A 288,358-nucleotide genomic window follows, 5' to 3' on the forward strand; every position below is an offset into this window, starting at 1 on the left:
AAAAAAAAATCATTACAAAAAAAACCCCTCCGTAGTCGCTCGCGCCGGCCGCCATCTTCCGTTGAAGGTTCCGGTGGCAAAGATGGTATGGGAGAAGGACCTGCCATGACGTCACGGTCATGTGACCGCGACGTCATCACAGGCCCTGCGCGCCTGCACGAGAAGGACCTGCCATGAAGTCACGGTCATGTGACCGCGACGTCATCACAGGCCCTGCGCGAGAAGGACCTGCCCTGACGTCACGGTCATGTGACCGTGACGTCATCACAGGTCCTGCGCTCATACCAACCCTGGGACCGGAAGCTGCCGTGGACTACAAGGGGCCCTCGGAAAGGTGAGTATATTTTTATTTTATTTTTTTAACCTGTGACAAACCTGGCTGGGCAATATACTACGTAGCTGGGCAATATACTACGTGACTGGCCAATATACTACGTGGCTCTGTGCTGTATACTACTTAGCTGTGCAATATACTACGTGGCTCTGTGCTATATACTACGTCACTGGGCAATATACTACGTGGCTCTGTGCTGTATACTACGTCACTGGGCAACATACTAGGTCACTGGGCAATATACTACGTGGCTGCGCAATATACTATGTCACTAGGCAATATACTACGTGGTTGGGTAATACACTACGTGGTTGGGTAATATACTATGTGGCTGGGCAATATACTACGTGACTGGGCAATATACTACGTGGCTGGGCAATATACTACGTGGTTGGGCAATATACTACGTGGTTGGGCAATATACTACGTGACTGTGCAATATACTACGTGGCCGGGCAATATACTACGTGGACGGGCAATATACTACGTGGGCTGTGCAATATACTACGTGGACATGCATATTCTAGAATACCCGATGTGTTAGAATCGGGCCACCATCTAGTCTACTATATAATTATCTAAGGGTCACTTCCGTCTGTCCTTCTGTCTGTCTGTCTGTCACGGTTATTCATTCGCTGATTGGTCACGCCAGCTGCCTGTCATGGCTGCCGCGACCAATCAGCGACGGGCACAGTCCGAAAGAAAATGGCCGCTCCTTACTCCCCGCAGTCAGTGCCTGGCGCCCGCATACTCCCCTCCGGTCACCGATAACACAGGGTTAATGCCGGCGGTAACGGACCGCGTTATGCCGCGGATAACGCACTCCGTTACTGCCACTATTAACTCTGTGTGTCCCCAACTTTTTACTATTGATGCTGCCTATGCGGCATCAATAGTAAAAAATGTAATGTTAAAAATCATTAAAAAAAAAAAAAAAACCTGCTATACTCACCCTCCATAGTCGCTCGCGCCGGCCGCCATCTTCCATTGCAGGTTCCGGTGGCAAAGATGGTATGGGAGAAGGACCTGCCATGACGTCACGGTCATGTGACCGCGACGTCATCACAGGCCCTGCGCTAGAAAGACCTGCCATGACGTCACGGTCATGTGACCACGACGTCATCACAGGTCCTGCGCTCATACCAACCCTGGGACCGGAAGCTGACGTGGACTACAAGGGGCCCTCGGAAAGGTGAGTATATGTTTATTTTTTAACCTGTGACAAACCTGGCTGGGCAATATACTACGTGACTGGCCAATATACTACGTGGCTCTGTGCTGTATACTACTTCGCTGTGCAATATACTACGTGGCTCTGTGCTGTATACTACGTCACTGGGCAATATACTACGTAACTGGGCAATATACTACGTGACTGGCCAATATACTACGTGGCTCTGTGCTGTATACGTCGCTGTGCAATATACTACATGGCTCTGTGCTATATACTACGTAACTGGGCAATATACTACGTAACTGGGCAATATACTATGTGGCTCTGTGCTGTATACTACATCACTGGGCAATATACTACATCACTGGGCAATATACTACGTGGCTGCGCAATATACTACGTCACTGGGCAATATACTACGTGGCTGGGCAATATACTACGTGGCTGCGCAATATACTACGTCACTAGGCAATATACTACGTAACTGTGCGGCAATATACTACGTCACTGGGCAATATACTACGTGGTTGGGCAATATACTACGTGACTGTGCAATATACTACGTGGCTGGGCAATATACTACGTGGCTGGGCAATATACAGGGCCGGACTGGGACTAAAATTCAGCCCAGGCATTTGAAGTTACACAGGCCCACTTGTCGCATGGTGACTGGATAATATCTTTGTACACTTGTAGGTTACAAGAAGTGAGGGGAGTGTAACACGACTATAGAACATAATTACAGCTGTATCCAGCATTACAGCTCAGTACCCATAAATGTAATACAGCACAGCCCCCATAGAATGTAATACAGCACAGCCCCCATAGAATGTAATACAGCCATCCCCCATAGAATGTAATGCAGCACAGCCCCTATAGAATGTAATACAGCCATCCCCCATAGAATGTAATGCAGCACAGCCCCCATAGAATGTAATACAGCACAGCCCCCATAGAATGTAATACAGCACAGTCCCCATAGAATGTAATGCAGCACAGCCCCTATAGAATGTAATGCAGCACAGCCCCCATAGAATGTAATGCAGCACAGCCCCCATAGAATGTAATACAGCACAGCCCCCATAGAATGTAATACAGCACAGCCCCCATAGAATGTAATACAGCACAGTCCCCATAGAATGTAATGCAGCACAGCCCCTATAGAATGTAATGCAGCACAGCCCCTATAGAATGTAATACAGCACAGCCCCCATAGAATGTAATACAGCCAGCCCCCATAGAATGTAATACAGCACAGCCCCCATAGAATGTAATGCAGCACAGCCCCCATAGAATGTAATACAGCACAGTCCCCATAGAATGTGATGCAGCACAGCCCCATAGAATGTAATGCAGCACAGCCCCCATAGAGTGTAATGCAGCCAGCCTCCATAGAATATAATGCAGCACAGCTCCCATAGAATGTAATGCAGCACAGCCCCATAGAATGTAATGTAGCAAGTCCCCATAGAATGTAATGTAGCCAGTCCCCATAGAATGTAATGCAGCCAGCCCCCACAGAATGTAAAGCAGCCAGTCCCCATAGAATGTAATGCAGCCAGCCCCCACAGAATGTAATGCAGCACAGCACCATAGAATGTAATGCAGCACAGGCCCCATAGAATGTAATGCAGCCAGCCCCCATAGAGTGTAATGCAGCCAGCCCCCATAGAATGTAATGTAGCCAGTCCCCATAGAATGTAATGCAGCCAGCTCCCATAGAATGTAATGCAGCACAGCCCCATAGAATGTAATGCAGCACAGCCCCCATAGAATGTAATGCAGCACAGCCCCCATAGAATATAATGCAGCGCTGCCCAGCCCCATAGAATGTATTGTAGCCAGCCCCCACAGAATGTAATGCAGCACAGTCCCATAGAATGTAATGCAGCACAGCCCCATAGAATGTAATGCAGCCAGCCCCCATAGAATGTAATGCAGCACAGCCCCATAGAATGTAATGCAGCACAGCCCCATAGAATGTAATGCAGCCAGCCTCCATAGAATATAATGCAGCACAGACCCCATAGAATGTAATGCAGCACAGCCCCATAGAATGTAATGTAGCCAGTCCCCATAGAATATAATGCAGCCAGTCCCCATAGAATGTAATGCAGCCAGTCCCCATAGAATGTAATGCAGCCATGCCATGTAATAATAATAATAAAAAAAATTGACTCTACTCACCTTTCCTCTTGCCCCGTGCTGCTCCAGCCTCCGGTCTCAGCAGCTGTAGTCTGCCCGCCCGACACACAGCAGGTGCGCGATGATATGACGTCATCGCGCACCCGCAGTGTAAGTGGCAGACAGAGCGGGGAATGATGGGAGAGGGAGTGACAGCAGACACTCTCTCCCCATCATTGCATTCAACTGTACCGCCGTCTATGACGCCGGTATAGTTGAATGCGGGGTCGGGAGTGTGCCGACAGCGGGGGGGACTCGGAGTGTGCCGACAGCGGCACACTCGAGCGGCCCACTACTGCTATCGGCCCTTCTGGCATTTGCCAGAACTGCCCGATGGCCAGTCTGGCCCTGGCAATATACTACGTGGCTGGGCAATATACTACGTGGCTGCGCAATATACTACGTCACTAGGCAATATACTACGTAACTAGGCAATATACTACGTGGCTGTGCAATATACTACGTCACTAGGCAATATACTACGTAACTGGGCAATATACTACGTGGCTGGGCAATATACTACGTCACTGGGCAATATACTACGTGGCTGCGCAATATACTACGTCACTAGGCAATATACTACGTAACTGGGCAATATACTATGTGGCTGCGCAATATACTACATGGTTGGGCAATATACTATGTGACTATGCAATATACTACGTGACTGTGCAATATACTACGTCGCTGGGCAATATACTACGTGGCTGGGCAGTATACTACGTAGCTGGGCAATATACTACGTGGGCTGTGCAATATACTACGTGGACATGCATATTCTAGAATACCCGATGCGTTAAAATCAGGCCACCATCTAGTCACTTAAACTTGGAAATAAAAATGTGGTTACACAAATTGGCACTTGATGTCAGCAGAGAGCTAGAGAAGAGCCGTTTATAATAAGGAAAAGTTCTGTGATTTTTTCATTTTTCACAGCTCTACTTTATAAACTTTTTGAAGCATCTGGGGGTTCAAGCTGCTTATCACATATCTAGATGCATTCCTTAAGGTATGTACACAAGTCTTCAAGTGATGTAATTAGGCCAGGCGATATATTGCAATGTGTAAAGATAAAATACAAATCTTTATTTAGTTTATAAAAAATAAAAACAAAACAGGATTAAAAATATATCAAGCTTATGGAACACGAGACACACATTAGCATGGGAGTAAATCATGAAAAGTAATTATACTAGTATGCACAAATAATATTTCATTTTAAGTTCTCATAAAAGATTTGTTTTAGCACTCAAATGAAGCAATCCAGTGATGTGTTAATGCTATCTGAATATATGCATGTAGAGGGCTATTCATCCACAATGAAATATAAAGTGCATAGTGCAGGTGTTTCAATGTGGATTAGTGAATTGCCATTGTGAACATCACAGGATTTTGCAGAGTTGAAGAGTCAAATGCTCAGAAAGTGACTGGTGCATCAACAAAGTGATCAGTGCAAATGCTTACAAAAGATGTTGTTCACAATAAACATGAGATTCATGAAGTTTGATCAAAGTTTAGAGATGGTACTTACAAAGTGTAAGTGTCATGGGCATATCTCCCGGCTACTCCGTGCTCCTACCTCTAGAGTTTGCTAAAAAAAACATGTGGGAGACTCCCTGAATGTATGGAGGAAGGTGCTGTGGTCAGATGAGATGAAAATTGAACTTTCTGACCACCAAGGTAAACGCTCTGTCTAACCAGGGGAGGTAATAACAATTTCAGATCTACAGGTCAGGGAGCGTTTGGAAAGCAGTGACCATAGTATGGCAAGTTTCAATGTAATTTTCAATCAAACATTCAAAAGGGCAAAAGCAAAAACCTGGAACTTTAGGAAAGCGGATTTTAACAAATTAAGGGAAGAGCTTAATCATGTAGACTGGGACCATATCATGGTAACTGGAGTTACTGAACATAAATGGGGCATGATTAACCTCTTTCTGACATTGGTCGTAATAGTACGCCTATGTCAGATTCCCCGTTTGGTGCAGGCTCCAGCGCTGAGCCCACCCCTTTCCAGGCACATTGCAGCTGATCTATACAGCTGACATGTGCCCGCAACATCTGCAGGTGGAATCGCAATCCACCCGTGGCTGTTAACCAGTAAAACGCCGCTGTCGATCTCTGACAGCGGCATTTAACTCGCGCTTATCAGAAGGGCGTCACTAATCCCTCCCATCGGTAACCACGTCACATTATCGCGGTTTATCGAAGGGTCGGCATGATAACCCGAGGTTTGCTGCAGAGCACTATGGTTATCATTGCCAGATTGCTATGAGGGCTGCCCCACACAACTTGTCTTACAAAAAACAAGCCCTCACATGGCCATATTGACTGAAAAATAAAAAAAATGATGGCTGTGGAAAGAAGGGAAGCAAAAAAACAGAAATTCAAAAACAAGTCAGTGTGGTATTTCCTAATGAAGTCACTGAAACTTTGAAACGCGTTGAATAAACCACTATTCCTTTTATGAAACATCAGTGGATATATAATCTATCTGCAGCACAGACCATATCCATATTAAGTTATTGCCACCTGATGAAGACGGTTGCAACCGTCAAAACGCGTTGTGGAATAAAGGAATAACCCCCTGCGATAATTGTCAGTGCTCCTTTCAGACAGTTCATTGGTGAACACGGATGAAAAGTGCCTGTTTAATATCTCTGCCTTTTCTTTGTCATATCTTCAGGATATGTGAAGGAATGGGGTCACTGTTGCAGGTGGTAGGCTGAGCAGAAGCGAGGAGCTTGGAAACTTCTTCTTCTGAAACAGGCTCAAAGATGTCTAGTGAGCTTGAGGTGCGGCAGGGAAGGGGATCCAGGCACTGAGGAGATTGCGCTGAGATATTCTGATGGATGTGGTTGATTTTTTTCTAAGAAATAAGTGGCAGATCCTCACCGCTGAGGTTGGTGATGGGGGCCTGTACTTTAGGTTTCAGGACGGAGTTTAAGGTTTCAAAAAGTCGTTTTGGGTTGTTGGATAGTGAGGTGATGAGGGTGGTGAAGTAGGATTGTTTGGCCAGATGAAGGGCAGAGTTATAGGTTTTGAGCATGAACTTATAGTGGATGAAGTATTCTGCTAAGAGAGATTTTCTCCACTGCCGCTCTGCACACCTTGAGCAACGCTGAAGAAAGCGTGTTTGCATAGTGTGCCAGGGCTGCCGTTGTCTGTGTCCGGTCTTTCTGCGTGTAGAAGGTGCTGCTTCATTCTTCAGTCTATTATTTAAGTGTGACAATGCTAAGTCTGGACAGGAGAGGGAGGAGATGGGGGCTAGAGATGTGTGGAGATTGTCCACAAGCTGCTGGGTATTAATCTTACGTGTATTCTGATAAGTGTGGTAAGTGGGGGTGTCCCGGGTGAGGAGACAATTCTTGACAGAGAAGGAAAGAAGGTTGTGGTCCGAGAGCGGGAGAGGGGAGTTAGTAGAGTCGTGCAGCGAGCCTGGACGGGAGAAAACCAGGTCCAGAGTATTCCCGTCCTCATACATAGGAGAATTAGGTGACACCAGCAGGACCGCTACCTCTACCCCTGAGGAAGCGGCTGCGTGTTGCCGCGAAACGCGCGTCGGGATCCACCGCCCGGCTGTCTCCCCACTTCGCCCCCACTGCTGGTAAACCCGGTCCTTATTCATAATCTTTTATTTTAGCAGCGGTCGTTTTTCCCTACTGAGGGACGCTGTCTCCGGGCTATGGGCAGTGGTTATTGAGCTTGGCTCACTGTGGCATGTTTATTACAGGGCGCTTGCTCTCATGTTACTTTTTCCCTTAACCCCATTATGGGACATTGATTTTGGGATATGTGCAATTGTTATGTTACCCTTCCCTTCTCTCTTTTTATATAGGAGGGGGGGAGGTTGTGCCACTTTCCACTGTGGGGGTACCATCTGTGGGTACTTTGGGGAGGAGGGTCTCAGCATCTCTAGGCATCTCATCCTTGTATGTTACTGCATGATATAAATGATGTTTAATTTCACGTTGTATTGGATACTATTTATCAAATAAACATTTGTGATATTTTTTCATCAATGCTCCGTATTGTCCTCCTGTTTAAAATACATACACACACATATATATATATATATATATATACACACACACAGAGTATATATATACTGTATATATATATATATATATATATATATACACACACACACAATTTGAGCCACAGTATATAACATTAAGAACATATATATGTATATATATATATATACTAGATGGTGGCCCGATTCTAACGCATCGGGTATTCTAGAATATGCATGTCCACGTAGTATATTGCACAGGCCAGCAGGCCAGCCATGTAGAATATTGCCCAACTACGTAGTATATTGCCCAGCTACGTAGTATATTGCCCAGTCACATAGTATATTGCCCAGTCACGTAGTATATTGCCCAGCGACGTAGTATTCAGCACAGCGCCACGTAATATATTGCCCAGTCACGTAGTATATTGCCCAGTTACGTAGTATATTGCCCAGCGACGTAGTATTCAGCACAGAGCCACGTAGCATATTGCCCAGTCACGTAGTATATTGCCCAGCGATGTAGTATATTGCCCAGCAACGTAGTATATTGCCCAGCGACGGAGTATATTGCCCAGGCACGGAGTATATTGCCCAGCCACGTAGTATATTGCCCAGCCACGTAGTATATTGCCCAGCGACGGAGTATATTGCCCAGCGTCGTAGTATATTGCCCAGGAACGTAGTATTCAGCACAGAGCCACGTAGTATATTGCCCAGTCACGTAGTATATTGCCCAGCCACGTAGTATATTGCCCAGTCACGTAGTATATTGCCCAGTCACGTAGTATATTGCCCAGTCACGTAGTATATTGCCCAGCCACGTAGTATATTGCCCAGCCACGTAGTATATTGCCCAGCCACGTAGTATATTGCCCAGCCACGTAGTATATTGCCCAGCCACGTAGTATATTGCCCAGTCACGTAGTATATTGCCCAGTCACGTAGGTATATAACACTGCCCACGCAGTATTTAGCAGTGTGTGCACCATATCCCTGTTAAAAAGAAATTTAAATAAAAAATAGTTATATTTTGTGTGAAGCAGTGTGATGCGGCCGCCATCTTCCGTTCCCAAGATGCATTGCGAAATTACCCAGATGACTTAGCGGTCTCGCGAGACCGCTAAGTCTTCTGGGTAAGTTGCATCTCTGGGAACGGAAGATGGCGGCCGGCGCGAGCGCATCGTCCGACGACGGAAGGTGAGAATAGCAGGTTTATTGTTTTTTTATTATTTTTAACATTACATCTTTTTAATATTGATACTGCATAGGCAGCATCAATAGTAAAAACTTGGTCACACAGGGTTAATAGCAGCGGATATGGAGTGCGTTACCCGCGGCATAACGCGGTCTGTTTCCGCTGGCATTCACCCTGTGTGAGCGGTGACTGGAGGGGATTATGGAGCGGGCACTGACTGCGGGGAGTATGGAGCGGGCACCGGGGACACTGACTGCGGGGAGTATGGAGCGGAGCGCTGGGGACACTGACTGCGGGGAGTATGGAGCCGGCACCAAGGACACTGACTGCGGGGAGCGGGGAGTATGGAGCGGAGCGCCGGGGACACTGACTGCGGGGAGTATGGAGCGGGCGCCGGGGACACTGACTGAGGGGAGTATGGAGCGGAGCGCCGGGGACACTGACTGCGGGGAGTATGGAGCGGGCGCCGGGGACACTGACTGCGGCAAGTATGAAGCGGGCGGCGGGCACTGTGACTGTAGGGGAGGGACTAATCTGACTGTGCCCGTCGCTGATTGGTCACGGCAACCATGACAGGCAGCTGCCGAGACCAATCAGCGACTCGGGATTTCCGTTACGGAAGTTGAGGACAGAAAGACGGAAGTACCCCTTAGACAATTATATATATAGATTTACACACACACACACAATTTGTGCTCACACATTAAACACATTATAATATAGAAGTCATACAGAAAATGCACAAACATGAGTGCAAGGAGCTCTGACACTAACTATCTGTATAGTCTACTACTCCCTTGCACCACTCCAAAGGAAAACAACAGCAGAAGGGGAAATACCCACCGAGTCTTCCTAAACCGACTTCTTTCACCCATCTAGACTGCAACTTGTCTGCAGCAATCTTCTCCCTCCATCCAGATCCTAACTACTGAAGTGCTGGCAGCTAGAGTAGGTGAGCTGTGTTGCCACCCAAGCGCTGCTGCATACAACATTTGTAGACACAAGTGTCGTTCAGATCATCATAGATTTAGCTTGATGGATGGGGCCCTACTCCCCATTGGCCCCTGTGCAGGTGATTCAACTAGTCAGTAAGTTCACCTCTCCTCATCACGTTGCTTTAACCTCTTAACTTTAGTGTAGTTTCTAGCCACCATGGTACGATGGAGAAAGACCACATTGTTCATTGCATTGAGCCATAGTTCTTAGCTCCCCTATACGGAGGTGTCCTGAAGCATCTCATGGAAAACAGCAGATCTCACACTACCTTTTCAGCAACATAAATGATTGAGACTTGCCACTTTATGGTCACTTCTGTAATAATATTCCATTGTTCTGTCTCATCTAGGAAGTAGAAAGAAGGAATTCATAGCTGTAGCGGGTGGACACCAATGGCGCCATCGAACACATTGACTATAAAAAGGATCTATCACATTCACATCATTCTGCCACAAAAAATAGTGAAGTATACAAGGCTATATTTTCTGTCTTTTCTTTTTACTAAATCTGATACAAAGGTTGGTGACAGAGCTTCCAATGGAGATGTGAATAAAGCCGTCCCCCAGCAGGTCCACCAGGTATCACCCAACTAAATCCATGGGTGACTACACAGCTGTGGCACATGTTGAACAGCCGACACACAATCACTCATTTTCCTGGGCTCTGTGTAAACAGCATTCTCGGAATTCCCGTGGGGGCCTCTGTTTATATGTGCAGATAGCATTTCGCTGATGTGACCAGGTTAGCCAATTTTCTTCTTTTTGTATGGTGGTCAAATTTGTTTTTTGTTTAATTGCTTGATTTAATAAAATACTTCAGAGAAAAAAAGAGCTTACGATTCCTGACACCACAACAGCCATATCATGCCGATATACTGTACTAGCAAAAGATAACCCTGCATTTTAGAGAGAAATGCCCTTTTTTTAAAACAAGAGCTATACTAAGGGGGGTATTACATGGTGGGGAATACTATGGGTAGTATTAGAAAGAGCATTGTGGGTTACAAGATGGGGTATTACTAAATGGTAGCAAAACGGAGGGTAAAATTAGAGTAGGGCATAATGGCTTTGTGGTGGCACAATAGGTAATTACTGTGTAGGGGCAACAGTATTGTGTGTGAAACAAGGCTTAGGCCGGGTTCCCATTTGCGTTCGGGGACTTTGCGGAGGGCTGCGTACGTCCTCTGTTAAGCCCCACCTACTTCTGCATGCGTTCTGCGTACCTATCTTTAACATTGGGTACGCAGGTCATGCGGATGTATGCAGATGCGTTGTTTTGACACACCTGCTGACCGCAAAGGAACGCAACTTGTGCATAAAGATTACAGATGATTTTTTGAGGAGGTGGTGATAGGTGGTAGACATACAGTATATCACAGGGCTCACTTAAAGTGGTACTCCCATCTCAGTCATTCATAGCTTAGGCTGGAATTTCTCGCTCTGTGCGCCAACCATTGGCACAGTGTGTGGAGAGCCACAGGCGCAGCGGCCCTGGGCATATAATTTCACTTTTTTTGTATTTTTAAACTTTGTGCAACTTAGAAGTGACAACACTAGCGCCAAAGATCTACAACAGTTCATGAGCCACGGATTTCAAACAAGCCCTGGATCGCAAAGTGAGTACTATGAATGGTATGAACGTCAACATGATACGATGCACTTGGATTCTGTAGTATAGCTGGGAGCCACAGGTGGTACTTTTACTTTTTGAAGGGGCACTTAGTGCCACTTGTTTGGCTGTTTCTGGTGACCCCACCTCTTGTGACAAGCATACAGAGACAAAAGTTAGCAATTGGCTATGATGGAAACAATCATTCAGAGAACCAGCAATGCAGCTGACAGTTACAGATATGTAGCGACCATTGCACAGGGGTAAGGAGCCAGGCTGCAGTTTTGCCCCAGGACTCACGGAAACACTATGGGCCCAATTCATTATGTGTTTGCTTTATCACATAAAATGAATAAGGGAAAAATGAATAAGGTATAAATAAACAAAAAAAGGTGCAAAACACTAAAAACAACAAAAAAGACAGGCACAAATGCAATAATGAATTGGGCTCAATGACTGGCAATTTTATGGTGTCTGCCTTATGCATGCACCAAGGATATATTGCCCATAGCAGCAGACCACACTGTCGTCTTAAGGTTTGTATGTCGGCGCCATCCCCCCAAGCATCAGAGTTTTAACAGTATCTGCATCCACAGGATGCAGATATAGTTAAATACAATGGTAGAGGAAGGAGCTGACAACTGTCTCCTCGTACATTCAACTTGTGCATTTGAGACTTCGACGCGACTGGTGCAATGACATCACTAGATTGCGCCTGCCACACGAAGCCTTAGCTCACATACTGTACAAATCAGAGCATTGGAGGAACGCGACTAGGTGACCTGTGGAGTGATCATACTGCATATAGGGGTCTGAAGAGCCATCATACTGTGTATAGGGAGACAGTGAGGTAATTATACTAATTACAGGGGTTATGAGGCCATCACACTGCGTATAGAGGAGCTGTGGATCTGTCATACTGTATATAGGGGGTTCTGAGGAGCCATCATACTGTGTAGGGAGACAGTGAGGCTATTATGTTGCTTATAGGGAGTTATGAGGCCATCATAATATGTACAGAAGAGCTGTGGGTCTGTCATACTGTATATAGGGGGTTCTGAGGAGCCATTATACTGTGTATAGGGAGACAGTGGACAGTGAGGTAATTAAAATTCTTATATGGGTCATCACACAGTGTATAAAGGAGCTGAGGGGTTATCATGGTGTGTATAGAGAATATATGGGGTCATCATACTGCATATAGGGGGCTGTGGTTATCATCTGTGCCCCCGCCTATTCCATTTTTTTTTAAATTAGGACTTTCCTTGGCTGGCAGTATGACAGGATAGTGAGCATGTGTGGGTGGAGATCATTGTATGGAGTTTGTCATATAACTGCAAAGCATTTTACTCGCCTATTATACCTATGTCTCTGCATATTGTAGCGTGGCTAAAGGTCGTATAGTCGACGGAAGGTATGTGTCGCAGAGATGGCTTGTCTCTGTGATGTAACCCGGAGTGTTTTCTTTAATGCACATAAGCACTAAGGGATCATTTAGTACACTTGGGTCCGGGTTACGGGTAGCTGTGAGAGATGGGAGGGTCTGGCTACCCATATATCTTACCCCTGGGTAGGGGCATCATCCTATCTCTATATATGTTTGAGGACCTGCGATGATGTCACTACCACGTGACTAATCATGTGATGGGTTCCTGGATGTGGTTAGAACTATACAGTGTAGGCTAATGCTTAACACAGGACCTGTATGTGGGGAGGTGAAAGCCCCCAATGTGTGTTGAGGCTCCAGGACTGAGCCTGAAGTACTGGACATTGGTATTTTCATTTGCCTGAGCTAAAGGCCATTTGTTTTCTGTTTTTGGAGTTGTTGAATAAACCCAGTGAACTTTTAAAGGAATGTGCCTCCTGATTGCCACCCTTGTGAGGGCCACTTTTCCTCTTAACCTACTCCCGGGGAGGAAGGTCGGCGTTCGATGCATACATGGTGATACAAAGGACTACCCTATGGCCAGAGTGGACATTGAAACGGTGCATGGCACTGCATCCCATGAAGTCGACGTTGTTCGGGACTTGTTGCACCCTATAATTATAGGCCGGGATTTTTGTTTGTTTTGGGATTGTGGGGAAAGGGTTCTGAGGTCTCTAGCAAGAGTAGGGAACCAATGAACCCTAATAATAATAATAATAATCTTTATTTATATAGCGCCAACATATTCCGCAGCGCTTTACAGTTAAACAGCATCAAACACAACAGACATAAGTAACATAGTAACATAGTTAGTAAGGCCGAATAAAGACATTTGTCCATCCAGTTCAGCCTATATTCCATCATAATAAATAAATACCCAGATCTACGTCCTTCTACAGAACCTAATAATTGTATGATACAATATTGTTCTGCTCCAGGAAGACATCCAGGCCTCTCTTGAACCCCTCGACTGAGTTCGCCATCACCACCTCCTCAGGCAAGCAATTCCAGATTCTCACTGCCCTAACAGTAAAGAATCCTCTTCTATGTTGGTGGAAAAACCTTCTCTCCTCCAGACGCAAAGAATGCCCCCTTGTGCCCGTCACCTTCCTTGGTATAAACAGATCCTCAGCGAGATATTTGTATTGTCCCCTTATATACTTATACATGGTTATTAGATCGCCCCTCAGTCGTCTTTTTTCTAGACTAAATAATCCTAATTTCGCTAATCTATCTGGGTATTGTAGTTCTCCCATCCCCTTTATTAATTTTGTTGCCCTCCTTTGTACTCTCTCTAGTTCCATTATATCCTTCCTGAGCACCGGTGCCCAAAACTGGACACAGTACTCCATGTGCGGTCTAACTAGGGATTTGTACAGAGGCAGTATAATGCTCTCATCATGTGTATCCAGACCTCTTTTAATGCACCCCATGATCCTGTTTGCCTTGGCAGCTGCTGCCTGGCACTGGCTGCTCCAGGTAAGTTTATCATTAACTAGGATCCCCAAGTCCTTCTCCCGGTCAGATTTACCCAGTGGTTTCCCGTTCAGTGTGTAATGGTGATATTGATTCCCTCTTCCCATGTGTATAACCTTACATTTATCATTGTTAAACCTCATCTGCCACCTTTCAGCCCAAGTTTCCAACTTATCCAGATCCATCTGTAGCAGAATACTATCTTCTCTTGTATTAACTGCTTTACATAGTTTTGTATCATCTGCAAATATCGATATTTTACTGTGTAAACCTTCTACCAGATCATTAATGAATATGTTGAAGAGAACAGGTCCCAATACTGACCCCTGCGGTACCCCACTGGTCACAGCGACCCAGTTAGAGACTATACCATTTATAACCACCCTCTGCTTTCTATCACTAAGCCAGTTACTAACCCATTTACACACATTTTCCCCCAGACCAAGCATTCTCATTTTGTGTACCAACCTCTTGTGCGGCACGGTATCAAACGCTTTGGAAAAATCGAGATATACCACGTCCAATGACTCACCGTGGTCCAGCCTATAGCTTACCTCTTCATAAAAACTGATTAGATTGGTTTGACAGGAGCGATTTCTCATAAACCCATGCTGATATGGAGTTAAACAGTTATTCTCATTGAGATAATCCAGAATAACATCCCTCAGAAACCCTTCAAATATTTTACCAACAATAGAGGTTAGACTTACTGGCCTATAATTTCCAGGTTCACTTTTAGAGCCCTTTTTGAATATTGGCACCACATTTGCTATGCGCCAGTCCTGCGGAACAGACCCTGTCGCTATAGAGTCACTAAAAATAAGAAATAATGGTTTATCTATTACATTACTTAGTTCTCTTAGTACTCGTGGGTGTATGCCATCCGGACCCGGAGATTTATCTATTTTAATCTTATTTAGCCGGTTTCGCACCTCTTCTTGGGTTAGATTGGTGACCCTTAATATAGGGTTTTCAACAACGTTAACAACGTTAACAATACAATAATTAAAGCGAAATAAAACCACCCTGCTCGTGAATGCTTACAAACTACAATGAGGTGGGGAGATACAAAGCACAGGTGTGTATTTAGAATGATGTATTTACAATGATGGTCCAGCCATCTTCAGAGGGTGGGTGATAGATGGGGATAGTGAATGGGCTACACAAACACAAACATAAAATGAGTTTGATTAGTGACAGTGGTAGGCCGCTCTGAACAAATGTGTTTTGAGCGGGCGCCTAAAACTATGCAAATTGTGGATGGTCCTAATATCTTGGGGTAGAGCATTCCAGAGGATTGGTGCAGCACAGGAGAAGTCTCGGAGTGGGAGGTACGGATTAGCGCAGAGGTTAGTCGAAAGTAATTTGCAGAGCGCAGCGGTCGGTTAGGCTGATAGACAGAAATGAGGGAGGAGATGTAAGGGGGTGCCGCACTGTGGAGAGCTTTGTGGGTGAGAAAAAGTACTTTGAATTGTATCCTGTAATGAATGGGCAGCCAGTGTAATGACTGGCGAAGGGCGGACGCGTCCGAGTAACGATTAGCCAGATGGACAACCCTGGCTGCTGCATTAAGGATGGACTGGAGAGGGGAAAGTTGTGTGAGGGGGAGGCCAATTAATAGAACATTACAGTAGTCCAGACGGGAGTGGATCAGGGCGACCGTGAGGGTTTTTGTTGTTTCCATGGTGAGAAAAGGGCGGATTCTAGAGATGTTCTTTAGGTGTAAGCGGCACGAGCGGGCAAGAGATTGTATATGGGAGGTGAAGGAGAGATCGGAGTCAAACATAACACCCAGACAGCGTGCCTGCTGCCAGGGTGTTATTATGGTGCCACCCACGGAGAGGGAAATGTCAGATTTAGGGAGGTTAATAGATGGCGGGAGCAGAAGAAGTTCAGTTTTGGAGAGGTTGAGTTTCAGATAGAGAGCGGACATGATGTTGGAGACTGCAGTCAGACAGTCAGTGGCGTTCTGTAGTACAGCTGGGGTAAGGTCAGGGGATGACGTGTTTAGTTGTGTGTCATCAGCATAAAGAGGATACTGAAAGCCAAATCTGCTGATGGTCCAATTGGGGCCGTGTAGAGGGAGAAGAGAAGGGGGCCAAGGACTGAGCCCTGAGGTACCCCGACAGTGAGTGGAAGAGGAGAGGAAGTGGAGCCAGAGAACAGAACACTGAAGGAGCAGTCAGAAATGTAGGAAGAGAACCAGGAGAGAGCAGTGTCCCTAATGCCTAGTGACTGGAGCCTAGAGAGTAGGAGAGGGTGGTCAACAGTGTCGAAAGCTGCAGAAAGGTCGAGAAGAATGAGCAGAGAGTGGTCACCGTTACGTTTTGCTGTCAGAAGGTCATTGGTCACTTTGATGAGTGCAGTTTCAGTCGAATGTAGGGGGCGGAAACCGGACTGTGAAGGGTCTAGGAGGGAGTGATTGGAGAGCTAACGGGTAAGGCGGGAGTATATCAGGCGCTCCAAGAGTTTAGAGATGAAGGGGAGATTGGAGACTGGTCTGTAGTTATTTGGGCAGGATGGGTCGAGAGCGGGTTTCTTTAGTAATGGAGTAATGATAGTGTTTGAAGGTGGAGGGCAAAATGCCAGAGGAGAGGGAGAGATTAAAGATTGTCGTTAGGTGAGTTGTGAAGAGAGAGACTGGAGGAGGTGTGAGGGAATGGGGTCGGTGGTGCATGTAGTCAGACGAGAAGAGGAGAGGAGCCTGGAGACTTCTTCTTCTGTGATGGGATCGAATGTGGAGAGTGAGCCAGGGGAAATGCAGGGAGGGATGGGAGTCACTGAACTTGGTGATTGGGAGTGGATTTCCTTTAATAAGGTAACGCCACACCAAGAGACAGACCGGTTTCCGTTTTGTGTCCTAGTAGGAGATGAGGAGGAAGTGTCCCCGTATCTGACATTCCGGAGTTAGGGATGGCCGGTGAGAATTTTGGGACTGTTCAACATAGGGACCCAATTCTGAGGGAAGCCTTTAATAATGTCACAGTCATTCATGGGGTTGCACAGGAGCCGGGGGCGGACACAAGATTTCCCTATTTTATGGTCAGTGGGGAGTTGTTGTACCGGGTCACGAAAATAAGGGAGGCGTTGGTAGAGCAGTTGATAGTGCCAGGTCCCTATAGATGGAAGGTGTTGGATATGGCCCATTCACACTTCTTGGGTGGACACCTAGCACTAGAACTACTGCAGGTTTCATAATACCTATAACTACCATTAGGGATCATTTTGACCCCGATTCAAAAGTACTGACTCTGGAGTAAAAATAACTTTTTTGTTGCCAACAAATTAAAGAACATTTATTTTAACTTAGTAGGAACAGTGTTAAGATCAAGTACAGCACACATTTTCCTTTTACATGGTCATAGCATGAAGCTGAAGAATGAACTCCCGTCTGCTAATTTTACTCCCAGTTGCTGTTTTATAGAGTATAGTTGCGTTTATAGCTGCTAAATCAAGTACATTACAAAACACCTGAACAGGCCATCGGCGGCTTCCAGATTTTGTGGTGTACTTTTGAGCCATCTGGTCTACTGTGTCCACTCCAACCTTTGTTTTATTGTAAAATTGTACCGTTTCCGTTTTTTTTTCTTGTTGTTTCCAACTGCTACATCTGGGTGAAGACTACTGAGCAAAATTACATTCTTCTTTGGCTTACCTTGGTAAACTGTAAGAATGATGTCACCATTCTTCATCAGAGTAATCTCATATGTATTTGTTATTAGGAGACTTGCCTACTACTACTTTTATGTATGGGGTCAGGCTGGTTTCACATTTGCGTTTTTTGCCGCTGCGTTATACTTAACATTAAAAACGCATGCGTTTTTTGCATGCGTTTTGCCGCCGCATGCGTCTTTTCTATGCATGCGTTGTGTTGCAGAAATGCAACATGTAATTTCTAGCGGCGTTTTTTTGCGGCAAAAAAACCTATTGCTGTCTATGTAAACGCACATGCGTTTGCATGCGTTTTAATAGAAAAACACAAAAGGGGTTAGGGTTAGGATCCCTTAGGGTTAGGGATAGGGTTAGGATATCCCTTAGGGTTAGGATCCCTAGGGTTACTAGGGATCCTAACCCTAGCTATTTCTGTTTAAAGTGGGTTTTCTTGTTGATTTTGATGATTGGCAGCTGTCACACACTTCTCTTCATGCGTTTTAAAAACGCAAATGCAGGAAAAAACGCATGTAAACGCGTCAAAACGCCGCGTTTGTATTAAAACATGCAAAAACGCATGCGTCTAAAAAACGTGGCATTTTAACGCGTTTACATGCGTTTTTTTCACCACATGCGTTTGCGTTTAAAACGCTGTGTTTTTAAACACAAATGTGAAACCAGCCTTAAATTGACTCCTTCAGTACTTATAGGTATGAATTGTAAAATCTGGGCCCCTGAAAAAGTTTCAATTCATTTCTGTGTCCTAAAATATAATATGCATGAATAAATAAAAGTCACAAAAACTCAGAACTCATTTGTTAAAATTTTAGAAATCATAGGAAAAAGAAATAGCAAAAGGGTCAAAATGACCCCTTCGGTAATTCTAGTGCTAGGGGTGGAAAAAATGCAGGAACGGGTTGTGCAGAGGTTCTACTGGCCTGGGTGTCACCAGGAAATAGTGAACTATTGCAGGTCCTGCCCTATATGTCAGTTAACTGCCCCCACTCCTCAATTCCAGAGCCCCCTTGTACCATTGCCCATCATGCCATTCGAGAGAATTGCCATGGACTTGGTCGGTCCCCTAGTTAAATCAGCCCGGGGCCATCAGTATATATTAGTCATCCTGAACTATGCCACATGCTATCCTGAGGCAATTCCCCTGAGAAATTCTTCTGAGAAGAGTATAGCCCACGAGTTGGTCCATGTGTTTTCCTGGACAGGTTTGCCGAAGGAGATCCTGACAGACCAGGGAACACCTTTTATGAGCAAGGTGATGAGGGAGTTGTGCAAAATCCTGAAAATCTGCCAGTTGAGGACTTCAGTGTACCATCCTCAGTCAGATGGCCTTGTTGAGAGGTTTAACAAGACACTGAGGAGCATGCTAAGAAAAGCCATAGAGAAAGATGGTAGAGACTAGGACTGTCTCTTACCATATCTGCTGTTTTACATTCGTGAAGTTCCACAGGCATCCATGGGGTTCACGCCATTCGAGCTTCTGTATGGCCGACATCCGCGAGGTTTCCTGGATATAGCCAAGGAAACCTGGGAAGCCGTAGTCACGCCCCACAGAAGCGTCACTGAGCATGTGGCACTGATGCAGCAAAGAATTTCGAAGGTGATGTCCATCGTAAAAGAACACCTCCGCCAGGCACAAGAAGCTCAGGCCAGAGTCTACAACCGGTCAGCAAGAGTTAGGCAGTTCAATCCGGCAGACCGAGTTCTTGTGCTAGTTCCGACGGTGGAGAGCAAGTTCTTGGCCAAATGGCAAGTGCCATATGAGGTGGTCGAGAAGCTTGATGAGGTAAACTATAAGATCCACCAACCAGGAAGACGGAAACCAATCCAAGTTTACCATGTCAGCCTCATCAAGCCATGGCAAGATAGAGAGCCGGCGGTAACTCCATGTTTGCTGGGCAACCCAGAAGGTGAGGTTGGAGGGGTTAATATAGCAGAGATGCTATTGAAGGCCCAGAAACAGCAGTGCCGGGAGTTACTCCAGAAGAACATGGACCTGTTTTCAGAGTTTCCAGGGTGCACGAAGGTCGTAGAGCACGAGGTCCTGACAGAGACACATGTGCGGGTGAACGTGAAGCCCTATCGAATTCCTGAGGCTCGTCGAGAAGTCATCTCCAAAGAGGTGGAGTGTATGTTGAAGTTTGGAGTCATTGAGGAATCCAAGAGCGGTTGGTGGAGCCCAATTGTCCTGGTCCCAAAACCTGATGGTGAATGGAGGTTCTGCAACGACTATCGGAAGTTGAATGAGGTCTCCAAGTTCGACGCATATCCCATGCCATGCGTTGATGAGCTTATCGAAAGACTTGGGCCCGCCAGGTACATAACCACCTTTGATTTGATGAAGGGGTATTGGCAGATCCCCATGGCACAGGAAGCCAAGAAGACTGCATTTTCTACACCAGGCGGATGCTTCCAGTATGTCCGGATGCCGTTTGGCCTGCAGGGAGCTCCGGCGACCTTCCAGAGGGCTATGGATAAAATCCATGCACCTCATAAGCCATACGCTGCTGTGTACCTGGATGATATTGTCATCTTTAGACCGGACTGGGAAAGTCATCTGGAAAAGGTCCAAGCAGTGTTTGATGCTCTAAGGGAAGCGGGGTTTACAATAAACCCGAAGAAGTGTGCCTTGGGTAAAGAAGCCAAGTACCTGGGATATGTAGTGGGTCATGGCGATATAAAACCCCAAATCAGTAAAGTGGAGGCAATTCAAACATGGCCAAGACCTGATTGTCAGAGCGCAACGGGTGCACTACTGAGCTTATAGCGGTGACAAACCACCCCAGACCCAAATGTTCGACCTCCTCCTTGGACACCCAAAAGAGGGGAACTAGAGCCTCATTTCGGGGATGTCCAAGAACCCAGGAGGCGTCTGAGTTGTTGCCAAAGGCCCCATTCAATAATCTAATTTGTTGGAAATGTAACACCGTTTACCGTAAATGGTGAGTTAATATGCAGGGCCACCAAGCTGGAAGGGGAAGTAATCAAGCAGCTACTGGTGCCAGGGTGAGAGACGCAAGGCAGTAGCGTAGCTACTGGGGGGGCAGAGGGGGCCGTCGCCCCGGTCCCTGTCACATGAAGGGGCCCACTGGGAGACAGGGCGAGCCCACTTCTGTGATGAGGCAGAACACCGCATAGGAGCAGAGCAGTATGTCTGCTCCCGTCTGACAGAGACTCTGCATGCTGCTAGCACAGTGGCCGGCTGCAGAGTCTCCCTCCTGCAGTGAATGGTATTGCCTGTCTTTTCCTGGGCTGCAGCTCTGAATCTTGACTCTGTGCAGTGTGCACACTGGGTCCTAGTGTCATTTCACTGACACAGACACTTCCTGGTCCTCCCTGCAAACTTCATCAGTAAGTGGGGATGGAGCTTATTAGCTTTACTAAATTCAGGTATGTCACTGTGAGGTGAATGCGAGACCATTGGGGTATTGTGGGCGCTGAAAGTAGGTGAGGGGGGGACAGGATACTGGGGGGGTGAATGTGAGACCATGGGGGTATTGTGGGGGCTGAAAGAGGGTGAGGGGGGGACAGGGTACTGGGGGGTGAATGTGAGACCATGGGGGTATTGTGGGCGCTGAAAGTAGGTGAGGGAGGACAGGGTTCGGGGGGGGGGGGGGGAGGGGAAATGTGAGACCATGGAGGTATTGTGGAAGAGGGAAGACAGGGCACTGGGGGGTGAATGTGAGGCAATGGGGGTATTGTGGGGGAGGGGAGACAGAGTACTGGGGGGGTGAATGTGACCATGGGGGTATTGTGTGAGAGGGGAGACAGGGCACTGGAGGGTGAATGTGAGGCAATGGGGGTATTGTGGGGGAGGGGAGACAGGGTACTAGGGGGGTGAATGTGACCATGGGGGTATTGTGGGGGAGGGGAGACAGGGCACTGGGGGGTGAATGTGAGACCACGGGAGTATTGTGGGGGAGGGGAGACAGGGCACTGGAGGGTGAATGTGAGACCATGGGGGTGTTGTGGGTGAGGTGTGGACAGGGCACTGAGGGGGTGGATGTGAGATGATGGGGGTATTGTTGGGGTTGAAATGGGGGAGGGGGACAGGGCACTGGGGGCTGAATATTATGTTTTGTTATGTTATTATATGTACTCCACATGTAATATTTGCTTCCTGGGGGGGATACGTACCACTTGGGTCTTCTATGTGTATTAGTATAAGAAGCCCCATACAGTAACCAAGAGCTGCATCACATTTACAGCACCACTCCAGTATTTTTTTTTAATTTCACTGCTGGAGTGGAGCTGAAAATCCAAGTCCCCTGCCCCCTGTCTAATACTCACCTTCAGGGGTTTTCATCGGTTTTCACCTCAGCTCCGTCTCCTGCAGTGTTTCATGGAGCGGTGCAGAGGTCACTAACCATGTAAGTCTATGGGAGCCTCGTTCTGGTATGTTCCTCGCTCTCATAGTCTTACATTGATCGCTTGTGACATAGCTTCTCACTTCTGGCCAGTCAGAAGCTGCGCTCACAAGTTTGAGCCGCCACACTGCAGCAGTGCCACAAAATAGTGCGCTTAAAGCACCATTCCAGCGGTAGAAAAAAAAACCCTGCTAGAGAGGTGCTTTAATAATTTAATAATAAGCAATGTTTTACTATAAAGTTGATAAAGACTTGGAATAAATGTCTGCAGTCACTTTATATGACTGCAGACTGCCAAATCATGATCGTGAGCTGCTGGCCCATCATATTGTATATAAGGGAGCTGCGGGCCCATCATACTGTGTGTAAGGGAGCTGCGGGCCAATCATACTGTGTATAAGGCAGCTGCGGGCCCATCATACTGTGTATAGGGGAGCTGCGGGCCCATCATATTGTGTGTAAGGGAGCTGCGGGCCAATCATACTGTGTATAAGGGAGCTGCGGGCCCATCATACTGTGTATAAGGAAGCTGCGGGCCCATCATACTGTGTATAGGGGAGCTGCGGGACAATCATACTGTGTATAGGGGAGCTGCGGACCCATCATACTATGTATAAGGGAGCTGTGGGCCCATCATACTGTGTATAAGGGAGCTGTGGCCCCATCATACTTTGTATAAGGAAGTTTGTTGTGAATTCTGTGGCCGAGCTCCCTCCTGTGGTCACAAGTGGTACTTCGGCTGATTCTGTCTATGGGCTTCCGTTGGTGGATGTGAGTGGTACTGCGGCTTCTGAGTTTCCTTCCTCAGGTGATGAGGTTAAGTCGTTAGGTGCTGCTCTATTTAACTCCACCTAGTGCTTTGATCCTGGCCTCCAGTCAATGTTCTAGTATTGGTCTTGCTTCCTCCTGGATCGTTCCTGTGGCCTGTCTGCTCAGCATAAGCTAAGTTCTGCTTGTGTTACTTTTGTTTGCTATATTTTCTGTCCAGCTTGCTATATTGGTTTTTCTTGCTTGCTGGAAGCTCTGAGACGCAGAGGGAGTACCTCCGTACCGTTAGTCGGTGCGGAGGGTCTTTTTGCCCCTCTGCGTGGTTGTTTGTAGGTTTTTGTGTTGACCGCAAAGCTATCTTTCCTATCCTCGGTCTATTCAGTAAGTCGGGCCTCACTTTGCTAAATCTATTTCATCTCTGTGTTTGTATTTTCATCTTACTCACAGTCATTATATGTGGGGGGCTGCCTTTTCCTTTGGGGAATTTCTCTGAGGCAAGGTAGGCTTATTTTTCTATCTTCAGGGCTAGTTAGTTTCTCAGGCTGTGCCGAGTTGCATAGGGAGCGTTAGGCGCAATCCACGGCTACCTCTAGTGTGGTGTGATAGGTTTAGGGATTGCGGTCAGCAGAGTTCCCACGTCTCAGAGCTCGTCCTATGTTTTTTGGTTATTGTCAGGTCACTTTATGTGCTCTGAACTTCAAGGTCCATTGTGGTTCTGAATTACCTATTCATAACAGTACTGGAGGCCCAAAGTACTAATGCTTCTCAATAGAGGGAAAAAAGAAGTTCTGAGACCATTTTTTTTTCTTTGCACTGTGTTTTGCCTTTTTTTCCCCCTAGACATTTGGGTGGTTCAGGACACAGGTGTAGTGATGGACATTAAAGGTCTGTCTTCATGTGTGGATCATCTCACTGCAAGAGTACAAAATATTCAAGACTTTGTGGCTCAGAATTCTCTGTTAGAATCAAGAATTCCTATTCCTGATTTGTTTTCTGGAGATAGAGCTAAATTTCTGAGTTTCAAAAATAATTGCAAACTGTTTCTGGCGTTGAAACCTCGCTCCTCTGGTGACCCAGTTCAACAAGTTAAGATCATTATTTCTTTATTACGTGGCGACCCTCAAGACTGGGCATTTTCCCTTGCGCCAGTAGATCCTGCATTATGTAATATTGATGCATTTTTTCTGGCGCTCGGATTACTGTACGATGAACCTAATTCAGTGGATCAGGCAGAGAAAAAATTGCTGGCTCTGTGTCAGGGTCAGGATGAGATAGAGATTTATTGTCAGAAGTTTAGAAAGTGGTCCGTGCTCACTCAATGGAATGAATGTGCGCTGGCAGCTATTTTCAGAAAGGGTCTCTCTGAAGCCCTTAAGGATGTCATGGTGGGATTTCCTATGCCTGCTGGTCTGAATGAGTCTATGTCTTTGGCCATTCAGATCGGTCGACGCTTGCGTGAGCGTAAATCTGTGCACCATTTGGCGGTATTATCTGAGCATAAACCTGAGCCTATGCAGTGCGATAGGACTTTGACCAGAGCTGAAAGGCAAGAACACAGACGTCAGAATGGGCTGTGTTTCTACTGTGGTGATTCCACTCATGCTATCTCCGATTGTCCTAAGCGCACTAAGCGGTTCGCTAAGTCTGCCACCATTGGTACGGTACAGTCGAAATTTCTTTTGTCCGTTACTTTGATCTGCTCTTTGTCTTCCTATTCTGTCATGGCATTTGTGGATTCAGGTGCTGCCCTGAATTTGATGGACTTAGAGTTTGCTAGGCGCTGTGGGTTTGTCTTGGAGCCCTTGCAGTGTCTTATTCCATTGAGAGGAATTGATGCTACGCCTTTGGCCAAGAATAAGCCTCAGTATTGGACCCAGCTGACCATGTGCATGGCTCCTGCGCACCAGGAGGATATTCGCTTTCTCGTGTTGCAAAATCTGCATGATGTGGTCGTGTTGGGGTTGCCATGGCTACAAATCCATAACCCAGTATTAGATTGGAAATCAATGTCTGTGTCCAGCTGGGGTTGTCAGGGGGTACATGGTGATGTTCCATTTCGGTCTATCTCATCATCCACCCCTTCTGAGGTCCCAGAGTTCTTGTCTGATTACCGGGATGTATTCGATGAGCCCAAGTCCAATGCCCTACCTCCGCATAGGAATTGTGATTGTGCTATCGAGTTGATTCCTGGTAGTAAGTTTCCTAAGGGTCGACTGTTTAATTTATCTGTACCTGAGCACGCCGCTATGCGGAGTTACGTAAAAGAATCCTTGGAGAAGGGTCATATTCGCCCGTCGTCATCGCCATTGGGAGCAGGGTTTTTTTTTTGTGGCCAAGAAGGATGGTTCGCTGAAACCTTGTATTGATTACCGCCTTCTAAATAAAATCACGGTCAAATTTCAGTACCCCTTGCCGCTGCTATCTGATTTGTTTGCTCGGATTAAGGGGGCTAGTTGGTTCACCAAGATAGATCTTCGTGGTGCATATAATCTTGTGCGTATTAAACGGGGCGATGAATGGAAAACTGCATTTAATACGCCCGAGGGCCATTTTGAGTACCTAGTTATGCCATTCGGACTTGCCAATGCTCCATCAGTATTTCAGTCCTTTATGCATGACATCTTCCGAGAGTACCTGGATAAATTCCTGATTGTATACTTGGATGATATTTTGGTCTTCTCGGATGATTGGGAGTCTCATGTGAAGCAGGTCAGAATGGTGTTCCAGGTCCTGCGTGCTAATTCTTTGTTTGTGAAGGGATCAAAGTGTCTCTTTGGTGTTCAGAAGGTTTCATTTTTGGGGTTCATTTTTTCCCCTTCTACTATCGAGATGGACCCTGTTAAGGTCCAGGCCATTTATGATTGGACTCAGCCGACATCTCTGAAGAGTCTGCAAAAGTTCCTTGGCTTTGCTAATTTTTATCGTCGCTTCATTTGTAATTTTTCTAGTATTGCTAAACCATTGACCGATTTGACCAAGAAGGGTGCTGATGTGGTCAATTGGTCTTCTGCTGCTGTGGAAGCTTTTCAAGAGTTAAAGCGTCGTTTTTCTTCTGCCCCTGTGTTGTGTCAACCAGATGTTTCGCTTCCGTTCCAGGTCGAGGTTGATGCTTCTGAAATTGGAGCGGGGGCTGTTTTGTCGCAAAGAGGTTCTGATTGCTCGGTGATGAAGCCATGCGCCTTCTTTTCCAGGAAGTTTTCGCCTGCTGAGCGAAATTATGATGTTGGCAATCGAGAGTTGCTGGCCATGAAGTGGGCATTCGAGGAGTGGCGTCATTGGCTTGAAGGAGCTAAGCATCGCGTGGTGGTCTTGACTGATCACAAGAACTTGACTTATCTCGAGTCTGCCAAACGGTTGAATCCTAGACAGGCTCGTTGGTCGCTGTTTTTCTCCCGTTTTGACTTTGTGGTTTCGTACCTTCCGGGCTCTAAAAATGTGAAGGCGGATGCCCTGTCTAGGAGTTTTGTGCCCGACTCTCCGGGTTTGCCTGAGCCGGCGGGTATTCTCAAAGAGGGAGTAATTGTGTCTGCCATCTCCCCTGATTTGCGGCGGGTGCTGCAAAAATTTCAGGCTAATAAACCTGATCGTTGCCCAGCGGAGAAACTGTTTGTCCCTGATAGGTGGACGAATAAAGTTATCTCTGAGGTTCATTGTTCGGTTTTGGCTGGTCATCCTGGAATCTTTGGTACCAGAGATTTAGTGGCTAGATCCTTTTGGTGGCCGTCTCTGTCGCGGGATGTGCGTTCTTTTGTGCAGTCCTGTGGGATTTGTGCTCGGGCTAAGCCCTGCTGTTCTCGTGCCAGTGGGTTGCTTTTGCCCTTGCCGGTCCCGAAGAGGCCTTGGACACATATCTCTATGGATTTTATTTCGGATCTCCCCATCTCTCAAAAAATGTCGGTCATTTGGGTAGTTTGTGATCGCTTCTCTAAGATGATCCATTTGGTACCCTTGTCTAAATTGCCTTCCTCCTCTGATTTGGTGCCATTGTTCTTCCAGCATGTGGTTCGTTTACATGGCATTCCAGAGAACATCGTTTCTGACAGAGGTTCCCAGTTTGTTTTGAGGTTTTGGCGAGCCTTTTGTGCTAGGATGGGCACTGATTTGTCTTTTTCCTCGGCTTTCCATCCTCAGACAAATGGCCAGACTGAACGAACCAATCAGACCTTGGAAACATATCTGAGATGTTTTGTTTCTGCTGATCAGGATGATTGGGTGTCCTTTTTGCCGTTGGCTGAGTTCGCCCTTAATAATCGGGCCAGCTCGGCTACTTTGGTTTCGCCGTTTTTCTGCAATTCTGGGTTCCATCCTCGTTTCTCTTCAGGGCAGGTTGAGTCTTCGGACTGTCCTGGTGTGGATACTGTGGTGGACAGGTTGCAGCGGATTTGGACTCATGTAGTGGACAATTTGACCTTGTCCCAGGAGAAGGCTCAACGTTTCGCTAATCGCAGACGCTGTGTGGGTCCCCGACTTCGTGTCGGGGATTTGGTTTGGTTGTTGTCTCGTTATATTCCTATGAAGGTTTCCTCTCCTAAGTTTAAGCTTCGTTTCATTGGTCCGTATAAGATTTCTGAGGTTCTTAATCCTGTGTCTTTTCGTTTGACCCTTCCAGATTCCTTTTCCATCCATAACGTATTCCATAGGTCATTGTTGCGGAGATACGTGGCACCTATGGTTCCATCTGTTGATCCTCCTGCCCCGGTTTTGGTGGAGGGGGAGTTGGAGTATATAGTGGAGAAGATTTTGGATTCTCGTGTTTCGAGACGGAAACTCCAGCATCTGGTTAAGTGGAAGGGTTATGGTCAGGAAGATAATTCCTGGGTCTTTGCCTCTGATGTCCATGCTGCCGATCTTGTTCGTGCCTTTCATATGGCTCATCCTGGTCGGCCTGGGGGCTCTGGTGAGGGTTCGGTGACCCCTCCTCAAGGGGGGGGTACTGTTGTGAATTCTGTGGCCGAGCTCCCTCCTGTGGTCACAAGTGGTACTTCGGCTGATTCTGTCTATGGGCTTCCGTTGGTGGATGTGAGTGGTACTGCGGCTTCTGAGTTTCCTTCCTCAGGTGATGAGGTTAAGTCGTTAGGTGCTGCTCTATTTAACTCCACCTAGTGCTTTGATCCTGGCCTCCAGTCAATGTTCTAGTATTGGTCTTGCTTCCTCCTGGATCGTTCCTGTGGCCTGTCTGCTCAGCATAAGCTAAGTTCTGCTTGTGTTACTTTTGTTTGCTATATTTTCTGTCCAGCTTGCTATATTGGTTTTTCTTGCTTGCTGGAAGCTCTGAGACGCAGAGGGAGTACCTCCGTACCGTTAGTCGGTGCGGAGGGTCTTTTTGCCCCTCTGCGTGGTTGTTTGTAGGTTTTTGTGTTGACCGCAAAGCTATCTTTCCTATCCTCGGTCTATTCAGTAAGTCGGGCCTCACTTTGCTAAATCTATTTCATCTCTGTGTTTGTATTTTCATCTTACTCACAGTCATTATATGTGGGGGGCTGCCTTTTCCTTTGGGGAATTTCTCTGAGGCAAGGTAGGCTTATTTTTCTATCTTCAGGGCTAGTTAGTTTCTCAGGCTGTGCCGAGTTGCATAGGGAGCGTTAGGCGCAATCCACGGCTACCTCTAGTGTGGTGTGATAGGTTTAGGGATTGCGGTCAGCAGAGTTCCCACGTCTCAGAGCTCGTCCTATGTTTTTTGGTTATTGTCAGGTCACTTTGTGTGCTCTGAACTTCAAGGTCCATTGTGGTTCTGAATTACCTATTCATAACAGAAGTTGTGGCCCCATCATACTGTGTATAAGGAAGCTGTAGCCCCATCATATTGTGTATAAGGGTGCTGTGGGCCCATCATACTGTGTATAAGGAAGCTGCGGGCCAATCATACTGTGTATACGGGAGCTGCAGGCCCATCACACTGTGTATAAGGGAGCTGTGGGCCAATCATACTGTGTATTGGGGAGCTGCGGGCCCATCATACTGTGTATAACGGAGCTGTGGGCCAATCATACTGTGTATTGGGGAGCTGTGGGCCCATCATACTGTGTATAAGGAAGCTGTGGGCCAATCATACTGTGTATACGGGAGCTGCGGGCCCATCATACTGTGTATAAAGGAGCTGCGGGCCCATCATACTGAGTATAAGGGAGCTGCTGGCCAATCATACTGTGTATACGGGAGCTGTGGGCCAATCATACTGTGTATAAGGGAGTTGCGGGCCCATTATACTTTGTATAAGGGAGCTGTGGGCCAATCATACTGTGTATACGGGAGCTGCGGGCCCATCATACTGTGTATAAGGGAGCTGCAGGCCAATCATACTGTGTATAAGGGAGCTGCGGGCCAATCATACTGTGTATAAGGGAGCTGCGGGCCAATCATACTGTGTATAAGGGAGCTGCGGGCCAATTATGCTGTGTATGAGGGAGCTGCGGGCCAATCATACTGTGTATAAGGGAGCTGCGGGCCAATCATACTGTGTATAAGGGAGCTGCGGGCCAATCATACTGTATATAAGGGAGCTGTGGGCCAATCATACTGTGTATACGGGATCTGCGGGCCCATCATACTGTGTATAAGGGAGCTGTGGGCCCACCATACTTTGTATAGTGAACTGTGAAGGCATTAAATTGTGCATATGGGAGCTGTTGGCCTATTACACTGTATATAGTGGGGCTCTGGGGGTCATTATACTTTCAATAGTGGAGCTCTGTCAGCATTATACTGTGTAAAGGGGAGCATTGGGCTTATACTTTCTATACGGGAGCAGTGGGAACATCATACTGTGTAAAGGGGAGCAGTGGGAACATCATACGGTGTATAGGGGAGTTGTAGTATCATAATTTGTATAGGGGAGCTGTGGGGGCCTTATACTGTGTATAGGGAAGCTTTGAGCTCACCATACTGTGTATAATGGAGCAGTACATGAGGGAACTTAGGGGACATTATTAAATGTTAAGTGGGCACTTAAGCATTATTGTTATAGGGGCACTCAGAGTATTGTGACCATCAAAGTTGCATATGGGGTATTATTACTTTCTAGGTCAAAAATGTGGAGGGCACTAGCAAAGGGCATTAATATTTTCTAGGAGGCAATTTTACTCTCTAGAGGGCAAAAAGGAGTCATTATTACTGTGTAAGGGGCACACAGTGGTGGCATTATTATGTGGGGCGGTAAGAGGAGCTGTTATTGTACCACACAGTAGGTGCAGTAATAGGGACACATATGGCAGCAGCGGCTCAGTATTGGGATATCAGCAGGATGAGGAGTTTGTGCAGATTGGGGAAAGTGCAGGAAATGTGAGGAGTCAGATGTGTTGTTGTCATGTCAGTGTGGGCCAGATGGGAAAGTGAATGACTCCATCAGAGAAAATGTCAGCTGTAAGTCTCCATCTATGACTGTAGTGCAATCTCTTATATGGTCTGCAGAACTGGTATCTACCACTATATGGTCACAATATGGCAGTAAAATCAATGTTTGTTTTTGTATATAGATTTATTTTCAATAACAGCGCGGTCATATTCCAAGGTTCCACTATATTCACAATTAGAGTGCGCAACCGTAGTTGTAATCAGGGTTAGCTGGTTAGGGGCCCACTCAGGTGTTTCGCCCCCCCTAAGGTGAAACCCTAGCTACGCCTCTGACGCAAGGTGTTAAGACATCGCACATACACATGTGTTAGGTGGTCATCTGGGGGTAGAAAAATACCCAGGAACGGATCCTTCAGAGGTTCTATTGGCCTGGTTGTCTAAAAAAAAACGTAAATTGTTGTAAGCCATGTCCCACCTGCCTGCTGACCTCCCCAGTGGCCAACTACCGCAGTCCTCTAGGACCGTTGCCCATTAATGGGATGCCATTCGAATGCATAGCAATGGATTTAGTGGGGTCCCTGGTAAAGTCCACAAGAGAACATCAATATATATTGGTGGTCCTGGATTATACTACCCGGCACCCAGAGGCGGTACCCTTAAGAAACTTAAGGCTGATTCCCGATCTTTCAGCATTACAATGAACATCAAAATATATTGGTGGTTCTGGATTACGCTACCCGGTACCCAGAGGTGGTACCCTTAAAGGGAACCTGTCACCCCGTTTTTTCAGATTGAGATAAAAATACTGTTAAATAGGGCCTGCGCTGTGCGTTACAATAGTGTATGTAGTGTACCCTGATTCCCCACCTATGCTGCGAAATACATTACCAAAGTCGCCGTTTTTGCCTGTCAATCAGGCTGGTCAAGTCAGGTGGGCGTGGTGACATCGCTGTTTCTTCCCCAGCTTTCCGTTGGTGGCGTAGTAGTGTGCGCATGTCCAAGTGCCGAATCCACTGCGCGCAGGTGAAGAAAAAGCGCGCGATCTGCGCTATTACCCTTGTCATCGGTGGGGGCGGCCATCTTCCCGAGGCCGCGCGTGCGCAGATGGAGTGCTCTGCTGCACGGGGCTTCAGGAAAATGGCCGCGGGATGCCGCGCGTGTGCAGATGGAGATCGCGGCGGCCATTTTCCTGAAGCCGAGATGCAAACTCGGCTTTGGGAAAATGGCCGCCGCGATCTCCATCTGCGCACGCGTGGCATCCCGCGGCCATTTTCCTGAAGCCCCGTGCAGCAGAGCACTCCATCTGCGCACGCGCGGCCTCAGGAAGATGGCCGCCCCCACCGATGACAAGGGTAATAGTGCAGATCGCGCGCTTTTTCTTCACCTGCACGCAGTGGATTCGGCACTTGGACATGCGCACACCACTACACCACCAACGGAAAGCTGGGGAAGAAACAGCGATGTCACCACGCCCACCTGACCTGACCAGCCTGATTGACAGGCAAAAACGGCGACTTTGGTAATGTATTTCGCAGCATAGGTGGGGAATCAGGGTACACTACATACACTATTGTAACGCACAGCGCAGGCCCTATTTAACAGTATTTTTATCTCAATCTGAAAAAACGGGGTGACAGGTTCCCTTTAAGAAACTCCTCAGCAAAGTGTATCTCTCGGGAGCTGCTCCACATCTTCTCTTGAACAGTCTGCCAGGAGATACAGGTCATGAGGGAGTTGTGCAATACACTGCAGATTTCACTCAGAACCTCGGTGTACCATCCCCGGACAGACTGGTGGAGAGGTTTAACAAAACCTTGAAGGCTATGTTGAGGAAAACAGTGGAGAAGGATGGGTGGGACTGGGGCTGTCTGCTTCCCCATCTGTTATACTCCTTTAGGGAAGTTCCCCAATCTTCTCCCCATTTGAATTACTCTATAGCCGTTACTTTTGAGGACTCCTGGGTATGGCGAAAGAGTCCTGGGATGCTGAGACCACAAAGTATTTGATAAAATAGAAAACAGAGCTTAATATTTGCTATAGAAACCTTTGTTTGCGATAACAGAGGTCAGACGTTTCCTTTAGTTCTTGACCAAGTTTACACACACTGCAGAAGGGATTTTGGCCCACTTCTCCATACAGATCTTCTCCAGATCTTTCAGGGCAACATTGAGTTTCAGCTCCCTCCAAAGATTTTCTATTGGGTACAGGTCTGGAGCCTGGCTAGCCCACTCCAGCACATTGAAATGATTCTTACGGAGACACTCCTTAGGGTATGTGTCCACGTTCAGGATTGCATCAGGATTTGGTCAGGATTTTACGTCAGTATTTGTAAGCCAAAACCAGGAGTGGAACAATTAGAGGAAAAGTATAATAGAAACATATGCCCCACTTCTGCATTTATCACCCACTCCTGGTTTTGGCTTACAAATACTGACATAAAATCCTGACCAAATCCTGATGCAATCCTGAACGTGGACACATACCCTAAGTTGCCCTGGCTTTGTGTTTTGGGTCATTGTAATGCTGAAAGACCCAGCCACGACCCATCTTTAATGCTTTTACTGAGGGAAGGAGGTTGTTGGCCAAAATCTCAAGATACATTACCCCATCTAGCCCCCCTTTAATACAGTGCGTTCGTCCTGTCCTCTTTGCAGAAAAGCACCCACAAAGTATGATGTTATCCCATCATGTTTCACGGTTGGCACAGTGTTCTTGGGGTTCTACTTATCATTCCTCCTACAAAACACTGCCAGTGGTGGGGATACCAAAAAGTTCTATTTTGTTCTCATCTGACCACATGACTTTCTCCGGATCATCCCGATGGTCATTGGCGAACTTCAAACGGACCTGGACATGTGATGATGCGAGCAGGGGGCCCTTATGTGCCCTGCAGGATTTTAATCCAAGACAGCGTAGTGTGTTACAAACAGTAATGTTTGAGGCTGTGTTCCCAGCTCTCTTCAGGTCATTGACCGGGTCCACTCGTGTAGGTCAGATTCCTGATCTTTCTCAGAATCATCCTTACCCCAAGAGGAGAGTTCTTGCATGGAGCCCCAAATCGAGGAAGATTGACAGTCATCTTGTTTCTTCCATTTTCTAATAATGGTGCCAGCAGTTGTTGCCCTTCTCACCAAGCTGCTTGCCTATTGTCCTGTAGCCCATCTCAGCCTTGTGCAGGACTACTATTTTGTCTCTGGTGTCCTCAGACAGCTCTTTGATCTTGGCCATGGTGGAGAGGTTGGAGTGTGGTTGAGTGTGTGGGCAGGTGTCTTTTATACGGGTAATGCGTTCAAACCGGTACAATTAATACAGGTAATGAGTGCAGAGTAGGAGGCTTCTTAAAGAAAAACTATCAGGTCTGTGAGAGCCAGAATTCTTTCTGGTTGGTAGGTGATCAAATACTTATTTTATGCAATAATATACAATTTAATTATGTAATAACATACAATGATCTGGTTTTTTTTTAATTTTAGGTTCTGTCTCTCACAATTGAAGAGTACCTATGATTAAAAAGTACAGACCTCTCTGTTCTTTGTAGGTGGGAAAACGTGCAAAATCGGCCGTGTGTGAAATACTTAGGCTATGTGCACACGATGCGGATTTTGCTGCTTATCCGCAGCAGTTTCCCTGCGTTTACAGTTCAATGTAAACGTATGGGAAAAAAACGCTGTGCACATGCTGCGGAAAAAAACGCGCGGAAACGCAGCGGTTTACATTCCACAGCATGTCACTACTTTTCTGTGGATTTACAACTGCCCTTATGGAAAACCGCAGTTGTAAATCCGCAGTTGAAACCGCGATAAATCCGCAGCGGTTTTCCACTGCGGATTTATCAATTGTGTGCACATAGCCTGATTCCCCCAGTATATGCATACACAGCGTCCATACATGGGTGTACCCGGAGTATATATATATATATATATATATATACAGGCGGACCCCTATACAATGTACCTGCTCCCACGCCGGATGCTATGAGGGAATTTGCTCATAGTTTGGGTCCGGCAGGAAATACCCATCCTATGGAATTCGGAGCTCTTTGCCCATATATGGGGATTTTTACCGTCAGCCAATGGGGCAGAGTGGGAGGAGCCTGCTCACAGACACTGAGTCAATCAGAGGAAGCGGAGTGAGACGCGCGGGCAGACAGCGAGCGCCCAGCATACACAGCCATGAGCTCCCAGTTCAACAAGGGCCCTTCCTATGGGCTGTCTGCGGAGGTCCGGAACCGGGTAAGAAGCCGCCATTGGCCCTCGTCGCTCTCTGCCCCGCTCCGGGGTCTCCGGGACCATTCGGTGGTGTGCCCCATTTGCCATCTCTAGGTGTGTCTAGCGAGCCGTCCTCTGGGTGGCCCCTTCACTGTTATATCCGGGGTGGTCGTGGTATTGGTGCTAACTGTGAGAGGGCCCACCTCTACCCCCAAGCCGTTGGGATTCTGCATTCTAAGGGCCCTTATACTGTTCTTGTGCAGGGCCCTGTTCTCTGTCCGCTCCCATGCATGTATACAGTGCAGAATGAGGGGGCATACGTGATTTTGCACTTTTCTGGGCACCTGCTCACTCCCTGGTTGGCTGGGCACATCTTCCCGGAGGTCAGGGCACTGGTGCCACCTATGCCCCGATGCGACCCACCCGTAGCTCGCTGACCGCCCCATGTGGCAGTAGTGCTGGCTAACTCTTCTATTCGGACAGGAATGCCCCTGTGGGCCACATCTGCTGGGAAAGTCTCTGCCTTCTAAGATCTGCTGCCTCTCAGGATGGCATGGGTGCAGAAATGGTTCCTCATGGAGAATCCCACATCACAAGTTCTATCATTGAGTATCTACCAAAGACCCCTAAGCTCTGGAGGTTTCAACACTTGCTCTGATTCCATGTAGCAATGATGCCAGTGTGACCACCATCATGGCAAGGTTGTTTCTACAAAGCCTTGCCCAGGTATGACCCCAAGTCCAGGGCTAGGTCTGCCTGAGTTGTCTTCTGATGCCGCTTCCCACCACTAAGGATGGCCTTAAAGGCCCTACTCTTGGCGTGTTTTCCAGGAAATCTCCCAGTGTACACTTTAAACCAGGAATACACATCCTTTTCCGGTCCCAGGGCCACATTGTCATGTTATATCTCTCCCAAGGGTCGCAATAAAACCTACAGGGGTATTCCCATCGGAGACCTTTCCGGTATATCAGAATGATGTGATATAGTAGACCGTAAAGGGGAGCCTGCACCTATGGGAATATTAGGGGTCCCATCTGCCCACAGTGAGCACTTAGAGGGGAAGGCTCTCCCCATTGTACATGCCATAAATTAGTGAAGCGAGCCCCAAGTGTAGGTGGCCACATGTAACTTGTATCTTTATGGAGTGACAGAGGGGTACAGACAGCTCATTCTCCAAAACTTCTGGAGGACACCCAGATGACTGTGCCACTCTGCTTTTCTTTATGCAACTTCCATTCAAATAGTCATTCAGAAGAGCATTCCTGAGACCACATTGTTGGGTGGGCTGTACAGAATGACAGCCACATGTGGCCCCTGGGGTGCCACTATATATATATATATATATATATACATATACGCTATTGAGAAGCTCACATCTGTGACAACAATACATGGGGGGGATTTCCATTATTTCTGGCCTACACGGGCTTCTACTGTGGTAAAAATCAGTTATTTTTAACGGCTCCAGCAGTGTTTGTGTTATGGCCAACAGCGATGATGTCACGACCACAGTGTGCGATACCACTGCAGCCAGTCACTGGGGGCAGTATTCTCAACCCTTCTGCATCAGCACAGCCACTGAGCCCAGTTCTGAGGAGTATTCCTTCAAGGTTCCGCCTGTGTCTCTTGCCAGTTAAACAGGACTGTCCGTTATTTGGCAGTGAACTGCCATGGCCAACATCAGGACCACACGATCAATCTCGGGGTGCTGATGGGGTTAAAGAAGGAGCCCCCACACTCTGTTAACCAGCAACATGCTATAGTCACTATTGGCAGCATCATTTAAGGGGCTAAACGACCATAGACTGTGCCAACACTGATCGTGACTGATGCAGGATGTTGACAGCTATAGTGTATAGCCGACAGCTGCTTTATTGTCGCCCGTCAGAGGATGCTAGTCTCTTATATCGCAGGTCAGTAAAAAGACGTATTGGTGGTCACTACGGGGTTAACAGCTGCTGGAGATCAAGCTGCACTAATCGAAAAGGCAGCTTCTCCCGTGAGACACTGGTCTCTCCCTATATGCACATACAGGGAGAGACCTGTCACTCAAGGGAAGTGGGCGGAAGAAGCCAATTTTCCATACTGCTCGGTTCCAAGTGGGTTTTGAAGTGCCGGTATGTTTTTTTTTCTTTAAAGCACTGCCGCCTTTCAGAGTCCAACATCATACGGCCAGTGTCTGATACATGCTGACGTGGATCGGGCTGTATGTGTTCTGTATCCGCTGTCAGGTTCCCTTTAATCTAAAAGTCTGAATGAAACGATAGGTTTTCAAATGACGCATACCGAGAGTTGCACAACATCACACTTGGGTTGCATGTCATTTTTTTTATTTTTCTACATAGAGCTTTCTTTATTTTCTTGTAACTTGAAGACATGTGACAAAGTATCGCATGACGCTCCAGAAGGGATTACACAGGGTATTAATAATGGTATTCTGCAGTTTTCTATCACTGACTGCACCCATACTGAGCAATTCTACAATGATTTTCCCAAATGCTAACCTCTACTGCTGGGCTTGGCTCGCCTTGTACCCTTCTGTGAACTCTTGGAAGGAAGAACTGTTCATTCTTGCATGTGATAATTGCTGAATAAATTCCTGCAATTATAGATTGCATGATGGTGAATCATAGATTCTGCATTAGTGATAATTTGGATTTCCCATAAAAATATATATTATTTTTTTATTTTTTAGAATTATGGCTTGTCTTCCTCTGAAACCAACACTGACCACGTATTAGTATGTAAGGGTATGTCCCAGTGACAAGGGACATGGTAAATCCAAATGATTAACTTATTTCCACATTGCCAGGATGAATAAGGCTTGGTTCACATTGCGTTCAGGGGCAACGTTGAATGGAGTACGCTACACCGTGGCATAACGCGGTGTAACGTACTCCGTTAATGCCGCCATTGAATGCAATGCCGGACGCATCGCCTAGCACACGCCCAGAATGGGCGTGCGCTAGTGATGCGCCGTCATTGAGTGACGGACCCGAGACGCGGGCTGCAGCGTTTCCGGGTCCGTCACTGCTAGCGCAGATGGAGCTAGCAGAAGCTCCATCTGCGCTAGCGTGATGTAGCGCTGGCACTTGCGTTAGCGTAAGACCCTAGCCTTAGATCATTCTCATACTTCAGGGTTTTGAGAAGATTCTTCAGGCTTATTTTGCTGTGTGATACTGACTTATGTCGCGATCGCTTTTTTTTTTTTTTTTTTTTCTCTGCTGCAAAACCTGCTCTCTTGGCAGTAAAAACTGCGTTCAAAATGCAGATTTTGCTGCATTTTCTTGCGTAGGTTTTTTTTAGCACTTTAATGTTTTGTCTACAGTGTATGTTTCATAAAGTTAGTTTTATTCAGCAAACAAAAATTGATGTGTGAACATGCCCGTGTAACATCCTTGTATTCGTTGGCCTCTGAAATGTAATGTTTAAAGCCATTTTTAGCAGCCTAAAAGCCCAGTGCACACTTGTTTGTGGGTTTCATAGTCTCGTATGATGGCTTCCTTTCCTAGCACTTGCATGCCTGTACTTGTGAAGTCAGGTGACTGATATTATCATAGATGTTGAAGCAAGACAGTCTTATGATAAGCGAATGGACGGTGGATGGCTAGGTTACACACCCTGTGTGTGACGCACCCTCCCCCAGGGAAAGTGCACGCTAATGGTGCCCATCCCAATGGAGGATTACAGTCTACAGAAGAGCACTTCCACAAGCTGGTGGATTGCCACATACTTCTCAGTGTCAGGTCATACATATGATTTCCTAATCTCGTCCTCACTGCCCAGGGTTCATATGTAGATCGCTCATTTCTGAATATTTCCTCCCTTCAGTTGGCACAGAAATACGATCCTCAGAAGGAGGCAGAGCTTCAAGTATGGATTGAAGAGGTCACTGGAATGTCCATTGGGCCAGATTTCCAGAAGGGCTTAAAAGATGGCGTTATATTATGCGAGTAAGTGTTGAATAAACATAACCACAAAATGACTCCATTTATTTAATTGTTTTTTTGTTTTTTTTTAAATAGACTAATGAACAAGTTGAGGCCACGCTCCATCCCAAAAATTAACGTCTCCAAGCAAAACTGGCATCAGGTAACTTTTTTTTCTTTTTGTACAATGGGAATATGGAATTATTTTTGTAGAGATTGTTTTTGAGGTCTACATAATCTGATCAGAGTATTTAAGGCACCTTCCTAATATGTCTTTAAGGGGTTTTGCCGAACTCAGATATTGATCACCTTTCCAGCAGGGGGGGGGAGGTGAGCTGCAAGTACTTGAGAATGGCCAATACACTGTACAGAGCTGTAGTGTCATGGCTCTTTACACTGTTTGGGCAGCTGCTGCAGGACCTGTTTTTTCCCTACTTGCTTGCTGATGTTTCGTTTGAGAGTCCCAGTGCATGCTGGGATATTGAAACAAAGCATCCTTACAGGGCAGAGGCAGTGGTCAAGGTCACTGCCTCTGCTCCCTCCATGAATCAAAGCATCAGTGAAGCTTGTTTCAAGGGCTGGACTAGTCCTTGTTGAATGCGCGGTCATTGTGTACAATCTGTTGTCGGCTCATATTGGCAGTAACTAGCCTGCAATAGACCGGTGTAAGAATACCCGGCAAGCAAAGACCAGAGCCGCCCCAGCAAGTGACATCACTTGACTCTGCAAGATGGGTATTGTGACTGCTGTTGCCAGCTCTTTAGTGCTGATATGAGCCGGCTACAGAGGGCACTGTGACATTGTAGCACATTGCACAGGGACTAGCCCAGCCCCTGAAATAAGCGCCATTCGTGACTAGTGATAAGCGAGTATACTCGTTGCTCGGATTTTCCAGAGCACCCTCGGGTGGGCTCCGAGTATTTATGACTGCTCAGAGATTAGTTTTCCTTGACACAGCTGGATGATTTATGGCTGTTAGCCAGCCTGAGTACATGTGAGGTTTGCCTGTTTGCCAGGGAATCCCCACATGTAATCAAGCAGGCTAGTAGCTGCAAATCATCCAGCTGTGTCAAGGAAAACTAATCTCCGAGCTAATTCCCCCCCCCCCCCCCCCCAATTTGGGGTGAAAATTGCAGAAAAAAAAATATATTTTTTTTTTATAAGATGGGAGTCCTTCTTATTGTCCAAATTTAAGGTATCCTACCTGAGGGCTGGTGGTGGCAGAGCAGGGTCACAGGAGGCATGGTGTCAGCAGAGGTGTGGTGATGCTGGTGGGCGGTACGGCGGGCACCTGAGCAGGGTCCCTTCCTGCTTAGGTGGGTGAGGCCACGGCCTAGTGTCCATGGGGGAAAGGTTGCGGCAGTGCTGTGGTGGAGGTGCGGCCACCTCCTCAGGTGAGGACCCGGTGTCCAAGGTGAGCAGCAGAGCCGGGTTAATCACTGATTTCTCGGTGGTGACTGCCATCTTCCTGGGGCCGTGTGCGCAGACTGAGTGCTCTGCTTCCCGGGGCTTCAGGAAAATGGCTGCGGGAGGCCGCGCGTGCGCAGATGGAGATCGCGGCGGACATTTTCCTGAAGCCGAGATCGCAATCTGCGCATGTGTGGCTTCCCGCGACCATTTTCCTGAAGTCCCGGGAAGCAGAGCACTCAATCTGCGCACGCGTGGCCTCAGGAAGATGGCCACTGCCACCGAGAAAGCCGTGATTCACCCGGCTCTGCTGCTCGTCTTGGATACCGGGCCGCTGCGTCAACTCACCTGTGGAAGGGATCCTGCTAACGCCATAACGCTCACCGTGCCTCATCCCCACACCTCTGCCGCCGCCACACCACTACCGTTAAGCCTGCATTCGAACTATAAGGCTGCCGTCACACTAGCAGTATTTGGTCAGTATTTTACATCAGTATTTGTAAGACAAAACCAGGAGTGGAACAATTAGAGAAAAAGTATAATAGAAACATATGCACCACTTCTGGATTTATCACCCACTCCTGGTTTTGGCTTACAAATACTGATGTAAAATACTGACCAAATACTGCTAGTGTGACGGCAGCCTAAGACGCACCCCCCATTTTCCTCACTATTTTCTGGGGGGGAAAGTGTCTTATAGTAAAAAAAAAAAAAATACAGTAATTACCAGGAATGCTACATTTACGTTCCACTTATTTCCCTTTTTTCCCCACTGTTCCGCAGCTTGAAAACCTTTCCAACTTCATTAAAGCCATGTCTGAATATGGAATAAAATCTGTGGATCTATTTGAAGCAAATGACCTTTTTGAAAATGGCAATATGACACAAGTCCAAGTGTCTTTGCTGGCGTTGGCTGGGATGGTAAGTTGGTTTATTCTCTCATGAGTCTTTAAAGGGGACCTTTCATCAGTTTTTCATATTGAACTGGATACACGATGTAACAAGGGCTGCTGAGCTGAATGAAACACTTTGTGTTTTTGTGCCTCTTCATTTCAGATATAACAATCATAGTATTTGGCACCTAGTAAGTTAAGTCCAAGTGCGTGTTATCAGATGGTTTTCACTGGAAGTGTGTTCTTATTTTTCCTAAAGCTGATGACCAATCACAAGCAGCAACACATAGCAGAAAAATAACACTCCCTGTCCCTTCCACTATGGTTTAGAGCAGGTTTCAAAGTGTATTAAATGCGGTAACAGGTAGCCTTGATCACCTGGTCTAGGCTCCTGCATGATTAGAAAACAGATAACTAACCTTTCAGGGAAATTTGTTCTCACTGCAGTGAGAGCAGGGTTGTCATTACATGTCACACAGGAGAAGTCTGTTCTGGGCTACTCCTGTGTGATACATAGTAGTGTCTGCTTACTGCAAAGCGATAACAAGTTGCTGTGAGCTCAGCAGACATAAGAGTGACAACTGACAGATGGGGAGGGGCAGTACATCAGAGCTTTCAGTGCTATTAGAGGAAGAGATGTTAGAAGGGTTTGTACTGTGCCATAGCAAAACTGTCTGTCATTACATCTCACACTCAGAAATCTGCTCTAATGTATGGTGTGGCATGATCTTTTTCTGTTGTGTTCCAGCCTATGATTGGTCAGCATCTTTCAGGGAGTATGCTAAAAATGACCATTTCACCCAGTTCTGCAAAAAAAATAGGGGGTGGGGCCTGGAGCGAGACTAGGTCAGAACATTTACAGATGTAAACAGCTTGTATGGCTAATTCATGATCTACTGGGATTTACTTTACAAAATAAATCCTACTTCAGTTCCTGAATACAGTAAGAATTGTGGTGAGGCACACACCCCTTATCAGATTCTCCTGATTTATTAAATAGGTTCTCAAATGTACTAAGAGAAATAATGCACATTTGATATTTAAACATTTTTCTAATTACCGTATATACTCGAGTATAAGCCGACCTGAGTATAAGCTGCCCCCCCCCCCTTCCCTAATTTTGCCACAAAAAACTGGGACAACTTATTGACTCGAGTATAAGCCTAGGGTAGGAAATGCAGCAGCTACCGGTGAATTTCAAAAATAAAAATAGATGCTCCATACCGTTCATTATTGCCCCATAGATGCTCCATATAAAGCTGTGCCACATATAATGCTCCATACCGTTGATTATGGCCCCATAGATGCTCCATATAAAGCTGTGCCATATATAATGCTCTGCACCGTTCATTATGGCCCCATATAAAGCTGTGCCGTATATAATGCTCTGCACCGTTCATTATGGCCCCATAGATGCTCCATATAAAGCTGTGCCATATATAATGCTCTGCACCGTTCATTATGGCCCCATATAAAGCTGTGCCACATATAATGCTCTGCACCATTCATTATAGCCCCATAGATGCTCCATAGAAAGCTGTGCCATATATACTGCTGCTTCTGCAATAAAAAAATCACATACTCGCCTCTCTTTGCTCAGGACGCCGGCGCTTTCAATATTTACCTGCTCCTCGTGCGGCTCAGTCTACAGCACTGACTCTCAGCAGAGGGCGCGCACTGACTACGTCACCGCGCCCTCTGACCAGAGCATCACAGCCAGAGGACTCTGGAGACGGAGCCGCATCGGAACGAGGAGCAGGTAAATATCACGCAGCGCTGCGCTCCCCCTCCCCGTATATTTACCTGCTCCTGGCACGGTCCCTGCGCATCCCTGCTTCTTCCACCGCTGCATCTTCTTCCTGTATTGAGCGGTCACAGTTACCGCTCATTACAGTAATGAATATGCGGCTCCACCTCTCATGATTGTAATGAGTGGTACTATGTGACCGCTCAATACAGGAAGAAGATGCAGCGCTGGAAGAAGCAGGGACGTGCAGGGACCATGCCAGCAGTAGGTGAGTATAATTAGACAGCCCCCACTCCCCCTCCCCTGCCGACCCCCGGGTATGACTCGAGTATAAGCAGAGTGGGGGACTTTCAGCCCAAAAAGTGGGCTGAAAATCTCGGCTTATACTCGAGTATATACGGTACCTTTTTATTTAGCAAAAGGGTATGATTTATCTTGTGCACTCTGTCAAGATTTTAACCCCCTTTCCGACAATGGGTTGGTATAAAAACCAGAGGTTTGCAGCAGACCTCTATTGTCATTGCTATGAGCAAGTGAGCATTTCTGCAACACACAGGCGATCTGATCATCGCCTGTATGTGGCAGAGGCGATCAAAGTACTGCAGCTTCTAGTCTTCCATGGAGACTATTAAAACATGCAAAAAGTAAGTAAATTAAAAAAAAGTCAAATCACCCTCCTTTCACTCCATTCAAAAAAAAAAAAAAAAAAAAAAAAAAAATATATATATATATATATATATATATATATATATATATATATATATATATATATATATATATATATATATATATATATATATATATATATATATATATATATAGTATATAATATATTATATTTTTTTTTACATTTTATTTATTTTGGTATTACTGTGTTCAGAATCTCCTAATCTATCAATATATAAAAATAATTAATCCAATCGCTAAGTGACATAATGAGAAAAAATGCTGGAATTACTGGGGGGGGGTCGCCGCTACATTGCAATAACGAGCAATCAAAACATTGTTTCTACACCAAAATTGTATCAATAAAAACGTCAGTTCGCTGCACAAAAAATAAGCCCTCACCCAGCCCCAGATCACAGAAAATTGAGACTCTACGGGTCTTGGAAAATGGTGCTGCTTTGAATTCATTATTTTTTCACCGCTTACATAAAAAAGAACCTAGACTTGTTTGTCTGTGATCTCATAATGGCAGGTCAGTTTTAGCATTTAGTGGACATGGTTAAAAAAAAATTTCAATTTCACCGCACTTAGAATTTTTTTTCCCCCCCCATTTTACAGTATACAATATGTTAAAACCAATGGTGTCATTTAAAAGTACAATTTGTCCCTCAACAAATAAGCCCTCACATGGCCATATTGACATAAAAATAATAGTTATGGCTCTGGGAAGAAGGGGAGCAACAATTGGAAATGCAAAAAAATGGAAAATGGCCCAGGGGGTGGAACATGGCAAATACCAGGGCACACAGTATGATGGACTGTATGCCAGATGCTTTAAAATGGTCAGGCTCACTGAGATGGATATTCGTTGTCAGTCAACTAAAGAAAGGGGTTTATGTCTCCTTTTAGTCTGGCTCCACTCTGAGTCCTGTCAGGCTGACCATAGAGAGGAATGTGCGTTCACGATGCCTGACGTGACTTGACTGATGCTTCGCACAGCCTGTCCCACCCTTACTGCGTGTTCTCTGAAATCTAGGATGGGTTGTGAGTGATGATGGCTGCCATCTTGGAATCCTGACAGTGCATTAGATAAATACCTTTTTGCTATATGAAGGCATTTGGAAAAATGTCTAACTGCTTAAAAAAAAAACATTTTCTCAGAGACCTCCAAGAGGTGTTCACCTCTTATGAATTGGGCGCCTCTGACTCCCAACACCTCCAACATGTTTGCTATTCTTCAGGCTGGGATTGATTTAATATTAGTATAGTATGACTGAGTAACTTACAGCAGACATGGAACCAGACACCGTAATATTCAGCGTTTTAAGGACTGAAAAATGACTGCATGAAGCTGAAAAAGAATTATTCTGAGTTAGGCCAAAAATTGTCTCCAGGTTACTTTTATCATGAAGTCACTATGGTCTGTTGGTTATCTGATCTACTTTTTAGGCAAAGACCAAAGGTCTCCACAGTGATGTGGATATTGGTGTGAAGTACTCAGAGAGGCAGGAGAGAAACTTTGATGAAAACACAAAGAAAGCCGGGCAGTGTGTTATAGGACTGCAGGTAAGTGGTGACAAACTCTACCATTTGGATCTGGGTCCACATGAAGTGTGAAATCACGGGCTCAGCTGAATTTCTCACTTTTATGCTAATAATTGCCCTTCTCATATAGATGGGTACTAATAAGTGTGCCAGCCAGTCTGGAATGACTGCTTATGGAACAAGAAGACACCTTTATGACCCAAAGCATAATATCTTGGCACCCATGGACCATTCCACAATAAGCCTTCAAATGGGCACCAACAAAGGAGCTAGTCAGGTAAGAACTTTGCAACAAATGTGTAACATGAAGAACCTGGTAAATTTGGCCTCTTGTTCCCATTTACAAAGTGTCATTTGTATATACGCTCTCCTATTCTAATGTCATACACCAGAATCTTATGTTTTCATTAGATTGTTACTGGTAAATACTTCTATATATGTGGTAATCATACAGAAGGGAAAATAAGTATTCGATACACTGCTAATTTTGCAAGTTTTCCCATCTACAAAGAATGTAGAGGTCTGCAATTTTTATCATGGGTACACTTCACCTGTGAGGGACAGAATCTAAAAATATATCAAAATCATACAATGTGATTTTTTTGTTTTTAAATAGCATTTTATTGTATGAAATAAGTATTTGATTCCCTACCAATAAGCAAGAATCCTGGCTCTCAAAGACCTGTTGTTTTTTTTTTTGTTTTTTTTAAAGATGCCTTTCTACTCTGCACTCAATACCTGTATTAATTGCACCTGTTTGAACTCGTTACCTGTATAGAAGATATCTGTCCATACACTGTCACACTCCAACCTTTCCACCATGACCAAGACCAAGGAGCTCTCTTATGGACACCAGGGACAAAATTGTTGTCCTGCACAAGGCTGAGGTGGGCTACAGGACAATAGGCAAGCAGCTTTGTGAGAAGGCAACAACCGTTGGCACAATTATTCGAAAATTTAAGAAATACAAAATGACTGTCAATCTTCCTGAGTCTGGGTCTCCATGCAATATCTTGCATCGTGGGGTAAGGATGATTCTGAGGGGTCAGGAATCAGCCCAGAGCTACACAGTAGGACCTGGTCAATGACCTGAAGAGAGCCAAGCCCGCAGTCTCAAACATTACTGTTAGCAACACATTACGCTGTCATGGATTAAGATCCTGCAGGACACGGAAGATTCCCCTGCACATATCAAGGCCTGTTTGAAGTTCGCTAATGACCATCTGGATTATCTGGAGAAAGTCCTGTGGTCAGATGAGACCAAAATAGAACTTTTTGGTATCTACTCCACTCTCCATGTCTGGAGGAAGAAGGATGAGTAGAACCCCAAGAACACCGTCCAAACCGTGAAGCACAATTGGGAGAAACGTCATGTTTTAGGGGTCCTGTTCTGCAAAGGGGACAGGAAGACTTCACCGTATTGAAGGGAGGATGGATGGGGTCATGTATCTTGAAATTTTGTCGTAAGAGTATTGAAGATTGGTTGTGGTTGGGTCTTCCGGTATGACAATGACCCGAAACGCACAGCCGTGACAACTAAGGAATGGCTCCTTAAGAAGCATTTCAACGTGCTGGAGTGGCCTAGCCAGTCTTCACACCTGAATCCAATAGAAAATCTTTGGAGGGAGCTGAAACTCAGTTGCCCAGCGACAGCCCTGAAACCTGGAAGATCTGGAGGAGATCTGTATGGAGGAGTGGGCCAAAATCCCTGCTGCAGCATGTGTAAATTTGGTCAAGAACTACAGGAAACGTCTGACCTCTGTAACTGCAAAGGTTTCTGCACCAAATATATAAGTTCTATTTTCCAGGTCTTCCCTCCTGACAGCACCACCAGGAGGTTGTCCTTCATATCCTTGATAGGGACAGGAACACAGAAGAGGTTAAGTAGCCCCTCCCCACCACCACCCTTCAGTGTTTTTCCTGTCCCTATCAGGGACAGACGCAGGAGAGTGTTCTCCAGAAGAAATGGATTTACCTGATGCCGATCAGGTCCGGTCGAGCTGGTGCTCCCCGGGGCTGTCTTCTCCTCCTGGAGGGGGCTCTAGACCGCGGGTGTCCCCATGAAGGGACTCCTGAGATCGCAGGACACCGATAGAGGTCCACCATGTGATCAGGTAGAGCTGTATGATCCCATCTGTTGCCTCATCCCTTCAGAAAGGGCTCTGAGGCAGCGGCTGCTGCAGCGGTGTTCAGCGCTGTTCCTGGCCCCACGGGGCGCTGGCGGCGTCTCCCCGAACTTCCTGTGGCATATCCGGGACTTCCGGCGCTTCGCGTCGGAGAGGGGGGGGGTGTTTGCCAGTGACTACTTCCGGGGGGCGTGGCCGGATTCCCGGAGTTTGCAGCGCCGGCGGTTTCCGGTATCAGTCGGGCACGCCGGCGAGAGAGAGGAGTCCGGGTCATGATGGCGCCGACATCAGGGGATCCCAGGCTGGTCAGCGTGCGTTCTGGATTATGCATGCGTAGTGCAGCCTGCAATCACCGTGAATACCAGCAGCTGAGCTCAGAGGAGGACGAATCAGATGTTTTGAAGTCAGGTAAGACTGATTATTTAATGACGACAGCTGACAGCACACCTGACTTGCTAAGATGGAGGGTGCAAGTCGTCCAGACGTCCAGTCCCTAGAGCTGCCCACGGACCATGTGAGTAAACGTGGTGGGGAAAGGACCTAGCGTGATTTTAGATCCATTCGCTACATGGCCTTCTTTTACATTTTAGGACAAGGACATAAAGGTCTGCTACAACTAAAAAGGCTACCAGATGTCCTGTAAGGTGGCTTACAAACTCTTCAAGATGGGGTCTCTGATTAATCATACCTTTAATAAATTACCTTTAATCTCAAACACGCGTACTATTATGTGCCCATCCATCCCTCACACCAAAGATTCCTCAGATTTCCAATAAAGAGCCACAAGAAAATACTTCATTTCCAGTTCCAGTGTCTACCATTCGGTCTCGCTTCCGCCCCAAGAATATTCACAAAACTCATGACAGTGGTCATGTCTCACCTAAGAGAAAAAGTACTCATCGCTCCATACCTGGACGATCTGTTGATAGCAGATTTGTCTCATCAGATGGAAGAATCCTTAAAAATGACCATATCACTCCTGAAGAGTCTAGGGTGGATAATAAATTCAATAAAGTCAAGTCTCAAACCAGAAAGAGAGAAAATATTCCTGGGAGTACTACTAGATTCCGAACGGAAATACTCATTTCTACCAGACCAAAAACAATGAACAATCAAACAAGAATTTCAAGCATTAAGAAAACGCAAATACATTTCAATCAGGAAAGCCATGAGGATTGTAGGTTTGATGACGTCATGTATTCCCAGCGTACAATGGAGCCAGTTTCACTCCAGAAGTCCTTTCGGTATGGAATGGAGGTAAAGCAGTCCCTCTCATGGTGGGTCAACATAGAAAACCTCCAAAAAAGGGAGACCTTGGAGAGTGTCTCCATGCGTAAATATAACCACCGATGCAAGCTTAAGTGGCTGGGGAGCCCATATAGAAGGATGTTACCTTCAGGTAACATGGCCCACATCAGTATGCAACAGTTCCTCCAATTACAGCGAACTCGGAGCGGTTTGGGAAGCACTAAAAAGGTGCTAAGAATAGATGCAGGGGCGTCACATCAGAATCTTCTCAGACAACTCAACCACGGCATCCTTTCTTCTTCATCAGGGATGTCCGAGGCACTGTCACTTCCAGAGACTAGCAGAATCCATATTCTCTTGGGCGGAATGCACTGTGAAGTCCATCACGCCAGTACATCTAAAAGGTTCAGAGAACCAGATAGCAGACTTTCTCAGCAGAGAAAAGGTGCAACCCTCGGAGTGGTCTCTAAACGAAAGTCTTTGTTCAGCTAACTCTGCAATGGGGCACTCCACAAATAGACTTATTCGCCTCAAAGCGAAATACAAAGACAAAAGAACTCTTTTCTTTAAATCCAAGAGACAATCCAACTGGCGTGGACTCCTTGGCTCAACACTGGGACATGGAACTTGCTTATGCATTCCCTCCACTCGCTTTAATTCCCAGAGTTCTGAGGAAGATTCAGGATCGTCTGGCAGCAGTAATCCTAATAGTGCCATATTGGCCCAAGAGGAGCTGGTTTCCCCTGCTGAAGTGGATGACGTTGGAAGAACCAGTTCTACTACCACTAAGGTGGGACCTTCTGACGCAAGGACCGCTGTTCCATCAAAATCTAGACGTGCTACAACTTTCAGCGTGGATCTTGAAAAGGAGATCCTAACATCAAAAGGTCTATCGGATTCGGTTATCTCAACCATGCAAAAAAGCAGGAAGCCAGTGACCTAGACTATATACCTAAAAATCTGGAAGAAATTTTGCACACAGAGCAAAACTCCAATATCCGTCTTCCAAGAACCAGATATACCTCAGATCTTAAATTTTCTTCAAGCAGGCTTCGATATGGATTTGATGCCTAGTACGCTAAAGGTACAAATTTCAGCTCTAAGCGCCTTTTATGACTATCCACTAGCTGATCACCCCTGGGTAGTGAGGTTCATCAAAACTACGCAACGTATCAGGCCAACAATACGTAGTTCAGTACCCCCCTGGAACCTCAGCTTGGTACAGAACGAATTACGGAAAGCTCCATGCGAACCGCTAGATCAAGCAGACCTAAAGTCTGTAACATTCAAAACTGTCTTCCTAGTCGCAATAACATCAGCAAGGCGAATAGGCGAGATCCAAGCCCTGTCCATAACAGACCCATACTTAAAAATACAAGAAGATTGCATTATTCTAAAATTGGATCCTACGTTTCTCCCAAAAGTAGTGACAGACTTTCACGGACAAAAGGAAATTATATTGCCTACGTTCTACCAGAACTACAACAATGACAAAGAAAGTTCTCTCCATTCCCTGGATGTTAAAAGAGAGTATTGCAGTATCTAAAACTTACAGATGGCTGGAGAATTGACTCAAACCTCTTTATCCAGATGTCCGGGAAGAATAGAGGGGGGAAAAAAGCCTCAAAGGCTACTCTAGCCAGATGTATTAAATCTACCATTTGCGCTGCTTATATTTCAGCCGATGAATCTCCTCCAGAAAACCTAAAGGCTCATTCACTAAGAGCAATATCTGCTTCATGGGCAGAGAATGCAGGTGCATCCATGGACCAAATTTGCCCTGGCGGCAACTTGGTCTAACTCAAATACCTTTTCCAAGCTGTAATCCCACCCTGAATCGGAGTTATTTGGTATTTCTCCTGGTGGTGCTGTCAGGAGGGACGACCTGGAAACTAGGAATTAGTCCTACCGGTAATAGTATTTCCAGGAGTCCATCATGACAGCACCCATTATTTACTCTCCCTTGTATTCTTTTCTGATGTGTGATATAAACATGTATAGAGAGGAAGTTCAATAAAATTGCGTTGCGTCCATCCTGGTGTGGTACTTTGGGAAAATCACTGAAGGGTGGTGGTGGGGAGGGGCTATTTAACCTCTTCTGTGTTCCTGTCCCTATCAAGGATATGAAGGACAACCACCTGGTGATGCAGTCATGGACTCCTGGAAATACCATTAGTTAGGACTAATTCCTAGTTTTCTATTGTATCAAATACGTAGATCATGCAATAAAATGCAAATTAATGATGTAAAAAAATCATACAATACGATTTTTCTGGATTTTATTTTTAGATTCTCTCACAAGAGAAGTGTACCTACAATAAAAATTACAGATCTCTCGATTCTTTGTAGGTGGGAAAACTTGCAAAATCGGCAGTGTATCAAATACATGTTATCCACTGTAAGTGCTGGGGCTTATAACTGGGCCCCAAAACCCAGCATTGGGCACTTATGAATCCTACTCCATTCATGGTCTGTGAGACTGATGATAGCAGAGTGCTGTATTCGACTATCTCCATAACTTTCATAAATGGTGAATGGAGTGGTGCTTGTACATATGTACTACTGAATTCATACAGGGGAACCCCATTTTTTTTGTGAATGGTGGGAGTATTGTGGTTAGTTGTTTGGTAGGAGAACCCTTTAATCTGTGTTAACACGTATGCTGCGTTTTTTTACTATTTTTTTCGTATCTATCCTGCAGGTTTTTGATCTTGTGCAGAAAGTCTTATAATTCTGTACTTCGACACAACAATTTTTTTTTTTTCCCCTTGGGCAGTTAAATCAGATTTTCTGCACAAGCAAAACCACGTCATTTACGCTACTTTGGAACATGGACTTAAATTTAATGTCTTCTCATGTACAAAGAATGTCAAGTGCATGTCCATCTAATAAGCAAAGTGGCGATAGACCTACGGTACTTATTCCTATTTTCTGTTCACGGCCCAGCTACTTGTACAAAAGACGATTGTGCACTTTCCAGCCTTTGTATGATTTTGATTTATGGGAAGTGCTGGTGTTAGTTTGAAAGAAGTATTCTTTCCTTAAACATCTATAACCCACTGCTCATTCTGGGGTGGGAAATTTTCCCAAAAAACCACATGAAAGATCAGGACTATTGTGGAGGGCTGAACGTAGTTCAGATTATTTAGGTTGACTAGCTACTACTGCGAATAAATGCTATGATGGGGCTTACTATTACATGTGTCCGTAGAAGCTAATCAACACCTATAATTTTACTACTGTTTATAATATCCTAATGCTCCTGTTATTCAGCCCTTGTACTTTAATCAACAGCTCCTTTCCGTATAAAATACTCCTCCAACCCAGTTTCCTCCAATGTTCTTCTCTGGTCTGTGCAGTGTGTGGACTGAGACTCTGCACAGCAGGTGCGTTCCAATGATGTTTTCCCGCGTACCATGCCAAAACTCGGTCACACAGCCTCAATGGTTGAAGAGTACGTTCCTTTCCACCATTTTATTCAGCGGTATCTGCATACTGTAGATGGAGGTGTAATTTAGACACCAGGTGGGGTTGGCTGTGTGCAGCAGTGCTCAGTGTTCTGCCATTTGGTGGTATCTGTCCTGTCAGAAGGCCAAATTTGGCCTACAGGGGCTGCACTTCAAAGTCCGCAATCGTTGGTCAGAACACCTTGTTTGTGGTACACTGTGCTTTAGTATTGGCTTTTTATAAAAATGTAGTCATAACAATCAACTAAAACGTATTGCATGTTGTCTAGGTTGGGATGACCGCTCCCGGAACAAGACGACACATTTATGATACAAAGACCGGCACTGAAAAGTGTGACAACTCTTCCATGTCCCTGCAGATGGGATCTAACCAGGGGGCCAACCAAAGTGGCCAGATTTTTGGCTTGGGCCGTCAGATCTACGATCCCAAATATTGTCCAAGGGGAAATCCTGAAAATCTGCCAAATCCGTATGAGGACGAGGATCCGAATGAGTATGACTACAATCCAGAACAAGACTTGTAATTCCCTCAGTGGTGTGTGGGCTGCAGCCCAAGCGACCACAATTGAGACCAAACCGCTTGTAGGATTTTCATTGGCCAAAAACTCCAAATATGAGGACTTTCTCAATGTATCTAATGTTTAGTTTAGTATCTGTTTAAATTTTGTTTTATTGTAAATGAGGATTTAAAGTGCCTGAAGGGATCAAAAAAACTATTCCCCCATAGCTGCCATAGGTGGCTATTTTTTTTTTTGTATTCAACCATTGACCAAAGAACTTTGTATACCTCTTTGTTTTAGTAGGAAAGGATAGAGCCACTTTATAAATTTGTGCCTTTTCTATGGAGTATATGTGCACTTCTAAACGTCCTTAGAATATTGAGGTTTGTAATTGTTACAATTGGGAAAGGTATCTTTTTATACAGGTAAGGGAGTGATGACGTGTTAGAACTTGTATTCCATTTTAGTAACTGTTATAATGCCAGATGGTACCTTGTCAGATGTTCGGAATAGATAAAATCTCTTTTGATGCTTCTTTAAAGGTTCCTTCAACAAAAAAATGTGATAGTTGGACCAATATGCTTGCATATCTGATGCCTATATTGCTGTTACTAAGGATCTCAAATCTCGTGATAATCTGTATCCAACTTTTTTTTTCTGTTTTGTATTTATTCAATTTATACATACAGGGCTTCATGTCCTTAAGAATAAAAAGCAGGAGTGCACAACCTGGCTCGGGGAGGGCTCAAATGCCTCCCCGACTCCCTTTTGTGCAGCCCTCAACCATCTACTCAGATGTGTCTGGTCCCATATGTATTCCCAGTCATGGAGAAGACCAGTGGTGCATAACACTGTAGGAAAATGTAATTCTGAATGGTGGATTTGTTTCTGGGGCTGCCATATTATGCTAGAATGGGTGCATCGTCGCTCCTGTAGCACTGAAAGGAGTAAGTAGATGAAGTGAAGTGGCCATGCAGAGGCGCTGTAATCATTGTAGCTTATGGGAGAAAACATACACTATGCAGAGAGTGAATGCTTGTTCTCTCCTCTCTGGACCACACACCCATGAGAAGGGTACATCTAACCTTCCTGATGGGTGAGGACCCTAGAACTGGAACTAGGACCTATTAAATATGCAATAAATGTCTCAGAAAGTAACTGTGGTAACCAACCTCTTGATTGGTCGATCTGACAATGTGACTCTCGAACCCAACACAGAGTTAAATGTTGTCACTAGGCTGTGTGCTGTTTACTTACAATGAAGGTTTTATACCCAGGGCTGGTGCTTGCATGCCTTCTAGTCTGACCACGCCTCTCCTGTGATGAGCAGCTCACTGTCCATATACAATGTACTTAAAGAGCCTGGTGCGAGCTCTGTCACAACTGCTGCTCCCAGTAAGGCACTTTGTTGGAATCAAGGTCTTTTTCCCCTATATTATGCTACTCTCTCAGATTAAATGGCAAAAACCTGGTGACAGATTCCATGTAATCACGTTGCACTGCTGGAGACTAGATAGGATTGGCCACTGACTTTAAAAGAAAGCAAAGCAACTAAACTCTCTTGCCACCATTGCTACTGGAATCAAGTTTATTTAGAAAAATGTACATTTTATGGGGCTAGCTGTCAACTTCCATGCAATAACTTTGACCCCCTTTTCCTGGCCCAGGTGTAGACGGACAATACTGAACCAGCTAGCCCCACACCTTAGGGGCTCATTCAGTCCTCCATTTTTTTTTTTTTTTTTTTTTTCACGTATGAGAAAAAGGGTCTTGGTTTCATCAGGTTTTCTGACATAAGCGACAAAAAAAACTACCTTCTTTCTAGCAGGCAAGAGAACACTAGAATGGCCCTTGTTCGATCCTCGCTAACAACTAGACATGTGAAAAGCCCGATAGATTACAGGTATACGTGTGATCCATGAAAACGGCTGATTGAACTTCTATATGAAAACCAGATATATCTGAATGAGCTCTTGAGGAAGAAAGTATCACCAAAGGCCAATAGATACCAGTAATAAAAATAAATTTGTTACTGTTTGTCAACACCTGCTTCTTTCTACACATCTTCCATGTCACAACTTGTATTAGAAATCTTGCAATTTTCATACTGACTTTTCTAGACTAATGTCTAGTGATGAGCGAGTATGCTGGTTACTCAAGATTTCCGAGCTTGCTCAGGTGATCGAGTATTTTGGACGTGCTCGGAGATTGTCGCCGCAGCTGCATGATTTGTGACTGCTAGACAGCCTGAACACATGCAGGGGTTGCCTGCTTGTTAGGGAATCCCCACATGATCAGGCTGTCTAGCAGCCGCAAATCTTTCAGCTGCGGGGACACAAACATTATATACGAGCTCGCCCAAAATACTCAGAGACCACCCGAGCGTGCTCGCTCATCACTACTAACATCATATTTCAGAAAATGCACATTTACATTAGCTGCAATAGGCAGGGTGGCAGTCTTATCTTTAGTACTGCAGACTCTTAAGGTACCTTCACACTCAGCAACTTTACAACGAGAACGACAGCGATCCGTGACGTTGCAGCGTCCTGGATAGCGATCTCGTTGTGTTTGACACGCAGCAGCGATCTGGATCCCGCTGTGCCATCGCTGGTCGGAACTAGAAGTCCAGAACTTTATTTGGTCATCAGGTCGGCGTGAATCGTCATGTTTGACATCAAAAGCAACGATGCCAGCAATGTTTTACATGGAGCTAACCACCAGCGAGAACGATAAGTGAGTCGCCATTACGTCAGTGGATCGCTCCTGCATCGTTCTGGTGTTGCTGTGTTTGACGTCTCTACAGCGACGCTGCAGCGATCGGCTCATTGTCTGTCGCTGCAGCGTCGCTGAGTGTGACGGTACCTTTAGGGTATGTGCACACGTTGCGGATTCTCTGCGGATCCGCAGCGTTTTTTGCGGTGCAGAAACGCTGCAGATCCGCAATTGATTTACAGTACAATGTAAATCAATGAGAAAAAAAAATGCTGTGCACACTTTGCAGAAAATCCGCTGCGGTTTAAAGAAGTAGCATTTCACTACTTTTTTGTGAATCTGCAGCGTTTTTGTACCCATTCCATTATAGAAAACCGCAGCAAATCTGCAAGAAAAACGCACAAAAAACGATGCGGAGCCACACAAAAAAAGCGACAAATCCGCAGGTGCTTTTTCTGCCAGGAGAGGCAGAATCTGCACCAGAAATTCCTAAGCCTAATCCGCAACGTGTGCACATTGCCTAAATGACCATGCAAAGATCATTGTGAATGGATGGGAGCAGGGTCAGCTGTGATGTCACATATTGATTAGTGGATCCTGTTATCAGCTGTGTATAAGGGTTACCTGTCATTGTAATCCCACCTCTGGCAATTAGCCTGCTGAAAACTTAGGGTACCGTCACACAGTGAAATTTTGATCGCTACGACGGCACGATTCGTGACGTTCGAGCGATATATCTGTGACGTTCGAGCGATATCGCAATGTCTGACACGCTCCTGCGATCAGGGACCCCACTGAGAATCGTACGTCGTAGCAGATCGTTTGAAACTTTCTTTCGTCGTCTAGTGTCCCGCTGTGGCGGCATGATTGCATGGTGTAACATATATCGTATACGATGTGCGCATAGTAACCAACGGCTTCTACATCGCACATATGTCATGAAATTATCGCTCCAGCGTCGTAGATTGCAAAGTGTGACAGCAGTCTACGACGCTGGAGCGATATTGTTAAGACGCTGGAGCGTCACGGATCGTACCGTCGTAGCGATGAAAATTGCACTGTGTGACGGTACCCTTAGGCTGGTTTCACATTTGCGTTGGGAGGGCTGCATACTTCCTCTGTTTGGCTAGGTTCACATTGCGTTAATGGGTTAACGCTAGCGGACTCCGTTACATGGTGAAATTGTCGCAATTAACGCCATGCAATGGATCTGTTAGCGCACCCATTGACGGCAATGTGCTAACGGATCTCTAGCGCATGCCCTTTTCGGCACGCGCTAGCGATGTCACGTTGGTTTCGGGCGGACCGAGGACGCTGTTTGCAGCATCAGAGGTCCGTTCCTCGCTAGCGCAGATCGGGTACCTATCTTTAACAATGGGTACGCAGGCCATGCGGATGAGTCCGCTTGTGTCGTTTTGACGCGCTGATCGCAACAAAATGCAACATGTTGCGTTCGGTGCAGCGTCAAAATGATGCATACGGACACAACCGCATACATCCGCATAGCTTGCGTAGCCAATGTTAAAGGTAGGTACACAGGACGCACGCAGATGTAGGCGGATTTGAAGAGGTGCGGGGCTATTTTGCTTTCTCATGAAGATTGTGATATGAAGACTGGAAAATAAAAAAATAAAGCTTGGAGCGCTAAAGTCTAACACATGGAAATAAGTAACTTTGTAATATATCTGATCAGAGACCTCTGCTGCTTTCTTATCATGGAATGATAGTGTTATACTGTGAAACGTGTCGAGTAAAACCCGCATGTTAATATTTCTAGCCAATTGATGTCTCTGATCCTCAACAGCGCAAAATAACTCCCACTAATCCTCCATGCTGTTATCCTGGACTGCTCACTCGTTGTCCATTTACAGCTAAAATCTATTTGGTGAAGGCAGGTTGTTACATTACTGAGATAGGAGATGGCGGTTACTGCTAAGTGAAAAGGGGGCACTATCGGCAGAGCTCCTGCGCCTCGCATCTTCATCCCAGACCTCCGTAATGAGCCTTTATTCATTGAATATAAATTTTCTCCAGGAATTGAGAATTTTGAAAATGACTGCTCTTCACTGGCGGAGAAAGACAGATTCCTGATAGGTTACAAAATTGCCTATTTTCATGTGTGCTATTGATTTATGAAATGAAAATGTAAAGTTCCTAACACGCTAATTATCTGATGCTGGATCAGAATTCTACACAGTATTTAGTGAGTTTTGATGTTGCACATTAATTACATTATTTTCATTGCGTTTTGTTACTGTTTTTGATACTCTCTTGGTGCGCCGTGTTTTAAATAAATCTGTTTTTGATACATCCTCATATTTGGCTTTGACAACTTTATTGACAGTTGTGTTAAGTACTGTACATGTATTCTTAGCGTGTTTCCCAGCGCAAACACCCTAAAAAATGCATATTTACTTAATTTACTGCATTTCTATTGGGAAAATCCACACAACTTTGGCTTACAAGAGAAATTGATATGTTGTATATTTCCAAAACGCACACAGGTCACTTTACGCCGTTTAAAAAAAAAAAAAAAAAAAAAGTGGGCATGAGATTTCTGTAAATCATATCCACTTTGCTGCATTGTAAGACGCTGCATTTCTGCTCACTGAAAATTTGCGGTGTTAAACTCAATATAGAAGCTTACCCTATTAGAAATGCAGTGTCCTGATGGATTCCAACTGCTGTCACATTTTTATTTCATGGCTGGTTATTGAAAAGAAAAACTGGACTGTTCCCATTAGTGTGGTAAAAATACTGAATCACCCCTGGATGTTCAGTGTTGCGCTAGTGGTCTGTACCTGACGACTGAAAGCCATTATTCTTTGTCACCACAAGTCATGTGATTGACTGCAGCGGTCAGGAGAATAGACCAGCTCATCTTTGGATGTTTGAATGGTGACCTGTTCTAGTTGTCTGACTGCTGCAATCAATCATACATTTGTATTATACCTTCTGCTGCTATTATGATCCCTGATCTCTGTGCTGTTACTAGAACGCTTGTCCATCCTGTCGCTTGCTATTGGACATATGTGGCATTTTAGTTCCCTTTTATTCGGTGAATTCTGCAGAATCCAAACATTGGCTGTCAATCACCTGAATTTCCATTCACACAGTTGGGCATGTTTACTAATCTTGTTTAATATAAAGACAGAAAAATGTTCCAAATGTATCACAGTCCTTTGTTGGATGAGAAATTTAGTGCAACTGTATACTTTTTCACCACATTTTCGTGCAGTTAAACCTTTTTTTTTTTATTTTAAAGGTTGGCACATCTTATGGGTATATTTCCACACTCAGTTAACGCTGCGGCCAGATGTTACTGCACAGTGGAAGGGATTTCAAGAAATCCCATCTCCACTATGCATGCTGGGATGCCTCCTGCTTACCTGTGGAGACGGACATGCAGCACTTCTTTCCAGACTGCAGAATGTCTATTTATTTGTGGAAACGCTCAGACTCCGAAGATAAATATAATCTATCCAATGTATAGGGCGCGGTAATTCCGCACAGTTCAGTGATCACATGCGGAATCGCCTGCGTTCAAAAGCCGGCAGCGCTTTGGATGGAGCAGACATGTGCTGCGTCCAAAGCGCTGCCCATTACTGACTGTGGGGACGTAGCCTTAAAGAGGTTTATCCAATTTATCTTTACTTTAACAAATGGGTTGGGGACATAATTTTGTGGCAGTTGCTAATATGCTAGTATAGTTTCTTCATTTTTGTGAATCACAGCCCACTTGATGGTGCAGTCTCTCACAGCCGCTACGGCGCTCTTGTTCTCAAAATGGTAGCTAATGGAGGAGCATGTAAGCACACTTTTCTTTCAATGTAAAAATTGCTTTCTCAGTTGGAGTGTAAGGCGGTGGAGAGCACTGAAGGTCGAACTTTGAACATCGTACGGGGCTGGGCATCTGCCATGGTGACCAAGAGACACAAGTGAACATGGCCATTGCTTCCAGTGTAGACATGCGGTACAGAGTGTGGGGAGCACACATAGAATATTAAGTTGCTGTTAAAAACTTGTGGTCTAGGGGGAAAGACCGGTGACCCTCGTTCGTGCCAGTATAGTAATCGGAACAGCTTAAAGAGCTATTGTAGTGACAGACCTATCGTTGTGAGTGCTGCCCATGAAAGTTAAAGCGGAAAGGCATTATAGCGCCGTTCGTGCTGAACGACCGCTAGATAAAACAGAATAATACTGAAACTGAATTATCACCATTATTGCTAATAGTGTATGACTTGATACCCTCTACCCGAACAACTGACTTTGCATAATTAACACCTTCGTTTCAGTGTTGGCAACAAAAATAGCTTAGTTGGTTACTTCTCTCATCTCATCCTGCGTGTTGCGTTCTAGTAACCTGTTCGCAGTAGAACAGTTCGGTCACATGCTTCTTCATCAAATGCCTTGTCCAGAACAGGAGTGCTTTGCAGTGTATGGCCGGGGTCACACTTGCGAGTGCAATGCGAGAAACTCGTGCGAGTCTCTCACATCAATACCCGGCACTGCCGCCGGCACTCGGGATCGGACTGTGCGGCTCCATGTATTTCTATCCCGATTGCCAGGGACAGTGACGGGCATTGATGCGAGAGACTCACGAGTAACTCGCATTACACTCACAAGTGTGACCCCCGACCTAAAAGGAAGACTCTATTCTAGTAATGCATTTGTAGACTTTGTAATGCATTTGTAGACTTTACACGTGCTGCGCCGATTCTTTGGAATGCACTACCTAGGTTAATACGATTAATCCCCAATCCCCACAGTTTTAAGCGTGCCCTAAAAACTCATTTGTTCAGACTGGCCTACCGCCTCAATGCATTAACCTAACGATCCCTGTGTGGCCTATTTATAATAAAAAAAAAAAAAAAGGTTCCTCGCATCATGTTCTCATACACTTTATGCAGTATTAGCCCTCTGTGTCTGTACTGCTACATACTTAGGCAGGTAACTGGTTCATGCAGCTTTACATGAACACCTGAGCCTTACACTATAGCTGGTCCGAATAACTAAAGCAATTGTTACCATCCACCTCTCGTGTCTCCCCTTTTCCTCATAGTTTGTAAGCTTGCGAGCAGGGCCCTCATTCCTCATGGTATCTGTTTTGAACTGTATTTCTGTTATGCTGTAATGTCTATTGTCTGTACAAGTCCCCTCTATAATTTGTAAAGCGCTGCGGAATATGTTGGCGCTATATAAATAAAATTATTATTATTATTATATTATTATTATTAGTTTTTTGCTACATTTGTTAGAAAGCTGTGTTTTGAAAGCATAATGCAATGTGAGTATAATAAAGTGCAGCGAGCAGCATGTCCCTTCCATTTATATAGATGGCAGACCTTTCAACATTTAGCTATCCGCAGCTATTAATAAATTTAAAAAGAAACTCACTTTTTATATACATGTAGACTTTGTTTTTATTTAATCAAAAGAATTATTTGTAAATTCAGAAGTGCTCAAAATAGTCTCTGGGGAATTTTAGGAAGTGTTACTCCAGGTATATTCCAGCAGCCTATCCTGCAAGGAACAGGTTACATACATTTCATCATAGTCGACAGCTTGCTGTAGGAGAACTCTTCAGCCTCTCTTAATCCAGGTGAGTCTGATTTCTCCTCTCCTACATGGAATTTGTGGAATTTTCTGGGAGGAATTCTTATCCATTCTTCTAAGTTCTCCGACATGTTGTAATGTGTCTTTCTCTCTGGAGAATTAACACATATAAGAAATAGAACATGCCAGACTCGATTAAATATGTTCAAGACAAAGTAGGCAATTGCTATGATTACCAGAAAATAATTCAGGAGCTAACCTTTATAACAAAACCCTTAGCATGTTGTGAAATAACGTTTATCGTAAAGGGGTTTCCCACAAACAAAGTATGTTTTAATCAATAGATCTTGGAATAAAAATTAGTTCCACAATTGGATGTTTAAAAAAAAAAAAAATGTTTCTGTGCTGAGAATATTTGTGCCCTTGGTATGTACTGTGTAATGGCCGTGTCTGACTGTCACTGACTTGGTCTGATCTTACCACAGCTCCTGGCCAGGAGAAGATGTATACATTCTGTTCCTGCCAGCCAGACGTATGACTGCTGGATCTTGAGGCTTTCATGGTGCTAATCATCTAAGGGAGCAGGTTTCTCCTTATGGAGAGTGACAATCCAGGCCAGGTCTGGCATGCCCATATGAGTAGACTAAAACACCTTGCATGCTCCTCTGAGAAATTAAATCAGAGAGGAAGAGGGCTTGAACTCTAGTGCCACCTATTGGAAGTAGCAAACTTAAAAGTCTATGTCGACCCTTTAACGAGCCTTTCAATATGAGGTTTAAGGTTGAGCAGATAGTCATGTGCCATGCCAGAGATGACTAGGAGACTGATGTATTTAAGGGGTTAACTATGTCTAAGGGACCTGCATGGGTTTAAAATGTGTAGGTCAAGTGTTTGTTTATAAAAAAAATTGTCTCTGAAGTTTTATAGTGACTAAATAAATATATTTTTAAAATGTATATATTTTTATTTTCAACTGTGCATGATATTATCCACTTTATATGTGGCTGCAGACTTGCAGATCCTCACATCGTGTGCTCTGCACGCTGTGAGGATGTGCCAGGAGCAAGCAGGCATGTGACCACAAGTATGCAATCTGCATACTCCCAGCCACATTGAGTAGCGCTCAATGGTGATGTTCTACACTGCAGCACCAAAACCAAGTAGTTCAAACCTCGCATTTCATCATATGGGATGAAAAAAATTGGAGTGTTCAACTATTTAAAAAAAAAAAATAACAACACAATAATGATAATGTGTTTCGGGTAGAAAAACCCTTAATCACATGGTTTTTATCCAAAACACGTAAATATTATTCAATCCAATAAGTAATCCAGCTCAGGCAGTCTGTTAAAAACTTTCAAATTTTATTTGGATTACTTGTTTTAAAGAATTTTCCTTTCAGCATAAAAGTTACAAGCCCCCAATGTGGGAAGAATTCTATGGGAAGACGCGTTTCGAACCTAGCGGTTCTTAATCCTTGCATAACATCCTGAACAAAAGAACAACCTTATATACCACATTCTATCCCAGTCGTGATTGTTACCACATATTCACTAATAGTATTCTTCACCTGTTGAGAAATATCCATCATTTAATTACCTCACAATATACCGTATTTTTCAGACTATAAGATGCACCGGACCATAAGGCGCACGCCAAATTTTCAGACGGAAAATAGGGGAAAAAAATGTGTCAAATGGGGGTCCGTCTTACAGTCCGAATTCAGCTTACCGGGGGCGATCGGCACAGGTGGAGGAGTGGTCACAGGGGTTGTTCAGTGGTCCAGGCTGATGTGGCTGTGGTGCTCCTCTGTGGGGCGCCGGTGGTGGTGGCGCTCTGTGGTGGTGCTCTGTGGGGTAGCGTGGCTCTGCCGGCATTTCGTGAAAGCCTGGAGGCCCCCGCAGATCCAGTGCTGTGATGTGGTGGCCTCCGGGAAAAAGGCCGCCGGGGCGGCGCATGCTCAGATTGAGATCTCGTCTCCTGAGATCTCGGGACAAGATCTCGTTGCCGAGATCTGAATCTGAGCATGCAGTGGCCTCCGAGAAAATGGCTGCCAGGGGCGGCCATGCTCAGATTCAGATCTCGGCAATGAGATCTCGTCTTCAGAGATCTGAATCTGAGCATGTACTGTCCTCGGTGGCCATTTTCCCGGAGGCCACCGCATCGCAGCACTGGATCTGCAGGGGCCTCCGGGCTTTTTTGAAGTGCCGGCGGAGCTCCGCCGCCGAACAAAGTATCACCACTTCCGCCGCACCAGCCTTGGAAGGAAGGCTGCAGCGTCGGACTGGGATCGCTGCCATAGTGTTTATAAGTATATTCCGACCATAAGACGCACCCCCATTTTCCCCAAAACATTTTTGGGAAAAAAGTGCATCTTATGGTCTGAAAAATACGGTCAGCTAAATAATATAATAAAACACATATATACACAATTGACATATGAATAAAAAAAAATGAAGGCTGCAATACATTTTGAAATTTACACATAATATGTTAAATCCTGTTTAACATTCATCCCTAAAGGTGCTCTCGTTTGCAAGTAATACATCCACCATGATTCCAGGGTTTAGAAACCTTTTCTATTCCAATAACCCTACACATAGTGGTGTCCCCATTATGGTGTAATGAAAAATGTCCTGAAGCCACTACAGTTAGCCATTAAAAGGTATCAACCACTGAGGACTCTCAATTCTAAATATTTTTCTATCTACTGGCTAACACGGTACCAAGATATATTTCTTTCCTGAAGCCACTGAGCATTTTACCATCTTAACATTAGCTGCATGCGATAGATGGCGTCTAAACCAGACTTTCAGTTGATGAGTGGGACATCCCACATATTGGATTTTACAAACTAAACTAGTTACTAGATACAGTATACTACATAAGTGGTGTTGCAATTTATACATTTCTTATCTTTATATGATTTATTGGTAATTGTGGAGTTCAATTTCCTAGTATTCGCCACATGATTGCAACATATACAAAAGCGATGTCCATATTTATAAAAGCCCACTGAATGGAGCCAAGTTTTCTCATTTCCTACATTATTGTTTTTATATAAACTTGGGGATAAAATATCTCCTAAAGATGGTGCTCTTTTGGCAGAAAATCTTATAGGCTGAAATAATATTTTTTTAATATCATTTTGATGTAATATGGGAATATACACTGCTCAAAAAAATAAAGGGAACACTTAAACAAAATATAACTCCAAGCAAATCAAACTTCTGTGAAATTAAACTGTTCACTTAGAAAGCAACACTGTTTGACAATCAATTTCACATGCTGTTGTGCAAATGGAATAGACAACAGAAATTATTGGCAATTATCAAGACACCCTCAATAAAGGAGTGGTTCTGCAGGTGGGGACCACAGACCACATCTCAGTACCAATGCTTTCTGGCTGATGTTTTGGTCACTTTTGAATGTTGGTTGTGCTTTCACACTCGTGGTAGCATGAGACGGACTCTACAACCCACATATGTGGCTCAGGTAGTGCAGCTCATCCAGAATGGCACATCATTGCGATGGCAAGAAGGTTTGCTGTGTCTGTCGGCGTAGTGTCCAGAGGCGCTACCAGGAGACAGGCGAGTACACCAGGAGACGTGGAGGGGGCCGTAGGAGGGCAGCAACCCAGCAGCAGGACCGCTACCTCAGCCTTTGTTCAAGGAGGAGCGCTGCCTGAGCCCTGCAAAATGACCTCCAGCAGGCCACAAATCTGCACAAACGGTTAGAAACCGACTCCATTAGGATGGTCTGAGTGCCCTATGTCCACAGATGGGGTTGTGCTCACAGCCCAACACCGTGCAGGACGCTTGGCATTTGCCACAGAACACCAGGATTGGCAAATTTGCATTGGCGCCCTGTGCTCTTCACAAATGAAAGCAGGTTCACACTGAGCACATGTGATAGGCCGGCGTCACACTCAGCGTATAAAAATACGGTCCGTAATTTACAGCCGTAATACACAGAAAAGTCCCCAAAATAGTGGTCCGTATCTCATCCGTAGGCAGGGTGTGTCAGCGTATTTTGCGCATGGCATCCTCCGTATGTAATCCATATGGCATCCGTACTGCGAGATTTTCTTGCAGGCTTGCAAAACCGACATACGGACATACAATGGATCCATGTTCTCAAAAAATCTTAAAAACATAAATACTGTCTTTATATATATATATATATATATATATATATATATATATATATATACACACACACACACGCACACTGTATATATGTCAGTGAGACATACATATATATATATATATATATATATATATACTAGATTGTGGCCCGATTCTAACGCATCGGGTATTCTAGAATATGCATGTCCCCGTAGTATATGAACAATGATGATTCCAGAATTCGCAGCAGACTGTGCCCGTCGCTGATTGGTCGAGGCAACCTTTATGACATCATCGTCGCCATGGCAACCATTATGACATCTACGTCGATACTGTGCCCGTCGCTGATCGGTCGAGGCGAATTCACAGCAGACTGCCCGTCGCTGATTGGTCGAGGCAACCTTTATGACATCATCGTCGCCATGCGGCCTCGACCAATCAGAGACGCGGGATTTCCAGGACAGACAGACAGACAGACAGAAAAAGCCTTAGACAATTATATTAGCAGAGCTCCTGCTTGTAAAATTAGTTAACCCCTTAAGATGGATTTACAGCGTGGGACAAGACTCATCGGAAGGTATGGGATATTGTTGTTTTTTTATTTTACCTTTTTTACAGAGCGAGGGTCTTCAGGTGGATTACCAGTCTAATAAACTATTCCAACAACCTGTGTTTTTATTTCATTAAAAGACTTTGAAATGGTTAAAAAACACACACATTATTACAGACAATTGGATTAATAATGGATAGGTGTCACAATTGACGCCTCTCCATAATTAATCTGGCTTAATGTCACCTTACAATAGCAAGGTGACATTAACCCTTCATTACCCCATATCCCACCGCTACACGGGAATGGGAAGAGAGTGGCCAAGTGGCAGAATAGGCGCATCTTCCAGATGTGCCTTTTCTGGGGTGGCTGGGGGCAGATGTTTTTAGCCGGGGGTGGGGTGGGGTGGGGGACCAATAACCATGGACCCTCTCCAGGCTATTAATATCTGTTCTCAGTCACTGGCTTTACCATTCTGGCGGAGAAAATTGCGCGGGAGCCCACGCCAATTTTTTCCGCGATTCAACCCTTTAAATTAATAGCTACAGCGTCCAAATTTTGCACATACACACTACTAACATTAGTAGTGTAGAATATGCAAAAAAAAAGGGATATGAGATGGTTTACTGTATGTAAACCATGTCTCATATCATGTCGGGTTTGGGAAGGAGAAAGCAAAAGCCGGCAATTGAATTACCGGCTTTTAAGCTATCTAGCGCTGTATGAAATATATATATATATATATATATATATATATATATTAATGTGTCTCAATGACATATATATATATTATATATATATATATATACAGTGGGGCAAAAAAGTATTTAGTCAGTCAGCAATAGTGCAAGTTCCACCACTTAAAAAGATGAGAGGCGTCTGTAATTTACATCATAGGTAGACCTCAACTATGGGAGACAAACTGAGAAAAAAAAATCCAGAAAATCACATTGTCTGTTTTTCTATCAATTTTTTTGCATATTATGGTGGAAAATAAGTATTTGGTCAGAAACAAACAATCAAGATTTCTGGCTCTCACAGACCTGTAACTTCTTCTTTAAGAGTCTCCTCTTTCCTCCACTCATTACCTGTAGTAATGGCACCTGTTTAAACTTGTTATCAGTATAAAAAGACACCTGTGCACACCCTCAAACAGTCTGACTCCAAACTCCACTATGGTGAAGACCAAAGAGCTGTCAAAGGACACCAGAAACAAAATTGTAGCCCTGCACCAGGCTGGGAAGACTGAATCTGCAATAGCCAACCAGCTTGGAGTGAATAAATCAACAGTGGGAGCAATAATTAGAAAATGGAAGACATACAAGACCACTGATAATCTCCCTCGATCTGGAGCTCCACGCAAAATCCTACCCCGTGGGGTCAGAATGATCACAAGAACGGTGAGCAAAAATCCCAGAACCACGCGGGGGGACCTAGTGAATGAACTGCAGAGAGCTGGGATCAATGTAACAAGGCCTACCATAAGTAACACACTACGCCACCATGGATTCAGATCCTGCAGTGCCAGACGTGTCCCACTGCTTAAGCCAGTACATGTCCGGGCCCGTCTGAAGTTTGCTAGAGAGCATTTGGATGATCCAGAGGAGTTTTGGGAGAATGTCCTATGGTCTGATGAAACCAAACTGGAACTGTTTGGTAGAAACACAACTTGTCGTGTTTGGAGGAAAAAGAATACTGAGTTGCATCCATCAAACACCATACCTACTGTAAAGCATGGTGGTGGAAACATCATGCTTTGGGGCTGTTTCTCTGCAAAGGGGCCAGGATGACTGATCCGGGTACATGAAAGAATGAATGGGGCCATGTATCATGAGATTTTGAGTGCAAACCTCCTTCCATCAGCAAGGGCATTGAAGATGAAACGTGGCTGGGTCTTTCAACATGACAATGATTCAAAGCACACCGCCAGGGCAACGAAGGAGTGGCTTCGTAAGAAGCATTTCAAGGTCCTGGAGTGGCCTAGCCAGTCTCCAGATCTCAACCCTATAGAAAACCTTTGGAGGGAGTTGAAAGTCCATGTTGCCAAGCAAAAAGCCAAAAACATCACTGCTCTAGAGGAGATCTGCATGGAGGAATGGGCCAACATACCAACAACAGTGTGTGGCAACCTTGTGAAGACTTACAGAAAACGTTTGACCTCTGTCATTGCCAACAAAGGATATATTACAAAGTATTGAGATGAAATTTTGTTTCTGACCAAATACTTATTTTCCACCATAATATGCAAATAAAATGTTAAAAAAACAGACAATGTGATTTTCTGGATTTTTTTTTCTCAGTTTGTCTCCCATAGTTGAGGTCTACCAATGATGTAAATTACAGACGCCTCTCATCTTTTTAAGTGGTGGAACTTGCACTATTGCTGACTGACTAAATACTTTTTTGCCCCACTGTATATATATATATATATATATACATACCCCTATACTATGTGTAGACATTTATTTTAGCTATTCTATTCTACCCTGTCAGTGTGATATTACTGTACACCGCACTGCATTGCCGGCTTTTCTCTAGAACACCGCTGCGTATTTCTCGCAAGTCACACTGCTGGTCTGTGTGTAATCCGTATTTTTCTAGCCCCCATAGACTTTCATTGGTGTATTTTTTGCACAATACGGTGACAAACACAGCATGCTGCGATTTTCTGCTGCCGTAGAACACCGTATAATACGGATCAGTAAAATACGGCTGATAGGAGCTGGGGCATAGAGAAGCATTGTACCGTATGCAATCTGTATTTTCAGCACCTCTCTTACGTCCGTGAAACACGGTAGTGTGATGCCGGCCATAGACGTTACAGTCTGGAGTCACCGTGGAGAGCGATCTGCTGCCTGCATGCCTTCAACATGACCGGTTTGGCAGTTGGTCAGTAATGGTGTGGGGTGACATTTCTATGGAGGGCCGCACAACCCTCCATGTGCTCGCCAGAGGTAGCCTGACTGCCATTAGGTACCGAGATGAGATCCTCAGACCCCTTGTGAGACCATATACTGGTGCGGTTGACCCTGGGTTCCTCCTAATGTAGGACAATGCCAGACCTCATGTGGCTGGAGTGTGTCAGCAGTTCCTGCAAGATGAAGGCATTGAAACTATGGGCTGCCCTCCCGTTCCCCAGACCTGAATCCGATTGAACACATCTGGGACATGGCTTTCACCATCCACCAACGTCACTACAGACTGTCCAGGAGTTGGCGGATGCTTTAGTCCAGGTCTGGGAGGAGATCCCTCAGGAGACCATCCACCGCCTCATCAGGAGCATTCCCACGCATTGTAGGGAGGTCATACAGGCACATGGAGGCCACACAGACAGAACTGAACATCATTTCCTTGTCTTGAGGCATTTCCACTGAAGTTGGATCAGCCTGTAATTTTATTTTCCACTTTGATTTTGAGTATCATTCCAAATCCAGACCTCCATGGGATATTCATTTTGAATTACATTGATCATTTTTATGTTTTATTGTTCTTAACACATTCCACTATATAATGAATAAAGATTTGCAACTAAAATATTTCATTCAGTGATATCTAGTATGTGGTATTTTAGTGTTCCCTTTATTGTTTTGAGCAGTGTGTTTTTGTATAATGTTCTTGATTTCTGTAAATTGTGGGCTATATTTTGTTATAAACGCAATTTGATCTTGGTGTGATTTTCCTGTTGTTTTTTCTTTCAACATGTCCTGTCTATTTTTATTAGCGATCGAATTGTAGCCGCCATTCATATCTTATCTCCAGCAGCGTTCGCTGGAGAGAAGATATGAAAAATCCTTTTTTTTGTTGTTTTTTCATGTTTAAAATAAAGATCCCTGTCCCCACCCCCCTCCCACCCCCTGTGCGCCCGCCCGCTGTTAATAAAATACTCACCCGCTCCCTCGCAGCGTCCTCTCCGCGCCACACCTTCTCCTGTATGAGCGGTCACGTGGTGCCGCCGATTACAGTCATGAATATGCGGCTCCACCTCCCACCGCATATTCATCACTGTAATGGTGGGCACCTCGTGACCGCTCATACAGGAGAAGGTGCGGTGCGGGTGGGAACAGGGATCTTTATTTTAAACACGAAAAAAAAAAAGGATTTTTCATATCTTCTCTCCAGCGAATGCTGCTGGAGAGAAGATATGAATGGCGGCTTCAGCACCAGATGCAGGGGACAGCACTTATCTCTAGCACTGTCTCCTGCACGCTCCGTGTGGTACCCAGTCGGCACAAGGGCGGCACACGTGTGCCGAACGTGTGCCACACGGATGGCCTACGTGAGCTCACGGACACACGGATAATTCCGGTACCGATTTTTCCAGTACCGGAATTATCTGGACGTGCGAGACTGGCCTAATGGAATATTTTGTATCGTTTTTTTAGAGTGGCAGGATGTTGCAGTGTAGAATTCATCAATCCCTTTGGTGAAAACTCTAGAGAAACATCCAGAAAATCTATTTTATTTTTTTTGAAGGGTATGTGTACATTTTAGATTCATCTCATTCTGGTTCATAAAGCAAACAAATTGTTCAGCTGCCTCCTCAATCCCATCCCATACCAGGAGGAGGTCGTCAAATTAACGGCCATACCACCTGATATGGGAGTGGAGTTTGGATGCAGCCGAAAAAATATAATGTTCTTCCCATATAGCCATATAAATGTTTGCTATAGATGGTGAGAAGCCTGCACCCATTGGGGCTCCTTGTTTTTGTAGGATGAATTGACCGTTAAATTAAAAATAATTGTGAACTAATAAAAATTCTGTTGCCTGTATAATAAATTCCTTTATCGCTGGGGTGTAGTTACTATGTATCCTCAAAAAGGTATTTAATGATTCCAAAGGTAGCCTGTGCGGTATACTGGGGTATAGTCCGACTGACTACATCACAAGAAAGCCATGTACTATGTTCTGTCTACACAGACCCATCTAAAGAAGATATAACGTGTTTTGTATCTCTTAAATAGCTAGGAATATTTTTGACCAAAGGTTGTAAGTACAAATCCAACCATGAGCTGAGTTTGTCACCCAAATTTCCAATTCCTGCCACTATGGGGCGTATGGGTGGAGGGAATTTAGCTTTATGGATCTTTGGGAGAGAATGTAATATGGGTAGTACTGGAGACTGAACTAACAAATCCTCAAACAATGCCTCCGTCAAAGCTCCCATTTTAACCTCTTCTTTCAACAATTTTCTTATCCCAACAGAGAATTTATTAGTAGGATCAAAACTCAGTTCTTGGTACATGTCTACGTGTGACAACATTCGCATATTAAGTTTCTCGCATAGTCCAGCATCCAAAAGATATCACTCGTGAGTTCTCTATGGTGGTGGCTTATCTCTAGAACACAATGTTTGGTTGTCCTCAACTTCCCTTACAATCATCTGTCGGTGGTCCCCATACATATAAAGGTACCTTCACACTGAACGATATCGCTAGCGATCCGTGACGTTGCAGCGTCCTGGCTAGCGATATCGTTCAGTTTGACAGGCAGCAGCGATCAGGATCCTGCTGTGCCATCGTTGGTCGGCGCAGAAAGTACAGAACTTTATTTCGTCGCTGGACCTCCCGCAGACATCGCTGAATCGGTGTGTGTGACGCCGAATCGGCGTGTGTGACGCCGATTCAGCGATGTCTTCACTGGTAACCAGGGTAAACATCAGGTTACTAAGCGCAGCGGGCGGAAAGCACAGCGGTGACGTCACCGCTGTGCTCTGCTTTCCGGCCGGCGCTTAGTGCAGAGAAGCAGAGCGCCGGAGAGGACAGACGCCGGAATGTAAGTATGTAGTTTTTTTTTTTTACGTTTACGATGGTAACCAGGGTAAACATCGGGTTACTAAGCGCGGCCCTGTGCTTAGTAACCCGATGTTTACCCTGGTTACCAGGGGACTTCGCATAGTTGGTCGCTGGAGAGCTGTCTGTGTGACAGCTCTCCAGCGACCACACAGTGACGCTGCAGCGATCGGGATCATTGTCTAGATCACTGCAGCGTCGCTTAATGTGACGGTACCTTAAGGCTACCTGACGAAACTGTTGACCTCAGCAGGTTCAGCTGACTTTAATCTAATATGTATGGGGGGCCATAAGTCTTTAGATGTTGCTATCACTTCAAGATTTCTTTTATTAGTACAACATTTATTTTATTTTTGTTCGCCATTAAAAGGTGTCATAAATTTTGTTTTTCTTTCTTAGAGCAATAAATCTGGACTTTCATTAAGCACATGTTGTAAATATTCCCAAGCGATAGCCGGCTATTTTCATCATCTTTAAATAACCTATCTATATTGAGAGTGCAAAGTGTAAGGCTATGGGCCCACATTCAGGAATGTATGCAGAATTTTCCTGAGCAAATCCGGATTCCTTTCGCAGGAAATCCGCTTGCGTTTTTATTGTGTTTTTTGCTTGTTTTTTTCGCGGATTTTTCGTGTTTTTTTCCGGAGGTTCCCAATACAATAATATAGTGGCAAATCCACAGATTTTCCACTAAATTAATGAACATGCTGCTTTTTTTCCGCAATGCTTTTTTTTGCGGAAAAAACGCAGCATAGGCACAAGAGTTGCGGAATGCATTAAAATGATGAAATGCTTAATGTAAGCATTTTTTAAGCGTTTTTGCAGCGGAAAACTGGCAAAAACGCGAAAAATCCTGAAAGTGGGCACATAGCCTAAAAGCATCCTTATCATGCAGCAAATTACATTACTAGAAGTACATTCCTACTTCTATTGTGAAGTTTAGAAAGTTACTGTATTATTTATCTGAATACTTACTGTTTTTCTCGAAGAGAGCAGAGCACTTTAGCAATGAGAGTATGGTGTCCACTGTTTGTCTGCTCTTTCATAACTGTGACCAGTTCTGATATTGGCAGCTGCAGTTTTTCTAAACCCATCCATAATGTGTTTTCCTGAGGGAAGCAAGCTAATAATTATAAACTATTTAAAGGGTTTTCTGTAACCAAGAAATGTTATTACTATTACTACCAGCCAATCTTCTGTGCCCACATTGCATTTTTTATGCGTTTCTGTAGCATTTGTTTGCCGCAGCGGAAAAGCATAAAAATGCGTAAAAAGCGCATTCCCATGCAATTCTATGGGATTCCGCAGTTGCTGTGCCCATGCTGCGGATTTTCCCGCTGGGGAATCGCATAGCGGTAAAATCCGCAGCATGTTCATTATTTCTGCGGAATCGCGGCGATTCCGCAGCCATAGGATTGCATTTCCCCACACAAAGTATGGCCACCACCATTAGAGCCTTTTTTACATCATACTGAAATGCTGTAGAAAAAAGTCCCAATCCAGTCAGCAGATCCCACAAAAGCCTTTTTACTATACTCACAGATGACTGGTGTTGGTCCTGTGCCTCCTCTCTTCTTGCGATCGCTGTCCCCTGCCCTGCTTTATGTGAATGGCGCGTCTTACGTCATCCACACAGTGTCCCCCAATAGTGCTCCCGTGCAGGCACCCTTCCTCACAGCAAAGTACTACAGGTTTAATATCACTGTTTTACCTCCAGGAAGAAATGTTTCACCTCACGGAATCTTTCCCTCCTGAGCCCTCTTGGGTGCCCATACAGTAGTGTACAATCATATGCAATATTGCTACATTTCGGATTAATAGCATAATAGATTACGAGCACCTTTTTTCTTATCAGCCATTGTGGAAATGAAAAAAATTAAGTTAATTACAGTTGGAATGTATTTTTTTACAACTCAATGGTAAAAAAAAAAAAAACCCGTGTAAGGGTATGTGCACACGTCATGATTTTTTCCTGACAAAATCCTGAGAATTCTGCCAGAAATCCGCGTTTTTTTTCTCGCGGATTTCTCGCGGAATTTGCACGTTTTTTGCGCTGATTTTTTGCGTTTTTTTTTTTTTCCTGAATGTCCTTTTTGATAGGAAATCAGCAAAAAATCCGGAAAAAGATAGAGCATGTCCGGATTTTTTGCGGGATGCGTTTTTTTTGCGGAAAAAAACGCTAACATCTGCGCAAAAAATGCGGAATGCATTCTAAAAGATAGGATGCATAATGTTAGCATTTTTTTTACCAGATTTATAGCGGTTTTATGGCGAAATTCCGCAAAAAAAACGCTAAAAATCCTGACGTGTGCACATACCCTAACACCTGCAGGCTAAAAAGTCTCACTGAACCCCTACATGTGGTCCCTGAGGGATGCAATTACAAAAATTGGGTCTCTTTAGTTTTTTTTTTTGCCACCGTAGACTATGTTCACACACAGCTTCTTTGCAGTGTTTTTTCTGCAGCCAAAACCTACTCTCTTCGCAGTAAAAAATGCAAAGTTTGCTGTGTTTTCGCAGTGTGCTTTTTTGCCTATAGTACATGTTTAATAAAGTTAGTCTTATTCATCAATAACGTAGCCAAAAACCCTGCAAAAAATGTAGCCAAAGCCTGATTGCTGTTTTTTTGCAACATTTTGCATTCTCATTGCTTTCTGAAGGTGACAAAATGCCGCAAAAATGCTGAAAGAATTGACATGCTGTACATTTAAAAAACGCTATATTTGTATGTATGTATGTATGCATGTGCTTAAAATAAAAAATGGTGGCATACCTTACCAAGCCCCCACAAATTCATCACAGGCCATATCATAGGTCTTTGCCAGCTTTTGCATGAATGACTGCTCCGTTCAGAAGTCAGATGCAGCCTATGATTGACTGCAGTGGTCATCTGACTAAGGCTACTTTCACACTAGCGTCGGTACAGGCTCGAGTTCATATGAGGACAACCAGCAGAGGGCGCCCTCTTATGATCTCGAGCCAGGGAGCTTTCTAGGAAAGTTCCCACGATCTAGGAACAACCAGCAGAGGGCGCCTCACCGCAAATGCAGGTAAATATAGGTCATTGACCTACTTTACCTTCATTCTCCGGGGTTTTGCAGACATGAGCAACGTTGCATTAGCAAAGCTCATGTCTGCAAAATATTTTAACCCCTTCAGATGGATTTACATCGTTGGACTTTACAGATCTGCGGAAGGTAAGGATATTGTTGGTTTATTATGTTTTTTTTGTTACAGAACGAAGGTCTTCAGTTATTGGATTGGGCGTTCAATAAAATATTACAACAACCTTTGTTTTTATTTCATTAAAATAATTTTTAATAATGTGTTTGTGTATTTTTTTAACCCTTTACTAGTATTGGATTAATAATGGATAGGTGTCATAATTGACGCCTCTCCATTATTAATCTGGCTTAATGTCACCTTACAATAGCAAGGTGGCATTAACCCTTCATTACCCCATATCCCACCGCTACACGGGAATGGGAAGAGAGTGGCCAAGTGCCAGAATAGGCGCATCTTCCAGATGTGCCTTTTCTGGGGTGGCTGGGGGCAGGTGTCTTTAGCCAGGGTGGGGGGGGCAATAACCATGGACCCTCTCCAGGCTATTAATATCTGCCCTCAGTCACTGGCTTTACTACTCTGGCGGAGAAAATTGTGCGGGAGCCCACGCCAATTTTTTCCGCCATTTAACCCCTTAATTTACTAGCTAGAACGGCCAAATTTTGAATAGACACACTACTAACATTAGTAGTGTGGAATATGCAAAAAAAATAGTGATATGAGATGGTTTACTGTATGTAAACCACGTCTCATATCATGTCGGGTTTTAGGAAGGAGAAAGCAAAAGCCGGTAATTGAAGTACCGGCTTTAAAGCTGTCTAGCGCTGGAAGAAATATTAATATATATATATATGTGTCTCACTGACATATATATATATATATATATATATATATATATATATATATATACCTATTCTATGTGTACACATTTATTCTACCTATTCTACTGGAAGCTGTCAGTGTGATTTTACTGTACACCGCACTGAATTACCGGCTTTTCTCTCTAACAGCGCTGCGTATTTCTCGCAAGTCACACTGCTGGTCCGTGTGTGATCCGTATTTTTGGGGCTTCCATAGACTTTCATTGACGTTTTATTTGCGCAATACGGTGACAAACGCAGCATGCTGCGATTTTCTACGGCCGTAGAAAGCCGTATAATACTGATCAGTTTAATACGGCAGATAGGAGCAGGGGCATAGAGAATAATTGTGCCGTTTGTTTTGCGAGTTTTACGGACGTAGTTTCTGCGCTCTTACGTCCGTAAAACTCGCAAGTGTGAAGCCGGCCTAAATAAAGTAGGCATTACTTACGGAGCTGACACAGACCTATGGTATGGCCTGTGCTGGAACCGAGGGGTAGCTGGAATGTATGTAGTTTTGTATTTTAAGATTATACATGTCTCCATTTTTTTCTATATAAAGGATAACCCTTTTAATATCCATGACACACCAAGTGTATCTTGCTTAGAGGTGTAGTCTATTTTTTGTTAGTAGCGGTGTTAGAGAGGAGCTAAAGAAGAAGTTTAGCTGTCTGTCTGCTTCGTCTGGTATTATAGCCCTTCTCCATTAAAGTAAATATGGTGAACTGCAAGTCAGACATGGCACAGACAGTTTTATTCTGATCCTGCTGAACCTTTTAATGGGCAACTTTACTTGCCCATTAAAAAAAGTATACAAAATGTTTCATATTGACATGCCTGCAGTGTTACAGTGAGGATACCTACTACTCTTTATCCTTTTTAAGGGTATGTGTCCACTTTCAGGATGGCCGGCGGTATCGTCGGAGCGGCTTTGCGGCTCTGCGGTAAGCCCCGCCCCCTTTCTGGGACGCGATGATGCCGGATGTGTTCACAGCACACATCCGGGATCATCGCTCCCCACCATAGGGCCCTGTGCTATATCTTGCGGCGACGCAGCGTCGCCACAAGATATACGGACATGCTGCGATCTGAAAAGACGCGCAGCATGTCCGGAGTCGCAGGGCCGCCGCGTGCGTGTTACCACGCATAGTGGAGACGGGATTTCATTAAATCCCCTCCACTATGCTGTAACATCTGGACGCTGCTTGTCTGACGCTGCGGCTCTATGCAGCGTCAGACACGCAGCGTTTCCTGCCCGTGGACACATACCCTAAGGGGATCTATCAGTAGGATCAACACTCCTAAGCTGTTTATCTGGGCATATGGGTACTAGAGAGTTGAATAAAATTGCACCTATGATATCTGTGATCCAGAGAAATCCACATGGCATTACTAGTGTGAGACACGTAGATCAGGAAAACAGACTTTCCGTCATTACACATTACATTGGTAATGCCCCCATTCATTTAAAATAATTTCTGGAGGCAGAGTCCCAGGGACATCAGTAGATAGAAATGGACAGCTCTGTTACATACAGTTATATGAAAAAGTTTTGGCACCCCTATTAATCTTAAGCTTAATGTTTTATAAAAATTGATTTTTTTTTTGCAACAGCTATTTCAGTTTCATATATCTAATAACTGTTGGACGCAGTAATGTTTCTGCCTTGAAATGAGGTTTATTGTACTAACAGAAAATGTGACGGCTTATTTTTTGCGGGACAAGTTGCACTTTTCAATGACCTCATCAGTTTTAGCATGTCGTGTACTAGAAAACGGGAAAAAAATTCCAAGTGTGATGAAATTGCAAAAAAAGTGCAATCCCACACTTGTTTTTTGTTTTGCTTTTTTGCTAGGTTCACTAAATGCTAAAACTGACCTGCCATTATGATTCTCCAGGTCATTACGAGTTCATAGACACCAAACATGTCTAGGTTATGTTTTATCTAAGTGGTAAAAAAAATTCCAAACTTTGCTTAAAAAATAAAAATTGTGCAATTTTCCATTACCCGTAGCGTCTCCATTTTTCATGATCTGGGGTCAGGTGAGGGCTTATTTTTTGCGTGCCGAGCTGGCGTTTTTAATTTTTAATGATACCACTTTTGTGCAGATACATTCTTTTGATCGCCCGTTATTAAATTTTAATGAAATGTCGCGGCGACCAAAAAAACATAATTCTGGCATTTCAAATTTTTTTCTCGCTACACCGTTTAGCGATCAGGTTAATCCTTTTTTTTATTGATAGATTGGGCGATTCTGAACTTGGCGATACCAAATATGTGTAGGTTTTTTTTTTTTATTGTTTTATTTTGAATGGGGCGAAGGGGGAAGGGGGTGATTTAAACTTTTATATATTTTTTTATTTTTTTCAGATTTTTTAAAACATTTTTTAAAATGGGAGGCTATAAGCTGGCACAACTCGACCGGCTCATATACATAGCAGCAATCATCCGATCTCAAGGTCTCAAGGACCTCTATGGTTACCATCCTGACGCATCGCCGACCCCGATCATATGACGGGGTCGGCGATGCGATCATTTCCGGATGCACCGGTTAAATGCCGCTGTCAGCGTTTGACAGCGGCATTTAACTGGTTAATAGCTATTGCGGGCACATGTCAGCTGTTCAAAACAGCTTACATGTCCCGGCTTTGAGGTGCGCTCAGCGCCGGAGCCCACATCAAAGCAGGGGACCCGACCTCCGCAGTAAGGTTACGTGTCCACCTTCAGGATGGCCGGCGGTTTGGTCGGAGCGGCACACCCTCTCCGCGCTAAGCTCCGCCCCCTTCTGTGACGCGATGATGCCGGATGTGTTCATAGCACACATCCGGGATCATCGCACCCCACCATAGGGCCCTGTGTCATACCTTGCACCGCAGCGTCGCCGTAAGGTACACGGACATGCTGCGATCTTAAGAGACGCGCCGCATGTCCGGAGTCGCAGGGCCGCCGGATGCGTGTTACCACGAATAGTGGAGATGGGATTTCATAAAATCCCCTCCACTATGCTGGAACATTTGGACGCAGCGTCAAACACGCAGCGTTTCCTGAACGTGGAAACATACCGTAATAGTACGACGGAGGTCGGGAAGGGGTTAACTAGGTGTTAAAACTTTCTGCTTTTTACTAGTACCAATAGTCCAAGTGTTTGGCATAGATTATATATATCTACTATATAATTGTCTAAGGGTCACTTCTGTCTTTCTGTCCTTCTGTCTGTCTGTCACGGATATTCATTGGTCGCGGCCTCTGTCTGTCATGGAAATCCAAGTCGCTGATTGGTCGCGGCAAAACAGCCACGACCAATCAGCGACAGGCACAGTCTGGAAGAAAATGGCCGCTCCTTCCTCCCGCAGTCAGTGCCCGGCGCCAGCATACTCCCCTCCGGTCAGCGCTCACACAGGGTTAATGGCAGCGTTGACCGCGGTGTAACGCACTCGGTCAATGCTGCTATTAACCCTGTGTGACCAACTTTTTACTATTCATGCTGCATATGCAGCATGAATAGTAAAAAGATCTAATGTTAAAAATAATTTAAAAAAATAAAGAATAGTTACATACTCACCCTCCGGTGGCTCCCGGATCAGGAACCGGCCTTTCCCGCTCCTCGCGACTCCCCGGTGACCGCTCCATGCATTGTGGTCTCGCGAGATGATGACGTGCGGTCTCGCGAGACCGCTACGTCATCATCTCGTGAGACCGCAATGCATTCTTCAGACTGGAGCGTGTGAGGAGCGTCGGTAACCGCTTCAATCCGATGGCCAACGGAGGGTGAGTATATCACTATTTTTTATTTTAATTATTTTTTTTAACAGGGATATGGTGCCCACATTGCTATAGACTGCGTGGGCTGTGCAATATACAACGTGGGCTGCGCAATATACATTGTGGGCTGCGCAATATACATTGTGGGCTGCGCAATATACTATGTGGGCTGGGCAATATACAACGTGGGCTGCTCCATACACAATGTGGGCTGCGCAATATACAACGTGGGCTGCGCAATTTACTACGTGGGCTGTGCAATATACGACGTGGTTGGGCAATATACTACATGGGCTGCGCAATATACAACGTGGGCTGCGCAATATACGACGTGGGCTGCGCAATATACTACGTGGGCTGCGCAATATACTACGTGGGCTGCGCAATGTACTGCGTGGGCTGTGCAATATACTACGTGGGCTGTGCTATACACTACGCATACATATTCTAGATTACCCGATGCGTTAGAATCGGGCTACCATCTAGTGTTTAATATTTGCTTTTAAGCTGAATTCATACTCACTTTTGCTGAAGGCCTTTGTTCGTTAGACATCTTTTGTGAGGGTAATTCTTTCAGTATGATTTTAGGAAAGGAAACTGGGGGAGAGACACTAAATTGCTGTTCTTTATCAAAAGTAAGTGTTCCTCTATTTGTTATTTCCACCAAGTTTAACCGCCGATGATCATATTGTGCAGGCTTCAATTTCTCCTCACAGCTTTCACATTTCCATAATGATGGGAGAGAAAAGCTCATAGAATCTGGGTTCCTCACAATAGGATATTCTCCTTCCAGACATTCATGTCTTTTATTCAACCCTCGGTCTAAAAGTCCTGATGTAGAATTTGAGCTGTTCTCACTTTGCAAGTCTTGTTCTGAAAGTCGTTCTAATGTAGAATGTGAATTAGATGTTCTATTCAATTCTTGATCTGAATGTGCTGCTGTAGAAATGGATTCATTCTCTGTAGCTGCAACATCTTCTTCACACAGATCTACAGCCTCCCTTAAAACTGGTCGAAGATCAACAATTATCCTGCGAACTACAGGTTGTTCTTGAATAATGTGTTCAGTGGTTGCATTATGTTGCACCTTGTGAGGATATCTGAAATTACATTTCTAGAGTGGAAATAAAGAATTTGGAAATAGCTTTAGTATATTTATTGCACTTAAAGTTAAGCTCCTTGGTTTTAGCCATTGAAACTATTCTATAAAAGAACTGCATTAAAGGAAATTCCCAAATATGCACTTATTGCTGTTTTATATCAATCCAGGTTATTATAGCTGTATGTAATTACCCACTGTACCGTCCATTGCACAGTCAGCAGATTACAGGCAGCAATTACAGCAATTTATGAGGATGAACTTCTGTATACTGCTTCACAAAGCTCCGATCCCAACCCAATAAAACAGGGCTTGAACTACCCAAACTTACAGTATTTACGCTATGTGCACACGTTGCGAATTATCCTTAGGAATTTCTGGTGCGGATTCTGCCTCTCCTGGCAGAAAACACACCTGCGGATTTGTCGCGTTTTTTGTGCGGTTCCGCAGCGTGTTTTGTGCGTTTTTGCTGCGGTTTTCTTGCGGATTTGCTGCGTTTTTTACCCCTGCGGTTTTCTATAATGGAATGGGTACAAAAACACAACAGATTCACAAAAAAGAAGTGACATGCTACTTCTTTTAAACCGCAGCGTTTCCGCAGCGGATTTTCCGCAAAGTGTGCACAGGTTTTTTTTTTTCTCATTGATTTACATTGTACTGTAAATCATTTGCGGATCCGCACAGAATCCGCAACGGGTGCAAATAGCCATAGTCTAAGTGGACACCATCTAGCCTCATAAGTCGGAAATATTTCACTCCAGCTGAATATAATGATTCTCCACACCTGACCTGGGGAGGATGAAATGGGAGAACGTGTTTAACTGTAACCCTAGCCTTCTCAACTATGCCAGTATTCCTGGAAGGGAAACTGAAGTATAGTCGCAGTACTAGTTTGGAAAAAAACACAGATCCGCTAAGGCCGGTTTCACATTAGCGTTCCCCTGATGTGCGGCAGGCTGCGGACTTCCTCTGTGAAGCCCCGCCCTCGGCCGCACCTCCGCTGCTAGCTCCGCCTACTTCTGCATGCGGCCCACATGCGGCCTGCGTACCTATATTTAACATTAGGTACGCAGGTCGTGCGGCTGTATGCGGATGGTGCCGCATGCGTTGTTTTGACGATGCGGTGACCAGCGGAGACGCAGCCATGTAGCTTTTTTTTTGCATACAGCCGCATGACCTGCGTACCTAATGTTAAATATAGGTACGCATGCAGATGTAGGCGGAGCTAGCAGCGGAGGTGCGGCTGAGGGCGGGGCTTCACGGAGGAAGTCCGCAGCCTGCCGCACATCAGGGGAACGCTACACATCTTTAGCATAGCCATTTTAAGACTACAAACGAATAACACCAATGATGTCAATATCTCATTGCACAGAAATGTAATATTTTACCATAGCACAAACCCTGTTTCCAGGAATTGAATGCATTTATAAAAATACATCTTGAGAGACATCTTGGTTTCTCCATGATTTTTAGCAGAGGTCATCATATATATCTTAGTGATTCACTGGCACATCATCAAACTGGTTGGACTGAGACTTTTTTTGCATTAGTTTCCATTCAAGAAATAGGCTCTCAGATTCACAAATCCTGTGTTTTCTAACCATGAGTTTGGGTACTGATCACAGAATGTAAAATTCACATAGCTTAGTAATGATTGCTATAGTACATCTATCTAACAAGGATTTTTTGTGCAACTGCATAACTAGAAACCTAAAATATAAACAGGTTTAAGCCAGACAAGAAATGACTGCACATGAATTTATTAGGAAATTTATTAGGAAATGGAGATTGTGAAATGCCATGTATTTAGCAATTCCAGCTACAAACTTGTTTGTGTCTTGCAGATGTAACCTCATGCTCCATGTGTACACACCTCAACATTGAAATTACAACACGCAGAAGGAAAAGTCATGAAATTATGGAAATCACAGGATTAATAGATATGTTAATGATATGAAAACAATGAAAATATGGAAACAACATTTTCTAAACATTTCAATATATTGAGTATCAAGTATGAGTCATAATGACTAGGGACTGGTTACCATCTTTTTTCACCAGAAGCTGTTTACATCAGCGCTAGTTGGATATATTCTAGTCTACGATAAAGAGAATGACAACATAGGTCACCAGCAAGTGTGAAGATTTGGTGTTGCCAATTACCAACTGTGGTCTGTTGCTAAATATTGGCCTGAAATAGCACCAAATGATGCTTACATGACATTTTTAGAGCTTGTGATTAACACTATTTCGTAAAAGCTATAATTAGCATCAGAAAAAGAAAAGCAGCACAAAAAATAATAGAAAAAGTGGACTTTATTGCCTGAACGGCGTGGCAACGTTTCGGATATAAGAATCCTTTTTCAAGCAGTGAACAAGTGAGTGAGACATCTCTTTATACAAATACTAAGCATATCCAATTAAAACATTCATTATATTCAATTTCATAAATATCGATTAAGTGCAAATATCAATATTCCAAAAAATAGTGTATTAATGTGACTTGTATCCCATTTATAAAATTCATTGTCCATAAATACATTACATTGCACATCATAGTTAGTAAGTAAGGCCGAAAAAAGACATTTGTCCATCCAGTTCAGCCTATATTCCATCATAATAAATACCCAGATCTACGTCCTTCTACAGAACCTAATAATTGTATGATACAATATTGTTCTGCTCCAGGAAGACATCCAGGCCTCTCTTGAACCCCTCGACTGAGTTCGCCATCACCACCTCCTCAGGCAAGCAATTCCAGATTCTCACTGCCCTAACAGTAAAGAATCCTCTTCTATCGTGAGATTAATCTTAAAATTCTGCTCAATGAGCAATTAATACTTATAAAATCCAGGTGCTCCATTACCCAGAATCATGGTTACAGCAAACTTACAGCGTTGTTTTCATGCAAACATATCCGAAATGTTGCCACGCCGCTCAGGCAATAAAGCCAACTTTTTCTATAATTTTTTGTGCTGCTTTTCTTTTTCTGATGCTATAACTGGAGGCTATTTGGACTGCTGGTTGGGAGAGCTTTGCACACCATTGAGGTAGTATTGCATTGGACAATAGCATGAGGTTTGGTATATACCTGGAAGGATTTTTTGCACCCTCTGTCTTCTTTTTGTGCTGCTTTTTGTTTTCTTTTTCCAGACTTATAATTAGAGATAAGTGAATTTGTTTGGAAAATGTTCGCCAATTTCAAATTTTGCACGAATGTATCACATTTCGATTAGTGTTCGGTTTCATGGGCATTTTTACTCTAAGTCAACTCGAAGTCAACAAAATTCGGTCACAGTTCAGTAAATAAATTCCACTAATGTTTTTATTAGTACTTTGGCTAGGATAGTGGTGCTGCATGATGAGCGGGGGGGGGGGGGGGGGGGGGGGGGGGGGTTGTCAGGACATGTTTGATGAGGGGAGGGGTTGTGAAAAGGTTAGACAGCTGTAATGGAGTGCAGGGTTGAGTATGTCACCACGGAACAGACAGACCAATTGTTGAGGGGAATATATTAACAGGAGTAAGATTCTCCTCGCAGGGAGTAAACAGGGGGTTAATAGAGATAAAGCAAACAGTAAACAGCTAAGTGGAATCGCAAATGGTTAACAAATGTTCTGGTAAGATCAATCCAGGGAGGTCCTGACTTGAGGGTCCTTATTCCAACGTGGGTACAGTCACCAGCAGCGCTTGAAGTCTCTTCTCTGTCTCCTAGGAAACTGGAGACTCCAGGGTTAAGCCTTTTCTTCCAGTGAAGCTGAAAGCAGGAAGTAACTCAGCCACTCTGCTTGGATTCTGTATATCAGGCTGGCAGGCTTTCTGCAGTTGCAATGCTACACACACACACTGAGCAGTTTACTTGTCACACTCAGGGGTTCTGGCTTGTCACTGCGGTCACCGGGGCTGCGCGCTCAGGTCACTGTCAGGAGATGCGTCTTTTCGGATTACGGAGGCTGCCAAGTCCACACTCTCATATCCAGCCTTCACTATGGTGGGTATCTCAGCCTCAGTGCCCTCACGGGGAGCACTACCTTTAGGGGAGCACAGCGCTGCAGCCTGCCCTCTCTTTGGCGCGCTGCCCTCTCTCTGCTCTCCCACTCTTTTTCTGACCACACCCCTCTCTCTTCCCAGCAGTCACCTCGTCCCCTCTGTCCAAGGCAGAAAGTCTTCCCCCAACAACCCAGCTGTCTGACTAAGTGGTTCCAGGCAAGGAGCAGGGAAAGCAACCTCCTTACATTCCCCCTCTCTTAAAGCTTGTCATTCCACGGGCGAGGACTCTTCGTGCTTCTCTTTGTTATTTTGAGGGGAGTCAGATGCCTGCAATCCTCACATCTCCTTCTGCCTTTCTTCTTGCACATACTCCCAAACTAAATGGTCTAGGAGCTGTTCATCAGTCAGGTTGAGATATGCTTCCTCTGCTTCGTCAACAACTGCTGTCCTCTTCTTCTTTTTCTTCTTCTTAGCCTTGCCGGTAGCAGGTGTTTGCGTAGGGGCTACTTGCTTGGGTTCCTCAGTCTGGGGGCTTAGTACAGGTAATTCTTTTCTATAGCTCCCCCTCTCTTTGACAGGAGCATTTTTGTCCAAAGTAGAATCAGATGGATTAAGACCATTCAAGCCAGATTCTTCGTCATCTGCACTGGGCTCTGCGGGCATCACTTCCCAGGGCTTCTCAGCCACACGCCCCGTCTCACACAGCTGTTCCATTTCCTCTGTCCGATCAGGATCTTGTGAGCTGACCGTCAGCACACTCTTCACCTCAGGGGATGATATTAATGGTTCCTCCTTCTCATCGACAAGGACCTCGAAAACGAGCGTCGCAGGAGCACTTGGCACTTTCTCTCCTTCTTTGGGAACTCGTGCTGGGCAAGGTAGTAAAGCACTTTGGTGGTCTTCTTGAGTGGATGTCCCTTTCTTCCCTCCGGGCTGAGTCTCACAGACAAAACCTTCAGACCCAGGGTGGAGTTCCACCAGGCTCGCCTTCACGCGTTGGGACAGCGCAGTCATTCCACCGGTGATGCTTGACACCTTCTCCTCCTCTCCTTGGCGTCCGACATTGTGGTACTGTCTTGCCTTAGGTGGAACTCTTCTCTTCCTGCCGTACCATTCTCTCCAGGGGCGACGTTCCCTCCAGTTAGCAGGACCCTCAGAGGGGTGAGCCGATCTCTGCCACTGCTTTTCTCAGGTAGGGCAATTTCTGGACATGTGTCCCACCCTTCTGCATGACCAGCACTCACGTCTGCGTATGTCTGGAGGGCGCTTCAGTCTGGATCGTCAAGCTCGGCGGGGGACATCTCTCATCTGTGGTTGCTCTTCACCCCAGGATACGGAGTTACACTCTGGGGCCACCACTGAAACCTTCTTCATGCTGCGCACCTCTCCTCTCTCTTTTTGGCGGCTTCCGCACATTACCTCGGGGTATGCCGCTGGTCCCCAAAACGGCAGTAAGGGCTTTCCCCAGACTCTCGATCTCCTCCCAGATTCTTCTTATCTTCAGCTGGGAATCTCGGATCCACATCGCCTCCTCTTCATTTTGACTGGGTGCTCCGCAATTGTAGCATCTAGGCAGTCTTCTTCGCCGAGCGGCACTAGTGTCACTTTGGGGGGTGGTCTCTGTTGTGAATTCTGTTGTCGGGCTCCCTCCTGTGGTCATGAATGGTACTTCGGCTGGTTCTGTCCATGGACTTCCTCTGGTGGGTGTTTCTGAGTTTCCTTCACAGGTGACGAGGTTAATTCGTTAGCTGGTTGCTCTATTTAACTCCACTTAGATCTTTGCTCCATGCCACCTGTCAATGTTCCAGTGTTGGTCTAGTTCACTCCTGGATCGTTCTTGTGACCTGTCTTCCCAGCAGAAGCTAAGTTTCAGCTTGTATTTCTTTGGTTTACTATTTTTCTGTCCAGCTTGCTATTTTTATTGTTGTCTTGCTTGCTGGAAGCTCTGGGACGCAGAGGGAGCGCCTCCGCACCGTGAGTCGGTGCGGAGGGTCTTTTTGCGCCCTCTGCGTGGTCTTTTTGTAGGTTTTTGTGCTGACCGCAAAGTACCCTACTGATAATAAAGGACGAGCTCTGGGACGTGGGAACTCTGCTGACCGCAATCCCTAATCCTATCAAACACACTAGAAATAGCCGTGGATTGCGCCTAACGCTCCCTATGCAACTCGGCACAGCCTAAGGAACTAGCTAGCCCTGAAGATAGAAAAATAAAGCCTACCTTGCCTCAGAGAAATTCCCCAAAGGAAAAGGCAGCCCCCACATATAATGACTGTGAGTAAAGATGAAAATACAAACACAGAGATGAAATAGATTTAGCAAAGTGAGGCCCGACTTACTGAACAGACCGAGGATAGGAAAGGTTACTTTGCGGTCAGCACAAAAACCTACAAAAAGACCACGCAGAGGGCGCAAAAAAGACCCTCCGCACCGACTCACGGTGCGGAGGCGCTCCCTCTGCGTCCCAGAGCTTCCAGCAAGCAAGACAACAATAAAAATAGCGAGCTGGACAAGAAAAATAGCAAACCAAAGAAATACAAGCTGGAACTTAGCTTCTGCTAGGAAGACAGGTCACAAGAACGATCCAGGAGTGAACTAGACCAATACTGGAACATTGACAGGTGGCATGGAGCAAAGATCTAAGTGGAATTAAATAGAGCAGCCAGCTAACGAATTAACCTCATCACCTGAGGAAGGAAACTCAGAAACACCCACCAGAGGAAGTCCATGGACAGAACCAGCCGAAGTACCACTCACGACCACAGGAGGGAGCCCGACAACAGAATTCACAACACTCTCTCTTCCCATTCCTGAGTAGCCGTGGGCTATGCGGTAATAAAGGGTTAATGTCACCTTGCTATTGTAAGGTGACATTAAACCTGGTTAATAATGGAGAGGTGTCAATAAGACACCTATCCATTATTAATCCAAAATTAATAAAGGGTTAAAAAAAACACACACATTAGGAAAATATTTTAATGAAATAAATACACATGGTGTTGTAATAGCGTTATTATACGCTCAATCCAAATGACGACCCTTGTCTTCTGAAAAAAAGTAAAAATAAAAAAACAATATCCCATACCTGTCCACCGTACAGTCATGTCCCACGATGAAAATCCATCTGAAGGTGTTAAATAATTTTACAAACAGTAGACTGCTAATGCAGCTACCCCTGGCTGTAAAAACTGGGGAATGAATGAAATGCAGGGGAACGTAGCTACCTAGACTTGCGGTGCTGCGCCCCCTGCTGGCAGAATTTCATATGAACTCTAGCGAGGGAAAATATTGAGACAAATTCCCACGCTAGAGTTCATATGAGGTCCACACAGCGGTATGCCTTGTTGATGAGGCCCAGAAAGAGCATGTGCTCAAGTGGATGGCAAGCACAGCTTCAAGTGGCCTCTCCTTCTCTTCCTCCACCTTAACATCACACCCAGTACAGTCCACAGAGATGGCACCCAAACTCACCTTGCTTCCCCCCGTGTCCCAACTTTCCAACTGTACAACTGACTGTATGGGACTACAGATGGTTGAGTCTGAAGAGCTGTTCACACGTTCTATGCCATGGTCATCAGAAGTGTACTCAAAAGCTTCACAGAGTGAAGAGGTGGAAATCTGCATCAATGCAAAAAAATTTTTTAGCTTGGATCCGGGTCAGGATGAAGTAGGGTCCAAGCAGCTTCCTGACTCTCGTCATCAGACGTTAACCCCCGGGGGGGAGGTAATCCCGATGAGACTCCAATATCTGAGGCTCACGCAGACTGTACTGTGCTGTCAGGGCAAGAAGAGGAAGAGGGCGACACCAAGAGCGAGGAATGTGATAACACAGAGGATGATGATGAGGTGTTAGATCCAGTTGGCGTGAACATAGAGGCACACAGCTGAGTAGGTCATCTGAGGAGGAAGACGATGAGATTACATTGCGCTGTACATCGCAGGCACGTAGTGATGCAATGACGATGAGCAATGCATCCTCAGCCACAACTGTGGCTGTGACCAGCAGTATCCGTGGGTCTGCATTTCGCAAGGGCGGAAAGGGTTACCAAGCCTGAGCCCTTTTTGACACTGCAAAGGATGAGCCAACTCACGTAACCTGACAACTTTGCAAAAAAATGCTGGGTAGAAGTAAAAAGTAGAATAGTTTGACTACTACAAGTATGAACCTTCACGTGCACAATCAAGATGCGTTACCGTGTGAATTCCACTGCTCTAAAATGCAGACCAGCGGACCTCAACAACCATCATCTGCCCTATCAGTCGCATCTGCTGCTTCTTCCACCTACTCTGTTGCTAGGCCAACTATTGAGACGCATGTCTTCGACCGCAGAACCTCGGGTTCTTTACCTGCTCTAGTCACGCTGACTGAGAACCCGCCATCAGCTGTAACGGACCATATAATGAGAAGAAAAATGATGCAGCACTCACCCTTGCGCTTCTTCCAAGTGTGCTCTTTATTCAGCAAAACATACTATGCATAGTATGAACCGGCATACGCAGTGATCTGTGAGGGAGCGGGAGTGAGGAGAGACCGGACGACGGCCGTTTCGCGCTACGGCGCTTCTACGGGTCCATGCACTCATCAGCATCAGCTGTAACGGTAGCAGACATGCCTGCTGTTTTTGACCGATCTCAGAGAATGAGCACACCACAACTTTCTCAGTCCACGGTAATATCTCCGCCTGCACCTCTCTCACGGTCCAGCCCTCTCTCAGCTCTGCAGCCAGTCCACTGTACCACAGTTGTGGGCACATAAAAGATTGTTTCCTCCTATGGATGCCAAAGCTAAATCTATTGGCCACAGAAATACTGCCTTTCTGCCTGATAAAGATGATTTCCGAAAGCTGATGGCCGTCGCAGTCCCTCAGTACCAATTGTCCAGTCACTATTACTTTTCTATGAAAGCTGTGCCTGCGCTACACCAGCATGTCAAAATCACCTGTTCCTTGACTAAATCTATGTCTGTCAGGGTGCATTTCACCACAGACACTTGGAAGAGAAAGCGTGGCCAATGACATTACATCTTGCTGACTGAGCACTGGGTAACTCTGGTGGCTGTAGGGGCAGGCGCTGCTCCGCAAATCTTGGAATCCCTAAAGCTTGCAGGACAAACCTCTATATTTAACACTTTCTCCACTGCTTCTGCCTTTTCCTCTATCTCCTCTAGGGCCTCCACCTGCGCCGTCAACCTCTGGCTTAATGAGACACGCATTCCAACAGTGCAGAGCGAATCCCCACCACCTCTGTACTGCGCAGCCAAGGCTCACCGCAATCAGGCAGTGTTAAAATTGATATGTCTTGGAGATTGCAGTCATACAGCTGAAGAGTTGTGGACAGCTTTCCAGGCTGAGTCTCTGCTGAACCTGCATCCAGGGAAGGTCATGTCCAATAACAGTGCAAACCTGGTGGCGGCCCTACGGCGAGGCAAGCTCACACACGTGCCTTGCATGGCTCACGTCCTCAACCTGGTGGTACAGCGTTTTCTCCACCACCATCCTGGTCTGAGTGAGCTGCTACAGAAAGCACATAAGCTGTGTGCTCATTTTTGATGTTCGCACCACTCTGGTCATTGATTTGCATCGATACAGAGATCTTTGTCCATGCCAGTTAACAGGTTGATGTGCGATGTGCTGACACAGTGGAATTGCACTCTGCACATGTTGCAGTGACTGTGGCAGCAGCAATGAGCCTTGATGCAGTATGTCATGTCGTATAACCTGGGCCAACACAGGACGTGGCACATATCACATTTACGGAGTGGGCACAGATTAAGGACCTCTGCACACTTCTGCACAGCTACAAAATGTCTACAAAAATTGTTAGCACTGACGACGCCTTCAACAGCATCACTATTCTGGTCATCTATATGCTGGAGGAGACTTTGAATTGCCTGCGGGAGCAGAAGGTGGTCCCAGAAAAAGAGGAGGAAACAGAAGAGGATGTGGAAGGGACAACATTGTTTCTAAGTTCCAGACTGTCGTCACACAGGCGGGTGCCAAGGGAGGGTGGAGTACTGCGATCGAGGGGGGCTGGTGATAATAGACAAACTATTATCGAAGGTGCAAGATCCGAGGAACAAATGGAGGAGGAAAAGGTGATGGGTGAGCAACTGTTGGGAGATGAAGAGGATAATCCTCCCCTCTCTGTGGTTCGTGGATGGCGGGAGGGGATGGAGGAAGCATTAGTGTTACTCAGCCATCAACACAGCATGGGCTTGGACCTCAAGGTAGAGCCCGACATATGAGTGCCTTCTTGCTGCACTCTCTGCAACATGATCCCCATATAGTGATTAGGAACACTGCTTACATCAACTAAGGAACCAAGGAATTTGCCCCTCAGACCATGTGGGGTCATCACAACAGAACCAGACCCCAATCAGAGGACAATAAAACATTCCTTATCTAAGAACTGGTCCAATATTTATGGACATAACTGTTTATCACTCATGGTACTTCTGCTTCATGTCACTTGTCTTATCCATGTTTTTTTTCCCCCTGTGATGTGTTGTGCATAAATATGTGATTTTCCAGAATTTCTTTTAGTCTATGCCTGATGAAGAGACCTGAGTAATCTCGAAAGCTTGCAATTTGTTACCATCTTTTCAATTAGCCATTAAAAGGTATCAACCACTGAGGACTCTCAATCTAAATATTTTTCTACTGTGGTGTAATTGATGCTACTTTGGTGGTGTCTGCCAATAATTTTTGGAAATATGGACACTCCTGGTTAGGTGTCCATCTGCTGGATTGGCTGTAGTGGAAGGCCTGCCAGTTCCTATTATACTATTACCACTGTGGCTTAATTGATGCCACTTTGGTGGTGTCTGCCAATAATGTTTGGAACTGTGAACACTCCTTGTTGAGAGTCCATCTGCTGGGTTGGGTGGAGTGGAACATCTGTCGGTCCATATTATACTATCTACTGTATACTGTGGTGAAATTGATGCCACTTTGTTGGTGTTTTCACTAATTTTGGTAAAAATGTAGACTCCTGGTTGGGTGTCCTTCATGCGTATTGCCTGTAGCCGTATGCCTCCGAGACCATCAAGCCTCCACTTCCTTGGAGTCAACTACCTGTGTTACTATCCTTAGTTTTTTCTGACAATATTAGTCTACGAAATTTATATGATATTTGTGCCATCTGAGTGTGGCTGAGCATGAAATCAGGTTGTGCAGTTGCATGTGGTATCAGGGTTCCCAGCACAGGAGGCCTACACCGATCCCTCACCTACCTTGTCTTACTGTGACATTCAATTGAAAGCTGTAAATGCTAGCCTAGACCCCAATACCTCATGCCTGGCTGATTGCTGCAGTGCCTTGCTACAATTTGTACTGTGGGTGAATTGAGGGAGGCCACTTTCCTGGTGTCTGTCCCTCATTTGATTTGTTTTGGCAGCTTTTGGGTCCGTTATAACGTGTTGTGCATGTGTTTGTTTTTGCCTCCCATTGACTTGAATGGTGTATGGCTATGTTCGATGAATATTTAACAAATAAAATCGGTGAATATTGCAAATTCGGTGATCGCAATCTGAACCGAACATTGAAATATTCGCTCATTCATTCTCGTCTTGACTATTGTAACTCTCTCTTAATCGGCCTCCCTCTTACCAAACTCTCCCAGCTCCAATCTGTCCTGAATGCTGCTGCCAGGATTATATTCCTCACCAACCGTTACACCGATGTGTTATGCGAGGCAATTCAGTATCACAATGGACATGGAGGTCAGAGCACATACAGTGATCTGACAATAACCCAAAATAATAGAACGAGCTCTGAGACGTGGGAACTCTGCAGACCGCAATCCCTGATCCTCTCCAAACACAACTAGAGGCAGCCGTGGATTGCGCCTAATGCTACCTATGCAACTCGGCACAGCCTGAGAAACTAACTAGCCTGAAGATAGAAAAAATAAGCCTACCTTGCCTCAGAGAAATACCCCAAAGGAAAAGGCAGCCCCCCACATATAATGACTGTGAGTAAGATGAAAAGACAAACGTAGGGATGAAATAGATTCAGCAAAGTGAGGCCCGATATTCTAGACAGAACGAGGATAGGAAAGATAACTTTGCGGTCTACACAAAACCCTAAAGAAAACCACGCAAAGAGGCAAAAAGACCCTCCGTACTGAACTAACGGCACGGAGGTACACCCTTTGCGTCCCAGAGCTTCCAGCAAAACAAATAGACAAGCTGGACAGAAAAAATAGCAACAAATAGCAAAGAAGCACTTAGCTATGCAGAGCAGCAGGCCACAGGAATGATCCAGAGAAACACAAGTCCAACACTGGAACATTGACAGGAAGCATGAATCAAAGCATTAGGTGGGGTTAAGTAGAGAAGCACCTAACGACCTCACCAGATCACCTGAGGAAGGAAACTGAGAAGCAGCAGTACCAGTTTCCTCCACAAACGGAAGCTCCCAGAGAGAATCAGCCGAAGTACCACTTGTGACCACAGGAGGGAGCTCCGCCACAGAATTCACAACAGTACCCCCCCCTTGAGGAGGGGTCACCGAACCCTCACCAGAGCCCCCAGGCCGACCAGGATGAGCCACATGAAAGGCACGAACAAGATCGGGAGCATGGACATCAGAGGCAAAAACCCAGGAATTATCTTCCTGACCATAACCCTTCCACTTGACCAGGTACTGAAGTTTCCGTCTCGAAACACGAGAATCTAAAATCTTCTCCACCACATACTCCAACTCCCCCTTAACCAACACCGGGGCAGGAGGATCAACGGATGGAACCACAGGCGCCACGTATCTCTGCAATAACGACCTATGGAACACATTATGGATGGCAAAAGAAGCAGGAAGGGCCAAACGAAATGACACAGGATTGATAACCTCAGAAATCTTATACGGACCAATGAAACGAGGCTTAAACTTAGGAGAGGAAACCTTCATAGGAATATGACGAGACGACAACCAAACCAAATCCCCAACACAAAGTCGGGGACCCACACAGCGCCGGCGGTTAGCGAAACGTTGAGCCTTCTCCTGGGACAATGTCAAATTGTCCACCACATGAGTCCAAATCTGCTGCAACCTGTCCACCACAGTATCCACACCAGGACAGTCCGAAGACTCAACCTGTCCTGAAGAGAAACGAGGATGGAACCCAGAATTGCAGAAAAACGGCGAAACCAAAGTAGCCGAGCTGGCCCGATTATTAAGGGCGAACTCAGCCAACGGCAAAAAGGACACCCAATCATCCTGATCGGCAGAAACAAAGCATCTCAGATAGGTTTCCAAGGTCTGATTGGTTCGTTCGGTCTGGCCATTAGTCTGAGGATGAAAAGCCGAGGAAAAAGACAAGTCAATGCCCATCCTACCACAAAAGGCTCGCCAAAACCTCGAAACAAACTGGGAACCTCTGTCAGAAACGATATTCTCTGGAATGCCATGCAAACGAACCACATGCTGGAAGAACAATGGCACCAAATCAGAGGAGGAAGGCAACTTGGACAAGGGTACCAGATGGACCATCTTAGAAAAGCGATCACAGACCACCCAAATGACTGACATCTTTTGAGAGACGGGAAGATCTGAAATAAAATCCATAGAGATATGTGTCCAAGGTCTCTTCGGGACCGGCAAGGGCAAAAGCAACCCACTGGAACGAGAACAGCAGGGCTTAGCCCGAGCACAAATCCCACAGGACTGCACAAAAGAACGCACATCCCGCGACAGAGACGGCCACCAAAAGGATCTAGCCACTAACTCTCTGGTACCAAAGATTCCAGGATGACCAGCCAACACCGAACAATGAACCTCAGAGATCACTTTATTAGTCCACCTATCCGGGACAAACAGTTTCTCCGCTGGACAACGATCAGGTTTATTAGCCTGAAATTTTTGCAGCACCCGCCGCAAATCAGGGGAGATGGCAGACACAATTACGCCTTCCTTGAGGATACCCGCCGGCTCAGATAAACCCGGAGAGTCGGGCACAAAACTCCTAGACAGAGCATCCGCCTTCACATTTTTAGAGCCCGGAAGGTACGAAATCACAAAGTCAAAACGGGCAAAAAACAGCGACCAACGAGCCTGTCTAGGATTCAAACGCTTAGCAGACTCGAGATAAGTCAGGTTCTTATGATCAGTCAATACCATCACGCGATGCTTAGCTCCTTCAAGCCAATGACGCCACTCCTCGAATGCCCACTTCATGGCCAGCAACTCTCGGTTGCCCACATCATAATTCCGCTCAGCAGGCGAAAACTTCCTGGAAAAAAAAGCGCATGGTTTCATCACTGAACAATCAGAACCTCTCTGCGACAAAACAGCCCCTGCTCCAATCTCAGAAGCATCAACCTCGACCTGGAACGGAAGAGAAACATCAGGTTGACACAACACAGGGGCAGAAGAAAAACGACGCTTCAACTCTTGAAAAGCTTCCACAGCAGCAGAAGACCAATTGACCAAATCAGCACCCTTCTTGGTCAAATCGGTCAATGGTTTGGCAATACTAGAAAAATTGCAGATGAAGCGACGATAAAAATTAGCAAAGCCCAGGAACTTTTGCAGACTTTTCAGAGATGTCGGCTGAGTCCAATCATGGATGGCTTGGACCTTACCAGGATCCATCTCGATAGTAGAAGGGGAAAAGATGAACCCCAAAAATGAAACCTTCTGCACACCAAAGAGACACTTTGATCCCTTCACAAACAAAGAGTTAGCACGCAGGACCTGAAAAATCGTTCTGACCTGTTTCACATGAGACTCCCAATCATCCGAGAAGATCAAAATGTCATCCAAGTACACAATCAGGAATTTATCCAGGTACTCTCGGAAGATGTCATGCATAAAGGACTGAAACACTGATGGAGCATTGGCAAGTCCGAATGGCATCACTAGATACTCAAAATGACCCTCGGGCGTATTAAATGCAGTTTTCCATTCATCGCCTCGCCTGATTCGCACGAGATTATACGCACCACGAAGATCAATCTTGGTGAACCAACTAGCCCCCTTAATCCGAGCAAACAAATCAGATAACAAAGGCAAGGGGTACTGAAATTTAACAGTGATCTTATTAAGAAGGCGATAATCTATACAAGGTCTCAGCGAACCATCCTTTTTGGCTACAAAAAAGAACCCTGCTCCTAATGGCGACGATGACGGGCGAATATGCCCCTTCTCCAGGGATTCCTTCACATAACTGCGCATAGCGGTGTGCTCAGGCACGGATAAATTAAACAGTCGACCTTTTGGGAATTTACCACCAGGAATCAAATTGATAGCACAATCACAATCCCTATGCGGAGGTAGGGCATCGGACTTGGGCTCATCAAATACATCCCGGTAATCAGACAAGAACTCTGGAACCTCAGAAGGGGTGGATGACGAAATTGACAAAAATGGAACATCACCATGTACCCCCTGACAACCCCAGCTGGACACCGACATGGATTTCCAATCCAATACTGGATTATGGGCTTGTAGCCATGGCAACCCCAACACGACCACATCATGCAGATTATGCAACACCAGAAAGCGAATATCCTCCTGATGTGCAGGAGCCATGCACATGGTCAGCTGGGTCCAGTATTGAGGCTTATTCTTGGCCAAAGGCGTAGCATCAATACCTCTCAATGGAATAGGACACTGCAAGGGCTCCAAGAAAAACCCACAACGCTTAGCATACTCCAAGTCCATCAAATTCAGAGCAGCGCCTGAATCCACAAACGCCATGACAGAATATGATGACAAAGAGCAGATCAAGGTAACAGACAGAAGAAATTTTGACTGTACCGTACCAATGGTGGCAGACCTAGCGAACCGCTTAGTGCGCTTAGGACAATCAGAGATGGCATGAGTGGAATCACCACAGTAGAAACACAGCCCATTCTGACGTCTGTGTTCTTGTCGTTCAACTCTGGTCAAAGTCCTATCGCACTGCATAGGCTCAGGTTTAAGCTCAGGTAATACCGCCAAATGGTGCACAGATTTACGCTCATGCAAGCGTCGACCGATCTGAATAGCCAAAGACATAGACTCATTCAAACCAGCAGGCATAGGAAATCCCACCATGACATCCTTAAGGGCTTCAGAGAGACCCTTTCTGAACATAGCTGCCAGCGCAGATTCATTCCATTGAGTGAGCACTGACCATTTTCTAAATTTCTGGCAGTATACCTCTATCTCATCCTGACCCTGACAATGAGCCAGCAAATTCTTTTCTGCCTGATCCACTGAATTAGGCTCATCGTACAGCAATCCGAGCGCCAGGAAAAACGCATTGATATTACTCTTGCGGTCTACACAAAACCCTAAAGAAAACCACGCAAAGGGGCAAAAAGACCCTCCGTACTGAACTAACGGCACGGAGGTACACCCTTTGCGTCCCAGAGCTTCCAGCAAAACAAATAGACAAGCTGGACAGAAAAAATAGCAACAAATAGCAAAGAAGCACTTAGCTATGCAGAGCAGCAGGCCACAGGAATGATCCAGAGAAACACAAGTCCAACACTGGAACATTGACAGGAAGCATGAATCAAAGCATTAGGTGGGGTTAAGTAGAGAAGCACCTAACAACCTCACCAGATCACCTGAGGAAGGAAACTCAGAAGCAGCAGTACCAGTTTCCTCCACAAACGGAAGCTCCCAGAGAGAATCAGCTGAAGTACCACTTGTGACCACAGGAGGGAGCTCCGCCACAGAATTCACAACACCGATGCCTCTACCTTGTGCCAGTCATTACACTGGTTACCCATCCACTCCAGAATCCAGTACAAAACTATTACCCTCATCCACAAAGCACTCCATGGCTCAGCACCACCCTACATCTCCTCCCTGGTCTCAGTCTACCACCCTACCCGTGCTCTCCGTTCTGCTAATGACCTGAGGTTAGTATCGTCAATAATCAGAACCTCCCAATCCCGTCTCCAAGACTTTTCACGTGCTTCACCAATTCTTTGGAATACACTACCCAGGTTAACACGATTAATCCCCAATCCCCACAGTTTTAAGCATGCCCTAAAAACGCATTTGTTCAGACTGGCCTACCGCCTCAACGCATTAACCTAACTATCCCTGTGTGGCCCATTAAAAAAAAAAAACATAATCAGGTTCTCACATCATGTTCTCATACACTTCATGCAGTTAATAGCCCTCTGTGTCTGTACTGTTACATACATAGGCTGTTAACTGGTTCATGCAGCTTTACAGGAACACTCGATCCTTACACTATGGCTGGTCCGAACAACGAAAACAATTGTTACCATCCACCTCTCGTGTCTCCCTTTTTCCTATAGATTATAAGCTTGTGAGCAGGGCCCTAACTCCTCTTGGTATATATTTTGAACTGTGTTTTTGTTACGCTGTAATGTCTATTGTCTGTACAAATCCCCTTTATAATTTGTAAAGCGCTGCAGAATATGTTGGCGCTATATAAATAAAATGTTATACTACCAACCCCAGGAACAATGAATCGTCAATGCAAAAACATTAGCAGCCTTCCAGCGCTGTAGTCCTGTGTTCCAACCCATGGGGGGGAGGGTATTCATTTTATAGGAGGGAAGATAGTGCAGATAGAGACCTGGGCACAAATAAGGAAGTTGGGGGTGGCGGTGGCATGGGGGTTGGGGTTAGAACAGTTAATAATTTAAGAAAGAACAGAGGTACAGAGAGGAACATCAAGTGCATGTATACCAATGCTAGAAGCCTCGCCAACAAAATGGACGAATTAGAATTAATGTTGTTGGAACACAATTATGACATGGTGGGGATATCTGAAACATGGCTGGATGAGAGCCATGACTGGGCTGTTAACTTGCTATAGCCTTTTCAGAAATTACCATGTGTCTGTATGTAAAATCGTCCTTAAAACCCATCCGGCGTGATGTTATAGGTGAATTTAATGAAAATGTAGAGTCACTGTGGGTGGAGATAAGGGGAGGGGGGAAAAATAATAAATTACTGATAGAGGTTTGTTATAAATCTCCAAAAATAATGGAAGCAATTGAGAATATCCTCGTAAAGCAAATAGATGAAGCTGCGACTCAAGGGGAAGTCATTATTATGGGGGACTTCAACCACCCTGAAATAGATTGGGGAACAGAAGCCTGCAGTTCCAGCAAAGGTAATCGGTTTTTGACAACTATGAGAGACAATTACCTTTTACAACTGGTTCAGGACCCAACAAGAAGGGAGGCACTGCTAGACCTAATATTAACCAACAGGCCAGACCGCATATCAAATATAAGGGTTGGGGGTCACTTGGGGAATAGTGATCACAAAATAATAAGTTTTCATGTATCCTTTAATAAGATGTGTAGTAGAGGGGTTACAAGGACACTAAACTTCAGGAGGGCAAATTTCCAACAGATGAGAGATGATCTTTGTGCAATTAACTGGGACGATATCCTGAGACACAAAAATACACAAAGAAAATGGGAGACATTTATTAGCATCCTGGATAGGATCTGTGCACAGTATATACCGTATGGGAATAAACATTCTAGAAATAGGAGGAAACCAATATGGCTAAATAGAGCTGTAAGGTGCGCAATAAGTGACAAAAAGAAAGCATTTAGAGAATTAAAGGAAGTAGGTAGTGACGAGGCATTAAATAAATTCTGTAAAAAGCAAATCAAGGCAGCAAAGATTGAGACAGAGAGACTCATTGCCAGAGAGAGTAAAAATAATCCCAAAATATTCTTTAACTACATAAATAGTAAGAAACTAAAAAATGAGAGTGTTGGCCCCCTTAAAAATAGTCTGGGTGAAATGGTGGATGAGGATGAGGAAAAAGCCAATATGCTAAATGTCTTTTTTTCATCAGTATTTACAAAAGAAAATCCCATGGCAGACAATATGATCAGTGATAACAAAAATTCCACATTATGTGTCACCTGCTTAACCCAGCAGGAAGTACGGCGGCGTCTAAAAATCACTAAAATTAACAATTCTCTGGGCCCGGATGGGATTCACCCCCAAGTACTGCAGGAACTAAGTACAGTCATTGATAGACCATTATTTTTAATCTTTAAAGAGTCCATAATAACAGGGTCTGTACCACAGGACTGGCGTATAGCAAATGTGGTGCCAATATTCAAAAAGGGGACAAAAACTGAATTATAGGCCAGTAAGCGTAACCTCTACTGTGGGTAAAATCCTGGAGGGCATTCTAAGGCATGCTATACTGGAGTATCTGAAGAGGAATAACCTCATGACCCAGTATCAGTACGGGTTTACTAGGGACCGTTCATGTCAGACTAATTTGATCAGCTTCTATGAAGAGGTAAGTTCCGGACTGGACCAAGGGAACCCAGTAGCTGTAGTATATATATGGACTTTTCAAATGCTTTTGATACGGTGCCAAACAAAAGGTTGATACATAAAATGAGAATAATGGGGACAGGGGAAAATATGTGTAAGTGGGTTGAGAGCTGGCTCAGGGATAGGAAACAAAGGGTGGTTATTAATGGAACACACTCCGACTGGATCGCGGTTAGCAGTGGGGTACCACAGGGGTCAGTATTGGGTCTCTTCTTGTTAACATATTTATTATTGACCTTGTAGGGGGCATTCAGAGTAGAATTTCAATATTTGCAGATGACACTAAACTCTGCAGGGTAATCAATACAGGGGAGGACAATTTTATATTACAGGATGATTTATGTAACCTAGAAGCTTGGGCTGATAAATGGCAAATGAGCTTTAATTGGGATAAATGTAAGGTCATGCACTTCGGTAGAAGTAATAAGATGTATAATTATGTGCTTAATTCTAAAACTCTGGGCAAAACCGTCAATGAAAAAGACCTGGGTGTATGGGTGGATGACAAACTCATATTCAGTGGCCAGTGTCAGGCAGCTGCTACAAAGGCAAATAAAATAATGGGATGCATTAAAAGAAGCATAGATGCTCATGAGGAGAACATAATTTTACCTCTATACAAGTCACTAGTGTGACCACACTTAGAATACTGTGCACAGTTCTGGTCTCCAGTGTATAAGAAAGACATAGCTGAACTGGAGCGGGTGCAGAGAAGAGTGACCAAGGCTATTAGAGGACTGGGGGGTCTGCAATACCAAGATAGGTTATTACACTTGGGGCTATTTAGTTTGGAAAAACGAAGACTAAACGAAGGGGTGATCTTATTTTAATGTATAAATATATGAGGGGACAGTACAAAGACCTTTCTGATGATCTTTTTTAATCATAGACCTGAAACAGGGACAAGGGGGCATCCTCAACGTCTGGAGGAAAGAAGGTTTAAGCATAATAACAGACGCGGATTCTTTACTGTAAGAGCAGAGAGACTATGGAAATCTCTGCCATATGATGTTGTAATGAGTGATTCATTACTTAAATTTAAGAGGGGACTAGATACCTTTCTGGAAAAGTATAATGTCACACGATATATACACTAGATTCCTTGATAGGGCGTTGATCCAGGGAACTAGTCTGATTGCCGTATGTGGAATTGGGAAGGAATTTTTTTCCCCAATGTGGAGCTTACTCTTTGCCACATGGGTTTTTTTTGCCTTCCTCTGGATCAACATGTTAGGGCATGTTATGTTAGGCTATGGGTTGAACTAGATGGACTTAAAGTCTTCCTTCAACCTTAATAACTATGTAACTATATGTAACTATGTAACCTCACCAAGGATAGCATCTGCAAAGCGTTTGTATGCTCTCCCCGTGTTTGCGAGGATTTCCTCCCAGTACCGTATATACTCGTGCATAAGCCGAGTTTTTCAGCCCCTTTTTTGGCTGAAAAAGACCCCCCTCAGCTTAGTCACGGTCCCAGTGCTGAGGTCCCTGGCTTCTCCGGAACATGTCCGCACTCCCCTGCAGCCTCGGTAAGTGTTCCGGTGGTGGCTGCTGACAGGGCCGGCGGTCGGCATTGGCAATGGGACAAGTGCCGGTGTCCTGAGCAGGTGGGGACATAGGAGCGCTATGAGGGCCAGGTGCCTGTGCTGCCACTTGTTCAGGACACCGGCACTTGCGATATTCACCTGTCCCCATTCCACCGCCGTGCTGTGTCTTCCTTGTCATCTGGCTGTGATGTTCAGGTCAGAGGGCACAATGACATGGTTAGTGCGCGCCCTCTGCCAGAACAGTAATTGCAGAGAGTCGGCGACGCTGAGGAGCAGCAGGCAGCGACAAGAGGTGAGTATATCATTTTTTTTACTGCAGCCTCAGCAGCAGATATACAGTAATCATATCAGCAAAAACTGCACTGACACGATGAGCATTATATAGGGCACATTTTCTATGGAGCATCTTATGGGGCCATAACAAACCTATATGCAGCATTATTTGGGGCAAATTTTCTATGGAGCATCTTATGGGGCCATAGTCAACCTATATACAACATTATATGGGGCAAATTTTCTATGGAGCATCTTATGGGGCCATCATTATCCTTTGGGCAGCATTATATGGGGCATATTTTTCTATGGAGCATCATATGGGGCCATAATCAACCTTTATGCAGCATTATATGGGGCACATTTTCTATGGAGCATCATATGGGGTCATCATTATCCTTTGTGCAACATTATATGAGGCATATTTTAATATGGAGCATATTATGGGGCCATCATTAACCTTTATGGAGCATTATATGGGGCATATTTTCCTATGGAGCATCTTATGGGGCCATCATTAACCTTTATGCAGCATTATATGGGGCATATTTTTGTATGGAGCATCTTTTGGGGCTCATCATGAACTTTATGGAGCATTATATGGGGCATATTTTGTATGGAGCTCAATATGATTCAATATGGATATTCAAAAACATTTAACCTACTGATGTCTCAATTAATTTTTCTTTTATTGTTATATATTTTTTATTTTAGAAATTTACCAGTAGCTGCTGCATTTCCAACCCTAGGCATATACTCGAGTTATTAAGTTTTCCCAGTTTTCTGTGGCACAATTACCGTATTTTTCAGAGTATAAGACGCACCGGACCATAAGACGCACTTAGGTTTTAGAGGAGGAAATCAGGAGAAGAAAAAACTGAAGCCAAAAATGTAGACAATTCTGTACTTAAAGGGAACCTGTCACCCCGAAAATCGCGGGTGAGGTAAGCCCACCGGCATCAGGGGCTTATCTACAGCATTCTGTAATGCTGTAGATAAGCCCCCAATGTTACCTGAAAGAGGAGAAAAAGACGTTAGATTATACTCACCCAGGGGCGGTCCCGCTGCTGGTCCGGTCGGATGGGCGTCTCTGGTCCGCTGCGGCGCCTCCCATCTTCATTCCAAGACGTCCTCTTCTGATCTTCAGCCACGGCTCCGGTGCAGGCGTACTTTGTCTGCCCTGTTGAGAGCAAAGTACTGCAGTGCGCAGGCGCCGGGCCTCTCTGACCTTTCCAGCGCCTGCGCACTGCAGTACTTTGTTCTGGTATGCATGGCCCCATCCTTATTCTGATATGATTGGCATCATCCCAGTCCTGGTATGCATAGTCTCATTCTTATTCTGATATGATTGATTGGACCCATCCTGTTCCTGGTATGATTGATTGGCCCCATCCCATTCCTGGTATGATTGATTGGCCCCACCAGTTCCTGGTATGATTGACTGGCCCCAACCAGTTCCTGGTATGATTGATTGGCCCCATCCCATTCCTGGTATACATAGCCCCTTCCAGTTCCTGGTATGATTGACTGGCCCCATCCAGTTCCTGGTATGATTGATTGGCCCCATCCAGTTCCTGGTATGATTGACTGGCCCCATCCAGTTCCTAGTATGATTGATTGGCCCCATCCCCTTACTGGTATGATTGGCCCTATCCCAGTCCTAGTATCCATGGCCCCACCAGAAAAGATTAAAAAAAAAAAACTTTACTCATGCCTTCCTCCACTCCCTCGCAGTCGCATTTATGAACATTATAAATAAATGATAGTGTCAAATTAGAGCAAGTGAATGAATAATGATGTGAAGATAAAGTTAAAAATAATTTTACATATAATTGAAAACATACGGTATATGAAAAATATGTGAAATTGAATAAGTGATGAGTGCTGATGTAATGTATGAGAAATGGATCGTACATAAATCATAAGTGCCAGGTTAGTACAAAATAAATAAACAAATATTAAAGTGATGGACACCTAAAAAGCAGGATATGAATTGACATTGATGAAAGACATAAATAAAGTGCTAAGTGACAAAAAAAAGTGCATAAATGTGAAAGTAAAGGAAAAGAAAAGTGTAAAAAGTGATAAGAGAATATGAGGTTTCAAATGAAAGGTTTTATTTATTATAAATCCATCTACTAAATTGTGCCACTCATTCAAAAAAGGGGAGTAACACATACATAACCATGCTCAATAATAATCTTACATAATCCCAAGACATATACTTATAAACGAACACCCATGTGTATACATATATCCTCACTGGAAGCCTGTATACCCCCCATAAAAGAGATAATTGGGTGATATTGTATTCAGATTAGGCACCTGCAAAAATAAGATACTACACACCCTGAAGACCTATCTAAACAAACATGTATTGGAGAAGAAAAAAAAAAGACGTAAAGAGGAAGACTGTAAGTGAATAGATAGCCAGACAGTTGTTAATCATAAAAAACTGTAGAGACCCAACTGTTCATTCAAGTCGGATGGGGTCATACTTTTCAAAAAGGTAATCCATTTACATTCCTTTTATGCCAAACTCTTACTTAGGTACCCCCTCCTGTTGCCAGGATAAATATGGTCGATCCCCCTCACTCTCAATAGATGGGCCTGATTACGATGAAAATTACGAAAATGTTTAGCCAAGGGTTTTAATTTGGATATGTTCCCACTGTTATCAGCATCAATTTTTTCCAGCTGCTTTGATATTTTTAATATGTTCAAGAGTACGAACACACAATTCCCATGTAGTCAAACCAATATACAGCTCTGAACATTTTGCAGTGGTCTCTTAATTTTTGCCAGTTAGTCTGATTTTTCTCTTTATAGGTATATTTTTGAGTAAAATGTAAATTGTTCTTTTAGTCTGTAAACTTCTGACAACATGTCTCAATATTTCTGAAAAGGAGAAAAGGTTAAATAAAAAAAAAACAACCCAGTGCTTTCAGACCTCAAATAATGCAAAGAAAACAAGTTCAGAATCATTTAGAAACAACAATACTAATGTTTTAACTGAGGAAGAGTTCAGAAATCAATATTTTGTGGAATAACCATGATTTTTAATCCCTTCAAGACCCAGCCTGTTTTCGCCTTTCTGACCATGCCAATTTTTACAATTCTGACCACTGTCCCTTTATGAGGTAATAACTCTAAAACGCTTCAACGGATGCCACTGATTCTGAGACTGTTTTCTTGTGACATATTGTTCTTTATGATAGCAGTAAAATTTCCTCTATATAACTTCTGTTTTTTGTGAAAAAAATGGAAATTTGGCGAAAATTTTGAAAATTTCGCAATTTTCCAACTTTTAATTTTTATGCCCTTAAATAAGAGAGGTGTATCACACAAAATAGTTAATAAATAACATTTCCCACATGTCTACTTTACATCAGCACAATTTTGGAACCATTTTTTTTTGTTTGGAAGTTATAAGGGTTAAAAGTTGACCAGCGAATTCTAATTTATTCAACAAATTTTACAAAACCATTTTTTTAGGGACCACATAACATTTGAAGTCACTCTGAGGGGTCTATATTATAGAAAATACAAAAGAGTGACAACATTCTAAGAACTGCACCCCTCAAGGTGCACAAAGCCACATTCAAGAAGTTTATTAACCCTTCAGGTGCTTCACAGGAATTTTTGGAATGTTTTAAAAAAATATGAAGATTTAACTTTTTTTCACAAATTTTTTTTTAATTCAGATCCAATTTATTTTACTTTACCAAGGGTAACAGAAGAAATTGGACCCCAAAATTTGTTGTACAATTTGTCCTGAGTACGCTGATACCCCTTATGTGGCGGTAAACCACTGTTTGGGCGCATGGCAGAGCTCGGAAGAGATGGAACGCCGTTTGACTTTTTCAATGCAAAATTGGCTGGAATTGAGATCGGACACCATGTCGTGTTTGGAGAGCCCCTGATGTGCCTAAACAGTGGAAGCCCCAAACAAAGTGACACCATTTTGGAAAGTAGACCCCCTAAGGAACTTATCTAGATGTGCGGTGAGCACTTTGAACCCCCAAGTGCTTCACAGAAGTTTATAATGTAGAGCCATAAAATAAAAAAATCAATTTTTTCACAAAAATGATTTTTCGCCCCTAATTTTTTATTTTCCCAAGGGTAACAGGAGAAATTGCACCACAAAAGTTGTTGTGCAATTTGTCCTGAGTACACTGATACCTCACATGTGGGGGTAAACCACTGTTTGGGCGCATGGCAGAGCTTGGAAGGGAAGGAGCACCGTTTGACCTTTTCAACGCAGAATTGGCTGGAATTGAGATCAGCCCCCATGTTGCGTTTGGAGAGCCCCTGATGTGCATAAACAGTGGAAACCCCCCACAAGTGACCCCATTTTGGAAACTAGACCCCCAAAGGAACTTATCTAGATGTGTTGTGAGAACTTTGAACCCCCAAGTGTTTCACTAAAGTTTATAACATAGAGCCGTGAAAATAAAAAATAATTTTTTTCCCACAAAAATGATTTTTTAGCCCCCAATTTTTTATTTTCCCAAGGGTAACAGGAGAGATTGAACTACAAACTTTGTTGTAAAATTTGTGCTGAGTACGCTGATACCCCATATGTGGGGGGGGGGGGAACCACAGTTTGGGTGCATGGCAGAGCTCGGAAGGGAAGGAACACCGTTTTACTTTTTCAACGCATAATTGGCTGGAATTGAGATTGGACGCCATGTCGCTTTGGAGACCCCCTCATGTGCCTAAACAGTGGAAACCTCCAATTCTAACTCTAACCCTAACCCCAACACACCCCTAACCCTAGTCCCATCCCTAACCATATCCCTAACCGCACCCCTAACCCGAAGACACCCCTAACCCTAATCCCAACCTTAACCACAACCCTAACCCCAACACACCCCTAACCCCAACACACCCCTAACCCTAATCCCAACCCTAACCATAACCCTAACCACATCCCTAGCCATAACACACCCCTAACCTAATCCCAACCCCAACTCTAATCCCAACCATAAAAGTAATCCAAACCCTAACCCCAACTCTAGCCCCAACCCTAACCCTAACTTTAGCCCCAAACCTAATCCTAATTTTAGTCCCAACCCTATCCCTAACTTTAGCCCCAACCCTAACAGTATCTTTAGCCCCAACCCTATCACTAACTTTAGCCCCAACATAACAGTAACTTTAGCCCCAACCCTAACAGTAACTTTAGCCCCAACCCTAACCCTAACTTTAGCCCTAACCCTAACGGGAAAATTGAAATAAATACTTTTTTTATTTTATTATTTTTCCCTAACTAAGGGGCTCATGAAGGGGGGTTTGATTTACTATTTATAGCGGGTTTTTATAGCGGGTTTCTAAGTTTGGCAGCTGTCACTCACTAAAAGACTCTTTTTATTTCAAAAAATAGTTTTTGCATCACCACATTTTGAGAGCTATAATTTTTCCATATTTTGGTCCACAGAGTTATGCAAGGTCTTGTTTTTTGCGGGACAAGTTGACGTTTTTATTGGTATCATTTTCAGGCACATGACATATTTTGATCGCTTTTTATTCCGATTTTTGTGAGACAAAATGTTAGGTGTCGAGTTCCCGCCTCTGCACAGGGGGAATCTCAAACCATCTCCACTGCAGTCTCCCATTCTTCTCCAGCCGCAGTGGAGTCTGCTCAGCGTCTTGCTCAGTCTCACTCTGTGCATAGGGTTACTGCTGCTTTTCCAGCTTCTGCCATTGAAGCCAGTGCTGGGCAGCGGCGAGCAGACGCTTTTGGGACTAAGTCCTGCTTTTCCCCTTCTGAGCATGCCCAGGGCAAGATCTCCCGTTGGAGATCGAGGGTCACATGCTCAGATACTGCAGCAGATCCCATTGGTCCTCCAGGAAGGTCCTGAAGGTGCTCAACTTCTGTGACAGCCTCCCTTGGTCCTTCTGGGAAGGTCCTGTACATGCTGCAGCTATAAAAGGTTCGCATGACCGCACAGCCATGCGCTAGTGTAAACGTGTGTGTTGATGTGTGAAAGTCGTTCATTAATGATCCCCTCCCTTGTGTATGACTGCTCGCGTAAGGTGGATGATTGCTATCTAGCGCCCGACTTAGCCATCAGCACGTAACACACAAAACAGCGTCTATTGCTGTGACCGCCAGGCGCCGGGCGCTTTCACAGCGCTTTCCTGACCCAAGTCTGGGTTGTTAGGGGCGTCCGCCAGTGCGGCACCGCATGCACCCTCGTGCATTTTTATTAATATTATTTCTGTCACTCTGACACCCCAGTTGCGGTGTCGAGCGCAAGAGGTCTATATGAACTCAAATCATGTGTCTTGGGATTGAGTTCTGAGACTCCTTGCTTGCGCTCTTGGTGCGGTACCGCGGCCCTGTGACACAACAGGGTTCGCTTCCTTCACACAGGGTGAAGTTAACCTGTGTGTGTATCCACATTGTACCGCCATATAGTCCATCTTTACTTGGCAGCAGGTTCCATCTCTGCACGGTGGACCCCGGGCTGCGAACGCACCTTACTCTATCTTTCTTATTATTTGGTGCGTTCCGCTAGCCCTAACACAGAATGACCAAAATTAGCAATTCATGAATTTCTTTTTGGGGATGCGTTTATACCGTTCCGCGTTTGGTAAAATTGGTAAAGCAGTTTTATTCTTCGGGTCAGTACGATTACAGCGATACCTCATTTATATAATTTTTTTATGTTTTGGCGCTTTTATACAATAAAAACTTTTATAGTAAAAAATAATTATTTTTGTATCGCTTTATTCTGAGAGCTATAACTTTTTTATTTTTTGATGCTGTGTGATGGCTCTTTTTTTGCGGGATAAGATGATGTTTTTCAGCGGTACCATGTTTATTTATTTGTGTCTCTTTGATCACGTGTTATTCCACTTTTTGTTCGGCGGTATGATGATAAAGCATTGTTTTTTGCCTTTTTTTTTTAATGGTGTTCACTAAAGGAGTAACTAGTGGGACAGTTTTATAGGTCGGGTCGTTACAGACGCGGCAATACCAAATATGTGTACTTTTATTGTTTTTTTTATTATTATTTACATAAATAAATGGTTTATTGGTAAAATATTTATTCATTTATTTTATTTATTTGGGGATTGTTAAAAAATATTTTTACTCTTTTTTTTTCTTTATTATATTGTCCCAGGTTGGGACATCACTATATAAGGTCAGATCGCTGATCTGACACTTTGCATAGCACTGTCTCAGATCAGCGATCTGACAGGCAGTGTAGGAGGCTTGCTGGAGCCTGCTCTTAGCAGGCGCTTGCAAGCCACCTCACTCCAGGACCCGGAAGGAGCCCCGCGGCCATCTTGGAGCTGTCGGTCTCCATGGAGACCACAGGAACAAGACGATGATCGCGTTGTTTCCGTGGGAGAGCGCAGGGTGCCCCCATCATCGCTCGATTGTCCTCTCTGCTGCTGTTAGTACTGACAGCGGCATCAGAGGGGTTAAATGCCTGTGATCGGTGCTAGCACCGATCGTGGGCATTGCGGCGGGGTGTCAGCTGTCACATACAGCCGACACCCGCACGCGATCACTGCGGCGCTCAGGGGTTAATCACAGCTTTCATGCGTCTTGGCATGCTTTCCACCAGTCTTTCACACTGCTTCTGGCGCAAAAATGTAAGCAGTTCTTCTTTGTTTGATGGCTTGTGACTATCCATCATCCTCTTGATTACATTCCAGAGGTTTTCAATGGGGTTCAGGTCTGGAGATTGGGCTGCCCATGACAGGGTTTTGATGTGGTGGTTTCTTAATTTTTGCCACAGCCATATGTTAGATTGCAGAGACAGGTGGCTTGATAAATAACCATGGATGTACTACAATTGATAAAGTGCAAGATCTTATATTCTCGTTCATGTACATAATAAAAAAAATGTTTTTTATTATTATTATTAATTTAAATAGCACCATTAATTCCATGGTGCTGTACATGAGATGGAGTTAAGGTACCTTCACACTAAGCGAGGTCGCTAGCGAGATCGCTGCTGAGTCACAAGTTTTGTGACGCAACAGCGACCTCAGTAGCGATCTCGCTATGTTTGACACGTAGCAGCGACCAGGCCCCTGGTGTGAGATCGCTGGTCGTGTCAGAATGGCCTGGACCTTTTTTTGATCATTGAGGTCCCGCTGGGTAGCACACATCGCTGTGTTTGACACCTTACCAATGACCTCGTTGACGACTCAGACACCGACACATAGGCATGCATTTGCGTTGCCTTTTCCGCACCCCTCCGCTCCGATTGGTGGTTGCTACTGCGTTCTGATTGGCGGTCATGCCTTCAACAGAAGGCGACATAGTAGCGCTTCCATCCTTTGTTCCTGACCGCGTGGTGGTTTGCAGATCGTTGTAGAGTTCTCCGGCCTGCGACTCCTCTTCGATTTATCTATTCTTCAACGGTTCCTCTGACACCTTTTGTGCATGGTAGGTATCGTTTGGGGTCTCAAATGCATTCACACCGAAGGGCTATTGTGTCGCCACATAAGGCAAGGCCGTCACCAATCAGAACGCAGTAGCGACCACCAATCGGAACTGAATGGGCACGGAAAAGGCAACGCAAATGCACGCCTGTGTGACTACAACGTCACACAGGACGTCCCTCATCGAGGTCTGAATCGTCATAATAGCTGCCATGTGACAGGGTCACAACAACCAACGACATCGTTGTACAGGTCACTACAGGTCGCCGCATCGCTGCTGCGTCATTGGGAAGATCTCACTGTTTGACATCTCACCAGCGACCACGTAGCGACGCAGCAACGATCCCTGACAGGTCGTATCGTTGTCCGGATCGCTTTAGCGTCGCTAAGTGTGACGGGGCCTTTACATCAAAATACAAATATCACTTACAGTAAACAAACTAACAATGACAGACTGATACAGAGGGGAGAGGCTTGCGGGCTTACATTCTACAGGATTGTGGGGGAAGGAGACAGTGGGTCAGGGGTTGCAGTAGCTCTGATGGTGTTGAGGTGGCCGTGTGGTCACTACAGGCTGTAAGCTTCTTTGAAGAGATGGGTTTTCAGGTTCTGTTTGAAGGATCCAAATGTGGTGGATAGCCGGACGTGTTGGGGCACAGAATTCCAGAGGATGGGGGATATTCGGGAGAAGTCTTGGAGGCGATTGGGTGAGGAGCGAATAAGTGTGGAGGAAAGAAGGAGGTCTTAGGAGGATTGGAGATTACGTGAGGGAAGATATTGAGAGATTAGTACAGAAACAAAATGGAAGAGAAAGGTTATAGATGGCTTTGTAGGTCAGTGTTAGTAGTTTAAACTGGATACGCTGGGAAATTGAGAGCCAGTGAAGGGATTTGCAAAGAGGGGAAGCAGGAGTGTAGCGAGGAGGGAGAATAATTAGTCAGGCAGCAGAGTTAAGGACGGACTGGAGAGGTGCAAGGGTGTTAGCAGGAAGGCCACAAAGGAAGATGTTGCAGTAGTGGAGGTGAGATGATTAGGGCATGCACAAGCATTTTGGTAGAGTGAGGGTTGAGGAAAGGACAGTTTCTCTAAATATTTTTGGGCTGGAGGCGACAGGAGGTGCGAGAGCTTGGATGTGTGGTTTAAAGGACAGGGCAGAGTTCAGGGTTACTCCGAGGCAGCGGATTACCGGGACGGGGGAAAGTGTGAATTCATTTATCCTGATAGATAAGGTAAGGAAGGTGTGCGAGATGGAGGAAAGATAATTAGCTCGGTTTTGTTCACATTGAGTTTGAGTTTTTACCATATATTTGTAAACAAATATCCCGCAGCTCAGAGAACTCCAATTGAGACCCTTGGTGTTAGGACTGGCGGAACGCACCAAGAAAGATGATATAGATGCGTTCGCAGTCCGGGGTCCACCGTGCAGGCGAAACCCGCTGCTAGTAAATGACAGACTATATGGCGGTACTAAAAGTATAAACACGCGGGTTAAACCTCACCCAACGTGAAGAAAGCGATCCTGTTAAGTCACAGGACCGCGGTACCGCACATAAAGCGCGAGCAAGTAGTCAGCGAACTTAACCCCAAAAGGGATTGAAGTCCGATTAGACCCTTGCTGGCACAACACCGCAACTGGGTGTGAAAAGAACCTTAACAGTAATATAAGAGCACAATAGTGCGTGCGATGCCGCACTGACGGACGCCACTAACCACCCAGGCTTGGGTATGGAAAGCGCAAGGCAAGCGCACGGCGCCGTACTGGCAGGCACAGCTAAAGGATGCTGTGATGTGTGTAACATACAGATGGATAGTTGGGTGCTAGAGAGCTACCATCATCCGCGAGCAATCAACAACTCTAGGGAGGGATATTTAGGAGCTTTCATCCATCGACATACATCCATCTACACACACACATAATAATTGTACACTAGCGCATGGCCGTGCGGTCATGCGCAGTTTATATAGTTGCAGGACAGGAAGTGGCCACAGAAACTTTGCCCTTCCAAGACCTGCCAAGAGGACCAATGGAATGCGCTGCAGATCCTGAGCACATGACCCTCGATCTCCAACGGGAGATCTTGCCCTGGGCATGCTCAGTGTGCGCAAATAAGGACTTAGTCCCAGAGAAGTCCGCTCGCTGCTGACCAGCACTGACTTTAATGGCAGGAGCTGAAGAAGCAGCAGTAACTCTCTGTACAGAGCGAGACCGAGCAAGATGCTGGGACCGACGTCCCTGCTGAGCAGACTCCACTGCGGCTGGATAGGAATGAGAGACCGCAGCGGAGACGGCCCGAGATTCCCCCTGTGCAGAAGTGGGAACTCGAGACCTAACACTTGGAGCCAAAATATATAACATCTCCAAATTTTGGCCGATTCTTCAACAGGATCCCACTTTATGTATATTATTGCCTGAGCGAGCACAGATTATTGCTAAACGCAATAAAACCCTGCGTGATTTATTAGTTCACAGTCATTATGTTTCTCCTACCTCTCAGTACATCTTTGGCTCCAAGGATCACAATTGGAGTTCTCTGAGCTGCGGGACTTGTAAGGCTTGCAAATATATGGTAAAAACCAATGGTTTTTTTATGATTCTGTAACAACCCAGGTAACCAGTTGTTACAGTGACGTTGCCTTCCTTTTGGGGAGGGTGATATCATGCCTGGAGGCAAGGAGGATTTCCTTTACCAGGTAAAGCACCTACATGCAACACATTCTGAAACCAGGCCAGAAGGGGGAGCTCTGAACCCGGATTCAGGGGAGCTTCCCCAGATATATATAATCTGGTCTCGAGGAGGAGCAACAAAACAAGAACAAAAGGAACCGAACAAATGCCCATAAATTATGTTACATGATGATATTTATTGGAGATATAGAACAACATAGGTAGAAGGAGAAACCAATACCAAAAAACGGAGGGCGCTATGCCAGGAGAGAGTTGTTGTTAACAATATACTGTGATAACCCGTAAGGGTGAATTGATCAAAGGTGTAAATAACTCTGTACATAACACAGTAAAAACCAAAATAAAAAAAACAATGGTATAACAAGTATATCTATAAAGTGAATCATAGAATAAGGTGCTAGTGCAATCTTACAAGGGGCTTTAGGCAGCAAGATTAGTAAATGAATCAAAAGTGAAATACACTAAATTGTGTGCTGCTGACTGATAATATGTCACATATTAAGCCATAAGATAATTACCTAAAAGTGGTATGATGACCGTCTCCTGGATGCGCCCTGCCCCGACGCGCATTTCGGCGTCTGCCTTCGTCAGGGGGTGGCGTCATCCAGAAGAAAGGTGGTATTTGTAGGGAGAGCAGCCAATGGTCAGCGGGAGTGAGTGTGGAGCGACGCGCACAGCAATTGGAGGTTACCATGGCGCCGTCCGTCACCAGCCCACGTGATCCCCGATGCCACGATCAGCTGATGTGGCACCGAGGGACCTGAGGCCGGCAGACGGAGGAGCCAGGAGGAGGAGGAGTTAGAGAGTTTGTAGTAGACAGTGGAGGAGAGAGGAGTGAGAGCAGAGAGTGGGGCCATGCAGCCATGTGTGTGCTGCAGCTCCAGGACGGAAGAGAACCAGAAGGGATGCAGTCATAGTAAGCACTTGATGGGAGAAGCAAAGGAGAAGAAAGGAGCTTGGAGGGGAACGGTGACTGGGCACCCTCTAAGCTAAAGCGCAGAAACCGGGCACCTGGGGCCCGAGGCTGTGTCGTACTTCAAGTCTCACAGCAGAACCGGAAGGACAGAAGATTGTATGTCGTCTGTCCGTACCCACACCCGAAGGTATAGCAGTACACAGAGAGCCCGGGTCATGATAGAGACTCTGTAAAACGGCTCGCATTGCCCATCATACGGGGTACTGTCCCAGGACAGGAGAGAGAGGACTTTGTAAGGGAGCCACAGGCAGCAAGGACCTCGCATAACAGCGTGAGCAGGAAGGTTTACAAACCTCACCTGGGAGAGGGATCCACCATTGCCTCCAGGTCGGCTGGACCATATCACCACCTGTTGCTGGTACCCTGGACTGTGGCTTACTACAACCAGTAAACCAACTGAAACAGTGTGTCCTCCGTTTATTTCCGGCACCACACCATCCTTGCCCAAACACACCGGGAGCCCTGGGGACCCAGCTTCCCCTATGGGAAGCGATACCATCTTTGCTGCAGTACCATCACCCTCAGAGGACCCCTTTAAGCAGCGTCGGTCACCTCTGACCTTGCACCACAGGTGGCATTACAAACTTATTATTTTTTACAACCCCTTTAAAGACCATCCCTTTAACTTGGGCTCCCACGGACTGGGTTGTGACCTCCCCTTTAATAGAGACAGGACCCGATACTGAGTACCCCATGGCCCTGGCGGGCGTTCCAATTCTGCACATGAACGAGAATATAAGATCTTGCACTTTATCAATTGTTGTACAGCCATGGTTATTTATCAAGCCACCTGTCCCTGCAATCTAATATATATTGGTTTGACTACACGCAAATTGCGCGTTCGTATTCTTGAACATATTAAATATATCAAAGCAGCTGAAAAAAATGATATAAAAAAGGAAGGAGGAATTCAGTGAGGAAACGTGTCAATTTTTTTAAAACTTAGCTTTTAATTAAGCCATATAAAAAGCTCCATTTAAGAACCAGTAGGCGTTTCGATGAAGTGTCTTAATCATGGAAAAAATTGATACTGATAACGGTGGGTCCATATCCAAATTAAAACCCATTAAAATTTAATTGTAATCATGCCCATCTATTGAGAGTGAGGGGAATCGACTGTATTTATACTGCAAACAGGAGGGGGAATCTTAGGCCGGGATCACACATGCGAGAAACACGTCCGTGTCTCGCATGTGAAATCCAAGCTCTGGCGCCGGCACTCCGGAGCGGAACGTGCGGCCGCATAGCAACACATGGAGCTGCACGCTCTGCTCTGGAGTGCCGGAGCCAGAGCTTGGATTTCACATGCGAGACACAGACGTGTTTCTCGCATGTGTGATCCCGGCCTTAGTAAGAGATTGGCACAAAAGGAATGTAAATGGATTACCCTTTTGAAAAGCATGACCCCATTCAGCTTGAATAATCAGTGCGGTTTCTCCAGTTTTTTGTGATTTACAACTGTCCAGCTATCTATTAATTTACACTCTTCCTCTTTATGTCTTATTTTTTTATTTTTTTCTCCAATTAATTTTTGTTTAGATAGGTTTTCAGCCAGTCAGATAGACCAGCCTGTACACCAGCAGAACAGATTAAAAGTCTAACATGTTGTGAACGACTGGATAGGATGGTGAAGAGTATCTGGGGCTCAATATCAAGGCCATCAGGGGGAGGTTCGACCCTTTTGCATTTGGCCTTCAAAAATGGAAGCGTGGTCTGAGCTCGCCTTCCATGCCTTGGAGGGTTTGTCATGCCCGGCAACCAGCCTTCTCTCAGAATGTGTCTTCAGCTGCCTGAAGTGGAAGATGCTTCAGAGGCCTATTATATTGTTTCTACTCTTTAGAAATTGATGCCACTTTAGTGGCGCTAGCCAATTATTTTTTGAAATGTGAATGTAGAAATCGCAGTAATGCGGGATGCAGTGACGGACGGTAGGCAGAGCAAGGGTTAACAGGTTTATTTACAGGTGAAATACTCCACGCAGGGAGGTAAAGAGTCAAACAGTATTAAATGCACAGTACAATACAATGGTTCAAATCACGACAATTAGGTAGCAAGAGTATCGGGAAGTCCTAACACTGCAGATCCTGCTGCGCACTAAATAGCGCTGCCCCTTGTCCATATACTGATGTGGCTATTAAAGGCACGGGCCACAGACCTGTGCGAGCCCAACGTGGCTCCTAAACTGTTTTAACTGATGTAGTAAGGTCACAAGGGTCTGGACAACTATTGTGTGTCCACGTAAGGGTGCGAGTGTCAGTCCTATATGTGGTCTCTCTTGCACAGCGCGTGTGCGGTACTCACGGTCACATGTACGGCACCTGGTACTCTCTGGCTGTCACTGGACACACACCGCACATCCCGCTCTTGCTGGTCCCCCTTGTTGGCGGCGGGCGACGCTGGCCTGCTTGGCGCTGGTACTCCCAGCCGGAGCACTCCTCTCTATGACTGCTGCAACACCTGGCTCGGCTCTGCTCAGGGTGCACGGCTCTGCATGGTTCTGCTCTGCACAGCTCTGCTGGCACGGCCCTGCTCAGCTGGCATGGCCCTCTCTACTTGCACAACTCTGCTCTGCTGGCACAGCTCTGCTCTGCACTATTCTCTCTGCAGGCAATGGGGGCTCCTTCTATATGGCCTGTCGCCAAGTCAGTCCTGTCAGGTGGGAGAAGCAGAGCAGCTCTCTGCGCTGTGCTTCACGTGCTTTCCTCCTCTTCTACTCCTCTGCTGCACCTGCTTTTTTAGCTCTCCCTGCCCTCCTGGGACAGTAGGAAGCTCCGTCTTGCTCAGGCTTCCCCCAGTGAGCAGGGGAAAGTCCGCACCACTCAGGCTTCCCCCGGGAACAGATGATGCAGCCTTTTTAGTTCTGGACCCGGCATGCAGGTACCCGCGATCTCATCGACCTCCTTACATTCCTCCTCTTTCTACGTGCGAGAACTCTTCGCACTCCACTATGCTTGTCTGAGGGCCGACAGTTGCCCATAATTTTCGCAACCAGTCCTGCCTCTCAGACTCCAGCTTCTGCCAATAAGACTCGCCACCAGTACTCCAAACTTCGGGTGGAGTGGCAGAGAACGGAAGTTCATCCATAGCTGCTGGACGTAATGTCTCAGGGCCATCTTCCTCTTCACAGTCTACTACTTCTGGCGGGGGTACCTTGGGGGCTTCTTGCAACTCTTCCAGTAGATCAGGGTCCCTTGAGCTAGCGGGTGGCAAACTTTCCACTTCAGAGGACAAGATAAGTGGCTTTTCTTTCTCATCATCGGGAACTCTTGGTACTTGTACCCTTTCGGATTGGTCTTCATGGACGGAACCTTCGGATCTAGCTTAGAGTGAGTGTCACCAGACTCGCTTCCACGAGTCTGAGCCATGCAGACATCTCTTTGTGGACAGACGACACCTCCTCCACCTCTTCTCGGCATCCGACATCGTGGTTCCATCTTGCTCTGGATGGGCCTCTTCTCTTCCTGCTGTACCACTCACTCCAGGGACGACGCTCTCCTATTAGCAGGATCTTCGGAGGGATGAGCAGTTCTCCATTGTCATCGGTCTCTGGTAGGGCAATTTCTGGGCAGGTGTCCCACTCTTATGCATGTCCAGCACTTGCTTCTTCGCCTGTCTAGTGGGCATTTCCTTCTGGATTGTCGGCCTCTGCGGGAAGTGTATCCCATCTGCGAGCACTCTTCCCTCCACGACCTGGAAGCAAATTTCGGGGCGACAGCTGGCATACCTCTGATTCTCCGCACCTCTCCTCTAACTTCTTCCATCCTCTGCCGTGAATTACCTCGGGGTAGGACACTGGGCTTCAAGACTGCAGCAAGGGCTTTCCTGAGGCTTTCAACTTCTTCTCTTATTTTTTGTATTCCTTGACGTAGTTCGTGGGACCACTTTGGCTCTTCCTCGTTCGGGGTACTCCGCAACACCGAACCATGTCTGTCAAGGCTGCAACCTTCTGCTCCTGCTAATGAATGTGCGCTTTGCTCCCCACTTTAGTAAAAGTCATGCGCGGGTTTGTCTGCCAGCGCTCCCGCAAAACCTGCTTTAACAGCACGTCTCGCAAGCCTGACACCAACTGGTCTCACAGCACTAAGTCAGGGGGTCCTACGCCTGTGCCATCTTTCATAGTAATGGCAGTGTGGATTTCCTGTTGCACGTTTATATACTGCATAACAGTCTCCCCCTCTCTTTGAATACGCCTAAATAGATGCATGTGCAACTCCCCTATGTCCGTGGGGTCACCATACATCTCTTCAAGTATTTTCAGTACTTTGTCAAGGGTGTCTCACGTCTGGGGGGTCGTTGCATGATGGAGTTCCTCACCTCTCCTTCTAGGGCCATCAAGGTAATCTCCGCCTCTAATGCAGGGGCCATGGGGTATGTCCTCATCATTCACCTGGCCTGCTCAGTCCAGCTCCATAACATGGTTTGACAGCGGCATTTAAAAAGTTAATAGGCGCGGGTTCAAAACAGCTGACATGTCCCTGGATTGATGTGAGCTCACCGCCGGAGCACATATCAAAGCGGAGGTACTGCCATCGGACGTACTATCCTGTCCGATTGCAGAAATGGGTCAAAACTTAAATTCCAAGCTGTAAATGCTGGACCAGAGCCTGATACCTCATGCATGGCCCATGGCTGACTGCTGCTGTGCATGTGCAAATTTCTGTGGGTCAATTGATGCCAATTTTCATGGTGTCTCCCCCTAACTTTAGCTGTTTGGGAAGCTTTTCCTCACTCCTTTAGGTGTTGTGTATACATCTGGTTTGGCCTCTCATTGAATCTAATGGCTTCGGGTACATTCATTGAACAGTTCGGCGAACATCTAAATGTTCGGCGAACCGAACCGAGTATTGAAAGGTTCGATCATGTCTACTTATAATCTTCTAAAATTAGTTATTTAGTAATAGGTAAACAATCATTGACTTTAATACATGCAATCTTTTCTTACCAACAAACCTCTCTCCACATTTTTATGATCCTTCATTGGAACATCACCTATTGAGAAAATATAAAGTGGAGATTTAAATATGATTTTTGCATGTGTGTGGATTTTCTGCTGCTGATTTCACAAAACGTATAGCTAAAGGTATGCCCATATGTGACTCCATTTTATTAGCATGAGCATTGGGGCACTAACATTTTAGGCTATGCTCAATTCATATGTGTTATCATTTTGCTCATTCATTTGACTGCAATACTATAAGCAATACTGTAAGCGATATCAGCTGTTCACTAAATGAGCGGTAATCAGTGGTCAGTATGGACAGAACTGTACATGGAGTCGCCATGATGAGACAACCTATTTAAATTATAATATCACATAGAAGTTAGCATTAGATAGGGTTGATTCAGACATTTTTCCTGCATAATGGTGCTTTCACATTGCGTTATGTTTCCCCATGAGGGCATATGTCCGAAATCCCCTGCCAAAACGGATCCAGACACATACGTCAGCAGGGCCAATAGACTGCAATGATGACAGGAGAGCGATCGTGAGCTTGCAGTGTTCTGTTTTCAGGCGTGTACGCCTGCAGAAGGCAGAAACAGACTTAGGCAGGCATCAGACTAACGTAGAATACGGGCGAGTGCTATGCGAGAAAGCATCGCATAGCACTCGGCCCAGTGTTAATCTATGGGGCAGCTCACATCAGTTTATTTTCTCAGGCGTATTCAGCGTGCGTGTAAAAATCGCAGCATGCTGCGATTGTCACCGAGACTCGGCGGGTACTCGCCAACGCAAGCCTATGGGTGCGAAAAAACAAATCGCCCAGCACTCGGACGATGCGGTGTCATTTGAAAAGCCGGGAATTCATGTGCTGCACACAGTAAAATTACACTGACAGGTTAGAATATATATATATTATAGATAGATAGATAGATAGATAGATAGATAACATACCGTATATACTCGAGTCATACCCGGGGGTCGGCAGGGGAGGGGGAGCGGCAGCTGTCTAATTATACTCACCTACCTAGGTGAGTATGTGATCTTTTTTTTTTTTATCACAGCAAATGGGGCAAGTGTCTGTATGGAGCATCTTATGGGGCCATAATCAACGTTTGTGCAGCACTGTATGGGGCAAATATCTATGGAGCATCTTATGGGGCCATAATCAACGTTTGTGCAGCACTGTATGGGGCAAATATCTATGGAGCATCTTATGGGGCCATAATTAACGTTTGTGAAGCACTATATGGGGCAAATATCTGTATGGAGCATCTTATGGGGCCATAATTAACGTTTGTGGAGCATTATATGGGGCAAATATCTTTATGGAGCATCTTATGGGGCATAATCAACATTTGTGCAGCATTATATTGGGCAAATGTGTCTATGGAGCATCTTATGGGGCCATTATTAACCTTTATGCAGGATTATATGGGACCAGTAGCTGCTGCATTTCCCACTCTAGGCTTATCCTCGAGTCATTAAGTTTTCCCATTTTTTTGTGGCAAAATTAGGGGTTTCGGCTTATACTCAAGTATATACACACTGATATACCATCTAGTATGTATACGTATATACATACTAGATGGTGGCCCGATTCTAACGCATCGGGTATTCTAGAATATGCATGTCCTCGTAGTATATTGCCCGTCCTCGTAGTATATTGCCCAACCACATACTATATTGCCCAGCCATGTACTATATTGCCCAGCCACGTACTATATTGCCCAGCCACGTACTATATTGCCCAGCCACGTACTATATTGCCCAGCCACGTACTATATTGCCCAGCCACGTACTATATTGCCCAGCCACGTACTATATTGCCCAGTCACGTAGTATATTGCCCAGCCACGTAGTATACTGCCCAGCCACGTACTATATTGCCCAGCCATGTACTATATTGCCCAGCCAGGTAGTATATTGCCCAGTCTCGTATGTAACAGGTTAAAAAATAAAAAAGAAACATACTCACCATCCGAAGAGCCCGTTGTAGTTCCGGCGCTTGTGTGCGGTGTCCGGTCCCAGGATTGGTATGAGCGCAGGACCTTCCATGACATCGCGGTCACATGACCGTGACTTCATGGAAGGTCCTTCTCCCATAGCATCTTTGGAAGCGGAACCTGCCGCTTGCAGTGCCGAGGAGAGGACGCGACGGCAGAAGGTGAGAATAAGGTTTATTTTTATTATTATTTTTAACATTAGATCGTTTTACTATTGATGCTGTATACGCAGCATCAATAGTAAAAAGTTGGGGACACACAGGGTTAATAGCGGCGGTAACGGAGTGCGTTACCCGCCGCATAACGCGGTCCGTTACCGCCGGCATTAACCCTGTGTTAGCGGTGATCGGAAGGGAGTATGCGGGCGACAGGCACTGACTACGGGGAGTAAGGGGGGGCAATTTCTTCCGGACTGTGCCCGTCGCTGATTGGTTGCGGCAGCCATGACAGGCAGCTGCCGAGACCAATCAGCGAATGAATAACCGTGACAGACAGAAGGACAGACGGACGGAAGTGACCCTTAGACAATTATATAGTAGATTCGAATATATATATATATATATTTTATACACAGTCATATGAAAAAGTTTGGGCACCCCTATTAATCTTAAGCTTAATGTTTTATAAAAATAGTTTTTTTTGCAACAGCTATTTCAGTTTCATATATCTAATAACTGTTGGACACAGTAATGTTTCTGCCTTGAAATGAGGTTTATTGTACTAACAGAAAATGTGCAATCTGCATTCAAACAAAATTTGCTTTTATGACTGCTTTGCACACTCTTGGCATTCTCTTGATGAGCTTCAAGAGGTAGTCACTGGGAATGGTTTTCACTTCACAGGGGTGCCCTGTCAGATTTAATAAGTGGGATTTCTTGCCTTATAAATGGTGTTGGGACCATCGGTGGGTTGTGCAGAAGTCTGGTGGATAAACAGCTCATAGTCCTACTGAATAGACTGTTAGAATTTGTATTATGGCAAGAAAAAAGCAGCTAAGTAAAGAAAAACGAGTAACAATCATTACTTTAAGAAATGAAGGTCAGTCTGAAAAATTGGAAAAACTTTGAAAGTGTCCCCAAGTGCAGTGGCAAAACCATCAAGCGCTACAAAGAAACTGGCTCACATGATGACTGCCCCAGGAAAGGAAGACCAAGAGTCACCTCTGCTTCTGAGGATAAGTTTATCCGAGTCACCAGCCTCAGAAATCGCAGGTTAACAGCAGCTCAGATTAGAGACCAGGTCAATGCCACACAGAGTTCTAGCAATAGACACATCTCCACAACAACTGTTAAGAGGAGACTTTGTGCAGCAGGCCTTCATGGTAAAATAGCTGCTAGGAAACCACTGCTAAGGACAGGCAACAAGCAGAAGAGACTTGTTTGGGCTAAAGAACACAAGGAATGGACATTAGACCAGTGGAAATCTGTGCTTTATTTTGTCTTTGTGCAACACAGAAAAGGTGAACGGATGGACTCTACATGCCTGGTTCCCACCGTGAAGCATGGAGGAGGAGGTGTGATGGTGTGGGGGTGCTTTGCTGGTGACACTGTTGGGGATTTATTCAAAATTGAAGGCATACTGAACCAGCATGGCTACCACAGCATCTTGCAGCAGCATGCTATTCCATCCGGTTTGCGTTTAGTTGGACCATCATTTATTTTTCAACAGGACAATGACCCCAAACACACTTCCAGGCTGTGTAAGGGCTATTTGACCAAGAAGGAGAGTGATGGGATGCTACGCCGATGACCTGGTCTCCACAGTCACCAGACCTGAACCCAATCAAGATGGTTTGGGGTGAGAGTGAAGGCAAAAGGGCCAACAAGTGCTAAGCATTAGGGTTGAGCGACCTTGACCTTTTTAGAGTCGAGTCGTGTTTCGCGAAACCCGACTATCTTAGAAGTCGAGTCGAGTGGAATCGGCCGATTATCGCAAAAAGTCGGGTATCGCCCGAAACACGAAACCCAATGCAAGTCAATGGGGGAGCATAGTCGGCAGTGAGTGGAGGCCAGGAAAACACCTACACTGCCCATTTTAATGGCAAAAACATCCATTCTTTTTACTGAAGCTTGTAAATCGTAATTTAGCTTATAATAATTGGAAGGCATTTGAAATTGGGGGTCATTTGGCTAAAGTTGTGGGGGGTAGGGCTGGTTCAAGTAATTAGTGGGCCCAGGAAATCTGGAACGCATCACGGCAGTGGAGCAGGGAGAGGAAAGGATTTCAACTTTGCAAGTGCTGTGATCCTGAGCAAGCAGGGGGGGCCCACTCGTTGGCACTGGCACTGGCACAGGGCCCCTCAAAGTACAGCGGTGTGTTTGCACGGTGGAGGCGCCTCCCACCGGCAGCAACACTTTTGCGTACTATGAGAGGCCCTGTGCCAGTGACGTCGCCAACTAGTATTCCTCCCCCCACCTGATGAAGGAACCTGCACTTTCATCTGCACCTTCCTCTTTGTCCCCGTGTAAGGTGGTATGGTATGCGGGAAGAGGAATCTGACTTTCAGCAGGGTCACAATCTTGCTGTGTAGCGTGCACGGGGAATTTAGCGTTATGGGTCAATGTACCAGCAGACTCATCTATCACTGGCTGGGCAATGGGCAGGATGAGGCGGAAACACAGATATAGGCCCAAAGAATAAAGTGGGCTAAATGCAGTTCAAAATTGGTAACACAGGACTAACCAGGGGGCATTGCAGTGGAGGACAACTGGAATGAGAGGCTGACACAGAGAGTAGGCCCAAATCAGTGAGTAGTCGAAATGCAGTTCAAAATTGGCAACCTTAGTAAACAGGCGGCACAGCTTTGTTCAGTGGAGGAGAACAGCAAGGAGTGGCAGACACCGATAGTAGGCCCCAACCAAACTAGTAGGCCAAATGCAGTCTAACATTAACAACTACTTAACGAGAGCCTGAAAATGGAATTTCAGGACAGGAAACCAGGAGAACAGCAAGGAGTGGCAGACACCGATAGTAGGCCCCAACCCAACTAGTACGCCAAATGCAGTTGTTCCATTTAACCACAATTTAAATGAGAGCCTGAACATAGAAGCTCAGGAAAGGCAACCTGGAGAACACCTTGTAGAGTAACACACCATCTCTCTACACCCCATACCCAATTTGTAGGCCTAATGCAGTGTAGTTTCCAACAACTACTAAACGAGAGTCGGAAGACCGAAGCAATGTGGATGAAACCTGGGGAACACCTTGGAGTGGAACACACCATCTCTCTACACCCCATACCCAATTTGTAGGCCTAATGCAGTGTAGTTTCCAACAACTACTAAACGAGAGTCGGAAGACCGAAGCAATGTGGATGAAACCTGGGGAACACCTTGGAGTGGAACACACCATCTCTCTACACCCCATACCCAATTTGTAGGCCTAATGCACTGTAGTTTCCAACAACTACTAAACGAGAGCATTAAGATCGCAGCAATGGCGAGGAAACCTGGGGAACACCTTGGAGTGGAACACACCATCTCTACACCCCAGATCCAACTTGTAGGCCGAATGCAGTGTTGTTTTCAACAACTACTTAAGAAGAGCCTGAAGATCAAAGCTCAGAAAAGGCAACCCGGGGAACACCTTGGAGCGGCAGACACTGGTAGTAGGCTGTAAACCCCAAATTTTGGTCAATGGAGTTTATGAAATGTTCCAGGGGTACACAGGCAGCATTGGTGTGGTAAGCGGAGGACAATTTATATTTGGGACTGCAGACAGACTTTGTAGGCTGTCCCCTGTGGACCATGCATCCACAACATTAACCCAGTGCGCCGTAATGGACATCTAACCTTTCGTGGACATGCCTACTGGTCCATGCATCTGTTGTCAGGTGCACCTTTCTACTATTAGATAGCCAGAGAGCATGGACAATGCAGATTTTTACATGATGCTGTAGTGCTGGGATGGCTTTTCTCGCAAAAGAAGTGACGACTGGGTAGCTCTTACCGTGGTACAGCGTAGTCCATCTGGGCTTTATAATTGTAAAATAGAGAATAAAAATTGGCTGTATGCACTTTAAAATAGGTTACAGGGGTACACGGGCGGCAGTGGTCTGGTCAGCGTAGTTGTAGTAGAAAGAAGGGACCGCAGACAGGCTTCGAAGGCCTAACATAACAAATTGGACAGGCTGTAGGCACTTTTACATTGGTTCCAGGGGTACACGGGCAGCAGTACAATGGTCAGTGGAGGCCAAGTGGAAGGAGGGACCGCAGACAGGCTTCGAAGGCCTAACATAACAAAAATAGGGGTGCAGGCAATTTAACATTGGTTCCAGGGGTACACGGGCAGCAGTGGTCTGGTCAGTGTAGTAGTAGTAGAAAGAAGGGACTGCAGACAGGCTTTGAAGGCCTAACATAACAAAATTGGGCTGTTGGCAATTTAAAATTGGTTCCAGGGGTACACGGGCAGCAGTACAATGGTCAGTGGAGGCCTAGTGGAAGGAGGGACCGCAGACAGGCTTCGAAGGCCTAACATAACAAAAATGTCAATACAATGGTATTGTCAGTGCCAGGCCTGGAAGGATGTCAGCGCATAGACTAAACATTGGTGGAGTTGCGAGAGATAATTTTGCAAGTGGTAGAGCACTGTTTGAGCTGGGGGGGGGGGGAACTGTCTTGTGGCCGGCGGTACAGGCCCAGGGCCCCTCAAATTACAACGGTGTGTCTGACGTTGGGTGCGCACCACCACCGCCAGAGACACTTTATTGTACTATGAGGGACCCAGTGGCAGTGCCGTCGACCAAAAGCGGGCACACCCACCTCTTCAGAAAAAAAACAGCACTCTCACGGGTGCTGGCGCCAAGTGGCGATACCACGGCCCCGTGTGGGGAGTTTGGCCATTTAGGGAGGTGTAAACATGTCGTATGCTGGACAATCAGGTGCAGCAAATTACGATATTGGAAAAGTCATTCATAATAGTCCACAGGCAAGACCTTTTCATAGGAAAGCTAGGTGTCAGCCGGGCAAGGTGGGGCAAAAGATTTTGAAATCCAGTTGTGGTTCATTTTAATGAAGGTTAGATCATCTACATTTTGGGTAGCCAGACGAGTCCTTTTTTCTGTTAGTATTGAACCTGCAGCACTGAATACTCTTTCTGATAGGACACTAGCTGCCGGGCAAGCAAGCTCCTGCAATGCATATTCTGCCAATTCTGGCCAGGTGTCTAATTTGGATGCCCAGTAATCAAATGGGAATGACGGTTGAGGGAGAACGTCGATAAGGGATGAAAAATAGTTTCTAACCATACTGGACAAATGTTGTCTCCTGTCACTTTGAATTGATGCTGCAGTACCTGTCCTGTCTGCGGTCATAGCAAAATCACTCCACAACCTGGTCAGAAAACCCCTCTGGCCAACGCCTATTCTGATTTCTGCCCCTCTAACACCTCTGGTCTGCTGGTCCCTGCAGCTCGTGTGAGAACGATCACGGGCGCTGTGTGCAGGGAATGCCAGAAGCAAACGGTCAACAAGAGTTGATTGTTTGGTTGCTAATATTAGTTCCAAGTTCTCATGTGGCATTATATTTTGCAATTTGCCTTTATAGCGAGGATCAAGGAGGCAGGCCAACCAGTAATCGTCATCGTTCATCATTTTAGTAATGCGTGTGTCCCTTTTGAGGATACGTAAGGCATAATCCGCCATGTGGGCCAAAGTTCCAGTTCTCAAATCTGCGGTTGTGCTTGGTTGAGGGGCAGTTTCAGGCAAATCCACGTCACTTGTGTCCCTCAAAAAACCAGAACCCGGCCTTGCCGCGCCAACAATTTCCAGTGGCCCCGGAAAAGCTTCCTCATTAAAAATATAATCATCCCCATCATCCTCCTCCTCCTCTTCGCCCGCTACCTCGTCCTGTACACTGCCCTGGCCAGACAATGGCTGACTGTCATCAAGGCTTTCCTCTTCCTCAGCTGCAGACGCCTGATCCTTTATGTGCGTCAAACTTTGCATCAGCAGACGCATTAGGGGGATGCTCATGCTTATTATGGCGTTGTCTGCACTAACCAGCCGTGTGCATTCCTCAAAACACTGAAGGACTTGACACATGTCTTGAATCTTCGACCACTGCACACCTGACAACTCCATGTCTGCCATCCTACTGCCTGCCCGTGTATGTGTATCCTCCCACAAAAACATAACAGCCCGCCTCTGTTCGCACAGTCTGAAGCATGTGCAGTGTTGAGTTCCACCTTGTTGCAACGTCTATGATTAGGCGATGCTGGGGAAGGTTCAAAGAACGCTGATAGGTCTGCATACGACTGGAGTGTACGGGCGAACGGCGGATATGTGAGCAAAGTCCACGCACTTTGAGGAGCAGGTCGGATAACCCCGGATAACTTTTCAGGAAGCACTGCACCACCAGGTTTAAGGTGTGAGCCAGGCAAGGAATGTGTTTCAGTTGGGAAAGGGAGATGGCAGCCATGAAATTCCTTCCGTTATCACTCACTACCTTGCCTGCCTCAAGATCTACAGTGCCCAGCCACGACTGCAGTTCTTTCTGCAAGAACTCGGACAGAACTTCCGCGGTGTGTCTGTTGTCGCCCAAACACTTCATAGCCAATACAGCCTGCTGACGTTTGCCAGTAGCTGCCCCATAATGGGAGACCTGGTGTGCAACAGTGGCAGCTGCGGATGGAGTGGTTGTGCGACTGCGGTCTGTGGACGAGCTCTCGCTTCTGCAGGAGGACAAGGAGGAGGAGGAGGGGGTGCGAACGGCTACAGCCAACTGTTTCCTAGACCGTGGGCTAGGCAGAACTGTCCCAAACTTGCTGTCCCCTGTGGACCCTGCATCCACAACATTCACCCAGTGTGCCGTGATGGACACGTAACGTCCCTGGCCATGCCTACTGGTCCATGCATCTGTTGTCAGGTGCACCTTTGTGCTCACAGATTGCCTGAGTGCATGGACGATGCGCTCTTTAACATGCTGGTGGAGGGCTGGGATGGCTTTTCTGGAAAAAAAGTGTCGACTGGGTAGCTCGTAGCGTGGTACAGCGTAGTCCATCAGGGCTTTGAAAGCTTCGCTTTCAACTAACCGGTAGGGCATCATCTCTAACGAGATTAGTCTAGCTATGTGGGCGTTCAAACCCTGTGTACGCGGATGTGAGGCTAAGTACTTCCTTTTTCTAACCATAGTCTCATGTAGGGTGAGCTGGACTGGAGAGCTGGAGATCGTGGAACTAGCGGGGGTGCCGGTGGACATGGCAGACTGAGAGACGGTGGGAGATGGGATTGTTGCCGCCGGTGCCCTAGATGCAGTGTTTCCTACTACGAAACTGGTGATTCCCTGACCCTGACTGCTTTGGCCTGGCAAAGAAACCTGCACAGATACTGCAGGTGGTGCGGAAAATGGTGGCCCTACACTGCCGGAAGGGATGTTGCGTTGATGACTAGCTTCATTGGCCGAGGGTGCTACAACCTTAAGGGACGTTTGGTAGTTAGTCCAAGCTTGCAAATGCATGGTGGTTAAATGTCTATGCATGCAACTTGTATTGAGACTTTTCAGATTCTGCCCTCTGCTTAAGGTAGTTGAACATTTTTGACAGATGACTTTGCGCTGATCAATTGGATGTTGTTTAAAAAAATGCCAGACTGCACTCTTTCTAGCATCGGATACCTTTTCAGGCATTGCAGACTGAGCTTTAACCGGATGGCCACGCTGTCCTCCAACAGGTTTTGGCTTTGCCACGCGTTTTGGGCAAGATACGGGCCCGGCAGATGGAACCTGTTGCGATGTTGATGCCTGCTGCGGCCCCTCCTCCTCCGCTTCAGAACTGCTGCCGCCTGCACCCTGTTCCCCCAATGGCTGCCAATCGGGGTCAAGAACTGGGTCATCTATTACCTCTTCTTGTAGCTCGTGTGCAACTTCGTCTGTGCACCGTGTCGGTCGGTGGTATAGCGTTCGTGATGGGGCAACATAGTCTCATCAGGGTCTGATTCTTGATCATTACCCTGCGAGGGCAATGTTGTGGTCTGAGTCAAAGGACCAGCATAGTAGTCTGGCTGTGGCTGTGCATCAGTGCACTCCATGTCAGATTCAACTTGTAATGGGCATGGACTGTTAACTGCTTCACTTTCTAAGCCAGGGACGGTATGTGTAAAGAGCTCCATGGAGTAACCCGTTGTGTCGCCTGCTGCATTCTTCTCTGTTGTTGTTTTTGCTGAAGAGGACAAGGAAGCGACTTGTCCCTGACCGTGAACATCCACTAACGACGCGCTGCTTTTACATTTACCAGTTTCACGAGAGGAGGCAAAAGAGCTAGAGGCTGAGTCAGCAAGATAAGCCAAAACTTGCTCTTGCTGCTCCGGCTTTAAAAGCGGTTTTCCTACTCCCAGAAAAGGGAGCGTTCGAGGCCTTGTGTAGCCAGACGACGAACCTGGCTCCACAGCTCCAGACTTAGGTGCAATATTTTTTTTCCCACGACCACCTGATGCTCCACCACTACCACTACCCTCATTACCAGCTGACCGGCTCATTACCTCGCCCCCGGCCACGACCTCTTCCACCAGACTTCCTCATTGTTTTAAAAACGTAACCAAACTAACGGTATTTGTTGCTGTCACACAACTTACACGGTGAGCTATAACTTCAGTATGATTTAGCTACCCCTTTACAGGTGGGTGAGACCACAACGAAAATCAGGCACAATGTTACACACTCTGTTGTTGGTGGCACCAAATGAGAGAGATGCCACACACGCAGGACTGTCACTGAAGCACAAATGTAAATATTAATCTCCCACTGTTTTTTTTTAAATTTTTTTCAGGGAGACTTTAGAAACCAAATAAAATAAAATGATTTCTTCATGGAGAATTTAGAAACCAAATAAAACAAAAAATAGGCTTTCTATTGAGTGAGAGATGACGCGCACAGGAGTCAGGAGTGGCACACAAGCCCAGAGGCCAATATTTTTCTCCCAATGATTGATGTAGTGATTTTTTCAGGTTGATTTTGGAACCCAAATCAAGTTACAAAAATAATAGGCTTTCTATGGCCCACAATTGGAGAGAGAGAGAGAGATGGCACACCCAGGAGTCAAGACTGGCACACAAGCAGAAAGGGCAATATTAATCTCCCACTGATTTTTTTTTTTTTTTTTCAGGGAGACTTTAGAAAAAAAAAAAATGAAAAAAGGCTTTCTATGGTCCACTGAGTGAGAGATGACGTACACAGGAGTCAGGAGTGGCACACAAGCCCAGAGGCCAATATTTTTCTCCCACTGATTGATGTAGTGATTTTTTCAGGTAGATTTTGGAACCCAAATCAAGCAAAAAAATAAATAGGCTTTCTATGGCCCACTGAGTGAGAGATGGCACAGACAGGGATGGCACTCTAGCAGAAATGCCAATCTTAATCTCCCACAAAAAAAAAAAAAAAAGGAACTGTCCTTCAATTACTATCTCCCTGCAGTAATCTCAGCCAGGTATGGCAGGCAGCAATAAGGAGTGGACTGATGCACAAATTAAATAAAAAGTGTGGACAAACAAACAAGATAGCTGTGCAGAAAGGAAGGAACAAGAGGATTTGTGCTTTGAAAAAAGCAGTTGGTTTGCACAGCGGCGTACACACAGCAATGCAGCTATCAGGGAGCCTTCTAGGGCAGCCCAATGAGCTACAGCGCTGAGAAAAAAAAAAATGTAGCTTCCACTGTCCCTGCACACCGAAGGTGGTGTTGGACAGTGCAAATCGCTACAGCACAAGCGGTTTGGTGGTTAATGGACCCTGCCTAACGCTATCCCTGCTTCTGACGAAGCGGCAGCAACCTCTCCCTAAGCTCAGATCAGCAGCAGTAAGATGGCGGTCGGCGGGAACGCCCCTTTATAGCCCCTGTGACGCCGCAGACAGCAAGCCAATCACTGCAATGCCCTTCTCTAAGATGGTGGGGACCAGGAACTATGTCATCACGCTGCCCACACTCTGCGTTTACCTTCATTGGCTGAGAAATGGCGCTTTTCGCGTCATTGAAACGCGACTTTGGCGCGAAAGTCGCGTACCGCATGGCCGACCCCGCACAGGGGTCGGATCGGGTTTCATGAAAAAATAAACGACCCGTTTCGCTCAACCCTACTAAGCATCTCTGGGAACTCCTTCAAGATTGTTGTAAGACCATTCCCGGTGACTACCTCTTGAAGCTCATCAAGAGAATGCCAAGAGTGTGCAAAGCAGTCATCAAAGCAAAAGGTGGCTACTTTGAAGAACCTAGAATATAAGACATAATTTCAGTTGTTTCACACTTTTTTGTTAAGTATATAATTCCACATGTGTTAATTCATAGTTTTGATGCATTCAGTGTGAATGTACAATTTTCATAGTCATGAAAATACATAAAAATCTTTACATGAGTATGTGTGGCCAAACTTTTGGTCTGTACTGTATATATCACACTGATTATATATATATATATATATATATATATATATAGCATGGATAGATAGATAGATAGATAGATAGATAGATAGATAGATAGATAGATAGATAGATACTAGAAAAGCTGGCAATTCATCACGATTCCACCTGCGATTCAACAGCTGACATGTGCCGGAAAGGATGTGGGCTCACCACTGGAACCCACATCAAAGGGAGAGAAGCAACCTGCACCGTACTAGTACGCCGCAGGTTGCGAAGGGGTTAAAGGGTCTATGTCAGTATGATCCAACCCGACAAACTGTTAATATGGTCATGTTGAGTAGAAAATGTGCGAATATTTCAATGTTTGGTTCAGATTGCGATCGTCGAAATTGCAATATTCGCCGATTTATTAGATGAATATTCGCCAAACATAACCGAACACCATTACAGTCAATGGGAGGCAAAAACGTAATTTCCCCCTGGGATCAATAAAGTGTATCATATCGTAAAACAAACGCATGCACAACACCTCATAACAGCACAAAAATCTGCCAAAACACATCAAATGAGGGACAGACACCAGGAAAGTGGCCTCAATTTACCCACAGTATAAATTGTAGCATGGCACTTCAGCAATCAGCCAGGCATGAGGTATCGGGGTCTGGGCCAGCACTTACAGCTTTCAATTGAATGTCTGTTATGATACGGTGGTCTAGGAGCAACATGGAACGAGCTCTGAAGGAAGTGGTAACTGTACTGACTAGCTCAACACAACACTAGAAGTAGCCGTGGGATGCTCATAACTCTCCCTAGGCACCTCGAACACAGCCTAAGAGCTAACTACCCCTAAAGATAGAAGCAGGAAAGCCATCTTGCCTCAGAGAAAATCCCCAAAGGATAGATTAGCCCCCCACAAATAATGACTGTGAGTGGAGAGGAAAAAGACATACACAGAATGAAACCAGGATGAGCACAGGAGGCCAGTCTAGCTAAATAGATAGGACAGGATGGAATACTGTGCGGTCTGTTGTGAATTCTGTGGTCAGGCTCCCTCCTGTGGTCATGAGTGGTACTTCGGCTGGTTCTGTCCATGAGCTTCCTTTGGTGGATGTGAGTGGGGCTGCGGCTTCTGAGTTTCCTTCCTCAGGTGACGAGGTTAAGTCGTTAGGTGCTGCTCTATTTAACTCCACCTAGTTCTTTGTTCCTGGCCTCCAGTCAATGTTCCAGTATTGGTCTTGCTATCTCCTGGATCGTTCTTGTGGCCTGTCTGCCCTGCATAAGCTAAGTTCTGCTTGTGTTACTTTTGTTTGCTATTTTTTCTGTCCAGCTTGCTATATTGGTTTGTTTTGCTTGCTGGAAGCTCTGGGACGCAGAGGGAGCACCTCCGTACCGTAAGTCGGTGCGGAGGGTCTTTTTGCGCCCTCTGCGTGGTTGTTTGTAGGTTTTTGTGTTGACCGCAAAGCTATCTTTCCTATCCTCGGTCTATTCAGTAAGTCGGGCCTCACTTTGCTAAAATCTATTTCATCTCTGTGTTTGTATTTTCATCTTTACTCACAGTCATTATATGTGGGGGGCTGCCTTTTCCTTTGGGGAATTTCTCTGAGGCAAGGTAGGCTTATTTTTCTATCTTCAGGGCTAGCTAGTTTCTCAGGCTGTGCCCGAGGCGCCTAGGTCTGGACAGGAGCGCTCCACGGCTACCTCTAGTGTGGTGTGATAGGATTAGGGATTGCGGTCAGCAGAGTTCCCACGTCTCAGAGCTCGTCCTATGTTATTAGTAACTATCAGGTCATTTTCAGTGCTCTTAACCACCAGGTCCATTGTGGTTCTAAATCACCAGTTCATAACAGTACTGGAGGCACAAAGTACTAATGCTTCTCAATAGAGGGAAAAGAGAAGTTCTGAGACCATTTTTTTTTCTCTGCACTGTGTTTTGTCTTTCTTTTCCCCTAGACATTTGGGTGGTTCAGGACACAGGTGTACTGATGGACATTAAAGGCCTGTCTTCTTGTGTGGATCATCTCACTGCAAGAGTACAAAATATTCAAGACTTTGTGGTTCAGAATTCTATGTTAGAACCTGGAATTCCTATTCCTGATTTGTTTTCTGGAGATAGAGCTAAGTTTCTGAGTTTTAAAAATAATTGTAAACTATTTCTGGCTTTGAAACCCCGCTCCTCTGGTGACCCAGTTCAACAAGTTAAGATCATTATTTCTTTATTACGTGGCGACCCTCAAGACTGGGCATTTTCCCTTGCGCCAGGAGATCCTGCATTATGTGATATTGATGCGTTTTTTCTGGCGCTGGGATTGCTGTATGATGAACCTAATTCAGTGGATCAGGCAGAGAAAAATTTGCTGGCTCTGTGTCAGGGTCAGGATGAGGTAGAGATTAGGGTTGAGCGACCTTCACTTTTATAGGATCGGGTCGGGTTTCACGAAACCCGACTTTTGGAAAAGTCGGGTCGAGTGAAATCGGCCGATCCTATAAAAAAGTCGAGGTCGGGGTCGGCCGAAACTCGAAACCCAATGCAGTGCATTGGGTTTCCATGGTTCCCAGGGTCTGAAGGAGCGGAAACTCCTTCAGGCCCTGGGATCCATATTTAAGTGTAAAATATAGAATTAAAATAAAAAATATCCTTATACTTACCCTCTGACGCGCCCTGGTACTAACCGGGAACCTTCCTTCCTTAGAATCAGCCTTCCAGGACCTTCGGTGACGTCGCGGGTGACGTCGCGGCTTGTGATTGGCCGCGCGAGCGGTCACATGGGCAGCCGCGCGGCCAATCACAAGCCGCGACGTCACCGCGACGTCACGGCAAGGTCCTAGAAGCGCGGATTCGAAGGAGGAAGGCTGCCGGTTAGTACCAGGGCGCGTCAGAGGGTAAGTATTGCAATATTTTTTATTTTAATTCTATATTTTACACTTTAATCTGAATTCCGATACCAATTCCCGATATCTTAAACATATCGGGAATCGGGATCGGAATTCCGATTCCAGATTCAAAAGATCGCCGACTTCATGGCCGACCCCCCACTGGGGTCGGGTCGGGTTTCATGAAACCCGACCTTGCCAAAAGTCGGCGACTTTTGAACAATTTCGACCCGTTTCGCTCAACCCTAGTAGAGATATATTGTCAGAAGTTTAGGAAGTGGTCTGTGCTCACTCAATGGAATGAATGTGCGCTGGCAGCAATTTTCAGAAAGGGTCTCTCTGAAGCCCTTAAGGATGTCATGGTGGGATTTCCTATGCCTGCTGGTCTGAATGAGTCTATGTCTTTGGCCATTCAGATCGGTCGACGCTTGCGTGAGCGTAAAACTGTGCACCATTTGGCGGTATTATCTGAGCATAAACCTGAGCCTATGCAATGTGATAGGACTTTGACCAGAGCTGAACGGCAAGAACACAGACGTCGGAATGTTTTTACTGTGGTGATTCCACTCATGCTATCTCCGATTGTCCTAGGCGCACTAAGCGGTTCGCTAGGTCTGCCACCATTGGTACGGTACAGTCGAAATTTCTTTTGTCCGTTACTTTGATCTGCTCTTTGTCATCCTATTCTGTCATGGCATTTGTGGATTCAGGCGCTGCCCTGAATTTGATGGACTTGGAGTATGCTAGGCGCTGTGGGTTTTTCTTGGAGCCTTTGCAGTATCCTATTCCATTGAGAGGAATTGATGCTACGCCTTTGGCCAAGAATAAGCCTCAGTACTGGACCCAACTGACCATGTGCATGGCTCCTGCGCATCAGGAGGATATTCGCTTTTTGGTGTTGCATAATCTGCATGATGTGGTCGTGTTGGGGTTGCCATGGCTACAGGTCCATAACCCAGTATTGGATTGGAAATCTATGTCTGTGTCCAGCTGGGGTTGTCAGGGGGTACATGGTGATGTTCCATTCCTGTCTATTTCATCATCCACCCCTTCTGAGGTCCCAGAGTTCTTGTCAGATTACCGGGATGTATTTGATGAGCCCAAGTCCAGTGCCCTACCTCCGCATAGGGATTGCGATTGTGCTATCGATTTGATTTCTGGTAGTACATTTCCTAAAGGACGACTGTTTAATTTGTCTGTTCCTGAGCACGCCGCTATGCGGAGTTACGTAAAGGAATCCTTGGAGAAGGGTAATATTCGCCCGTCGTCGTCGCCATTGGGAGCAGGGTTCTTTATTGTGGCCAAGAAGGATGGTTCGTTGAGACCTTGTATTGATTACCGCCTTCTAAATAAAATCACAGTCAAATTTCAGTACCCCTTGCCGCTGCTGTCTGATTTGTTTGCTCGGATTAAGGGGGCTAGTTGGTTCACCAAGATAGATCTTCGTGGTGCGTATAATCTTGTGCGTATTAAACAGGGCGATGAATGGAAAACAGCATTTAATACGCCCGAGGGCCATTTTGAGTACCTGGTTATGCCATTCGGGCTTTCCAATGCTCCATCAGTATTTCAGTCCTTTATGCATGACATCTTCCGAGAGTACCTGGATAAATTCCTGATTGTATACTTGGATGATATTTTGGTCTTCTCGGATGATTGGGAATCTCATGTGAAGCAGGTTAGAATGGTGTTCCAGGTCCTGCGTGCGAATTCTTTGTTTGTGAAGGGGTCAAAGTGTCTCTTTGGTGTTCAGAAGGTTTCATTTTTGGGTTTCATTTTTTCCCCTTCTACTATCGAGATGGACCCTGTTAAAGTTCAGGCCATTTATGATTGGACTCAGCCGACATCTCTGAAGAGTCTGCAAAAGTTCCTGGGCTTTGCTAATTTTTATCGTCGCTTCATCAATAATTTTTCTAGTATTGCTAAACCATTGACTGATTTAACCAAGAAGGGTGCTGATGTGATCAATTGGTCTTCTGCTGCTGTGGAAGCTTTTCAGGAGTTGAAGCGTCGTTTTTCTTCTGCCCCTGTGTTGTGCCAACCAGTTGTTTCGCTCCCGTTCCAGGTCGAGGTTGATGCTTCTGAGATTGGAGCAGGGGCTGTTTTGTCGCAAAGAAGTTCTGATGGCTCGGTGATGAAACCATGTGCCTTCTTTTCCAGGAAGTTTTCGCCTGCTGAGCGTAATTATGATGTTGGCAATCGAGAGTTGCTGGCCATGAAGTGGGCATTCGAGGAGTGGCGCCATTGGCTTGAAGGAGCTAAGCATCGCGTGGTGGTCTTGACTGATCACAAGAACTTGACTTATCTCGAGTCTGCCAAACGGTTGAATCCTAGACAGGCTCGTTGGTCGCTGTTTTTCTCCTGTTTTAACTTTGTGGTTTCGTAACTTCCGGGCTCTAAGAATGTGAAGGCGGATGCCCTGTCTAGGAGTTTTGTGCCCGGCTCTCCGGGTTTGCCTGAGCCGGCGGGTATTCTCAAAGAGGGGGTAATTTTGTCTGCCATCTCCCCTGATTTGCGGCGGGTGCTGCAAAAGTTTCAGGCTGATAGACCTGACCGTTGCCCAGCGGAGAAACTGTTTGTCCCTGATAAATGGATGAGTAGAGTTATCTCTGAGGTTGATTGTTCGGTGTTGGCTGGTCATCCTGGAATCTTTGGTACCAGAGATTTGGTGGCTAGATCCTTTTGGTGGCCGTCTGTCGCGGGATGTGCGTTCGTTTGTGCAGTCCTGTGGGATTTGTGCTCGGGCTAAGCCCTGCTGTTCTCGTGCCAGTGGGTTGCTTTTGCCCTTGCCGGTCCCGAAGAGGCCCTGGACACATCTCTATGGATTTTATTTCGGATCTCCCCGTCTCTCAAAAGATGTCGGTCATCTGGGTGGTTTGTGATCGCTTCTCTAAGATGGTCCATTTGGTACCCTTGTCTAAATTGCCTTCCTCCTCTGATTTGGTGCCATTGTTTTTCCAGCATGTGGTTCGTTTACATGGCATTCCGGAGAACATCGTTTCTGACAGAGGTTCCCAGTTTGTTTCGAGGTTTTGGCGAGCCTTTTGTGCTAGGATGGGCATTGATTTGTCTTTTTCCTTGGCTTTCCATCCTCAGACAAATGGCCAAACTGAACGAACCAATCAGACCTTGGAAACATATCTGAGATGTTTTGATTCTGCTGATCAGGATGATTGGGTGTCCTTTTTGCCGTTGGCTGAGTTCGCCCTTAATAATCTGGCCAGCTCGGCTACTTTGGTTTCGCCGTTTTTCTGCAATTCTGGTTTCCATCCGCGTTTCTCTTCACGGCAGGTTGAGTCTTCGGACTGTCCTGGTGTGGATGATGTGGTGGATAGGTTGCAGCAGATTTGGACTCATGTGGTGGACAATTTGACATTGTCCCAGGAGAAGGCTTAACGTTTCGCTAACCGCAGGCGCTGTGTGGGTCCCCGACTTCGTGTTGGGGATTTGGTTTGGTTGTCGTCTCGTTATATTCCTATGAAAGTTTCCTCTCCTAAGTTTAAGCCTCGTTTCATTGGTCCGTATAGGATTTCTGAGGTTCTTAATCCTGTGTCTTTTCGTTTGACCCTCCCAGCTTCTTTTTCCATCCATAATGTATTCCATAGGTCATTGTTGCGGAGATACGTGGCACCTGTGGTTCCATCCGTTGATCCTCCTGCCCCGGTTTTGGTTGAGGGGGAGTTGGAGTATATAGTGGAGAAGATTTTGGATTCTCGTATTTCGAGACGGAAACTCCAGTACCTGGTTAAGTGGAAGGGTTATGCTCAGGAAGATAATTCCTGGGTCTTTGCCTCTGATGTTCATGCTGCCGATCTGGTTCGTGCCTTTCATTTGGCTCATCCTGGTCGGCCTGGGGGCTCTGGTGAGGGTTCGGTGACCCCTCCTCAAGGGGGGGGTACTGTTGCGAATTCTGTGGTCAGGCTCCCTCCTGTGGTCATGAGTGGTACTTCGGCTAGTTCTGTCCATGAGCTTCCTTTGGTGGATGCGAGTGGGGCTGCGGCTTCTGAGTTTCCTTCCTCAGGTGACGAGGTTAAGTCGTTAGGTGCTGCTCTATTTAACTCCACCTAGTTCTTTGTTCCTGGCCTCCAGTCAATGTTCCAGTATTGGTCTTGCTCTCTCCTGGATCGTTCTTGTGGCCTGTCTGCCCTGCATAAGCTAAGTTCTGCTTGTGTCACTTTTGTTTGCTATTTTTTCTGTCCAGCTTGCTATATTGGTTTGTTTTGCTTGCTGGAAGCTCTGGGACGCAGAGGGAGCACCTCCATACCGTTAGTCGGTGCGGAGGGTCTTTTTGCGCCCTCTGCGTGGTTGTTTGTAGGTTTTTGTGTTGACCGCAAAGCTATCTTTCCTATCCTCGGTCTATTCAGTAAGTCGGGCCTCACTTTGCTAAAATCTATTTAATCTCTGTGTTTGTATTTTCATCTTTACTCACAGTCATTATATGTGGGGGGCTGCCTTTTCCTTTGGGGAATTTCTCTGAGGCAAGGTAGGCTTATTTTTCTATCTTCAGGGCTAGCTAGTTTCTCAGGCTGTGCCCGAGGCGCCTAGGTCTGGTCAGGAGCGCTCCACGGCTACCTCTAGTGTGGTGTGATAGGATTAGGGATTGCGGTCAGCAGAGTTCCCACGTCTCAGAGCTTGCCCTATGTTATTAGTAACTATCAGGTCATTTTCAGTGCTCTTAACCACCAGGTCCATTGTGGTTCTAAATCACCAGTTCATAACAGCGGTCAGTATAAAACACTACAAAAATCCACGCAGAGTTTACAAAAAATCTCCACACCTGACTAAAGGTGTGGAGGGTAAATCTGCTTCCCAGAGCTTCCAGCAAGACAGAATTAATTCAGACTGATAAGCTGTACAAACATAGAAAGCACAGAATGGATAAGTCCACAATCTATGGACAGAAAAGAGCAAGCAAAAACTTAGCTTTGGTGAACTGGTCAGGATAACAGGGAAATCCAAAGAGATGTGAATCCAACCAGGAACCATTTACAAGTGGCACTGGCTGAAGAAAGAGCCAGGCATAAATAGCCGAGCAGAAAAGACGATGAGTGGAAGCAGCTGAAGACAGCTAAATCCAAGGAGCAGCCATACCACTAGAAACCACAAGAGGGAGCCCAAGAGCAGAACTCACAAAAGTGCCACTTACAACCACCGGAGGGAGCCCAAGAGCGGAATTCACAACAAATGTCACAGTAAGACGAGGTGGGTGAGGGATTGGTGTAGGCCTCCTGTGCTGGGAGCCCTTTTACCACATGCAACTGCTCAACCTGATTTCATGCTCAGCACACTCAGGTGGCACAAATATCATATACATTTCGTAGACTTCTATTGTCAGAAAAATCTAAGGACAGTAACACGGGTAGTTGACTTCAAGGAAGTGGAGGCTTGATGGTCTTGAAGACCTACTGCTACAGGCAACATGCATGAAGGAGACCCAACCAGGAGTCTACACATTTACAAAAATTAGTAGCAGACACCAACAAAGTGGCATCAATTGCAATAGAGTAGAACTAATATAGCGGGGACCAACACCTCTTCCACTACAGCTAACCCAACAGATGGAGACTAACGGGCAAGGTGGTGGAAACACTGTACCTTATCCCTCGGAAAGCCTAGAAGGGTGTATCTAGGTGGCCTACCAAATCCAGATAAGTGGCAGCAGGTGAAAACTGAGACCCAAGGAGGGACAAGGAGGTGGCACCAGGTGTTACTCCATGGGTGACCAACAGAAGGTGCCAGCTGACCATCTACAGCGGGTAAGCTGCTGCGGCCCGAAGTAGGGATGAAGAATGCAGTGAGGCACTGTAGGGACTCTGGAACCACAGGTGCAGATGGGACTGGCTGAGGCACAGAAAAGCACTGGCAGGTGCGGGCTGGACCTGGTGTTAGGCAGATGGGCTCTGGCAGGTGTGTTCTGTACCGGCTGATGGATAGAAGAGCACAGACAGGTATGAGTAGACGGGCACCTACAGGTAAGAGCAGATGGGTACAGGGTAGACAGGCAGACCTGGGGAACCTCACAACTAGCAAACATGCAAGGAAAGCGATCAACGTAGCTCGGGCACCTCCATATTGGAGAAGCCTTAAATAAAAAATATCACCCAGATATAGGCTGGGAATACCTTAGTTTAAAGCAAGCAGTCTCTTCAAGAGGGAGAGAGCACACACGCGCCCTAAGCATAGTGCCTGGTCCTACAACTGAACATTGGTGGACACCGACACATAGAGGGTGAGATGAGGAGGTGGTGTGTGAGTGGGAGACACTGAATGTCCTGTCTATTAGGTATGAGATTTAACAAAGGGCTAAGTCTGTAATGTCAATAGATCAGAAAGTCTGTAGTAAGAGGGAATGGTCCACTGTGTCAAAGGAAGATGCCAGGTCCAGGAGAAGGAGGATGATAAACTTGCATCGATTTCATTTGGCAGTTAGTAAGTCGTTGGTAACTTTAGTCAGGGCAGTTTTAGTAGAATGGTGCGGTCTGAAGCCAGATTGTAAGCGGTCAAAGAGGGAGCAAGAGGAGAGGTGGGAGGACAGTTCCAAATGGACGTGTTGTTCCAGTAGTATGGAGGCATAGGGGAGAAATGATAGGGGGTGATAGCTGGACACAGAGTATTGGTCAAGGGTGGGCTCTTTGAGGATGGGTCTGATCGAGGTATGTTTCAATCAGGAGGAAAGTCATCAGTTGTTAGTGACAGGTTAAAGAGGTGGGTTAGGCTTGAGATGAAGACTGTGGTAAAGTTTGGAATGAGATGGGACGCTAATTGTTTAAAATTCACAGGTGGTGAGGCAAAGTCTTCAGCTGAGAAAAGAGGAGAGGGAGGGGGAGCTGGTGGACCCAGAAGAGAATTGAAAGTACTAAAGAGTTGTTTAGGGTTGTGAGACAGGTTTGATATGAGGGATGAGAAGTTTATTTGTTTTGCTGCAGTGAGCAATTGCGCGCCATTTTTATAGCTACTACTTGAGGCGCCTGCGGACTGTGCTTTGCTGTCAAGGCATGAAGAGGAGGATGGTGACTCTCAGGGTGAGGAGTGGGAGAACAGAGAGGATGATGATGAGGTAGTAGATCACACTTGGTGTAAACCCAGAGGCATGCAACCGAGTAGCTCAGCAGAGGAGGAGGTGGAAGATAAGGAGGTTATGTAGACGCAGAGTTATGCAACAACGACAATCAATGCATCCTGAACCTTAACTCTGGCAGTGGACAGCAGCATTCTCGGTTCTGCAGCTGCCTATTTGGGGTCTTTTTTTCAGACCGGCAAAAAACTAAAAAATCACGATATCTGTAAACTTTTTTAAAACAGTATCAGAAAAGTTGGCACGCAACTGAATGTGATCAAGGAATAATTTTAATGTTGTCCACAATGTAGTAAACAAAAAACGTTTTGGTCACTGTTGGACCTTCGTCAGTAACTACAAAATAATCAAAAACAATAAATAATAAACAAAGTATATGCAACAAAGATGGTCGATATGGCAATAGGATAGGTCATACATTGCAGAGTAAATAGCAGACCAGTCCAGTTTTGCGAAGTGATCTCCATGTTTGTGCACCGCATTCTATTAACTCCAGAGTGACCACAATAGGATGAATTTTTGGTGAGCTGAAATACTTTTTTCTGTTCCTCATTTGTGCTCACGTAAAAGATTCTTTCCTCCTGCATGTTGCAAAGTTAACAGCTTGAAATTCACCATCTTCAATTTACTAATAATAATAACCTTTATTTATATATCGCAAACACATTCCGCATAGCTTTACAAGTCAGCAGTTCATATAAAACAGTCAAAAGTTACAAAGTTTAAGATAATTAAACAAAGCAAAAAAAATGACGATCCTGCTCTTCAGAGCGTACAATCTACAATGAGGTGGGGGTGACACAAATTACAGGTATTTATTTACAATGATGGCACAACCATCTTGACAAAATGGGGGGTAGATAAAGGCTGCATGAGCCTTTTGAGTATGGTTGAGTTTGAAAGCGAATTATGTTCAGAGAATTATAAGATAAGGTATATATATAAGTTTTTGATTAGGGAACATGATACTGTAGGATGCCTTAACAGATAAGTTTTTAGGGAGCACCTAAAAATGTCTAAGTTGTGGTTATACTCCTAATGTCATGGGGAACAAAGGGTAAGAGGTCAGTCATCTAGGTAGGAGATTGAACTGAGCTGCACAAAGTCCAGATCAGAGGTGTTACCATCTTTGTGTGTCTCAGAGTTTGAAATTTGTGAGAGACCACAAGAATTGACTAAAGATAGAAGCTGGGATGCAGTTGGGGAGGTGGGGCTGTTGAAGTCTCTGAGGATAAGGATTATCAATTCTGAGGACATGATGTGTGGCAGCAACGCATAAAAGTGGTCAAGTAAGTGGGTGGGTGAGCCTGGGGGCCAGTATATGACTGCTACTCTGAGGGAGAGGGGATGGAACACTCTGATCGTGTGAACCTCAAAAGAAAAATTATGTCCAATCGACCTGTATTTATTTTGTTAAAAACAGGATTGTTGTTCGCAGCGAGGAGTATAGGGTTATCATGGAGTTAGTAGTGATCGTACAGCTAATCCCATGTATTCAAATCTGGACGTGGATTAGCCGCATGCTCACTATTACTTTTCTGAGAACTAATTATTGTTAACAGCTTGTGGCCTCCTTGGATGATTCGTCGCCCAATTGTGTCTTTGTCTGGACAATTGGGGCCAGCTGAGAGCTACAAAGATCACAGCGCTTGTCCTGTGATCTCTGTAAATAATTGCATAGCCATTCCAATCTGTTGGCCACGGAAATGCAGCCTTTCCGTCTTGTGGATACAGATGGTTTCTGAAAGCTGATGGCCGTTGCAGTCCCCCAGCACCAGTTGCCCAGTCACCATTACTTCTCTAAGAAAGATGTGCCTGCAGTACAGCACCAAGTTGCAGACAACATCACCCGTTCCCTGAAAAATTCCATGTCTGCCAGGGTGCATTTCAACAATGACACCTGGACAAACAAGCATGGACAGTAGAGTTACATCTCGATGACTGGGCACTGGGTGACCCTGGTGGCTGTTGGGGCAGTCGGGGAAGGGGCTGTTCCGCAAGTTTTGAAATCCCCAAGGTTAGCAGGGCGCTTAGGGATGGAGAAATAAACCACTACACACTGTAAGATTTATAACTAAACTATTAGACAACAGGGGTTAGACAACTAAACAGCTAGTGTTGTAAAACTAAACCACTACACACCATACAATGGATAACTAGCCCCCACTTACCCAGTCCCACTAACAGGAGCTCTGTGGAACGCTCGCTCTGTCTGCAACAAGCTTTCCTACATCCACAATCTTTTTGTTACTACAAAACTTTCCTTCCTCGCCATCACCGAAACCTGGCTCACCCCTTCTTCTGACACAGCCTCTCCTGCTACACTTTTGTATGGTGGCTTCCACCTTTCTCACACACCCCGTCCCAGCAGCAAGCATGGTGGAGGAGTTGGTTTTCTCCTGTTAGATAACTGCTCTTTCACCCTAATCCCACTGCCACCCTCTGTTACCCTCCCTTCCTTTGAGGTGCAATCTGTGCGCATCTATGCCCCCTCCAACTAGCTGTCATTTACCACCCCCCAGGGCCAGCCACCACCTTCATTGACCAAGTCACCACCTGGCTACTTCATTTCCTTTCTGCGGACATAGGGAACTAAACTAATACACAACAAGGGTTGGAGAACTAAACTAGTACACACTAGGGGATTTAGAACTAAAGCAGTAGAAACCAAGGTTTCATTATACACCAAGTCTTGGAATCCCCAGGGATTGCCAAACAAATCTCTGTATGTAAGGCTATGTGCCCACGTTGCAGAAATGTTGTGGAAATGTCCGCAGCATTTCCGCAACTCCCTGCCGTGGGTAAAACACATGCGAAATTCGCATGCATTTTCCCGCAAAACACAAGCGTTTTTAGCTTGCAGAATGCTTGCGTTTTCCAAGTGATTTGAAGCATTGTTTGGAAAAGTGATTGACAGGTTGGTCACATGTTGGTCACAGGTACTGATGCCTATGCAGCATCAATAGTAAAAGATAGAATGTTAAAAATAATTAAAGAAAAAAAAAATATTGTTATTCTCACCTTCCGACGGCCCCTGATCTCTTCATGCTTTGCGCGAAGGACCTTTGTGACGTCACGGTCGCGTAACAGTGACGTCATCCCAGGTGACTCGCGCAATGCATCCCTGGGAACGGAAGCCGCCGCGTGCACCGCTGAGAAGCAGGAGGACTCCGGGGGCCATCAGAAGGTAAGTACAGGTCCTTCTCAAAAAATTAGCATATAGTGTTAAATTTCATTATTTACCATAATGTAATGATTACAATTAAACTTTCATATATTATAGATTCATTATCCACCAACTGAAATTTGTCAGGTCTTTTATTGTTTTAATACTGATGATTTTGGCATACAACTCCTGATAACCCAAAAAACCTGTCTCAATAAATTAGCATATTTCACCCATCCAATCAAATAAAAGTGTTTTTTAATAACAAACAAAAAAACCAACAAATAATAATGTTCAGTTATGCACTCAATACTTGGTCGGGAATCCTTTGGCAGAAATGACTGCTTCAATGCGGCGTGGCATGGAGGCAATCAGCCTGTGACACTGCTGAGATGTTATGGAGGCCCAGGATGCTTCAATAGCGGCCTTAAGCTCATCCAGAGTGTTGGGTCTTGCGTCTCTCAACTTTCTCTTCAAAATATCCCACAGATTCTCTATGGGGTTCAGGTCAGGAGAGTTGGCAGGCCAATTGAGCACAGTAATACCATGGTCAGTAAACCATTTACCAGTGGTTTTGGCACTGTGAGCAGGTGCCAGGTCGTGCTGAAAAATGAAATCTTCATCTCCATAAAGCATTTCAGCCGATGGAAGCATGAAGTGCTCCAAAATCTCCTGATAGCTAGCTGCATTGACCCTGCCCTTGATGAAACACAGTGGACCAACACCAGCAGCTGACATGGCACCCCACACCATCACTGACTGTGGGTACTTGACACTGGCCTTCAGGCATTTTGGCATTTCCTTCTCCCCAGTCTTCCTCCAGACTCTGGCACCTTGATTTCCGAATGACATGCAAAATTTGCTTTCATCAGAAAAAAGTACTTGGGACCACTTAGCAACAGTCCAGTGCTGCTTCTCTGTAGCCCAGGTCAGGCGCCTCTGCCACTGTTTATGGTTCAAAAGTGGCTTTACCTGGGGAATGCGGCACCTGTAGCCCATTTCCTGCACACGCCTGTGCACGGTGGCTCTGGATGTTTCCACACCAGACTCAGTCCACTGCTTCCTCAGGTTCCCCAAGGTCTGGAATCGGTCCTTCTCCACAATCTTCCTCAGGGTCCGGTCTCCTCTTCTCATTGTACAGCGTTTTCTGCCACATTGTTTCCTTCCAACAGACTTACCATTGAGGTGCCTTGATACAGCACTCTGGGAACAGCCTATTTGTTGAGAAATTTCTTTCTGGGTCTTTGACACCCTCAAGCAAGAGGGTGTCAATGATGGCCTTCTTGACATCTGTCAGGTCGCTAGTCTTACCCATGATGGGGGTTTTGAGTAATGAACCAGGCAGGGAGTTTATAAAAGCCTCAGGTATCTTTTGCATGTGTTTAGAGTTAATTAGTTGATTCAGAAGATTAGGGTAATAGGTCGTTTAGAGAACCTTTTCTTGATATGCTAATTTATTGAGACAGGTTTTTTGGGTTATCAGGAGTTGTATGCCAAAATCATCAGTATTAAAACAATAAAAGACCTGACAAATTTCAGTTGGTGGATAATGAATCTATAATATATGAAAGTTTAATTGTAATCATTACATTATAGTAAATAATGAAATTTAACACTATATGCTAATTTTTTGAGAAGGACCTGTATATCCCTAATTTTTATTTTAATTCTTCTTTTTACAGGGATATTGTACCTAAGGCCTGGAGAAGAGTCTCCTCTACTCCAGACCCGAGTACCATCCGCACATGAAGCGCTCACTTTACGCATGGTGGGCATAGCCACATGCATAAACTGAGTGTTTCAATGCAATCCTATGGCTGCAGAATCGCTGTGATTCCGCAGAAATAATGAACATGCTGTGGATTTTACCACTATGAGAATCCGCACCGAGAAAATCCACAGCATGGGCACAGCAACTGTGCAATCCCATAGGATTGCATGGGAATGCCTTTAAGCATTTTTTTTGCATATCCGCTGTGGCAATAAACGCAGCAGAAACACATAAAAAATGCAATGTGGGCACACAGCCTAACAGTTTCTCCAGTGCTTCCGCCTCATCCACCTCCTATATGGCCTCCACCTGTGCCCTTAACTAAACACACGTTTCAGCACTGCAGAAAGGATCCCGCCACCTCCACACTGTGAAGCCAGGGCTCACCATAATCAAGCAGTGTTCAAATTAATATGCCTTGGAGATTGCAGTCATACAGATCAACAGTTGTGGAAAATTACCCATGCTGAGTTTGAGCAATGGCTGTCTACTACACTCAACCTAGAGGCAGGGAACCACTGTCGTTATGTGCTGACTTCCACCATTCCACTTCATTTGGTATAGAGATCTTTCAGACTACCGATTAACTGTCTGATATGCGATATGATCACACCATGGAATTAAACTCTGCATATGTTGCAGCGACTCTGGCAGCAGCGATGAGACCTGATGCAGTATGACATTTTTGGTAGCCTGGCACAATGCAGTACAGACGTGGTGCAATTTACACTTGCGTAGTGGACACAGATGAAGAACCTCTGCACCCTTCTGCACATTTTCCTAATGGCTACTATGATAGTTAGTGGGTATGATGCCATCATCAGTATCACTATTACCGTCAACTACATAGTGGAGCACACTTTAAGGCTATGTGCACATGTAGGAAGGGGGCTGCGGGTTTTCCCGCGGCGGATTTGATAAATCTGCAGGGCAAACCCGCTGCGGTTATCCCTGCACATTTATCGCGGTATGTGTTGTGGGTTCTGCTGTGGGTTTAATCCTGCACTTGTTTTACTATTGATGCTGCTTATGCAGCATCAATAGTAATATTAAAAATAATAAAAATAATGATATACTCACCCTCTGACGTCCCGATCTCCTCGGTGCTGCAGGCGGCAGTCCGGTTCCAAAGATGCTGTGCGAGAAGGACCTTCGTGACGTCACGGTCATGTGACCGGACGGCCGCATGCAGCGCTGAGAGGTGAGTATATCATTATTTTAATTCTTTTTTTTTATTTTTTTTACACAAATATGGTTCCCGGGGCCTGGAGGAGAGTCTCCTCTCCTCCACCCTGGGTACCACCCACACATTATCCGCTTACTTCCCGCATGGTGGGCACAGTCCCATGCGGGAAGTAAACGGATCAATGCATTCCTATGGGTGCAGAACCGCCGCAATTCTGCACAAAGAAGTGACATGCTGCTGGTTGTAAACCGCTGCGTTCCTGCGCGGTTTTTCCCGCAGCATGTGCACAGCGGTTTGCGGTATCCATAGGGTTTACATGTTACTGTAAACGCAATAGAAACTGCAGCGGACCCGCAGCATCAAAATCGCTGCGGTTCCGTGGTAAAAACCGCAATGTGGGAACATGGCCTTAATAGTCTAGGTGAGGAAATGGTGGTGGTAGTTGTGGTCCCGGGGGAGGAGGAGGAAGCAGAGGAGGGTTCCTTTAGGGTTAACAATATCTATAAATTCAGGTCTGTTGTCTCACATGCAGTTGTCATGTGAGGAACAAATGGAGACGGACCATGAAAAGGATGAGATGGAAGAGGTGATGGATGCGCAACAGTTAGGAGATGAAGACAATAATTATTCCCTCTATGTTGTCCATGGTGGTCAGGAGGAGATGGAGGAACAAAGCTTGACTGTTATCCCACCACCAACACACTGTGGAGCTGGACCTCATGAAAGAGACCGACCCGTGAGCGCCTTCTTGCAGCACTTTTTGCAACATGATTGTTATTGTTACCAGTATAGTTATGATTCCAAATAGTGCTGACTACTGGGTTGCCAGTGTGTTCTATCCACAATAATAAAGTAAATTTTGCCTGTTGCTTCTCACCCAGGAGAGGGACGTGCTCATGCTGCAGTAATAAAACATGTATGAAGACAATCTTGACAGTGGTTTTCCCCAACACAGAAGTGAGGCACACATTTTGCATCGCAGTGATAGCCTTCCAACTACAGAAACATTCAGTTGTCAACGCAAAAACATTAGCAGCCTTGCAGCGCTGTGGTCCTGTGTTCCAACCCCATCAAGGACAGCATCTGCAAATAGTTTGCATGTTTTACCAGTGTTTGCGAGGGTATACTCCCAGTAATAATTTTTCTACCCCCACTACAAAGACATACAGATAGTAACTTTAGAGTGTGAATCCAAATGGTGACAGTGCCAGTAATGTCTGTAAATATCTGTAAAGCCAATGTTGAATTATTTGCTCTATATAAGTGATACAACACAAAAACAAGAATGAAATTGATGCTCATCCACACTCCATTGGCACACATATCAGTTTTGTAGGTTACTATTGTCAGAAAAATGTAACCATAGTAACACGGGTAGTTGACTCAAAGTGGGTGGAGGACTGCCAGTATCGGAGGCCTATTGCTACAGGCAACACACATGAAGGAGACGCAACCAGGAATCTTCACATTTACAAATATTTATATGCAGACACCAACATAGTGACATCAATTTCACCACAGTAGAAATAGTCTAATAGGGACCGACAGGTCTTCCACTACACCATCCCATCAGATGGACACCCAAGCAGTACTGTTCATATTTCCCCAAATTAGTGTTAACATATCCAGCAGCAGGCACATAAGCCTCACTAAAGATATCAGAGACTCCAATTATGCGAGAACAATGCAGTACACTAAAAACTACAACATCCAGTAGCAGAAGTTGTCAGTTGTCTTTGGATAGGACGTCACATTGTTGGTTCACTAGTGCTTTCAGAAACATTAAAACCTACCCCACATACACCTCGAACACCAGGGCTAATCCACCTTCCACCACGATCTCGCTTTTTCACAGTCATGTTGCTCAGATAGTGTACTAGGAGCACACTATTAGCAACTAAAAACTTGAATTTTACTCTAAACCTCTACAGACAGCTGAATTTCAGTGGTACAAAACAAGAAGGTGAAATATGGTGTGATTAATCACGTTAATCATAGAAAAAAGAATTGTTTCAGTGTGGATGAGGCCTGTATGACAAAGAAGATCTGCTCAAAAAATTTCAAAGTAAGATATCCTCTACTGTATGACATTATTAACAGATTTTTTTTGTTTTTTTTTGGTGGATTAGGCCTGTATAACCCAGCTGTATTACATTAGTAACAGAAGAATTTTTGGGGGCCTGTTTATGAGTTCTGTATAACAGACTAGATGCTCAAAACAATTTCAAACTGAAATCTCCTCTTCTGTATCACGTTAGTAACATAAAAAAATTACTTTTTGTGTGAATGAGGCCAGTATAATCTAGAAGATTGTCCAAGGCATTGGAGCACCCTCTTTCCTACAGTTGCAGCTGATAAGGTGCAGGTTTGCTGGAGAAATATGGCCGACGTGTCATTACATGAACTGATCAGGAAAAGCGGCATGATGATGGTGAAAATGGGATCGTAGAACAGGATCAATAACAGGGCAGCTATGGGAGGTACGAGATCCCGGATCCAGCCTACAACATTTACTCGTTTACCCAACACTAATTACCAGAGAGCGATTGAAGCTCATGAGAAGATAGGTGTAACAGATGTCCGTCTCAAGCTAGGCATAAAAGATGCCCTTGAGAAATTGGATGCCAAAGATGCACATAATATAGAAGATATGCTCAAAACAATTTGAAACTTAGATCTTGGCTGCTGTATCACGTTTGTAAAAATATAAAATAAATTTTAATGTGCAACAGCTCTGCACACAGAACAATTTCAGCGCCCCTAAATGAAAAGGTTGGATATAGCGGGCTGTATCACATTTAGCATGAGAAAAAAAATTAATATATTAATGTGCTTGAGGTCTGCAGACAGCTTCATATCACCGCCACAAAATGACAATGTGAGATACTGCAGGCTGTATCCCGTTTTACAACAGAAAACAATTATAATTTTGTTTTTTTTAAGGTGCATTAGTTCTTCAGACAGCTTCATATCCCCGCCTCAAAATGACAACGTGCGATATGGTGGGCTGTATGCCATTTTGCAACAGAAAAAAAAAGTATTTGTTTTTTTTAAGGCGCGTTAGGTCTGCAGACAGTTTCATATCACCGCCACAAAAAGACAATGTCGGATATGGTGGGCTGTATCTGGTTTTGTAACAGAAATAATTATAATTTTGTTTTTTAAAGGTAAGTTTAATCTGCAGACAGCTTCATATCACCGCCATAAAATTACAATGTGGGACATGGCGGGCTGTATCACATTCAGCAACAGAAAAAAAATTATAATTTTTGTTTTTTAATGTGTGTTAGGTCTGCAGACAGCTTCATATCACCGCCACAAAATGACAACATGGAATACGGCAGGCTGTATGACATTTAGCAATAGAAAAAAAATTATATATTTGTTAAATGTGCATGAGCTGTGCATACTATTGAATTTCACCGCCAGTAAATAGCAAGGTGAGATATGCCATTGTGAATCGCTAGCCCCCCATAATTATTCTTCATGCACAACAGCTCAAATCACAGAACAATGTCACCACAGCACTAGATGATAAAGTGGGATAAAGCAGGCTGCTTCACATTTAGCTAGCAAAAAAATATTATTTAGAATGCTATACTTGTGCATGGAGCAAAATAGAAGCAGTGTACAACACACTTATAGGACATGTGCCCTGCTGGCTTTGTATGTGGTCCTCAGTAATGACAAAAAAAATGCTGGAAGGTAAATTTAACAGCCACACTGGACACTATCTAGCTACACTATCTGACTGATATACAACCACCTAGCTAAAATGGGATACAGCAGGCTTTTCCACATTTAGCTTTTGAAATAATATTATTTAGAATGCTATACTCATACATGGAGTACAATAGAAGCAGTGCACAACACACTTGTAGGACATGTACCCTGCTGGCTTTGTATGTGCACCTCAGTAATGACAAAAAAATGCTACACTATCCGACTGATATATAACCGCCTAACTAACTAGCTAAAATCTTGCTCCTAACCGTGGCAGCATCAGGAGCAGCCTCTCTGCGCTGTTATAGTGTCAAAATGGCACTAAATCAAGATGTCCACTCTTTAAATGGAGAGGGACATGTGATTTCAGCTGCCAATGACACAAGCCATTGTGTCAAAACATTGTGGATGCTTCCTGCACCCTGATTGGCTAGCCGCAATGTGCACAAAAAGTTAGGAAAAAAAACATATACTGTTCACCACTGGCGGACACAGATAGAAAAGGGCCCCTGTGCAAGAACAATATATAGGCCCTTTGCAGCCCAAGAGCTCCTAAAAGTGCAAAATTGCACCTACTTTGGAGGTTGAAATGGGCCCCCTTACTCCTTGGGCCCCTGTGCGGCTGCACAGGTTGCACCAATGATATGTCTGCCCCAGCTGTTCACAAGAACTGAGCTTTGCAAACCCCCTCCCCCATCAAACACGTGCCAAACGCTCATGATACACCACCATTATTGTTACTAAAGTGCTGAAAATACTTGTGGCAACGCAGATATTTTCCCGCACTTTTACCGAATGTTACCAATTTTTTTTTATTTTATAAAATTTTGCTCGTGTTTCCGATCACAAATCTGAATGTGCCATATTTGTTTGGCGATCGATTTCTGAACAAATTCGCTCATCACTAATGTTGAGTTACTTATGCACTCCATTACTGAAAAATAACTATTTACCACCAAGGGTGGTTTGCACTTTAGTGACCGGGCCAATTTTTACAATTTGACCATTGTCCTTTTATGAGGTTATAACTCTGGAATGCTTCAACAGATCCCAGTGATTTTGACATTGTTTTCTCGTGACATATTGCACTTCATGTTAGTGGTAAAATTTCTTTGATCTTACCTGCGTTTATTAGTGAAAAAAAACGGAAATTTGGCGAAAATTTTGAAGATTTTGCAATTTTCCAACTTTGAATTTTTATGCCCTTAAATCACAGAATTATGTCACAAAATATTTAATAAGTAACATTTCCCACATGTCTACTTTACATCAGCACAATTTTGCAACCAAAATTTGTTTTTGTTAGGGAGTTAAGGGTTAAAAGTTGACCAGCAATTTCTCATTTTTACAACACCATTTTTTTTTAGGGACCACATCATATTTGAAGTCACTTTGAGGGGTCAATATGATAGTAAATACCCAAGTGTGACAACATTCTAAAAACTGCACTCCCAAGGTGCTCAAAACCACATTCAAGAAGTTTATTAACCCTTCAGGTGTTTCACAGGAATTTTTGGAATGTTTAAAAAAAAAAAAAATGAACATTTAACTTTTTTCACAAAAAATGTATATTAGCTCCAATTTGTTTTATTTTACCAAGGGTAACAGAAGAAATTGGACCCCAAAAGTTGTTGTGCAATTTGTCCTGAGTATGCTGATACCCAATATGCGGGGATAAACCACTATTTGGGCGCATGGCAGGTCTCGGAAGGGAAGGAGCGCCATTTGACTTTTCAATGCAAAATTGACTGGAATTGAGATGGGATGCCATGTCGCGTTTGGAGAGCCCCTGATGTGCCTAAACGTTGAAACCCCACACGTGACACCATTTTGGAAAGTAGACCCCCTAAGGAACTTATATAGATGTGCAGTGAGCACTTTGAACCCCCAAGTGTTTCACTACAGTTTATAACACAGAGCCATGAAAATAAAAATTCTTCTTTTTTTTTACAAAATTGTAACAGGAGAAATTGGACCCCAAAAGTTGTTGTCCAATTTGTCCTAAGTACGCTGATACCCCATATGTGGGAGAAAACTACTGTTTGGGTGCATGGCAGAGCTTGGAAGGGAAGGAGCGGCGTTTGGAATGCAGACTTAGATGGATTGGTCTGCAGGCGTCACGTTGCATTCGCAGAGCCCCTGATGTACCTAAACAGTAGAAACCCCCACAAGTGACCCCATACTGGAAACTAGACCCCCCAAGGAACTTATCCAGATGTGTTGTGAGAACTTTGAACCCCCAAGTGTTTCACTACAGTTTATAACAAAGAGCCGTGAAAATAAAAAATCTTTTTCTTTCCACACCAATTATTTTTTAGCCCCCGGTTTTGTATTTTCCCAAGCGCAACAGGAGAAATTGGACCCCAAAGGTTGCTGTCCAATTTGTCCTGAGTACGCTGATATCCTATATGTTGCGGTAAACCCCTGTTTGGGTGCACGAGAGAGCTCGGAAGGGAATGAACACTGTTTTACTTTTTCAACGCAGAATTGGCTGGAATTGAGATGGAACGCCATGTCGCATTTGGAGAGGCCCTGATGTGCCTAAAGAGTGGAAACCCCCCAATTATAACTGAAACTCTAACCCAAACACACCCCAACCCTAATCCCAACCCTAACCCTAACCACACCCCTAACCCTAATCCCAACCGTAAATGTAATCCAAACCCTAACTTTAGCCCCAACCCTAACCCCAACCCTAACTGTAGCCCCAACCTTAACGGGAAAATGGAAATAAATACATTTTTTTTTATTTCATTATTTTTCCCTAACTAAGCGGGTGATGCAGGGGGGTTTGATTTACTTTTATAACGTTTTTTTTTAGTGGATTTTTATGACTGGCTGCCATCACACACTAAAAGACGCTTTTTATTGCAAAAAATAGTTTTTGCGTCTCCACATTTTGAGAGCTATAATTTTTCCATATTTTGGTCCACAGAGTCATATGAGGTCTTGTTTTTTGCAGGACAAGTTGATGATTTTATTGGTACCATTGTCGGGCACGTGACATTTTTTGATCACTTTTTATTCCGATTTTTGTGAGGTAGAATGAACAAAAACCAGCCATTCATGAATTTCTTTTGGGGGGGGGGGCGCTTATACTGTTCCACGTCAGGTAAAATTGATAAAGCAGTTTTATTCTTCGGGTCAGTACGATCACAGCGATACCTCATTTATATCATTTTTTTTGTGTTTTAGTGCCTATATACGATAAAAACTATTTTATATAAAAAATAATTATTTTTGCATCGCTTTATTCTGAGGACTATAACTTTTCTATTTTTTCGTTGATGACGCTGTATGGCGGGTTGTGTTTTGCGGGACAAGATGACGTTTGCAGCGGTGCCATGGTTATTTATATCCGTCTTTTTGATCGCGTGTTATTCCACTTTTTATTTAATGGTATGATAATAAAGTGTTGTTTTTTTGTGGTGTTCACTGAAGGGGCTAACTAGTGGGACAGTTTTATAGGTCGGGTCGTTACGGACATGACGATACTAAATAAGTGTACCTTTATTGTTTTTTTTATTTAGGTAAAGAAATGTATTTATTGGAACAATATATATATTTTTTCTTTATTTAGGAATTTTTTTTTTTTAATTTTTATTTTTTTTACACATGTGAACATCACATTATAGTGAGAGATTGCTGATTTGACACTTTGCAGTGCACTGTGTCAGATCAGCGATCTGACAGGCACTGCAGGGAGGCTTCCCAGCGCCTGCTTTGAGCAGGCGCTTGAAAGCCACCTCCCTGCAGAGCCCGGAAGGCCCCTCGCGGCCATTTTGGATCCTGACCTGCAGAGAGGAAGAGGTAGGAGACCCTCGAAGCAACGCGTGTTGCTCCGAGGAGTCTGTGACCACTCCTGGCACAAAGTGCCGGATGTCAGCTGCGATAGTCAGCTGACACCCTGCCGCGATCTGCCGCGCTCCCCCTGTGAGCACGGCTGATCGCGCTGGATGTACTATTCCGTCCATGGGAAGTAGGGCCCACCCAACATGGACGGAATAGTACGTCCAATAGTAGAAAGGGGTTAAAATCATATGCAAATGAGGCTTAAGTGTTTTGGGAATGTCAAAGCACTTCCGAAGCATTTCACTCCCTGCTTCTTTTCCCCACTCAGCCCCACTTTTCTTTTCTAGAATAGTATCAGGGAAGAAGAAGCTTGGGAAGTGTTTTGACACTTTGAGCACTTTAAGTGTAAGCATTGATTTAATTTTTATTTCATAAATCAATAGTACATATAAAAATGAGGAACTTTGTAATTTATCTTGTCAGAAAAATCTACATCTTTCTCTGCCAGAATTGATTAGTTATTATCAAAATTCTCAATTCTGAGGTAAAATCTGTATTTTGTGAAGACAAACTTTATATCACGGGAGTACTGGGTAGACTAAGGCTGGTTACCCGGGCCCCTGTGATATGCCTCAGGCTAGGAAAACCCTGTCTGACCCTCTCCCAGAAGTTACACTAAAGGTGTGCATGTCTGGGCCGCCAGGCCTGACCCTGTCTCCTGTTTCAGCCCTAAGCTGAAACCACCTCCCGCTACCCAGTGAAGAGACCACACACACCAATCCCCACAGAAAGCACAGACAGGGAATACTGAAAAACGCACCACGCCGCAGTCACACAGGAATACATGAAAATGTGCACAGGGCAAAACAAATACAAATATAGGAAGGAGAAATATGACAAAGGATAATACACCACCAGATACGATATTCCTTCTCCTAGACCACCACTCCAGACCGAGATCACCAGGCACAAGACACAAGCTATAATCGGCGACGCCGAAAGTTCAGCAGAACTATTTAAAGGCAGAGGGCTTGACCCAGCCTCCAATCCGAGTGCCAGCTAGATTAACCCCGGACAACCTAGATAAAATCTAGCCAGCGCCACTGAGCACATAGTGGACAAATGCGGAATTACCGCTGTCTGTCGGACGCCCTAGTGTGAATAGCGTCCGACATGACAGTACCGCACCTTCTGCAAGGGACCCCAGGGCCCTCACGACTTATAGGACCCGGCTTGTCCGGATGGCAGCGGTGAAACATACTGACCAGCCGGTCCGCATGAATGTCCAAGGCTGGTACCCAAGATCTCTCCTCAGGCCCATAACCACACCAGTGTACTAGGTACTGTAAAGTGCGGCGCACTACTCGAGAGTCAACCACCTTGGAGACTTCAAACTCTAAATTGCCATCCACCAAGACAGGAGGTGGCATCGGCGCCGCGTCCACGGAACCCATCACCTTTTTTAATAAAGACCCGTGGAATACGTTGTGAATCTTATATACCGTAGGGAGCTCCAATCGGTAGGCTACCGGGTTAATGATGGCAGCGACCCTAAACGGACCAATAAACCTTGGACCCAATTTAAGGGATGGTATTTTGAGTCTTATGTTTTTTGTGGACAACCACACCCAGTCACCCACACTCAGGTCCGGACCTGGCACACATCTACTGTCAGCCACACGTTTGTACCTTGCCCCCACGCTCAACAGGCGCTGTTTCACTCTCCTCCAGACTGATGACAGTTGTGCTCCTAAGTGGCTCTCCTCCGGGACGCCGGAAGAGCCCCCCTGACTCAAAGTACAAAATTGAGGATGGTGCCTGTAAACACAAAAAAACGGAGACTCCCCAGAAGATTCCTGGTGGTGATTATTTATGGCAAACTCAGCCAAAGGAAGGAACGTCGACCACTCCTCCTGGTTGTCAGAAACAAAACAGCGTAAGTACTGCTCCAAATTTTGGTTCATGCGCTCGGTTTGACCATTTGACTGAGGATGAAACGCCGAAGAATGCGACAACATGATCCCCAGTCGTGAGCAGAATGCTTTCCAAAATTTTGCCACAAACTGAGAACCCCTATCAGACACGATGTCAGATGGGACCCCATGAAGTCTGACCACCTCCTGCACAAATACCTGAGCCAGAGTCTTTGCGTTAGGCAACGAAGGCAAAGACACAAAGTGCGACATCTTTGAGAACCGATCAACAATCACCAAGATGACAGTGTTCCCAGCTGAGGAGGGCAAGTCTGTGATAAAATCCATGGAGATCTCTGTCCATGGCCTACTGGGTACCTCGAGAGGAAGTAGTGTGCCAGCCGGACGGGAGCGGGGCGTCTTAGCCCTAGCGCATGTGGTGCATGCTGACACGTACGAGACCACGTCCTGTCGGATTTTGGGCCACCAAAACCGACGCGACACCAACTTCAAAGTACCCCTAACCCCTGGGTGGCCAGCCAGGACAGCATCATGATGCTCCACCAATACCTTTAGGCGAAGATGGAGCGGTACAAACGATTTGTTAATGGGAAGCTCAGGTGATACCTCCTCCTGAGCCTCGGCAATCTCAGCCTCAACCTCAGTTGTGAGAGCCGAGACCACTACACCCTTTTGGAGGATGGGTACGGGTTCTTCCCGAGGTTCTCCCCCTGGCAAACACCTGGACAAAGCATCTGCCTTAGTGTTCTAAGACCCAGGTCGGTAAGTAACAAAAAAGTTGAACAGCGTGAAAAACAACGCCCAGCGAGCCTGCCTGGGGGACAGAAGCTTGGCTGACTCCAAATAAAGCAAATTCTTATGGTCGGTAATAACAGTAACCTGGTGAACCGACCCCTCCAAAAAGTGTCGCCATTCCTCAAAAGCCAACTTGATAGCCAACAACTCCCTGTTGCCAATATCGTAGTTACGTTCGGCGGGCGACAGTTTCTTGGAGAAATAGGCGCATGGACGCAACTCGCTCAAGGATGAGCCTTGTGACAGCACCGCCCCCACTCCAACCTCAGACGCATCGACTTCCACGGTAAATGGTTTTGATACGTCCGGCTGCACCAGAATGAGGGCCGAAGCAGAACTGTTCTTCAGAAATTCGAATGCGTGCGCAGCAGCCTCAGGCTAGGCGGAGAAATTGGTACCCTTTTTCGTCATGTCAGTAAGTGGTTTAGCAATGGTAGAAAAATCTTTGATAAACTTCCTATAGTAGTTAGAAAACTCAAGGAACCGCTGAAGAGCATTTAGGTTATCAGGCCGTTCCCAATGCAGCACCGCTTGCACCTTAGCGGCGTCCATTTTAAACCCTGAAGCGGACACAATATAACCCAAGAAAGGCAACTCCTGAACCGAAAATACACATTTCTCAAGTTTTGCATAGAGCTTATTCTCTGAGAAGCTGTAACACCTGCCTGACATGCTCTAAATGAGTATCACGGTCACATGAATAAATGAGAATGTCATCTAGGTACACAATAACGAACTTCCCCAAAACATGCGAGAACACATCATTAATGAAATGTTGAAATACTGCAGGCACGTTTGTCAACCCAAATGGCATCACCAAATTTTCAAAATGACCCTCAGGAGTATTAAAAGCTGTCTTCCACTCATCACCTTGACGGACTATTATGAAGTTGTACGCCCCCCTGAGGTCAAGCTTGGAAAACCACTTAGCATCTTTCACCTGGTTGAACAAATCAGGCATCAATGGCACAGGGTATGGATCATGAACCTTAATCTGGTTTAACTCCTTGAAATCCAGACACGGGCGTAGACCGCCATCTTTCTTCTTAACGAAGAAGAATCCCGCTGCCACCGGTGAGGATGAAGGCCTGATGTGCCCTTTGCTCAAACTTTCAGCAATGTAGTCCTTTAACGCTTGCCTCTCAGGACTAGAGATGTTAAACATCCTAGCTTTCGGCAATTTGGCCCCTGGTTTAAACCTGATAGTACAGTCATAGGGGCGATGTGGTGGCAATTCTGAGCAACCCTTCTTAGAAAACACATCCGCGAAATCCAGCAGTGACTCAGGAATGCTAGGAGTCACAGCGGACACACATGTGGCCAGGCAATTCTCCTGGCAGAATTCGCTCCACTGGATTATGTCCTGAGTTTTCCAGTCAATTTCCGGGTTGTGCACAGATAACCATGGAAAACCCAGAACCATTTGTGCAGGAAGATTACTGAGCACCCTACATGTAATCTGCTCAGAATGTAGGACCCCAATGTGGAGTTTAACCTCAGCCACAAACTCAGTAATCTCCCCCTGTGGGAGAGGGGTGGCATTGATGGTGACCACCCGGATAGGATGAGGCAATTTTTCGACCGTGAACCTGGCCGTGCACACAAACTCATCAATGAGATTAGTGGCCGAACCACTATCCACAAAAACAGTGATTGGCAGCTCTCTGCCAGCGACAATAACTCTGGCAGGAAGCATACATTGAGAGACCACCATGGAGGATAGTTGGAGCGCCCCCAGATGCAGGGCCGCGGGGTACTCGTCCTGGGTGGTCACGGTGGCTAGACCCGGTCCGTGACCCTGCTAAGGGGAGTCCAATAAAAGGGTGATAGTGCGTGGTGCAGAACGCAAGGAATAACGTGGACACAGGGTTGCAGTCTCTTTACCTATTACTGAAGGCTTCAGGATCCACAATCTAGAGCACTGCTAACAGGGCTGGCTGAGACCGGCCGGTCCGAAGGCACATCCAGAGTTCCCTTTGCAGGTGGAAATCAGTGTCTACCTTCTAGCGCCTGTGTGTTGTAGTCCTTCCCTGCTGAGCACCACGGGATAGTCCTCACAACTGTCGTATCTGTTCTTTCTCTCTCCGTCCCCCAGTTTATCTGGCTAGGACGCACCCGTATGACAGGTAGGCCTGGAGTTATTCTGGGACCCTAGTGTCGCCCCTCTCCCACGATTGCCTCTGATGTCTGCTTAGGTGATTTTAGGGAGACCGCCAACCTGTAATCGACTGTCCTGCCGCTGTTTGAAGTAATGCGTAGAGTCTGTTACTTCCTCGGTGCTCCGGCCACCGGCTACGCGCCTCAGAAGGATGTTGCCGCGGTCTTAGAACCAGAAGAAGTTGTGCCCCTATCTCCTTCGTACTCTGATCCCGTTTCTCACTCCTCCACAATATACTTTGCTTCGTGTCCTTTCTTTGGATACCGCCGCAAGGTAGTGCAGGCGTGGCTCCGCAACAATCTGTCCTTTCTGCTAGGCCCCTGTCAGGAACCCACTTCTGACAGGTCCTCCCTGGTGCTCTCCCAGGCTACTTTCTGTCTAACTTCCTATCCAACCCCCAGTTTTACCAGAGTGTGAGGAGTGGCCTAATACATAGAGCCTTTTGCTCCCCCTAATGGTCGGAGTGTGAAGTGTAATGTGTGACTGTGATACCTGGTCAGGTGAACTCCTTTAGTGCAATCAGACATAACATCACTCCCCTTAGTGGCAGAGCGACATTACTGCAACGACCAGACTCTGGGGCGCTGCACTTGCTTAAGCTCAGATTGGCCTCCTCCACACCCTCTGAGCTTAGTAGTTTTCCGCCGTTGCGCTTTTTCTTTGAAAACAGAGGACAAGCATTTACATAATGCCCCTTTTTACCACAGCAAAAACAGAGTCCCTGCTTCCTGAGCGAGGGGGCTTGATGATGCGACACCCCTGCGATTTGCATAGGCTCCATGGGCTCACCTGCAGCAACCTCACGTGCACCTACGACCTCCCCCAAGGGCGGCGTCTCTAGCACCCCCTGACGCAAACGGCGATCAATGCGAACAGCAAGACTCATGGCAGACTCTAGAGAAGCATGAGTCTCATACATCAGAAGGGCTTGTTTAACCCTTCTCGAAACCCCACATACAAACTGACTCCGCAGCGCCAGGTCATTCCATTGTGTGTCCACCGCCCAGTGACGAAATTCAGAACAGTAATCCTCCGCCATTCGCTTGCCCTCGTGGAGAGCGCGTATCTTAGATTCTGCTAGAGCCAATCTGTCAGGATCATCATTAATGAGTCCAAGAGCAGAAAAAAACTCTCTACTGAGTTAAATGCAGCTGAATCAGAAGGTAATGAAAACGCCCATGCTTGGGGGTCTCCGTTCAGTAATGACAAAACCAAGCCCACACGCTGAGCCTCATTACCTGAGGAAAGCGGGCGCATACGAAAATACAATTTGCAAGCTTCACAGAAAACAACAAATTTACTGCGTTCTCCTGCAAACCTCTCAGGTAAAGGGATTTTTGGCTCTGCAACTCTCCCTGCAGTTTCCACTTGCGCATTTGATACCACAAGACCCTGTTACTGAACTGCCCCCTTCAATTCAGAGACCTGTAAGAACAGCACCTTCAACTGGCGGGTTATGGAAGTCATGGGATCCATGACAAAAAAAACCACTTTTTTTTTATCTTTTTGGGCCGATTATAATGTCACGGGAGTACTGGGTAGACTAAGGCTGGTTACCCGGGCCCCTGTGATATCCCTCAGGCTAGGAAAACCCTGTCTGACCCTCTCCCAGAAGTTACACTAAGGGCTTGTTTCCACTTGCGAGAAACACGTCCGTGTCTCGCATGTGAAAACCAAGCTCTGGCGCCGGCACTCCAAAGCAGAGCGTGCGGCCGCACAGCAACACATGGAGCCGCACACTCCACTCCCAAGTGTCGGCGCCAGAGCTTGGTTTTCACATGCGAGACACGGACGTGTTTCTTGCAAGTGGAAACAAGCCCTAAAGGTGCGCATGTCTGGGCCGCCAGGCCTGACCCTGTCTCCTGTTTCAGCCCTAAGCTGAAACCACCTCCCGCCACCCAGTGAAGAGACCACACACAAATCCCCACAGAAAGCACAGACAGGGAAAACTGAAAAACGCACCACGCCGCAGTCACACAGGAATACACGAAAATGTGCACAGGGCAAAACAAATACAAATATAGGAAGGAGAAATATGACAAAGGATAATACACCACCAGATACGATATTCCTTCTCCTAGACCACCACTCCAGACCGAGATCACCAGGCACAAGACACAAGCTATAATCGGTGACGCCCAAAGTTCAGCAGAACTATTTCAAGGCAGAGGGCGTGACCCAGCCTCCAATCCGAGTACCAGCTTGATTAACCCCGGACAACCTAGATAAAATCTAGCCGGCGCCACTGAGCACATAGTGGACAAATGCAGAATTACCGCTGTCTGTCGGACGCCCTAATGTGAATAGCGTCCGAAATGACACTTTCCCATTTCCCTTTTTCCCTCCCCCTCCTGTCTACATAGAATCTCATCAGCACCAACTGCCATTTCCTATCTCAGTAATGGGACAGACTGTCTTTACAAAGCACAGATTTTACCTCAGAGTTGAGAATTTTGATAAAGACTGATCAATTCTAGCAGAGAAAGTTGCAGATTTTTCTGACCAGATAAATTACAAAGTTCCTTATTTTCATATGTACTATTGATTTATGAAATAAAAATTAAAACAATGGTTACACTGTGAGCCTCATTTGCTTATTAATTAAAACAGCAATGTTTCAGTAATGGGGTAACAGAATGCATCAGTAAGGCTGAGTTCACATGAGCATATGAAAAAATTGTCAAATTTTCACTCAAAAAAATTGGTGATTTTTCATCAATATTGTCATCCATATGGCATCCATTTTCACCAGCAGTTATTGAAATTAACAAGAACAAATACGGTTCCCTATGTTAACCCCTTCATGACCCAGCCTATTTTGAGCTTAAAGACCTTGCCGTTTTTTGCAATTCTGACCAGTGTCCCTTTATGAGGTAATAACTCAGGAACGCTTCAACGGATCCTAGCGGTTCTGAGATTGTTTTTTCGTGACATATTGGGCTTCATGTTAGTGGTAAATTTAGGTCAATAAATTCTGCGTTTATTTGTGATAAAAACGGAAATTTGGCGAAAATTTTGAAAATTTCGCAATTTTCACATTTTGAATTTTTATTCTGTTAAACCAGAGAGATATGTGACACAAAATAGTTAATAAATAACATTTCCCACATGTTTACTTTACATCAGCACAATTTTGGAAACAAAATTTTTTTTTGTTAGGAAGTTATAAGGGTTAAAATTTGACCAGCGATTTGTCATTTTTACAACGAAATTTACAAAACCATTTTTTTTAGGGACCACCTCACATTTGAAGTCAGTTTGAGGGGTCTATATGGCTGAAAATACCCAAAAGTGACACCATTCTAAAAACTGCACCCCTCAAGGTACTCAAAACCACATTCAAGAAGTTTATTAACCCTTCAGGTGCTTCACAGCAGCAGAAGCAACATGGAAGGAAAAAATGAACATTTAACTTTTTAGTCACAAAAATTATCTTTTAGCAACAATTTTTTTATTTTCCCAATGGTAAAAGGAGAAACTGAACCACGAAAGTTGTTGTCCAATTTGTCCTGAGTACGCTGATACCTCATATGTGGGGGTAAACCACTGTTTGGGCGCACGGCAGGGCTTGGAAGGGAAGGAGCGCCATTTGACTTTTTGAATCAAAAATTGGCTCCACTCTTTAGCGGACACCATGTCACGTTTGGAAAGCCCCCGTGTGCCTAAAAATTGGAGCTCCCCCACAAGTGACCCCATTTTGGAAACTAGACGCCCCAAGGAACTTATCTAGATGCATAGTGAGCACTTTGAACCCCCAGGTGCTTCACAAATTAATCCGTAAAAATGAAAAAGTACTTTTTTTTCACAAAAAAATTCTTTTAGCCTCAATTTTTTCATTTTCACATGGGCAACAGGATAAAATGGATCCTAAAATGTGTTGGGCAATTTCTCCTGAGTACACCAATACCTCACATGTGGGGGTAAACCACTGTTTGGGCACATGGTAAGGCTCGGAAGGGAAGGAGCGCCATTTGACTTTTTGAATGAAAAATTATTTCCATCGTTAGCGGACACCATGTCGCGTTTGGAGAGCTCCTGTGTGCCTAAACATTGGCGCTCCCCCACACGTGACCCCATTTTGGAAACTAGACCCCCCAAGGAACTTATTTAGATGCCTAGTGAGCACTTTAAACCCTCAGGTGCTTCACAAATTGATCTGTAAAAATGAAAAAGTACTTTTTTTTCACAAAAAAATTCTTTTCGCCTCAATTTTTTCATTTTCACATGGGCAGTAGGGTAAAATGGATCATAAAATTTGTTGGGCAATTTCTCCCGAGTACGTCGATACCTCATATGTGGGGGTAAACCACTGTTTGGGCACTCGGCAGGGCTCGGAAGGGAAGGCGCGCCATTTGACTTTTTGAATGGAAAATTAGCTCCAATTGTTAGCGGACACCATGTCGCGTTTGGAGAGCCCCTGTGTGCCTAAACATTGGAGCTCCCCCACAAGTGACCCCATTTTGGAAACTAGACCCCCCAAGGAACTTATCTAGATGCATATTGAGCACTTTAAACCCCCAGGTGCTTCACAGAAGTTTATAACGCAGAGCCATGAAAATAAAAAATAATTTTTCTTTCCTCAAAAATGATTTTTTAGCCTGGAATTTCCTATTTTGCCAAGGATAATAGGAGAAATTGGACCCCAAATATTGTTGTCCTGTTTGTCCTGAGTACGCAGATACCCAATATGTGGGGGTAAACCACTGTTTGGGCGCACGGCAGGGCTCGGAAGGGATGGCACGCCATTTGGCTTTTTAAATGGAAAATTAGCTCCAATCATTAGCGGACACCATGTCACGTTTGGAGAGCCCCTGTGTGCCTAAACATTGGAGATCCCCCAGAAATGACACCATTTTGGAAACTAGACCCCCAAAGGAACTAATCTAGATGTGTGGTGAGGACTTTGAACCCCCAAGTGCTTCACAGAAGTTTATAACGCAGAGCCATGAAAAAAAGAAAAAAAAATTATTTTCTCAAAAATGATCTTTTAGCCTGCAATTTTTTATTTTCCCAAGGGTAACAAGAGAAATTTGACCCCAAAAGTTGTTGTCCAGTTTCTCCTGAGTACGCTGATACCCCATATGTGGGGGTAAATCACTGTTTGGGCACATGCCGGGGCTTGGAAGTGAAGTAGTGACGTTTTGAAATGCAGACTTTGATGGAATGCTCTGTGGGCGTCACGTTGCGTTTGCAGAGCCCCTGATGTGGCTTAACAGTAGAAACCCCCCACAAGTGACCCCATTTTGGAAACTAGACCCCCAAAGGAACTTATCTAGATGTGTGGTGAGCACTTTGAACCCCCAAGTGCTTCATACAAGTTTATAATGCAGAGCCGTGAAAATAATAAATACGTTTTCTTTCCTCAAAAATAATTATTTAGCCCAGAATTTTTTAATTTTCCCAAGGGTAACAGGAGAAATTTGACCCCAATATTTGTTGTCCAGTTTCTCCTGAGTATGGTGATACCCCATATGTGGGGGTAAACTACTGTTTGGGCACATGCCGGGGCTTGGAATTGAAGTAGTGACGTTTTGAAATGCAGACTTTGATGGAATGCTCTGCGGGCGTCACGTTGCGTTTGCAGAGCCCCTGATGTGCCTAAACAGTAGAAACCCCCCACAAGTGACCCCATTTTGGAAACTAGACCCCGAAAGGAACTTATCTAGATGTGTGGTGAGCACTTTGAACCCCCAAGTGCTTCATAGAAGTTTATAATGCAGAGCCGTGAAAATAATAAATACGTTTTCTTTCCTCAAAAATAATTATTTAGCCCAGAATTTTTTATTTTCCCAAGGGTTACAGGAGAAATTGGACCCCAAAAGTTGTTGTCCAGTTTCTCCTGAGTACGCTGATACCCCATGAGTGGGGGTAAACCACTGTTTGGGCACACGTCGGGGCTCAGAAGGGAAGTAGTGACTTTTGAAATGCAGACTTTGATGGAATGGTCTGCGGGTGTCACGTTGCGTTTGCAGAGCCCCTGGTGTGCCTAAACAGTAGAAACCCCCACAAGTGACCCCATTTTAGAAATTAGACCCCCAAGGAACTTATCTAGATACGTGGTGAGCACTTTGAACCCCCAAGTGCTTCACAGACGTTTACAACGCAGAGCCGTGAAAATAAAAAATCATTTTTCTTTCCTCAAAAATTATGTTTTAGCAAGCATTTTTTTTGATTCACAAGGGTAACAGGAGAAATTGGACCCCAGTAATTGTTGCGCAGTTTGTCCTGAGTATGCTGGTACCCCATATGTGGGGGTAAACCACTGTTTGGGCACACGTCAGGGCTCGGAAGTGAGGGAGCACCATTTGACTTTTTGAATACGAGATTGGCTGGAATCAATGGTGGCGCCATGTTGCGTTTGGAGACCCCTGATGTGCCTAAACAGTGGTAACCCCTCAATTCTACCTCCAACACTAACCCCAACACACCCCTAACCCTAATCCCAACTGTAGCCATAACCCTAAACACAACCCTAACCGCAACACACCCCTAACCACAACCCTAACCCCAACACACCCCTAACCATAACCACAACCCTAATTCCAACCCTAACCCTAAGGCTATGTGCCCACGTTGCGGATTCGTGTGAGATATTTTCGCACCATTTTTGAAAAATCCGCGGGTAAAAGGCACTGCGTTTTACCTGCGGATTTTCCGCGGATTTCCAGTGTTTTTTGTGCGGATTTCACCTGCGGATTCCTATTGAGGAACAGGTGTAAAACGCTGCGGAATCCGCACAAAGAATTGACATGCTGCGGAAAATACAACGCAGCGTTTCCGCGTGGTATTTTCTGCACCATGGGCACAGCGGATTTGGTTTCCATATGTTTACATGGTACTGTAAACCTGATGGAACACTGCTGCGAATCCGCAGCCAAATCCGCACCGTGTGCACATAGCCTAATTCTAAAGGTATGTGCACACGCTGCGGAAAACGCTGCGGATCCGCAGCAGTTTCCCATGAGTTTACAGTTCAATGTAAACCTACGGGAAACAAAAATCGCTGTGCCCATGCTGCGGAAAAACTGCACGGAAACGCAGCGGTTTACATTCCGCAGCATGTCACTTCTTTGTGTGGATTCCGCAGCGGTTTTACAACTGCTCAAATAGAAAATCGCAGTTGTAAAACCGCAGTGAAATGCGCAGAAAAACCGCGGTAAATCCGCCATAAATCCGCAGCGGTTTAGCACTGCGGATTTATCAAATCCGCAGCGGAAAAATCCGCAGAGGACCAGAATACGTGTGCACATACCGAAACCCTAACCCTAGCCCTAACCCTACCCCTACCCCTAACCCTAACCCTACCCCTAGCCCTAACCCTAACCCTAACCCTACACCTACCCCTACCCCTAGCCCTAACCCTAACCCTACCCCTAGCCCTACCCCTAACCCTAGCCCTAACCCTAGCCCTAACTCTAACCCTAACCCTATTCTAACATTAGTGGAAAAAAAAAATTTCTTTATTTTTTTATTGTCCCTACCTATGGGGGTGACAAAGGGGGGGGTCATTTATTATTTTTTTTATTTTGATCACTGAGATAGATTATATCTCAGTGATCAAAATGCACTTTGGAACGAATCTGCCGGCCGGCAGATTCGGCGGGCGCACTGCGCATGCGCCCGCCATTTTGGAAGATGGCGGCGCCCAGGGAGAAGACGGACGGGACCCCGGCTGGATCGGTAAGTATGATGGGGTGGGGGGGGGACCACGGGGGGGGGGATCGGAGCACGGGGGGGGGAATCGGAGTGCGGGAGGGGTGGAACGGAGCACGGGGGGCGTGGAACGGAGCACGGGGGGGCTGGAATGGAGCACGGGGGGGTGGAACGGAGCACCGGGGGGGGGGGGGGTGGATCGGAGTGCAGGGGGGGTGATTGGAGCACGGGGGGGTGATTGGAGCACGGGGGGAGCGGACAAGAGCACGGGGGGGAGCGGAGCACTGGACGGAGGGGAGCCGGAGCAGTGTACCGGCCAGATCGGAGGGCTGGGGGGCGATCGGAGGGGTGGGGTGGGGGCACACTAGTATTTCCAGCCATGGCCGATGATATTTCAGCATCGGCCATGGCTGGATTGTAATATTTCACCCGTTATAATAGGTGAAATATTACAAATCGCTCTGATTGGCAGTTTCACTTTCAACAGCCAATCAGAGCGATCGTAGCCACGAGGGGGTGAAGCCACCCCCCCTGGGCTAAACTACCACTCCCCCTGTCCCTGCAGATCGGGTGAAATGGGAGTTAACCCTTTCACCCGATCTGCAGGGACGCGATCTTTCCATAACGCCGCATAGGCGTCATGGGTCGGAATGGCACCGACTTTCATGACGCCTACGTGGCGTCAAAGGTCGGGAAGGGGTTAAAGAATTACAATATATCCTTCAAAATTGACGTACCTTTGATCCATATGGAGGCCAATATTTTGTAACACCCGAGACTCATCCTAAAAATGGCGAGTCTCACCCAAAATATGGAAAAGACTAGTGAATGCTGCAATCTTTTTTCAAGCAGTCAGTTTGAAAAACGGTCATATGAGCAACCAGACTGGATAACATTGGTTGGACTGCTGTCACGCTTGACACTCTGAAAATATGGTTGTGTGAACATAGCTTAAAAGAGTGGATGCCATTGTTTTTCAGACAGCAACATGACCATATAAACAGCTTGTGGGGGACGACCATGCTGGCAGATTCCCTTTACAATTCCCTTTATGCTCTTTAGCTAGAGATTGTCAGCACTGTGTCAAGCCCATGGGTTGTTATGGCAACAGGAGACCTGAGAAAGACCCCCAGGTCTGTCATACACTATAGTTAAACATCTCCTGTAATCTGAGGATAGCATGAGGTAGGGGTTAAAACACTCAATTCATTGAAGTGTCACTTATCTGGCTGTGTGCTGTTGTTTACTTACAGTGAAGGTTTCATCAATAGGACATTATCATTGCTGTGACTAGCTCGCTCCTGGGCACTTGTCTAACCAGCTGCTCCTGTGATAAGCAGCTCAATGTCAACAGACAATGTACATAAAGAGCCTGGTGTGTGTGTGTGTGTGTGTGTGTGTGTGTGTAGGGGGAGGGGGGGTGCTAAGGGCTGAGAGAGAATTCTCTAAGAACTCTGATTGTGTCACAACTGCTGCACCCAGTAAACTAAGTGATACATCATTGGAATCAGGGAGTCTTTTCTTACATTATACTGCTCTCAGATGGCAAGAGTTGCTGTTTTTGTTCATCGCTCCTTGCAACAAAGCAAAAATATTAAACATGAAACAGAACATGATGAATAAAATATATTCATCATACTTTAATTAAAATTAGATTTTCATGAAGAAAGTTAGTAAAATAAAAAAAATATAAATTAGATATCAATGCAATCATAATGACTCATACTATAAAACTATACCATTATTTATCACTGTACAGTGCACTCTGTAAGAAAAAAGTACAAACAAACAATAACAGAATTGCTGCATTTTGCTCATCTAGCTTCTCAAACAAATAAAAGAAAAAGTGACCAAAACGTTGCTTGTACCCCAAACTGGAACTACACTGCTCAAAAAAAAAAGGGAACACTAAAATACCACATCCTAGATATCACTGAATTAAATATTCCAGTTGCAAATCTTTATTCATTACATAGTGGAATGCGTTGAGAAGAATAAAACATAAAAATGATCAATGTAAATCAAAATGAATATCCACTGGAGGTCTGAATTTGGAATGATACTCAAAATCAAAGTGGAAAATCAAATGACAAACTGATCCAACTTCAGTGGAAATGCCTCAAGACAAGGAAATGATGCTCAGTAGTGTGTGTGGCCACCAAGTGCCTGTATGACCTCCCTACAATGCCTGGGCATGCTCCTGATGAGGCGGCGGATGGTCTCCTGAGGGATCTCCTTCCAGACCTGGACTAAAGCATCCGCCAACTCCTGGACAGTCTGTGGTGCAACATAACGTTGGTGGATGGTGCAAGAAATGATGTCCCAGATGTGTTCAATTGGATTCAGGTCTGGGGAATTGGCGGGCCAGTCCATAGCTTCAATGCCTTCTTCTTGCAGGAACTGCTGACACACTCCAGCCACATGAGGTCTGGCATTGTCCTGCATTAGGAGGAACCCAGGGCCAACCACACCGGCATATGGTCTCGCAAGGGGTCAGAGGATCTCATCTCGGTACTTAATGGTAGTCAGGCTACCTCTGGCGAGCACATGGAGGGCTGTGTGGCCCTCCAAAGAAATGCCACCTCACACCATTTCTGACCCACTGCCAAACCGGTCATGCTGAAGGATGTTGCAGACAGCAGATCGCTCTCCACGGCGTCTCCAGACTCTGTCACAGAGTGTGAACCTACTTTCATCTGTGAATAGCACAGGGTGCCATATCGAATTAGCCAATCCTGGTGTCCTGTGGCAGATGCCAAGCGTCCTGCACAGTGTTGGGCTATGAGCACAACCCCCATCTGTGGACGTCGGGCACTCAGACAAGTCAGTTTCTAACCGATTGTGCAGACACATGCACATTTGTGGCCTGCTGGAGGTCATTTTGCAGGGCTCTGGCAGTGCTCATCCTGTTCCTCCTTGCACAAAGGCTGAGGTAGCGGTCCTGCTGCTGGGTTGCTACCCTCCTACGGTCCCCTCCACATCTCCTGGTGTACTGGCCTGTCTCCTGGTAGTGCCTCCAGCCTCTGGACACTACGCTGACATACACAGCAAACCTTGCCACATTTCACATTGATGTGCCATCCTGGATAAGCTACACTATCTGAGCCACTTGTGTGGGTTGTAGAGTCCATCTCATGCTACCATGAGTGTGAAAGCACAACCAACATTCTAAAGTGACCAAAACATCAGCCAGAAAGCATTGGTACTGAGATGTGGTCTGTGGTCCCCACCTGCAGAACCACTCCTTTATTGAGTGTGACTTGATAATTGCCAATAATTTCCATCTGTTGTCTATTTCATTTGCACAACAGCATGTGAAACTGATTGTCAAACAGTGTTGCCTCCTAAGTGGACAGTTTGATTTCATAGAAGTTTGATTTACTTGGAGTTATATTCTGTTGTTTAAGTGTTCCCTTTATACTTTGAGCAGTGTATATCTTCTCATGCAAAAAAAAGCCCTCATTTAGCTCCATTGATAGGAAGTGGTAAAACTTGTAAAACTTGTATTAATTATATTAATTGTGCAGAATTGCTAAAAGATAAACAAAGCTGTATAAATTTGGTATCACCATAGTTATGCTGACAAACAGAATAAAATTAAGAACTTATTTGTGCAGCTTGCGAACAGCAAAAAATTAAAAACAACCAAACTGCTTTTATTTTTCTTACATTTCTCCCTATAAATAGTTAATAAAAGTTTAACCCCTTTCAGACATGGGTGTAATAGTACGCCGATGTCGGATTCCCTCTCTTTCGCTCAGCGCTGGAGCCCACATCTTTCCAGGGACATGAACAGCTGACATGTGCCCTCAATAGCCGCAGGTGGAATCGCGATCCACCAGCAGCTATTAACCAGTTAAATGCTGTTGTCAAACTCTGACAGCGGCATTTAAATCGCGCTTCTGGCATTCGCGCTGGATGTATGCACACCGGTGACCCCCCCCCCCCCCCGTCACATGATCACGGGTCACCGGTGTGCTGGCATGACAAACTGAGGTCTCCTGGAGACCTCTATGGTTGTCAGTGCTGGCTTGCTGTGAACACCACCCTGTGATCTGAACATTGCCTCTATGTAGCAGAGCCGATCGGGTTGTCGCAGTTTCTAGTCTCCTATAGAGACTATTGAAGCACTAGATGGTGGCCCGATTCTAACGTATCGGGTATTCTAGAATATGTATGTAGTTTATTTATGAAGATATCCGAATAATGCAATGAATACATAGGATTCGGCCGGCCGGGCGTGACCAATTAGCGAAGCGTGGTTCAAATCCCGCGCCAATTCGTGACCGGACTGTGTCTATCGCTGATTGTTCGCCGCCAGCCGGGCGCGACCAATCAGTGAAGCCAGGGTGAGCTCCAGGTTTTTGAGGGTCCCGGGCGAAAGAGTCTCACAACCAATGTAGCATATAACACAGCCCACATAGTATATAGCACAGCCACGTAGTATATATGACAGCTACGTAGTATATAACACAGCCAAATAGTATATAGCACAGTCATGTAGTATATTGTACAGCCACGTAGTATATTGCACAGCCACGTAGTATATAGCACAGCCCACGCAGTATGTAACACAGCCCACGTAGTATATAGCACAGCGATGTAGTATATAACACCGCCCATGCAATATATAACACAGCCCACTCAGTATATAACACAGCCACGTAGTATATTGCACAGCCACGTAGCATATTGCACAGCCAAGTAGTATATAGCACAGCCCACGTAGTATATTGCACAGCCACATAGTATATAGCACAGCCCATGCAGTATATAGCACAGCCCACGCAGTATATAGTACAGCGACGTAGTATATAACACTGCCCACGCAGTATATAACACAGCCCACGCAGTATATAACACAGCCACGTAGTATATTGCACAGCCACATAGTATATTGCACAGCCAGGTAGTATATAGCACAGCCCACGTAGTATATAGCACAGCCCACGTAGTATATAGTACAGCCCATGTAGTATATTGCACAGCAATGTAGCATAAAGCACAACCAACGTAGTATATAGCACAGCGATGTAGTATATAACACAGCCCACGCAGTATATTACACAGCCTATGCAGTATATAACACAGCCCACGTAGTATATAGCAATGTGGGCACCATATCCCTGTTAAAAAAAGAATGAAAATAAAAAATAGTTATATACTCACCTTCCTGCGGCCCCCGGATCCAGCCCAGGTGTTTAGCAATGCTCCTCGTGACGCTCCATTCCCAGTAATGCCTTGCGGCAATAGCCCGTGATGATGTACCGGTCTCGCGATTCCGCTACGTCATCTGGGGTCATTGCCGCAATGCATTCTTGGGAGCGGAGTGTCGCAAGGAGCGGAAAAGGCTGCCATGGATGCTGGAAGGTGAGAATATAATGATTTTATTTTATTATTATTTTTAACATTATATGTTTTTACTATTGATGCTGCATAGGCAGCATCAATAATAAAAAGTTGGTCACACTTATAGGGTTAATGGCAGCATTATCGGACTGCATTACACCGCATTATGCCGCGGTGTAACGCAGTCCGTTTAAGGGACTGCTAAAATGCTATGTGGGAGCTGACTGGAGGGGAGTATGGAGGGGCACTGACTGGAGGGGAGTAGGGAAGGGCCAATTCATGGCCGGACTGTGCCTGTCGCTGATTGGCCGCGCCCAGCCGGCCACGACCAATCAGCGACTCGGGATTTCCGTGACAGAAAAACAGACGGAAGTGGACCTTAGACGATTTTATATATATATATGTATATATATATATATATATATATATATATACATATACACATATATATATATATATATATACCAAAAGTAAAATAAAATGTTTTTAAAAATATATAAAAAAATATAAAAGTTCAAATCACCCCCCTTTCACCCCATTCAAAATAAAACAATAAAAAAAAAGTCAAACATACACATATTTGGTATCGCCGCTTTCAGAATTGCCCGATCTATCAATAAAAAAGGGATTAACCTGATCGCTACACGGCATAGCGAGAAAAAAGTAAAAACGCAAGAATTACTTTTTTTGATTACCGCGACATTGCATTAAAATGCAATAGTGGTCAATCAAAAGATTGTATCTGCACCAAAATGGTATAATTAAAAATGTCAGCTCGGCACACAAAAAATTAGCCCTCACCCAACCCCAGATCACAAAAATGGAGAAGCTATGGGTATTGGAAAATGGCACAATTTTTTTTTTTTATAGCAAAGTTTGGATTTTTTTTTTCACCATTTAGATAATAAAAAACCTAGACATGTTTGGTGTCTATTATTTTGTAATGACCTGGAGAATCATAATGGCAGGTCAGTTTTAGCATTTAGTGAACCTAGTAAAAAGCGAAGCAAAAAACCAGTGAGGGATTACAATTTTTTTGCAATTTCTCTGCTCTTGGATTTTCTTTTGGACTTGGATCACTTTTTTCCCGTTTTCTAGTACACGACATGGTAAAACCAATGGTGCCATTCAAAAGTACAACTCGTCCCACAAACAACAAGCCCTCATGGCCATATTGAAAACGCAAAACCGAAAAAATCTGCGGGGGTTAAGGGGATAATAATAATAGTTATAATAAGTTATAAGTATCCTGCCACTGTCAAATACAGCTCATGTTGAAGAAAAACAAGCGCTCATGCAACTACATTGACCAAAAAAACAAAAATGCAATGGCCCCTGGAATATGACAGTAAAAAAAAATAATAAAAAAAATATAATAAATAAATAAATAAATTGCTGTGTCCTAAAGGCGCAAAATGGGCAAATCTGTAAATGGTTATATTTGTAGATTTTCCTTCCAATTGTCAAAAAAATCTTTAAAAAAGCAGCACATAGCAAAAACTTTAATAGCAATGATTGTAAAAAAAAGTATACTCATAAAACATTCTACTACAAGCTTGTATTTATAGTACCTTGAAAAAGTAGATATATATATATTTATATTATTCATTGTCTGTACATGTTCCCGTTTAATTGTAAAGTGCTGAAGAATATATTGGCACTATGTAAGTAAAATAATTATTATTATGCATACCCAGTGAACTTTTCCACATTTGTTTCACGTTACACCCCCAAACTTAAATGTATTTTATTGGGATTTTATGTGATATACCAACACAATGTCACGAGTGTGTCACGTCCTCCTGGGAGATCTGGGGTAGAAGATCACTAGGTATTGTGAATCGCAGATCTTCCATTTAGGCGGAGGTCACACTAGCGATGAATACAGACGAGTGCTATGCGATAAAACAAAGCGTAGCACTCGGACCAGTATTCCTCTATGGGGCAGCTCACATCACCGTTTTTTTCTCGGCCGTTTTCAAAGTGCGAGTGAAATCGCAGCATGCTGCGATTGTCACCGACACTCGGCCGAGTCTCTGCTCACTTGCACCCATGGGTGCGAGTGAGACAACGCACATCACTCGAATATCATCCAAGTGATGTGCGATATACCGCTGACCCCAGCAATGGAGGAGATGGAGAAATTAATTTCTCCGCTTCCTCCGCAGCTCTGCTCCGATCCTCTCCATGCGCTCGCAGCAGAGCAGGAGCTGAGGGTCATTAGCATATCGCATCTGATGCTCTCACATGGGATGCCATACGCTAGTCTGACCCCGGCCTTAGCCTGTATGTTTGCGTCACATATTAAATGGATTTGGTTTCCTTTCGTGCTGAAGAGGTTAACGTCCCTTTCTTTGTTGGTCAGAAACTTGCAGTTCCATTTACAGCTACTTCTGATCTGGTCACTAGCTCGCCATAAAAACGTGTCCAGATCCTCCCTACCTTGCCTGTGAAAGCTCTGCTTCCTTGCTCCTTGGAGACGCTGTGCTGAATAGGAGTTCGCTGTTGCTACTGGAAATTCGTCTTTCTGTGCTGTGTGCTGAAGCTAAGTGTTTGGAGTAAAGTTGTTGTAGTAGTGATCTTTAGTTTCATGTAGTATGCATGCATTTTATTCCTCCCTGTCCCTATCCTCCTCCCTATTGTTGGTTAGTATAATATAGGTTTTCTGTTATCCCTGTTTTGTCTTTGTGTCTTGTTTACATTACATTTCTGTCCCATGTCTCATGGGGGGGTGGAGGGAACAGATCAGGGTTTATCAGGAGCATAGTAAAGTCAGAGACTAAAGGTACCGTCACACTAAACGACGCTGCAGCGATACCAACAACGATGTTGATCGCTGCAGCGTCGCTTTTTGGTCGCTGGAGAGCTGTCACACAGACGGCTCTCCAGCAACCAACGATGCCGAAGTCCCCGGGTAACCAGGGTAAACATTGGGTTACTAAGCGCAGGGCCGCGCTTAGTAACCCGATGTTTACCCTGGTTACCGTTGTAAATGTAAAAAAAAACCACTACATACTTACATTCCCGGCGTCTGGTCATGTCCCTCGCCTTCAGCTTCCCGCACTGACTGAGCGCCGACCGTAAAGTACAGCGGTGACGTCACCGCTGCACAGCGTGCTTTACGGCCGGCGCTCACCAGTCAGTGCGGGAAGGTGAAGGCGGGGGACATGACCAGACACCGGGAATGTAAGTATGTAGTGTTTGTTTTTTTACATTTACAACGGTAACCAGGGTAAACATCGGGTTACTAAGCGCGGCCCTGCGCTTAGTAACCCGATATTTACCCTGGTTACCAGTGAAGACATTGCTGGATCGGCGTCACACACGCCGATTCAGCGATGTCAGCGGGTGATCCAGCGACAAAATAAAGTGCTGGACTTTCCCCAGCGACCAACGATCTCCCAGCAGGGGCCTGATCGTTGGTCGCTGTCACACATAACGATTTTGTTAACGATATCGTTGCTACGTCACAAAAAGCAACGATATCGTTAACGATATCGTTCAGTGTGACGGTACCTTTAGGCCTCTCTACCATCAAGAGTATCTCCGGGGCAGGGATAGTTAGAGTCCCAGTTCCAGGGATAGTTTGAGGCCCCCATTCCTTACTGAAGACCGTCATGCACAAAGTAGCAAGTATTTGGGAAGTGTAAAGGAAATGATACAGGGTTTTCTAAATATTTAAAAATTATAAATCTGAAAATTGTGACGTGCGTTTGTATTCAGTCCCCCTGAGTCAATAATTTATGGGATTTCTCTAAATCCCATCAACTGTTCTTGCATTTTGGACACAGCGCCGGTGAGCTGCATCCAAAACGCTGCTCTTCCTGGCCGTGGGCATGTACCCTAGCAGGATTTCCTTCAGGACTGCCCTGTATTTAGCATCATCCACCACCCAGAGATGAGCTAACCCGAAAAGGAATGTTCGGCATTCATACTGAACAGTCACTATACGGGGCTGAACTTTCCATGGAAGTCCGTTGTAGTGTTCGAAGTTCCAGGGTGAGAGAGATAGAGAGTTAGAGATCGAGGAAGAAAAGAAAGAGACATACAGTACAGACCAAAAGTTTGGACACACCTTCTCATTTAAAGATTTTTCTGTATTTTCATGACTATGAAAGTTGTAAATTCACGCTGAAGGTATCAAAACTATGAATTAACACATGTGGAATTATATACTTAATAAAAAAGTGTGAAACAACTGAAAATATGTCTTATATTCTAGGTTCTTCAAAGTAGCCATGTTTTGCTTTGATGACTGCTTTGCACACTTCTGGCATTCTCATCATGAGCTTCAAGAGGTAGTCACTGGAAATGGTTTTCACTTCACAGGTGTGCCCTGTCAGGTTTAATAAGTGGAATTTCTTGCCTTATAAATGGTGTTGGGACCATCAGTTGTCTTGTGCAGAAGTCTGGTGGATACACAGCTGATAGTCCTACTGAATAGACTATTAGAATTTGTGTTATGGAAAGAAAAAAGCAGCTAAGTAAAGAAAAACGAGTAACAATCATTACTTTAAGAAATGAAGGTCAGTCAGTCCATAAAATTGGGAAAACTTTGAAAGTGTCCCCAAGTGCAGTTGCAAAAACCATCAGGTGCTACAATGAATCTGGCTCACATGAGGACCGCCCCAAGAAAGGAAGACCAAGAGTCACCTCTGCTTCTGAGGATAAGTTTATACGAGTCAGCAACCTCAGAAATCGCAGGTTAACAACAGCTCAGATTAGAGACCAGGTCAATGCCACACAGAGTTCTAGCAGCAGACACATCTCTACAACAACTGTTAAGAGGAGACTTTGTGCAGCAGGCCTTCATGGTAAAATAGCTGCTAGGAAACCATTGCTAAGGACAGGCAACCAGCAGAAGAGACTTGTTTGGGCTCAAGAACACAAGGAATGGACATTAGACCAGTGGAAATCTGTGCTTTGGTCTGATGAGTCCAAATTTGAGATCTTTGGTTCCAACCACCGTGTCTTTGTGCGACGCAGAAAAGGTGAATGGATGGACTCTACATGCCTGGTTCCCATGGATTAATAAAGATTTATTTGATACTATGACACCCGGTTGGAGCGCTGTTCATCTTCTTTTGGACTATTCTGATTATCCAGGTTGGTTCCCTGGAATAGGAACGAGCGCCCTTCTGAGCGAGTGCTGTCAGCCTTACCTTTTCTCTACTACATGGTTCCCACCGTGAATCATGGAGGAGGAGTGTTATGAACTGGTGCTTCAGAAACACAATAGACCTGGTGGTTAAGAGCACACAAAGTGATCTGATAGTTAATAATAACATAGGACGAGCTCTGGGACGTGGGAACTCTGCTGACCGCAATCCCTAATCCTATCACACCACACTAGAAGTAGCCGTGGAGCGCTCCTGACCAGACCTAGGCGCCTCGGGCACAGCCTGAGAAACTAGCTAGCCCTGAAGATAGAAAAATAAGCCTACCTTGCCTCAGAGAAATTCCCCAAAGGAAAAGGCAGCCCCCCCACATATAATGACTGTGAGTAAAGATGAAAATACAAACACAGAGATGAAATAGGTTTTAGCAAAGTGAGGCCCGACTTACTGAATAGACCGAGGATAGGAAAGATAGCTTTGTGGTCAGCACAAAAACCTACAAACAACCACGCAGAGGGCGCAAAAAGACCCTCCGTACCGACTAACGGCACGGAGGTGCTCCCTCTGCGTCCCAGAGCTTCCAGCAAGCAAGACAAACCAATATAGCAAGCTGGACAGAAAAAATAGCAAACAAAAGTAACACAAGCAGAACATAGCTTATGCAGAGAAGACAGGTCACAAGAACGATCCAGGAGAGAGCAAGACCAATACTGGAACATTGACTGGAGGCAAGGAACAAAGAACTAGGTGGAGTTAAATAGAGCAGCACCTAACGACTTCACCTCGTCACCTGAGGAAGGAAACTCAGAAGCCGCAGCCCCACTCATATCCACCAGAGGAAGCTCATAGACAGAACCAGCCGAAGTACCACTCATGACCACAGGAGGGAGCTCGACCACAGAATTCACAACAGTACCCCCCCCTTGAGGAGGGGTCACCGAACCCTCACCAGAGCCCCCAGGCCGACCAGGATGAGCCAAATGAAAGGCACGAACCAGATCGGCAGCATGAACATCAGAGGCAAAGACCCAGGAATTATCTTCCTGACCATAACCCTTCCACTTAACCAGGTACTGGAGTTTCCGTCTCGAAATACGAGAATCCAAAATCTTCTCCACTATATACTCCAACTCCCCCTCAACCAAAACCGGGGCAGGAGGATCAACAGATGGAACCACAGGTGCCACGTATCTCCGCAACAGTGACCTATGGAATACATTATGGATGGAAAAAGAAGCTGGAAGGGTCAAACGAAAAGACACAGGATTAAGAACCTCAGAAATCCTATACGGACCAATGAAACGAGGCTTAAACTTAGGAGAGGAAACTTTCATAGGAATATAACGAGACGACAACCAAACCAAATCCCCAACACGAAGTCGGGGACCCACACAGCGCCTGCGGTTAGCGAAACGTTAAGCCTTCTCCTGGGACAATGTCAAATTGTCCACCACATGAGTCCAAATCTGCTGCAACCTATCCACCACAGTATCCACACCAGGACAGTCCGAAGACTCAACCTGCCCTGAAGAGAAACGAGGATGTAAACCAGAATTGCAGAAAAACGGCGAAACCAAAGTAGCCGAGCTGGCCCGATTATTAAGGGCGAACTCAGCCAAAGGCAAAAAGGACACCCAATCATCCTGATCAGCAGAATCAAAACATCTCAGATATGTTTCCAAGGTCTGATTGGTTCGTTCAGTTTGGCCATTTGTCTGAGGATGGAAAGCCGAGGAAAAAGACAAATCAATGCCCATCCTACCACAAAAGGCTCGCCAAAACCTCGAAACAAACTGGGAACCTCTGTCAGAAACGATGTTCTCCGGAATGCCATGTAAACGAACCACATGCTGGAAAAACAATGGCACCAAATCAGAGGAGGAAGGCAATTTAGACAAGGGTACCAAATGGACCATCTTAGAGAAGCGATCACAAACCACCCAAATGACCGACATCTTTTGAGAGACGGGGAGATCCAAAATAAAATCCATAGAGATATTTGTCCAGGGCCTCTTCGGGACTGGCAAGGGCAAAAGCAACCCACTGGCACGAGAACAGCAGGGTTTAGCCCGAGCACAAATCCCACAGGACTGCACAAACGAACGCACATCCCGCGACAGAGACGGCCACCAAAAGGATCTAGCCACCAAATCTCTGGTACCAAAAATTCCAGGATGACCAGCCAACACCGAACAATGAACCTCAGAGTTAACTCTACTCGTCCATTTATCAGGGACAAACAGTTTCTCCGCTGGGCAACGGTCAGGTCTATTAGCCTGAAATTTCTGCAGCACCCGCCGCAAATCAGGGGAGATGGCAGACAAAATTACCCCCTCTTTGAGAATACCCGCCAGCTCAGGCAAACCCGGAGAGTCGGGCACAGAACTCCTAGACAGTGCATCCGCCTTCACATTCTTAGAGCCCGGAAGTTACGAAACCACAAAGTCAAAACAGGAGAAAAACAGCGACCAACGAGCCTGTCTAGGATTCAACCGTTTGGCCGACTCGAGATAAGTCAAGTTCTTGTGATCAGTCAAGACCACCACGCGATGCTTAGCTCCCTCAAGCCAATGACGCCACTCCTCGAATGCCCACTTCATGGCCAACAACTCTTGATTGCCAACATCATAATTACGCTCAGCAGGCGAAAACTTCCTGGAAAAGAAGGCACATGGTTTCATCACCGAGCCATCAGAACTTCTTTGCGACAAAACAGCCCCTGCTCCAATCTCAGAAGCATCAACCTCGACCCGGAACGGGAGCGAAACATCTGGCTGGCACAACACAGGGGCAGAAGAAAAACGACGCTTCAACTCCTGAAAAGCTTCTACAGCAGCAGAAGACCAATTGACCACATCAGCACCCTTCTTGGTTAAATCAGTCAACGGTTTAGCAATACTAGAAAAATTATTGATGAAGCGACGATAAAAATTAGCAAAGCCCAGGAACTTTTGCAGACTCTTCAGAGATGTCGACTGAGTCCAACCATAAATGGCCTGAACTTTAACAGGGTCCATCTCGATAGTAGAAGGGGAAAAAATGAAACCCAAAAATGAAACCTTCTGAACACCAAAGAGACACTTTGACCCCTTCACAAACAAAGAATTAGCACGCAGGATCTGGAACACCATTCTAACCTGCTTCATCCAAGTGTACAATCAGGAATTTATCCAGGTACTCTCGGAAGATGTCATGCATAAAGGACTGAAATACTGATGGAGCATTGGAAAGCCCGAATGGCATAACCAGGTACTCAAAATGGCCCTCGGGCGTATTAAATGCTGTTTTCCATTCATCGCCCTGTTTAATACGCACAAGATTATACGCACCACGAAGATCTATCTTGGTGAACCAACTAGCCCCCTTAATCCGAGCAAACAAATCAGACAGCAGCGGCAAGGGGTACTGAAATTTGACTGTGATTTTATTTAGAAGGCGGTAATCAATACAAGGTCTCAACGAACCATCCTTCTTGGCCACAAAAAAGAACCCTGCTCCCAATGGCGACGACGACGGGCGAATATGACCCTTCTCCAAGGATTCCTTTACGTAACTCCGCATAGCGGCGTGCTCAGGCACAGACAAATTAAACAGTCGACCCTTAGGAAACTTACTACCAGGAATCAAATCGATAGCACAATCGCAATCCCTATGCGGAGGTAGGGCACTGGACTTGGGCTCATCAAATACATCCCGGTAATCCGACAAGAACTCTGGGACCTCAGAAGGGGTGGATGATGAAATAGACAAAACTGGAACATCACCATGTACCCCCTGACAACCCCAGCTGGACACAGACATAGATTTCCAATCCAATACTGGGTTATGGACTTGCAGCCATGGCAACCCCAACACGACCACATCATGCAGACTATGCAACACCAAAAAGCGAATATCCTCCTGATGCGCAGGAGCCATGCACATGGTCAGTTGGGTCCAGTACTGAGGCTTATTCTTGGCCAAAGGCGTAGCATCAATTCCTCTCAATGGAATAGGATAATGCAAGGGCTCCAAGAAAAACCCACAGCGCCTAGCAAAGTCCAGTCCATCAAATTCAGGGCAGCGCCTGAATCCACAAATGCCATGACAGAATAGGATGACAAAGAGCAGATCAAAGTAACGGACAAAAGAAATTTCGACTGTACCGTACCAATGGTGGCAGACCTAGCGAACCACTTAGTGCGCTTAGGACAATCGGAGATAGTGGAATCACCACAATAAAAACACAGCCCATTCCGACGTCTGTGTTCTTGCCGTTCAGCTCTGGTCAAAGTCCTATCACATTGCATAGGCTCAGGTTTATGCTCAGATAATACCGCCAAATGGTGCACATTTTTACGCTCACGTAAGCGTCGATCGATCTGAATGGCCAAAGACATAGACTCATTCAGACCAGCAGGCATAGGAAATCCCACCATGACATCCTTAAGGGCTTCAGAGAGACCCTTTCTGAAAATTGCTGCCAGCGCACATTCATTCCATTGAGTGAGCACAGACCACTTCCTAAACTTCTGACAATATATCTCTACCTCATCCTGACCCTGACACAGAGCCAGCAAATTTTTTTCTGCCTGATCCACTGAATTAGGTTCATCATACAGCAATCCGAGCGCCAGAAAAAACGCATCAATATCGCATAATGCAGGATCTCCTGGCGCAAGGGAAAATGCCCAGTCTTGAGGGTCGCCACGTAAAATAGAAATAATAATCCTAACTTGTTGAACTGGGTCACCAGAGGAGTGGGGTTTCAAAGCCAGAAACAGTTTACAATTATTTTTGAAATTCAGAAACTTAGCTCTATCTCCAGAAAATAAGTCAGGAATAGGAATTCTAGGTTCTAACATAGATTTCTGAACCACAATGTCTTAAATATTTTGTACTCTTGCAGCGAGATGATCCACACAAGAAAACAGACCTTTAATGTCCATCACTACACCTGTGTTCTGAACCACCCAAATGTCTAGGGGAAAAGAAAGGCAAAACACAGTGCAGAGAAAAAAAAATTATCTCAGAACTTCTCTTTTCCCTCTATTGAGAAGCATTAGTACTTTGGGCCTCCAGTACTGTTATGAACTGGTGATTCAGAAACACAATAGACCTGGTGGTTAAGAGCACACAAAGTGACCTGATAGTTAATAATAACATAGGACGAGCTCTGGGACGTGGGAACTCTGCTGACCGCAATCCCTAATCCTATCACACCACACTAGAAGTAGCCGTGGAGCGCTCCTGACCAGACCTAGGCGCCTCGGGCACAGCTTGAGAAACTAGCTAGCCCTGAAGATAGAAAAATAAGCCTACCTTGCCTCAGAGAAATTCCCCAAAGGAAAAGGCAGCCCCCCACATATAATGACTGTGAGTAAAGATGAAAATACAAACACAGAGATGAAATAGGTTTTAGCAAAGTGAGGCCCGACTTACTGAATAGACCGAGGATAGGAAAGATAGCTTTGCGGTCAGCACAAAAACCTACAAACAACCACGCAGAGGGCGCAAAAAGACCCTCCGTACCGACTAACGGCACGGAGGTGCTCCCTCTGCGTCCCAGAGCTTCCAGCAAGCAAGACAAACCAATATAGCAAGCTGGACAGAAAAAATAGCAAACAAAAGTAACACAAGCAGAACTTAGCTTATGCAGAGAAGACAGGTCACAAGAACGATCCAGCAGAGAGCAAGACCAATACTGGAACATTGACTGGAGGCAAGGAACAAAGAACTAGGTGGAGTTAAATAGAGCAGCACCTAACGACTTCACCTCGTCACCTGAGGAAGGAAACTCAGAAGCCGCAGCCCCACTCATATCCACCAGAGGAAGCTCATAGACAGAACCAGCCGAAGTACCACTCATGACCACAGGAGGGAGCTCGACCACAGAATTCACAACAGAGGAGGTGTGATGGTGTGGAGGTGCTTTGCTGGTGACACTGTTGAGGATTTATTTAAAATGGAAGGCATACTGAACCAGTATGGCTACCACATCATCTTGCAGCGGCATGCTATTCCATCCGGTTTGCGTTTAGTTGGACCATCATTTATTTTTCAACAGGAGAATGACCCAAAACACACCTCCAGGTTGTTTAAGGGCTATTGGACCAAGAAGGAGAGTGATGGGGTACTACGCCAGATGACATGGCCTCCACATTCACCAGACCTGAACCCAATCGAGATGGTTTGGGGTGAGCTGGACCGCAGAGTGAAGGCTAAAGGGCCATCAAGTGCTAAGCATCTCTGGGAACTCCCTCAAGATTTTTGGAAGACCATTTCTCTTGAAGTTCATCAAGAGAATGCCAAGAGTGTACAAAGCAGTCATCAAAGCAAAAGGTGATACTTTGAAGAACCTAGAATATAAGACATATTTTCAGTTGTTTCACACTTTTTTGCTAAGTATATACTTCCACATGTGTTAATTCATATTTTGATGCCTTCAGTGTGAATTTACAATTTTCATAGTCATGAAAATACAGAAAAATCTTTAAATGAGAAGGTGTGTCCAAACTTTTGGTCTGTACTGTATGTAGGGGACATAGCTAGCACATGAGTGGGCGGAAAACTAACACTGCACATTACTCTGAAATTATTGCCCCCACCGTCAAACATGGTGCTGCAACCATCATACTGTGGTAATGCTTTTCTTCAGCAGGGACAGGAAAGCTGGTCAGAGTTGCTGAGAAGAGGGATGGAGCTAAATACAGGGCAATCCCCAAGCAAAACCTCTTAGAGACTGCAAACTGAGACTGGGGGTAGGTTCACCTTCCAGCAGGACAAAGATCCTATACATAATGCCAGAACTATAATAGAATGATTTAGATCAAATCATATTCATGTGTCTGAATGGCCCAGTGACAATTCAGACCTAAATCCAATTGAAAATCAATGACTTAAAAATTGCTGCTCACAAATGCAGGGGTGGCTTCAGGTTTTCCTGGGCACCAGACAAAAAATTCTAAGTGGGCCACTTTAACAGATGCCATAATTCATGATGCACAGATGTAGCAGAGAATTATAGGTATTGTACAATGCCAAAGATTTCTACCGTAGCTCAGAAACCGGCAAATCCTTGCAGTGCATTGTGCTGGGGGGATTCAAAAGTCTGCTGTTACACAGAGTGACTGCAGAATTATCATTTATTTTACACTGTACAGTATAGTGCTTCATACAGTATTATGAGCATCGCATAGTCCTTCATACAGTATTATGGAAACCACACAATCTTCCATGCAGTATTATGGGATCTACAGTCTTCCATACAAACCAAAAAAAAAGAGAAGCCAAACATGTGATCCAAGATAATACGGGACACAAAAGTATAAAGATAAAATACCTTTACTGACAAAAGTGGTAAATGGTATAACCGCAAATAGCATACCCTCGTTTTGGACTGTGTCCTTCGTCAGGGAGTGTGCGCCGCACCGGAGCCTTCCTCCATCCAGGTGTAAGAGGCTGCCAGGGCCGTAGTCATGGCCGAGCACTCCGGTGTTTCTGAGTCCTGGCCTCCTCTCACATGAAAACAGCATTCATTAACCAGCGTACTTGTGTCTTCTCCCACTGCGCCATCAGGGATACCACTGTGGTGCTGATGCTTTTCTGCAATTGGCTTCACAAGAATTGAGACCCAGTCCGGTTCAAATGCAACATGTGAAACTTTACTTGAATAACTTGGCAGTTCTAATTCTGTTCTTTCCCTGCACTCAGTTCCATGTCCTCCAGTACATTACAGGATAATAGCACCTTAGGAGGTATCACAGCATTCTCCCTGTTTAGACTCACTGTGTCTGGGGATTCTCTGTTCCGTTTCGCGCCAGTCCTGAGAGCATCGGCCCATGCAATATTCTGCAACATGTTGAACAATCTGCGCCCTGTACTATTCCAGAATGCTTCCTTTCTCCAGCTATGAACTGCTGCAATCCTGCTGCTTGATACCATATTTCTGTCCTATAGACTCCGAATGGCTAAGCTTCACTCCTTATATGTTGCGTGGCTGTTGTGGTGTCCTGGGCCTAGAAACCATGTGGACTATTCAGGTATTCATGGGCCCGGTCCTGTCTGCCTCCTCAAGGAAGCGTTCCTAACTTACCACACAGCAGCCTCTCCTATTGTTAACCATTTCCTACGCTACACACTAGATGAAAGCTCTGTGCACTATAATGCCCCCATCTAGTGGCCAGTCCAATAACTGCACTTACCCTATACACTATACATAGCAGCACAAATCTATATACATAATTGTCTAAGGGTCACTTCCGTCTGTCTGTCTGTCCTTCTGTCACGGTTATTCGTTCGCTGATTGGTCTCGGCAGCTGGCTGTCATGGCTGCCGCGACCAATCAGCGACAGCCACAGTCCGATTAGTCCCTCCCCTACTCCCCTGCACTCACTGCCCGGCGCCCGCTCCATAATCCCCTCCACTCACCGCTCACACAGGGTTAATGGCAGCGGTAATTTTCTGTTATGACCTGGTGGTCAGGACAATAATGGACCTGGTGGTTAAGAGCACACGGAATGACCTGATAGTTACTGATAATATAGGACGAGCTCTGAGACGTGGGAACTCTGCTGACCGCAATCCCTAATCCTATCACACACACTAGAAATAGCCGTGGATTGCTCCTAACGCTCCCTATGCAACTCGACACAGCCTAAGGAACTAGCTAGCCCTACAGATAGAAAAATAAAGCCTACCTTGCCTCAGAGAAATTCCCCAAAGGAAAAGGCAGCCCCCCACATATAATGACTGTGAGTAAAGATGAAAATTACAAACACAGAGATTAAATAGATTTAGCAAAGTGAGGCCCAACTTACTGAACAGACAGAGGATAGGAAAGGTAGCTATGCGGTCAGCACAAAAAACTACAAAAAGACCACGCAGAGGGCGCAAAAAGACCCTCCGCACCGACTCACGGTGCGGAGGCGCTCCCTCTGCGTCCCAGAGCTTCCAGCAAGCAAGACAACAATCAAAATAGCAAGCTGGACAGAAAAATAGCCAACCAGAGAAAAACAAGCAGGAACTTAGCTTCTGCTGGGAAGACAGGTCACAAGAACGATCCAGGAGTGAACTAGACCAATACTGGAACATTGACAGGTGGCATGGAGCAATGATCTAGGTGGAGTTAAATAGAGCAGCCAGCTAACGAATTAACCTCGTCACCTGTGGAAGGAACCTCAGAAGCCGCAGCCCCACTCACCACCACCAGAGGAAGCCCATGGACAGAACCAGCCGAAGTACCATTCATGACCACAGGAGGGAGCTTGACAACAGAATTCACAACAATTTTCTGGGTAAAATATATACATTATCAGTGAAGCGGTGTTTAAATCCCGCGCCAATATCACTGATTGGTCGCGTCTGACCGGGTGTGACAAATCAGCGAAGCATGGTTCAAATCCCGTGCTAATTCGTGGCTGGACTGCGCCAATATCGCTGATTGGTCACGCCCGGCCGTGACCAATCAGCGAAGCGTGGTTCAAATCCCGCGCCAATTCGCAGCAGGACTGCGCCTGTCGCTGATTGGTCGCGGGCAACAGGCGAGACCAACCAGCGACACGGGATTTCCGTTACAGACAAACAGACAGAATTAGACGAATATATAGCAGATACCCGATGCATTAGAATCAGGCCGCCATCTAGTATTCATATAAACATTGGTGCTTACATTTATGTTTTAACCCATTGGAATCACTGCCATTGTTTTTCTCCTGTCTTTATTTTAAGAGTCAAAACTTTATTTGTCAACTATCGCTATATGACAGCTTGTTTTCTACAGGATGACTTATAGTTTTCAAAGACACCATTTATTTTACCATATGATAAACTTAAAAATGGGGACAATTTTTATTCTCTCCCATACACACTGTCCTCCATGTTGTTCTCTCCCTCACACACTGTCCTCCATGTTATTTTCTCCCTCACAGACTGTCCTCCATGTTATTCTCTCCCTCACAGACTGTCCCCCATGTTATTCTCTACCTCACAGACTGTCCTCCATGTTATTCTCTCCTTCACAGACTGTTCTCCATGTTATTCTCTCCCTCACAGACTGTCCTCCATGTTATTCTTTCCCTCACACACTGTCCTCCATGTTATCAAACACTGTCCTCCATGTTATTCTCTCCCTCACACACTGTCCTCCATGTTATTCTCTCCCTCACAGACTGTCATCCATGTTATTCTCTCCTTCATAGACTGTCATCCATGTTAATCTCTCCGTCACAGAGTGTCCTCCATGTTATTCTCTCCCTCACAGACTGTCCTCCATGTTATTCTCTCCTTCACAGACTGTCATCCATGTTATTCTATCCCTCACAGACTGTCCTCCATGTTATTCTCTCCCTCACAGACTGTTCTTCATGTCATTCTCGTTCTAGTATATGTATGTAGTTTATTTATGAACACTGATTGGTCGAGGCAGGCCGGGCGCGACCAATCAGCGATGCGGGATTTCGGTTACAGACAAACAGACCCTTAGACAATTATATATATAGACTAGATGGTGGCCCAATTCTAACGCATTGGGTATTCTACAATATGTATGTAGTTTACTTATAAAGTTTTCAGAATAATGCAATTTATACAAAGGATTCGGCCGGACGCGACCAATTAGCAAAGCGTGGTTCAAATTCCACGCCAATTCGCGGGTGGACTGCGACTGTCTCTGAATGCATGACCAATCAGTGAAGCCAGGGCAAGCTCCAGGTTTTTGAGGGCCCCGGGCGAAAGAGTCTCAGTGGGCCCCCTCTTTAAGACATACCACGATTTATGATGCACAGATACAGCAGAGAAATATAGCACAGCCAAGTAGCGTATAACACAGCCCACGTAGTATATAACACAACCAACGTAGTATATAACACAGCCCACGTAGTATATAACAGCCCACGTAGTATATAACACAGCCCACGTAGTATATAACACAGCCCACGTAGTAAATAGCACAGACACGTAGTATATTGCATAGCCACGTAATATATTGCACAGCCACGTAATATATTGCACAGCCACGTAGTATATTGCACAGCCACATAGTATATAGCACAGAGACGTAGTATATAGCACAGAGACGTAGTATATAGCACAGAGACGTAGTATGTTGTGAATTCTGTGGCAGAGCTCCCTCCTGTGGTCACAAGTGGTACTTCGGCTGATTCTCTCTGGGAGCTTCCGTTTGTGGAGGAAAGTGGTACTGCGGCTTCTGAGTTTCCTCCCTCAGGTGATCTGATGAGGTCGTTAGGTGCTTCTCTACTTAACTCCACCTAATGCTTTGATCCATGCTTCCTGTCAATGTTCCAGTGTTGGACTTGTTTTTCCCTGGATCATTCCTGTGGCCTGCTGCTCTGCATAGCTAAGTTCTTCTTTGCTATTTGTTTGCTATTTTTTCTGTCCAGCTTGTCTATTTGTTTTGCTGGAAGCTCTGGGACGCAAAGGGTGTACCTCCGTGCCGTTAGTTCGGTACGGAGGGTCTTTTTGCCCCCTTTGCGTGGTTTTCTTTAGGGTTTTGTGTAGACCGCAAAGTTATCTTTCCTATCCTCGCTCTGTAAAGAAAGTCGGGCCTCACTTTGCTGAATCTATTTCATCCCTACGTTTGTCTTTTCATCTTAACTCACAGTCATTATATGTGGGGGGCTGCCTTTTCCTTTGGGGTATTTCTCTGAGGCAAGGTAGGCTTATTTTCTATCTTCAGGCTAGTTAGTTTCTCAGGCTGTGCCGAGTTGCATAGGCAGAGTTAGGCGCAATCCACGGCTGCCTCTAGTGTTGTTTGGAGAGGATTAGGGATTGCGATCTGCAGAGATCCCACGTCTCAGAGCTCGTTCTATTATTTTGGGTTATTGTCAGATCACTGTATGTGCTCTGACCGCTATGTCCATTGTGATACTGAATTGCCTATCACAACAGTACAGGAAGCCTAAAGTGCTAATGATTCTCAATAGAGGGAAAAAAGAAGTTCTGAGACCATTTTTTTTTGTTTGTACTGTGTTTTGCCTTTTTTTTCCCCTAGACATTTGGGTGGTTCAGGACACAGGTGTAGCAATGGACATTAAAGGTCTGTCTTCATGTGTGGATCAGCTCACGGCAAGAGTTCAAAATATTCAAGATTTTGTGGTTCAGAATTCTTTGTTAGAACTGAGAATTCCTATTCCAGATTTGTTTTTTGGAGATAGAACTAAATTTCTGAGTTTCAAAAATAATTGTAAATTATTTCTGGCTTTGAAACCTCGCTCCTCTGGTGACCCAGTTCAACAGGTTAGGATCGTCATTTCTTTTTTGCGTGGCGACCCTCAGGACTGGGCATTTTCTCTTGCGTCAGGAGATCCTGCATTAAGTAATATCGATGCGTTTTTCCTGGCGCTTGGATTGCTGTACGATGAGCCTAATTCAGTGGATCAGGCAGAAAAAAATTTGCTGGCTCTTTGTCAGGCTCAGGATGAGATAGAGGTATATTGTCAGAAATTTAGAAAGTGGTCCGTTCTCACTCAATGGAATGAATCTGCGCTGGCAGCTATATTCAGAAAGGGTCTCTCTGAAGCCCTTAAGGATGTCATGGTGGGATTTCCTATGCCTGCTGGTTTGAATGAGTCTATGTCTTTGGCCATTCAGATCGGTCGACACTTGCGTGAGCGTAAATCTGTGCACCATTTGGCGGTATTACCTGAGATTAAACCTAAGTCTATGCAGTGCGATAGGACTATGACCAGAGTTGAACGGCAAGAACACAGACGTCTGAATGGGCTGTGTTTCTACTGTGGTGATTCCACTCATGCTATCTCTGATTGTCCTAAGCGCACTAAGCGGTTCGCTAGGTCTGCCACCATTGGTACAGTACAGTCAAAATTTCTTCTGTCCGTTACCTTGATCTGCTCTTTGTCATCGTATTCTGTCATGGCGTTTGTGGATTCAGGCGCTGCCCTGAATTTGATGGACTTGGAATATGCTAAGCGTTGTGGGTTTTTCTTGGAGCCCTTGCAGTGTCCTATTCCATTGAGAGGAATTGATGCTACGCCTTTGGCCAAGAATAAGCCTCAATACTGGACCCAGCTGACCATGTGCATGACTCCTGCACATCAGGAGGTTATTCGCCTTCTGGTGTTGCATAATCTGCATGATGTGGTCGTGTTGGGGTTGCCATGGCTACAAGCCCATAATCCAGTATTGGATTGGAAATCCATGTCGGTGTCCAGCTGGGGTTGTCAGGGGGTACATGGTGATGTTCCATTTCTGTCAATTTCGTCATCCACCCCTTCTGAGGTTCCAGAGTTCTTGTCTGATTACCGGGATGTATTTGATGAGCCCAAGTCCTATGCCCTACCTCCGCATAGGGATTGTGATTGTGCTATAAATTTGATTCCTGGTAGTAAATTCCCAAAAGGTCGACTGTTTAATTTATCCGTGCCTGAGCACTCCGCTATGCGCAGTTATGTGAAGGAATCCCTGGAGATGGGGCATATTCGCCCGTCATCGTCGCCATTAGGAGCAGGGTTCTTTTTTGTAGCCAAGAAGGATGGTTCGCTGAGACCTTGTATAGATTACCGCCTTCTTAATAAGATCACTGTTAAATTTCAGTACCCCTTGCCATTGTTATCTGATTTGTTTGCTCGGATTAAGGGGGCTAGTTGGTTCACCAAGATAGATCTTCGTGGTGCGTATAATCTGGTGCGAATCAGGCGAGGCGATGAATGGAAAACTGCATTTAATACGCCCGAGGGTCATTTTGAGTATCTAGTGATGCCATTCGGACTTGCCAATGCTCCATCAGTGTTTCAGTCCTTTATGCATGACATCTTCCGAGAGTACCTGGATAAATTCCTGATTGTGTACTTGGATGACATTTTGATCTTCTCGGATGATTGGGAGTCTCATGTGAAGCAGGTCAGAACGATTTTTCAGGTCCTGCGTGCTAATTCTTTGTTTGTGAAGGGATCAAAGTGTCTCTTTGGTGTGCAGAAGGTTTCATTTTTGGGGTTCATCTTTTCCCCTTCTACTATCGAGATGGATCCTGTTAAGGTCCAAGCCATCCATGATTGGACTCAGCCGACATCTCTGAAAAGTCTGCAAAAGTTCCTGGGCTTTGCTAATTTTTATCGTCGCTTCATCTGCAATTTTTCTAGTATTGCCAAACCATTGACCGATTTGACCAAGAAGGGTGCTGATTTGGTCAATTGGTCTTCTGCTGCTGTGGAAGCTTTTCAAGAGTTGAAGCGTCGTTTTTCTTCTGCCCCTGTGTTGTGTCAACCAGATGTTTCTCTTCCGTTCCAGGTCGAGGTTGATGCTTCTGAGATTGGAGCAGGGGCTGTTTTGTCGCAGAGAGGTTCTGATTGCTCAGTGATGAAACCATGCGCTTTTTTTTCCAGGAAGTTTTCGCCTGCTGAGCGAAATAATGATGTGGGCAACCGAGAGTTGCTGGCCATGAAGTGGGCATTCGAGGAGTGGCGTCATTGGCTTGAAGGAGCTAAGCATCGCGTGGTGGTATTGACTGATCATAAGAACTTGACTTATCTCGAGTCTGCTAAGCGTTTGAATCCTAGACAGGCTCGTTGGTCGCTGTTTTTTGCCCGTTTTGACTTTGTGATTTCGTACCTTCCGGGCTCTAAAAATGTGAAGGCGGATGCTCTGTCTAGGAGTTTTGTGCCCGACTCTCTGGGTTTATCTGAGCCGGCGGGTATCCTCAAGGAAGGAGTGATTGTGTCTGCCATCTCCCCTGATTTGCGGCGGGTGCTGCAAAAATTTCAGGCTAATAAACCTGATCGTTGTCCAGCGGAGAAACTGTTTGTCCCTGATAGGTGGACGAATAAAGTTATCTCTGAGGTTCATTGTTCGGTGTTGGCTGGTCATCCTGGAATCTTTGGTACCAGAGAGTTAGTGGCTAGATCCTTTTGGTGGCCATCTCTGTTGCGGGATGTGCGTACTTTTGTGCAGTCCTGTAGGATTTGTGCTCGGGCTAATCCCTGCTGTTCTCGTGCCAGTGGGTTGCTTTTGCCCTTGCCGGTCCCGAAGAGGCCTTGGACACATATCTCTATGGATTTTATTTCTGATCTTCCCGTTTCTCAAAAGATGTCAGTCATTTGGGTGGTCTGTGATCGCTTTTCTAAGATGGTCCATCTGGTACCCTTGTCTAAATTGCCTTCCTCCTCTGATTTGGTGCCATTGTTCTTCCAGCATGTGGTTCGTTTGCATGGCATTCCAGAGAATATTGTTTCTGACAGAGGTTCCCAGTTTGTTTCGAGGTTTTGGCGAGCCTTTTGTGGTAGGATGGGCATTGACTTGTCTTTTTCCTCGGCTTTCCATCCTCAGACTAATGGCCAGACCGAACGAACCAATCAGACCTTGGAAACCTATCTGAGATGCTTTGTTTCTGCCGATCAGGATGACTGGGTGTCCTTTTTGCCTTTGGTTGAGTTCGCCCTTAATAATCAAGCCAGCTCGGCTACCTTGGTTTCGCCATTTTTCTGCAATTCTGGGTTCCATCCTCGTTTCTCTTCAGGACAGGTTGAGTCTTCGGACTGTCCTGGTGTGGATACTGTGGTGGACAGGTTGCAGCAGATTTGGACTCATGTAGTGGACAATTTGACCTTGTCCCAGGAGAAGGCTCAACGTTTCGCTAATCGCAGACGCCGTGTGGGTCCCCGACTTCGTGTTGGGGATCTGGTTTGGTTATCTTCTCGTCATATTCCTATGAAGGTTTCCTCTCCTAAGTTTAAACCTCGTTTCATTGGTCCGTATAGGATTTCTGAGGTTCTTAATCCTGTGTCTTTTCGTCTGACCCTCCCAGATTCTTTTTCCATACATAACGTATTCCATAGGTCATTGTTGCGGAGATACGTGGCACCTATGGTTCCATCTGTTGACCCTCCTGCCCCGGTTTTGGTGGAGGGGGAATTGGAGTATATTGTGGAGAAGATTTTGGATTCTCGTGTTTCAAGACGGAAACTCCAGTATCTGGTTAAATGGAAGGGTTATGCTCAGGAAGATAATTCCTGGGTTTTTGCCTCTGATGTCCATGCTCCCGATCTTGTTCGTGCCTTTCATGTGGCTCATCCTGGTCGGCCTGGGGGCTCTGGTGAGGGTTCGGTGACCCCTCCTCAAGGGGGGGGTACTGTTGTGAATTCTGTGGCAGAGCTCCCTCCTGTGGTCACAAGTGGTACTTCGGCTGATTCTCTCTGGGAGCTTCCGTTTGTGGAGGAAAGTGGTACTGCGGCTTCTGAGTTTCCTCCCTCAGGTGATCTGGTGAGGTCGTTAGGTGCTTCTCTACTTAACTCCACCTAATGCTTTGATCCATGCTTCCTGTCAATGTTCCAGTGTTGGACTTGTTTTTCCCTGGATCATTCCTGTGGCCTGCTGCTCTGCATAGCTAAGTTCTTCTTTGCTATTTGTTTGCTATTTTTTCTGTCCAGCTTGTCTAATTGTTTTGCTGGAAGCTCTGGGACGCAGAGGGTGTACCTCCGTGCCGTTAGTTCGGTATGGAGGGTCTTTTTGCCCCCTTTGCGTGGTTTTCTTTAGGGTTTTGTGTAGACCGCAAAGTTATCTTTCCTATCCTCGCTCTGTTAAGAAAGTCGGGCTTCACTTTGCTGAATCTATTTCATCCCTACGTTTGTCTTTTCATCTTAACTCACAGTCATTATATGTGGGGGGCTGCCTTTTCCTTTGGGGTATTTCTCTGAGGCAAGGTAGGCTTATTTTCTATCTTCAGGCTAGTTAGTTTCTCAGGCTGTGCCGAGTTGCATAGGCAGAGTTAGGCGCAATCCACGGCTGCCTCTAGTGTTGTTTGGAGAGGATTAGGGATTGCGGTCTGCAGAGTTCCCACGTCTCAGAGCTCGTTCTATTATTTTGGGTTATTGTCAGATCACTGTATGTGCTCTGACCGCAATGTCCATTGTGATACTGAATTGCCTATCACAACAGTACAGGAAGCCAAAAGTGCTAATGATTCTCAATAGAGGGAAAAAAGAAGTTCTGAGACCATTTTTTTTTCTTTGCACTGTGTTTTGCCTTTTTTTTCCCCTAGACATTTGGGTGGTTCAGGACACAGGTGTAGCAATGGACATTAAAGGTCTGTCTTCATGTGTGGATCAGCTCACGGCAAGAGTTAAAATATTCAAGATTTTGTGGTTCAGAATTCTTTGTTAGAACCGAGAATTCCTATTCCAGATTTGTTTTTTGGAGATAGAACTAAATTTCTGAGTTTCAAAAATAATTGTAAACTATTTCTGGCTTTGAAACCTCGCTCCTCTGGTGACCCAGTTCAACAGGTTAGGATCGTCATTTCTTTTTTGCGTGGCGACCCTCAGGACTGGGCATTTTCTCTTGCGTCAGGAGATCCTGCATTAAGTAATATCGATGCGTTTTTCCTGGCGCTTGGATTGCTGTACGATGAGCCTAATTCAGTGGATCAGGCAGAAAAAAATTTGCTGGCTCTTTGTCAGGCTCAGGATGAAATAGAGGTATATTGCCAGAAATTTAGAAAGTGGTCCGTGCTCACTCAATGGAATGAATCTGCGCTGGCAGCTATATTCAGAAAGGGTCTCTCTGAAGCCCTTAAGGATGTCATGGTGGGATTTCCTATGCCTGCTGGTTTGAATGAGTCTATGTCTTTGGCCGTTCAGATCGGTCGACGCTTGCACCATTTGGCGGTATTACCTGAGATTAAACCTGAGCCTATGCAGTGCGATAGGACTATGACCAGAGTTGAACGGCAAGAACACAGACGTCTGAATGGGCTGTGTTTCTACTGTGGTGATTCCACTCATGGTATCTCTGATTGTCCTAAGCGCACTAAGCGGTTCGCTAGGTCTGCCACCATTGGTACAGTACAGTCAAAATTTCTTCTGTCCGTTACCTTGATCTGCTCTTTGTCATCGTATTCTGTCATGGCGTTTGTGGATTCAGGCGCTGCCCTGAATTTGATGGACTTGGAGTATGCTAAGCGTTGTGGGTTTTTCTTGGAGCCCTTGCAGTGTCCTATTCCATTGAGAGGAATTGATGCTACGCCTTTGGCCAAGAATAAGCCTCAATACTGGACCCAGTTGACCATGAGCATGGCTCCTGCACATCAGGAGGTTATTCGCTTTCTGGTGTTGCATAATCTGCATGATGTGGTCGTGTTGGGGTTGCCATGGCTACAAGCCCATAATCCAGTATTGGATTGGAAATCCATGTCGGTGTCCAGCTGGGGTTGTCAGGGGGTACATGGTGATGTTCCATTTCTGTCAATTTCGTCATCCACCCCTTCTGAGGTTCCAGAGTTCTTGTCTGATTACCGGGATGTATTTGATGAGCCCAAGTCCGATGCCCTACCTCCGCATAGGGATTGTGATTGTGCTATCAATTTGATTCCTGGTAGTAAATTCCCAAAAGGTCGACTGTTTAATTTATCCGTGCCTGAGCACACCGCTATGCGCAGTTATGTGAAGGAATCCCTGGAGATGGGGCATATTCGCCCGTCATCGTCGCCATTAGGAGCAGGGTTCTTTTTTGTAGCCAAGAAGGATGGTTCGCTGAGACCTTGTATAGATTACCGCCTTCTTAATAAGATCACTGTTAAATTTCAGTACCCCTTGCCATTGTTATCTGATTTGTTTGCTCGGATTAAGGGGGCTAGTTGGTTCACCAAGATAGATCTTCGTGGTGCGTATAATCTGGTGCGAATCAGGCGAGGCGCTGAATGGAAAACTGCATTTAATACGCCCGAGGGTCATTTTGAGTATCTAGTGATGCCATTCGGACTTGCCAATGCTCCATCAGTGTTTCAGTCCTTTATGCATGACATCTTATGAGAGTACCTGGATAAATTCCTGATTGTGTACTTGGATGACAATTTGATCTTCTCGGATGATTGGGAGTCTCATGTGAAGCAGGTCAGAACGGTTTTTCAGGTCCTGCGTGCTAATTCTTTGTTTGTGAAGGGATCAAAGTGTCTCTTTGGTGTGCAGAAGGTTTCATTTTTGGGGTTCATCTTTTCCCCTTCTACTATCGAGATGGATCCTGTTAAGGTCCAAGCCATCCATGATTGGACTCAGCCGACATCTCTGAAAAGTCTGCAAAAGTTCCTGGGCTTTGCTAATTTTTATCGTCGCTTCATCTGCAATTTTTCTAGTATTGCCAAACCATTGACCGATTTGACCAAGAAGGGTGCTGATTTGGTCAATTGGTCTTCTGCTGCTGTGGAAGCTTTTCAAGAGTTGAAGCGTCGTTTTTCTTCTGCCCCTGTGTTGTGTCAACCAGATGTTTCTCTTCCGTTCCAGGTCGAGGTTGATGCTTCTGAGATTGGAGCAGGGGCTGTTTTGTCGCAGAGAGGTTCTGATTGCTCAGTGATGAAACCATGCGCTTTTTTTTCCAGGAAGTTTTCGCCTGCTGAGCGAAATTATGATGTGGGCAACCGAGAGTTGCTGGCCATGAAGTGGGCATTCGAGGAGTGGCGTCATTGGCTTGAAGGAGCTAAGCATCGCATGGTGGTATTGACTGATCATAAGAACTTGACTTATCTCGAGTCTGCTAAGCGTTTGAATCCTAGACAGGCTCGTTGGTCGCTGTTTTTTGCCCGTTTTGACTTTGTGATTTCGTACCTTCCGGGCTCTAAAAATGTGAAGGCAGATGCTCTGTCTAGGAGTTTTGTGCCCGACTCTCCGGGTTTATCTGAGCCGGCGGGTATCCTCAAGGAAGGAGTAATTGTGTCTGCCATCTCCTGATTTGCGGCGGGTGCTGCAAAAATTTCAGGCTAATAAACCTGATCGTTGTCCAGCGGAGAAACTGTTTGTCCCTGATAGGTGGACGAATAAAGTTATCTCTGAGGTTCATTGTTCGGTGTTGGCTGGTCATCCTGGAATCTTTGGTACCAGAGAGTTAGTGGCTAGATCCTTTTGGTGGCCATCTCTGTCGCGGGATGTGCGTACTTTTGTGCAGTCCTGTGGGATTTGTGCTCGGGCTAAGCCCTGCTGTTCTCGTGCCAGTGGGTTGCTTTTGCCCTTGCCGGTCCCGAAGTGGCCTTGGACACATATCTCTATGGATTTTATTTCAGATCTTCCCGTTTCTCAAAAGATGTCAGTCATTTGGGTGGTCTGTGATCGCTTTTCTAAGATGGTCCATCTGGTACCCTTGTCTAAATTGCCTTCCTCCTCTGATTTGGTGCCATTGTTCTTCCAGCATGTGGTTCGTTTGCATGGCATTCCAGAGAATATCGTTTCTGACAGAGGTTCCCAGTTTGTTTTGAGGTTTTGGCGAGCCTTTTGTGGTAGGATGGGCATTGACTTGTCTTTTTCCTCGGCTTTCCATCCTCAGACTAATGGCCAGACCGAACGAACCAATCAGACCTTGGAAACCTATCTGAGATGCTTTGTTTCTGCCGATCAGGATGACTGGGTGTCCTTTTTGCCTTTGGCTGAGTTCGCCCTTAATAATCGGGCCAGCTCGGCTACCTTGGTTTCGCCATTTTTATGCAATTCTGGGTTCCATCCTCGTTTCTCTTCAGGACAGGTTGAGTCTTCGGACTGTCCTGGTGTGGATACTGTGGTGGACAGGTTGCAGCAGATTTGGACTCATGTAGTGGACAATTTGACCTTGTCCCAGGAGAAGGCTCAACGTTTCGCTAATCGCAGACGCCGTGTGGGACCCCGACTTCGTGTTGGGGATCTGGTTTGGTTATCTTCTCGTCATATTCCTATGAAGGTTTCCTCTCCTAAGTTTAAACCTCGTTTCATTGGTCCGTATAGGATTTCTGAGGTTCTTAATCCTGTGTCTTTTCGTCTGACCCTCCCAGATTCTTTTTCCATACATAACGTATTCCATAGGTCATTGTTGCGGAGATACGTGGCACCTATGGTTCCATCTGTTGACCCTCCTGCCCCGGTTTTGGTGGAGGGGGAATTGGAGTATATTGTGGAGAAGATTTTGGATTCTCGTGTTTCAAGACGGAAACTCCAGTATCTGGTTAAATGGAAGGGTTATGCTCAGGAAGATAATTCCTGGGTTTTTGCCTCTGATGTCCATGCTCCCGATCTTGTTTGTGCCTTTCATGTGGCTCATCCTGGTCGGCCTGGGGGCTCTGGTGAGGGTTCGGTGACCCCTCCTCAAGGGGGGGGGTACTGTTGTGAATTCTGTGGCAGAGCTCCCTCCTGTGGTCACAAGTGGTACTTCGGCTGATTCTCCCTGGGAGCTTCCGTTTGTGGAGGAAAGTGGTACTGCGGCTTCTGAGTTTCCTCCCTCAGGTGATCTGGCGAGGTCGATAGGTGCTTCTCTACTTAACTCCACCTAATGCTTTGATCCATGCTTCCTGTCAATGTTCCAGTGTTGGACTTGTTTTTCCCTGGATCATTCCTGTGGCCTGCTGCTCTGCATAGCTAAGTTCTTCTTTGCTATTTGTTTGCTATTTTTTCTGTCCAGCTTGTCTAATTGTTTTGCTGGAAGCTCTGGGACGCAGAGGGTGTACCTCCGTGCCGTTAGTTCGGTACGGAGGGTCTTTTTGCCCCCTTTGCGTGGTTTTCTTTAGGGTTTTGTGTAGACCGCAAAGTTATCTTTCCTATCCTCGCTCTGTTAAGAAAGTCGGGCTTCACTTTGCTGAATCTATTTCATCCCTACGTTTGTCTTTTCATCTTAACTCACAGTCATTATATGTGGGGGGTTGCCTTTTCCTTTGGGGTATTTCTCTGAGGCAAGGTAGGCTTATTTTCTATCTTCAGGCTAGTTAGTTTCTCAGGCTGTGCCGAGTTGCATAGGCAGAGTTAGGCGCAATCCACGGCTGCCTCTAGTGTTGTTTGGAGAGGATTAGGGATTGCGGTCTGCAGAGTTCCCACGTCTCAGAGCTCGTTCTATTATTTTGGGTTATTGTCAGATCACTGTATGTGCTCTGACCGCAATGTCCATTGTGATACTGAATTGCCTATCACAAGAGACCCTCAGGACTGGGCATTATCCCTTGAATCAGGGGATCCGGCATTGCTGAATGTAGACGCATTTTTTCAAGCGCTCGGATTATTGTATGACAAATCTAATTCTGTGGATCATGCAGAAAAAACCCTGTTGGCCCTGTGTCAGGGTCAGGAAGCGGCAGAATTATACTGCCAGAAATTTAGAAAATGGTCTGTGCTCACTAAATGGAATGAGGATGCTCTAGCAGCAATTTTCAGAAAAGGTCTTTCTGAAGCCCTTAAAGATGTTATGGTGGGGTTCCCCACGCCTGCTGGTTTGAGCGAATCTATGTCTCTAGCCACTCAGATTGATTGGCGTCTGCGCGAGCGCAAAGCTGTGCACCATATGGCAGTGTCTTCTGAGCAGAGTACTGAACCTATGCAATGTGATAGGATTTTGACTAGAGCAGAACGGCAGGGATTCAGACGTCAGAATAAGCTGTGCTTTTACTGTGGTGATTCTGCTCATGTTATTTCTGATTGCCCTAAACGTACTAAAAGGGTTGCTAGGTCTGTTACCATCAGTACTGTACAGCCTAAATTTCTCTTATCTGTGACCCTGATTTGCTCATTGTCGTCTTTTTCTGTCATGGCATTTGTGGATTCAGGCGCTGCCCTGAACGTAATGGACTTGGAAATCGCCAGGCGCTGTGGTTTTTCCTTGCAGCCTTTGCAGAGCCCTATTCCTTTGAGGGGCATTGATGCTACACCATTGGCCAAGGATAAACCTCAATACTGGACGCAGCTGACCATGTACATGGCTCCAGCACATCAGGAAGATTGTCGTTTTCTGGTGTTGCATAACCTGCATGATGTTGTTGTACTGGGTTTTCCTTGGTTACAGGAACATAATCCGGTGCTGGATTGGAAAACTATGTCTGTGACTAAGTGGGATTGTCAAGGGGTACGTAGTGACGTTCCTTTGATGTCAATTTCCTCTTCCCCCTCTTCTGAAGTCCCTGAGTTTTTGTCGGATTTCCAGGATGTATTTGATGAGCCCAAGTCCAGTTCCCTTCCTCCACATAGGGACTGTGATTGTGCTATTAACTTAATTCCTGGCTGCAAGTTCCCTAAGGGCTGACTTTTCAATCTGTTGGTGCCAGAGCATGCCGCCATGCGGAGTTATGTTAAGGAGTCTTTGGAGAAGGGGCATATTCGGCCGTCTTCGTCACCATTGGGAGCGGGGTTCATTTTTGTTGCAAAGAAGGATGGCTCCTTGAGACCCTGTAGAGATTATCGTCTTCTTAATAAGATCACGGTCAAATTCCAATACCCCTTGCCTTTGCTTTCTGATTTGTTTGCTCGGATTAAGGGGGCTAGTTGTTTTACTAAGATTGACCTGCAAGGGGCATATAATCTTGTTCGTATTAAACAGGGTGACGAATGGAAAACCGCATTTAATACGCCTGAAGGCCATTTTAAATACCTTGTGATGCCTTTTGGGCTTTCTAATGCTCCTTCTGTATTTCAGTCCTTCATGCATGATATTTTCCGCAATTATCTTGATAAATTCATGATTGTGTATTTGGATGATATTTTGATTTTTTCTGATGATTGGGAGTCTCATGTGAAGCAGGTTAGGATGGTATTCCAGATCCTTCGTGATAATGCTTTGTTTGTGAAGGGGTCTAAGTGCCTATTTGGAGTTCAGAAGGTCTCTTTTTTGGGTTTTATTTTTTCTCCCTCGTCTATGGAAATGGATCCTGTTAAGGTCCAAGCCATTCAAGACTGGATTCAACCCACATCTGTGAAGAGCCTTCAGAAATTTTTGGGCTTTGCTAATTTCTATCGCCGTTTCATTGCCAACTTTTCCAGTGTGGTTAAGCCCCTTACTGATTTGACGAAGAAAGGCGCTGATGTGACGAACTGGTCCTCTGCGGCTGTTGAGGCCTTTCAGGAGCTTAAACGTCGATTTACTTCTGCCCCTGTGTTGCGTCAGCCGGATGTTTCTCTTCCTTTTCAGGTTGAGGTTGACGCTTCTGAGATTGGGGCAGGGGCCGTTTTGTCTCAGAGGAATTCTGATGGTTCTTTGATGAAACCGTGTGCTTTCTTTTCCAGAAAGTTTTCGCCTGCGGAGCACAATTATGATGTCGGCAATCGGGAGTTGTTGGCTATGAAGTGGGCATTTGAGGAGTGGCGACATTGGCTTGAGGGAGCCAAGCACCGTGTTGTGGTCTTGACTCATCATAAGAATTTGATTTACCTCGAGTTGGCCAAGCGGCTGAACTCTAGACAGGCTTGATGGTCTCTGTTTTTCTCCCGTTTTGATTTTGTGGTCTCGTATCTTCCGGGATCTAAGAATGTTAAGGCTGATGCCCTCTCTAGGAGTTTTTTGCCTGATTCTCCTGGAGTCCTTGAGCCGGGTGGCATTCTTAAGGAAGGGGTGATTTTTTCTGCCATCTCCCCTGATTTACGGCGGGTGCTTCAGGAATTTCAGGCTGATAAACCTGACCGCTGTCCAGTGGGGAAGCTGTTTGTTCCTGATAGATGGACAAGTAAGGTGATTTCTGAGGTTCATTGTTCAGTGTTGGCTGGTCATCCTGGGATTTTTGGTACCAGAGATTTGGTTGCTAGGTCCTTTTGGTGGCCTTCCTTGTCGCGGGATGTGCGTGCTTTTGTGCAGTCCTGTGGGACTTGCGCCCGGGCCAAGCCTTGCTGTTCCCGCGCTAGTGGGTTGCTTTTGCCTTTGCCGGTCCCTGAGAGGCCCTGGACGCATATTTCCATGGATTTTATCTCGGATCTTTCTGTTTCCCAGAAGATGTCTGTTATCTGGGTGGTTTGTGATCGGTTCTCTAAGATGGTCCATCTGGTACCTTTGCCTAAGTTGCCTTCCTCCTCAGATTTGGTTCCATTGTTTTTGCAGCATGTGGTTCGTTTGCATGGCATTCCGGAGAATATTGTGTCTGACAGAGGTTCCCAGTTTGTTTCTAGGTTTTGGCAGGCCTTTTGTGCTAGGATGGGCATTGATTTGTCTTTTTCTTCGGCGTTTCATCCTCAGACAAATGGCCAAACTGAGCGAACTAATCAGACCTTGGAAACCTATTTGAGATGCTTTGTGTCTGCTGATCAGGATGATTGGGTGGCTTTCTTGCCATTGGCCGAGTTTGCCCTTAATAATAGGGCTAGTTCGGCTACTTTGGTTTCACCTTTCTTTTGTAATTTTGGTTTTCATCCTCGTTTTTCTTCGGGGCAGGTTGAGCCTTCTGATTGTCCTGGTGTGGATTCTGTGGTGGACAGGTTGCAGCAGATTTGGACTCATGTGGTAGACAATTTGACGTTGTCTCAGGAAAAGGCTCAGCGTTTTGCTAACCGCCGTCAGTGTGTTGGTCCTCGGCTTCGTGTGGGGGATTTAGTTTGGTTGTCTTCTCGTCATGTTCCTATGAAGGTTTCTTCCCCTAAGTTTAAGCCTCGGTTTATTGGTCCTTATAAGATTTCTGAGATTATCAATCCTGTGTCTTTTCGTTTGGCCCTTCCAGCCTCTTTTGCCATTCATAATGTGTTCCATAGATCTTTGTTACAGAGATATGTGGTGCCCGTTGTTCCCTCGGTTGATCCTCCTGCCCCGGTGTTGGTTGAGGGAGAGTTGGAATATGAGGTTGAGAAAATTTTGGATTCTCGTTTTTCGAGGCGGAGGCTTCAGTATCTTGTCAAGTGGAAGGGTTATGGCCAGGAGGATAATTCTTGGGTTATTGCCTCCGATGTCCATGCCGCCGATTTGGTCCGTGCTTTTCACTTGGCTCGTCCTGATCGGCCTGGGGGCTCCGGTGAGGGTTCGGTGACCCCTCCTCAAGGGGGGGGTACTGTTATGAATTCCGCTCTTGGGCTCCCTCCGGTGGTTGTAAATGGCACTTTTGTGAGTTCTGCTCTTGGGCTCCCTCCGGTGGTTTTAAGTGGAATGGCTGCTCCTTGGATTTAGCAGTCAGCAGCTGCTTCCACTGATTGTCTATTCTGCTCGGCTATTTTGCCTGGCTCTTTCCTTCAGCTTGTGCCACTTGTCAATGGTTCCTGGTTGGATTCACATCTCTCTTGGATTTCCCTGATATTCCCTGATATCCAGTTCAGCAAAGATAAGTCCTTTCTTTGCTCTTTTCTGTCCACATGTTGTGGACTTATTCGTTCTGTGCATTCTATGTTTTGTCCAGCTTGTCAGTATGGATTACTTCAGTTAAGCTGGAAGCTCTGGGAAGCAGATTTACCCTCCACACCTTTAGTCAGGTGTGGAGATTTTTGTAAACTCTGTGTGGATTTTTGTAGTTTTTAATACTGACCGCACAGTATTCCGTCCTGTCTTTTCTATCTAGCTAGACTGGCCTCCTGTGCTACATCCTGGTTTCATTCTACGTATGTCTTTTCCCTCTCCACTCACAGTCATTACTTGTGGGGGGCTATCTATCCTTTGGGGATTTTCTCTGAGGCAAGATAGTTTTCCTGTTTCTATCTTTAGGGGTAGTTAGTTCTCAGGCTGTGATGAGGTACCTAGGGAGTGACAGGAGCATCCCACGGCTACTTCTAGTGTTGTGTTGAGCTTAGGGACTGCGGTCAGTACAGGTACCACCTCCTTCAGAGCTCGTCCCATGTTGCTCCTAAACCACCAGTTCATAACACCCTGTAGCACATAGTGCTGTATATATATTTTAAAATTGATCTACTACTTATCTACTATATAATTGTCTAAGGGTCACTTCCGTCTTTCTGTCTGTCTGTCCTTCTGTCTGTCTTTCTGTCTGTCACGGATATTCATTGGTCGCGGCCTCTGTCTGTCATGGAATCCAAGTCGCTGATTGGTCGTGGCAAAACGCCCACGACCAATCAGCGACGGCCACAGTCCGGCGGCAATATGGCCGCCTTTTCCTCCCCACAGTCAGTGCCCGCTCCATACTCCCCTCCAGTCATCCAGTCAGCCCTCACACAGGGTTAATGCCAGCGATACCGGAGCGTGGTGTAATGCACTACGGTTACTGCGTATGCAGCATCAATAGTAAAAAGATCTAATGTTACAAATAAGAATAATATTAAAAGAAAGGTTATTCTCACCCTCCGACGTCGCGTCCTGTCCTCGGCAGTGCAAGCGGCAGGTTCCGGTGCTAAGGATGCTATGCGAGAAGGACCTGCCATGACATCACGGTCATGTGACCGCAACGTCACCACAGTTCCTACGCTCATACCAACCCTGGGACCGGAAGCTGCCGGGTGCACCGCACACAGGCGACCGGACTACAAGGGACCCTCGGAAGGTGAGTATATGTTTACTTTTTATTTCTTAACCTGTTACATACGTGGCTGGGTAATATACTATGTAGCTGGGCAATATACTACGTGACTGGCCAATATACTACGTGACTGGGCAGTATACTACGTGTCTGTGCTGTATACTACATGGCTCTGTGCTGTATACTACGTCGCTGTGCAATATACTGTGTGGCTGGGCAATATACTACATGACTGGCCAATATACTACGTGACTGGGCAGTATACTACGTGTCTGTGCTGTATACTACGTGGCTCTGTGCTGTAAGTGCAGCGCCCCAGAGTCCTGGTCATTGCAGTAATGTCGCTCTGCCACTAAGGAGAGTGATGTTATGTCTGATTGCACTAAAGGAGTTCACCTGACCAGGTATCACAAGCACACATTACACTTCACACTCTGGCCACTAGGGGGAGCAAAAGGCATAATGTATTAGGCCACTCCTCACACTGGTAAAACTAGGGGTCGGATAGGAAGTTAGAGGAGAACGCAGCCTGGGAGAGTCCAGGGAGGACCTGTCAGGGGTGGGTTCCTGACGGGGGCCTAGCAGAAAGAATAGAAAGCAATGGAACCTTGCGGCGGTATCCTTAGAAAGGACACGAAGAGAAGGATATTGTGGAAAGTGAGAAACAAGATCAAGGCACAAAGGAGATCCAGTAGGAGTCGTGCCCCGAGAACGGCAACTTCCTACTGAGTCATGTAGCCGGTGACCGGAACACTGAGGAAGTAACTGACTCTATGCCTTACTTCAAATACCGCAGGACAGTTAATTATAGGTTGGCTGTCTACCATACATCACCTAAGCAGACATAGGGGGCAAGCGTGGAGAGGGGCGTCTCTAGGGTCCAATAATAGCTCCGAGCCTTCCCGTCAAACGGGAGCGTCCTATCCAGATAAACTTGGGGGACAGAGAGAGAGAGAGAAAGAACGAACACGAGAGTTGTGAGGACTATGCCGAATGCTCAGCAGGGAAGAACTACAACACACAGGCGCTAGTGGTAGGCACTGATTTCCACCTGCAAAGGGAACTCTGGATGTGCCTTTGGACCGGCCGGTCTCAGACAGCCCTGTTAACAGTGCTCTGGATTGCGGATCCCGAAGTCTTCAGTAAAAGGTAAAGAGACTGCAACCCTGTGTCCTCGTTATTGACTGCACCTCACACCATCGCCACCTACACTACTGGGAAGCCCTGGGGATATACGTCACCTGTGGGAAGATATACCATCTAGCTGCCATCACATCACCCCAGTGGACCCCAAGCAGCGTCGGTCGACCTGACCGAATACCACAGGTGGCGTCACGAAACCTTAGCCGACCTTCATCACCTCTTTTATTGGGCTCCCCTTAGCAGGGTCACGGACCGGGTCCAGCCACCGTGACAACCCTAGAACTGAGACAGAGAGGACCGGTACCGAGGAACCCGCGGCCCTGCATCTGGGGGCGCTCCATATACTACGTCGCTGTGCAATATACTACGTGGCTGGGCAATATACTATGTCACTGGGCAATATACTACATGACTAGGCAATATACTACGTGGCTGGGCAATATACTACGTAGCTGGGCAATATACTACGTGGCTGGCCAATATACTACGTGGCTGGCCAATATGCTATGTGGACATGAATATTCTAGAATACCCGATGTGTTAGAATTGGGCCACCATCTAGTTATTTATAAACATCTATGTACTGCATGATATATACAATTTAATATATGTTTTATGCATATTATTGCACATAGTAGTATAGGATATATATATATTTAAAATTTGATTATATTGTACATATTTGTTACCTGGGAGGTGGCCTTTTAAATTTATTTTATTTTATACTGTATTGTCTCCCTATCTCAAAGGTGCGGGCACCTCTTTTATCTTTATACTTTCTTGTCCTGTATTATCTTGGATCACATGTTCGGCTTCTCTTTTTTTTTGGTTTCCATGAATTTTCCGACTGGTCTACCATTCATCCACCCAACAGATGTATGTCACCTATTTTATAAGGAAATACAGCTCTGGCAAAAATTAAGAGACCACTGCAAAATGTTCAGTGTGTCCGATTTTTCTCTTTATAGGTATTTTTTGAGTAAAATGTAAATTGTTCATTTATTATACAAACTTCTGACAACATGTCTCCAAATTTCCAAGCAATAAATGTTGTATTTTTTTTTCTGAAAAGGAGAAATGGTCAAAATTTAAAAACAAAACCCACAGTGCTTTCAGACATCAAATAATGCAAAGAAAACAAGTTCATAATCATTTAGAAACAACAATACTAATGTTTTAACTCTGGAAGAGTTCAGAAATCAATATTTTGTGGAATAACCATGATTTTCAATCACAGCTTTCATGCGTCTTGGCATGCTTTCCACTAGTCTTTCACACTGCTTCTGGCGCAAAAATTTAAGCATGTTCTTCTTTGTTTGATGGCTTGTAACTATCCATCATCCTCTTGTTTACATTCCAGAGGTTTTCAATGGGGTACAGGTCTGGAGATTGGGCCGCCCATGACACGGTTTTGATGTGGTAGTGTAACACCCCAGGTAACCGGTTGTTACAGTGATGTTGTCTTCCTTTCGGGGAGATTGATGTCATGCTTGGAGGGAAGGAGGATTCCCTTTACCAGGTAAAGCACCTACATGCAACACATTCTGAATCCAGGCCAGAAGGGGGCGCTCTGAACCCGGATTCAGGGAAGCTTCCCCAGATAGATAGATATATATATATATATATATATATATTCTGGTCTGGAGGAGGAGTTAGACAGTTGATCGAGTGAGTTGTGGAGAGGAGTTGGAAGAGAGAAGAGTGAGAGCAGAGAGTAAAGCCGTGCAGCCACGTGTGAAGCTGCAGCTCCAAGACGGAAGAGAACCTGAAGGGTTGCAGTGATAGTGAGCATTTGAGGGGAGAAACAAAGGAGAAGAAAGGAGCTTGGAGGGGAACTGTGACCGGGCACCCTCTGAGCTGAAGCGCAGAAACCGGGCACTGGGAGCCCGAGGCTGTGTCGTACTTCAAGTCTCACAGCAGAACCAGAAGGACAGAGGCTTGCAAGTCATCTGTCCGCACCCACACCTGAAGGTGCCGCAGTATACAGAGAGCCCAGGTCATGATAAAGAATCTGTAAAAAGGCTCACACTGCCCACCATACAGGTTACTCTCCCAGGGCAGGAGAGAGAGGACTTTGTAAGGGAGGCGCAGGCAGCAAGGATTTCGCATAAGAGCGAGAGCAGGAAGGCTTACAAACCTCACCTGGGAGAGGGATCCATTACTGCCTCCAGGCTGTCCAGACCACACAACCACCTGTTGCTGGTACCCTGGACTGTGGCTTACTACAACCAGTACACCAGGTAAAGAGACTGTAATCCTATGTCCTCTGTTTCTTCTGGCAAAACACCATCCTAGCCAAACACACCGGGAGCCCTGGGGACCCAGCTTCACCTGTGGGAAGCGTCACCATCTTTGCTGAAGTACCATCGCCCCAGAGGACCCCTTTAAGTACTCCTGACCGAGCACCACAGGTGGCATCACAAACTTTTATTATTTTCACAACCCCTTTAAAGACCTTCCCCTTAAATGGATGCCCAGGGCCACGGACAGGGTCACCGCCGCCATGACACATTCCCTTAAGTACCGGACCTGGTACCGAGTACCCCTAGAACCTGGCGGGGGCTCCAGTGGTCTCTTAATTTTTGCCAGAGCTGTATATACACTGGCATATTTAATTGGATATATATCTATTGCTGTGTCCAGTACTTATTTTCTATTACGTCTTCCATACAGTATTATGGACACCACATAGTCCTCCACACAATATTATGAGCACTACATAGTCCTTCATACAGTACATACTTCATACATTATTGGCTCCAAATTTTGCTCCATAAAGAATAATGGGCCCCAAATAATGCTCCAAACAGAATAATTGCCCAGATAGTGCTCCATACAGAATAAAGGGCCCCATATATTGCTCCATACAGAATACTGACCCACATAGTGCTCCATATAGTATAACTTGCCCCATATAATACTCCGTACATAAAAAAAAATAATCAAATACTTACCTCTTTCGTTCCGTGCAGCTCCAGTTTCCTCACCATTTTCTGGCCTTCTGCATTGCTCGGCACAGAGGGTGTATAAACGTCACAAGTCATAAGATAATAAAGATAGCAGAGCTGCCAGGAATAGGGAGAGATGAGTATTTGAAACAACGATGCGGAGGGAGTGGGCCCACGACTCATGGGCCCCATAGTGTGCTGGTGTCCCCAACGGCATGTGAGCCCCCGTTTATCTAGGGCACCGGGTGCACTGGGATGACATGCCGTCCCTTCACATATGCCTCCGTCCAATCTCACACAAGTTGAGCTAGTTTGCAAAGAAGAATCGGCAAAAATGTGAGACTTTATATGTGCAAAGCTGGTAGAGACATACAACAAAAGACTTGCAGCAGTAATTGCAGAGAAAGTGGATCCTACGAATCAATGTCAAGGGGACTGAATACAATTACACATCACAATTTTAAGATGTATATTTTAAAAATATTTAGAAAACCATGTATCATTTCCTTCACACTTCACAAATACTTGCTAATTTGTGTTGGTAGACTACAGCAAATCCCAATAAAATACAAAGTTTGAGGGTGTAAACTGAAAAAATGTGAAAAAGTAAACAGGGTAAGAATACTTTTTCAAGGCACTTACAACTAGCAGATTACCTGCAAGTGGCTTCAGAACACTGCTGTTATTCAGCAAGAGTAAAGGTTGTGCAAGCTGCGGTGTCTTCAGCTTCCTGCCATCTTTTTTGTATTTCCTCATTTCCTGGTTAATAAAGCACACGATAGAAATGTAAACATGTATTAGAAATGCAGGTCAGGTTATACGTAATGAAATAGCTGAAGTATTCATTTAGTAAAATTTTACTTATTCTTAGTTAAAACAAAAGGATACATAATAGTAAGGCCTCATTCAGACGTCTGTTCTTCATGTACTTGCTCAGTGTTTTTTTGTATTTATTATAATCTGTGGGACTATTCATATGTCACTGAGAAATGTCCATTTTTGATCAAAAGAACAGGTCTTTGGGTCCGTGAAAATCAATGACGGAGCACGGATGCCATCAGTGTACAATTCGCGAGCTCTCCGTGATTAACACTGGAATGGATAGGAGAGGCTTTTCAATTTTTCTTTATTTTTCTATATGTGAAAATTACTGATAAAATACTGATAGTAAGGCCAGTTTCACATGTCCGTATAGTTCCAGTACTGGAGAAGACAGTACCGGAGACATCCATGTCCGTGTGTTTACTACGAGTGGCAACCATGTGCCACCCATGTGCTGCATCAGTACAACACGGACAGCCGCCAGGGAAGGAACGCTACAGTAAGCGCTGTTCCCCGGTGGCTGGTGCTGAAGCCGGCTGTCTTCATTCTCCTCTGCTCTGTCGTCAGCAGAGGAGAATGATGAGCGTAATATTAAAGTCCAAACGACAGCAGGTGGTGAATTTTGGGACCGTTACCCCCATCATCCGACACCTGCTGTCGCTAATAACAGTGACAGCAGGTGCGAAGTATGGGGGTATTCCACAGCTGCTGGCTGCGATTGTTGTGAAATAGATGATTGAAAAACCCGACATGGGTTCCCCCCTATTTTATTAACCAACCAGACAAAACTCACAGCTGGCGTCTACAACCTCCAGCTCTCAGCTTCTGCAAGGTTGGTTATCAAGAATGGAGGGGTCCCCATGCTGTTTTTTAATTATTTATTTAAATCATTCATTTGAATGGGTCTACGTTATTGAATGGGTCCACTATGAGAAGTTATTGCATAAGTTGTGATTTCCTACAATCTTGAAGGGTTGAGACCAGCCTACAACCTGGCCCAGGGTCTGAAAGAAGATCAAGCTCAATTATGATCTGCAGAGACATACTGTACATATCGTATATGTAGGGACCCCGTTTACTGATGGCTTCAAGCGAAGCTCTGTCCTTCTCTCCTGAAATCTTTTGTATATTTTTCATAAATACTACCTCCCTTTGGATTATATAGAAATTTAATAGTTCTGTTCCTTCTGTTCTGTAAACTACGCCTAAGGGCTCCTTCTCACTTGAGAGAAATACATCCGAGTCTCGCAGGTTAATTCCCTGCTCTGGCGCCGGCACTCCAGAGCGGAGAGTGCAGCTCCATGTATTGCTGTGCGGCCACACGCTCTGCTCTGGTGTGCCGGCGAAAGAGCAGGGTTTTAACCTGCGAGACTCGGTTGTATTTCTTGCAAGTGAGAAGGAGCCCTCAGAGTGATAAGCTAAGCTACCGTAACTGTGTCCAAATGATGTATTGGTGGTGGCAGCGAGTAGTCTGTGGTTATCGTGGAGTTAGCACTGACTGTACCAGGGTGTATACACATATTCCAGGTGTTGGAATCCGGAGGTGTATAGACCATATGCTCACCGTTAGTTTTCCGATAACTGGCCTAGTGATGCGAACAGGCTGTGGCCTTCTCCGTTGATCAGAGCGGGTGGTACTCATGACCTTCCCGGACTGTGATATCAGGAATTTGTGGGTTAAGAAAGTCCTGTCAAATTAAAATCTCTGACATGCTTGTTCTAAGTAGTTTTCCACATGTAGAAAGTTTTCAAAAGAGACCAACACGCCAATGCGCAAACAATAAAAAAATTTAAAGAGAAGGCTAGGTTCTTTGACTGTAGGGAAATGCCCTTGGAAAACAATTTGGACAAATAATAGATCATTTCTGTTTAAATCAGACATGGGCAGGTGAATATTGAATGGCTCACCCTCCCCCAGTCCTATTCACCCTTCTGGTGTCATCGCTGCATATCAGTCCCTGCATCTCGGGCACCGGCATCTCTCTTCCTGTCTTCCTTCCTGTGCTGAGCGGTCAGTGGTGCCGCTCATTAAATTAATGAATATGCGCTCCACGCTTATGGGAGTGGAGACGCGTACATGTTCATTACTTTAATGAGCGGTACCATGTGAGCACGGAAGGAAAACAGGAAGAGAGATGCTGGCACCGGATATGCAGGGACTGATATGCAGCGATGACACCGGGAGGGTGATTATGATGTCTTCTGCTCCCACACCCCCCACCCCACCGGCAATGAATCATGTATAAGCCAAGAGGGGTGTTTTCAGCACAAAAAAAGTGTGTGACCATTCTACCAGACGCCGGTTCAAAGCGGTCACTAACTGCTCCTGCTGGCGATTCAGCTGCTCCATGTCAACAAAGCAGCTCTTCTGTGCTGCTCTATCGATGCGGCGTGACTGCTGACAATTAGACAGTCATGAGCCAGCTGTCAATCAGCATGATGTTGGCAGTTACGCCCTGTCAACAGTGAAGAGCGGAAGAGAAGCCACTCCTCTGTTGACATGATGTCAGCGGAAGCCGCTGAATTGCTGGCAGCAGTGGCCTGTGACTGTTCTGTGCTGGTAGAAATCGGCGCTGGGCACAACAGCCAGGAATTAGCAGCTACCTCAGTGTTAGTTCGTTGGCTTATAGTAAAAAATTGTTTAGTCCTGGATAAACCTTTTAAACTTTTGAGCTTAGTATCTTACGTACAAAGGGTTGACAGATTCCCTTTAAAATATAATGGGATCATAGAAGCATCTATGGAGCTGTCTGTGCCCCGCCACCCTCCCCATTTTCTTGGCTCCATATATTTCAAATATAGTTCGTCCTCCCGTGAAGTAAGTGCTTTTCTGTCTTTCTGTAGCTACAGTTGAGAGGGAAAAGTGAGCATGCTTCAAGTCTATGCTGAGACTGCATATTAGAGGTGTGATGTACTTGACAATTTTCACATTACTCAGGAGCTCGGTTGGAAAACTTCTATAGACGTCTTTCATCAGCTCACTCTGAGATAACAATCTATTAAGTGGAACTGTTTACCTTCAAAACACTTAAGATTTATTATGTTGGATGAATTCATTGTGACTGTTTGACAGAGTTTACAAACAAGAGACACGAGTCTTGGCATGTTTCTTCAGTAAGATCTGATTCGAAGAATAGCTGATTCCTCTGTTCTGTGGACTTCATCCAACTGAGCTGCCAAGGAGGTATTGGGGGAGGAAGGAATTCTAATTAACTACAATGTTTTCTCAGCAATGAAGCATAAAATATATAAACAACTGCACTCTCTGAATGTAGTGCCAATTACAGGCTTATGCCTCTTGGTCTGAACTAGTCTTTTAAATGAGAATTAAAGGCTGAGGCCCGAATGACTGTCATGGTGGTGTATTCCCTAGCAAGGTTTATTGGTTTCTGTGAGTTGCGTTATTATATTTGAATCCTGATTGACTAAGTTTGACTTTTTTTCTGCTTCTTCCCCATTGTAATGTGTAGTCGGCACTGCAACCTTAACGTTACTGGTCTCCGATTCGTCCTACTACTTTACTGAACTGCCCACTACTTACTGCACTGATGCATTGGTCTTGATTCATCAAACTTTTATGGCAGAATTCTGGTATAAAAAGCGCTAAAATTTTGCAACTTTTGGCATTCTCGTTTTACTGTCACCCAGCTCCAACAAAGTGGGGAGAGCTGGGGTGATGCGGGAGGTTAGTGACCCCCGCTCGTCATAAATTTGTCCCATATCAGAGATACATGCCACTCGTCAGAGCATCTAACTCCAGTACACCGCCGCATCAATTCCAGAGGGATAATCACTGGTTTTGATGAATCAGAGCCATCTTCACCCTGGATTGTCGAACTACTCTTATAAATTTTGGCATATGGTTCTCTTTGGCATACCCGCATCACTGTTATCTGGCTAGCGGCGGCGGGAGGACAAGTATGGAGAAAGGCTGCAGAGCTGTAAGTGCAGACCAAGCCCTCTGCACTTGCAAGTTCATTTGCATAAACATTCACCATTGCGTTTCTAGAAAAACATAGAAATGAGCTTATAATACAAAGGTATAGACATAATCAGCCTTTCAGATGCTTTACATAGATTGCTAGTTTAGGGTCTAAAAACTTGCTGACAGGTTTCCTTTTGAAGTTTGGACAAATCAGTAGCAAAGAGACTATGCAAGATCTGATAATGTTATTCCCATCTTCACAGTTGCATATTATTGGATAGTACTTGTAAAAATGAGCGATTTTGCAATTTATTGCTTAGTACAATTTAAATGTATTCTTAAATGGGTTTTTCGGTGAACAAAGTTAATGTTAATAATAGATAATAAGATAATCTTAGAAATATACCCCTGCTGTGTACTGTGTAATGGCTGTGTCTGACCATTCAGGGACATGGTCTGATCATACCACAGCTCCTGGGCAGGGGAGGACACAAGAGGGAATGCAGACAGGACACCAGGGGATCACAGCTGCTTCTTTCTTTGAATTTAAACATTGCTTATAAAAAGGTAATAAAATGTTTTGCCTCACAGAAAGAATCAGCTGTGATCCCCTGCTGTATGTCTGTATGCTTATTTTGCATCCTCTCCTGGTAAAGAGATGTGGTATGATCAGACCATGTCCCAGCACGGTCAGACACAGCCATTACACAGTACACAGCAGGGGCACATTTATAAGATTATCTCAGCACAGGAACATTATTTTTTTACACATCCAATTGTAGAACTTTTTTTTATGAATAGATCTATTGATTAAAATATACTTTGTTCTGGGGGAAACCCTAAAGGGTTGAACCAAAACTGTGACTGTAGTCACTGGCACTGCGCTTTAAAAAGAATATTGCACAGTAACAAGATCTTACTGAGCGCATGTCAGAATTGACATTTGATACATGCTGAGTAGGGATGGGCGAACGTGAATTTAAAAGTTCAGGTTTTGTGCTGGACACCTGGTGTCCGGAACCAAACCCGAACAGAGATATTTTACTCTATTTTTGGTTTCCTGTTCAGGTTTGACAGTCTAATAAAGCTTGTTGAAAGGCTGCAGCTGTGTGTATTCTGCAACCCATATCTGTGAGAGTACTGTGCTACTACGGCTGTGTGTACTCTGCACCCCCCTCCCCCTCCCGCCTGTGGGAATGCTGTCCTTTAAGCAGCCTAGTTTTCTGCATACCCTGCCCGTGGGGGTATGTCCTTAAACCTGCCATGTGTACCCTGCACCCCCCACCTGTGAAATTACTGTTAATTTAATCCTCTGTGTTTTCTAGTAGTCTGAGCAATAAATAATTGGTATCAGTTGTCTCATTGCCATTAGTGGGCTAAATAATTAATTTTTCAGGACCGCTGTGTGTTTCCTAGCAGTTCTGCAAATCAATATATCCCATCAGCTATCCCGTTGTCATTTCTAGGCCCCAAAAGGAATTTTCTGGACTGGTGTGTTTTTCATTAGTCTGGGAAATAAAAAATTGACACCAGTCGCCTAGTTGACATTTCTGGGCCAAAGAAACAATTTTTCAGGACCACTGTGTTTTTTCTAGTACTATTGCAAATAAATAAATCTACTCTTCTGCCATGTCTCTGCTAGTAGTCTTTAGAAAATCAACTTCTAAAAATGAGGAGAGCATCAAATAAGGGACGTGGTCTTGGCCGTGGTGGTGCTGGTGTAGCTGCTGATGGTGGCAGTGGTGTAGCTGATGCAGGGAGAGGATGTGGTTGTTCTGTACATGCTATGTGCCCAAATACTACACCTTTGTCTGGTGCACGCAGATGACAGGAAGTTATTCATCATTTCTAGGCCTGAATACCACTGCACAAATGGTGAGGCCACAATATGTTGAAAAGATGTTAGATGGCTGAGAGTGGCTCCAGTTCTTTCACATTATCTTCCACCCGCTCCACTGCAGAAAGTACGCAGTTTGCACCAGAGGACCATGGTCATCCAGCTTCCAATTCATCCCCTTCTAAATCAGCCAAGCAGTCTGAGCCCTAAGTTATGCAGCAGTCTATTCTGCTTTTTGATGACTCCACTGGCTGGGGTTCTATGGCCCATCCCTCTGCCCCTGCTCCATAAGTGGAAGAGACTGAGTGCACTGATGCCCAACCACTTGTTAGGTTGAATGATGAGTACGTGGGAGGGCTAGTGCACACGGTGAGTGGACTACCGCAGCACATGTCAGATGATGATAAAACTCGGTTGCCAATTTCATCATCTTTCTGCAGTGTGCAGAACGACAAGGAAGGCAGGATTAAGGAGTTGGTGGAAGATGATGCGTGGGATGATGATGTTCTAGACCCCTCTTGGAGCAGAGGCCATCCTAGTGATGTGCGTAGTTCAGAGAAAGAGGAGGTGGCCACGCTGCCACAAAGCATAACAAAAGAGGGAGCAAGGGCGCAAGGGCACAGTGGGCAGCCCCTTGCCAGTACATTGGCTGCTACTTTCCACTGCGCCGCTGAAATAAGCACACCAAAGCCAGAACAAAAGAACTTTTTGGCGTGGCATTTCTTTAGGGAATGTGCTGCCAACAAGTGACAGGTGGTTTGCACTCTGTGCCAGCTGACACTGAAACGAGGCATAAATGTTCTGAACCTGAGCATGACCTGTATGACAAGGCATTTGAATTCCAAGCATGAGGTGCAGTGGAGTGTACACCTTAAAAAGCATGACAGATCTGGGTTTCCTTTTGCTACCACTTTTCCTACGGTCTCAACCTCTTTCTCCTGCTCACGATCAACAGGGCGGCCTGCTTTCCCACAAAGAGAGGATATGACAGCATCATCACCACCACCACCACCCAGTGTCACCAAGCATCACCACACCATCCCATGGAAATGTTCAGCTTCCCATCCTCCAAATCCTCAAAAGAAAGTTGAGATACCAAACTAGCCACCTATGAACCATTGTCCTGTATGATCGCATTTCCAAATTACTAGGCTCTGAAATGCTGCCATTTTTTCTGGTCGAGATGTTCAGTTGTAAAAAACTGATGTCAGTGACTGTCCCCCAGTACATTGCTCCCAACCGCCACTGGGGCTATGCCTGCCCAGCACAAACATGTTGCGGACCAAATCAAGTGTGCACTGTGCAACGCCATAAGTGGCGAGGTTCACATAACCACCAATATGTGGACCAGTAAGTATGGCCAGGGACGTTCCATTTCTGCCCAGGGGGTACATGAAGTGGCAGCTGGGGCAGAGTCAGCAGGCGTTCTAACTCATGTCCTACCACCACCTAGTAGTGTTGGACGTTTATCTGTCAAGGTTGCCTCCTCCTACTTTTCTTCCTCCACATTCGTAGACAGGAAGAACTACACCACCAACTTGAACACAGCTGGGGGAAATGACAGCAGGCTTTTCTGTTTGAGGGACAAATCTCACAATGCACAGGAGCTGTGGGCTGGGACCAAACAGCAGACAGATAAGTGGTTGGTGCCAGTGAACCTCAGGCACAGCCTGTGGTGTGCAATGACGGGTGAAATCTCAAAGCAGCTCTCAGTTTGATGCACATCTCTTTCCTGGCGCATGTACTATACTTGGTGCTGCAGAGCTTCCTGAAAAACTAATCACACATGATGGAACAGCTGCTGCTGAAAGTGCAAGGAATTTGTGCGCATGTTCGGCGTTCTCATCCTGTTGCTGCTCGCCTGTCTGCGTTGCAGCGTCACTTCTGCTCCCGGTCACCGGCTGATATACAACATACCAACAAGGTGGAACTCCATCTTGAATATGCTGGAGAAACTGTGCAAACAACAGCAGGCAATAGCTGCAGCACGTACGGCTGAGTCATTCTGCAGAACAACATCACTTCACCACTAGTGATGAGTGAGTATACTCGTTGGTCGGGTTTTCCCAGGGGTCTTCGAATATTTGTAACTGCTTGGAGATTTAGTTTTCCTTGCCGCAGCTGCATGATTTTTGGCTACTAGATAGCTTGATTACATGTGGGGATCCGCTAGCAACCAGGCGACCACCACATGTACTCAGGCTGGCTAGCAGCCATAATTCATGCAGCTGTATCAACAAAAACTAAATCTCCGAGCAGTCACAAATACTCGGAGACCACCCGAGCGTGCTCTGGATAACCCAAGCGTGCTCTGGATAACCCGAGCAACGAGTATACTCGCTCATCACTATTCACCATCAATGAGTGGGCCTCCAAGCAGGATGTGTGTGCCATGTTGTTCCTCTGGATCAACATGCTAGGGCATGCTAGGTTAGGCTTTGGATTTAAGTAGATGGACTTAAAGTCTTCCTTCAACCTTAATAACGATGTTACTATGTTGCACTGCTTTGAATATTCCACCAATATGGCCAGTGCTGATGATGTAATCATCAGCGTTACTATACCACTTATATGCCTGCTGGAAAAAAACAATTCACGGATGACGTGGTGGCACAGGAGGTAGAGATGCAGAAGAAGCAAAACCAATTCACAACATTATCTGGCTTGTTGTCCACACATGGCTTGGAGGGTGGGTTACTGTCCCAACATCGGCAGGAACTCAACTGTACAGCCAGGGGACAGTTTGTGAGGATGATGATGATAAGGGGGAGGTGTGAGAGGAGGAACAACTGTTTTCACAGCAGGGTGACACTCAGATCAGCTCACGGGCATCACTGGAGCATGGCTGAGGGGATACAGAGTACCCAGACGATATACCTCCCACGAGAACAGCTTGTCGTTGTCTATGGGCAGCCTGGCACACATGAGCCAACACATGATCCAGTGCCTATGGAATGACCGCCGAGTTGCCCCACCCACACCATGAACATGTCGTCGACATACCTAGCATAAAGCCTGGGTACCCCCGTCGCATGTACCCTGGCCAACCTCTTTCTTGCGAGGTTTGAGGAGGAATATATTTATTCCAATAAAAACCCGTTTCTTCGGCATATCAGGCTTTATGCTAGGTATGTCGACGACATGTTCATGGTGTGGGATGGACACCAGGATGCCTTCACTGATTTTGTGAGGTACCTGGGGACATCCAACACCATGAACATGGGTTTTACCTCGCAATTTGGAGGTACCAGCTTGGTTTTTCTGGATGTCAAGTTACATATTGATGATAGGGGCATCTCCACCGAAGTGTATCGAAAACCTTCGGCATCCAATTCTTTATTACACTACAATAGTGCTCATCCGCCATATATGAAACAATCCCTGCCTTATAGTCAACTTCTCAGGGTAAAAAGAATCAATAGCAATCCTACGGGGTTTGTGCAGCAGTCAGTCGATTTGATCGGTAGATTCAAGAAGCGAGGTTACCCCCCTTCCGTTTTGAATACTGCCTATGATAAAGCGGTTGCCACAGAAATCTCCATTTCTCCCAAAAAAAGACAAGAAGAAAAAAAGTTCGTTTTTAGTTTTAAATATGACCCGCTGGATAATCACATCAGAACAGTCATACGCAGGAATTGCCAGATCCTGCGACAAGATAATGATCTCAAAGAGATAGTAGATAGGGGACCCCTTTTTGCTAGTCGTCGGAGTAGAAACATTAGAGACAGCATAGTCCGCAATCGCTTTGTGACCAGTAGAAACAATTGGCTTATGGACAGTATCCCCAAAGGTAACTTTAAGTGCGGGGGCTGCAATTTTTGTAAGTATCATCATACAGGTAACAGTGTTAGAGTGGGACACATACAACATCTGGTACGAGACTTTATTTCCTGCAGGACTACCCACGTTGTCTACATTCTGTTTTGCCCATGTAGACATTTCTATATCGGTAAGACGATTCGCCCTTTGTTCGTTCGTATCAGGGAGCATTTTTATTCCATTTGCACAGGGAAGGGAGCTCCGAGGTTAATAGATCACCTCCGTACTCACCATGCAGGAAACACTCAGGTGTTGAGGTTCGCTGGTCTGGAACGAGTTTCATTACCAGAGGGGGGAGGAGACTTGTGCCGCCTCTTACTACGTAGAGAAGCCAGATGGATCCTGCGCACAGACGCAGCAGGACCGTCTGGTTTAAATGATATGGTCGACATATCGGTCTTCTTGTAAACTGTTTCATTATTTAGTTCTAAATGTCAAATTCGGTTTAGTTTGTAGTTCTTGGTGTGGGCTGTTTTAATGTTTCGTTGTTTTTAATGCAAAATTGTTTTAAATGTAACATTGTTTATGTTTTGAGTCCCAGGGGAGGAGTTTGAGACTCGGATGGGTCTATAAAACACTCCCCTTTTCCACTCAGCGCTAGGACCCGTTGAAGTGCCGTGGAGCACGAAACGGCCGTTGTCCGTAGCTGACTCCATCCCTCCCTGCTTTTCGTTTGTTATTATGTCCAAATAAAGTGATATTCACCGCAACAGGGTAAGTGCGCGCCTACATTTTTCTATTTTTTATAAAGAAAATAAAGCCTACCTTGCCTCAGAGAAATTCCCCAAAGGAATAGGCAGCCCCCCACATGTAATGACTGTGAGTAAAGATGAAAGTCACAAACGCAGAAATGAGATAGGTTTCAGCAAAGGGAGGCACGACTAACTAAATAGACAGAGGATAGGAAAGGAATCTTTGCGGTCAGCACAAAAACCTACAAAAGACCACGCAGAGTGTGCAAAAGGGTCCTCCGCACCGACTCACGGTGCGGGGGTGCCACCCTGCATCCCAGAGCTTCCAGCTAGCAAGACAAAATCAAGATAACCAGCTGGACAATGAAACAAGAACAATAATAACAATCAGGAACTTAGCTTCTGCAGGAGAAGACAGAACACCAGACAGATCCAGGAGCGAACTGAACCAATGCTAAAACATTGACAGCTGGCATGGAGAAACGATCTGAGTGGAGTTAAATAGAGAAGCCAACCAAAGGATAAACCACGTCACCTGTGTAAGGAATTTCAGAAGCAGCAGCTCCACTCACAGCCACCAGAGGGAGCCCACGGACCGAACTCACCGAAGTACCATTCATGAGCACAGGAGGGAGCTCGACAACAGAATTCACAACAGTACCCCCCCCCCTTGAGGAGGGGTCACCGAACCCTCACCAGAGCCCCCAGTGTTATGATGAGGTAATTCAGCACCACAATGGACATAGAAGTCAGAGCACATACAGTGATCTGACAATAACCCAAAAACATAGAACGAGCTCTGAGACGTGGGAACTCTGCTGACCGCAATCCCTAATCCTCTCCAACCACACTAGAGGCAGCCGTGGATTGCGCCTAACGCTCCCTATGCAACTCGGCACAGCCTGAGAAACTAGCTAGCCTGAAGATAGAAAATAAGTCTACCTTGCCTCAGAGAAATACCCCAAAGGAAAAGGCAGCCCCCACATATAATGACTGTGAGTTAAGATGAAAAGACAAACGTAGAGATGAAATAGATTTAGCAAAGTGAGGCCCGACTTACTAAACAGAGCGAGGATAGGAAAGGTAACTTTGCGGTCAACACAAAACCCTACAAACAACCACGCAAAGGGGCAAAAAGACCCTCCGTACCGAACTAACGGCACGGAGGTACACACTCTGCATCCCAGAGCTACCAGCAAGCAAGAAAAAAACAAATAAGCAAGCTGGACAGAAAAAAGCAGCAAACAAAATAACAAAGCGGAACTTAGCTATGCAGAGCAGCAGGCCACAGGAACGATCCAGGAGGAAACAGGTCCAATACTAGAACATTGACTGGAGGCCAGGATCAAAGCACTAGGTGGAGTTAAATAGAGCAGCACCTAACGACTTCACCAGATCACCTGAGGAAGGAAACTCAGAAGCCGCAGTACCACTCTCCTCCACCAACGGAAGCTCACAGAGAGAATCAGCCGAAGCACCACTTGTGACCACAGGAGGGAGCTCTGCCACAGAATTCACAACAGTACCCCCCCCTGAGGAGGGGTCACCGAACCCTCACCAGAGCCCCCAGGACGACCAGGATGAGCCATATGAAAGGCACGAACAAGATCGGGAGCATGGACATCAGAGGCAAAGACCCAGGAATTATCTTCCTGAGCATAACCCTTCCACTTAACCATATACTGGAGTTTCCGTCTCGAAACACGAGAATCCAAAATCTTCTCCACAATATACTCCAACTCCCCCTCCACCAAAACCGGGGCAGGAGGATCAACAGATGGAACCATAGGTGCCACGTATCTCCGCAACAATGACCTATGGAATACGTTGTGAATGGAAAAAGAATCTGGAAGGGTCAGACGAAAAGACACAGGACTAAGAACCTCAGAAATCCTATACGGACCAATGAAACGAGGTTTAAACTTAGGAGAGGAAACCTTCATAGGAATATGACGAGAAGATAACCAAACCAAATCCCCAACATGAAGTCGGGGACCCACACAGCGTCTGCGATTAGCGAAACGTTGAGCCTTCTCCTGGGACAAGGTCAAATTGTCCACTACATGAGTCCAAATCTGCTGCAACCTGTCCACCACAGTATCCACACCAGGACAGTCCGAAGACTCAACCTGCCCTGAAGAGATACGAGGATGGAACCCAGAGTTGCAGAAAAACGGCGAAACCAAGGTAGCCGAGCTGGCCCGATTATTAAGGGCGAACTCAGCCAAAGGCAAAAAGGACACCCAGTCATCCTGATCAGCAGAAACAAAGCATCTCAGATATGTTTCCAAGGTCTGATTGGTTCGTTCGGTCTGGCCATTAGTCTGAGGATGGAAAGCCGAGGAAAAAGACAAGTCAATGCCCATCCTAGCACAAAAGTCTCGCCAAAACCTCGAAACAAACTGGGAACCTCTGTCAGAAACGATATTCTCTGGAATGCCATGTAAACGAACCACATGCTGGAAGAACAATGGCACCAAATCAGAGGAGGAAGGTAATTTAGACAAGGGTACCAAATGGACCATCTTAGAGAAGCGATCACAAACCACCCAAATGACTGACATTTTTTGAGAGACGGGAAGATCTGAAATAAAATCCATAGAGATATGTGTCCAAGGCCTCTTCGGGACCGGCAAGGGCAAAAGCAACCCACTGGCACGAGAACAGCAGGGCTTAGCCCGAGCACAAATCCCACAGGACTGCACAAAAGAACGCACATCCCGCGACAGAGATGGCCACCAAAAGGATCTAGCCACTAACTCTCTGGTACCAAAGATTCCAGGATGACCAGCCAACACCGAACAATGAACCTCAGAGATAACTTTATTCGTCCACCTATCAGAGACAAACAGTTTCTCCGCTGGGCAACGATCAGGTTTTATTTGCCTGAAATTTTTGCAGCACCCGCCGCAAATCAGGGGAGATGGCAGACACAATTACTCCCTCTTTGAGAATACCCGCCGGCTCAGATAAACCCGGAGAGTCGGGCAAAAAACTCCTAGACAGAGCATCCGCCTTCACATTTTTAGAGCCCGGAAGGTACGAAATCACAAAGTCAAAATGGGCAAAAAACAGCGACCAACGAGCCTGTCTAGGATTCAACCGCTTGGCAGACTCGAGATAAGTCAAGTTCTTATGATCAGTCAATACCACCACGCGATGCTTAGCTCCTTCAAGCCAATGACGCCACTCCTCGAATGCCACTTCATGGCCAGCAACTCTCGGTTGCCCACATCATAATTTCGCTCAGCAGGCGAAAACTTCCTGGAAAAGAAAGCGCATGGTTTCATCACTGAGCAACCAGAACCTCTCTGTGACAAAACAGCCCCTGCTCCAATCTCAGAAGCATCAACCTCGACCTGGAATGGAAGCGAAACATCTGGTTGACACAACACAGGGGCAGAAGAAAAACGACGCTTCAACTCTTGAAAAGCTTCCACAGCAGCAGAAGACCAATTGACCACATCAGCACCCTTCTTGGTCAAATCGGTCAATGGTTTAGCAATACTAGAAAAATTGCAGATGAAGCGACGATAAAAATTAGCAAAACCCACGGACTTTTGCAGACTTTTCAGAGATGTCGGCTGAGTCCAATCATGGATGGCTTGGACCTTAACAGGGTCCATCTCGATAGTAGAAGGGGAAAAGATGAACCCCAAAAATGAAACCTTCTGAACACCAAAGAGACACTTTGATCCCTTCACAAACAAAGAATTAGCACGCAGGACCTGAAACACTGTTCTGACCTGCTTCACATGAGACTCCCAATCATCCGAGAAGATCAAAATGTCATCCAAGTACACAATCAGGAATTTATCCAGGTACTCTCGGAAGATGTCATGCATAAAGGACTGAAACACTGATGGAGCATTGGCAAGTCCGAATGGCATTACTAGATACTCAAAATGGCCCTCGGGCGTATTAAATGCAGTTTTCCATTCATCGCCTCGCTTAATACGCACCAGATTATACGCCCCTCGAAGATCTATCTTGGTGAACCAACTAGCCCCCTTAATCCGAGCAAACAAGTCAGATAACAACGGCAAGGGGTACTGAAATTTAACCATGATCTTATTTAGAAGGCGGTAATCTATACAAGGTCTCAGCGAACCATCCTTCTTGGCCACAAAAAAGAACCCTGTTCCTAATGGTGACGATGACGGGCGAATATGCCCCTTCTCCAAGGACTCCTTCACGTAACTTCACAGAGCGGCGTGCTCAGGCACAGATATATTAAACAGTCGACCTTTTGGGAATTTACTACCAGGAATCAAATCGATAGCACAATCACAATCCCTATGCGGAGGTAGGGTATCGGACTTGGGCTCATCAAATACATCCCGGTAATCAGACAAGAACTCTGGAACCTCAGAAGGGGTGGATGACGAAATAGACAGAAATGGGACATCGCCATGTACCCCCTGACAACCCCAGCTGGACACAGACATGGATTTCCAATCTAATACTGGATTATGGACTTGTAGCCATGGCAACCCCAACACGACCACATCATGCAGATTATGCAACACCAGAAAGCGAATAACCTCCTGATGTGCAGGAGCCATGCACATGGTCAGCTGGGTCCAGTACTGAGGCTTATTCTTGGCCAAAGGCGTAGCATCAATTCCTCTCAATGGAATAGGACACTGCAAGGGCTCCAAGAAAAACCCACAACGCCTAGCATACTCCAAGTCCATCAAATTCAGGGCATCGCCTGAATCCACAAATGCCATGACAGAATAAGATGACAAAGAGCAGATCAAGGTAATGGACAAAAGAAATTTTGACTGTACCGTACCAATGGTGGCAGACCTAGCGAACCGCTTAGTAACATAGTAACATAGTAACATAGTTAGTAAGGCCGAAAAAAGACATTTGTCCATCCAGTTCAGCCTATATTCTCATCATAATAAATACCCAGATCTACGTCCTTCTACAGAACCTAATAATTGTATGATACAATATTGTTCTGCTCCAGGAAGACATCAAGGCCTCTCTTGAACCCCTCGACTGAGTTCCCCATCACCACCTCCTCAGGCAAGCAATTCCAGATTCTCACTGCCCTAACAGTAAAGAATCCTCTTCTATGTTGGTGGAAAAACCTTCTCTCCTCCAGACGCAAAGAATGCCCCCTTGTGCCCGTCACCTTCCTTTGTATAAACAGATCCTCAGCGAGATATTTGTATTGTCCCCTTATATACTTATACATGGTTATTAGATCGCCCCTCAGTCGTCTTTTTTCTAGACTAAATAATCCTAATTTCGCTAATCTATCTGGGTATTGTAGTTCTCCCATCCCCTTTATTAATTTTGTTGCCCTCCTTTGTACTCTCTCTAGTTCCATTATATCCTTCCTGAGCACCGGTGCCCAAAACTGGACACAGTACTCCATGTGCGGTCTAACTAGGGATTTGTACAGAGGCAGTATAATGCTCTCATCATGTGTATCCAGACCTCTTTTAATGCACCCCATGATCCTGTTTGCCTTGGCAGCTGCTGCCTGGCACTGGCTGCTCCAGGTAAGTTTATCATTAACTAGGATCCCCAAGTCCTTCTCCCTGTCAGATTTACCCAGTGGTTTCCCATTCAGTGTGTAATGGTGATATTGATTCCTTCTTCCCATGTGTATAACCTTACATTTATCATTGTTAAACCTCATCTGCCACTTTTCAGCCCAAGTTTCCAACTTATCCAGATCCATCTGTAGCAGAATACTATCTTCTCTTGTATTAACTGCTTTACATAGTTTTGTATCATCTGCAAATATCGATATTTTACTGTGTAAACCTTCTACCAGATCATTAATGAATATGTTGAAGAGAACAGGTCCCAATACTGACCCCTAGTGCGCTTAGGACAATCAGAGATAGCATGAGTGGAATCACCACAGTAGAAACACAGCCCATTCTGACGTCTGTGTTCTTGCCGTTCAACTCTGGTCAAAGTCCTATCGCACTGCATAGGCTCAGGTTTATGCTCAGATAATACCGCCAAATGGTGCACAGATTTACGCTCACGCAAGCGTCGACCGATCTGAATAGCCAAAGACATAGACTCATTCAGACCAGCAGGCATAGGAAATCCCACCATGACATCCTTAAGGGCTTCAGAAAGACCCTTTCTGAAAATTGCCGCCAGGGCACATTCATTCCACTGAGTAAGCACAGACCACTTTCTAAACTTCTGACAGTACACCTCCGCCTCATCCTGACCCTGACACAAAGCCAGCAAGATTTTCTCTGCCTGAACCACAGAATTTAGTTCATCGTAAAGCAATCCTAGCGCCAGAAAAAACGCATCAACATCACGCAATGCAGGATCTCCTGGCGCAAGGGAAAATGCCCAGTCTTGAGGGTCACCACGTAATAAAGAAATAATGATTTTTACTTGTTGAGCGGGGTCACCAGAGGAGCGTGGTTTCAAAGCTAGAAACAGTTTACAATTATTTTTGAAATTCAGAAACTTAGATCTATTTCCAGAAAATAAATCAGGAGTAGGATTTCTAGGCTCTAACATCGGATTCTGAACCACAAAATCTTGAATGTTTTGTACCCTTGCAGTGAGATGATCCACACAAGAGGACAGACCTTGAATTTCCATCTCTACACCTGTGTCCTGAACCACCCAAAGGTCTAAGGGAAAAGAAAGACAAAACACAGTGCAAAGAAAAAAAAATGGTCTCAGAACTTCTCTTATCCCTCTATTGAGATGCATTAATACTTTGGGCCAGCTGTACTGTTATGACCTGGTGGTTAGGAGCACCCGACCTGATAGTTAAACTCATACAGGACGAGCTCTGGGATGTGGGAGCTCTGCTGACCGCAAGCCCTAATCCTATCGCACACACTAGAAATAGCCGTGGAGCGCTCCTGACGCTCCCTAGGCGCCTCGTCACAGCCTAAGCGCTAGCTAGCCCTAGAGAAGAAAATAAAGCCTACCTTGCCTCAGAGAAATTCCCCAAAGGAATAGGCAGCCCCCCACATGTAATGACTGTGAGTAAAGATGAAAGTCACAAACGCAGAAATGAGAGAGGTTTCAGCAAAGGGAGGCACGACTAACTAAATAGACAGAGGATAGGAAAGGAATCTTTGCGGTCAGCACAAAAACCTACAAAAGACCACACAGAGTGTGCAAAAGGGTCATCCGCACCGACTCACGGTGCGGGGGTGCCACCCTGCATCCCAGAGCTTCCAGCTAGCAAGACAAAATCAAGATAACCAGCTGGACAAAGAAACAAGAACAATAATAACAATCAGGAACTTAGCTTCTGCAGGAGAAGACAGGACACCAGACAGATCCAGGAGCGAACTGAACCAATGCTAAAACATTGACAGCTGGCATGGAGAAACGATCTGAGTGGAGTTAAATAGAGAAGCCAACCAAAGGATAAACCACGTCACCTGTGTAAGGAACTTCAGAAGCAGCAGCTCCACTCACAGCCACCAGAGGGAGCCCACGGACTGAACTCACCGAAGTACCATTCATGACCACAGGAGGGAGCTCGACAACAGAATTCACAACAGTTTGGCGTAAAGGAAACACAGCTCATCACCCTGAACACACCATCCCTACTGTCAAACATGGTGGTGGCAGCATCATGGTTTGGGCCTGCTTTTCTTCAGCAGGGACAGGGAAGATGGTTAAAATTGATGGAAAGATGGATGGATCCAAATACAGGACCATTCTTGAAGAAAACCTGTTGGAGTCTGCAAAAGACCTGAGACTGGGACGGAGATTTGTCTTCCAACAAGACAATGATCCCAAACATAAAGAAAAATCTACAATGGAATGGTTCACAAATAAACATATCCAGGTGTTAGAATGGCCAAGTCAAAGTAAAGACCTCAATGCAATCAAGAATCTGTGAACAGCAGTTTTTCAGTTCTTTCCACAAACGATCTCCATCAAACCTCACTGAGCTCGAGTGGTTTGCCAAGGAAGAATGGGCAAGAATTTTAGTCTCTCGATGTACAAAACTGATAGAGACATACCCCAAGCGACTTGCAGCTGTAATCGCAGCAAAAGGTGGCGCAACAAAGTATTAAGTTGAAGGGGCCGAATAATATTGGACGCCCCACTTTTCAGTTTTTGATTTTCCACAAAAATTTTAAATAACCAATAAATTTCGTTCAACTTCACAATTGTGTTCCACTTGTTGATTCTTCACCAAAAATTTGCATTTGGTATCCTTATGTTTGAAGAATGATATGTGAGAAAAGGTTGAAAAGTTCCAGGGGGCCTAATACTTTCGCAAGGCATAATATATATATATATATATATATATATATATATATGTATATATATATATATATATATATATACATATACTAGCTGAAGAGCCCGGTGTTGCCTCTCATTTTCCCCCTCAAATCTCTCATTTTCTCCCTTACACCTCTCATTTCCCCCCACTCCTCTCATTTTCCCCCTCACTCCTCTCATTCCCCCTAACACTTGCCATTTCGACCTCACATCTGTCAATTTCCGATCACTCCACTATTTTCCCTCACTCCTCTCATTTTGCACTCACACCTTTTCATTTTCACCTCACACCTCATTTTCCCCTCAGTATATACATGTTTGTCATCTCCCTTATATATAGTATACACCTGTAGGTCATCTCCGTGGGCAGCACGGTGGCGCAGTGGTTAGCACTACAGCCTTGCAGCGCTGAGGTCCTGGGTTCTAATCCCACCCAGGACAACATCTGCAAAGAGTTTGTATGTTCTCTCCGTGTTTGCGTGGGTTTCCTCCGGGCACTCCGGTTTCCTCCCACATTCCAAAGACATACTGATAGGAATTCTAGATTGTGAGCCCAATCGGGGACAGCGATGATAATGTATGCAAACTGTAAAGCGCTGCGGAATATGTTAGCGCTATATAAAGATTATTATTATTATTATAGTATATACCTGTATGTAATCTCCCCTGTATATAGAATATGCCTGCTGTATGTCATCACCTCCTGTACATAGTATATACCTGCTGTATGTCATCTCCTCCTGTATATAGTATATACCTGTATGTCATCTCCCCTGTATATAGTATATAGTATATATACTATATATAGTATAGCCTGCTGTATGTCATCTCCTCCTTTATATACCTATGTGTCATCTCCTCTTTTATATAGTATATACCTGTATGTCATCTCCTCCTGTATATAGTATATACCTGTGTGTCATCTCCCCTGTATATAGTATATATGTGTGTGTCATCTCCCCTGTATATAGTATATACCTGTGTGTCATCTCCTCCTGTATATAGTATATACATGTGTGTCATCTCCCCTGTATATAGTATGTACCTGTAGTATATACAGTCATGGCCAAAAGTATTAACACCCCTGCAATTCTGTCAGATAATACTCAGTTTCTTCCTGAAAATGATTGCAATCACAAATTCTTTGGTATTATTATCTTCATTTAATTTGTCTTAAATGAAAAAACACAAAAGAGAATGAAGCAAAAAGCAAAACATTGATCATTTCACACAAAACTCCAAAAATGGGCCAGACAAAAGTATTGGCACCCTCAGCCTAATACTTGGTTGCACAACCTTTAGCCAAAATAACTGCGACCAACTGCTTCCGGTAACCATCAATGAGTTTCTTACAATGCTCTGTTGGAATTTTAGACCATTCTTCTTTGGCAAACTGCTCCAGGTCTCTGATATTTGAAGGGTGCCTTCTCCAAACTGCCATTTTTAGATCTATCCACATGTGTTTTATGGGATTCAGGTCTGAACTCATTGCTGGCCACCTCAGAAGTCTCCAATGCTTTCTCTCAAACCATTTTCTAGTGCTTTTTGAAGTGTGTTTTGGGTCATTGTCCTGCTGGAAGACCCATGACCTTTGAGGGAGACCCAGCTTTCTCACACTGGGCCCTACATTATGCTGCAAAATTTGTTGGTAGTCTTCAGACTTCATTATGCCATGCACACGGTCAAGCAGTCCAGTGCCAGAGGCAGCAAAGCAACCCCAAAACATCAGGGAACCTCCGCCATGTGTGACTGTAGGGACCGTGTTCTTTTCTTTGAATGCCTCTTTTTTTGTCCTGTAAACTCTATTTTGATGCCTTTGCCCCAAAAGCTCTACTTTTGTCTCATCTGACCAGAGAACATTCTTCCAAAACGTTTTTGGCTTTTTCAGGTTAGTTTTGGCAAACTCCAGCCAGGCTTTTTTATGTCTCGGGGTAAGAAGTGGGGTCTTCCTGGGTCTCCTACCATACTGTCCCTTTTCATTCAGACGCCAACGTATAGTACGGGTTGACACTGTTGTACCCTCGGACTGCAGGGCAGCTTGAACTTGTTTGGATGTTAGTCTAGGCTCTTTATCCAACATCCGCACAATCTTGCGTTGAAATCTCTTGTCAATTTTTCTTTTCCATCCACATCTAGGGAGGTTAGCCTCAGTGCCATGGGCTTTAAACTTCTTGATGACACTGCACACGGTAGACACAGGAACATTCAGGTCTTTGGAGATGGACTTGTAGCCTTGAGATTGCTCATGCTTCCTCACAATTTGGTTTCTCAAGTCCTCAGACTGTTCTTTGGTCTTTCTTTTCTCCATGCTCAATGTGGTACACACAAGGACACAGGACAGAGGTTGAGTCAACTTTAATCCATGTCAACTGGCTGCAAGTGTGATTTAGTTATTGCCAACACCTGTTAGGTGCCACAGGTAAGTTACAGGTGCTGTTAATTACACAAATTAGGGAAGCATCACATGATTTTTCGAACAGTGCCAATACTTTTGTCCACCCCCTTTTTTATGTTTGGTGCGGAATTATATCCAATTTGGCTTTAGGACCATTCTTTTTGTGTTTTTTTCATTTAAGACAAATTAAATGAAGATAATAATACCAAAGAATTTGTGATTGCAATCATTTTCAGGAAGAAACCGAGTATTATCTGACAGAATTGCAGGGGTGTTAATACTTTTGGCCATGACTGTATTAGCTCACACATACACATAATAGACAGGTCATGTGACTGACAGCTGCCGTATTTCCTATATGGTACAGTTGTTGCTCTTGTGGTTTGTCTGCTTATTAATCAGATTTTATTTTTGAAGGATAATACCAGGCTTGTGTGTGTTTTAGGGCGAGTTTCATGTGTCAAGTTGTGTGTGTTGAGTTGCATGTGGCTACATGCATGTAGCGACTTTTGTGAGATGAGTTTTGTGTGGCGAAATGCGTGTAGCAACTTTTTGTGTGTCGAGTTGCATGTGACAGGTTAGTGTAGCAAGTTGTGTGCAGCAAGTTTTGCACATGGTGAGTTTTGCGCGTGGCGACTTTTATGTGTGGTGCGTTTTGAGTATGTGCAAGTTTTGCGTGTGGCAAGTTTTCCATGAGGTGAGTTTTGCACGTGTGGCGAGTTTTGCGTGAGCCTAGTTATGCATGTGGCGAGGTTTGCGCGTGGCAAGTTTTCAGCGTCGACTTTTGTGTTTCGACTTTTATGTGGCGAGGTTGGTGTATGTGTGGTGAAATGTGTGCTGAGGGTGGTATATGTGTTCAAGCACATGGTAGTGTGTGGCGCATTTTGTGTGTGTTCATATCCCCGTGTGTGGTGAGTATCCCATGTCGGGGCCCCACCTTAGCAACTGTACGGTATATACTCTTTGGCGCCATCGCTCTCACTCTTTAAGTCCCCCTTGTTCACATCTGGCAGATGTCAATTTGCCTCCAACACTTTTCCTTTCACTTTTTCCCCATTATGTAGATATGGGCAAAATTGTTTGGTGAATCGGAACGCGCGGGGTTAAAATTTCGCCTCACAACATAGCCTATGACGCTCTTGGGGTCCAGACGTGTGACTGTGCAAAATTTTGTGGCTGTAGCTGCGATGGTGCAGATGCCAATCCCGGACATACACACATACACACATTCAGCAATATATATATATATATATATACACTAGCTGAAGAGCCCAGCGTTGCCTGGGCATAGTAAATATCTGTGGTTAGTTATAGCACGTCACTTCTCTTATTTTCCCATCACGCCTCTCATTTTCCCAATCACATCTTTAATTTTCCCCCTCACATCTCTCATTTTCTCCCTCACTCCTCTCATTCCCCCCTAACACTTGTCATTTCGACCTCACATCTGTCATTTTAAGATCACTCCACTATTTTCCCTCACTCCTCTCATTTTGCACTCACACCTTTTCATTTTCACCTCACACCTCTCATTTTCACCTCAGTATATACATGTTTGTCATCTCCCTTATATATAGTATACACCTGTATGTCATCTCCTGTATATAGTATATACCTGTACGTCATCTCCCCTGTATATAGTATATACCTGCTGTGTGTCATCTCCCCTGTATATAGTATATACCTGTACGTCATCTCCCCTGTATATAGTATATACCTGCTGTGTGTCATCTCCCCTGTATATAGTATATACCTGTATGTCATCTCCTCCTATATATAGTATATACCTGTATGTCATCTCCTCCTGTATATAGTATATACCTGTGTGTCATCTCCCCTGTATATAGTATATATCTGTGTGTCACCTCCTCCTGTATATAGTATATACCTGTATGTCATCTTCTATATATAGCATATACCTGTATGTCATCTCCTCCTGTATATAGTATATACCTGTAGGTAATCTGCTCCTGTATATAGTATATACCTGTGTGTCATCTCCTTCTGTATATAGTATATACCTGTATGTCATCTCCTCCTGTATATAGTATGTACCTGTATGTCATCTCCTCCTCTATATAGTATATACCTGTGTGTCATCTCTCCTGTATATAGTATATATCTGTGTGTCATCTCCCCTGTATATAGTATATACCTGTGTGATCTCCTGTATTAGACCTCGTTCACACGTTATTTGCTCAGTATTTTTACCTCAGTATTTGTAAGATAAATTGGCAGCCTGATAAATCCCCAGCCAACAGGAAGCCCTCCCCCTGGCAGTATATATTAGCTCACACATACACATAATAGACAGGTCATGTGACTGTGAAGGTGCCGTATTTCCTATATGGTACATTTGTTGCTCTTGTAGTTTGTCTGCTTATTAATCAGATTTTTATTTTTGAAGGATAATTCCAGACTTGTGTGTGTTTTAGGGCGAGTTTCGTTTGTCAAGTTGTGTGTGTTGAGTTGTGTGTGGCGACATGCATGTAGCGACTTTTGTTAGATGAGTTTTGTGTGGCAACATGCGTGTAGCAACTTTTTGTGTGTCAAGTTGCATGTGACAGGTTAGTGTAGCAAGTTGTGTGCAGCAAGTTTTGCGCATGGCGAGTTTTGCGCGTGGCGAGTTTTATGTGTGGTGCCTTTTGAGTATGTGCAAGTTTTGTGTGAGGCAACTTTTGCATGTGTTGCAAATTTTGTGCATGTGGCAATTTTTCCACGTGTGCAAGTTTTACGTGTGGCGAGTTTTCCATGAGGTGAGTTTTGCACTTGTGGCGAGTTTTGCGTGAGCCTAGTTTTTGCATGTGGCGAGTTTTGCGCGTGGCGAGTTTTGAGCGGCGACTTTTGTGTTTCGACTTTTATGTGGCGAGGTTGGTGTATGTGTGGTGAAATGTGTGCTGAGGGTGGTATATGTGTTCAAGCACGTGGTAGTGTGTGACGCATTTTGTGTGTGTGTTCATATCCCCGTGTGTGGTGAGTATCTCATGTCGGGGCCCCACCTTAGCAACTGTACGGTATATGCTCTTTTGCGCCATCGCTCTCATTCTTTAAGTCCCCCTTGTTCACATCTGGCAGCTGATAATTTGCCTCCAACACTTTTCCTTTCACTTTTCCCCATTATGTAGATAGGGGAAAAATAGTTTGGTGAATTGTAAAGCGCGGAGTTAAAATTTCACCTCAAAACAAAGCCTATGACTCTCTCAGGGTCCAAACGTGTGACTGTGCAAAATTTTGTGGCTGTAGCTGCGACGCCTCCAACACTTTTCATTTCACTTTTTCCCCATTATGTAGATAGGGGCAAAATTGTTTGGTGAATTGGAACGCGCGGGGTTAAAATTTCGCCTCACAATATAGCCTATGACGCTCTTGGGGTCCAGACATGTGACTGTGCAATTTTGTGGCTGTAGCTGCGACGGTGCAGATGCCAATCCCGGACATACATACATACACACACACACACACACACATACACACACACATTCAGCTTTATATAGTAGACTAGCTGAAGAGCCCGGCGTTGCCTGGGCATAGTAAATATCTGTGGTTAGTTATAGCACGTCACTTCTCTTATTTTCCCATCATGCCTCTCATCTTTAATTTTCCCCCTCACATCTCTCATTTTCTCCCTCACACCTCTCATTTTCTCCCTCACTCCTCTCATTCCCGCCTAACACTTGTCATTTCGACCTCACATCTGTCATTTTCCGATGACTACACTATTTTCCCTCACTCCTCTCATTTTGCACTCACACCTTTTCATATTCACCTCACACCTCTCATTTTCACCTCAGTATATACATGTTTGTCATCTCTCTTATATATAGTATACACCTGTATGTCATCTCCTGTATATAGTATATACCTGTATGTCATCTCCACTATATATAGTATATACCTGCTGTGTGTCATCTCCCCTGTATATAGTATATACCTGTATGTCATCTCCTCCTATATATAGTATATACCTGTATGTCATCTCCTCCTATATATAGTATATACCTGTATGTCATCTCCTCCTATATATAGTATATACCTGTATGTCATCTCCTTCTATATATAGTATATACCTGTATGTCATCTCCTCCTGTATATAGTATATACCTGTGTGTCATCTCTCCTGTATATAGTATATATCTGTGTGTCATCTCCTCCTGTATATACTATATACCTGTATGTCATCTCCTCCTGTATATAGTATATACCTGTGTGTCATCTCCACTGTATATAGTATATATCTGTGTGTCATCTCCTCCTGTATATAGTATATACCTGTATGTCATCTCCTCCTGTATATAGTATATACCTGTAGGTAATCTGCTCCTGTATATAGTATATACCTGTGTGTCATCTCCTCCTGTATATAGTATATACCTGTATGTCATCTCCTCCTGTATATAGTATGTACATGTATGTCATCTCCTCCTTTATATAATATATACCTGTGTGTCATCTCTCCTGTATATAGTATATATCTGTGTGTCATCTCCCCTGTATATAGTATATACCTGTGTGATCTCCTGTATTAGACCTCGTTAACACGTTATTTGCTCAGTATTTTTACCTCAGTATTTGTAAGATAAATTGGCAGCCTGATAAATCTCCAGCCAACAGGAAGCCCTCCCCCTGGCAGTATATATTAGCTCACACATACACATAATAGACAGGTTATGTGACTGACAGCTGCCGTATTTCCTATATGGTACATTTGTTGCTCTTGTAGTTTGTCTGCTTATTAATCAGAATTTTATTTTTGAAGGCTAATACCAGACTTGTGTGTGTTTTAGGGCGTGTTTCGTTTGTCAAGTTGTGTGTGTTGAGTTGTATGTGGCGACATGCATGTACCGACTTTTGTGAGATGAGTTTTGTGTGGCAACATGCGTGTAGCAACTTTTTGTGTGTCGAGTTGCATGTGACAGGTTAGTGTAGCAAGTTGTGTGCAGCAAGTTTTGCGCATGGCGAGTTTTGCGCGTGGTGAGTTTTATGTCTGGTGCCTTTTGAGTATATGCAAGTTTTGTGTGAGGCAACTTTTGCATGTGTTGCAAATTTTGTGCATGTGGCAATTTTTCCGCACGTGCAAGTTTTGCGTGTGGCGAGTTTTCCATGAGGTGAGTTTTGCAGTTGTGGCGAGTTTTGCGTGAGCCTATTTTTTGCATGTGGCGAGTTTTGCGCATGGTGAGTTTTGAGCGGCGACTTTTGTGTTTCGACTTTTATGTGGCGAGATTCGTGTATGTGTGGTGAAATGTGTGCTGAGGGTGGTATATGTGTTCATGCACGTGGTAGTGTGTGGCGCATTTTGTGTGTGTGTTCATATCCCCGTGTGTGGTGAGTATCCCATGTCGGGGCCCCACCTTAGCAACTGTACGGTGTATATACTCTTTGGCGCCATCGCTCTCACTCTTTAAGTCCCCCTTGTTCACATCTGGCAGCTGTCAATTTGCCTCCAACACTGTTCCTTTCACTTTTCCCCTTTATGTAGATAGGGGAAAAATAGTTTGGTGAATTGGAAAGCGCGGAGTTAAAATTTCACCTCACAACATAGCCTATGACGCTCTCAGGGTCCAGATGTGTGACTGTGCAAAATTTTGTGGCTGTAGCTGCGACGCCTCCAACACTTTTCATTTCACTTTTTCCCCATTATGTAGATAGGGGCAAAATTGTTTGGTGAATTGGAAAGCGCGGGGTTAAAATTTCACCTCACAACGTAGCCTATGACGCTCTCAGGGTCCAGACGTGTGACTGTGCAAAATTTTGTTGCTGTAGCTGCGACGCTTCCAACACTTTTCCTTTCACTTTTTTCCCCATTATGTAGATAGGGGCAAAATTGTTTGGTGAATTGGAACGCGCGGGGTTAAAATTTCGCCTCACAATATAGACTATGACGCTCTCGGGGTCCAGACATGTGACTGTGCAAAATTTTGTGGCTGTAGCTGCGACGGTGCAGATGCCAATCCCGGACATACATACACACATACAACCACACATACACACATTCAGCTTTATATAGTAGATATATATACATACATACATACATACATACACAGTATATACACAGTATATTATATATATATATATATATATATATATATATACATGCACACACAGTATAATATATATATACTTCTATTCTATCTTTTCTATTGTAGCCTGATGGTCCGTGTGGTGTGCGAGTTTTTCTCGCACCCCTAGACTTGCATTGGCGAGTCTCGGCCGATATACGATGCAAATCGCAGCATGCACGTATAATACGGCCGATAAAAAAAATTCGGTGATGGGAGCTGCACCATAGATTAACAGATGTCTGAGTGCTATGCAATTTTTTTCTCGCATAGCACTCGTCCGTATTCCTCTCTAGTGTGACTCCGGCCTTATGGTGTATACAGTATATATTTTCCCTGCTCAATTTTTTTGTAGTGGCTTCTAAAAAGTGAGTGTTATGGTCCATGTTATGGTCTCTCAACTGAGAACTGTAACCTCTGAACAGCTTTATGCGATGGAATAGTGAGGCCTATTAAACATATGCACATTATACATTATTTTCCTTAAAACATTTGCTTTGTTAGCATCTCCATAAATAATTGTAAATGAATAATATTATGAGCTCCTGAACAGCATCACACTATTGGGGCTAAAAATTTATTGCACAGGTTTGTTTGCTCTAAAAGTATAAACATTAATACAAATAAAGTCACATATATAAATGTTTATACATAGATTAATAACCAGAGCTTTGGATTATCTTTTTCTATAAATGATATTGTACTGTATGTTTATAGAGAGGTTCATTGTTGTCTTCTCCATGGTTATTTGACCAATGAGCCACACAAATGTTCTATCTGTGAGCCCTAAGGGATATTGTCCTTATCTACCCTTTACTACAAATGCTGTGTTTTTGCAATTTACTACTCAACTACTGGTCCAACATATAAGGTACGCTTCACCCATATCTTCACTTTTTTTGCATTCATGCATGTTACATTGGACATATTTCCCTAATGTTTTCTAAGGATTTGCTTCAAAAAGAGTGACAGCCACCGATTAGTGGAAGCGCCAAATTAATTTGTGTAGAGTGCCAACCTCTACAGCGAGGCAGGGGAACTATAGCGGCAGATCAAATCCAATCCTCTTCCTTTTCTCTTATGCAAAGCCCAACTTTAGGTACTTTTTTTTTTGCATGTAGTCTATTTTTACTCCCCTAATGGTGTGGTATCAGTAGATCTATGTCTTCATGGGCTAGATTCATATTGGTATTTTTTCCCAGCTACCCTTCGCTACATCACTTATCTACATTAATAGGTCTCTGTTCCCCTATCCTACACAGGGCCTATTAGGGCTAGAAGGGAGAGCCGTTGTGTAGTGGGGCAGCCAACTGCCTAGCAATAGGGTGCCAACCTCCACTGACAGGTAGGGTTATTCAGTAGTAGAGCAGGGCTAGGCACCTCTTCCAGGCTGTCCTGTCTTAATGTTTATCTACAGTTAGGGCCAGAAATATTTGGACAGTGACACAATTTTCGCGAGTTGGGCTCTGCATGCCACCACATTGGATTTGAAATCAAACCTCTACAACAGAATTCAAGTGCAGATTGTAACGTTTAATTTGAAGGGTTGAACAAAAATATCTGATAGAAAATGTAGGAATTGTACACATTTCTTTACAAACACTCCACATTTTAGGAGGTCAAAAGTAATTGGACAAATAAACATAACCCAAACAAAATATTTTTATTTTCAATATTTTGTTGCAAATCCTTTGGAGGCAATCACTGCCTTAAGTCTGGAACCCATGGACATCACCAAACGCTGGGTTTCATCCTTCCTAATGCTTTGCCAGGCCTTTACAGCCGCAGCCTTCAGGTCTTGCTTGTTTGTGGGTCTTTCCGTCTTAAGTCTGGATTTGAGCAAGTGAAATGCATGCTCAATTGGGTTTAGATCTGGAGATTGACTTGGCCATTGCAGAATGTTCCACTTTTTGGCACTCATGAACTCCTGGGTAGCTGTGGCTGTATGCTTGGGGTCATTGTCCATCTGTACTATGAAGCGCCGTCCAATCAACTTTGCAGCATTTGGCTGAATCTGGGCTGAAAGTATATCCTGGTACACTTCAGAATTCATCCGGCTACTCTTGTCTGCTCTTATGTCATCAATAAACACAAGTGACCCAGTGCCATTGAAAGCCATGCATGCCCATGCCATCACGTTGCCTCCACCATGTTTTACAGAGGATGTGGTGTGCCTTGGATCATGTGCCGTTCCCTTTCTTCTCCAAACTTTTTTCTTCCCATCATTCTGGTACAGGTTGATCTTTGTCTCATCTGTCCATAGAATACTTTTCCAGAACTCAGCTGGCTTCTTGAGGTGTTTTTCTGCAAATTTAACTCTGGCCTGTCTATTTTTGTTATTGATGAATGGTTTGCATCTAGATGTGAACCCTTTGTATTTCCTGTCATGGAGTTTTCTCTTTACTGTTGACTTAGAAACAGATACACCTACTTCACTGAGAGTGTTCTGGACTTCAGTTGATGTTGTGAACGGGTTCTTCTTCACCAAATTAAGTATGCGGCTATCATCCACCACTGTTGTCATCCGTGGACGCCCAGGCCTTTTTGAGTTCCCAAGCTCACCAGTCAATTCCTATTTTCTCAGAATGTACCCAACTGTTGATTTTGCTACTCCAAGCATGTCTACTATCTCTCTGATGGATTTTTTCTTTTTTTTCAGCCTCAGGATGTTCTGCTTCACCTCAATTGAGAGTTCCTTTGACCGCATGTTGTCTGCTCACAGCAACAGCTTCCAAATGCAAAACCACACACCTGGAATCCACCCCTGACCTTTTAACTACTTCATTGATTACAGGTTAATGAGGGAGACGCCTTCAGAGTTAATTGCAGCCCTTAGAGTCCATTGTCCAATTACTTTTGGTCCCTTGAAAAAGAGGACGCTATGCATTACAGAGCTATGATTCCTAAACCCTTTCTCCGATTTGGATGTGGAAACTATCATATTGCAGCTGGGAGTGTGCACTTTCAGCCCATATTATATATATTATTGTATTTCTGAACATGTTTTTGTAAACAGCTAAAATAACAAAACTTGTGTCACTGTCCAAATATTTCTGGCCCTAACTGTATATTTTATATTTATATTTATTATATATATATATATATTTTATTATCTTATGGTGGTGTTTTTGTTCATTTGCACTTTTTTGTTGCTTTAGATTGATAAATAAAAGTTAGATTTTTATGTTTTGTGAATATTATGGAGCTTTCTCGGTGAACCAATGGCAGACTGAATCATGCCATCTACATGTAGCAGAGCTAGACTCGTCAAGGGACAAATGGATTATCTTCTTGGCGGAGAGGTGTTGAATATAGTTGTTTTTTTCCCTTTACAGGGGACATGGACTCCAATGGAATAGCCGTAAAGGCGAGTATAACTGTGATTTTTATTTTAATAAAATGTTATTTAATTTTAATAAAAATAAAGGTGTCAGTGTCTTTATTTCAATGTTGGACTTTATTCAGGGTGTTTTTTATTTACAATATGACTATTTAGTTAGTTATGAGGATGTCTCATAGACGACTCTCCATTACTAACCTTTGGACTTGATGTCAGCTGCCAATACAAAGCTGACAAAAACCCCAATACAATTACCCCGCTTATCAAGGCACCAGGGCAATTGGAAACAGCGAGGCTAAGTGCCACAACTGGCGCATCTTATGGATGTGCCAATTCTGGGGTAGCTGATGTTTTTAGTCTGGGAAGGGATCAATATCCATGGCACCTTCCTAGCCCATTAATTTCAGCCTGAACCTAACTGCCTAGCCTTTGACGGTTATCAATTATATTGGGACCCTATGTCATTTTTTGGGGGAGGGTCCCCCATTTTAATAACCAGTAAAGGCTAAGTTTACAGCTGTGAGCATATATTAATAGCCTGGGAAGCTCTATGTTTGCTACACCCTTCCCAGGCTATAAACAGCTGTTCGCTCTCTCTCTGCTGGTTATTAAAATTTCGGGGATCCAACACCATTTTTTTCTGTAATTATTGATTTATTAATTAAATACATGTACAGTCACAGCACAGCTGTTGGGTGACCCGGGACCAGGGGCTCCTTTCCTGTCCCTAACATTAGAAGATGCCCTAACTTGCCCTGCTCCCTGGGATAATTCAGATGACGAAGATGGCGGGGCCTCCACCCTTGCTTTATCTCCTGAATTAGCCCTCTATCTGCTCTCTTCCCCCACCCTAGGGGGTGCTAGTGTGCACCGTAGTACACCAACCTGGCAAACAAGGCAACATGGACAAGGGTTAACAGAAAACTCCAGGCATGCAAAATATTCACTCACATGTAACAGAGGAATGCACCAGAGTGTGAAGGTAGAATAAACCAAAATAGAGAAGGATAGGGAACTACTCCACATACAAACCAAGCAACAGTCACTATTAACTCCTCCAACTCTTCTTCTCAAATGAACTCGAATCACCTCTGTTAGCCATGCAGCAAATGCTAGCTCTGACAAGGATTTGTAACAGAGCCCAGATTATAAAGAGGAAAGGAGTGGCTAACTGAGCTCAGCTGTGAACACAGGGATTTCCAACATGGCTGATTAACCCCTGTTCTGCCAGAAGAAATAAACATTTAACTTGAATGAGAAGTGTTTATTCTCAGCACCGAAATAGGAGCAATCAGACGCTGCGGTTTTGTGGCTCCACGCTGTCGTGGTAACCCGATGACACGTACAATAATCTACACACACATTGCACTAATTATAAATGTGACTGACATCTTTCTATCTATTATATGGATATAAATCTATTCTATCTTTTCTATTCTGATGGTTCACGCTGGGAATTTACTGTAATAGGCTGATGAGATGTCAGGTTTTCTAGCAGACTGGTGCGTAAAAATTGGTAGGCACACACTACTTGGGAGTGGGAAGAAAGGGGCTAAGTGCCGGAATTGGCGCATCTCACAGATGCGCCATTTCTGGGGCGGCTGCAGGCTGATATTTGTAGCCAAGGGGGGCCAATATCCATGGCCCCTCTCTAGGCTATGAATATCAGCCCGCAGCTGTCTGCATAGCCCTTCTGGCTATAAAATATAGGGGGACCCCACGTCATTTTTGGGGGGGTCTCCCTATTTTAATAGCCAGTAAAGGCTACGCAGACAGCTGCGGGCTGATATTCATAGCCTGGGAGGGGCCATGGGTATTAACCCCTTCCCAGGCTACAAATATTGGCCCCCGGCCGTCGGCTTTCCCCCTCTGGTGCAGAAAATTATGCGGGAGCCCACGCTATTTTTTTCCTTTTTTTTTTAATTAAACGCTTATTAAGAAACATCGGCCTTTCTACTATATATCTATGGATATATCGATCTATAGATATATTTATAGATCGATAAATATCTGTAGATACATAGATGTATCTATCCATATATCTGGCTGCTTTCACACATCAGGTTTTGGCCGTCAGGCACAATCCGGCGAGTTTTGAAAAAAACGGATCCGTTTTTTTCCGCCGAATCCTTTTTTTCTCAGAGTTGTATTAGCGCCGGATTGCGCCTGATAGCCACACGTTTCATCCGTTTTTTGCCGGATCCGTCAGAAAAGCTGTTTCCGGTGGATGGAGAAAACGTACAGAAGAACGGTTTTTCTGTCCGGCGAAAAAATGCGCAGCGATGGATCTGGTGAAAAATGTATGAAACTGACATGTGAAATGAAGAATCCGGCCTCCGAATCCGTTTTTTCATGCATTTTTTCCATTGTAATCATGCACATCTTTCATTCTCTCTCTCTAAAAAAACCAAAACAAACCCAGATCAGTTGCATCAGTTTTTCGCTATTTGCAACAAATCAGTTTTTTCAAAAATTCGACGGATCCTGCCTGATGGATAGATGTAGATAGATATATGGATAGTTAGGCTACTTTCACACATCAGTTTGTTTCCGTCAGGCAGGATCCGGTGAATTTGTGGAAAAACGGATCCGTTGCAAATAGTGAAAACTGATACAACGGATCCGTTTTAGAGAGAGAATGGAAAATGTGCATGATTTCAATGGAAAAAATTCATGAAAAACCGGATTCGGAGGCCGGATTCATCATTTCACATCTGTTTCATATTCATTTCATACATTTTTTTGCCGGATCCGTCGCTGTGCGTTTTTTCACCGGACAGAAAAAAAAACTTTCCTCTGTATGTTGTTGTTATCTCCGTCCGGCGGAAACAGTTTTTTTTTACGACAAAAAACGGATGAAACATGTGGCCATCTGGCGCAATCCGGTCGCTAAGGCTTCTTTCACACTTGCGTCGGTACGGGTCCGTCGCTAAGCGTCGGCACGACGTACCGACGCACGTTGTGAAAATTTGGCACGACGTGGGCAGCGGATGCAGTTTTTCAACGCATCCGCTGCCCATTCTGAAGTCCGGGGAGGAGGGGGCGGAGTTCCGGCCGCGCATGCGCGGTAGGAAATGGCGGACACGACGTACGAAAAAACGTTCCCTTGAACGTTTTTTGTGCCGACGGTCCGCCAAAAGACGACACATCCAGTGCACGACGGACGTGACGTATGGCCATACGACGGACAAAAAAACGTTGCATGCAATTTTTTTTGTCCCGATGGACTGCAAAAACATGACGCACTGCAAAAACACGATGCATCCGTCGCACGACGGATGCGACGTGTGGCAATCCGTTGCAATGCGTTGCTAATAAAAGTCTATGGGCAAAAAAACGCATCCTGGGGGCACATTTGCAGGATCTGTTTTTTTCCCCAAAACGACGCATTGCGACAGACGTCACATGACGCAAGTGTGAAAGAAGCCTAATACAACTCTGAGTAAAAAAAAAAAGGATCCGGCGAAGAAAAAAAGCGGATCCGTTTTTTCAAAACTCGCCGGATTGTGCCTGACGACAAAAACCTGATGTGCGAAAGTAGCCTAACTATCCATATATCTATCTACATCTATCTCATTCCTTCTGTCTATCTATGTATCTATGTATCTATCTATGTACCTATCTATGTATCTATCTGTCTATCTATGTGTGTAATGGAGTGTGGGTTGGACAAATATAAAAGAGGAGGTTGGACAAGACATGACAAATCTTTTTTTTTGTTTAATAATACATCTTTATTTAGCTTTCAAAAACGCATACAAAAATGCGTCCAAACCGCGCAAAAAAACGCATCAAAAATGCACCTGCGTTTTCTGCCAAGACATGCGGATTTGGTGCAGAAAAATCCGCAGACAAATCTGCAACGTGTGCACATACCCTTAGTCTTCCTCATGGCTTGCAGTTACTAAATAGGAGAATTCATGGTTTATAAAATTCATGGTCTTTGGAAAGTTCCAATACAATGAATAACCTTAGTATCCTTAAAAGGAACTTGTCAATTGATACTTTTCATATCTGCAGGCAGGATGTTATGGAGCAGGAGATGATCAGATTGATACAGATATCTTTTGGAAAATTTTATTTTTGAAATCACCGGTGTTTGTATGTATCTGTGTCCAGTGGGCGATCCTACTAAAGTGATTGTCTTCCCTATATATCTATGCATGCAGATCTAACTGTCAATCACTGAGTAGGTCCGCCCACTGGACTCATTCATACAAACACCAACAAATGCAATGAATAAATACAAGTTCTGCTGAATCTTTTACAACAATCCTCTATATAATTTTTCATAGCTTTTCGCTCTCGATACTGTGCTGTCCACATATCGCACTGTATGTTTAATGTCATAGGTTCCCTTTAACCCCTTAACGACCGCCAATACGTCTTTTAACGGCGGCAGTTAAGGGTACTTAAACCACAGCGTTGTTAACTAACGGCACTGTGGAAAAAGTGAATAGTGCCCCCCAGAGTCGGATTTTATCTGGGGTCTCGGTTGCCGGGGTAGCCGAGACCCCAGAGAACACGATTGGGTTTTTTTTTACCGACCCCCGAGTTGCGATCGCCGGTAATTAGCCGTTTACCGGCAGTTGAAAAAACCCTCCAAAAAAGCGATTTCCCATTTAATTTCTCTGTCCTCCGATGTGATCGCACATCAGAGGACAGAGAAATGGGGTCCCGATAGCCCCCCGGTGCTCTTCGTGGCTCCCGATGTGCACCGCAATCTTGTTGCGGCCAAAAAATGGCAGGCGCATGCGCAGTGTGCCCGCCAGCCGACACCCGGAGGATCTTTGGGGTCGGTTTTTACCAACCCCTTTACCAACCGGCGATTGCCGGTAATTAACTGTTTACCGGCGGCCGCAAAAAAAAAAAAAGCGATGTGTTATTCTCTGTCCTCTGATGTGATCGCACATCAGAGGACAGAGAAATAGGGGGATTCGGGGACCCTGTTATACTTACCAGTGTCCCTGGGTCCTCCTGCGTCCCCTCCTGCCCGCCGGCTTCTTCATCCGGTAAGAAAATGGCGGGCGCATGCGCAGTGCGCCCGCCATGATCTGCCGGCCGGCAGCTAGAGGAATTGGGGCTAAATTTAGGGTTAGGGTTGGGGCTAAATTTAGGGTTAGGGTTGGGGCTAAATTTAGGGTTAGGGTTGGGGCTAAATTCAGGGTTACGGCTAAATTTAGGGCTAGGGTTAGGCTTCTTTCACACTTGCGTCGGTACGGGGCCGTTGCATAGCGTCGGCCCAACGTACCGACGCACGTTGTGAAAATTGTGCACAATGTGGGCAGCGGATGCAGTTTTTCAACGCATCCGCTGCCCAGTCTATGTCCTGGGGAGGAGGGGGTGGAGTTACGGCCACGCTTGCTCGGTCGGAAATGGCGGATGCGACGTACAAAAAAACGTTACATTGAACACTTTCTTGTGACGACGGTCCGCCAAAACACAACGGATCCAGTGCACGACGGACGCGATGTGTGACCATCCGTCGCAATCCGTCGGCAATACAAGTCTATGGGCTAAAAACGCATCCTGCGGGCACATTTGCAGGATCCGTTTTTTGTCCAAAACGACGGATTACGACGGATGCCACAAGACGCAAGTGTGAAAGTAGCCTTAAGGTTAGGGTTGGGACTAAAGTTAGGGTTAGGGTTGGGGCTAAAGTTAGGGCTAGGGTTAGGGTTGGGGCTAAAGTTAGGGCTAGGGTTGGGGTTAGAGTTGGGATTAGGGTTAGGGTTTGGATTAGGGCACTCCTTCACTTCCAAGCTCTGCGGTGCGCCCAAACAGTGGTTTACCCCCACATATGTGGTATCGGCGTATTCAGGAGAAATTGCACAACAAAATTTATGGTTAAATTTCTGTTTTTACACTTGAGAAAATAAAAATAAATGGTTCTGAAGTAAAATGTTTGCAAAAAAAGTTAAATATTCATTTTTTCTTTCCACATTGTTTCAGTTCCTGTGAAGCACATAAAAGGTTAATAAACTTCTTGAATGTGGTTTTGAGCACCTTCAGGGGTGCAGTTTTTAGAATGATGTCACACTTGGTTATTTTCTATCATATAGACCCCTCAAAATGACTTCAAATGTGATGTGGTCCGTAAAAAAAAAAATGGTGTTGTAAAAATGAGAAATTGCTGGTCAACTTTTAACCCTTTTAACTCCCTAACGAAAAAAAATTTGTTTCCAAAATTGTGCTGATGTAGAGTAGACATGTGGGAAATGTTATTTATTAACTATTTTGTGTGACATTTCTCTCTGATTCAAGGGCATAAAAATACAAAGTTTGAAAATTGCAACATTTTAAAAGTTTTCGCCATATTTCCATTTTTTTTAATAAATAATCGCAAGTAATATCGAAGAAATATTACCACTAACATGAAGTACAATATGTCCCGAAAAAACATTCTCTGAATCACTGGGATCCGTTAAAGCGTTCCATAGTTATAACCTCATAAAGTGACAGTGGTCAGAATTGTAAAAATTGGCTCGGTCATTAAGTACCAAATTGGCTCTGTCACTAAGGGGTTAAACCTAAACACCAACAGCTAAAGTTTCCAAACAAGTTAAAGCTACTGTATATTCACAGCAAAGTGCACATTTGACACTTATATTACAGGGTACAAATAGACCATGTTTGACACTTATATTACAGGGTACAAATAGACCATGTTTGACACTTATATTACAGGGTACAAATAGACCATGTTTGACACTTATATTACAGGGTACAAATAGACCATGTTTGACACTTATATTACAGGGTACAAATAGACCAGCACTTCCCTCAGACCCCTCCTTTCTGAGGTTGTGTGTGGGGGGAGGGGCATTTGGGATCCACATCCAATACATTAGTGGGATGCCAATGGTTTGATCCCTAGCGTCAGGGTTGCCAACTTTTTTTACTTTTTCTGGACAGCTTATTAAAAAAACGCAGAGACAATATTTTTTACGAAGGCATTGGAAAACCATGGTAAATTATTCTGATTATAAGCGATATTTGTCTACCGCCGAGAATTCTGACATGAAGTCATCAGCTGCATTCACTGTAATCTGTAAAATGATAAGTATAATCAAAATAATCTGTGTAAGTTTCTTCAGCTTCAAAAAAAATCAGACACCTTCAATTTTTATTTTTATTGACAGGGCAAATAAGGGCCCTATTTTTATGGACAGTCCAGGAACCCTGCCTACTATTCTAACATTTATCAACAGCCGATACAAGATTTTTTTGGTTGTAATATCAATTAAAATTATATAATTCCCTCCGGAATTGGAGTGGGCCTCTACCCGGGCCCATTAGAGTTGATTTTGTAGCATTTCTCCTACATTTTTGGTACTTTCATCACTTGGGATTGGGTAAAGCTGCTGACTTCTGCACTCCATATCTATAAAGCGGACCTTTCTCTGGATTATTTAATTTAAACTGAGTGTCTTCTCCAATTAATGCTGTTCCGCTGATCCTGAAACAGGTTTTCTTTCTGCATCCCTCTATTCCAAAATTATGGCCTCCCTTTAAAAAAGTTCTAATTTCCTCTTCACATAACTGGACGTATTAATAAAGTTATTCCGTTGAGCGCAAGGAACCCTGGGCTGAACTGAATTCTAGGCAGCTGTTAGGTCTATTATGGTGAAATTCATCAATTGGAATCCAGGTTAATTACCAATAGTTCTGTGTATGCGGGTCATTGCTTATATTCTGCGAGATTAAGCTTCAATGTTCTGAAATCAATGTGTAAATGTTGCCATTAAATTCTGAAACTGCAATAAAAAGGTTCCATAAAGGCTTTTCAGTGTATTTCCGCCCTCCCTTTACTTACCATATTTCGGAGTCTCGGTTCCAGCAGGTGCCTCTCTCGGCTGTCTGCGTGTTTCTCTCATGCTTCTGATCAGGCACCAAGCAACTCAAACAGAACAAATACAGGTTGGAAGTGTAATACAACACCTTCTATAATCGTTTTGTTGAGTTCTATTTACATGTCATTTATTTTTTGATAGTCTGCTTTTCAAGTTTATTCTGTTGAGGCCCTGATACAATCTGTTTGGATCTGTGAGAATCTTGTAGGACATGTCACAATAAGGGCCATAATGGATCTGCCCCATGCATCACATATCTGTCAAATCTGAAACAAGAACTGAGGTTTTACATGTTGCTGGTTTCACTTAGTTTTTTACAACTATTTCTCTGTGTGGATGTGTATGCACTAGGAATGAGTGAACGTGCTCAGTGACACTTGGTTACCACTCGAGTATCACGGTGCTTGGATGTACTCCTTACGCAGCAAGTAATGGACGGTGCTCAATGGAAAACTCAAATCCCCGCCATGCATCTTTGGAGCCTGTTACACAGCCAATAAGCATACAGAGATTGCCTGTGAGTCATTGTAATGCCGCATCCATCTTTGTTGTGGCATTACTATGATTGGCTGGCCTTGTGACATGAGCAGAGGTTATAAAAGGACAGGCGCCGCATGGCTCGGCACACTCAAGCCATTGCACAGCTCTGTAACACTTCGTGTTGGAGGGAGAGAGGGCTTGTCTAGGCCTGTGTGCACAATATAACGAATGTAGTCTTAATACTGGTGCTGAAGCTGAGCCATCATACTAAGCAGGCCTTCTAAGGGCTAATCATTTGCAGCACATAGCATCTGCATTTAGCTGAGGGAGGGAGAGTTGCAGGAGCAGGAAGATTGACAGAATCCAGTCTGTAGACAGTGATTAGGCCTGTGCAGTCCATTGGCAAATACACTACCGTTCAAAAGTTTAGGGTCCCTTAGAAATTTCCTTATTTTTGAAAGCTAAGCACAGTTTTTTCCAATTAAACTAACATTAAATGATTCAGAAATACACCCTATACATTGTAAATGTGGTAAATGACTATTCTAGCTGCAAATGTCTGGTTTATATTGCAATATCTTCATAGGTGTATAGAGGCCCATTTCCAACAACCATCACTCCAGTGTTCTTATGGTACTTTGTGTTTGCTAACTGTGCAAGAAGGCTAATGGATGGTTAGAATACCTTTGAAAACCCCTGTGCAATTATGTTAGCACAGCTGAAAACAGTTTGGCTGATTAGAGCACCTATAAACCTGACCTCCATTTGAGCCAGTTGAGAACCTGGAGCATTGCATTTGCTGTTTCCATTAAACTCTCAAAATGGCCAGAAAAAAATAACTTTCATGTAAAACTCGACAGTCTATTCTTTTTCTTAGAAATTAAGGCTATTCCATGCAAGAAATTGCCAAGAAACTGAAGATTTTCTACAACGGTGTGTACTACTCCCTTCAGAGGAGAGCACAAACAGGCTCTAACCAGAGTCGAAAGAGAAGTAGGAGGCCTCGCTGCACAACTGAGCAACAAGACAAGTACATTAGAGTCTGTAGTTTGAGAAATCGACAGCTCATACGTCCTCATCTGGCAGCTTCATTAAATAGTATACGCAAAACGCCAGTGTCAACGTCTACAGTGAAGAGGCGACTCCGGGATGCTGACCTTCAGGGCAGAGTGGCAAAGAAAAAGCCATATCTGAGACTAGCAAATGAAAAGATTAATATGGGCAAAAGAACACAGACATTGGACAGAGGAAGATTGGAAAAAAGTATTATGGACAGACGAATCCAAGTTTGAGGTGTTTGGATCTCACAGAAGAACATTTGTGAGACACAGAACTGAAAAGATGCTGGAAGAGTGCCTGACGCCATCTGTCAAGCATGGTGGAGGTAATGTGACGGTCTGGGGTTGCTTTGGTGCTGGTAAAGTGGGAAATTTGTACAAAGTAAAATGGATTTTGAATAAAGAAGGCTATCACTCCATTTTGCAACGCCATGCCATACCCTGTGGACAGCGCTTGATTGGAGCCAATTTCATCCTACAACAGGACAATAACCCAAAGCACACCTCCAAATTATGCAAGAACTATTTAGGGAAGAAGCAGGCAGCTGGTATTCTCTCTGTAATGGAGTGGCCAGCGCAGTCACCAGATCTCAACCCCATTGAGCTGTTGTGGGAGCAGCTTGACTGTATGGTGCAAAAAGTGCACTGCCCATCAAGCTAAACCAACTTGCGGGAGGGACTTCTGGAAGCATGGGGTGAAATTTATCCATATTACCTCAGCAAATTAACTGCTAGAATGCCAAAGGTCTGCAATGCTGTAATTGCTGCAAAGGGAGCATTCTTTGACGAAAGCACAGTTTGAAGGAGAAAATTATTATTTCAAATAAAAATCTTTTTTTCGAACCTTGTCAATATCTGGACTAGATTTTCAATTCATTTGGCAACTCATTTGATTAATAAAAGTATGAGTTTTCATGGAAAACACAAAATTGTCTTGGTGACCCTAAACTTTTGAATGGTAGTGTATATAACTGCAGTTTTTTGTTGGTGTTGGAAAAATTGAATACATTTTGATCCATCAAGTATTATGTGCTTTGAGGTCATTTTTTTGTGTTAAATAACACACCCAAAAATTGTTGAAACATTTTCATGGGCTACATTTCTCAGCCATGCACTATTTCATAGTGTGGAGTACATTTCTGTGATCTATAAAAATGAACAAAAGCTTTAAAAAAAAATTTGTAGACTTACATTTTTTATGCGTTTTCGTATGCACGGAAATACTCCAAAAAAACAATGGAATACTAAAGCATGGTAATGCAATGACAATCCTGAAATGTTGTGCACATGATCCATAAAATTTCAGTCCGTGTTTGGAGCGTTTTATTTTCTGCAGTGTAAGGGGGTGTTTTCCCACCCCTTTAAATGTGCTAACCCTTTAAAAGGGTAAAGTTGTCATCTGCCATGTACATATCTACTATATAATTGTCTAAGGGTCACTTCCGTCTGTCTGTCTGTCACGGATATTTATTGGTCACGGCCTCTGTCTGTCATGGAAATCCAAGTCGCTGATTGGTCGTGGCAAAACGCCCACGACCATTGCCACGACCAATCAGCGACGGGCACAGTCTGGCGGCAAAATGGCCGCTCCTTCCTCCCCACAGTCAGTGCCCGCTCCATACTCCCCTCCAGTCAGCCCTCACACAGGGTTAATGGCAGCGTTAATGGACCGCGTTATGCTGCGGTGTAATGCACTCCATTAACGCAGCTATTTACCCTGTGTGACCAACTTTTTACTATTGATGCTGCGCATGCAGCATCAATAGTAAAAAAATCTAATCTTACAATTAATAATAATTAAAAAAAAAGGTTATTCTCACCCCCCGACGTACCGCTGTCCTCGGCAGTGCAAGCGGCAGGTTCTGTTGCCAAGGATGCTATACGAGAAGGACCTTCCATGACGTCACGGTCATGTGAGCGAGACATCATCACAGGTCCTGCGCTCATACCAACCCTGGGACCGGAAGCTGCCGCGTGCACCGCACACAGGCGCGAGGACTTCAAGAGGCCTTCGGAGGGTGAGTATATGTTTATTTTTTATTTTAAGTCTTTTTTAGCCATGCATATAGTGCCCATATTGCTATATACTACGTGGGCTGTGTTACATACTGCGTGGGCTGCGTTATATACTACATGGCTGCTATGTACTACGTGGGCAGTGTTATATACTATGTGGGCAATGTTATATACTGCATGGGCTGCGTTATATACTACATGGCTGCTATAGACTATGTGGGCTGTTATGATCTGGTGGTTTAGGAGCAACATGGGACGAGCTCTGAAGGAAGTGGTACCTGTACTGACCGCAGTCCCTAAGCTCAACACAACACTAGAGGTAGCCGTGGGATGCTCCTGACACTCCCTAGGCACCTCGTCACAGCCGGAGAACTAACTACCCCTAAAGATAGAAACAGGAAAACTATCTTGCCTCAGAGAAAATCCCCAAAGGATAGATAGCCCCCCACAAGTAATGACTGTGAGTGGAGAGGGAAAAGACATACACAGAATGAAACCAGGATGAGCACAGGAGGCCAGTCTAGCTAGATAGATAGATAGGACAGGATGGAATACTGTGCGGTCAGTATAAAACACTACAAAAAATCCACACAGAGTTTACAAAAATCTCCACACCTGACTAAAGGTGTGGAGGGTAAATCTGCTTCCCAGAGCTTCCAGCTACACTGAATTAATTCATACTGACAAGCTGGACAAAACATAGAAAGCACAGAACGGACAAGTCCACAACCTGTGGACAGAAAAGAGCAAGCAAGGACTTAACTTTGCTGAACTGGTCAGGATAACAGGGAAATCCAAAAGAGATGTGAATCCAACCAGGAACCATTGACAAGTGGCACAAGCTGAAGGAAAGAGCCAGGCTAAATAGCCGAGCAGAAAAGACAATCAGTGGAAACAGCTGCTAACTGCTAAATCCAAGGAGCAGCCATTCCACTTGAAACCACCAGAGGGAGCCCAAGAGCGGAATTCACAACAGTACACCCCCTTGAGGAGGGGTCACCGAACCCTCACCAGAGCCCCCAGGCCGATCAGGACGAGCCAAGTGAAAAGCACGAACCAAATCGGCGGCATGGACATCGGAGGCAACAACCCAAGAATTATCCTCCTGGCCATAACCCTTCCACTTGACAAGATACTGAAGCCTCTGCCTCGAAAAACGAGAATCCAAAATTTTCTCAACCTCATATTCCAACTCTCCCTCAACCAACACCGGGGCAGGAAGATCAACTGAGGGAACAACGGGCACCACATATCTCCGTAACAAAGATCTATGGAAAACATTATGAATGGCAAAAGAGGCTGGAAGGGCCAAACAAAAAGACACAGGATTGATAATCTCAGAAATCTTATAAGGACCAATAAACCGAGGCTTAAACTTAGGGGAAGAAACCTTCATAGGAACATGACGAGAAGACAACCAAACTAAATCCCCCACACGAAGCCGAGGACCAACACACCGACGGCGGTGTTGTGACAATCCGTTCTCGGGCTCCCTCCGGTGGTTGGAAATGGCACTTTTGTGAGTTCTGCTCTTGGGCTCCCTCCTGTGGTTTTAAGTGGTATGGCTGCTCCTTGGATTTAGTAGTCTGCAGCTGATTTCACTGATTACTTTTCTGCTCTACTATTTATGCCTGGCTTTTCCTTTAGCCAGTGCCTCTTGTCAATATTCCTGGTTGGATTCACATCTCTTTTTGGATTTCCCTGTTATCCTGATCAGCTCAGCAAAGATAAGTTTTGGCCTTGCTCTTTCTGTCCACTTGTGGTGGACTTCAATGTTCAGCACTTTCTATGTTTTTGTCCAGCTTGTCAGTATGGATCTTTTCAGTTAAGCTGGAAGCTCTGGGAAGCAGATTTGCCCTCCACACCTTTAGTCAGGTGTGGAGATTTTGTAAACTCTGTGTGGATTTTTCTAGTTATTTTTTTACTGACCGCACAGCACTCTGTTCTATTCTTTCTGTCTAGCTAGACTGGCCTCCTTTGCTACAATCTGGTTTTTCATTCTATATATGTCGTTTCCCTCTCCACTCACAGCCATTATTTGTGGGGGGCTGTCTGTCCTTTGGGGATTTTCTCTGAGGCAAGATAGCTTTTCTGCTTCTGTCTTTAGGGGTAGTTAGATCTTCAGCTGTGACGAGGTGTCTAGGGAGCGTTAGGAACATCCCACGGCTACTGCTAGTTGTGTGTTAGACTTAGGAACTGCAGTCAGTATAGTTACCACCTCCCTCTGAGCTTGTCCCATGTTGCTCTTAAACCACCAGATCATTACACAGATCATAACAGTACAAGAGGCCAAAAATGAATGCATCTCAAAAGAAGGAAAAGAAGTTCTGAGCCATTTTTTTTCTGCACTCTGTTTTGCCTTTTTTTTCCTCTTGACCTCTGGGTGGTTCTGGATTTTGACACTGGCATGGATGTGCAGGGTTTATTTTCCCGTGTGGATCAACTTGCTGCAAGAGTACAGAGTATCCAAGATTATGTTGTCCAGACTCCGGCTTTAGAGCCTAAAATTCCTACTCCTGATTTGTTTTTTGGGGACAGATCCAAGTTTTTGAACTTTAAAAATAACTGCAAACTGTTTTTTGCTTTGAAACCCCGTTCCTCTGGTGATCCCACCCAACAGGTTAAGATTGTCATATCTCTGCTGCGTGGTGACCCTCAGGATTGGGCATTTTCCCTAGAATCTGGGGATCCAGCCTTGCTTAATGTTGATACGTTTTTTCAGGCATTGGGGTTACTGTACGATGAACCTAATTCGGTGGAGCATGCTGAGAAAACCTTGTTGGCCCTGTGCCAGGGTCATGAAGCGGCAGAATCTTATTGCCAGAAATTTAGAAAATGGTCTGTGCTGACTAAGTGGAATGAGGATGCTTTGGCGGCAATTTTCAGAAAGGGTCTGTCTGAATCTGTTAAAGATGTTATGGTGGGGTTCCCTACGCCTGCTGGTTTGAGTGAATCTATGTCTCTAGCCATACAGATTGATCGGCGTCTGCGTCTAACACACAACTAGCAGTAGCCGTGGGATGTTCCTACGTTTAATACGAATAAGATTATATGCCCCTCGAAGGTCAATCTTAGTAAACCAACTAGCCCCCTTAATCTGAGCAAACAAATCAGAAAGCAAAGGCAAGGGGTATTGGAATTTGACCGTGATCTTATTAAGAAGACGATAATCTATACAGGGTCTCAAGGAGCCATCCTTCTTAGCAACAAAAAAGAAACCCGCTCCCGATGGTGATGAAGACGGCCGAATATGCCCCTTCTCCAAAGACTCCTTAACATAGCTCCGCATGGCGGCATGCTCTGGCACAGACAGATTGAAAAGTCGGCCTTTAGGGAACTTACAACCTGGAATCAAGTTAATAGCACAATCACAGTCCCTATGAGGAGGAAGGGAACTGGACTTGGGCTCATCAAATACATCCTGAAAATCCGACAAAAACTCAGGGACCTCAGAAGAAGGGGAAGAGGAAATTGACATCAAAGGAACGTCACTATGTACCCCTTGACAACCCCAACTAGTCACAGACATAGTTTTCCAATCCAGCACCGGATTATGTTCCTGTAACCATGGAAAACCCAGTACAACAACATCATGCAGGTTATGCAACACCAGAAAACGGCAATTTTCCTGATGTGCTGGAGCCATGTACATGGTCATCTGCGTCCAGTACTGAGGTTTATCCTTGGCCAATGGTGTAGCATCAATGCCCCTCAAAGGAATAGGGCTCTGCAAAGGCTGCAAGGAAAAACCACAGCGCCTGGCGAATTCTAAGTCCATTAAGTTAAGGGCAGCGCCTGAATCTACAAATGCCATGACAGAAAAGGACGACAATGAGCAAATCAGGGTCACAGATAAAAGAAATTTAGGCTGTACATTACTGATAGTAACAGACCTAGCGACCCTCCTAGTACGTTTAGGGCAATCAGAAATAACATGAGCAGAATCACCACAGTAAAAACACAGCCTATTCTGACGTCTGAATTCCTGCCGTTCTGTTCTAGTCAAAATCCTATCACATTGCATAGGTTCAGGACTTTGCTCAGAGGATACTGCCATATGGTGCACAGCTTTGCGCTCGCGCAGACGCCGATCAATCTGAATGGCTAGAGACATAGATTCGCTCAAACCAGTAGGCGTAGGGAAGCCCACCATAACATCTTTAAGGGCTTCAGAAAGACCTTTTCTGAAAATAGCAGCCAGAGCATCCTCATTCCATTTAGTGAGCACAGACCATTTCCTAAATTTCTGGCAGTATAATTCTGCCGCTTCCTGACCTTGACACAGGGCCAACAGGGTTTTTTCTGCATGATCCACAGAATTAGGTTCGTCATACAATAATCCGAGCGCTTGAAAAAATGCGTCTACATTCAGCAATGCCGGATCCCCTGATTCAAGGGAGAATGCCCAGTCCTGAGGGTCACCACACAGCAAGGATATGATGATTTTAACTTGCTGAATAGGATCACCAGAAGAATGGGGTTTCAAAGCAAAAAACAATTTGCAGTTATTTTTAAAGTTCAAAAACTTGGATCTGTCCCCAAAAAACAAATCAGGAGTAGGAATTCTAGGCTCCAAAGCCGGAGTCTGGACAACATAATCTTGGATACTCTGTACTCTTGCAGCAAGTTGATCCACACAAGAAAACAAACCCTGAACATCCATGCCAGAGCATAAATCCTGAACCACCCAGAGATCAAGAGGAAAAAAAAGACAAAACAGAGCACAGAAAAAAAAATGGCTCAGAATTTTTTTTCCTTCTTTTGAGATGCATTTAATTCATTTTTGGCCACTTGTACTGTTATGATCTGGTGGTTTAGGAGCAACATGGGACGAGCTCTGAAGGAAGTGGTACCTGTACTGACCGCAGTCCCTAAGCTCAACACAACACTAGCAGTAGCCGTGGGATGCTCCTGACACTCCCTAGGCACCTCGTCACAGCCGGAGAACTAACTACCCCTAAAGATAGAAACAGGAAAACTATCTTGCCTCAGAGAAAATCCCCAAAGGATAGATAGCCCCCCACAAGTAATGATTGTGAGTGGAGAGGGAAAAGACATACACAGAATGAAACCAGGATGAGCACAGGAGGCCAGTCTAGCTAGATAGATAGGACAGGATGGAATACTGTGCGGTCAGTATAAAACACTACAAAAAATCCACACAGAGTTTACAAAAATCTCCACACCTGACTAAAGGTGTGGAGGGTAAATCTGCTTCCCAGAGCTTCCAGCTACACTGAATTAATTCATACTGACAAGCTGGACAAAACATAGAAAGCACAGAACGGACAAGTCCACAACCTGTGGACAGAAAAGAGCAAGCAAGGACTTAACTTTGCTGAACTGGTCAGGATAACAGGGAAATCCAAAAGAGATGTGAATCCAACCAGGAACCATTGACAAGTGGCACAAGCTGAAGGAAAGAGCCAGGCTAAATAGCCGAGCAGAAAAGACAATCAGTGGAAACAGCTGCTAACTGCTAAATCCAAGGAGCAGCCATTCCACTTAAAACCACCGGAGGGAGCCCAAGAGCGGAATTCACAACAGTGGGCAGTGTTATATACTGTGTGGGCTGCGTTATATACTACATGGCTGCTATATACTATGAGGTCAGTGTTATATACTATGTGGGCAGTGTTATATACTGTGTGGGCTGCGTTATATACTGCATGACTGCTATATACTACGTGGCCAGTGTTATATACTATGTGGGCAATGTTATATACTGCGTGGGCTGTGTTATATACTGTTTGGGCTTTGTTATATACTGTGTGGACACTGTTATATATTGCGTGGCCTGTATTAACACAACGGGTATTCAAGAATATGCCGTGGCCTGTGCTATATACTATGTGGCTGCTATATACATACATATTCTAGAATACCCGATGCGTTAGAATCGGGCCAACATCTAGTTTATTATATTGTGTATCATAGTGTAGGGCAAGTGTAGGACCCGTTTTTAGACACTAGATGGAGCACTATATTGTACATATACATATATGCTAGCCACCTTAGGGAGAGACCCAAGTTGGGCTAAATGTAGCGGGACGAAAGAGACCGAAAAGCCCTCTACTTAAAGGAAATACATAGTGGATGCTTTCCTGAAACGGAAAGTACTTGCAAGCAGCATAATACAAAGAATAGCAGGTTTACCCAGAATCCTTTGCAGTAGGCACAGCTATATTGTACATAGTCATGTAGGAGAGGCTGTCTGTGTTAAGTGAAGTGTCTTCCTGTTTTATAGTCAGAAGGGGCCTAGTGCCCGTGCTGGGCAGACAGCTCTGCAACATCTAAAGGTATCTTCACACTGAACGATATCGCTAGCGATCCGTGACGTTGCAGCGTCCTGACTAGCAATATCTTTGAGTTTGACAGGCAGCAGTGATCAGGATCCTGCTGTGCCATCGTTGGTCGGAGCAGAATGTCCAGAACTTTATTTCGTTGCTGGACTCCCACAGACATCGCTGAATCGGCGTGTGTGACGCCGATTCAGCGATGTCTTCACTGGTAACCAGGGTAAACATCGGGTTACTAAGCGCAGGGCCGCGCTTAGTAACCCGATGTTTACCCTGGTTACCAACGTAAACATAAAAAAAAAAAAACACTACATACTTACATTCCGGTGTCTGTCCCCTGGCACTGTGCTTCTCTGCACTGTGTAAGCCCCGGCCGGAAAGCAGAGCACAGCGCTGGGGGACAGACACCGGAATGTAAGTATGTAGTGTTTGTTTTTTTTACGTTTACGCTGGTAACCAGGGTAAACATCGGGTTACTAAGCGCGGCCCTGCGCTTAGTAACCCGATGTTTACCCTGGTTACCAGGGGACTTCGCATAGTTGGTCGCTGGAGAGCTGTCTGTGTGACAGCTCTCCAGCGACCACACAGCGACACTGCAGCGATCGGGATCGTTGTCTAGATCGCTGCAGCGTCGCTAAATGTGACGGTACCTTGGGGGGCGTGGCCTAGCAGGCGATGTGAACAGACGTGCAACAGAGCTCTCCCGCTTCATTATCTCTGTATTAACCCCTTAGAGGCGCCGCCGAGCGCAAATCATACTCTCAGGAGTGCACATAGTCTCGGGGAGCGAGGTGTGACCCGAAGGAACGGAATCTTATCTGAGGATGACACGCAGGAGACAGAAGGAGCTGACAGCTGCGGGAAGCTCACAGGCCCAAGATGGCGCTGAGACTGCAGAGGAGGCGGCGAGGGCAAGCGCTGCTTATCAGAGGAAGATGGATGTGATTGCTAAGTTGGAGCGATTTGCCAGGTCAGAGGAGGCTGTAAATCTACAGTCAGAGGCTGGAAGTGTGGAGTCTGGAGCAGCTGGTGCCCCCGGAGATCAGCAGGAAGGAGGGGCTCAGCTACAGTGCAGTGGGTCAGACCAGGGATCTCCTACAAGGGCCGCAGGAGCTGTTCTGCCTGCACAGTCTGACATGCCAGAAATGGAGGAGCCGACTCTGAAGGACATATTTTCAGTGGTGATGTACTGTAAGTCTGCCCTGGGGGCTCTAAACCTACGAGCGGATGAATTAAAGGGAGAGATGGTCGCTTTAAACTCTGCTATGCGTAAAGTTGAAAAGAGAGTGGAAGAGGTGGAAGAAAGGGTTGGGAGTGCAGAAGATCGGATTGGTGAATTGTTAAACAGGGAAAAAAAGTATATTCAACGTATTGCTGATCTGGAGTTTAAGACTGATGACCTTGAAAACCGATCCCGCAGGAACAACCTAAGGATTGTGGGGGTCCCAGAAAAGGCGGAAGGGAGCAACCCCACGGCTTATATTGAGGCATGGCTAAAAAACGCTGTGGGTGGAGATGGCCTTACTAAGATGTTTGCCGTTGAAAGAGCGCACCGTGTGCCCACCAGACCCCTCCCCCCCGGCTCGGCCCCAAGAGTTATCTTGGCTAAAATTCTGAACTATCAGGACCGAGACATTTTGTTGAGGAAAGCCAGGAATTGTGATGAGCTGACCATTGATGGTAATCGGGTCTCCCTTTATCCGGATTACTCTGCGGCGGTCCAAAAGCTTCGGATGAAGTTTGGAGAGGTCAAGAGGAGGTTGCGAGACTTAGATGTCCGTTATTCAATGATTTACCCAGCAAAATTAAGGGTGGTGGCTCTGGATCGGGTGCATTTTTTCCAAAATCCAGAGGAGGCGTCACAATGGCTGGATCTCAATACTAAGCATGTCAAAACGGGGCAGACCCGCTGAAACTGATTTAAGTGCTACTGAGGCAATTGTTAACCCTTCACTGTTATGTTTGGTTTGATAGTTAACTGGTACTTATACTGTGACTTTATGGTATATTGATATCATCAGGTTGTGTTCGGCGGCGCAACGAAATTTGCATTTTGGCTATGGTGGGCGGGGGAGCTGAAGGAACGCAGAGTTTTTATCGTTAGGCTGTGAAACAGCGTTCCCAGATCTCAAATTGAGAGGGAGAGTTTATTTTGATATTCTAAGAGTAGAGAGGAGTTGGGTGGGCTTAAAGAGAGGGGAGAGATAGAGAGTTATTTCAGTTGGGAATTGGGGATGGGGGGGGGGAGGAGGGAGGGGGTGGGAGTTGGGGTTGAGACCTTAGGGAGCTTGAACTCATTCATTGTTTCTATAAGCTATAATGGGTGGAGAGGTTAAAATCCTAAGTTGGAATGTTAGGGGCCTTGCAAATGCTACTAAAAGAACAGCTATTTTCCAATATGTACTGAAACAGAGGCCTTCAGTGATATGTCTGCAGGAAACTCACCTAGTGAAGGAAAAGGTTGCTATTCTACAGAAGAGATGGGTGAGAAAGGCGTATCACTCAACGTTCTCAAATTATGCCAGAGGTGTGTCAATTTTGATACACGTTAGTGTTCCGTTTGAAGAGATTGAGGTAACCACCGATAAAGACGGCCAATTTGTGTTTTTAGTATGCAAGATATTTAACAGGTTAATTTGTATTGTGTCAATTTATATTCCACCACCATATTCCAAGAAAAAGATACAGGAGATTCTGGAAATTACGGGTAGGTGGGATGGGGTGCCCCTCCTTATAGTGGGGGATGTGAACAATATATCTAATGATCACTGGGACAAGGGTAGACATGCAGAGTTGAGAAGTGAAGGGAACTCTACTCCTTTTGGAAATTATCTAAGAGAAATAGGATGGATAGATTTGTGGCGGGTGCGTAATCCTAGGACATATGCCTACTCATGTTATTCAGCAACATACGGATCTTTATCTCGCATTGATGTGGCTTTGGGAAATGGGGGGGTGAATAATCTAATACATGAGGTGGAGTATAGGCCTAGAGTAATATCGGACCATAGCCCAGTACTGGTCTCTGTACAAATGACTGGGAAGAGTGGTCTGACGGGGTTGGGATGGAAATTTCACCCCTCCTGGCTACAGTATTTGGATATGGAACAGGTGGGAACTGAACTCGGGGAGTTTTTCAGGATAAATGAAGGGAGTGCGGGGAATCTTGTAGTGTGGGACACCATGAAGGCATACCTGAGAGGAATTTTATTCCGGGACATCTCGAGACATAAAACTAAGTCTAAAATTCAAGACAATGCAGTGATGGAGGAACTGAGGGTGGCGGAAGAGACACTGGCCTCTCAGAATTCAAGAGAAGCACAACTTCGTATGAGGGCGGCTCAGGTAGCGGTCGATGAACTCCATATGCGTAGGGCAGATAGGTTGAGAGCCTTTCAAAAGGAAACATTTTATTCTGAGGGAGAGAAGGTAGGACATTTGCTCTCGGTGGTGGTTTCTGCGCAGCGGGATTCTTCACATGTATACTCCATAAGAACAGAGGAAGGTAAAACGGTTACTCAGGGGGGGGAAATTTTAGACGTTTTTCGGAGATTTTATAGTAAATTATATTCCTCTAGGGTGGATAAAAGTCCTGAGGAAATGAATAGATATCTGAAAGAGGTTGACTTACCCAGACTAGGTAGAGAGGAAAGGGAGTGGATGGATAGACCGCTTGGGGAGGAAGAATTGAAGGCGGCTTTGGCGAATATGGCGGGGGGCAAGGCTCCGGGGACGGACGGTATCCCAGTAGAGGTTTATAAAATTCTTAATGCAGAGTTAATGCCCAAATTGGAGCGAGTGTTCTCTGAGTCGTTGGAGAGGGGAGTGCTGCCCCCATCAATGAGAGAGGCCATCGTGGTGGTTATTCCTAAAGCTGATAAAGATCCTCAACAGCCGGAGTCGTATAGACCAATTTCACTTCTAACGGCTGACATAAAGATTTTGGCGAAGGCCCTGGCGAACAGGCTGACCCAAGTGATCGATAAATTGATTCACCCAGACCAGTCTGGCTTTATGCCCAATAAATCCACGGCAATTAACTTGAGAAGGCTATTTTTAAATATGCAAATTCCTGCAGACAATGCCGGAAAAAGAGTTGTGGTGTCTTTAGATGCCCACAAGGCCTTTGATTGTGTGGAGTGGAGTTACTTGTGGTCGGTACTGGATCGCCTGGGGTTTGGTCCAAAATTCATCTCCTGGGTTAAGTTGTTGTACTCGTTCCCAATGGCAAAAATTAGAGTTAATAATAATTTGTCAGAGAGTTTCCCGCTGTTTAGGGGTACCAGACAGGGGTGTCCGCTGTCCCCGTTGCTCTTCGCTCTGGCCGTGGAGCCGTTAGCGGCTAAAATAAGAGGTGCTCAGGAGGTTAGAGGTTACATCTATGGTAGGAGGGAAGACAAAATTGCATTATATGCTGACGATATTTTGTTGTTCCTGGAGGATTCTGAAAGGTCCCTGTGCAATGCGGTTGCTTTGATTGAGGAGTTTGGTCGGTTTTCGGGTCTCACAATAAACTGGGATAAGTCTTGTATGTTGTTGATTGAGGAGGACAGTATGGGCAGTGGAGAGAGGGCGATAACCACAAAATTAAAGATTGTTCAAAAATTCAAATATTTGGGTATTCAGATTGCTCTTCCTCTAACTACCTTTGAGGAACTGAATTTAAGTCCATTAATGCATAAAATTCGTACCAAGATTGCGGCATGGAACAAATTACATTTATCGGTGGTTGGTAGGGTGAACCTCTTAAAGATGATTGTAATGCCACAGTTGTTGTACGTGCTACATAACTCTCCCATTTGGATTACACAATGCAGATTCCGTAAGATTAGGTCTTTGTTTGGGGAATTAATATGGGGAGGAAAGAGTCCTAGGTTTAAACAGGAGATACTTCAGAGGGCCAAAACAGAGGGGGGTCTTGCACTTCCTAATCCATGGCTATACTTCTTAGCAGCACAGTGTCAACATCTCAAAGGATGGGGGGAGGAGGCAGGGAGTGTGCAAATACCTAATAGCTTGAGGTTCTTACTACAGGCAGACGTTTTGAGTGACAGTTTGGAGGGAGGACAATTCAAAAAAATGGGTTCACATGGGTGCACTATCAAATTAATTCACAGAGTATGGGAAAAAGTCAAACTCATTAGGGAAGTGAGTGGGTTCACCAGATTCTCGCCTATTTGGGACAACATTTATCTACCGGAATTTAGGCAGAGGGAGGGTTTTCACTTTTGGTCTGCAGCAGGTATTAAATGGCTGGGGCAGCTGATAAGTCAGGGCAGACTTAAAACATTTGAGGAGTTGCAGGAAGAATTTCAGTTGCCACGGTCTGAATTGTTCCAGTATAATCGTATCTCTCATGCTTATCAGGCACAGAATAAAAGGGGAGCCATAGTGGTACAGATTGATCTCATGATCGACTATATCCTTAAGAATAGCTGCACGAAGGGGGCGATTTCAGAAATATATGGGTTTCTACTTTTTTCTTTCCTGGAAAAATATCCCATCCGAGCCAAAGGGAAATGGGAAGCTGAATTGGGAATAATTGACAATGATAGATGGGAGTCGGTCCTAGAATATGTGCCCAAGATATCAATGAGTGAACCAGGCAGGCTATCACAGTTATTCGTAATCCATAGGGCCTATAGAACCCCTGACAGGTTGTTCAAGGCTGGGCTTAGGCAGAACTCGGACTGCCCTCGGTGCTCACAATCCCAGGCGGGGATATTGCATATGATGTGGCAGTGCCCTAGACTGTCCTCCTTCTGGATAGTTCTTTTAAATCGTATTGAACTGGTGTATGGATGTTCTGTCCCTAGGGTTCCACTGACTTGCATATTGGGATATGTGGAGGAAATTGTTACGGACAACATGTTTAAAATAGCTATTGCACGATTGTTATTCATTGCTAGGAAATTGATCGCCAAATTTTGGATTAGAGAGGAACCTCCAACAAGAAGAGACTTTCTTAAGCAAGCGGAGCATATACTTACTTTGGAGAAAAGTATCTACACCAAAAGGAATAAGCTGGACATCTTCCACAAGCTGTGGCAACCGTGGATGGACTTGAATTAGGATGATAAATGAGAATATAGGGAACCTAGTATTCAATGGAAATATAACGGATGTTTATTCAAATGGTTGTATGATGATGGGAAGTGGGGTGGCTCTGGCTGAGGTCTCGGGTTGGGCAGGGTGGGGGGGCTCTGGGTCGGGGGGGAAAAAGTTATCTGTAAATGTTTAATGAAACATTGCCATGAGAAATATTCTTATTGTTTATTCTTTGCGGATAATAAAAATCTATCTGATAAAAAAAAAAAAATGTGACGGTACCTTAAGGCTTCTTTCACGCTTCTGTCTTGAGACGGCCGTCATAATGCGTCGGTGCGACGTATCGACAGATTTTGTAAAAAGAATGTAAAACGGATGTAGCGCATCTAGTAAAGTGACGGATCCGACAAATTTGGCAGTACCTGAATTTTAATGCATAAAATTCGAAACAGAGAGAGTCCCCCTGACTAGAAAATCCTTTCAGGCATGTTCAGAAGAGAAAAACGGGATACGTCACTGGATTCCTATTTTTGACTGTCAGCTGAACGTTTTCTCCGCCCGACGGACAGTTATTTTCCGACGGATCCAGTGCACGACGGATGACATGGATGGCCATCTGTCACAATCCGTCGCTAATGCAAGTCTATGGGAAAAAAAGGATCCTGCAGAAAAATTTGCAGGATCCTGTTTTTCAAAAATCGACGGATTATGACGGGAGATAAAAAACGGAAGTGTGAAAGGGGCTTAAGCCATATACCCAGCCATTCAGAGTCCGGATGGACAGAGGATACTGCTGAGGCAGCAGCGCTTTCTACAGTTCAGAACAGGAGTCAAGAAATGTTCCTTAACCAGTACAGGGACACAGGTCGCTCACCATGTAGCAGATCATAGTTGGGCTGACGCTTTTCATACCAGTGCAAAACGGATGGAGAAACACGCAGGTGTATTGAGTTCGCACAGGGAGGATGCTGCATTATCGCAAGAGGCAGTATGTCCCTGTAATGTACTGCAGGATGTAGGAGAAAGCGTAGGAAAAGCGGAGAACATGAACTGCGTGGAACCTGATACTAATGTTGTAACTGACTAGAATGTGCTGAGACAATCTAAAAGTAAAGTTCTTCGTTTTAAGTTGGAAAAGTACCGTCTCTTATTGTTCAATGGAAGCAGCGGAACTTCAGCCAGCCCGGTGGGACCCAGATGCTGCAGAGGGTGAAGCAAAAGGTATGCTACAGCAGGGACATTGTTTACATGTGTTGAGTCCTTTTCCGTCCCTGGCTTCCTGGATGTAGGGATCCAAGTAAATGACACGCAGCACAAAGGTTGTGTGGTCATAAACAGGGGTAGCCCCGGAGCACGCCTGCCTCACTGGGTGCTGTCCCTTCTTTATATAGTAAAAAGTTAGGCATTTACAGACATGCGCACATATTTCACAATCTCTTACAAAACAAGTCTATTCTAGTGAAATGTTACAATATCTGGTATGTGGGAGAAGGACTATGATAACAAGAAGGAATGCGCGCGTGATTACTTCCATAAAAGGAAATGTCAAGTTTGCTGTTTAGAAGCAGATTTCTCAGGAGGAAGACAAGATGGATTCTTTGGTTCAGTCTGGTCTCCACAATTCCCCCCTTTGACATATTCTTTTATAATCTATCATAAATTCTTGCATGAAGTCTGTGCATTCTCTTCTTTATACGGCAGTATACTAAAACATTACAAATTCAAGCATAAAAAAAAATGACAAGGATTAATATGACGATTGGATAACATATAAAAACTTTATATTCTCGTATCAATTACACAAAATTTATTTGTGCATACCGAGATACCCTTGAGTACAACCTTGAACAATACATATATAATTACAATAACAATAACTATATGTATTAGGCTTTGCATAATTCCGGTAACCCACCCACCGATCCCTCTGAACCAATTGGCCGGGTTAAGAAAAGAAAAGGTATCTGACCACCAGCTATCCTTATTTTGGTCATTGTCTTTGTCATACTGATCCCTGAGTCGTTGTACGTCTTTTAATTTAAATCTCATACTCATAGTACTATTAGGGTCTATATAATGACAGCAGGTGGGTCCGATGATTTGACACATACCCCCTTGTGAGGCAGTTAGGTAATCCAATACCAGGGTATGTTGGTTAGTGACTATTATAAGCTGATTCTGTACAGCTATACTGGTATTTAATATGTCCAATATGTCCCAAATCTAATCCGTGGCTCTAACTAATTTATCCCACATTTGTGTTAACATAGGATAAATAAAAATGGTACTAGCAATTTTGTTGGGAATTCCCATTTGTACTATATGCGGCCTCCCCGAGGGACGTGGTGAGTTATCTGCAGCTCTTTTATACAGTGTGTGCTTGGGCACGGCTTGCATATTCACTTGTTTATTTGAAATTATGAAAGTAGCCGGGTTAGGCGTCCTAATGTACAAGTACCCTTTATACCTACGGGAAGCCATTTATATGCTCCTTCTCCGCATATCCAAAATGTACCCTCAGGCAGATCCCACAAAGCTGAATATCTCTTCAGCTGACACGGGAACTGCTAGAACAGGTATACTTGTGGCTGATACTGGTGAATGGGTACAGATCCAACAATCTGCCAGGGGTTGCGTATTATTTAACAAGTCATGCACTAATTTTCTATGATGTTGCACGAATCTATTGTTAAAAGGGGCTAGAGAATTCAGTCTTTCCCATGCCTCCGTTGAGGTTAACATTATTAACATCAATATCATGAGTCTTATACTGCCTTTTTGCAATGACTTGCATGTATCCATGATGCCTTTCCTTCAAGCTTGACTGATGTAGGTGTTGTCAATAGGACTTGGAAGGGTCCGTCAAATCTTGGTTCAAGAGCCTTTCTGGTGTGTCTTTTTACATAGACTTGATCACCTGGTTCCAACTTGTGACTTCCTTCAGTGTTGTCAGGATCTGGAAGGGAAGCAAAAACTTGTGCATGCACCTTAGTTAATTGTTTCTGAAGATTTTGCACATAAGAAGTCAATGACTCAATATTTAACACAAGTTGCTGTGGAAAATAACATCCTAAATTGGCAGTCCTGCCAAACAAAATTTCATATGGAGACAGTTTAGTCTTACCCCTTGGGGTATTGCGTATTGAGTAAAGGGCCAGTGAAAGGCATTCTGTCCAAGGCTTTCCTGTTTCAGCCATGGCTTTCTGTATTTTTAATTTTAAAGTTCCATTCATGCGTTCCACCTTACCAGAACTTTGAGGATGATACGGAGTGTGTAACTGACTTTCAACACCCAACATTTTCAGTACATTTTGAAATATTTCTCCAGTGAAATGAGTACCCCTATCTGACTCGATCACTTCAGGGAGACCATAACGGGGCACCAGTTCGGCAACTAGCTTTACAGCAGTGTTTTTAGCTGAAGCCTTCCGAACTGGATAGGCCTCTGGCCACCCCGAGAACATGTCCACACACACCAACACATACTCATACCCATTACTCTTTGGCAGCTGGATAAAGTCTATCTGTAACCGTTGAAACGGGTAGAGAGGTCGGACGTGGTGCTTCATAGGGGTCTTTGCTGTCTGTCCGGGATTATGTGCCAGGCATATAGCGCATGTAGCACAATAGTCTCTTGCGTAGTTGCCAAAACCTGGAGCCAACCAGACTTGCTTTGCCAGTAGTGTCATTGCATTTGCAGACACATGCGTAGGGTGGTGCAATCCACCAACTACAATCGGGTACCAGGCTCTAGGTAGACATATTAGTCCATCTTTCTTCCAAATTCCCGCTTGTTCTTCTGCCCCTTCCTTTTTCCACCTGTCCCTCTCCTCTTCTCCTGCATCTTCCTGTGCTTGTCTCAGTCTATCTTCAGTATTTTCCGTGGGATTTACAGTATGGACCTGTTGTAAGGGTTTGACTGCTGCTGCTTTGGCTGCTTTATCAGCCCTATCATTTCCCCTAGATTCCCTAGTGTCGAGTCTCACATGTGCAGCTACCTTGATTACTGCTACTTCTTTTGTTTCTTGTGCAGCCTCTAAGATCTGTTTGATCAGAGAAGCATGTTTTACAGGTTGTCCTGACGCTGTCATGTAACCTCTAGCTCTCCAGATTACTCCAAAATCAAACACAATACCATGTGCATACCTAGAATCAGTGTATATATTAGCTGTCTGATTCTCAGCTATTTTTAGAGCTTCAATCAATGCTGTTAGTTCTGCTTCTTGTGCAGATTGTTTCGGTGGAAGCGGTTCTGCTTTGAGAGTTTCAGATCCTGACACAACTGCATACCCTGTATGGAAGTTACCTGTGTCATCTGCAAACCTACTACCATCTATAAACAGCTCTAAATCTGGATTTTGAAGTGGTGTTTCGGATACATTGGGTAAGCCTACCGTTTCTTGTAAAATGAGCTCTGTACAATCATGTGTGTCTGTAGGGAAAAAATTTGCGTATGGATCAGTGTCCTTATTCCCCCCTTCAGACTCGAGAGGTAGCAGTGTAGCTAAATTGAGAGTCTGAAGCCTTGCAAATGTGATAGTAGAGGGGAGCAGCAAAGAACACTGCAGCCGCAAATGTCTGGCCATGGAAATGTGTTTTGGTTGGACCTGGTTTAATATCCCATAAACATCATGTGTAGTTTGAACTGTGAGTGGATGCTCTAGGACAATTTCTGATGCTTTGTCCAACAATAGTGAGACAGCAACAACTACACGTACACAGGTTGGCGCTGCTCTAGCTACGGGATCTAACCTTGCTGAAAGATATGCAATTGGTCTTTGTTTCCCTGCATGCTTCTGGGTAAGAACTCCTGTAGCATGGGAATCAACTTCTGCAGCCATAAGCTGAAATGGTTTGGTGTAGTCTGGTAGCCCTAATGCTGGAGCTGAAACAAGGGCATCTTTTAATTGTTGGAACGAAATCTGACCTTCTTTTGTCAACAAATAAGGTTCACTTTTTACACAGTCATACAGTGGTTGCATTAGTTGACTGGCATGTATAATCCATTGTCTACAATGAGACACTATTCCTAAAAATGCTCGTAGCTGTTTATGATTTCTAGGCTCATTCATCTGTCTTATTGCTTCAGTTCTTTGAGGTGTAAGATGCTTTTTACCTTGAGAAATGCAATGACCTAGAAAGACCACTTTGGTCTGACAAACTTGTAGCTTTTGTCTATTCACTTTACACCCTTCTTTTTCTAGAAAACATAGTAAACTCACAGTGGACCTTTCTGCAGTTTCTAGATCTGGGCAGCAAAGTAGTAGGTCATCCACATACTGCAAAATTACTACCTGTGGTTCGGGTTCAAACCTCTGGAGGACTGTTTGTAGGGCATTTGAATAAAGAATAGGGGAGTGTATCATTCCCTGTGGAAGGCGTGTCCACGCCAACTGTTTGCCCTTAAATGTAAATGCAAACAAATGCCAACTGTCTTGGTGTAAAGGAACCGAGAAAAATGCATTTGAAAGATCTATTACAGTAAACACTTGAGAACTGGCTGGTATCTGTGATAGTAACGTATGAGGATTGGGTACAACTGGGGTGATTGGATCTAGAACTTTGTTTATTTCTCTTAGATCATGTACCATACGATATTTGGGCATAGAACCCTTATCAAGAGTTCTCTTCTTGACTGGATACAGAGGAGTGTTAGCAGGTGATTGTACCTCTACCAAAACTCCTTTCTCTCTATATCCCTCTATCTGTTTTGTAATCGCTAGTTCCTGCTGGGCACTCACAGGGTATTGTCTGAGCTGTAGGAGAACAGTTCCTGGTTGCACAGATAGTTTTACAGGAGAGATATGCAATAATCCCACATCAGTGTCACCCTGTGCCCACAGTGTTTCTGGGACCGTTGAGAGGTCTAGATCTGTGGTGTACTCTTTTTCTTCAGTATAATCCTCAAAAGCCTGAATTCTGACATATTGTTCTAATATTTCTGCATCATCAGGGATAGTCAGCATAACTGTGCCATCTTCCCTAAAATTGATGTTAGCTTCTAATTTCTTTAGAACATCAGTTCCCAACAAACATGTTGGGGCACCTCTGGCATACAAAAATCTGGATGCAAAACATTTAGGTCCTAATGAGACCTCTAGGGGCACAGTATATTGCAGTGTTCGAATTACCCCATCATAACCCTCAGCCAAAGTTGTTTGCTGTGAAACATCTTCTGGGTTCGGAAGAAAATCTTGATTCAAAATTGAGGAAGTTGCACCTGTATCTATCAAAAATGGAATCTCTCTTCCCCCCACATTCACCTGTATTATAGGTCTTCTAGCTGGTAGGGAAGTTTGAAACACATTGAGTCAATCTGAGTCTGGTATGGGACCATCCACTATGGATGTCTGTTGGGTGTCTGAGGGCTTATTCTTTGGTACAAATTTTCCTGATTTTATGTCTGCCTGCTTCTTTCTACATTCTCTCTGGAAATGTCCTGGTTTCTTGCAGTAATGACAGGGAAAATTATGTCTTGCCCTTCCACCTGTTGTGTTTGCTTGCGCTATTCTGACAGGTTTTTTCTTTTCTCTTAAATCCATAGCAATGCCCATACATCTTTGTTTCACTATCTGTGGTTGTTCTAGAGTTCTCCAATCTGGCGTAGCTGACTTGAATCTTTCCTTAATGCCTGGTTCAAGTCCCTCAATCAATTGTTTAGTATAGAGCCGGAGGACTCCTGGATCAGCAATATTTAATCCCTCATCCCTAAAGCTATCTTCCAGCTCCCGGGAATACTCATCTATGGATTGACCTGCTTTCTGCATAACTATGCCTGTGGATCCTCTCTCCCTCTGTTTTCCTTGCATGAACTGATTTAGAGCCTCTACAAACCGGTTTCCTGACTCTATCACAAAAGGTGCTCTTACATTTTCTCCTGCTGGTCTTTGAGCCTGTGTTGCTACAATCAGCTCCTGAAACATTCCCGATGGCATTTTTAGCCTACATAATTCCATTCCATCCATCCATGAACCATTATGTGTGCGAATTATTTGCTCTATATAACTAGCAAATCTATTTGGGTATCGAGTTGGATCTGGTGCATTCATAAGAAGAGACATACCCTCAGCTGGTGTCCATGGAAAATACTGCTGTGTTTCAATTTGCCTAGTAATTCTTTGATTAGGATTCTCGGGATCAGCTTCTCTCACTCCCTTTGTTATTATCCTAACAGGTGCTAATAACTGATGGCCTTTAGGGGCCCCACAGGCGGAACACTCAGTTCTCCAATCCGGATTCTGCTGGCCACAATTTTGGCATACCCATCCTTCCACCCCGCTTAACCCAGGATATAAATTTGGTATGGGTTTCCCTTCCTCTGTACCTCCTGAAGGTACAAATGGTTGAACATTCGGATCTAGATAAGGAGGAGGAACTGAATGAGTCGTAGCACAACATTTTCTCGTACCCATACTCCATTTGGAAGTGTCTGGATCATACTTCCAATTCTCCTCTTTAGCTGTTTTTGAGACCTTTATCATACAGTGTATGATTTCTTCCCACCCATTATCCCTGATAATTCCACCTCGTTCTTTACTCAGTCTTTCCCATTCAGTGCTAAACATAAGTGCTTCTGAAATTCCCAATTTTTTCTTACCCTTCTGATCTGCCTTCTGACTGTCCTTCCACATCTTTCCTGTATGATATCTTTTGCTTCTACTTGTCCTAAGACGGTTTTTGTCTGTTTATTTCCCATTTTTCTTTTCAATAATAGCTACACTTATCCTAGGTGACGTTTGGACAACCACCTCTCTGGAGTGATGTCTCGTTGCCTTCTTCCTAGGGAGCTAAAATATTGAAGGGCTGATCTGCTCCGTTCTTTCTAATGTGCAGAATAAACTTGATTCCTACAATGCACGCAAACAGGATCAGCAACACCAAACAGATCACCAAACTTTCCGTCTCTGTTATCATACTTGTCCCAGGCTCATGGACCCGTGTCCTGGGCTCATTCTATCAAACTCTTATCCAGAAATGAAGAAACAAGTTCTTAAAGAGAGTCAAGCATGGGCGGAGGTCTCCCCGAAAGGACGCAACCACATGACCCAGTTAGGCTGACTTCACTAATAAGACTTGTCCTAACAATTTCGGCTTATTGTTTTACGTACTTTTATCCTTCTTTCATAACATGCCACAACCTTCACACTGTTCACACACTGCCAGGGACAGGACTCATAAATCTATACAATATGGTAACCCGAGTTTTATAGGTATCTATTCACTACTAGACTAACCCAGCGTGACACGGCTCGTAGAGATCTTTCGGATAATACAGGGCAGATAAAAGAGAACTAATAATTAGGGTTGAGCGAAACGGGTCGAACATTTTCAAAAGTCGCCGACTTTTGGCTAAGTCGGGGTTTCATGAAACCCGATCCGACCCCTGTGCGGGGTCGGCCATGCGGTACGCGACTTTCGCGCCAAAGTCGCGTTTCAATGACGCGAAAAGCACCATTTCTCAGCCAATGAAGGTAAACGCAGAGTGTGGGCAGCGTGATGACATAGGTCCTGGTCCCCACCATCTTAGAGAAGGGCATTGCAGTGATTGGCTTGCTGTCTGCGACGTCACAGGGGCTATAAAGAGGCGTTCCCGCCGACCGCCATCTTACTGCTGCTGATCTGAGCTTAGGGAGAGGTTGCTGCCGCTTTGTCAGAAGCAGGGATAGCGTTAGGCAGGGTCCATTAACCACAAAACCGCTTGTGCTGCAGCGATTTGCACTGTCCAACACCACCCTCGGTGTGCAGGGACAGTGGAAGTTTTTTTTTTTTTTTTTCCCCTCAGCGCTGTAGCTCATTGGGCTGCCCTAGAAGGCTCCCTGATAGCTGCATTGCTGTGTGTACGCCGCTGTGCAAACCAACTGCTTTTTTCAAAGCACAAATCCTCTTGTTCCTTCCTTTCTGCACAGCTATCTTTTTTGTTTGTCCACACTTTTTATTTCATTTGTGCATCAGTCCACTCCTTATTGCTGCCTGCCATACCTGGCTGAGATTACTGCAGGCAGGGAGATAGTAGCTGCCTGCCATACCTGGCTGAGATTACTGCAGGCAGGGAGATAGTAATTGTAGGACATTCCCTGTTTTTTTTTTTTTTTTTTTTTTGGTGGGAGATTAAGATTGGCAATTTGGCATTTCTGCTAGAGTGCCATCCCTGTGTGTGCCATCTCTCTCACATAGTGGGCCATAGAAAGCCTTTTCATTTTTCTGTATTTTTTTTTGTGGGGTGTATAAATTCTCCCTGATAAAAATACAGTGGGAGATTAATATTGGCCTTTGGGCTTGTGTGCCAATCCTGAGTGTGCCATCTCTCTCACAAATAGTGGGCCATAGAAAGCCTATTTTATTTTTTTTTGGGTTTTATAAATTCTCCCTGAAAAAAGGGAGATTAATATTGGCCTCTGGGCTTGTGTGCCAGTTGTGAGCGTGCCATCTCTCTCACAAATAGTGGGCCATAGAAAGCCTATTTAATTTTTTTTTTGGTTTTATAAATTTTCCCTGAAAAAAGGGAGATTAATATTGGCCTCTGGGCTTGTGTGCCAGTTGTGAGCGTGCCATCTGTGCCAGCCCTGAGCGTGCCATCTCTCTCACAAATAGTGGGCCATAGAAAGCCTATTTAATTTTTTTTTTTGGTTTTATAAATTCTCCCTGAAAAAAAGGGAGATTAATATTGGCCTCTGGGGTTGTGTGCCAGTTGTGAGCGTGCCATCTGTGCCAGTCCTGAGCGTGCCATCTCTCTCACAAATAGTGGGCCATAGAAAGCCTATTTAATTTTTTTTTTGGTTTTATAAATTTTCCCTGAAAAAAGGGAGATTAATATTGGCCTCTGGGCTTGTGTGCCAGTTGTGAGCGTGCCATCTGTGCCAGTCCTGAGCGTGCCATCTCTCTCACAAATAGTGGGCCATAGAAAGCCTATTTAATTTTTTTTTTGGTTTTATAAATTTTCCCTGAAAAAAGGGAGATTAATATTGGCCTCTGGGCTTGTGTGCCAGTTGTGAGCGTGCCATCTGTGCCAGCCCTGAGCGTGCCATCTCTCTCACAAATAGTGGGCCATAGAAAGCCTATTTAATTTTTTTTTTTGGTTTTATAAATTCTCCCTGAAAAAAAGGGAGATTAATATTGGCCTCTGGGGTTGTGTGCCAGTTGTGAGCGTGCCATCTGTGCCAGTCCTGAGCGTGCCATCTCTCTCACAAATAGTGGGCCATAGAAAGCCTATTTAATTTTTTTTTTGGTTTTATAAATTTTCCCTGAAAAAAGGGAGATTAATATTGGCCTCTGGGCTTGTGTGCCAGTTGTGAGCGTGCCATCTGTGCCAGTCCTGAGCGTGCCATCTCTCTCACAAATAGTGGGCCATAGAAAGCCTATTTAATTTTTTTTTTGGTTTTATAAATTTTCCCTGAAAAAAGGGAGATTAATATTGGCCTCTGGGCTTGTGTGCCAGTTGTGAGCGTGCCATCTGTGCCAGTCCTGAGCGTGCCATCTCTCTCACAAATAGTGGGCCATAGAAAGCCTATTTAAATATTTTTTTGGTTTTATAAATTCTCCCAGAAAAAAAGGGAGATTAATATTGGCCTCTGGGCTTCTGTGCCAGTCCTGAGCGTGCCATCTGTGCCAGTCCTGAGCGTCCCATCTCTCTCACAAATAGTGGGCCATAGAAAGCCTTTTTTTTTTTTTTTTTGGGTTTTAGAAATTCTCCCTGAAAAAAAAAGGGAGATTAATATTGCCCTTTGGGCTTGTGTGCCAGTACTAAGCGTTCCATCTCTCTCTCTCTCTCAGTCAGTGGGCCATAGAACGCCTATTTTTGGTTTTATTTGTTTTCTAAATTCTCCCTGAAAAAATCATTTTATTTTATTTGGTTTCTAAATTCTTCCTGATAAAATCATATTTTTTTTATTATTTTTTTTTCTAAAGTCTCCCTGAAAAAAAAAAAAAAAAAACAACCAAAAAAAACAGTGGGAGATTAATATTGGCCTTTCTGCTTGTGTGCCAGTCTTGACTCCTGGGTGTGCCATCTGTCTCTCTCTCTCTCTCTCTCTCTCCAATTGTGGTCCATAGAAAGCCTATATTTTTTTTCCTTGATTTGGGTTCAAAAATCTACCAGAGAAAATAACTACATCAATCATTGGTAGAAAAATATTGGCCTCTGGGCTTGTGTGCCACTCCTGACTCCTGTGTGCGTCATCTCTCAGTCAGTGGGCCATAGAACGCCTATTTTTGTTTTTATTTGTTTTATAAATTCTCCCTGAAAAAATCATTTTATTTTATTTGGTTTCTAAATTCTTCCTGATAAAATCATATTTTTTTTATTATTTTTTTTTCTAAAGTCTCCCTGAAAAAAAAAAAAAAAAAACAACCAAAAAAAACAGTGGGAGATTAATATTGGCCTTTCTGCTTGTGTGCCAGTCTTGACTCCTGGGTGTGCCATCTGTCTCTCTCTCTCTCTCTCTCTCTCTCTCCAATTGTGGTCCATAGAAAGCCTATATTTTTTTTCCTTGATTTGGGTTCAAAAATCTACCAGAGAAAATAACTACATCAATCATTGGTAGAAAAATATTGGCCTCTGGGCTTGTGTGCCACTCCTGACTCCTGTGTGCGTCATCTCTCAGTCAGTGGGCCATAGAACGCCTATTTTTGTTTTTATTTGTTTTATAAATTCTCCCTGAAAAAATCATTTTATTTTATTTGGTTTCTAAATTCTTCCTGATAAAATCATATTTTTTTTATTATTTTTTTTTCTAAAGTCTCCCTGAAAAAAAAAAAAAAAAACAACCAAAAAAAACAGTGGGAGATTAATATTGGCCTTTCTGCTTGTGTGCGAGTCTTGACTCCTGGGTGTGCCATCTGTCTCTCTCTCTCTCTCTCTCTCTCTCTCTCTCTCTCTCTCTCCAATTGTGGTCCATAGAAAGCCTATATTTTTTTTCCTTGATTTGGGTTCAAAAATCTACCAGAGAAAATAACTACATCAATCATTGGTAGAAAAATATTGGCCTCTGGGCTTGTGTGCCACTCCTGACTCCTGTGTGCGTCATCTCTCAGTCAGTGGGCCATAGAACGCCTATTTTTGTTTTTATTTGTTTTATAAATTCTCCCTGAAAAAATCATTTTATTTTATTTGGTTTCTAAATTCTTCCTGATAAAATCATATTTTTTTTATTATTTTTTTTTCTAAAGTCTCCCTGAAAAAAAAAAAAAAAAAACAAACCCCCCCAAAAATTGGGAGATTAATATTGGCCTTTCTGCTTGTGTGCCAGTCTTGACTCCTGGGGTGCCATCTCTCTCTCTCTCTCTCTCTCTCTCTCTCTCCAATTGTGGTCCATAGAAAGCCTATATTTTTTTTCCTTGATTTGGGTTCAAAAATCTACCAGAGAAAATAACTCCATCAATCATTGGTAGAAAAATATTGGCCTCTGGGCTTGTGTGCCACTCCTGATTTCTGTGTGCGTCATCTCTCACTCAGTGGCCCATAGAAAGCATATAGTTTGTTACATTTGTTTTCTAAATTCTCCCTGCAAAAATCTATTTTTTTTTTTTTTTGCGGTTTCTAAAGTGTTCCTGAAAAAAATAAAAATAAAAAAAAAATAATAGTGTGACATTAATATTAACATTTGTGCTTCAGTGACAGTCCTGCGTGTGGGGCATCTCTCTAATTTGCAGCCACCAAAAAAAGAGTGTGTAACATTGGCCCTGATTTTCGTTGTGGTCTCACCAACCTGTAAAGGGGTAGCTAAATCATACTGAAGTTATAGCTCACCGTGTAAGTTGTGTGACTGCAACAAATAACGTTAGTTTGGTTACGTTTTTAAAACAATGAGGAAGTCTAGTGGAAGAGGTCGTGGCCGGGGGCGTTCATTGTCAGCTGGTAATGAGGGTAGTGGTAGTGGTGGAGCATCAGGTGGTCGTGGGGAAAAAAATATTGCACCTAAGTCTGGAGCTGTGGAGCCAGGTTCGTCGTCCGGCTACACAAGGCCTCGAACGCTCCCTTTTCTGGGATTAGGAAAACCGCTTTTAAAGCCGGAGCAGCAAGAGCAAGTTTTGGCTTATCTTGCTGACTCAGCCTCTAGCTCTTTTGCCTCCTCTCGTGAAACTGGTAAAAGTAAAAGCAGCGCGTCGTTAGTGGATGTTCACGGTCAGGGACAAGTCACTTCCTTGTCCTCTTCAGCAAAAACAACAACAGAGAAGAATGCAGCAGGCGACACAACGGGTTACTCCATGGAGCTCTTTACACATACCGTCCCTGGCTTAGAAAGTGAAGCAGTTAACAGTCCATGCCCATTACAAATTGAATCTGACATGGAGTGCACTGACGCACAGCCACAGCCAGACTACTATGCTGGTCCTTTGACTCAGACCACAACACTGCCCTCGCAGGGTGGTGATCAAGAATCAGACCCTGATGAGACTATGTTGCCCCATCACGAACGCTATACCACCGAACGACACGGTGACACAGACGAAGTTGCGCAGGAGGTACAAGAAGAGTTATTAGATGACCCAGTTCTTGACCCCGATTGGCAGCCATTGGGGGAACAGGGTGCAGGCGGCAGCAGTTCTGAAGCAGAGGAGGAGGAGGGGCCGCAGCAGGCATCAACATCGCCACAGGTTCCATCTGCCGGGCCCGTATCTTGCCCAAAACGCGTGGCAAAGCCAAAACCTGGTGGAGGACAGCGTGGCCATCCGGTTAAAGCTCAGTCTGCAATGCCTGAAAAGGTATCCGATGCTAGAAAGAGTGCAGTCTGGCATTTTTTTAAACAACATCCAATTGATCAGCGCAAAGTCATCTGTCAAAAATGTTCTACTTCCTTAAGCAGAGGTCAGAATCTGAAAAGTCTCAATACTAGTTGCATGCATAGACATTTAACCACCATGCATTTGAAAGCTTGGACTAACTACCAAACGTCCCTTAAGGTTGTTGCACCCTCGGCCAATGAAGCTAGTCATCAACGCAACATCCCTTCCGGCAGTGTAGGACCACCATTTAGCGCACCACCTGCTGTATCTGTGCAGGTATCTTTGCCAGGCCAAAGCAGTCAGGGTCAGGGAATCACCAGTTTCGTAGTAGGAAACACTGCATCTAGGGCACCGGCGGCAACAATACCATCTCCCACCGTCTCTCAGTCTGCCATGTCCACCGGCACCCCCGCTAGTTCCACGATCTCCAGCTCTCCAGTCCAGCTCACCCTACATGAGACTATGGTTAGAAAAAGGAAATACTTAGCCTCGCATCCGCGTACACAGGGTTTGAACGCCCACATAGCTAGACTAATCTCGTTAGAGATGATGCCCTACCGGTTAGTTGAAAGCGAAGCTTTCAAAGACCTGATGGACTACGCTGTACCACGCTACGAGCTACCCAGTCGACACTTTTTTTCCAGAAAAGCCATCCCAGCCCTCCACCAGCATGTTAAAGAGCGCATCGTCCATGCACTCAGGCAATCTGTGAGCACAAAGGTGCACCTGACAACAGATGCATGGACCAGTAGGCATGGCCAGGGACGTTACGTGTCCATCACGGCACACTGGGTAAATGTGGTGGATTCAGGGTCCACAGGGGACAGCAAGTTTGGGACAGTTCTGCCTAGCCCACGGTCTAGTAAACAGTTGTCTGTAGCCGTTCGCACCCCCTCCTCCTCCTCCTCCTCCTCGTCCTCCTGCAGAAGCAAGAGCTCGTCCACAGACCGCAGTCGCACAAACACTCCATCCGCACCTGCCACAGTTGCACACCAGGTCTCCCATTATGGGGCAGCTACTGGCATACGTCAGCAGGCTGTATTGGCTATGAAGTGTTTGGGCGACAATAGACACACCGCGGAAGTTCTGTCCGAGTTCTTGCAGCAAGAAACGCAGTCGTGGCTGGGCACTGTAGATCTTGAGGCAGGCAAGGTAGTGAGTGATAACGGAAGGAATTTCATGGCTGCCATCTCCCTTTCCCAACTGAAACACATTCCTTGCCTGGCTCACACCTTAAACCTGGTGGTGCAGTGCTTCCTGAAAAGTTATCCGGGGTTATCCGACCTGCTCCTCAAAGTGCGTGGACTTTGCGCACATATCCGCCGTTCGCCTGTACACTCCAGCCGTATGCAGACCTATCAGCGTTCTTTGAACCTTCCCCAGCATCGCCTAATCATAGACGTTGCAACAAGGTGGAACTCAACACTGCACATGCTTCAGAGACTGTGCGAACAGAGGCGGGCTGTTATGTTTTTGTGGGAGGATACACATACACGGGCAGGCAGTAGGATGGCAGACATGGAGTTGTCAGGTGTGCAGTGGTCGAAGATTCAAGACATGTGTCAAGTCCTTCAGTGTTTTGAGGAATGCACACGGCTGGTTAGTGCAGACAACGCCATAATAAGCATGAGCATCCCCCTAATGCGTCTGCTGATGCAAAGTTTGACGCACATAAAGGATCAGGCGTCTGCACCAGAGGAAGAGGAAAGCCTTGATGACAGTCAGCGATTGTCTGGTCAGGGCAGTGTACATGACGAGGTACCGGGCGAAGAGGAGGTGGAGGATGAGGAGGATGATGGGGATGAGTATATTTTTAATGAGGAAGCTTTCCCGGGGGTTGGTGGCGTGGCAAGGCCGGGTTCTGGTTTTTTGAGGGACACAAGTGACGTAGATTTGCCTGCAACTGCCCCTCAACCAAGCACAACCGCAGATTTGACAACGGGAACTTTGGCCCACATGGCGGATTATGCCTTGCGTATCCTCAAAAGGGACACACGCATTACAAAAATGATGAACGATGACGATTACTGGTTGGCCTGCCTCCTTGATCCTCGCTATAAAGGCAAATTGCAAAATATTATGCCACATGAGAACTTGGAACTAATATTAGCAACAAAACAATCAACTCTTGTTGACCGTTTGCTTCTGGCATTCCCTGCACACAGCGCCCGTGATCGTTCTCACACGAGCTCCAGGGGCCAGCAGACCAGAGGTGTTAGAGGGGCAGAAATCAGAAGTGGCGTTGGCCAGAGGGGTTTTCTGACCAGGTTGTGGAGTGATTTTTCTATGACCGCAGACAGGACAGGTACTGCAGCATCAATTCAAAGTGACAGGAGACAACATTTGTCCAGTATGGTTACAAACTATTTTTCATCCCTTATCGACGTTCTCCCTCAACCGTCATTCCCATTTGATTACTGGGCATCCAAATTAGACACCTGGCCAGAATTGGCAGAATATGCATTGCAGGAGCTTGCTTGCCCGGCAGCTAGTGTCCTATCAGAAAGAGTATTCAGTGCTGCAGGTTCAATACTAACCGAAAAAAGGACTCGTCTGGCTACCCAAAATGTAGATGATCTAACCTTCATTAAAATGAACCACAACTGGATTTCAAAATCTTTTGCCCCACCCTGCCCGGCTGACACCTAGCTTTCCTATGAAAAGGTCTTGCCTGTGGACTATTCTGAATGACTTTTCCAATCTCGTAATTTTCTTCACCTGATTGTCCAGCATACGACATGTTTCCACCTCACGAAATGGCCAAACTCCCCACACGGGGCCGTGCTATCGACACTTTGCGCTTGGACCCTTGAGAGTGCTGTTTGTCTGAAGAGGTGGGTGTGGCCGCTTTTGGTCGACGGCACTGCCACTGGGTCCCTCATAGTACAATAAAGTGTCTCTGGCGGTGGTGGTGCGCACCCAACGTCAGACACACCGTTGTAATATGAGGGGCCCTGTGCCTGTACCGCCGGCCACAAGACAGTTCCCCCCCCCCCAGCTCAAACAGTGCTCTACCACTAGCAAAATTATCTCTCACAGCTTCACCAATGTGTAGTCTAGGCGCTGACATCCTTCAATGCCTGGCACTGACAATACCATTGTTTTGACATTTTTGTTATGTTAGGCCTTCGAAGCCTGTCTGCGGTCCCTTCTTTCTACAACTACTACACTGACCAGGCCACTGCTGGCCGTGTTACCCTGGAACCAATTTAAAAGTGCCTACAGTCAGCCCAATTTTGTTATGTTAGGCCTTGGAAGCCTGTCTGCGGTCACTCCTTCCACTAGACTTCCACTGACCAGACCACTGCTGCCCGTGTACCCCTGGAACCAATTTAAAAGTGCCTACAGCCAGCCCAAGTTTGTTATGTTAGGCCTTGGAAGCCTGTCTGCGGTCACTCCTTCCACTAGACTTCCACTGACCAGACCACTGCTGCCCATGTACCCCTGGAACCAATTTAAAAGTGCCTACAGCCAGCCCAAGTTTGTTATGTTAGGCCTTGGAAGCCTGTCTGCGGTCACTCCTTCCACTAGACTTCCACTGACCAGACCACTGCTGCCCATGTACCCCTGGAACCAATTTAAAAGTGCCTACAGCCAGCCCAAGTTTGTTATGTTAGGCCTTGGAAGCCTGTCTGCGGTCACTCCTTCCACTAGACTTCCACTGACCAGACCACTGCTGCCCGTGTACCCCTGGAACCAATTTAAAAGTGCCTACAGCCAGCCCAAGTTTGTTATGTTAGGCCTTGGAAGCCTGTCTGCGGTCACTCCTTCCCCTAGACTTCCACTGACCAGACCACTGCTGCCCATGTACCCCTGGAACCAATTTAAAAGTGCCTACAGCCAGCCCAAGTTTGTTATGTTAGGCCTTGGAAGCCTGTCTGCGGTCACTCCTTCCACTAGACTTCCACTGACCAGACCACTGCTGCCCATGTACCCCTGGAACCAATTTAAAAGTGCCTACAGCCAGCCCAAGTTTGTTATGTTAGGCCTTGGAAGCCTGTCTGCGGTCACTCCTTCCACTAGACTTCCACTGACCAGACCACTGCTGCCCATGTACCCCTGGAACCAATTTAAAAGTGCCTACAGCCAGCCCAAGTTTGTTATGTTAGGCCTTGGAAGCCTGTCTGCGGTCACTCCTTCCACTAGACTTCCACTGACCAGACCACTGCTGCCCATGTACCCCTGGAACCAATTTAAAAGTGCCTACAGCCAGCCCAAGTTTGTTATGTTAGGCCTTGGAAGCCTGTCTGCGGTCACTCCTTCCACTAGACTTCCACTGACCATACACTGCTGCCCATGTACCCCTGGAACAAATTTAAAAGTGCCTACAGCCAGCCCAAGTTTGTTATGTTAGGCCTTCGAAGCCTGTCTGCGTCCCGTTCTTTCAACTACAACTACACTGACCAGGCCACTGATGGCCGTGTTCCCCTGGAACCAATTTTAACTTGCCTACAGCCAGCCCTATGTTATTATGTTAGGCCTTCGAAGCCTGTCTGCGTCCCGTTCTTTCAACTACAACTACACTGACCAGGCCACTGATGGCCGTGTTCCCCTGGAACCAATTTTAACTTGCCTACAGCCAGCCCAATGTTAGGCCTTTGATGCCTGTCTGCCGTCACTCCTTCCACTAGGCCTCCACTGACCTGTCTATTGCTGCCCGTGTACCCCTTGAACCAACCTAATAAAATATTTTAAAAATTAATTTGATTATAAAAAATAAGATCGTGTTGAGATTTCAAATGCAGACATTTTAACAATCAAAACAAACACACAACAAATATCTGGAACTGTACTACAAAGGTCCAACAGCTACAATTTCTTTCTCCTGCAAGAAGTTAACTGAAAGTTTTTTGGAGTTGTTAACACAGATATGGCATCCACCGAGTGTTGTCCTGTCGCGTCTCCTTTAAATTATTTCCAATAAGATGTTAAACTATTAATTTAATAAAATCAATAATTAAAAAATTAATTGAGTAAGTCAAAAGCACATTGCAAATAAACATTAATTACAAATCAAGAAGCATGGCGCGTCCAAGGGTGAGTAGATACCGAATAAGAATATAATCACCCTCGGACGCGCAATGCTTATTTAAAACAGCCTTCCTTCCTAAGAATCAGCCCTTCCGTGGTGTAGAGAGAGGTTGTGTTACACTCCAAGGTGTTCCCCAGGTTGCCTTTCCTGAGCTTCGATCTTCCGGCTCTCGTTTAGTAGCTGTTGGAAACTACGCTGCATTAGGCCTACTAATTGTGTATGGGTGAAACAGTGGCGCATCTGCGGTCCCTCCTTCCACTAGGCCTCCTCTGACCTGTCTACTGCGGCCCGTGTACCCCTTGAACCAACCTAATAAAATATTTTAAAAATTAATTTGATTATAAAAAATAAGATCGTGTTGAGATCTCAAATGCAGACATTTTAACAATCAAAACAAACACACAACAAATATCTGGAACTGTACTACAAAGGTCCAACAGCTACAATTTCTTTCTCCTGCAAGAAGTTAACTGAAAGTTTTTTGGAGTTGTTAACACAGATATGGCATCCACCGAGTGTTGTCCTGTCGCGTCTCCTTTAAATTATTTCCAATAAGATGTTAAACTATTAATTTAATAAAATCAATAATTAAAAAATTAATTGAGTAAGTCAAAAGCACATTGCAAATAAACATTAATTACAAATCAAGAAGCATGGCGCGTCCGAGGGTGAGTAGATACCGAATAAGAATATAATCACCCTCGGACGCGCAATGCTTATTTAAAACAGCCTTCCTTCCTAAGAATCAGCCCTTCCGTGGTGTAGAGAGAGGTTGTGTTACACTCCAAGGTGTTCCCCAGGTTGCCTTTCCTGAGCTTCGATCTTCCGGCTCTCGTTTAGTAGCTGTTGGAAACTACGCTGCATTAGGCCTACTAATTGTGTATGGGTGAAACAGTGGCGCATCTGCGGTCCCTCCTTCCACTAGGCCTCCTCTGACCTGTCTACTGCGGCCCGTGTACCCCTTGAACCAACCTAATAAAATATTTTAAAAATTAATTTGATTATAAAAAATAAGATCGTGTTGAGATCTCAAATGCAGACATTTTAACAATCAAAACAAACACACAACAAATATCTGGAACTGTACTACAAAGGTCCAACAGCTACAATTTCTTTCTCCTGCAAGAAGTTAACTGAAAGTTTTTTGGAGTTGTTAACACAGATATGGCATCCACCGAGTGTTGTCCTGTCGCGTCTCCTTTAAATTATTTCCAATAAGATGTTAAACTATTAATTTAATAAAATCAATAATTAAAAAATTAATTGAGTAAGTCAAAAGCACATTGCAAATAAACATTAATTACAAATCAAGAAGCATGGCGCGTCCGAGGGTGAGTAGATACCGAATAAGAATATAATCACCCTCGGACGCGCAATGCTTATTTAAAACAGCCTTCCTTCCTAAGAATCAGCCCTTCCGTGGTGTAGAGAGAGGTTGTGTTACACTCCAAGGTGTTCCCCAGGTTGCCTTTCCTGAGCTTCGATCTTCCGGCTCTCGTTTAGTAGCTGTTGGAAACTACGCTGCATTAGGCCTACTAATTGTGTATGGGTGAAACAGTGGCGCATCTGCGGTCCCTCCTTCCACTAGGCCTCCACTGACCTGTCTACTGCTGCCCGTGTACCCCTTGAACCAACCTAATAAAATATTTTAAAAATTAATTTGATTATAAAAAATAAGATCGTGTTGAGATCTCAAATGCAGACATTTTAACAATCAAAACAAACACACAACAAATATCTGGAACTGTACTACAAAGGTCCAACAGCTACAATTTCTTTCTCCTGCAAGAAGTTAACTGAAAGTTTTTTGGAGTTGTTAACACAGATATGGCATCCACCGAGTGTTGTCCTGTCGCGTCTCCTTTAAATTATTTCCAATAAGATGTTAAACTATTAATTTAATAAAATCAATAATTAAAAAATTAATTGAGTAAGTCAAAAGCACATTGCAAATAAACATTAATTACAAATCAAGAAGCATGGCGCGTCCAAGGGTGAGTAGATACCGAATAAGAATATAATCACCCTCGGACGCGCAATGCTTATTTAAAACAGCCTTCCTTCCTAAGAATCAGCCCTTCCGTGGTGTAGAGAGAGGTTGTGTTACACTCCAAGGTGTTCCCCAGGTTGCCTTTCCTGAGCTTCGATCTTCCGGCTCTCGTTTAGTAGCTGTTGGAAACTACGCTGCATTAGGCCTACTAATTGTGTATGGGTGAAACAGTGGCGCATCTGCGGTCCCTCCTTCCACTAGGCCTCCTCTGACCTGTCTACTGCGGCCCGTGTACCCCTTGAACCAACCTAATAAAATATTTTAAAAATTAATTTGATTATAAAAAATAAGATCGTGTTGAGATCTCAAATGCAGACATTTTAACAATCAAAACAAACACACAACAAATATCTGGAACTGTACTACAAAGGTCCAACAGCTACAATTTCTTTCTCCTGCAAGAAGTTAACTGAAAGTTTTTTGGAGTTGTTAACACAGATATGGCATCCACCGAGTGTTGTCCTGTCGCGTCTCCTTTAAATTATTTCCAATAAGATGTTAAACTATTAATTTAATAAAATCAATAATTAAAAAATTAATTGAGTAAGTCAAAAGCACATTGCAAATAAACATTAATTACAAATCAAGAAGCATGGCGCGTCCAAGGGTGAGTAGATACCGAATAAGAATATAATCACCCTCGGACGCGCAATGCTTATTTACAACAGCCTTCCTTCCTAAGAATCAGCCCTTTCGTGGTGTAGAGAGAGGTTGTGTTACACTAAGGTGTTCCCCGGGTTGCCTTTCATGAGCTTCGATCTTCCGGCTCTCGTTTAGTAGTTGGTGGAAACTACGCTGCATTAGGCCTACAAATTTGGTATGGGGTGTAGAGACAGGTTGTGTTACACTCCAAGGTTTTCACCAGGTTGCCTTTCCTGAGCTTCGATCTTCATGCTCTCGTTTAGTAGTTGTAGAAAAGTACGCTGCATTAGGCCTACAAAATGGGTATGGGGTGGAGAGAGATGGTGTGTTACACTCCAAGGTGTTCCCCAGGTTGCCTTTCCTGAGCTTCGATCTTCATGCTCTCGTTTAGTAGGTGTCGGAAAGTAGGCTGCATTAGGCCTAAAAAATGGGGAATGGGGTGGAGAGAGATGGTGTGTTACACTCCAAGGTGTTCCCCAGGTTTCCTTGCCATTGCTTCGGTCTTCCGACTCTCGTTTAGTAGTTGTAGAAAAGTACACTGCATTAGGCCTAAAAAATGGGTATGGGGTGGAGAGAGATGGTGTGTTACACTCCAAGGTGTTCCCCAGGTTGCCTTTCCTGAGCTTCTATCTTCAGGCTCTCATTAAATTGTGGTTAAATGGAACAACTGCATTTGGCGTACTAGTTGGTTTGGGGCCTACTATCGGTGTCTGCCACTCCTTGCTGTTCTCCTGGTTTCCTGTCCTGAAATTCCATTTTCAGCCTCTCGTTAAGTAGTTGTTAATGTTAGACTGCATTTGGCCTACTAGTTGGGTTGGGGCCTACTATCGGTGTCTGCCACTCCTTGCTGTTCTCCTCCACTGAACAAAGCTGTGCCGCCTGTTTACTACGGTTGCCAATTTTGAACTGCATTTCGACTACTTACTGATTTGGCCCTACTCTCTGTGTCAGCCTCTCATTCCAGTTGTCCTCCACTGCAATGCCCCCTGGTTATTCCTGTGTTACCAATTTTGAACTGCATTTAGCCCACTTTCTTCTTTGGGCCTATATCTGTGTTTCCACTTCATCGTGCCCATTGCCCAGCCAGTGATAGATGAGTCTGCTGGTACATTGACCCATAACGCAACATTCCCCGTGCACGCTACACAACAACATTGTGACCCTGCTGAAAGTCAGGTTGCTCTTCCCGCATACCATACCACCTTACACGGGGACAAAGAGGAAGGTGCAGATGAAAGTGCAGGTTCCTTCATCAGGTGGGGGGAGGAATACTAGTTGGCGACGTCACTGGCACAGGGCCTCTCATAGTACGCAAAAGTGTTGCTGCCGGTGGGAGGCGCCCCCGCCGTGCAAACACACCGCTGTACTTTGAGGGGCCCTGTGCCAGTGCCAATGCCAACGAGTGGGCCCCCCCTGCTTGCTCAGGTTCACAGCACTTGCAAAGTTGAAATACTTACCTCTCCCTGCTCCACTGCCGTGACGTGGTCCAGATTTCCTGGGCCCACTAATTACTTGAACCAGCCCTACCCCCCACAACTTTAGCCAAATGACCCCCAATTTCAAATGCCTTCCAATTATTATAAGGTAAATTACGCTTGACAAGCTTCATTAAGAAGAATGGATGGTATTGACATTAAAATGTGTACTCTAGGTGTTTTCCTGGCCCCCACTCACTGCCGACTATGCTGCCCCATTGACTTGCATTGGGTTTCGTGTTTCGGTCGATCCCGACTTTACGTCATAATCGGCCGATTTCACTCGACCCGACTTTGGACATAGTCGGGTTTCGCAAAACCCGGCTCGACTCTAAAAAGGTCAAGGTCGCTCAACTCTACTAATAATGTCTCTTACCTGGCCAGGTTTTTCAGTTCATTTGCCGTCCATTATCCCAGATCTCCGTTGTCCGTATCCGCAGGTGAATCTCGAGCAGATACTCTCGCCTCGGGTTCCTGTTTCGGGCGCCAAGAAATGTTGAGTCCTTTTCCGTCCCTGGCTTCCTGGATGTAGGGATCCAAGTAAATGACACGCAGCACAAAGGTTGTGTGGTCATAAACAGGGGTAGCCCCGGAGCACGCCTGCCTCACTGGGTGCTGTCCCTTCTTTATATAGTAAAAAGTTAGGCATTTACAGACATGCGCACATATTTCACAATCTCTTACAAAACAAGTCTATTCTAGTGAAATGTTACAATATCTGGTATGTGGGTGAAGGACTATGATAACAAGAAGGAATGCGCGCGTGATTACTTCCATAAAAGGAAATGTCAAGTTTGCTGTTTAGAAGCAGATTTCTCAGGAGGAAGACAAGATGGATTCTTTGGTTCAGTCTGGTCTCCACACATGTAATTGGGGGCCAGGGCATGTGTAACTAGTCAACATCTGTCACAACTACAGCTCTGGCCTTTTACAATACAATACAAAGGTGACATCAACCCCACAAATATGAACCCCACTTGCACCGTCGGCGTCTTCCTGCTCTCTGTGCTGCGACTGCTCAGGCAGAGGGCGCGCACTGGTGATGTCATCGCGCCCTCTGACCTGAACATCACAGTCAGAGGATGGAAGACGCTGCAGCGCTGGAACCGGGAGAGTATCGCAAGTGCCGGGGCTTGGAGCAGGCGGGGGGTCAACACGCAGGGGCCGGCACTATAACGCGCCAGTATCCCTGACAGTGAGTGGGCCCCCTGCCTGCTCAGGGCCCCAGCACTTGCCTGAGTGCTGATGCCAGCCCTGCCCACTTACCACCGCTACAGGGCAAGTGGGAAAAGCAAGGCTAAGTGCCAGAACTGGCGCGTTTTAAACTGAGTGGAACCAGAGCTGCCACAAATCCAAACATGGATCATAACACATATAATATGGAAACATATTGATATCACTGTGGGGGGGGGCGACATAAAATATGGAAACAATGATATCACTCTGGGGGGGAAACATAAAATATGGAAGCATAATGATCTCACTGTAAGGGGGGGACATAAAAACTTTGGCGTCACGAACAGAATCTACTTAAGCCTGAAAATCGGGTCATGTGCGCCTAAAAACTGTGCCAGAATCGTATTTGAACTGTTTGTGCTTAAAGACTATGTATTGCCATTTACCGCCAAAACTGCCGCCATTACCGCGCCACGAGGAGCGCTGGAGAAGAAGAAGGGCGTGGAGTTGTGGGCGTGAACGAACTGAGAAGCGCGAAAAACAATGGCCGCCCAGTCTAAATATTTCTGTATCTTGACGTGTCCGTCAGCAACCGAGGTCCGCCTCCTGATTCTCCATGGCGGGCGGAGACAGCAGGAACGAAACCGCTCTCCAGAGGAGGAAGGAATGGAGCTGGAGATCGGAGGGGACTCCCGAAAAAGAATGGCCCCGCACCGATCCCCGTCACCGGAGGACTACACCGGCATGCCACCGTTGGAGAGAGTGGACCCCTGGGAGCTGTCCACAGGAGCTCCGTTGCCTGCACCAGCTCTGACGCCAACCCCAGAGGAGTGGAGTGGCGCCAGAAGAACCACCGCACGTGCAGGTGCTCAGTGTCTTGACACCCTGGGATTCTACCTTCCTGAAAAAACTGTTCCTGATGACGACGTGAAAGTTTTGCTGTTTTAAATGACTTGTTGATTGTCTGCACTACCTCAGAAAAGACTAGTTTCCCTCTTAAAAGGGAATGTTTACTTGTTGCACTTTGCTTTAAGAAGCTAGATAATGATGTACTTTAAAAATAAAATGATAGGTGCTAGGAAAGAAAATGCAGTAGGCCCGTGGGGGTAGACAGATAGTCCTGCATATGAAGAAGAAAGATAAAGAAAATGTTGATTGGCACCATAAGGGTTAATGATAGTATACCCTTAGAGCGTACTTGCACTTAGTAAAATAGAATACCTGTATGGCTAATTATGTTTCCTAAATAGGTAGTAATTGTTTTATATTTGCCTTTAAAAGTTATATGCACAATGTGAATATGTTATTGTTTGCAACGTTCAAGTGTTCTCACCTCCCATGAAGGGAAGCATTGTTAAAGCATTTCAAAAATTTTG

General features: G+C 45.1%; 2 protein-coding genes across 2 annotated transcripts; one reads left to right on the plus strand and one right to left on the minus strand.

Moving 5' to 3' along the window:
* The first annotated feature begins 34,583 nt into the window (after positions 1–34,583).
* Positions 34,584–53,032, plus strand: CNN2 (calponin 2). The gene is made up of 7 exons (XM_069739983.1): positions 34,584–34,734; positions 38,542–38,663; positions 38,736–38,802; positions 40,830–40,967; positions 44,802–44,918; positions 45,028–45,174; positions 52,008–53,032. The coding sequence occupies exons 1-7, from the start codon at positions 34,675–34,677 to the stop codon at positions 52,260–52,262; spliced, it is 906 nt and encodes a 301-aa protein (XP_069596084.1). The 5' UTR covers positions 34,584–34,674; the 3' UTR covers positions 52,263–53,032.
* Positions 53,033–60,356: 7,324 nt separating this feature from the next.
* Positions 60,357–217,560, minus strand: LOC138647267 (uncharacterized). The gene is made up of 6 exons (XM_069736203.1): positions 217,546–217,560; positions 208,643–208,745; positions 117,866–117,912; positions 79,188–79,778; positions 71,954–72,087; positions 60,357–60,660 (listed from the first exon to the last, which is right to left on the minus strand). The coding sequence occupies exons 1-6, from the start codon at positions 217,558–217,560 to the stop codon at positions 60,537–60,539; spliced, it is 1,014 nt and encodes a 337-aa protein (XP_069592304.1). The 3' UTR covers positions 60,357–60,536.
* Positions 217,561–288,358: the final 70,798 nt, after the last annotated feature.

Source organism: Ranitomeya imitator, chromosome 1 (genome assembly GCF_032444005.1).
Source record: "Ranitomeya imitator isolate aRanImi1 chromosome 1, aRanImi1.pri, whole genome shotgun sequence".
In the NCBI taxonomy this organism is placed as follows: domain Eukaryota; kingdom Metazoa; phylum Chordata; class Amphibia; order Anura; family Dendrobatidae; genus Ranitomeya; species Ranitomeya imitator.

Excerpts from the sequence above, each read along its gene's own strand:
- CNN2 (XM_069739983.1), top strand. The coding sequence starts at position 34,675 with ATGAGCTCCCAGTTCAACAAGGGCCCTTCCTATGGGCTGTCTGCGGAG. Across the intron at positions 38,664-38,735 it reads GATGGCGTTATATTATGCGA|ACTAATGAACAAGTTGAGGC; the intron begins GTAAGTGTTGAA and ends TTTTTTAAATAG. Across the intron at positions 45,175-52,007 it reads CCAACAAAGGAGCTAGTCAG|GTTGGGATGACCGCTCCCGG; the intron begins GTAAGAACTTTG and ends CATGTTGTCTAG.
- LOC138647267 (XM_069736203.1), bottom strand. Across the intron at positions 79,779-117,865 it reads ATGTGGAGAGAGGTTTGTTG|AAATGTAATTTCAGATATCC; the intron begins GTAAGAAAAGAT and ends TTTCCACTCTAG. Across the intron at positions 72,088-79,187 it reads AACAAAGGCCTTCAGCAAAA|GAAAACACATTATGGATGGG; the intron begins GTGAGTATGAAT and ends TGCTTCCCTCAG.